Genomic DNA, 288,358 nt, shown 5'->3' with positions numbered 1-288,358 from the left:
AGTTCTGAAATCCTGCTGAGCAAATGCTGGCGGTTCCTGGATTAGGACTCAGTCCCACGCCTGCCCAGAAATAGCGCATGGCTCTTGGATCTATCTTCTGAGTCATCTTTCTTTTTCATGACAGGTTACACATGATACTTAATATGAGTAGTTTTTTCAGCCTCCTCTGCATCTAAAAGTTAGGGGGACCAACGGCATATCTTTATTGAGAACTGTCTGTGTCAATCTAAGATGGTGGCATTTCTGATGATATAATTCTCTTTAAAGCATGTGGGTCTCACCTGAATCTAATTGGGGTTTACTCTATTAGACAAAAACTCTACCCATAATTCTCTTCCTTGAAAGGAGGTAAGCCCTCTCCACCTTGCATTTCTACTGAAGAATAGTCCTTTCAAGCTTCTTAGAAGCCCTATTGTATGGTTGAGAGAGTCTGTGTAGCATACCTGTAAAATTTTAGAGGACCCTTTGTTTCTGACTGAATGATACTCCGAGGCACCCCCTTTGATATTCCTGAGGTCTTAGCAAAGGATTTTACAGTCATGTACTTGTTTTGACCCTGGGACTGTGCTTTTCTGAGAATGTCCTGTATTTGATCTTTGCTCAGAAGCTGTTTCTTAATTGCAGCATCAATTGCCATCTGGAGAGGCCGGGAATCTTCAAAAACAGCAAATCTTGGCTCTTTCCCCCTCAGTGTGTGTCTCTTCTCTCATGTTTTACTATAAGCAGCAAGAAGAAAGCCGGTAGTATCTTCAACTCTGTCTGAAAAATTTCTAGCTACGTCACCCAGTTCATCAAATACATTTCCTAACTTCTACATCACTGCAGGCAATAGTGTTGCTAAACTCTGCCACTGTATCAATGGATCCCTTTGCCCCCAGCACCCAATAAGATTTTCTTCATTTTCCTTTAAGTCCTCTCTAGCAGCCTCATATTTAAATTCTACTAACACTGTGCTCAGGACAAGTTAGGATTTCATTACCGCTCTCTGTAAATCCTCCCACTAGCGCCCACTGCCTGATTCTAAAGACACTCTCATATCTTAGGTTATCAAAATCTGTATTAGTTTTCTGTTGTTGTATGGCCTCAAAACATAGTATCTGAAAATAACACATATTTATTCTATTACAAAATGTCTAAGAGTCAGGAAGCAGAGCGGCTCAGCTCACTGTGTCTGGCTCAAGATCTCTCCTAAGGCTTCAGCCAAGCCTTCAGCAGGGGTTGCAGTCATCCGAACACTCGAGCAAGGCCGAAGCATGACACACCTGTTGACAAGAGACTTCAGTTCCTCACTACATGGGCTTCTCATGTCACGCCAGGTGGCTTTCTACAGAGAGATAGTCTTCTGAGAGAGGGAGAGAGTGACTAAGACAGAAGCTGTGATGTCTTGTATAACCTCATCTCAAACTTCTGCCATACGAGGTCGGACAATTAAGTTCACGATCTCATCCTAGAAAAAGTGCTACAGACCTCACTGCTGACTATCACTACGGTCACCTTTGAAGCACTCCCCTTGTGAAGCTATGCACTGACACCAGCGCCCAGTCCACCCTTCAAAGCAATTTTGGAACTCTTTTTCTGGAATGGCCATCAGAGCTGTCGTTATATTACCCTCGATGTCCTGAACGTCATCAAAATATCTTCCTTCAATATTTCCTTTATCTTCAGGTAAAGAAAGACGTCATTGGGGGCCAGATCAGGTGAGTAGGGAGGCTGTTCCAATACGGTTATTTGTTTACTGGCTAAAAACTCCCTCATAGACAGTGCCGTGTGAGCTGGTGCATTGTTGTGATGCAAGAGCCATGAATTGTTGGTGAAAAGTTCAGATCGCCTAACTTTTTCATGCAGCCTTTTCAGCACTTCCAAATAGTAAACTTAGTTAACTGTCCAGTTGGTACAAATTCGTAATGAATAATCCCTCTGATATCCAAAAAGGTTAGCAACATCATTGCAACAAGTTCACGAACTTAATTGTGAGATCTCCTATTCTAGTGCTTACACAGACCACCCCTGGTACCACATGGGAGGGGACCACAGAAGGATACTACAGGAGCTGGAGCTCCTGGGGAGGCAGCTGACAAGCCTGCTGAGTGCTGCCACTTGCTTTTACAGGCACTCCACTGCAGTAGACCCTCAGCTGTTTCTCTAGCCTGCCTCAAAGCCACTATTAATATCAAAGGCTGTGGCACTTCTTCCTGTGAATACTGTATATGTGATCTTACTGTAACAATTCAGCTTTTAAATAGAGCCATAAAGTGTCTTCTCTACCTTCGTGGAGGCAGGCAATGCTTGTTCAGGAATTTATAGAGGAGGGGAGCTTAGATCAACACCTAAGTTTTGCCCATAGGAGAAACACACTCCAAGCCTCCTGTCTGAACTGTGCTTCTGAATTTAATTTGGTGTTGGCTTACTGTTTGGAGAAACCAGAGTGACAGTGGCACCACGCTGTTCACATTCCATTTTTGAATGTAAAAGTGCTGGTTGAGAGTGTTGATGGGAGCATATGCCATATGACTCCTACCAAGACTGCTACCTTCAAGGCATGTGACCTGAAGACGACCAAGCCCCCACTAAGAAACATGGGTTTCTTTCTGGGGCTTAGCCATCAGCTAAGATGCAGCCCAAATAGACCAAGACAAATGGTTATTTTCTCACTGTCCTGGCTTCAACTGCCACCTCCCTTTCCAGTATTGCAGAACCCTCAGACAAGGAGCCTGGGCTTCTCTCTGGACTCAGGGAAGGCAGGAGGTCACAGCCTTTTGCTGGGAGCCAGGCCTCCCTTAAAATCACCTGTGGAGCTACAGATTCCTTAGCTGTAGATAGGGAAGTGCACTGGGGGAATGAGAGGACTAGTGCAGCCTTTGAAATATGTTTTTTCATTTTTTCTGATTTCTTCAACCATAGAAGTATTAAGTGTCTATAGTAGAATTTAAATATTACACATGCACAAACATACATGCATACGTGATCAAGGTGCTGATGAAATGTACGTAGGTGATCACAGTGTCTGGTGAGAGCCCTTTTCCTGGCTCATTGATGAAGCTGTCATCTGAACGTTTGTGTCACCCCAAAGTTCACATGTTGGAATCTTAACGCCCAATGTGATGGTGTTAGGAGGGGAGGTGTTTGGGAGAAGATTAAGTCATGAGGAAGGAGCCCCATGACTTCATCATTTATAGGAGCAATGGGCATAGCACTCATAAAAGGACCCCATAGAGCTCCCTGGCTTCCTCCGCCATAGGAGGATGTCAGAAGTCTGCAAGCTGGCAGAGGGCACCCACCTGACCATGCCCTCACCCTGATTTCAGACTTCTGGGCTCCAGAACTGTGAGAAATAAAGTGCTGTTGTTTATAAGCCACCCAGTCTGTGTTTTTTGTTTTTGTTTTTGTTTTTTATAGCAGCCCAAATAAACCAAGACAAATGGCCATTTTCTCGCTGCGTCCTCACATGATGGGAAGGGCAAGGGAGTCCTCTGGGGTCTCTTTTATAAGGGCACTAATCCCTTTCATGAAGGCTGAACCTTCATGACCTGATCACCTCCCAACGGCCTCAGCTCCAAACACCATCATATTAGGAATTAGGTTTCAGCACACGAATTTGGGGAAACAAATGTTCAGTCCATAGCAGTGTACAAGGAGGATTTTTATTTCCCAGTGTGTTCCAAGAGTTTGTTTTGGCTGTTTTTGCTATTGGTCTGAAATGTATTCATTCAGCAATAAATGAATACATTTATTGGCCACCCAATAAATCAATGCTGGTTTTCTCTTCTCTTTAATTCTGGGTCTAAACAAACAGGAAGCACCTCCAGTTTACCCACTTCCATTGTTTGTTTAGAAGTTACCCACTTCCTCCTATGACATTTTTTTAAAACTGTTTTTAAAAAATTATAACCACTGAGGGCAATGTAAACTTCTAGAGAGATACTTGAAAGTGTTTGGAACAAAAATTACATCCCTTGTATGCTTTAGTAAGGAAGTCTTACTCTGGGTAAGGTCTCCTAGCAACACATTCCTTTGATTCTTGTTTGTCTGAGAAAGTCTTTATTTCGCCTTTTCTTTTAAAGGCAATTTCACAGGGTACAGAATTCTAGGTTGGTGTTTTTTTTTCTCTCAACACTTTAAATATTTCACTTCACTCTTTTTGCCTGCCTGAGTGCTTGGTTTACGAGAAGTTGAACATAGTTCTTATGATCATTTCTCTAGAGGTAAGGTGTTTTTTCCTTCTGGATTTTTTCAAGATTTATTCCTTTACCTTTGATTTTCTAACGTTTGAATATGATATGCCTAGGTGTTGTTTTTTGGCATCCATTCTAGTTGGTATTTTCTGAGCTTTGGTAGTTTTTTGTTTTTTGGGTTTTTTTATACTAGTTTGTGGAAATTCTCAGTCATTGTTCCAGATATTTCTTCTGTTCCTTTCTCTCTTTCTTGTCCTTGTGGTAGTCCCATTACATGTATGCTATGCCTTTTGTAGTTGTAAATGTATATTCTGTTCTGGATGTTCTGTTTTGTTTTGTTTTTTAGTCTTTCTCTTTGCTTTTCAGTTTTGGAAGTTGCTATTGTCATATCCTTAAGCTTAGAGGTTCTTTCCTCAGCCACATCCACTCTACTAAGGAACCTATCAAAGCATTAACTTCTGCTTTGGTTACAATGTTTTCAACCTCTAGCTTTTCTTTTTGATTCTTTCTTGGAGTTTCCCCTGTCTTCTTATGTGACCCATCTGTTATTGTACACACTTTTGTCTACATTTTTCCATTAAAACCCCTGGTATATTCATCATCATTTTTAAAAATTCCTGATCTGATAATTCCAACATTTCTGCCCTATCTGAGTCTGGTTCTGATGCTTGTTCAGTCCCTTCAAACTGTGTCTTTTTGCCTTTAAGTATGCCTTGTAGTTTTTTTGAAATGCAGACGTGATGTACAGGTGTAAGGACCTGCTGTAAACAGTCCTTCAGTACGGTGGCAGTGAGGTGTGGGAGGAGGGGAAGCATGCTGCAGTCCTGTGGTGAGGCCCCAGTCTTGTGGTGAGCCTGTGCCCCTCAGCTGGGAACTGTACAAGTGCTTTCAGTCCGCTGCCTCCTTTTAGGGAACATGGGATGGCTGGAGGGTCCTGAAGTTGGGTATTTCCCTTCCCCCGGGTAGCTTAGGCTCTGGTTAACTAATGTTTCCTGAGGGCAGGCCTTGTTAGGGACAACAGAGTGCTCTGATGTACTTCAGAATGGTTCCTTTCCCTCTCCCCTTGCTGGAAGCAGGGCAGGGTTTTTCTCTGATCTTCTCTGTGCGAACCTGGTAGAGCTCCAGGAGGTAAATCTCACAAAAGTGTGGGGCTCCCCCTATGGCTGGGCCCCCTGGACTTTTATCTCTCAGGCTTATCCACATGGGGCATCTAGCAATTCATTAGTGACAGTTCAGGTTTTCCTCCCCTAGCACTGGTCCCACAGAGGTTTCAGCTCAGGTAATTTGTGATTCTCTGTATCTATCTGTCTGTCTCTTCCATTTTGGGGACAGCAGTTTGCCCCGTGACTTTACTGTTATGATAAACCTAAGAAGAGTTGTTGAGTTTTCAGTTTGCTCAGCTTTTTTATGCTTGTTAGGATAGAGTGACGACTTCTAAGCTCCTTACATGCCGGGCTGGAAATCGAAAGTGACCTTTTTCTAGCAACATCTTCTGGTTAAATGTGCATCCACAATTCCTACGTTACTAGCAAAGATGTAAGAGGGCCTCTCTGTCGTTGTTTCCATGTGGGAAGCTGTGGTTTCCAAGCACGGAAGGTGGGGGGTGTGGTGGGAGGGTGGGTGTGCCCTGGAGGAAGTGCCAGACTCTCCCCTGGGGCGTGGGAAAGAACATCAGAACATCAGGTTTCATTTGTTTTTATCTGAGTTTTTCATTTTTGTTTTGGTAAGATTTACAGTGTGCATTAGACATTGATGGAGAATTAATGTATATACTTTCTAAATAAAAAACATGTAATGGGGCTACATGCTCAGACATTCATTCCCAATGATAAAAAAAAAAATTGTGTTCAAATTAAAATAGAGACCACTATTCTAGAGACTGAGGAAATAGCATCTCTACTGGCTAAAATACTACATTTGGTGCCTTCTAAAATACTGTGAGGTATTCCCCTCTCTTGCCAGAGATTTAACCAAATATACATTTTTTCATTTGTTTGTTTCAATGAGGCTTTTAGATTTTTGGAATAACATTGCACTTTGTACTGATCTCTTAGTATTTAATGCTCATTCCTTAAATTAAAAAAAAAAAAAGTATACGTTTTTCTCTTCACTGTGAAAGTTTCCACACTGGTAAATGCAAACCATTTAGTCTTGCCAGGAGGGAGGGCCAAGATTGCTGGTCTCCACATCTTTTTCTTTTACTGGTGGCAGTGGAGGGAAGGGACAATGGCCAATGCTTATACTCTCTGGGACCCTGAGAGAATCACAAAGTTGTCCTCAGGAAGCCAACAGGTGGTGCTGTGGTCCTATACTCCCGGGTGGGGCCAGCGTGCAGTTTGTTCCTAAAGGAAGACAAAAAGTTGCTTCTTCTACCTGCACATTTCAAATATGAAGGCTCTGGCATCATTGTGTAATTAATAGTGGCAATTTTCAGTGGCAGGCCTCAAAAGCTGGCGAAGATTGAGAAAACACTTCCATTTTCCTCCCAAACACAATTTGAAACTAACTTTTGCTGGCTAAAATTCAGGGTCTGAAGTTAGCAAAATTACCAAGGCTACAGGACACAGCCTGCCATGGTGGGTGGTCCTGGCCCTGGGCAGTTTCCTGAAACAGCACCTGTTGTGAGCTATAGCAGGCACTAACCTTGCAAATAGAGTGATAAAGATAGCTCTGCCAGCTTCAGGCTTGTTGTAAAATCAAATGAGATCTACTACAGATGAGAAAGAATTTAGAAACCATTGGAGCCTGTACACGTGGACGGGCCCACTGGCTATCCAGATGGCCACTTGGGTCCAACTCCATTAGCAGGCCCTCGTCCCAGCCCATCCAGTCTCCCCAGGCGCCCAGAGACATGCCCTCCCTGTGGAACCACCAATAGAATCCCTCCTCCCTTTATTCATGCTCCAAAATGTGCCTTTGCCTGGCCTATTTGTCTCTGGTAAACGCCACATTTGGAAGTATTTCTGGCAAGGTTTAGGGGAGGCCAGGTGGAGATATTTAAGGGTAGAGAGTCACTTGAGTCCCCTTTAAACTACTGGTTTCTGAACTCTGCCTGTGCATTAGACTCTCCTGGGAAGCTTTAAAAACTCCTGACGCCTCAGGGGCGCCCCCGTCCGGGGCCACATTATGACTCTCATCAGCCCCTTTCTCCATAAAAATATATTGAAAATTATATTTTATGACTGCGTTGGTATAAAGCCAAATATGTCAATATTACATACTAAAACCTTTCCTTTGACCTAAGTTCATTTTGTTTTTCTGACTTTAAAAAATAAAATTAAACACGTTGTGGGCCCCTAGCAGTATGGAGGGCCCTGTGCCAACTGTGCCTGGTGGGTGAGTCAGCCCTGCCGAGAAGGGCTAAGTCAGACTTTCTCAGGTGGAAGCAGGCTGCAGTGATATCTTAAGGTCCCCAGGCCACTTCAGTGTAAAGTCAAGCTCAACACCCACTTCCAACCATTCAGGAAGAAATGTCTACTTGGCTGGACCATTGAAAAATAAACCAGAGAGGTCAACTTCCTCCAGTCCTAATGTCCCATGGCCACCCAAGGGTCAGTGTGAAGACATGCAGCTCAGCCTGCCTCTAGCGCCTGAGATTCCCGCAGGACAAAGCAGCTGAACTCCTTCATCACCACGCCTCTGGGATTCTGACGTCTACGTGCCTGATAAGACACTCCTGACTCTCAGAGACAAAGAACCCAAAAGATCTGCACACCCATCTTATTTCTAGACGCACAGACATCCCTGGTGCTGAAGTGCTTGGTCCAAGGTCATGGAGATGGCTCAAGCAGGAGGTGCCTGAGTCCTGTCTCCACATGTCGCTATGCACTGCAACACCTCGAAGGCCCCAAGGAGCAGAGCCTTGGGAGGGTGTAATTTGCTAGGTCCTTCCCTTTGCCCATAAGCAGGCCCAAATATGGCCCAACGGAGGATGACATTACCCAATGGTCACCTGAGGGTGGGGCCACCAGACACCACACCAGAAGCCTCCTTGTTTTGGGGACAGGTCCACCTTGTTGACACAGGGCTCAGAGGGAGAAGGAAGCCAAGGTAGTGATACCCACAAAAGAGCTTGGGTATTTATTCAGCTTTCTGTGGCTTAAGCTGCTTTCACACTAATGACATCCCCGCAGCCACTTGCATTCCCTCCTTCCCGCCCTCTCTCCCGTCCTTCCACCAACAAACACTTGTTGAACTCTCTCCTATATGTGCGGGGAACTGCAAAGTGTGTCTAACAAAGAAGAATGGACCCGACATGACATCAAAGATTCACAGCCCAGTGGGGGAGTAACATGCACACAGGAAAAATGACAGAACACAATCGGCAGGTCAGATACGTGGGGGCGCAGGAGCGGAGGGCACATCGCAGCGCCTGGAGCCTTACTGAAACAGGTGTCTCATAAGAGGTACCACTTCAGCTGAGTTGTAAAGAGGGTTCTTTGGTTGTCATGGAGACGAGGTTGGTAGGTGAGAGTGCAAAAAGCATGGAATTGAATGGGGACTTCAAGTGGTCTCCAGTGCTATTTACTTAAGTGTTTCCCATTAGGAATCTGGTCATTAATTAACTGCAACCACTTGAGTCATTGTTTTGGTGTCCTTTCTGCAAATGCAGCCAAAAGCTGGAGCTGAGCACTTAGCCACAGGAATTCTTTTTCCCTTCTGTGTATACCCCCTGAAAGTGAATTACCATTATTGTCCAAAATAACCTGTGTTTTCCTAAGTTCCTCATAGAAATCACATTGAAAAGTGGGATTGGTGCATGGCTAAGACAGAAGGAAATACTGTCTGAGAAAGTGAAGAAAAACATGTGTGGGGAAATAAATCTTCAAAGGTGACACACAATATGTTTTCTTTAGGGTGATCCTTCTCAACCACTGCAATCAGCGGGCTCAGACCCATTTTTGTTTGCTGGTTATCATGGTGTCTCACCAAAGCTACGTCTAAAGAAGTGTAGCATAGATCAGGGTTTTTGACACAGGTTTCTATTTTGCATTACTATTTTTAACCATGCAGAGAAGAAGGTTGAAGAGAAGTATACCACATGTTAACAGAGTTTGCACTTGAGTGATGGAATTTTTATGGTTTCTTTTTCTTCTCTCTCTTCATATTTTGTCAACTTTTTATTTTGAATTCATTACAGATTCACAGCAAGTTGGAAAAACAGTACAGTGATACGCTGTGTATCCTTCCCCCAGCTTCCCTCAATGGCTACATCTTCCATAATGAGGTTACAGCAATCAAAACCAGAAAGCTGACATCAGTTCAATATTAGAATTGACTATAGAACCTTATTCAAATTTCACCAGTTTTATGTGTGTGTTTCTAAGCAAATTTATCACATATATAGATTTGTGTTCCCGTATTTTTAAAAGCTTTTAAAATAAGAATGTATTTGTTTATAAAGAAGAAAGATTTACTTTTAAATTCTTTTCTGGGAATCTCTCCCCCCAAAAAAAGAAAAAAAAACCTACATGTATTCATGGCGAGGCACAAAAATATTTATTGTTCAATTACTTATAACAAATTTTAAATCATTCAAGTGTCCAACTAGAAGTAATTGAATTGAAGTAAGTGGAGTACATTCACTTGAGGACCTATTGTGCAACTATATGACCTGTTTATGGAAGGGATGTGATAATACAGAAAGATGGTTCTGACGGGATAAAGGAATAAGCAAGCTGCAAATCTGTACAACTGTGAGATGACTATGGAAACAGATCCATGCACGGGCCGGGGGTGGGGGGAAGTGGGGGGAAAGTGGAGGTGTGTGTGGGGGTGGGGAGCAGGGGTGTGTGTGGGGGTGGGGGTGAGGGTTCGGGGGGGGAGGTGCGGGGTGGGGAGGTGGGGGTAAAGGGTGTGTGTGGGGGTGAGAGTGTGGGGGGTGACGGTGGGGGGGTGGGGATCAGCGGGTGGACAGGAGGCAAACATGCCCAAACTGTTCTCTTTACGGTTTTTATATTTTACAAATATTCCTTATTGAGAAGGACTTCTCAAATTCTAATATGCATCACCTGGTAATCTTATTAAAATACAGATTCTAGCTCAGTAGGTGATAGGAGCCCAAGTACGGTAGTAAGGAGGGGCCCAAGATTTTATATTTCTGACAAGGTCCCAGGTAATACAGGGGCTGCTATTCTGTAAGCCACACTGTTTAAACAATGGATTATCAGAAAATGGACCTGTAGAAATAATAAAGTGTTTCTTAGGTTTAAAACTGGCCTCAAATGCCAAAGCACACCAAAATAAATAAATAAATAAATAAATAAATAAATAAATAAGCAAACAAACAAAAAATAAAAACAGTCCAAGGAAACCTTCTCTTCACAGACTCCACTGGGATTCTCTCAGTAACACACCATGGAGACTTGGCCTTAGGAAGCCCTGGGTGGTGGGATTATTTACTGATCACACTTTGCCACCCATTGTTAGGTGTACCTTCCTTCAAGCTGGAGTCTTGTTGACGCATTGCGCTTTTTCAGAGGCTTCATTTCGTCCCCTTATCAACATGATGTCTAAAAACAGGTGTCTACCTAGACCACACAAAGGTGGAAAAGTGGGGCTCGCGGGCACTCCTCATACACACAACACTTGTACTCGACAACCAGGTGCTTGTTTAGGAAAAGTAACGTGAGGAATGTAGACTCGTTTTATCGCTTGGCTGCCTGACCGGCGACGCACTGTGTTTCTTTTAATCTTTCAGCAGGGGCTGTTTCTATTCTTGAGTTGCCAAGTTAGATTACAGGACAAAACTTTCTATTTTTAAAACAAGCCTTTCTGTGAGGCAATGAATCAATATCTAATACCAATTATTTATTTTGTCATTTTCTTGACCTTTACAACATACATATTTCTTATTAAAACTCACGCATATTCTGTGTAGAATATGTGAACTTTTTAAAATGTAAAAATAAAAAAACAAACTCCTCCCTAAGGCTACTACCCATAATGTTTTTTGTGGTTTCCCTTTGTTTTGCTTCTGCTTAGATAACACACACAAATCTCTTTTTTATGAAGTAATCGTACTGTGTTAGCAGTTTTGTAACATCTGCCTGATCTTACTTGTTCTCAGAGCAGCCTTGGGAGGAGGCAGGGCAGGTATCACTAATTCTGTGTCCTTGGAACTGGCTCGCCAATGATGACATCTCCAAATGGTTCTCATCAATGGTAGACACGCCTCTTTCTAGGGCTTGGCCCTGTACCTCTACAGGGACACTCCATAGCAAAGGCCAGTCACAGCCTAAAATGCTCTACAAACATATCTGAATGAAATAGACTAAATGGGGGACGAGGGACAAATTATTCCCAAATAGTGGCTGGATGAAATGGAATTTATGGAGAAGTCCCATCTTTAAACAGGGGACCACAGTAAACTAAATTTCATTTCCATCCAGCCTAGAAAGTGACATGAATCAGAAGTGCATTAAAACCAAAGCTCTAATAAACAAATTGTGGTAGGTGTACACGGTGTAACACCATAGTCTTGTGAGAACAAATGCTCTACAAGCACTGGCAACAATAAGAATGAATGAATTCATAAGTGTAATGTGGAGTGAAAGAGGCTAGAATACAGACTGTCTGACTGCATTTACATAAAGGGCAAAAACGGGTCAGTCGAGTCCGTGGTGTTAGAGGTTGGGAGAGGGGTTGTCATTGGCGGGTGGTGATTGGAAGGGGATTGAGGCAAGATTCTGGAAACACTGGTACCATTTTAAATTGGTCTGAATAAACGCTGGTGTGTGTGGGAAACTCTCTGACATGTACACTTACCGTGGTGCCCATTTTTGTATATTCTGTCACCAAAATGTTTTCTAAAGCCTGTTGTTAGTCTGAGAATTGACAGAATGGGGGGTTGCCTCTGCAGATCCCACTCACCCTGGCTGTGCTAAGCCCTCTGACCTCATGGAAACCGAGCTCCCAGTTACTCCCTGGGAGACTCAACAAGGACTCATGATCCCAAAGGAGCTCCTTTCTTGGATCGCCAGGATAACGGACCAGCTGTTTCATCTCTTAAAACACTGGTCATCATACTGCTTGGTCCTTGCTGCCATTTGGGGTCGAGAGCTGTACCTTCTGTCACCTTCGTCCTGGGAGGCAGAGGACACTGCTTGTCTCTGTCTGATCTCAAAAGGAGCAGCACAGGGTCCTCCACCGAGAGCCCACCTGCACATGGGGACAGGCGTAACTGGACAGGGCACAGCCAGGCAGCAGGCCTCCCACTGCCCCATCTGGCAAGCCCATGTGAGCTTGGATTAATGTTGCTCTGAACAGAAGGACAACTGGTGCTGGCTTTCAAGTGTCACCCAGGCCCTCAAATGCCCCACTGCCCTCCAGTAACATTTGCTCCTTGGAGAGAATAACATGCTGCTAAGAAACGGATTTGTTCTTCTCTATTTTGAGGACTGCCCCAGGACTTTAAAATCAGTTGAAATAATCGGAAATTACATCTCTGGGGGAGAGGTCATTAAAGAGCTTCTCTGAGGACCTTGTCTTACCTCTTCAGTTGTTTTTAAACAATGAGGAAGACTAACACAGGTGCAGTGTTTCTGTGAAAAGTCTCACTGGTGACAGTGGGTGCAGCAGAACCAGACAGACCTGGGATTGAATCCTGGCTCTGCCGTTAAACAGCTGGGTGACCAGAGGCAAGTCACTGACCTGTGAGCCTCAGTTTCCACAGCTCTAAAATGGGGAATGGAAACCCTACTTTTGGGTGATTCGAGGAGATAATATATGAAAAAGGGGCCAGCATAGCATTTGGCTCATAGTGAGTAATTCATAAATTATCTTCAGAAGTAATAGTCCCCTGGGCTTTCATTCACTTGGTAAATGCACGTGAACCAAGCACCCTGCTAGGCACTGGGGGCGAAGGATATAACAATGAAGAATGAAATGGGTCCTGTCCTGTCTACTGGTGTTTGCTTCCTAGTGGGAGAGAGGGTGGGGTACAGGCAGAAAATAAGCAGCAAATACATAAACAACACACTTCTAGAATGTGGTGAGTAGCTGTGAAGGAAATAAATAAGGTGATGAGATAGAGAATACGGAGGTGCTTGGTCTATTTTAAGTAGGGGTAGGTCAGAGAAGCCTCTCTGAGCAGCTGATGTGACTGAGAGCCTAAAGACAAGGATAAACATGAAGAACAGGGAGTTGGGGTGGGAGTGGGACAAACGGGGGTACAAGGGTAACATCCAGAAACAGAAAAGAGCTTAGCATTTGGGGAGACAGGAAGGAGGTCATTGTGGCTGGAGAGTAGGAAAAGGGGACCGGCAGAAGCGGTAGGCAGGAACCAAGTAATGGGGAGAAGGGGTTGTGGGAGGCTATCGTAAGGAGTTTGATTTTTATGCTGAGCAGAGGGAAGCTTTCAGCTGGGCATGAAGGTTTGACTTCCATTTTAGCAAGATCGCACTGGATAGATACTATGTGGATGGACAATAGATTGAAGGGCAAATGGGAAGAAAATAATGAGGTCACTGCAATAGCCCAGGTGAAAAGGAGGTCCTAAGAAGGATGGTGGTAAAGGAGAGGAAGAGCCAGGGACAGACAAAAGAGAGGTTTTGATGGTTGAACTAAGAAAAGCAGAAAGGAAAGATGGTGCTTACATTATGGGGACAACAGAAGGATGGGAGAGTCATTGGCTGAAATATGACAGATGAGCATCTTTGGGATGATGGTGGAGGGAACAAATGCAGACAGTAAGCAGGAAGTTGGAAATCGAAGCCTGGAGCTCAGGGGAGAAGGTCTGGATGGGAGCTATAAATTTGGAAATGATTAACACAGATAGCGTACAATGCATAGGATCTTGGATTGAGCTCTTTCAGTGAGAGCTGATAGAGGAAAATGATAGGGCTGGTTTCAGTCTGGAGGCTCTCTAACATTTAGAGTTAAGCCCAGGAAAAACCAGCCAAGGAAACTACAAAAAGGTGATGGATACAGGAGAAAAACCAGGATGTGTGCTGTCTCTGGAGCCCAAGGGTGGATGGGAGAGTTTACGGTAGAGGAAGTGGTCAGTGCACAGAATGAAGTCACGGAGAGTCGGAAAAGAAGCAGCAGTGTCCTAATGTCGTAGCACAGAGTATGGTGGTGAACTTGACTTGCATATTTCAGTGGATGGTGGGCATGGAAACCAACTGGGGCCGATAATGAAGTGGGGGTGAGGCAGAATGCCAAAGTTATTCTACTGACTTGAAGTTCTTTGAATTCTCAAGTTAAGAGAGTAAAGCTATAATCTGGTCTGTTTGGAACTGGGTTTGCAATTGCTGAAGTATCCTGGCATTTTCAGTGTTGCTCAGTGAAGATGGCCTCTTCCCTGAGGACTGAGTGGGTTCCTAACCCCTCCACGAGTCCGGAGGCCCTCCCTGCTCTTGCCCTCCTCTCCCACCCCTCTGCACTCTCTACTCATACTGCAGCTCAAGGACACAGTTACCCGCCCTGGGGCTCTAGCAGGGCATGCTCTAAACTGCTGACGCCTTGCAGTGAAGTGTTCATATTCAGAAAGTGCCCCCTTTCTGGGAAGAGGTAGAAGCAGAGGCACTGATTCACACAAAATTGTAAATACAGGATGTGGGACGTGTGCTGAATGCTAGCCTTCCTCTGTTTTTTAGCCAAAGGAAAAATTTTCTGGAAGCCATCACCTTTTTGGATGGATCTGAAAGAAGGGAGGATGCAGCTTAAGTTGTCTGGAGCAAATTTTTCCAGGTGATATGAAAGAAGTGTTTCTTGGGGCTGGGAGTGGAAACCGAGAAGAAAGGGCAGGGTTGCAATGTTTGACAGGAAATGTTTGCACACCGAGGTGGAGAGTGAAGTCAATGAACTCTAAGGTGTCTTCCAACTCTAACATCCATGTTTGTAGACTCTACATTTCTAAATAGAGGAAAATATGACCAAAAGTTCCCAAGGACAATTAATTGCTCGATCACTCTTGCAATTAGTCTTTACTGAGGACCTTCAACGTACAGGACAAATTAAAGATGATTAAAGGAAGCTTAAAATGTTTAAAAATATAGTTGAGAAATCTAAAACATAATAAATGGTTTTAGAAGATGAGTTTAAACTAAATAGGAGATGAGAGGCAGAGAAGCTGTATCTATAGGATCGCTTTGACTACATATAATGAAGAACCCTGAGTAAGTGTGACCTGAGTACTTAAGGCCACTCTCACACATAAAATAAGTCAGGGCAGAGGGGGCAGCCTGTCCAGGGCTGCTGGGTGGCTCTATGAATTTGTCAAGGTTCTGCTCTGTCATACCCAGGCCTGTCCCCATCCTCCTGGTCTAGAATGGAGTTTAACCTTGAGCCACTTCAGCTGAGGTCTAGAAGAGAGAATGCCACATTAGCTTCATGGTAAAGCAGTTTCCTGGAAGTCCCACAGGCACTTTTGATGGCATCTTATTAACTAGAACATCCATATGTGGTCCCATGTAGCTGCAAGGGAGGCTGGGAACATCTTTTGGTTGGATGATGTTGATTTCGTTATTTTGAGAGAAAAAAGAATGGCTATTTTTGTCTGCCACAGAGGCTAATATATAAAAATCAAAATCTATAAAACAGGTAAGAGATGATGATTCACTTTACAAATGATATTTTGTTCTACTTCCATAGCAAAGGCCACACTCCTCTGTGATAGTGCCTCAACATACCTCTTCAAGCTTCCTTCCCTCATCACATCCTGAACAGCCCTATACCTCTGCTGAACTAGTGATCCCTTAGTGCTGAGTCTCTGCTTACTTTGTCCCAGCTTGAATTTCAATCAACACACAAAGGGCTGTGTGAAAACACTGTGTCATACTGAGTGAGCAAAGAAACGGCCACCTCCAAGAGGGAAGCTTGTGTCCGTGCAAATGTATACACACACACACACACACACACACACACACACACAAACTGACTACCAGAAGGGACGGTCCACTGTGCACAGATTAGAGATGGGATAAAGAGCAAGTGAACTGGAAACACAGCAGGTGGACAAACACAACACATTAGCTGGTGCAATAGTGAGGACAGTTCCCCAGGGCTTGCCTCATCCTGGGGAGGAAGTGGCTCCCAGAGACAGCCTCATACACTGGCAGGTAACAGGTCTTTTAATTCCCCCCAAGAACATTTTCAACCTCACATCTTTATGTTTATCCAAAATTCTTCAGATATACATTTCTTTGATCATGGAAGTCTTGGCTGTTTGCAAACACTTAGAAGGAAAAACTGTCATTCTTAGTGCAGGGGCTCTTACTGGGTTCCAAATGTCCCTCACAGGGTTGCATTACATCAACCCTCCAAATTATATTGAAGAGTATAGGTGAGGTAAAGCGTGTGTGCCTGCGTTTGAAGGAGGAAGCCTAGACTTTACTTTCAACAGATTCTCAAAGAGGTTTATGCCTGCAAGATACTAAGAAGCATTGTTTTGTTTATCACTAAGAAGCATTTTGTTTATCAGTAAGAAGCATTGATTTGTTTATCAGTAAGAAACATTGATTTATTTATCAGTAAGAAGCATCGATTTGTTTATCAGTGTGGGCTAAACCCTCCAGCTTGATAGCATTTCTAGGGAATTGAAAGTCCATGGCTGGGAAAAGAGAACTGGAAAAAGAGGCCGGGCAGCGGCAGGTCTCAACGGGTTTGCTCAGTGTCCCCATGGTACACAGAGATCGGGGCCCAATTCCAGATATGGTGGAACGCAGCCGGGGCACAGCCGTGATACCAGCACCAGCACAGGGCAGTAATAAAAACACAGATGCACAGAATTCTGCGTGGATGAATGAGGGCGGTTCTGAAGGTTTCCATCCCACCCTTAGATGAGCTAAGCGCTGGCCTCTTAGCATAGAGTGTGGGGAGGAGGAGTAAAATAAGAATTTTGCAAAATATTTTAAACAATGGCCATTTTAAAACTCTCCTAATTCGTTTCCATTAAACTGGACCTACTATTTGTATGACACCTGGATTTAGTATATTGTTTTAGGTAACCAGTAATCATGTAAAAAGACTCAGAGTTAATTTCATGTTGAATAAAAGCTAATATTCCAACCTTCATTTAAGATTTTGGTTATAAGGACATTTTTCAATAAAAAAAGAAAATCTGGTGGGGAAGAAAGCCTGGAACTGCATGAAATTACATTAAATATCTCTGCAATTTTACTAACACAGTATCTACATAACAGGGACAGCGTCATTGAATACTGTGTGTTTTCACACTGCTCATGTGACCTGGGACCTTATAAAAAATATGTATGTTTAATTATACAATATAAAAAAGCATTCTCATGTCAATGGGCCTGTTCCCTTCAAATTTCCACAGTTCAGTAAAGGGTCCAAAGCTAAGTTGAATATATCATGGGAATTAGAAATAGAAAAGGTTTATTACTTATAGGACATGATTTTAGATCCATATTTCATTCAGATGGTTATTCACTAAATAAATACTTAGTGAACACTTATCTTAAGAAAAATTACCTAGTGAAAGGATTAAGAAATACAAATTGGTAGTTACAAAATAGTCAACGGGATGTAAAGCACAGGGAATATAGTCGATGATACGGTAATAACTGTGTATAGTGCCAGGGGGGTACTGGACTAGTCAGGGGGATCACTTCTTAAATTATATAAATGTCTAACTATATGCTGTACACCTGAAATTAATATAAAATAATATTGAATATCAACTGTAATTGAAAATTTTAGAAGGGGGAAAGGTGAAGGGCAAGAAGTGGTTCAAATGTCCAGGTACAAAACAAATAAGTCACGGGGATGTAACGTACAGCACGGGGAACACAGGCAATAATATTGTGATAGCGTGGTACGGTGTCAGGTGCTTACTGGACTTATCATGGTGATCGCTTCTTTAGGTATATAAATGTTGAACAACTATGCTGTACACCTGAAACTGATATAATATTGTATGCTAGCTATGCTTTTTTTTAAAAAAGAAAAATTATCTAAAACTTGGAAATAAGGAGTAGAGGACAGCATGTCCTTTCAGTGTCACGCTGTGGCATTAGCGAGCGTACCCAAGGAATTTTTGAATCTCTGGCAGGATAAACCTGTTCTGCTCACATGTTGCTCCTCACTGACTAGAGCCTGACACCGTGAAGTCACTTGTCCATCACCGTCCACTAGAGAAGCAATAGTTCCTTTGCTCTGGAGAATATGAATCAGTGTTCTATCTAAACTGACCACCTCATCCTGGCATTCTGTTTTTCAAAATTCCTATAAAAACCTAATTCTTTAAATTGTTTATTGAACTGGCATTATTATTACATGTCTTCCCTTAGTAATAATTTAATAGGCCTTTGACACATACTTATTCAAGATTGGGATGACATCATATTTTTGACTTTTTGAAAGTTATACTCTGTGCTATGAAAAGTATACAGAAAAAATCATGACAATTTCTGTCCTTTCTCAGTCCACAGGAAAAGCGTAGAGGAAATACAGTAGAGAAATCAAATGAGAATAATGAGTTACAGCCAGAAACTTAAGGAAATCTTTTAGAAAGCAAGGAGATGCTTTTGCAGAGACTGGGCAGTGAGCTACGACATCCCTGTCCTTGTGGGGGGGAAATTTCAATTCATCCCTCTTCTTTTTATCTCTTCATGTTTCTCTGCCTTCATTTTTAAAAATCTCAGGTCCTCTGTTTCTCTTTACTCACCCACATCCTTCCTCTTCGGCTCCCATTTATCTAGCCTCTCCCCCCAACCCCTTTTTTTTTTGTCACTTCCTTTAGAGGAGAAGTAGTTAGAGAAATTCGGCAGAGAGGCCTTTCCACAGACAGGGAGCTGGGCAAAGACTTCATGTCACTTTTCAGTGTAAATTGCCTCATGTGCTGTGGGTCGGAGCTCATTTTAAAAGAAAAAGCAATGCAGTATCAGAGGATGAGAGAAAAGGCCAGGGAGTCGGGCGATCTATATTTACTTAAAATGGTTTCATGGACTTGGCCATTCCCTTTAGTAGGCAATTTAAAACGATATCAATATTTATGTGGCATTTATACAGCTGGTACTCATCCAGACAACACCACCATCCTGAGGCAGCCAAGGATTATAAAGACACTCGTCTGAGCCTTTGGATGAGGAGAGCAAATTGCTCCCTGGAGCTGAAATCACTCATTCGGGACACAGGGGGGCCATTTGGAGCCCAGAAAAGGAGCCGTACTCAATGGTCCCTGACAGCCTCTCCAGGTTAATGCAGCTCCTCAGAGCGAATGGCTCCTTTTCATCCCACCAATCCATTCAGCCTCATTATCTCTCTAATCAAGACGGGCTCCCTGAGTGTGTCACAGAGACCAGAGATTATTCCCCTCAGCCTACACATGAACACTCAGAAGCTCAGGCTGTGGCAAGGGCAGAAACTAAGCCCCCGACTCTCAATCTAGACTGAACTCTCATTGTGGTGCTCAATCAACACTCAGTAACAGGAAGACAAGCAAAGTCTGTGCCCTCGATGACCCGTGGCACTCACCCTCCCATTTCCAGGCCTCAGTACTCAAAGGGATGTTTCAGAATGAGTTCTGCTCAGGAATTTAAGTGCTGTCTGGTCAGAAGCCCCCCAAGAATGTTCTTTTGATTTGCATCCCTAGCAGTGAACAGTAAGAGATTTATCAAACACAGAAGAGTGATCATCTCCTATGAAACATTCTTCACAAGCTTGGTCTATGCAGACCCTTCTCTGACCATAGGGATCCTTTCCAATCCTGGCCTCTCTTTCTCCTCTGGACTTTCCCAGGCAATGTCAGGGCACAAAAGAGCAGTATTCACACACGAACTGTCCTTGAAAAGCTTCTGGTCTGTCCATGGAGACTTCGGGCTTGTGTGACAAGAAGCACCTACAGACGGCGGTGTGCACAGAGCACTAGAGCACACATGTTACTTAAGAATCTCACCCCATGAGGAGGACATAGCGATCCTGATTTTCCTTCTTTAAAATTTGTAGCAGAAGCTGCCTCTGCCCTACCCGTCCCTGTCACCCTTATCATGTCCGTGCTCGGCCCCAGCACCTGCATTCCTTTGCCTGGGAAAGTGGAAGCGGGAGCAGTTCTCAACCAAGGAATGCTGGGGTCGCTCAGTAAATACTCTGGCATCCTCACCCCATGGTAGGATATTTTTGCAGAATTCCCAGAGGGATTCAGCTCCAGGTCCCCACCGCAGTCACCGGCTTCACCCTTCTTTCCTGGCAGCCTTCCCTTCTCTCTCCCCTTTCTCTTCCCCATCACATTCAAAATAAACTTGCACTCCAATTCTTGTCTCAGGATCTGCTTGTGGGATAGCACAAAGCTAAGATGTCCCAGTCCCTGGGGAAAATGCCTCCCCTAGGTCCAGGCAAAGCCACACTCCCTTCTGCAAACGGGCAAGAGGGAAAAGAGTCAGGAAAGATTTATGTGTTGATTATTTTGGTCCTGTCGCATCAGCAATGGCATTCATCAAACTCTGGGATTACATAAGGCCACCTAGTAGGGGAGGTGAATTGTGAGTTGAATTTTGACAAATAGTAATACAGTCATGCACCACATAACAGCGTTTCTGTCCATGGCAGACTGCAGATATGATGGTGGTCCCATACGATGACAATATTGCTGAAAAATTCCTCCCACCTAGTGATGTCGCCGCAGTCCTAATGTCGTAGTGCAACGCATTCCTCACGTGGCCGTGGTGATGCTGGTGTACACAACCCCACGGTGCCGCCAGCTGTATAGAAACACAACTACGTACACGACAAAATACTGAATAACAATAATAAAGGACCATGTTACTACTGTATGTATTTCCTATACTGTACTTTTTATTGCTATTTTTAGAGTGTATGCTTTCTACTCATTTAAAAAAAGTTTGCTGTAAAACAGCTACACCTGCATTAGCGTCATACATCTCGTGTTTACCTCGTCTCTTGATGGCATCATTTTCTCTTGTGCTTGATTTAACCTCGTGTTGTTTTATAAATCTAGTGCAGCCTAGTGTACTGCGTTTATAAAGTCTACAGTCAGGTGCAGTCATGTCCTAGGCCTTCACACTCACTCACCTCTCACTCACGACTCACCTGGAGCAACTTCTAGTCCTGAGATCTCCATTCATGGTAAATGTTCTATACAGGTGGACCATTTTTTTTATCTTGTATACCACATTTTTTACAGTACTTTTTCTATGGTTAGATCTATTTAGAGACACAAGTACTATTGTGCTACAACTGCCTACGGTATTCAGTACAGTATGCTGCACAGGACTGTAGCCCAGGAGCAATAGGCTATCCCGACAGCCTAGGTGTGTGTCAGTGCACTCTAGGATGTTTGCACAGTGACGCAATCGCCTAAGGACACATTTTTCAGAACGTATCCCAGGCATGAAACAGTGCATGACTGTCATGTTACTATCTAGTGGGACCTACTAAGGTGTCTGGCCAGGGCTCACACTGGTAGCAACAGCTGCCTGAATCCAAAGCGTCTACTTTTTCACTCAGCTACATTCCTCCCTGGAAAGAACAAGAAGGAGAATGAGGAAGAAGTGACCCCTCAGTAAGGCAGCAAGGGGCGAGTAGGGCAGGCGGGAGGGAGGGTGCGTGCTGAGGGGGGTGACAGACCTGTGAGCCTGTCACCTGCCACACCTGTGAGCCGGCAAGAACCTCAGCGTCTGCTCAAGCAGGAAAGCCCTGGGTTTTCTAGTCTGTTCCCTCCGAGGACGTGATATTTGGCGTGCACTTGTACAAAAGCAGCCGCTCCGTCTTCCTTTTCATCATTGAGAATGAAGACAAAATCTCAGAGTTCTGACTAGATTCTTAATTCGTGCGTCCTCTCCTTGGTCCCACCAGAGTTTCACTGGGGTGATGTTCAGAAAAGAAGATTTTTTCATGGTTTCTTAGCTTCTGAGTTTTTTCGTCTGTCTGTTGTTTGTCTCCCTTCCCCGGTCCCCCATCTATCTCCTCTTTCCCTCCTTCCCTTCCTTTCCTTCTCTCTTTCTGTCATTCTCTCTTCTTTTTTTTTTCCTTCCTATTTCTTTCTTCTGTTACTTTGCACAAACATTTCTTAGCTGCCCACTCTTTGTTGGGTGCTGTGCTCCAACAAATGGACAGGGCATCCAGTGAGTGTGTATTGGGCAGTTTTGGGGGGAGGCTGAGGAAGCCCCATTGGCCAAGGCCCTGCCCTGAGCCTGTCACATTGAGTTCTCGCTCAGGGGACAAGGTTCTGGGGGAGCCAGCTCCTGCGTAAGCCCAATGGATAAATCAGAATTCTACCTTAATCATTAATTTCCATGTGTGATGTACCTGTCAGGATAATGGGGGGAACCCAAGTCAAAAAGCAAAAGGCTACTTTGCACACAATTAACCAGGGCAAAGGAATTCAGATCTTCTTCAAATGATAGCAACTATCTTAAAGAATCCAGATATTCCTGAAGAGGTATTTCTTTTCAACAAGTAGGTCTCTACTAGATATTAATAGACAGTCGTGCACCGCTTCACGACAGGGGTATGTTCTTCATTCTAAGGCTTGTTTTGTTTAGAAAACCAGTAACAAATGTTAAGAATTGGGCTGTCCCCCAGGCAGGTTGTTGAGCTCCCTGGTACTTCCTCACAGGGTGGGTGGGCACCAAGAGCCCCGCCCCCATGAAAGTCACATGGTCCTCAAGGCGCCACCACCACTTCCACCTTGGTCTAATCACCACATTTAGTACACGGAGGCTAATTTCTGAAGCACGTGACCTCCATGATGGGGTGGCCTAACACAGTCAAGTTGTACTTCTCCCTCTAGTCACAGCCCAACCCAGGCTGCTGGCAATGAGGACTGGAGGGGGTGCTCTCTGTTTGTTGCAGTCACATGGAAACCCAGGCTCCTGTCACCTGTGGCTCTCCCTCTTCAAGGGCTACGGAGTCCTTCCCTGGGTCCCCTGCATGCGGTCAGCAGACAGGAAGTGAGGTGTGGGGACCACCTACACACGGTGCTCCTCATCCCATCCTCATCTTTTGACCCGTGTTAAAAAGAAAACCCCGGCCCGGAACGGCGTTGCTCACGCTAAACGCCCATGACACCAAACCTAGATCTAACACCTGATGTTATTGCAGTTTCAATCCTCTCCGAGAAATGTCATCTTAATCAACCAATCTGGAATTTTTTAGTCAAGCACCAGTAAGGTCACCTGTCACGTGGGCCCTTTCCATAGCTCACAGAAATGAGAGGCAATCTGCATGATAAAAACCATCGCCATTGCCTTCCCCCCAAAAGAAGATGTCCTGGCCTAAAAATAATCTCTTCTTTTCTTGTGTTAATAACTCCCTCATCCCATTCTTCTTCCTATAAAAACCTTCCATTTTTGTACAACCCCTCCGTGTGTCCCTCTAGTGGCTAGATGGGATGCTGCCTGATTCATCACACTTAAAAAAGACAATTAGACCTTCACATTTACTCAGTTGAATTTTGTTCTTTACACCAGGATCCAGGCATGTGGCCACAAACGAACTCTCGGGAGCAGGGGAATGACACGGGATGAGCAAGCACTGACACCCTGGGCTACCGCAAACCGTGAGCTCTAAGGGCCTTGAGCAGTTCATCCATTCCCATATTACCTGAGCTAGAGGGAAAGAGGAGAGACCCTTCCTTTTGTTGCGTAGATACAAGTCATCTTGGGCAACCAAGTACGATATCCAGAAATCATTGACGGCAGCTAGGACCAGAGCACCACTCTCAAGCCTCAGCTTTCTGCTCTGCACACACCAACTCCAGGATGATGCTGCCTGTCACACCAGGCTTTCTGACATGACTGTCACCCTCCACTAGTTAACTCACATATCGATCTGGCCAAAGACTTTCACTAAACAAACTCTACTTTCCCATGGAAGAAATGGCTGCACTTTCTTGCTTGGAAATGCATTTTCTCAAATTTCCTTTTTATGAAAGACTAGAAGCCCTACTGTTTCCCAAAAACCAGCTCAGCCAAAGGGGGAGGATGTCTTCCTCTCAGATGGACGGAGGCTCATTATCGCCACATTGCTTCAAAGGCCACCGAGGTTAGCGTCCCTCCCAGCCTGTGTTGATTCAGAAAGCAGTCCTCTCTGAAGTTACAAGACACCCCATTGCCTCAGAGTCTGTAGGGGCCCTAGGAGCCTCTAATCAGCTGAACATCAGCTGCCTGACCTACTTGCGATTTAGACCAGGGAAGGTTGTGTATATTCTTGTAGACATTGGTGCTGGATTATAGGATTAAGAGGCGCTGCGTGGGCCAAGGAGGGGGGCTTTCACTGTAACTGACACCAGGCCAGTGTTTCAGGCTTTTGTCTAAAAACAATACTGCCAAGGAATCCCGGCTGGGTCAAAGGGGCATTTTGACTTTGAAGACTTGAAATGAGACTAATTGTAGAGAAAAGACAAGGAAATCAAAACAGGAGGGAGAGACTTCAGGAGAGTAGGCCAGAGAGAGGAACAGTGAGGTGAAAGCAAGATCTGACATCAGAAGCCGAACCGACAGAGTCAAAGCTGGGGTTTCTCTGACGACAACGTGACTCCATGGGCTGGAAACCAGCTGTGTATCTGGCCTGAGATCATCTCTTGTTTGATAAAGCGGATAATGTCAGAATGATTGGGAACAACAGTATCGTGATTCCGAGCTATCCTGGTTCTCATCTTCCTCCTACAACAACGCCTGTGTTTCTAAGGACAGCCGATCACTTTCTGTGCTTCCTAAAATGTAAGCACTGAATACATTCCCCCTGCTTTGTTCAGCTTGCCTCTTGTTCAACCAGGGGCACTGGCATGCTGAGATATGTATAAGGCAGGCTTGTCCAGAGAAACGGAACCAATAGGATATAGCTACTGATGAATTATCTATCTGTTTATCTATCTCTAAATGCAGGTTCTCGGGCTCGACCCCAGACCTGCTGTACGAGACACTCTGGAGATGGCCCAGAAATGTGTGTGTTAATCATTCCTCAGGCGATTGCGATGCTCAGTACAGTTTGAGTCTCCCTGGCCTGGAGACTAAAAGGATGAACACTTTCTGTGAGGTTCCTGACACTTGGGGCATTATCTAATAGTAGTATCGTGTGTAGGTCTCTGCAATATATGACTGGCTTCTGTATACATTTGATCCTCATGATGGCTCTGTAAAATAGACAAGGTTGATTTTTGCAAAGGACACAGCGGTAGTTCGGTGAGATTATAACGACCTGGTTATTCCTACTGTGTGATGCATCCTAGTACAGCCGTCATCCACCTCCCTCACGTCCTTCTTTACTTCCTTCCTTCTCTCCATCCCCCCTTTTCTCTCTCCTGCCCTTCCTTCCAGTCACTCATTCTCTGTGGTAGACACAGTGGCATGAAGTTCCAATTACCCTTCAGAAATGAAGGCCTTATTCTCCCGCCTGCCGGAAAGTCTGCCCTTGGCTGTCAGCCCCCTTTGGGACCACCTGGCCTGAAGACAGCCCAAGGGCATACTTCCTTTCCAAAGGCAGCCCACATCCAGTGACTGCCTGAGGTAAGGGTATAACCGTCTGGCCCGGCCTGGCCTCTCGATGAAGGGCCCTCCTGCGCAGAATTCCTGGGGGTAATTGGGCTTCTGTCCCTTCCCTTTCACATGTGTTGGCCTTATTGCACTGTATAATAAGTGTCCCACACGCTAATCACCACATCAGAGTGGATCTCCCAGGGAACCCAAGCTGGGACGTTTGTCATGTGTTTGGGCATCCAGCTGACACTGCTATCTGTAATGAAATACATTTGTATTGTTACTGTCAGTGTGACAACCCTCCCCCACACTCACACTTGTGCACACACACACTAAAAATTTTCTAGAAATTTTGGCAATGCTCAGGGATACCAAGGCAACACCGACTGAGCAATATCTTTGAAAACTCACTCCAAGACAAAAGTGGATTATGCAAACTCTTTCTGAAGTAGACACTTGATACGTATAGCTTAAGATATATGGAGAAAGATAGACATAGATAGATAGAGCTATACATACAGATATATACAGAGGGTGCCAAAAAATGTATATACATTTAAGAAAGGAAAAAACTATTAAAATTCTAATACGCAATATATACCGATAACAAAAGATGAATACAAGTCACGTTTGACTTCTGCAATGACAAGAGGTGCTCAAAGTGGTTCCCATCAGTGTCCAGACACTTCTGATTACGGCAAACTACTGCTTGAGCAACGTTGACCAAAGTGTCCCCCTATATACATTTTTTTGGCACCCCTGGTAGAGATAGCTATAGATACTGAAACCTGTTTTCAGGCTGCCTCTTGCAAATCCTTTAGCAATCCAAAGCTTTGGGTTTTCTCCTGAAAATCATGTTCTGACCCTTTGATGTGTTCAGTTTCTGAAGTGCCAGGGGCTTGCATCATTTCAGCAGTTCACACAAAAGGCCCTGGGCATGACACAGAACAAATCTTTCCAGCTACCTGTCTTCAAGGTGTCGACCTGGAAACCGAGGCTCTCCCTCCACCCGCTGGATTTCCTTTCCATGGAGCAGAGATTGTCCTAGCAGAGCCAGAGAGGTTGCTGCCTGTGGCACAGAGAAGTCAGCTGTGTCGTCTTGTTCAATGGTAAACATTCATATCGTCTTTTTTTTCCCTGACAGGGAAGAAAACCCAGGCCTGCTTTAGGCATGACACCCTTGGCACCCAAAGTAACACACCTTTTATTCTTTTCTTTTCAAGAAAGTCATTCCTAAACAAGCTCTTGTGTCCGTGAAGCAAGTACTAATTGGCTTTAGTACTGACCTTTCTTTTCCCCAAAGTCATCATTTGCTGATAGACAGGTAGGCATGTTGGAGCCCAGGGGAAAACACTGAGCAGCAGGTTAACTGAGAAGCCCAAAGTGACGGCGCGAGAACAGAAGGAAATGAGTCTTGACGTTCTATATCTGCAAAGTGATTTCCCACTGCAGGAAGGGAGACCTGATGCCTGTGGGAGCCAGGACTGACACTGACCTTGGCAGTAAAACTTGGCTTCACAAATGTCGGCAAAGGAAGCGCCACATCACACCTAACTCATTTTGCCAAAGAGGAACAGCATCCTTATTCTTGGGCTGACCCCTCTCTTTACAGATGATGCCACCGAGGACCAGAGAGGTCAAGTATCCCACCCCACATCACACAGACTTTCTTTTTTGCTATTTCCCCTCCTCCACAATTATTTTCAGCCATTTATGCCTGTATTGCTTATTGTCAATGTTCTCATGAACTTAAAATTTCTGGTTTCAGAGATAACTATTTTTTTAAAAAAGGTTTAACATCAGGGTTTTCACCCACTACACAGGTAATTTTTAATTTCTTCAATGGGTTATTTTTAAATGTTTAAAATTCTTTTTAAAGCATATTCTTTATTTATTAGTTATTTACCTTTAAAATTTTAAATATATTTCTTATTTGTGGTTAAAGTCAATTGTGTTTATTTTATGTGTAACGTTCAGTTGTATTAAGTACGTCCCCACGATTGTGGAACCATCACCTCTCTGCATCTCCAGAACTTTGTCATCTCCCCAAACAAACTCTGTACCATTAGACGACCACCATCCCCACCTCTCCACATTTTGTTTATCCATTCATCCACTGATGGACACCTGTGGTTTTCACCTTTTGTCTTGTGAGAATGATGCTGCTATGAACATGGATTTGAAAATATATCTACAAGTTTACATATAATTTTTAAAATTTATTTTTAGAAAAAAGTTGAATTTTCCTTCGTATCTGAGCCAGGCTTTCACCATTTCATGGTGTGTTCCTATTATATTTAAGCTGCTGGGGTGCCTTTACAAACACAGCCTGCGGCTCTCCCTTTCATGTGATTAATCAATGTGCATAAAGATAAAGTGGACACCACCGGCTGGAAATTGGTGAAACTGTTCTGGAACATCCTGCTCCAGAATAAAAGTTACTTTCCCTTCCCTGCTGTATTTCCAGGGCCTAACAGTGCCTGATGGAGGATGTGCTCAATTCACACTTGTCAGATGGATAAATGAAGGAGCTATGTATTTTTCAACAAAAAAATATTGTATCGATCTATTCATTTTTTAACACATTTATTTTTTAACCAAACATTCCTTCAATGTGTATCCAGTGAGAGAGACTATTTTTCTGTCAACCAGTACTGGGTGGGGTCAAGAAGAAATGCTTCCAGAGCTGTGAGTTTGTGACTAAACAGATAAAGGCATTGCTTGAAAATAGAGAAACCTCCTTTTTTGCAATGACCTTTGGCTGTCTGAGGAAACATTCACTCCCAATAACTGAGAAAACTTGTTTCTACACACTAGAGTTGTTTAAAAATGTAAATTCTTATCTCTTAACTACAACTCAAGTTTGAAACCGTCCAAAAGATTGTAAAACACAGTGCATATCAGACGACCATGACCATGAAAATGCTGGGTAACAAACAACCACACACGCTGCAGCAGACAGCAGTAAGCAGTTACTTAGCTCATGAATCTCAAGGTTGGGTGGGGCCTGGCTGATCGAGGCTGGTTTGGCTGGGCCAGTCTGCTGCTAGCCCTGGGTACAGCTGGGCACGGCTTTTCTCTGAGGTTTGCGTTCAAATCTGCTGCATCTGTGTTAGGTCTGAGACCACATGAAGGCAACAGCAGCTTTGTAAAGAAGCTCTTCTCACATCCAGGCAGAGGTGCAAGCAAGAGAGCAAGTGGAAACAGCCTGGCCTCCCAAAGTCTGATTCAGAATGGGCACACTGTCACTTTTGTTTCAATTTATTGGCGAAAGCAAATCACACAGCCAATGTTAAGGGAGGGGACTATGTTCTACTTCTTAGGGGGAAAGCTGTAAAGTCGCATGAGAAAGACCTGGGTACAGAGAGGGCTGAAAAAAAATTGGGGCAAATAATGCAACTTTCGAAACCTAGCTGTGGTAAAGTAGCCGTGAGCAGTGCAGCCTCTCCAAAAGAGGGAGCTAGCGGGAGCTAGCGGTTCAGTGTCCAGAAGTCCTCAGAGATCACTCCAGAAGGACTCTGCTACAATGCAAGGAAGTACTACAATACCTGCTCCTTCAAGTGGGCTCCTCAGAGGCATGGATATGCCAGGCCTCGTGGCAGCATCTGACACAACGGGGCCCCTGGCTTCCCTACTCAGGTAGAAAAGGTCACTTTGCCTCAGATTCTTTCCATAGAATCTAATCCTCAGAACTTTCATTAAATAGGAAAAACAGTTTTCTGAGTTTTCTGACTATTGCTAAAGTAAACCTGGCTCTTTCCTACAAAAGGAAAGAAACAGGTTCTACCTGAAGCGTGTGACCCTTCCATGCAAGCATAATTAGCGTCAGATGCTATGTTGCTTCCATTGCTCACCTAGCAGCTGGAGGTGAGCACAGGTGATTGGCTCAAAAGCAAACAGCAAGGTCCGCTCCAGCTGCTGGGCCTGGAAACCAGGTATGGTGCCAGGTAGAGTAGCATTCCTTTAGACCAGGGGTGTCCAAACTTTTCTCAACGGTTTTCACCAAGGGCCATATGCGGTAAAACACACAAACAGCCGGGCCACTCACTTGAGGTGAAGTACGTATTGCCTCACCTGGTTTATTTAAGTAAACTAAATCTATTTTTGGAATTTGCTGCGGGCCAATTAACAATGGATTGCGGGCTGCAGTTGGCCCGCGGGCCGCAGTTTGGGCACCCCTGCTTTAGGTTCATCTAACTGTGGCAAGGCAGTTTTCATCAAAAGCTGACACAGGGGAACAAAATCTCAGGGAGGCTGGGCTCCTTTCAGGTACCCCAAGTTCCCAGGATCATTTCCAACCACACTGTGGTCTCCAAAATGCAGTCCTGCCATGGCAGGCTTCTGTCCAGTCCTGGTAATAACAGGAAGTGTCAGGGACACAGGAGAGAGGAGAAACCAGGGGAACTACTGCATGGCTGGTCCGTTTCTAAATGACTCAGACTTGGGTACTTTTCCCTTCATGAAAGCCCTCCCCAGAGTTCATTCTCTTTCATAAAGATCTAAGTGATCTTATTTACTGAAAAGACTTAGGAAAGCTGGGCTGTGGGAAGCAGAATCTATGTTAAAAAAAGATGATCAAGGTTATTGGTAACATGATGCAAATGGACATCAGAAAAAACAGGTAGGGGGACCTATCTGTGGATTGCTCTAGAAATGATTAGAGAGAAAATAAAACCTAGTAAATGTTTTTTCGTTATTTATCCAATACGGTGGAGACAATAGACTTTCATTCTACAAACATGCTGTCATCTAGGGCCAAAACCCTCTGCACATTAGAAGGGGACCAATGTATGGACAGTTCGACGTGGAGCCTCCGGTCCCTGCTCATCCCCTCTGACCGGGTACCTTGGCCCCACCCCTAATCAAGCTGAAAGGAGTCGGCCTCAAGCAGCCGCATGAAGTCCTGGAGGGACACGGGTCGCGCTTTCCCAGACTTCTTTAGGCTTCTCCGAAATTGCTGTTCCGGACGCAACTGTTTCCAAAGTTCCAACAACAGTGCATTGGGTTGTCGGTCTATTTTCTCCTGATCGACCCCTGCTGCCACGAGATCACGCCACATCTGTGCGCGTGTTACTCTCTGAGGCCCGCGACCTTGCCCCCTTACTTTTGATTTGGGCTTCCAGGTCTCAATTGCACAGACCTCCTCCGAAACTCTCCGGAATATACTGGAGCAGTTTACACGTATAAAAGCTCAGTTTCGTAAGCAGGGTACGGTGCCGGCCAAAACCTACGGAAGCATGGTGGAGCGCGTTGTGCGTGTGAGAGCCCAGCTTCGGGAGGCCCGTGAGGAGTGACACCGGGAACGGGAGGCGCGGTCTGCCTGGGAGACTCAAGCCTCCAGCTGGCACACCACCCTCTTGGCCATAGATGGCATTGCCTTCATTTTGGTGATCTGCTGCAGCCTTAGGCTCCGAGGGTTGTGGACATCTTACACCGAGGCCACCACCCACTCAGACACCTGGCACGGAGAGCAAGATTCCGACCAGGTAGGAATGGAGTCTGACTCTGGGCAGGAGGACGGGTGGCCCCCACACAGTGTGTGGTGTCCGGTGGCCACTGTTCTCAGGAGGTGGACCCCCAAGGAGGCGTGGGAGGACATGGACGGCTCTCCAGCCAGCATGGAGAGGGCCCTGCAGGCTCTGGCTGAGCAGTTGCCGGAGGAGGAGAAGGCTACAGCCGGCCGTGTGGGCTGGATGTTCCTCACGGCCTTGAATCTTAACACGGAAAATGCGCTTAATGAAATGGCCCAGGTGCTGGACCAGGTGTCCCGGTTGGAAGCGCTGGAAGCTCCGGTCCGCTTGTTGGAAGCGGGGCCCCACAGTGGAGACTCTGAGGCAGAGGCGGAGGAAGCCAGTGGAGACAGTGTAGCTCCCAACCCCGGCCAATCTTGAAGCAAAGGGTAAAACGTGAGCAACCTTTGGGCCCCGGGGGTGTTGCTGCCGGCAACCCAGCTGTGACTGAGTTCACAACCTACACCCCTTACACTCCCACTGAGTTGCAGGAGCTGGGGAGGCGGTACAGACAGCGCCCTGGAGAGCCAGTCTCGGCTTGGCTATTACGTTTATGGGATGAGGGGGCAGACAGCATTCTCTGCTCCCCGGGCGAGATGGAAAAGCTAGGCTTTGTGACAATACATCCGTCCCTGTGACAAAGGTTATAGAACTGCCATAGGTTGGCCCACGACCAGGGCAACCATTCTCTAATGGAGTGGCTCACTGCTGCGGTACGCACAGTATGGGGACAGAGCCAAGAGTGCAGTTTCCAGGCTCTCAGCCTCACATGGAAAGGTGCTGGCTCAGGTAGTAAATGGCCATCAACTGTGATTGGATGGCCATCAGCTGTAACCAGTGAGCCATTGGCCACTAATATAACTGCCATGGCTACGCTAGCGGAAAATGGGGGCTAGCAAGAAGGTGGTGGCTGAGTTAGCAAGCAGCGGAGTGAGGGTTGTGGATCGTGTGGCTCCTGCTTCCTGTGTCTCCAACCCAGCCGCCAGCGAGAATATAGTGGTATGACTCCCCTACCTATGGCTCCCTGGGTGTTCCTTTTTGGCCTCACCCTGTCCTGCGTTCTTATGTGGGGAGCAGGAGCTGAGACCCCAGCTGAGACCCTCTTGAACTACAGAGAATCAAATAATTTCCTTGCTTTGTTTATGCTTTCTCTTTCCCCTAGTTATTTGTACTGACAGCTGGGTGGTGTTCCAGGGCCTAACGTTGTGGCTTCCTACATGGAAACACCAAAACTGGTTGGTAAGACACCGTCCACTGTGGGGTCAAGCCATGTGGCAGGACCTCTGGGACCTAGGGCAGAGAAAGGAGGTGACCCTAATGCATGTCACAGGTTACTCCCCCTTAGTGTCCCCAGGTAATGATGAAGCAGATGCCCTAGCACGGGTCCGATGGTTAGAACGGGCTCCTGCCACTGATGTGGCCCATTGGCTGCATAGGAAATTGCAGCACGCCGGAAGCCGAACCATGTGGCAGGTGAGCAGAAGCTGGGGTCTGCCTTTGAAATGGCAGGAGATAGCAGATGCCTGCTATGACTGTGCCGTCTGTGCCCAGGACAACCCCCAAAGGCGGAGGCTCCCCTGGGAGACACAGCAGATTACGCGAGGGAGGGTGCCCCTCACTCGCTGGCAAGTGGATTACATTGGACCCCTGCCTAAGGCCCCCAATGCGATATATGCATTTACAGCAGTGGACACTGCTACGGGGTTGATGTTTGCTTGGCCATGTCCGGCTGCGGATCAGCGGCATACAGTGGTCGCTCTTACACGGCTATGCGCCCTCATTGAAAGGACAGGGGTACCCATTTTACAGGGCAAGAAGTGCAGCGCTGGGCTGCCAGGATGGACGTGCAATGGTTGTTTCATGCTCCGTATAACCCACAAGCAGCTGGCATGATTGAACGCTATAATGGCCTTTTGAAGCAAGGTCTCTGGGTGTCAAAACACCCTCCCACGATGCATGACTGGGCCTCGCGTCTATGGGACGTCCTGAGAGTCCTGAATAAGAGACCACAGAAGGGAGGGCCCGCACCAGTAGAAGCTCTGCTACATCGAACGGCCACTCCCATTCAATCACAAGTTACCACCAGTGAGACTCTGTTAAAGCCAGGCTACGGCAGAAATGGAAACATTCTGCTGCCAGCACCCACATGCTTGAAAGCAGGGGAACGGCAGCAATGGACTTGGCCCTGGAAGGTCAAAAGCCCCCACTGTCGATGGTTGGGCCTGATAGCCCCATGGGGGGCTGGTTTGACTCATGATTTGCAAGTGACACCAGGAGTGGTGGCTGAGTGGCCACCGCAAGTGACTGTAGTATACGGAGGTCCCGATACCGGGATGATTTTGTGGGGAGACTATGTGCTCTCACTATGGTCTATTATGGGGTCCCCTGTTCTGTTACATGTTGAAACTATGCAAGGGACCCCAAGCACTGCCATAAAGGTCTGGTACCACAAACCGGGAAAGGTGCCAGTGGCAGCGACCCTCCTGTCCCAGGACAAAAAGCTAGCGTGTATCCTTCCAGATGGAAGGGATTTGCCATTGTTGGTTCCTAAGACTACTGTTTCTTTTCATCTGTAGGTGTCAATAGGCTAATATGGCACAGGGACCCTCGCGGAAGACGCTTGTTGCGTAGATTATGAGGCGAGAACCTGTAGGGGTGGAGTGTGGGGATAGAGCCCCAGAGAGCAGTTTCCAGGCTCTCGGCCTCACATGGAAAGGTGCTGGCTCGGGTAGTAGATGGCTGTCAGCTGTGGCTGGTTGGCCGTCAGCTGTAACCATTGAGCCATTGGCCACTAATATAACTGCCGCAGCTGCGTTAGGGAGGAAATCTGAGGAGAGTTCAGGAGAGTCGGTTGGTTGGCAGCAAAGCGGACAGCAGGTCGCATGTCGTGTAAACCCAGCCTCCAGTGAGACCATAGTGGTATGACTTCCCTACCTATGGCTCCGTGGGTGTTCCCTTTTGGCCTCACCATGTCCTGCGTTCTTGTGTGGGGAGCGGGAGTAGAGACCCCGCAGGCCGCCCTGCATGACAATGACTTCTTAGTTATGTAAAATTTCTGATATTCAGAGTCCTGCTGACAGCATCCTCCTGATATCTTTTAATATAGGCCACTTTCTCCTGTGTTTCCAGCAGCTGGTAGGTAGAGCTGTAGCCTTGCTCAGATGCAGACAAGAATTCTTCGTGGGTGGTGCTGTGTATTTCAGTTCCAGTCCCTGAAGAAGATCCCCCACTCTGGTGATGGTCATTGATCAGCCGACTCCACCTAAGACGAAGCTACGCATCGATTCCTCACCTAAGTGCTTTAGCATCCAGCAGGGATCGTCGTCTAGACCCATTATTTCATGGAGGATAATGCCTCTTTTCTAAACTGACCTCGACCTACGGCCATAATCCCTGATTCCATTGAATTCTCCCAAGTTTATGGTTGTCTGTGGGTGGGGTTGGGGAGGAACAAAAGCAACAGAGGACAACTCAACAGCAGGAAGCCGTTATGATCAGTGATATTCCTTTCCAATTGTCAATCACTCTGTTGCACAGAGGACTTTCTCACAGTCCAGTGGCTTTTGTAAGCAGTGAGTCCCAGTGTCCCTGCTGCCACCGCCAATGCAAGAAGACACGTGAGTGAGTTCCTGACATCCTTTACCCACCGGGGGTAGCTGCCAAACTAGCCATCTCACAATGGTTGCATTGGACTCCGGCTTTATTAAAACATCACAGAAGCCAGTGCAATGGGAGAACAATGGAAAGGTGGCTGGTTTATTATTCATTGTTCTTGACCTGGAGTCAGATAGCCAGGTAATATATACACTCCTTAGGCTAGTCTGCTGGGTAATTTTACTTGATGACTTGACTTGATTCCCTGCTCCATGCCCCTAAGCTGGATATTCTCAGTAGAAAGGCAGTTCGGGACACATCACCTTGCCATAAAACCCAGAGTTTATTGCTGTCCTTGCTATACCACCTGGTCCCAAGTGAAAATTGTGAGCTTTATTATTTCTTGCTCTTTTCCTCTGTCCTCTCAGTATAGGATGTGTATTAATCAGGTTGGTGTAGGTGATAATCTGGTAAAAATTGAGCCCCCAAATCTCAATAGCTTCACACCAAAAATGTTTGCCTTTCCCTTGCAGTGCATGTCTGAAGTGGGCTAGTGGGAGCCTTGGCTCATGCACTCTTTCAGGGACTTCCACGGACAGAGGCTCCACCGTCTAAATCCTGCATCTGGAGGCTCCAAAGAAGAGAGTCCTAGAGATGCTTAAACTGGAAACAAATTCTTTGGCCAGAAGCAACTTAAGTCATTTGTGCTCTCAGCTCATTGGCTAAAACTGAAACTGGTGGGTCCACCCTGATAATAATCCTCCAGGAGGAATGGAGGAGAACCGGATACGGGGGATCCTAGAAATCTCCACCAGCGAACGTTAGAAATGTGTAGAATGAGGCCAGTGGTCATTCAGTACATTCTGTTATTTACTTGTTTGAAAAACTTTTGCTGAACTTTTACCACTTACCCGACACTTGTCCCAGGCACTGGAGACAGACCAGCAAAGAAAGAAGACAACTCCTCATCCTTGTGCTGTTTGCCTCCCAAGGGAGGAGAGAAACACTAAGTCACTAAACAAATGATGACTGTGCTATCCAATCGCAGGAAAAGGAAAGCAGGGGACACATCTACAAAGGTAAGGAGGTGGGGACTATTTCACATAAGCTTCTCTTAAGAGTGGATCCTTAAAAAGGGAGCAGTGTGGTGGCCCGTGTGGCAGGAGAATGACTCGGTATAGAGCCTGATGTGGGAACGGCGTGACTGGGTTCGAGAACAGCAGGTCAGATGTTACGCGGTCGAGTGAAGTGGAGGAGGGAGGCGTTGTAGGCATGAGGTCAAGGAAGTGGCCAGGGACGGGGTTGTAGGGGGCCTATTGAGCCCAGAAAGAATTTTAGATTTTATTTTAAATGTGACAAGAAGCCATGGAAGGATTTTGAGCAGGAAAGAGACCTTATTTAATTTATACTTCCAAAGGATCACTCCAACTTCCTGAGAGAAAATACACTGTACGAGGGTGGGGGAAAGATTAGGTAGGAGCCTCTTGTGTGGGTCCAAGAGAGAGGGGGTTATGGGGGCCGAGACTGTGGAGGAAATGGCTGGATTCAGGACATGTTTTGATGGTCGGGTTTGACAAGGCCACGTGTCTCACGGGGTCATTTGTAACTCGTGTTCAATCCTTCTGCATCAGCGTATGCAGACACTGGAGAGGCCGTGAGGTGCCAGGTGAGAGCAAGAGCCCTAGAGTCCGGCAGAACCATGTTTGCACTTCAGCTGCATCAGTTGCCAGCTCTCTTATCTTGGATAAGTTGCTAATACTCCAGAGCCTGCTAAATGGAGGTAATGATGCCCACCTCACGGACTTGTGGTGAGGGTTAGAAGTGGATCGTGAAAGTACTTCCATGTTGCTTATCATTTACTTCGGGATATTCCACTATGATAGTTCAATCTACTCCTGATGAATACTTAAATAACATTCTTGAAAGACCCTAATCAAGAGTCCACGCTCCAGCAGAGGCTATAACCCTAGAATGCTTCCTAAAGCATTCTACCTAAAGTGTGTACATTAGAGCTGGTTTGAAAAAGTTAGCTTGAGAGGAAGTTAAAAATGATATTTCCCTGGTGAAATTAGTGGTTGCTAGAAATAGCACAAGAACTTGGTGAGCCCAGCAGCCTGGCCCTCTTTGGCATGGTGCCTTAGACGCCTGTTGTTCTAGTTGCTGCCATCGAATGGAGGATTCTGTTGCCTGATCTGATTCAAAGGTGAGGTGGTCCTGCCCCTGAAATATCACCACATCTGCCTTCAGGCAACTTGTCATGCAAGGAACTTGTCAGAGGACCCAAAGGACAGGGAACCGGGATTTTCCTAAACATGCATGGACAGCTCATCTGACTCCTCTAGACCTGCTCGCTAACTAACACTTTTCAGAAGCCAGTCTGATGTGCGCTGTACTGTAATCTCCACCCAGGGAAAAGGATGGGGTGGGGCACGAGCACAGCTCCCACCTCCCTCTAATCACCAGAGGCTACCTGTGTCAACTGAAAACAGCAACAACAATGCAGACACACTCTGACCTGGTGAATGGTCAAATTGGTTCCGTCCGTTCTTCACAAGAGCTTAGCGCAGTGTCTAGCTTAGCCCAGAGGAGGCACTCAATAATAGTATTTATTTTGTAGATGAGAGACCTGAGGTTCAGAGAGTTAAATAACTTGCCAAATGTGCCAATCAGTGCATGACAGAACTGAGAAAAATACCCAGCTCAGCTTGATCCGGAAAGATCAGACTTATCTCACCCTGCCACCCTGCCTCAGCAAAGACATGGCTGCCTGGTGGAGGCCCTGGACTGCCAGATTAACCCACTAAGCTACTCTTCCACTGCAGGTAATCAGGAGCCATCAAGAGTTGGGTGAGAAGTCACAGCAGATGTGGTAACTTACGAAAACTCATCTGGCAGCACAGTGCAGGAGAGCTTTCGGTGAACAGAAGCCAGAGGCAAGGAGACCTGCTAAGATTCTACGTAAATAGGAAACTGGATTTAGAGTAAGGTGATAGCAATGGAGAAACCAAGTGACCATGGGGAGAGCTTACAAAGGAAGGAGTAACAGAACGTGGTGACGGGCAGGAATGAGGAGAAATGTAAGGTGATGCTGGGCTTCTGTCTGGTGGCAATATTGGAGAAAAGGACACTTTCTCCCAGGGCCTGAGATTTATACACCTGGGAATTTGCTTCTTTTCAGCTAAGCTCCTCATTAGTTGGATCACGCAAGCTTAAAGACTTCTAGGCAGGTCTTATCCATAAGGGTAACCCAAAAGGGAAAAAAGAGGATGAGATGAGGATGAGAAAACAGGAAGATTGCGGGGGCTATAAGCAGAAAGGTGTGTAAGTGTTGGGTAGAGGTGAGTGAGTGTGTATGAGTGTGTGAGTATCTATGTGAGTGTGTATGTGTGTGACTGTATATGTTGGGTGGGGTTTCTGAACAGAAAACGAACTACAAGCAGCAGGTGTGTGATTGCGTGCAGAAGTGAACATCACATGCCATCCCTTTCAGTACTTTGATAGCTGAACTTCCAAGAAAGGTGTCCTGTAGTTGGGCCTCTCTATTCCACCTTCCAGTATACAAGACAAACAAAATCCTGGCATCTGCCTGCTGTTATAAGGATTTACCTTGCGAGTAGCCACGTATCCATTGCCCCAGTCAATGAACGATTTGAGACTGGCGAGGACAGTGGGGTTAGGTTTCCCCTCCTTGACTTTCTGGTGTCCTCTTGGCCCTGCAGCCGGGTGGGGTGAAGCATCCAAGCTGATGTGGACTATTTCAGAAGACCATAAACTGGCTGTCAAATTATTAAGGGTCCTTAACACAGGCAAAAGTTTAGCTATAGGTATCAATTTGAAAATTTTGACAATTACGAGTTTTATCTTCAAGAGCTTAGCTTTATGTTGGTGGGGGAGGGAGAACTCTTTTTTTTTTTTTTTAACAAGGAACTCTTTGGTTGAGAAGAGCAGATGTGTTACTAAGAGTTATACTTAACCCATTTAACTGCCATTTCCTGAACACTTCTAAAGCTTTCTGCTTTTAGGTCAGAGAGATGCAGGATGTTGATCTCAGAAGGAAATCTGATTCAGGCTAGATTCAATCTAAGTGTATTCCAATAACCAGGAGAGCCAGGGGCAACATAAAATATCATTTTTGCATCACTAATGGCTTGAACAACTTTCGAACTGCCCTATTGTTTCTGAACAGCTTTTCCCATGTTTTACATTTCTAATCCAGCCTTATTTTAAATAAAATATTATTTCTTAGATATGTGTCCTTTCTCATAGTCTTAAAAAGATCTTGATTCTCTCAGATGGAGTTTAGTGAAGACTCTTTCCCACCCCCCCCAGCTGTTTTCATTTCTCCAAGGTCAGCAGAGAAAATCCCCCTATTGCAGAAAACACACCTTCGCTTTCAATGTGTAGGCCCCACAGTCGACAGTTTAGTCACAAGATCGAAAATCCACATCCTTTTTCTGCAGCAGCATTTTTGCCAGCTTGACAAAGCACAGGCCTGGCATCAAGACAGTGAGACTTTGGTCACAGATTCTCTGCTAATGGTCCCCGTGACAGGGGACATCTCCTTCACTCGGGATGTCTCTTCACTCCTATCTGAGTAAGGCCAGGCAATTGTCCGAAGTCTATTTCACCTGATAAACGTCCAAAATGCCCAATTAGCCCCCACTGAGATTCTTAGACCTTATGATACCAGCTTCCACCCAATGCCTCTGGCTTTCTCAGTGGAAGAGCTCAGCTTTCCACAAAGGGGCCCGAGGAGGAGAAAGGCAGGACCTGACACAGTTCAATGTGGGATGGTGATGACTTTGTACAATAAGCTGGACATTTTTCAAAAATACCCTGGGGTCCCTAAGTTTCCCTTAACTCATCATATGGATCAATCATTCCTGAGTTTATCTAGAGTTGCTAAACCGGAAGGGATCCGGGAGTGCATCTGTCCATTGCACTACAGATGAGGACCAGGTGGGTACGAGGACACTGCCCCTTGTACTTCATTTGTCTCTTGCTAGTGTTAGCATCGGGGCCAAAACCCAGGGTTACCACCCAGTCAGGGTCCTTCCACAGCGTGACGCTACAACCCCGTTATGTGTGTCTCTTCTACCTCACGCAGTGAAGAGGATCTGAATTGTTCTACCAGTTTCACAAAGTGCTGTTAACTGTCTATTCCCAAGCTGCCTCCTCACTCAAGTCTCGAGAGCTGCTCCCCGTACAATTCCCAGATTTGAGGGGCAGTTACGACTCCCAAGCACCTCCCATCCTGGAATGTTAGCTTCAGAGGCAGGGTCTGGAGTCTGGGTGCTCCCCACATTGTTTCCTGAGAACCTAGCACTTCCTGGCACACGACAGTCATTCAATAAATATTCTAGAATAATGAATGAACAAAGTGCTATCACTCTCACTGTGACTTCTCCTCAGGCATCTTCCCTAGTCTCCTTTGCATGTCTCCAAATCCAAGGAATAAGGAATGGCTTTGGTATTTTTGTTGTCACCAAGCAAATCTGTCCTTTCTGCTCTTGTCTGTGCCACCTCCATCTTCGTAAGGAGGATGGGGCACCGCTGGCAGCTTTAGGTTGTGGGTGTATCAGAGCCCTTCAAGCTGAGTCCAGTCAAAGCTAATGCCTCCGGCTTCCTAGTTTTGCTCTAAACAAAGCAGTGAGTGTATGGACCAGTCCCTTCTTGTTCTCCTGCAGCTTCTCAAACCTTGCCCACTTGACCCTGGCCCCAGAAGCTGGGCGTCTGGAGTTGTCGTGTACTGATAGCTCTGTGTATTTGCATCATCGGTCCTGCAAAACGCACAGCCTTGTTCCTGAATTTTTTTTTCCTAAGGGTTCATGATCTTGGCATTGCCTTTTGGTGACATCCCCGGGAACTTCAGAGATGGGAAGCATTTTAAAGCACACGCTTCCTTTGGTGACATCAGCAGAACCTTGATCTGTGAGACTATCAGCCGCCACCAGCAGACACAGCACCAGCCAAAGGGCAGCAGGAAGGAGGGTGGGTGGGACAGACGCTGGCCAGCGAGGCCATGTGGGCTTTTCTTTTACTTCTTTTCAAAAGGGAAAATCCAAGACCTGCTTTTTTGGTCGTGTGCTCTGCAAGAATGTAAACATGTGGGACAGAGGGGAAGTGACTCTTTGGGACGAAGCCTAACCCCTTTGATTTGGGGAAGTCACAGGGTATTTTTTCCTGCCTGCAGTTTAACCTATGGCTATTTCTCTTGGTCTGTGGCTTTCTCTTTAACCAGCAAGTCTCTCTCACCCAGTGACAAGAAAACTCTGATTCCTCGAGGTGAGATCACAGAACACTCCTGGTAAAACTCATTGCACACCCAAAGTGGGTGCAGGCCCTAACCTGATACGGCTAAAATGAAGCCAACGTTCCAATCCCCATGTTTTTAGAAGAAAGGAAGTCATAAAATGCTAGGTATTTTGTTTAACAACAGCAAAAAAAAACAGTCTCCCCACAGAAATAATTACCTTTCATATTGAAAGTATGAATGTTTGATGAGAAGATAAGACAAAATGGTCGAGGGCGGAGTGCCCTCTCCTGTCTCCTCCCCACCTGCCTCTCACATCCGCCCTCGGCCCGGGGCTCCCCTCAAAGGCCACCCATGGTAGTGACTCATGCCCACACAAGCTTGGAGCACCCCCTTTCCAGAGTTCCAGCCATGGTTTGGTTCATCTAAGATCACTCCCACTAAAATGAAATATTTTTCAGACATTAATTTTAGACTTTTCATTCAACGAAGCTTTTAATCCTGTTAGCAGCAGAGGTCTCTGGATGTCCTGTCTTCCCCTTTCCCTCTGCTCCTTTTGGAAGTCTTGCTAAAAAAACAACCAAAATAATTCAAAAGTAGTAAAATGACCCGAGTCTGGGCCGGCCCAGGGCAGAGTAGGACTCAGATATTGAGGGTGGTGTGGGAGAAATTGTGTGAGCTGAGAACATTCTCCATGCTTTAAAGGCCCTGGAGCCCTTTGGGTAGACCCTGCTCTTCCGCGGGGAACCCAGATCATGCAACAAGTCCACGTTAAGCCTGCCGGAGCGCAGAACTGTCAGCTCCTGGTTGGGCCTCTTTTGGCTGCTTGGCCACCTTGCCTCGCCAAGGGAAAGCCTGTAAGTCCGTCCTATTGTACTTTATTCTACAGGCACAGAGCAGAAGGGGCTTATTCGCGGTCTTGGGACCAGGTTCCCCCCCTTTCCAGGTACCCTCCCCAAATTCCCTCCTATCCCTTTATGGCCAGGAATATCTTCTTCCTGCTGTTAGCATGTTTCTCTCCGAACAACCCCTAGAAGGCTGGGGCATGAGTTCTCACTAATGTTTCAAAAGGAAACCAGAATATACAGTGAGCAGCAACTTGGTCTTGTAGGAAGGTGAGGGGGCATCTTGGAAAACATGGCAGAAAACTGTGCTCAGGAAATGGGGAGCAGGGCTGAGTGAGCCCCAAGCCCTGAAGCATAATGAGTTTCCACTGTCCACCTCAAGGCATGCTAGGCCTCAAGTCCAGGGAACCAGACATGTGTGGCCTTCTGCGGGCCAGTAGTCCACACAGCTGGGAAATAAGGCAGAAATCGAGAGACAGGAGGAAGGCCGGGAAGAAGGTGAACTTGGGGTTGGCTGCAAGCTCATTCCTGGATCTGCTCTGAGCAGAGCCCAAAGATGGACTCCCGCTGGGTTTCTGCATTCACCAGCTCCCACCTGAGAAGGTGACAGGGACAGTGGGGAGTTCCAGCTGCTTCGGTGGAGGGAGGGGTGGATCCCGGGAGAATCCTGCTTCCTTTCCCTAGGCCTGGGTAAGGACACTAATGGGAGTCGGGGCTTGGGACAGCGGGGCCACTGGCTAGTAACTGAGGCGTGAGCGAGACTGTGTCACATTCAAATACGCACTCCCAGCAGGACTGCAACCCCAGTCTGTCCAATTTTAAGGAGTATTTTATTCCTCTGTCACACTGAAAACAATTCCATCACGTTTGCTTCACAGACGGGAGCCAATCCGAGAAACTCAAAGGTTAAGGAGACAAAGGGAAGGGGAGCAGCTGAGGCAGATTACAGCTCCAAACAGAAGAGTGTGCTGAATTCATCCGTGCTAAGAAGCAGCGGGGAGCGGCGAAGGGTCACTGAGGACACAGAGATCCCAAGACACTTTCTGAAGAATAAAGAACAAAACCAACATACTCTTTTTGGTGAACTGCGTATTGATTGAATGAAGAGGCCTAGAGGATTCCGTGATGCGTAAGAGTTCTCACCCTCAAGATTGCCTGTTACAGAGGGGACAATAGTCGGGGTTCTCCAGAGAAACAGAACCAACAGAATAGATACTGATGTACACAATGAGACTGAGAACAGGAAGTGCTTCACACCATTACCGGGGCTGAAAAGTCCCACGATTTGCTGTTTGCTAGCTGGAGAACCAAGAAAACCGGTGGTGTCATTCATTCTGAGTCCAAAGGCCTGAAAAATCAGGGGACCAATGGCGTAAATCCTGGACAGAGTCTAAAGGGCTGAGAAGCAGGAGCACCGATGTCTGAGGGCCAGAGAAGATGGACATCCCAGCTCCAGCAGAGAGCAGATTTGTGCTTCCTCTGCCTTTTTGTTCCCTTCAGATGGACACTGCCCACCTGCATGGGGAGGGCCATCTTTACTCAGTTTATCAATTCAGATGCTGATGTCCTTCAGAAACACCCTCACAGACACACTTCACATAACATTGTACCAGCTATCTGGGCATCCCTCAGCAGGCAAGTGGACACAAGATCAACCATCACAGAAGAGAAATCAGAATTGAACCCAACATTTCCAGGCAGCAGGGTAAGCCTGAAGTCTGACTTCCTTTCTTGTGATGAGGCAGCAACTTGCCAATCTAGAGCTGGGCTGTCCCTTACGATGGCCACTGCCACACGTGGCTGCTGAGCGCTCGAAATGTGGCTAGTCTGAGCTGAGATGTGTTATAAATGTCAAACACTCACTGGATTTCAGAGACTTACTGGAAAAAAAAGGAAAATAACTCAACAGATTTTTTTTTTAATATTTAATCCACTTTGAAATATACATATTTTGGTATCTTGAGTTAAATAAAATATATTATTCAAGTTAATTCCAGTTACATGTGGCAATTAGGAAATTTAAAATTATTTTGGTGGCTTGCATTGTTTTCTACTGAACCAATAACACCGATCTAGAAGGAAACCTGAGATCCCGTTTCACACTTTTTCTTAATCCGGGACCCTAGGAAGAGGCCTGAGGAGCTTTCAGAATCATCTTTTGGGGGCTCCCCACTTTTAACCTCAGGCCCTCTTGGTTCTCAGAGTCAGAGGCCACCCAAACAGATGCTGCTGTTGTCAAAAATATGTCTCCCATAGTGATCCCTTTAAACAGGGCTTTGGAAAATGGACTCCTCAAATGGCCGTGACAGGCTCTTCATCAGCAAGCCCCCCTCCCCAAACTGAGACCCCGAAGCTCCCTTTGCAGTTGGCTGTTCTCAGTGTGGTCTGTGGTGTGACTCGCGGAGCCGTGTCAGTGAGCTCGGTGCATGGTAGACTTTCCTTGTTGCAGGAATTCTCAGAGCCTTTATATATTAATAGGTATTGTGACTCCCTGAGAGCCAAGCATTTGATGGGACTTTTCCTAAATTTGTTGAGGACCGATCCCTCAGGCCTTCTTTGAGCATTCACTGAGCATACATCAAGAACGGCTGTGTGGACTGTATGATTTCTACGCTTCTGCTAAAGGTCCTCTTTCTTCCCCCACCACACCCTCAGCTCCTCTCCCTGGACCTGACCAAAGTTACAAGGCACACCGCTGCTGGCTCCGAGGGAAAACTGCAGCTGCTTCTACTAGTTTCTAGAGTATCTTTTGTTCACTAGCATTTGGCAAAATGGCATTTGATTTACTAACAAGAGGAATTTGCTGATGTTCAACCAGGTGAGACCATTTTTCTCTGCCTGGTTTTGATAGTCTCTCCTCCAAACCTCAAAAGAACTTAATTGCCTTCTGATTTATATGATCGTAGGAGATCTCAAAAAAAAAAAAAAAATACACACACAGACACAGACACACACACACACACACACACACTGGGGTGCCAAAAAATGTACACACATGACTTGTATTCATTTTTTGTTATTGGTATATATTGAGTATTACAATTTTAATACAGTTTTTTCCTTTCTTAAAATGTGTGTACATATATATATACACACACACACAATTTGTGTACTGGGAGTAAGAGAGAGAGCTTTATATCAATGCCTAATTCATTTAACTCTGGGGGAAAATATAATCAATTTCCAACAGATAGCTTTAAGATTTGCAAAGTGTTGGATTAAGGACCTTACTCAATAATCATTTATATTCTTTCTTATCCGGGCTCCAACCCTCCCAGAGTGCGGGTTGGTGGAGGAGACAGCCTGGCTTTGGCCCGGTTACAGGAAGCTGCCAGCAGGCTGAGGTGTGGCTGGAAGGGGCCAGGGTGCTCATGTTCTTCGCTCCATCTTGCTAACATTGGCTGCTATTATATCCCATCGCAGTGCTCTCCCCTCCTCACCATCTCCAACTCTGAGATCCTGCCCACATACTCAATTCAGGCTATAACGAAGCTTACAGCTTCTGTCATCAGCTTCCCAGACTGGCCCACTTAAACAAACAAACAAACAAACAAATAAACATGTCACCTATAGGTTGGTCTTGCCATCCCACACATTTTCTTACTCTTAGTTTTCAGTCTTCTCGGTTTCATTGTCACTTAACAATCATGTATTAAACAGAATACAGGTCCACTGTGCCAGGTGTGGGGCTGAGTGTGGGCAAGGAAGCAGCTCCTACCAGCCCTGCACATAGGAACGAAATTAGTCGATTTGGTTTGTTTTCCTTTTGTTTAAAGATACCCTGGCTTCATTTGGTTGAATTCGTTACTCTTTGTTTTTCTTTTTTAATCTTCATGACAACTAAATTGAAGTTTGAGCCTGGTTCATACAGGACCATGTCTCCTGGCTGCCTTCGGAATCCCACTTTTTGCCTTTGTTGTCTCCCCCACTATCCTGACGCTGGCAGTGCCTCTGCCCTTCTGGGCACCTGCTTTCCATTCTCCAGACACTCTGGACTCCCCAGTGCCCAGTCCAAGGACAGGGCCACCGCAGGACGTGGAGCCTTCTCCACCCTGAGCAGGCCTGTCGCCATGCTAACACAGCAGAGACCCAGTTTCAGCTGACAATCTCATATTGCAGGTCAGGAAACAAAAGAACAATTCAGCTCTCATGAAAACTGGCCAGATTTCCATGCAATGATTTTCCTACTTGAAATCACTTTTTGTGTTTTCATCGCAGAAATGAATTCAAAGGAATATGAGTAATTGCTGGTCTACTCAGAATCATTGGTCTGCCACAAGAAAGTGCATTCCTGCATGAATCTATTAATTTTCATTTCCAGGGTTTTCAGATATAAAAAAATGTTTGATGTAATACACACTGCTCCTCTGTTATAATTACACAACGTCTTACTGCCTAAATTGGAGAAGCACTTCATCGATCAGTATGAATTTGGTCCTTAGGAGATGGCTTTTACATTTGTTTGACACACGGAAAAATGCCCACAAGCCTTTTGTAAGATTTTTTGGCTGCTACTCTCCCGAATTACAATAGCAGTAACTGCTCCTTCCTGGTGGCTCTGCTGTAATTCTCATGTCCAGTGATGGCTCAATGCATATGTGCTTGAAAGGGAGCACGTGGTGGGGAGTCTCCAATTATAAAAAAAATATATTCCATTCAAGGACCATTTCCTGAGTTTCTATGCAACACTGTTCTGGGCTCAATTTACTAAGTACCCTGTATACTCCAGGAGCTTGTCGCAGTGTTTAGATGGGGGTTCCTCCCATGTTACAAAGAAACAACCAACCCAAAATGGAGTCACTCGTGGCAAGCCCACCAAGACTTAATACTTAACCTAAATGCAGGAGTGGAAGTTTAAACCAATCAGTCCGGAATTCCCTGGTTGGCACTAGTGAGATCATTTGCCTGATAAGACCCCCTGCCTTCCCCTAAGAGAAGGGGACCTTGCGTGAAACAATCTGCTCTTTTAACTTTCTTGTCACACCCTGTTTCTGCCTATAAAAGCCTTCATTTTGTACAGCGCCTCAGAGTATTTTCCTATTTACTAAATGGGACGCTGCCCAATTCATAAATGTTCAATAAAGCCAATCAGATGCTTAAATCTATTTGATTGAATTAAATGTAACACCCATAATTCTAAATATGTCTTGTATCATCTACTTCTTCTACAAAGTGGGGAGGTTGGATTCCGCCGGGCCTGATAACTGCGCCTTTGCTGCTCACACACAGCCCAATCAGGAGGCCTTGATCAATTTCTAGCTATTGCTTCCCTCCTCGCCCATTCTTGGGGCTCCGGGGCTGCCATGCCACATCCACGCCAGTCCTTTCCCTAGATCCTAGGACGAAGCCAGACCTGAGGCAGGGAGTCGCCTTGGCTGCCAGTATTCCATCATCCCATGGCTAGGCCTCCCTACACTGCTGGAGTTCTGCCTTGGCTTCTGCCATGGCTTCTGCCTTACTTTTCTGAGAGAAAACTGTATTCAGCAGGGTTCAGCTGCAGAGAACAGAATCCACTTGAGCTACGTGAAGCAGAAAGGAATTTCTCACAGGCTACTACATGGCTTACAGACTGCTTGGTACAGCTGAAGAACAGACCACAAGAGGCACTCCCTGGGGCTACACTCAAAGCCATCTAGAGGAACCAGGCAAAATTCATAACAACCAGGGAGGGACCTCAAGAAGCAGCGAAGAACACCTGCTGGCCTCAAAACCACTCACCTCTGCTTATCTCACATGAAAGTCTCAGGGTCGGCCTTTCTGGTCATTTGACTGGTTCCAATTAAACATCCCCATTTGCATCAGGAAGTGGACCCTAAGTAATGTCTAGAGTCCTAGTTGCAGGGGACTCTAGGGTACTCACCTGCCCGCTTCTGCAGTACAGGAAGGCACAGCACAAAGCAGAGCATGGTGGAAGGGACGCTGGATGACCTGGCCCTCAGCTCTGTCAGTTTCCCAAGTAGTAACTTGACCCCCATCCATATCCACTTTTGTCTCCGTAGCCTGCTTAATCCTCCAGGAAGCGTGACACCTGTTTCTATTGGCTGGGAATGAGTCACCTGGTGACAAATATCTTCTGTGAAGTGCCTCTTCTCCCCACCACCCTCAACACAGTTACCCGTTTATAACGTGAATCTCTGCCCCCTCCATGGCCATAGTTTATTGTTCTAGGAATAAGCAACTCCCTACTCTGAGCCAATCAGAGGTCTCCTCTTGAATCTATGGGCTGGAAACCAAGAGCGTTAAGTAAAAGTGTCTCCTAGTGGCTGAAGTTGTGAAAAAAGTCTTGGGAACTCTCAGAGGCCACGGTTCCTGCCACGTGGACAGAGATAAGAGAGACTTCTCAGCAGCCTTTGACCCTGCTGATCATTTCCATCTCCCTGGAACTTTCTTCTTTCACCTGCAGGACCCCAAGTTAGCTGGGCTCCCCTTTCACCTTGGGTGCCCCCGCCCAGCCTGCCCTGTCGGTTCCTCCTCATCTCCCTGACATCTTAACGTCTGTGTTGTTAATTGGCCTCTTTGCTTTCATAGCCCTCCTTTTCCTTTTATCTGCTGCTCTCTGCATCACAAGAGACTTGGCTTCACAGGCTGAATTCCCTGGCTACTAATGGATATGGCCAATTGGAGACGCAGGACGGAGACTGAGGAGGGAGCCCTGGGTGTTCTCTCCAGGACCAGCTTCATCTCTTCTTGTCGTCACCTCCACAGTTCAGTTTTTGTCAGGGGAGCCCAACCCCCGGTTCTGTAACACCACCTTCTCTTTATTCCCAGACGACGTAGTTGTCTACGGGTACGTAGAAAATCTGACAGAATCTAAGAAAAGCTATTAGAGTTAATGAGTTAAGCAAGGTTGCAACATATAGAATCAAGATACAAAAATCATATACTAGCTACAAATAATCAGAAATTAAAGTCAGTATCATTTAATGTCACATTAAAAATATTAGATATTTAGGGATAAATCGGACAAAAGATGTGAGAGATCCGTGCTTTGAAAACTGCAAAACCTTGCTGAGAGAAATTAAAGAAGATTTAAATTAATGGAGCTATATACCTTATTTATAGGCTGGAAGGCTCAATTCTCCCCAAATTGACGTACAGATTCAAAACAATCCTAATCAAAATCCAAGCACAACTTTTTTTGTAGAATTTAATAAGCTGATTCTAAAATCAACAAGCTTTTAGGAAAGTAGTCTTTAGAGTAATTTTGTGACACCAAACACGCATGCTATTCTTCTTGATTTGATGTTTCAAGTTCGGAAAGCCTGCCAAGAATTGTCTACAACAGCAGTTCTATGAGTCTGACTCCTCTGAGAAATGCAGTTTCCCGAATCCCACCCAGCCAGACCTGTAAGTCAGAAATGCAGGGTTCTTCACGAGGCTTCTAGGGGATTGAGATGCAGCCAAATCACCACCGGGACCACCAGATCGACACAACCACGAGGTTTGGAGACAAATTCACTTATGGCGTCACTTTTAGTGTCTGGACTGACGTTAGGACCCTGAAATAAAATCGGCAGAAGGCTCCCTACTTTATACAATTGTGTTCTTTCTTCAGTTTTCTTTATTTTACTTTTTTAACCAACTTTTTCAGGAGGCATGTTAGAATATTTTTTTTTTTTTGGCATGTTAGAATTTAGATAATAAAGTCCACTACTCATTTACAGTAAGCAGGAAAGACTCACCAGGAGTAGAGGAATAAATGCATTTTTATATGTTAACATAGTGGATTTACTGTCCGGTAATAAAAATGAAACACACACACACACACACACACACACACACACACACACACGTTTTTATTAATACCGTGTTTCCCCGGAAATAAGACTGGGTCTTATATTAATTTTTGCTCCCAATGATGTATTAGGGCTTATGTTCAGGGGATGTCATCCTGAAAAATCATGCTAGGGTTTATTTTCTGGTAAGGTCTTATTTTCGGGAAACACAGTATAACGTGGAGGGAAAGACATCAGAGGCAAAATAATGCAGTATGATTTCACTTATGTGATGTTTAAAAACACCCTAAACCAAAGCATACTGTTCAAGGATGCATACGTTGGTGGTAAACTATAAAGACAGTCGAGAGGAGGATTACTTTAAACTCAGAACAGTGGAGGGAGGGCAGGAGGGTGTGTGAGTGGGGAAGAGAGTAACGGCAGCGCCTCCTGAAACACCAGCAGTGCTCTGTTTGTCGACCTGGATGGCAGCTACGAGGCTGTTTGCTTCACAAATATATTAAGGTGTGCATATAAGTTTGTATGCGTTTTGTATAGTTACATTATATTTCACCATTCAAAACTGTCTCAAACAGAAAGAAAAGTAAAATAAAGTTGAGCACCCACTTCAGCTTAGAAAATAAAATGTTACCAGTACAAGTGGAAGCCCTGTGGGGCTCTCCCTGATTATATCTTCTCCCTTTCAGCCAAGGTAATTGTTCTGAATTTGTTAAAACATTCTGAATCATTTTATCTGTTTTTATTACACATGAGTGTATGTATATAATCACTGTTTTGCATATTTTAACCTTTATATAATCTTGCATTATATATCCTATTGCAACTTTTCACTCAATTTGCAAATTCATGTGGGTTCTTATGACTATGATCATTCATTATTGCAGCTGTAGCATATTCTTTTCTCTGAAGACAGTATAACTCACTGAGCTAGTGTATTGTTGATGGACATTTGGTTGTTCATAGTTTTTGTTATTTATTATAAATAGTGCTGCTGTGAATATTCTTGTGTGTCTTATTTTGTGTATGTATAAACATATGTGTATATAGATACGTTATGTATATACCAGAAAATTCTATCTTTATGTGTGGTAAATAATATTTTTATGGAATTATATAAATTATGGAAACATGTGGGTGCATATATATATATATATGCATATCTCTATATATGTATACACATACATATATGTATGGCATTTCCTATGTTTCTTTCTTGTGTGTATTGCCTATACATTTTGGCAATACCTTCTTCCCTTTTTTTATATTATTTCTCTTTTCCTCTTTGAACTTCTTATTGTCAAGAATGTGTTTTAAATATTTTCTCCCAACTCATGGCATGTCTGGTTGCTGTATTGTGTCTTTTGAGAAATGGAAATTATTATTTTTAATGGGGTTGCATTAGTCAATTTCCTTCAGGGTTTATACTTATTTATTAATGTTTTCCCATCTCAAATTCATAAGAATATTGTTTTATGGCATCCTCTAAAAGCTCCGTTTCGCATCTATGTCTTTAATTCAGCTGGGATTACTTTTCCTGGAATATGAAATAGGGTCAGGAATCCACAGCCATGGGCTAAGTGGTCTATCTCTTCCTTGCTGATTTGCAATGCTGTCACTGTCCCTTTCTCTCTACACCACCACTTAGTACTTACTTCTGGGCCAAATATCTAAATAATATGGTTATACGGCTCTTTCTCAGTTTTTCAGTTTTAGACATTTTTTACCAACTTCCTACTACAACAGGTAAGGATCTAGCTTTTGGTCCTGCCCTTGCCTCTCCTCTCTTCTGTCTCCCAGGACTTTTGATAATTTTCTTCCCACCATTTTCTCCCCTTTTCTAAAAGGGGAGAAAATACTAAATGTATAGCCTCTTTTCTAGGAGTGGGCATTTCTAACAGTTGATTGTTAGTTCTTGTATATCCTACAATTTTTTTATCTCTTCTCTCCACTTTTAGAAGATTTTCTCAAAATTATTGCCCAACCCTTCTAATAATCTTATTTTTAATTTCAAAGAGCTCATTTTTGTTCTCTTGCTGTTCCTATTTTATCCTATTTTATCGCATTCTATTCTTGTTATGAATGCATTGTGTTTTGAGAACAGTATTGTGCACTAGTTAGAGGTACCGGATGGAAAGAGATTAGGGGACCCAGTTGGGGGAACCTGGAAATTCAGACAGGTACAACAGCCCAGAGCAGCACTGTCCCACAGAAATATAATGTGACCCAATCGTGTCATTTTAGATGCTCTAACAGGCACATTTTAAAATGTGAAAGGAAAAAGGTTGAATTTTTATAATGTATTTTATTTAACCCCCTATATTCAATATGTTATCACATGTTATCCATATAAATACTTATTAATGAGATATTTCACTTTTTTGGGTATGTCTTCTCAATTTGGTATTTTAAGCATATCTTCATTTGGACTCTCCACATTGCAAGTGCGTCCAGTGGCACCTGTGTCAGAGAACAGGTCCGCGGGGAGCTGGACTGAGCCTGCAGGTTCATTTGCAAGCTGCCCTGAGTCCCCAAAGAACTGTCTCTCCAGCCTGCCTCTGGGCTTTCTGGAACGCGCCCCCAGCACTCTGCCCCCGATGGTGCGGCTTGGACATCTCTCCACCCCAGATGCCTATCTCAGCAGGGCCCTGCTGGCACCTACCCGACCCGGTATTATTTCCCCTGCTGGATGTCATCTGCATTTGCTCCCAATCTCAACTCTTTGAAAGTACTAGTTCCCCAGGGCTCACTCCCTGTCCTTCTCGCCACAGGGCCTGGTTCTGTGACTGTCATCTCTGGGCTCTGCTGATGACCCCAGCTTTGCCATACCAGCCTTGATGCCCCTGACTGCTGCCCAGCCGACTGATGTCTTAATCTGGCTAGAAAAGCGGCAGCCTGAAAGTGTCGTGAAAGGCTAAAGCAGCTCATCCCTGATATGGTGAGTACTGGATCCCACAGGCAACCAGCTTATTTCCAAACACAAACTTTGAGTGGGGCATGTGCTGTCAGCTACATGGCCAGCTCTGGTCAGGACTGGCTCGAGAACTGGAGTAGGCTTGGGGTTGCGGTGTCTAGGGCCTGGGCTCTGGGCCTTTGCATTGGTAAAGAGAAGACAAGGCCAGGAGAAACTCAGTAGGGGCCAGCGGGAGGCAGAAGAGCCACCCTGTGCTCAGGGGGCAGGCATGGGATGAGGCCCAGGAGTGCAGGAAGCTCCGCCTCCCCTGGAGCCCTGAGGGATGGGCCGGCAGGTGTGCCTGGTGAGTCAGCCCTGGGCCCCTGCTGCGCTCCCGATGACTTACAGCTCACACAATAGCCCAATTGTGTCACTGCATTTAGCTGTGGCCTGGGTTCCAACCCAGGGACTCAGCCCAGGGACCTCTAGGGACAGAGAGAAATAGCTATGAGAGAGGTCTTTGTGCAAATGTGTCCTGTAGGAAGGAGCCCTGGGGTCACAGAGAGCATGGCTGTGGCCAAGGAAGGACAATGTTGGACAAGAGAAGATGGTCTCAGCAACTTGCTTGGATGGATGGCCTGTGGCTGTTGGAACATGACAAGAAGAAAGCTTATCAATTCGGTGTGGAATTGTCATGCATTTTAAGTAGGTTTTCAGACAAAGGGCCTGGAAAGTCTGAAGTCCAAGAGAGGTTAGCCAGGTCTCAAGATACTGCAATGATTTTTAACCAACTGAATACTTTGAATGCATTTACCTTTTTTCTATTGTCATCACAGGCAAAGACCTATTTGAGACTCTTTGTAACAAAAATTTAAGGGTCGGTTAGGGCAGCTGAGAATCTTGGCTGTTTTGGGGCCAACAGCTCAGTCTGCCCTGGAGGAAAGTTTAAATCCATTTTTGTGGCAGGTGAAACTTCTGAACAGTTATTACTGATACTATTTGGCTACAGGTGTGCTGTCACTATACCTCATTTAGACGTGAAGCATGGGAGGCACCAGCTATTCCTGTGGAACAGGAAATTAAAATCATGCTCGGGCAGAGATGTGGGTGCTAAGGCCAGTGGAGCCAACTCTTTCGTCTGCAGCACCGAACAGCGACGTCTCTTCACGGGCACCAGCTTGCAAGAAGGGCTTTCTAGGTCTTAGCACGTGTTGGCTAGAAGAAATAAGTAGGGGAAGGAATTTAAAACCCAACACCGTGTGAAAATACTAGAAGTATAGCCCCTGTTGTCCCAGTTTTCACCAGCCTGTAGGCTTCATGCTGTGACAGTCCCCAAAATAGCTCTGATTTCTCTAATTTCAACCCAGTCTCTCAGAGTCTCACTCAATTCTTCATGGCAACACCAGGTGAATCTCACCTGGCTCCCGAGCAGACTTCTCAGCTCTTGTGTGGACCCTTCCCATTCTTCCAGTGCAGCCATTCTTGTTGGTGTCCACTCCGCTGGCCTCACTGCATCTACAAGGACGCCTTTTCCTCAGCTCACGTGTCCTCCAGTGGGCTCAGATGGAAACCTACCATGGGAGGGTGGGGACCATTCTCAAACAGGCATGAGGCTCTCCTTTTCCTTGTGGCCTCTGTCCCCTCGCCCACAGGCTGTGCATTCTGTCATTCTCATTCCATCAGGAACCCTCATGTAAGTTCACTTCTACCTCATCTCCTGTCTTACACTCACAGAGAAGTCTCAGCCCAAATGGTAAGTGAAATGTGGGGCCTCCGCTACTAACGAGAAGCCAAACTCTGGAGGAAGCTCTACATAAGGTGTCACCATATCCCTGATATGGTGAGTAGGATGCAAAACCTGGGATCCCTTTATCTTGCAGTTTTGGCAGGTGTCCCAAAAGTTGAGAACAATATGGTAGGTGCCGCCTCCTAAGACAACAGGTACCATATCCTAAAGCTAAGTGCATGGAGTGTGTGGACCCAGTTCTGCTCGCACCATCAACACCTGGGGGATAGGTGTTGGTGGAAGCGGATGAGGGCGAGGCATATTTAGGGATGTTGCTCCCCACCTCACGGGGGAGCAGGTGCTCCCCCTTCACCTCAAGCAATGTGATTTGGAGGTCATAAGGACCGTGTGGAGAGCTGGGCTTTGTGTCCCTGGAGTTTGGAAAGAAGAGGGACTTTTAATTCCCACCTGCTAAGCCTAAAGGCTAGAGCTGAGAATACGCTGTCCTGTCACCAATCTGCCCTTGCCCGGAGGACAGCAAGCCCAGGAGAAGAGTTAGTGACCCCACAGGAAGGAGCCCACCTGGGATCATCTGAAGGAGGATCCCACTTAAGAGGACTGCCTGGGAGGAGAGGAAGCTCAGAGACTTCAGGAAGAGTCAGAGCCAGTGGAGAACAGACATGGCCCACATGTCTTGGCAGGGAGATTCTAAGAACTGACCAAGGTACCCTATGGCCAGCAGTTGTACGTCCAGCCATATCCTGGTCCTAACAGAATTCTTGCACATCCCACTCCTCTCTGCCCCTGTCCAGCCCACTGAAGTGGGAAGGGGGTGGGGGAGGTGAGTAAAGAACAGGAAGAAACCATCATACTGTCTCCTACTCTGCAGCCTTCCAGCGAGTGGTGCACCCAAACTAGGGTAGCTTTCAGTTGGACAGAATTTCAGAATCCCATTTGATGGGAATTTTCAATTATTGAAACAAGACTGGTTTTGTGATCAAAGGGCCAAAAATGTTATGAAAACTGCTCGAGATTTTCTGCACAAACAGGGAAGGAGGAAAGAGCAAGTTTGAAGGAGTAAGAGGAGAATAAATATTTTTTTCTGTTTACCCCTAATCGATCCAGTTACAGATAGCCCAGTTAGATACAACTACTGACAGGTAATATACACCGAGCAATTAAAAATAATATTTAGGCACAAGTCTACAGAGCTTCTGCTCTCAGAGGCCAATTCTATTTACTCGCTCACTGGCTCATGGCTGAACACATGCGTATGAAGTCAGACAATTAAGTTCGCGAACTCATCCTAGAAAACTCACCTCATTGCTGAATATCACTATGGTCACCTTAGAAGTACTCCCTTTGGGAAGCTATGTACCAATGCCAGCACCTAGTCCACCCTTCAAAGCCATTTTGGAACTCTTTTTCTGGAATGACCATCACAGCTGTCGTTGTATTACTCTTGATGTCCTGAATGTCATCAAAATGTCTTCCTTTCAACATTTCCTTTATCTTTGGATAAAGAAAGAAGTCACTGGGGGCCAGATCAGGTGAGTAGGGAGGGTGTTCCAATACAGTTATTTGTTTACTGGCTAAAAACTCCCTCACAGACAGTGCCGTGTGAGCTGGTGCATTGTCATGCTGCAAGAGCCATGTATTGTTGGCAAAAAGTTCAGGTCATTTAACTTTTTCACGCAGGCTTTTCAGCACTTCCAAATAGTCAACTTCGTTAACTGTTTGTCCAGTTGCTACAAATTCATAATGAATAATCCCTCTGATATCAAAAAGAGGTTAGCAGCATTGTTGCAACAAGTTCGAGAACTCAATTGCCCAACCTCGTATTGAGGGCTGTGGGTGCTCTTTAATACTTAGGACACCATGTTTTACTAAAACTCTTATCTCTGAGCATCAGGGGCACTGTCGATGCAGTAAACATGCAGCATCGGGGACCAAGTTCAAGGACAGCAGGCTTCCATTTCCCATCACACACTTGCTTCATGGCAAACGCCATGTTTGTTCCACAGTGGGGTCACCCACAGCATGACTTGAAGTGTCAATTCACTCTCCTCTTTCCTTTCCTACCTCTTTGTCTGCATGATTGAATTTATGTGGGTGGTAAAATGTGTGCATAATGCAACTCCACTTTTATTTCGTGTTTTTATTTATTCTTATTACATAGGCAATCCATCATTTACTGGGAGAAGCATTAGAAAATACAAATAAATTCATAGGAAGAGGTTCTCGTAGTCCCTCCCTCCCATTTCTCACCCTCAGCTAATGGGTACTTACATGTCTTCAATGAATCAATTGGCCTTTACCACAGTTTCTAGATCTATCAGTATGAGACACCACAAGGCTTCTGCTGAGATGGATGAGAATTCAGATGCTTATCCCACATCATCTCTCCTTCCCATCAGTACCTGACATCACTCGTTTTGTTTCTCTGGGGGTTAACTTTGTGACTTTCAGTAACTTCCACTTTTAACATTGTCAATCAACTATTGACAGACTCTTGTGCCCTCTTGCTCTCTCCCCTTTTCACCATCAACTTTGTTATCTGTAACTTTACTTGTACATTGTCAAAGTGGACAACAGTTCCATGACGTCAACAGGCACTACATTTTCCATGCTTGTTCATTTTCACGACTGCAGCATTCTCTCAAATCAGAGAGGATTACGGAATTTTGCTCACCTTCAAGTAATTGTTGAATTAGCTGTTTCTTCATCTGGTGGGTGGCTCTACCCATAAGGTCACTAACACCCTTGTGCTTCTTGAAGGCACAGTTTCTTCCCTCCTCCAAGCCCCCACCCCTAGGCCTTTTCAGGCTGTCCTTTTCAGCTGATGGCCTTGCCTCTGTCATTGGAATGACCTTAGAACCGGACAACACCATGAGAGATTCAACTGGATGCTAAGTATCTATTCAAGAGTTGCAGATGTAGCAGGAGCACAAACATGAAAAGCATCCCAGACAGAATGGGCCACTACACAGAGCAGGTGCACCTAGTCAAGTGGAACGACAGCAGACCTCCTTGAGGACGGAAACTGCGGCTGGGTCTGGGAGTGCCTGTTGGAATGAGACCACAGGCAGAGCTCATACCCGCCTGCTTCAGGCAAGAACCCAGTCAGTGTGTGAGCTGGGGCCTCTCTGATCATAAAAAGAATCCCCCAGCTGAGAACACAAACCCAGAAAGCTCTTAAGAACATCACATCAACACTGCTGGGTTGACAATGATTGCTTTTGTAGATATTTCTTAGTCCCAGGAAGATTTTGAGTTAAATATAGAAACATTTAAGAGAATTAAGCTATAGCATTAGTATTTTTAATATAAGAAAAATCTGTGCATAGTGGGTAGTTTATGTATTTATAATATTTACGAGAATTTGGCCTGTTAATTTAAAACGTATAATTGAATTTAGACTTTTGAATTTAGGTTGTAATCTTAGTAAATGCATTAATAACATCAGAACATTTAAAAAAGCTTAAGACTCCCCATAGTTATAAGTTTAATTTATCAGATTTCCAAGGATTACTTAGTGCTTGGAAAGTACTTGGAAAGGTTTGTTTATTAGGCAACTAAAGTACTTAAAAAAGGAAATTGAATAGACATATAAATGCAATTTAAAATACTTAAAGGAGGTTATTTAATTCCATTTTAAAATGAAACTAGATATTAATCAAAGTAATTAAAAGGAATTGCTAAATGCCCAATTTATAAATAGAATAAGAAGATTGGTGAGCAGAATTTAAAAACTTAAGGGAACCAGGGATTGGTAACTATTTTTCTAAAACTTAAGTAACTCCCTTTTAGAATCTTTTCTATGTTCAAAAGCCATTCTTGAAGACACAAAAATCTCCTACTGACAGCCTGGGGACAGAGAGCCATGAGACAGGCACCCATCACCATCTGGTTATCTATCTACAAGCGAACTGTATCCACTGTCCCTTCCTTTTTCCAGGTACCAACAGAGGCTTGTCCCTACCATCAATATCCAATCCCCCTCCTTCCATCTATTCCTCCTTCCTTTGGGTGTGGTTTTTCTCATACCATCAGCTTGGCACTAGCATGTGAACAAGCTAACACAGGGACCAGCATCTAAACACTGATTGAATGAAGAGCTACATATGTATGTATGAATGAACCAGGGTAAGGAAGGTGTGCAGAGACAGATACAGAACTCCATCTGGCGTCACACTGTCCCATTTGGGTTGGATTGCCTGTATCAATGCTAATGGATTAAATCCATTAAAGTTATAGGTAAAGGGACAGTGAGGACTGTTGGGACAAGATTACTCTCTATTGTTTACTTTGGCTGATTGTAAATGTTAATTATTTTCTAGAATCAACTTCCTGTTAAGACTAATCTCCAGTTTCATGACCACTTGCTTTCAGATTTCAGCTTTTCTACAAGAGGGGAAACTACACTGCATGCATCACACATAGGAGTCAAAGTAAATAAAAATTAATTTTCCGAGATCGTAAAATGTAAGTTGAGTGTACTTGTTAATGCCATGATGTGTGTGGGTTTGAGGATACATACACATGTCAGTTTAAGCTCCTACATGCAGTTATAGGTGTGAGATTGAGTTCTAATGGTGTGACATGTTCTCTAAGTTTTATAAAAATGTCACAATAGTCATGGCCATTAGGATGGCTACTATCAAAGAAACAGAAAATAACAAGTGTTGGCAAGGATGTGGAGAAATTGGAAGCCTTGTGTATCAATGGTAGGAATGTGAAATGGTGCAGCCCCTAAGGAAAACAGTATGGTGATTCCCCCGTAATTAAAAATAGAATTACCGTATGATTCAGCAATTCCACTCCTGGGTATATGCCCACAAGAATTGACAGTAGGATCTCCAAGAGCTTTTTATACATCCATGTTCAAATCAACATTTTACAATAGCCAAAAGGTGGAAGCAACTCATGTAACCATCAATGGGTGAATGGAAAAACAAAAAGTGGTATATACACCGGCAATGCCAAAAAACTGTATACACATTTTAAGAGATGCTATCTATGTATTACTTTTTGTAGTTGAATTGAATTACGTAGCAATGTGTAGTATGACGTTCGCTCAAAAGATGGCATTAATCAAATGAATACTAGTGTCATTCAGTGTATTAACAATTTTAATACAGTTTTTTTTTCCTTTCTTAAAATGTGTATAGTCTTTTGGCACTCTCTGTACATACAATGAAATATTATTCAGCCTTAAAAAGGAAGGAAATTCTACCACAATCAGAATACAGGACAGTTTCTATCATCCTCCAAATGTCCCCCATGCTACCCTTTAATCCAGTTCTTCCAGACCCTGAACCCTTGGCAACAACTGACCTGTTTTCCATCACCACCATATGGTCATTTTGAGAATGCCATATACATGGAATCATATAGTATATAACTGTTTGTTACTGTCTTCTTTCATTTTCACTTTCACTTTTTTTTATACAAGTGTTTGAATCAATAATTTGTTCCTTTTTGTTGCTCAGTATTATTTCATTGTATGGAACAACCACAGTCCGTTTGTCCATTCATCTATTGAAAAAATGTTTGGGTTGTTTCCAGTTGTTGACAGTTATAAATAGAGCTGCTATTTATGCATAGATTTTTGTGTGAAAATAAGTTTTTATCTACATAAACACCATAAAGTGGGATTGCTGCGTCATGTAATAAGTGTATATTTAACTTTACAAGAACTGCCACATTATTTTCCAGTTTGTCTCAACATTTTGCCTTCTCAGAAAAAAGGAAGGAAATTCTGACACATGCTACAATATGGATGAATCTTGAAGACATTATGCTAAGTGACGTTAGCCAGTCGCAAAAAGACAAATGTTGTAGGGTTCCATTTATATGAGGTCCCTAGAGTAGTCAAATTCATAGAGACAGAAAGCAGAAGGGTTGCCAGGGGCTGGGGGAGGGTGGAGAGAATGGAGAGGTGTTTTTTAATGGGCACAGTTTCAGTTTTGTGAGATGAAGAGTTCCGGATGTGCATGGTGCTGATGGTTGCCCAACGACGTGAATGCACTTAGTGCCACTGAACTGCACACTTAGAAATGATAAAGATGATACCTCTATTATGTGTACTTTGCCACAATTAAGAAAAAGGTCACTGGAGTGGCTGGTTAGCACAGTTGGTTAGAGCATGATGATAATAACACCAAGGTTGCCGGTTCAATCCCCGCATAGGCCACTGTGAGCTGCGCCCTCCTTAAAAAAAGAAAAAGAAAAAGGTCACAGACCACATGTGCTGTCCATTGTGAGGGATTTTCCAGAAGTTCTGTGGTAGATTATTTAGATAGATAAGAAATAACAGCTCTACTGTATGAGACCCTGGCTCATTTTCAGATGACATGTGGTCTTAATCAGGCTGGAGACACGAGAGCCAGATGGTCTGTCTTCTCCAAGGCTCGCGTGGGCAAACTCGGGGTAAATCAAAGTTGCACCGGGACCTAGAATATATATACTCTTCATAGCCAACGTTGGATTATGTCAAGGCTTCCTTTTTAGTGCTTTAAAATGGGATTAGTCTAACTCTAATTTAACTAGAGAAGGATGTTATCGTCTTATTTTATAGGTTCTCTTTTTTAATTCAAATCAACAAATATTTCTTAAGCACATACTAGGTACAGGGAGCACAGTATTAAGAACTTTGAGAAAAGTTTTCAGGGTGAGCCCTATGAAATTGCCAATGTTCAACCAATTTGACCTCAAAAAAAAAAAAAAAGGCAATTTCATATGATTCAACCTAAATTGTTGATAGTCTAATGGGAGAGAAAAGATATACACAGACACCAGAGAAGTTGGCCAGCAATGATAAAGTACAGCCCTGCTGCCAGATCGATGCCATAGGCCTTCCAGAGAAGGGGTGGCCTGATAAAGGAGGAGATGGCATGCAGCCAGGACAGTAAGGCTTGGTGGGCAGACGCACTTACTCCGGTTACAAAAATGGCTGTGGAAGGAAGTGAGCAAATGCAGGAAGCCTGTATGCATGACTGAGCCTGTTTGTGGAATGGTGAGGACAGTTTCGATTAGGAGACTTTGAAGAACCGAGGTTCGAAGGAGACTTGGAGCCCATTAGGAGTCTAGCGCTTAGATTTCATCGGCTCTCTCTGGCGGACAGGAGGGAGCCGATGGGCCTTCCATGTAAATCAAGTGATGAGAGGGAAGCAGAGGTTCGGGAAGGATAGATGGTGGAGGGAGGACAGAAATTATGTGCAGGCAGTGCAGTTCAAAGTTACTATTTAGTTACATTGCTTTATATGATTTGCTGTTTTCAAATATATAAGTGAGATTAGCTTGTTATTTTTCCTTTCTCATTCTATCCAAATCTTGTTTGGGCATTAAAGTTAAATGAGTCTCATAAAAATGTTACTATTTAGTAGAGCAGAGTGCAACAAGGGAACAGACTAAATTCCTAGTTGAGAATAGGAATGATGTATTGGGGATGGAGAAGGACCTTATGAAAGAAGACAGTGGTGTGGGCGGTGGAGTGCGGTGTGGGGGTTGGTAAATGAGAGAGGCAGGAACACCTGATGCAGGTGAGAAGGGTGGCGTGCAGACGGAAGTGGGGCTGCTTTGACTAAATGCCATAAAAGTCAGAAGATTTAAGATTTTGAAAGAAAAAAATGTGTTACAGAAACCACATCCAGTCAAGCAAGCATTCTTCTTCAAGGGCAATGTAAGGGCGTTTTTGGGTAGGAGAGGACTCAAAGCATACAGTCCATTTCTCTCAGGTTGATTCATTCAGTGCTATTAAATATTTACCGAGTACCTATTGTGTTAAAAGCACTGTTCTATTTGGCTTACACCAGTTAACAAATTACCCTACCTTTGCAGAACTTAATCCTTGCTGTGTGTGAGGTACGTGTGTGTACAGATAGTAAATAATAACCAAAGTAAATAAATAAATTGAGTATGTTAGAAATTGATAGGTACTATAGAAGAAAAAGCAGTGGAAGAGGGAGATCAGGGTGGTCAGGGCAGGCTTTACGGAGAAAGTTCTCAAGAGATTTTCATGATCTAGGTTATGAATTCAGTATTCTGTAACGCCCACTCTGCTGTCAATTGACTTCCTTACGTTTCTATATTTGGCAATCATATTTTTCATAGGAGTTTTTGATGAAAATATTGACTAAAGATAAAATTATTTTCTTGTACCACCAGGAAACCAAGCAAAGGTCACAGCCCATATATTTTTTTGCTAAATATTTTTCTACAACCAGTACAACCAACTGAACGTTGATTTTTATTCACTCAGCTTTGGTCCATGCAATTTAAAATGCATAAGCCTTTTTTTCTATGTAGTTTTCACTCAGATAATTCATATCAACTATAGAAAATTTAGCAAATAAGAAGTGTGAAGAAGAAAAAAAATGCCTCTAATTCTTCAAAATGATTTCTAGTTTTGTAACTGGTATCCTGGAAGGAAAAAAAAAAAAAAAAGCAACCCTTAAAGATCTACTATCAAGAGTCAAAGTTTCCCCCACAGTTTTGGTAGACTTTTCCCAAAGATCCGAAAGAACTTTTAGCAAAGACAGCACCTCTAAACCTGCAACACCTAATGATACTATGATGAATTAACTTGATTTGGATGCTATTCCAACATCTACGTTCTAGGTGGGCAAATATATCTTAGTTGGTTCTATTACTTCCAGGTCATGTTTTATTATTCTCTACTATTCATGGCTCTAGAAGTGAACTCCTTGCCTTCAGAGAAATGAATACTGCTAGCGTCTGAATTCCATCTGTGACTAGATGGAGTTCTAGGTTGAAATCATTTGAATACACTGTCTCTGTGGTTCTGCAAGCTGATGTGGTCTGCAGACTCAGATCCCTAGGCTTTATTTAGATCATAATTGAGCATATTAATCTATTTTTCCCTTTGCATTAAGATCATTTGAAAGCTGTATACAGTTCTAAGCATCTTACATTAGTATGCAAAGCAGTCCACCTTATCTAAATGTATAATATCTAACAACTTGTGGCATCATCCTTAAATACCTGTGTAGACAGCGCAGCTCTGCCCATGTTCTGAGGCCATTAAGGTGCCGAGGTTGGTTTCAGAACTTGGTGGAGGCCACACGGCTACACCCAGCGTGGACGCCGAAGTCAGCAGACTCGATGACCATGAAGGTAGGACCACTGTCTCCTCGGACTTAGGGTTTCCCCAACCATAACCTGTTCTTGCCATCACCCATCAGCTGGAGCTCAAGGACAAGGCTCTGGACCTCTGGTTCCCGACTTTGGCTGCAGAACCTGGTCCCCAAGCCCAGGAGCTGGCCAAATGCCCACCCCCAAGGGAGGAGGCCATATATTTTAAATAGCTGTCAAAATGAGTTTTTAACACCAGCTGTCAGGCTCATCCATCTTCAGTAATAACTCAGTGTCAAGTAACAGCGTCCTCCAAAGATGGAACATGAATCTTTCCTGTTAGCTTGTATGGCTAGTGGCTGTGATGTGAGAAATCCAAACGGAGGTGTAGGCAAATAAGGACTATTAAAAGTAAAAACAAAACAAAACAAAAAAACATCCTAGGCATTCAAAATCAGACATTTCTCTCCCTAGGATTCAAAGAAAGGACATGCTGAAAGTCCGTATCGTCAGTAACGTGCGCGTGCACAAGGCGGTGGGAGTTGTGATTTCCCCAAACGTTTCAAGTACGAGACTAGAACAGTACCCGCCAGTGCAGGCCCCGAAGGTCCACATCACAATCTCTGACAGCTAGTTAGTTTTAAGGGAGCATGTTAAAAATGCAGACGCCTGCCCCTGCCCCCTGCCAGTCAGAATGAGTGGTTGAGAAACTGCATGGAGGAGCGTCTGCTCACAGCTGCGACTACAACCCCCTGGTCTGCGTGAGCTGTATGTAGAACAGCAATGGCCAGCTTCCCTAGAGCAGTGGGGGTACCGCCTGTTGAGAAGACGGTTATCAGGAACTCAATGTTTGCACCCCCCCCAAATTCCTATGTGGAAATCTAACCCCCAATGTGACGGTATTAGGAAGTGGGGCCTTTGGAGGTAATTAGGTGGTGAGGGTGGAGCACTCACAAACGGAACTAGTGTCCTTATAAGAGGACAGAGACCCAGCTGGCTCTTCCCGCCATGGGAGGACACAGTAAGTTGGATGCTTGCAGCCTGGAAGAGGGCTCTCACCAGAACCAGACCGATGCTTGCACTCTCATCTTGGACTTCCAGCCTCCAGAACTGAGAAATAAACCTGTTGTTTATTAGCCACGCAGTTTACAGTATTTTGTTATAGCAGTCCGAGCTAAGACAGGTGGCAAAGGTTTTTCTGGACATCAGTTGCCTTACTCAACTTTTGCCCAGTGCTCACTGACCACTGTGTAGTCTGCTCAGGCTGAGAAATTTAAGGACTTCCTCACATGAAACATGCAGGGTGTTCAATGCCCCTTGCCAGGGACAAAACAAAGATGTTTCCCTCTCCAGAGAGGCTTATTTTTCGGGATATGAATTTGTCAGCTACCCGAGGTAAGGCTGTGAGGTGAGGGCTGAGTAACGCCCAGCATGGCTTTTGGGCCTGGGCTTCTAATGAAAGACGTTTAGAATGAGGTTGCGGGAGCAACACCTCTTCAAATACTTGAAGTCTGTAAAAAGCAGGGGTGGGTTGGCTCTTAGACTGCTGGGTGCAGAGCACAGCGAGGGTCTGATGGAGCCAGAGCGCTACACTGGGGCCCCCCAGGAAGCCCATGGAGAATGAGGCACCGGTGATGACTTCCAAGAGAGGAAAAAGGTCAAATACATTACGTGCCACACAGGAGGCCTGACTGGCAGGGACGACTGTCGTGTATCATGTCACACACAGTTCATCAGGTAGTCAGTCCTTACTCAACCCTGGCACTTAAGTCGACGGAGAGCAGCCCCATTTCCTTGTGAGCAAACACATTCAGAGAAGCCGGAACATTTGCCTACAGTCACAGGGCTAATGACAACCCGGAACCCCTCCCACGTTTGGCTGTGGGCAGGAGCTCTGAAGTCTGGATTAGGGGCTGCTTCATGGGAGAGCAGCTGGCACCTCGGCCAGGTGTTGGCACAGAAATGATCCCATTAACAACTAAGCTGCATAACGCTGGATTCCAGGGAGAAAACAGCCAAAACTCAACCTGTATTTATTGAAAAGCAGTATTTTAAAAGAAAGCTTTCTATCTTCAGTTCTGAACTCTGGTCTTAAGAAATTATTTTGGCATTCTGGCACTGGGCAGTAGAAACGGTAGAAAAGTAAATTATAAACCAGTTAACACATAGAAACCAGACAAAATTGTACTGGCACCAAAAACACTTTGTTTGGAAATGTTTCCGTGGTTATAAATAGTCTAATTATAATTTAAGATTTTAATTTGTGATGCACTTTGGGAGAAAAGATGGACGGTTCTAGCTCCTAGAAACATGATTTAGTGGCACTGGGCATACACCACGTGCGAAAGGTACTTCTACACTGTACTTCGGTGGGGCTGTTTATGAAAACTGAAGGCACAGTTAGTGAAAATAGATGTGCAGAACCACACAGCTAAAAAAGGACTGAACTTTAATATCCTTTGCTGTCTCTGCAGAGGCAAGGGAACAGCAAAACAAGATTTGTCCAGGAAATCTCTGGACATGCAGGAAGGTGATGGCAGCAGTGCCACCGGGACAGAGCACGGGCAGTCCGCACTCCAAACCACATGGGGACCCGTGCCTTGACACCCTCCCACCTCCATTCTACCAGCAGGCTCATCCTGGGACTCAATCCATCCTCCACTGGTCCAAAGGATGCCAGGACGCTTGTGGGTGCTGGATCCTTCATAAACAGGAATTCTGATCTGCCCCAGGTGGCCGGAGGACTCTCATTGTGGTTTGGGACGAGACTGGAAATAATTGTCAATCACAGCGATAAGCCTTAAAGAAGTTCCTGAAGCCAAACTATGTATCTGTCTTGTCCTTTGTTTCTTACTGAATTGCTATGCATAAATCAGTCCATCAGCTGTCTAGGCACCCACCATCTAGGGGGATTCTAGCTTAAGGTCCAAATGGAATACACAATAGTGAGACCTGAAAGAGTCACGAGGAATTGTCCCTGCCATGGAGCAGGTACAGAAGCAATGTGTTTTGTCCAAGGCAACTATCTGCCTCATTCACCTGGATGTCTGTTCTTATATAACTGGGTGCCCCCAATGTCAGGTACCGGGCACCAAACCTCCAACTTACCATCAAACTTCTAATTTATATGAAAGGCAACAAAAAGATGCAATCAACTCACAGCAAACAGGAATGATAGATTTGGTGCAAACTCTCAATAAAATAACTTTATTTCTCCTGGAAGCTTCCGTATGGGAGGGGCAGGGCCAGCTCCGGGTTTGCAGCCCTGCCCTACCATGGACCAGCCATGGGCCCTTGTGCATTTACTTTGTGCCTCATCTTCTCCATCTGTATAATGGGGAAGAGAGCACCCACCTCACGGGTTGTGATGGGAATAAATGAGGATACCGTATCTGGCCCAAAGGGAGCATTCAATCACGTTAGCTATAATAGCCCACGAAGGCACAACCCTGTGTCACGTGACTATAGTCCCAGTACCTGGCACATTGCAACTATTTGGTAAGTGCTTCCGACTGAGCCAATGATAGTGAGACATGAGTGAAGAATGCAAAGCTAGAGGTGAGAAGATCAACGGACAATAGTCTGGGAAAACAGTCTTTAACAAAGACTAAAAAGTTCAAACCAAGCTTGCGATTCTGCTTTCTCTTAGAGGTTCACTAGTTAAAATTTATTATTTCAATATACAAAAAAATGTGGTAGTAGAAAAATTAAACACACAAGTAATAAATGTGTTAAACTCCTCTCGAAAACTGTTTCCCTTTTGGCACTGCATGTTCAGTAACTGTGGCAAGCACTGCCTGCCCCCATTCCTGGAGTCAGAGTTTCCCAAAGATAAACACACACACAGTTTTGTCATAATACTTTTTTTTTATTACAATATCCAAAAAACTGAGTATGCAAGTTTAGGAGGTCTGAAGACCCCTTCTTCAACTGTAGGAATGTGCCATCTCAAGACTGTATATTTAAACTATAAAGAAGTTCAAATGTAAAGAAAAAAGAAAATGTAATTTCTTCATAAACATTCTGTGTCTCTTATTACCAATCACATATTCTTTTGTAAACCCTGAAAAACTTCCCTGTAAAGCAAATTTTATATATATATATGTGTGTGTGTGTATATATACACACACACACATATATATATGTATATGGTGCGTGTGTGTGTGTGTGTGTGTGTGTGTGTAAAGTGTTGGTAACTCCCCTTCTCCAAAGATCAGCTGTTTTCCTTAATCATCTGTATTAGTGTCAACAAATGGCTACAGATACATATTACTTTGAGAATTAAATACATAATTATGAAATTTAAACAAGCCAAAGGGCGAGAGGAAAAAGCACTAGGCGGATGGCACATTTGGGGGTAAATTACCAAAACATCTGTCTTTCTGAGTCACCGGTCCCTCTTGCAGACTGGCCTTCAAGGAAATTCTTTCTTTATTGCAAGCACAGCCCCAAAGGCACTGGACAGCTTCCCCACTATCTGCCCTGGTGGTTCCAGGATTGCCACCAGCACACGCACTGACTCCTTGGTGAGTCTGGGAGCCAGGTAAGGGCAGAGGACACAGACAAGGGCTGCTGGCACCGGGCCCCTCGCCTGTGCTGCCTGGTATGCGAGAGCCCAGAGCACTCCTGAGACGCCACCTCTGGAGTGCGCTGCAGGTCCCTTGTCAACGGCAGCTTTGGTGCATCCCGGCTGTGCCCGATGTCTTCTTACGGAGGGGTGCTGATAGCGTGAACAAGTGGAACAGACTAAGGCTGTTTCCAACTAAGAAGGAATAAAGTGAATAAACTTGCCCCTCTTCCACCTGTCGTCCTCTCAAACTGGCCAGGAGCCGGGTGGCCTTGAACGTGGAGTGAGGACCTGGGATGGCGAAGGGGAGGAAGATGGAAACAAACAACCTGGACAGAAAGATCAACCAGTAAAGGAAGCCAATAGGGGATGAGCCACTGGACAGAGTGGACCCTCTGCTGGACAGCCCGTGACCGACCACGTCTTCTTGGGGCCATCCGCTTGGCTCTGGGGAAGTGAGTGTGGCACCAAGGCCAGGAGGTGGCAGGGGCTACCGGGAGGGCATCACGGAAGCGCTCGGACGAGGTAGAGCTTCTCCCCATGCTCGCTGGTGAAGATGGGGGCCTTTTTGTAGTGTTCCACCAACTCGTCCATGGTGTGAAACCGCCGCTGCCCGATGCAGTACACATTGTCCACAAGCTGCACCTTGAAATGCTTGTTCTTCCCTGATGCTTTGAGAGACACGGAGAAGTCACTGGGCTGGGGAGGAAAGAGAACACGCGTTACACCTGGGCCACGGAGAGGAGACTTGGGGACTCTGCCAGCCACCAGCAGAACTGGCGGGCCTGAGAGCGGAAACACTTTACGCCGCGAGCCTCAACTGCATGCCTCCTTACGATCTGGGGAATTACCGCCTGAATCTTCCATGGATCCAAATTCAAACCACCACACAGCTCAAGCGGCTGGGGCTGTTTTAATATCTGGTTAAGGATATTAACAGGAATGGTGCCTGATGTGCAGAAGGAAGGACCCAGAGGCAGTCCGAGACTCTCCTGTTCTGGACTGAAGAAAAATTAAATTCTGCGTAGGACAGTTTCAATGTGGAATGGAGTTGAGAGATTTGAAAACTGGAGACTCCTTATGCAACGTATGACACCTGTGTTAACCTGGTTGCTGAAAAAACTTGAAGGTTTCATTCCCCAAGCTATTTTTGATAACCTGGGAATTTTTAAAGAGTGTATATAGGTGGTGGCTAGAAATTTCACTTTCCCTGACTGCCTCTATTAGACGTTCAGCCATCAAAAATTTTCGAATTCTAAGCTATTTAAAAAGAAATATTTTAAGAGCAGGGAAAATTCTGGTCACATTAGAAACATGGTTTATAATATCCCAGAGGGGGCTGTACGATGATGGTTCAAGCAAAGATTTTATTGAGAAAGGTTTACATTTGTGCTTATATCAGCGCAATACATAAGTACTTACATTTGAATATATTTTAGAAAGATATTATTTTTATTAAAATTCGTCTTTTATCTCATTTATTGAAAAAATATGCAGGGAAGACACTGAATGAGGAATGTTCTTTGGGGAAAAAAAGCACTGATTAATTCAATAAACAATTATTTACTGGACCCGAACTGCACGCCAGACAGGCCAAGCCCCGTCTATGCATACGGGTATGTATGCAGGCATAGGATGTGTGGCTCACAGCACGCGTGTACCACAGAAGTGACCATCCCACAGGGGCAACATAAATAAAAATGAAAAGGTCAATATACGTACAACTGCAAATCATGGTAAGTTCTTTGAAGAGAAAGGAGAGAATACTGAGGCAGGGTAGGCAGCGGGGGTCAGGAAAGGCCTCTGAAGAAAGTGGCGTTGAGCCGAGCTGAGGAGGTTGGGCAAGTGGGAGCGTGCTGGGAACTGCGGATGGACGTCCAGTGAAGAAAGGGAGGGGAGGTCCTGCCTTTTGTGAGGCACTATGTGGACAGCGGTGGCTGAGGGGAGATGGAGGGACGCTGGCCTCCCCCAATGGCTTCTAAATAAAACCCAACCGCCCACCGCAGCCCACCAGGGCTGTGTCACCTGGCCTCTGCCTGCAGATCCAATCAATGAGACCAACGTATGTTCCAGCCTCTGTCCCACTTTCATGCCTGTTCATGTTGTTCTTTGAGCCCCCGACCCCCACCCGCTTGGTCCACCATTGCTGTAAGGTTCAGCTCAAAGGTTTAGTACTCTCGAGAAGCCTCCCCGTTCCTGAACCATGTCTCTTCCCCTACGTGGCCTACGGTGGAGCACAAAATTGACAGCCTTCCAGGGGCAGAACCAGTGGATTCCAGTCACTGCTCTGCAATGAATAATTTACACCTATGTCCTGTCCCTTTTGTTGTGCATCACGCCTGGTAGGGCCACATCCAGGAGACCTACATTTAACTGAATCCGTTTGCACCTGCCCAGTGCCCAGGGGTGTGCTGCTGCTGACCACTCGTCAGCCCCGCCCCTGCTCTGCGTCCCTCCCCCAGGGACAGAATTAATAAACATCTGGGCCATCATTTCGTATACTGAGTTTACGAACATTCCATTAAAAGTGTGTAAATCCTGAAAACAAGCAATAACTCCATATAAACTAATGACAACTCAAGGAAGTGGGTGTCTCAGAAAATCAACTCTGGGAAGGGCTGCTGGGCTCAGCCACCAGTCACAGCTGTTAGCATGAAAGAACCAAAGAGACCACTGTATTTATAGCTTGTATTCATGTGTCCATCTGCCCAAAACAGACCCAATAAAAACAAACCTTTGAGGTATGCGGGTGGAATGAAACTTCAGGAAGAGACAGGAAAGCTGACCTCTGCTTAGGCTGGGGTTATAGATTATTTTCAGAATCATGGCCACTAGAGGGTTGGGGGGGACCCGGGGGAGGCCACAAATCTTGAAAATTATTTTCTCCATCTCTTAGAAATAAATCATCATGAACCCTGATGTCACAGACAATCGTCGATCAGCCTATCAACATAATACTCACAAAACGACATTCTAAGTCATCACTTGATTACACAGTTCTCCAGTCATGATGATTTTCACAAGATGGATGCAGGCTGGCTTCAGTGTTCTCAGGATTACCATCCCAGTTGGTTGCTGTGTGTGGTTCTGAAAACACACTGGAACAGGCACTGCCTGCAGGTACTCCACACACGAGCAAGGCGTGCACCATCAGCGTCATCCACTGACCAGTGGATGAGGTGAACCCCCGGCCAGTCCCACCACATTCACGGCCAACAGTATACCCGAGTTATGAACTGCTCAGCCTTCTCCTGAGGGCTTCCGGTGTTCCTTAAAGCAACTTTTCATTGCAAACTTCTATTCATTTTTATTAAGTATATCCATCCTGTGCCAGAAGTTTCTGCCTTCTCAGATCAAGACAGAGGGCAATGTGACTTTATAGCTCAGCGCCAGCCAGGACTGAGTGCGTTTTATAGTTCCTTTAATCAATTCGCAGCATGGTGGAGGCATACCAGGGGAGTGGGTCACAGTAAGTATACGACAGACCTAATTTTAATTAAGCCAAATGATCAACAGATGACTTTCTGGACAGGAAAATTTGCTTTTAATTTAAGCTCCTTAGTTTAACGTCATCGTGTGTCATGTGTATGTGCTACAGCAGTTAGAAGGGTGCAGCAGACCAGGTCATTTTTAACTTCACGGGCTCCTGAGCAGAAACCCTGACGTTAAAGACACAGAATGCGCTACGTTGATGCCAAGCAGGAGCGCTGAACATCTGAGGAATTCTCAATTTGACCCGAGTAGATTTCCCAGTCTGTACACTAAAATGCATGTACACTAAAATGCATGGTTACACGTTTCCACTAAATAGCTCTTCTGCATGAAGCCTCGGGATGACCCAGACCAGTGGTCCCCAAAGTGTGCTTCCAAGCCCAGCAGCACTGCCACCAGCAGCAGCTGCGACCGGTGAGAAGGAGAAAACTGTCAGGCTCCGCCCCAGACCCACTGAACCAGAAACTCTGGGGTGTGGCGTGGCCACCTGTATCTGCACCCCGAGCAATATGCGTTTTCATGAGCCCTCCAGGGGATCCTGATACAGCTGGAGAACAGAAATGGGCCAACCACCAGCAGTGTTTTTGAATGTTCAGAGCCACAAGAAGAAGCTACGAATGCAATTTACGCGCTAAGTGCCCCTGGAAAGAGGCAGTTTCGTGGCCAAGCTCACCCGCGGGCTGCGAAGCCTGCCTGATTCTCAGCCCCGCACCAGTCCTGATGGGGAGCAGTCTGATGAACCAGCCGGACCACTGCTGGAGAACGTGTTCCAAGGTCTCTTCCCTTCAAATCGCGCCAGTCCCCTGGGTCTGATGGCGATGGAGCTACTCCAGACCCTAACCAAGTCTGCCTCCAGAGAGAGAACACGCGGCAGGGGATGAACCTGGAGCGGGCAATCGTCGTCTTGTTCACATCTGCTGTGGTCCTTCCAGGAGTGGCTTTCTCCAACAGACGCAGGGGAGTGGGATGAAAAAGGACCATGTCACTCTCACCTCAACCAGTATCAGTGTACTGATATGGAGACTCAGAACTCTAAATGTCAGCTCATCAAAGAATCTTACCACGTTTCTGTTTGGAATGTCTACATGGAGAAAGAGGACCAAAATAAACACCAGCCCAGCCTTCCCTCTCCACACAGGTTTTGGTTTCGGGCAGTTATTGATCTGAGGACATAGGCCCCTCTGAGGCAGTTAACATGAGCTTTCTACGCTGGGGCACAGAGCTGATGCCTGTCGAGTGTCTCTCCTTGGGAGGACACGGTGCCACCGTGATTTGAAGTGGAAAGAGCAGTGCATGTGGGAACTCTGCACGGCTGGTGGGAGGACAAGCCATTGCCACCACTTTGTTAAAGAGCTTTTGCATTACTGAAAAGGTGGAAGACAGGCATTCTCAAGAACTCAGCAATGTCACCCCAGGAGCATGTTCTAGAGATGCACGTGCACATGTGTGCCAGGGCACACGTGTAAGAATGTCCAAACAGGATTATTCAGTGACCCGAGAATGTCCACCAACGGAGAATGCATAGATAGATGAGGTGTATACTGCACAAGCAATGAAATTGATGTATAAACATGGATTTAAAAATCTCGCAAACAATGCAGACCGAAAGAAGAAAGTAAGAATAGTTCTACCATCCACAGATTTCCAAAGTACATAACATGAAAATGTACTGTTTAGAAATACATACAGAGCTTTAAAACAGTAGAGAAAAGGATTACCACAAAATTACCACAAAAATAAACTGGGAGGTGCAATCAGGAAGCGGATACGGGTGTGGGGAGTAGCTTCTATCGTGCCAGCACTGTTCTATTCTTGACCTTGACCTGTAGCCTATTTCTTGACCTTCTGGACCTGGGTTAAACAAGTACTTTTAAAATGAAATTTTCTCTGTGTTATGTCACAATAAAAATGTTTTTTTGTTGCTGTTATTTATTTTTTTTAAGCAAGGCGCAGCTCACAGTGGTTCATATAGGCATCGAACCGGCAACTTCGGTGTTATTAGCACCACGCTCTAACCAACTGAGATAACTGGCCACCCCTATAATAAAAATGTTTTAAAGGCGCTGAACTTGAAGCTAGACCTGGCTCGGTGATCACTAGTCACGTGGCACTGCCATTCATCACTTCAGATATTGCTTCCACCCTCTTATCTACCTCTCCTCCTCCCGAGCCACTCTCTCGGGACACCAATTACAGGCATTTTAAACCTTTTACTTGGTGCTGTCAATTGTGTCAGTTCAGGCTACTATAACAGAATACCACGAACTGGGTGGTTTAAAAACAACAGCAATTTATTTCTCACAGTTCTGGAGGCTGAGAAGTCCAAGATCAAGCCGTCGGCAGATTTGGTGTCTGGCTCAGATAGCCAACTTCTTGCTGTGTCCTTACATGGCAGAAGGGGCACGAGAGCTCTCTTGGGTCTCTTTTATAAGGGCACTAATCCCCCTCATGAGGCTCCACCCACCTAACGCCATCACATTGGGGACTGGTCTTAGCACATGAATCTGGGTGGGTGGCACAAACATTCAGTCCATAGCAAAATCTCTTATGCTCTTTTCTTTATTTTCTAGCCTCTTACCTTTTTTGTGTATCCCAAAATCTCTTTTCTTCTGAGCTAGCTTCCCATTTACTAATTCTTTTTTCAGCTGTGTTTAATCTGCTGTAACTAATGAGGTCTTAATTTCAGTTATTGTATTTTTTTTAGTCCTATAATTCTCACTTGATTCATTTTATTACTATTTCCAATTCTCTGATTAAATTCATCTTGCTGACTTTCTTGAACCTATTAATCCAGATGCCTTATAAACTGCATTTAAAACTCAAAATCTGGACTTCTGTGGGTCTGTTCTGCTTGTCTTTTCCCCCCTTTGTTTTCCACCATTTAGTCTTGTGTCTTGGTAATTTTTCTTTGAATGCTGCGTATTGTGTATGAAAAAAATCAAAGGAAAGCTTTGAGGTTCTCAGTGGAGTCACTGTCTTCCAGAGAGGGTTTGCCTTTGCTTCTGTGCTCAGGGTGGGGCAGGGCACCTTAACCCAATGGGGACTAGACAGCCACCTGCTTACAGTATGCTTTATTTCCAGCTTGCCTTTGCGCCTAGTATACACACTTTTGGGGGTCCATAAAGGCCTTAATCTTTTCCTGGGGCCTTGCCTCTTTGGGGGCCCTGACCTCCAGTTTTTGCCTCCATCACTGTGGACTACTGAAATACTAGTTTGTTGCTTTTAGTTTGTATCAATGTTTTGTCCTGCCTTCCTAGCTGTTTTCAGAGAAGTGCTAGTTCACCATTAGAAGTGGAAATTGGTCATGTGACATTGGGCAAGTCATAACTTGTCCAGATTCCAGTTCTCTATTTGAGTTAAATGACTGAGGAGCAGGAGAGTTGGTGGCGTTACTGGCTCTGGAACCAGGCTGCCTGGGTCCTGGCTTCTTTACTCACTAGCTTTGATACCTTGGACAAACTTCCCAATAGCATTCTGTTTCAATCTGCACAACTGCAAAATAGAGACTAATTTCTGAAATTGGAAAGAGACTGGGACAGTGTAATAAACTACCGTAATGTCAGAAGTGCATCTTTGGGGAATATTACATAAACACTGTCACTGAGTGCCCCATCTTTAAGTTTCTTTTATGAAACTTTATGAAGACAGCAATAGCATCGCCTCAATTTTTAAAAAGATCTCTTTCCATTAAAAGCTCTAGAAAATACATACTTTCCAAACTAACTAGGAAAGGTTCACATCCTTTGGCAGACTCACATTTTACTTCACTCATGATCACCCTGTCACCATTAGTTGTTTATGTTTGTCTCTCCTACTGGGCTCTAAGCTTCTTGAGAGACAGGCGCATTTGTGTGTCATTGTTACATATCCAGGAGAAAAGCCAGGTCTGACAGACAACAAGCACTCAATGGATGGCTGGTGAACTCACGGGCAAAGGCATGACTGAGAGGCGGTCTATAGCCCTCTGTCTGCCACTGTATTTGGAGGCCTCCTCCTGATTTTCAGCAGAGGGAAAGGAACATTACCAATATGGTAGCTATTTGCTTGGGCTCTCTTTAAACAACAACAACACAAAATGGGAAAGCAGGGTCTCTTGAATTTTAATTTTCACTTCCCACTGTCGCTTTTCTCCTTCTAGTCCTGTTTTCTATATGGGGTACTGTACTATTTGTCTACTGCTGTGTAACACATGACCGCAAAACTCAGTGGCGTGAACAACAAACATGTACAATTACAGTTTCTGTGGCTCCGGAATTTGGGAGTGCCTTAAACCTTGAGCTGGAACCATCCAACTCCTCTCGGCTGTAGTCATGACATGGGCTCGGGCTGCCGTCACCTGAAGGCTCAGCTAGGGCGACAGGATCTGCTTCTAAGTTGGTTTGCTCAGGTGGCCCACTTGGGCCTCTGTTCCTAGTCTGTTGGGCCTCTCCGTGGGGCTGCTGGAGGGTCTTCACGACATGGCAGCTGGCCCCCCCAGATCAAGTGATCCAAGAGAGAGCAAAGCCACATGCCATTTGGATCCAGCCCTGGAAGTCAGCTCTCATGACTTCGACTCATCAGTAGTCGAAGTATAACCCCTGCTGATGGGGAGGAGACAAGGCTCCACCCTTTGAAGGGGGTGGTATCAAAGAACTTGTGGGTATTGATTTCAGCCATTGAAGGAACCACACTTGTTAAAACTTTCTTTAGTTGGACAAAAATCTAACTAGATTCAGTCCTGTACCGTCTTTTCAGTTTTAAAACATCTGCCTTCTATTCCCCCCCCCTTCCCCCCATATCCCCTTCAATTCTTATCTCTGTTCTTCCTCCTGCTGTCCAAATTTGTCTGTTTTTCCCTTCTCCAAACACTATACTTATTCGGTGTAATTTCTGTTTGCTGAATACTGTGCTAATTTTTCAAATCTTCTAACATCAGATCACTTCTTCCTGCTATCTCCTTCTCTCTGATTCTTCTTCTTAGGAATGACTTCTAGTCTCATAGTTTTTATTATATTATCGTTATTTTTGTTTAGGTTTTAGGTCCCCTATTTGAATACAACCCCTGAAAGTATAGGAACCTGATTTAACTCCACATCTGCACACTGGGACCAGATGCACTGACTTAACTCCAACTCTGACCATCTCTCCCACTGTGCATTCTTTGGGTAATTCTTACCTCTCACTCACCTCTTTGCAGTTTCTGCTCACAAGTGAGTATTTTTAGAAAAGAAAAACAAAGAATATCCTTTTGATACTATGTATTTTTATAAAACAGATGCCCTGGTCAAATGTTTCTCTTCTTTATGGAAAAAAAAAAAAGGATGCCAAGAACAGTATGTAATATCCTTCATTTCTTTCTCCGTTATCCCTGATAGGTCAAGTATTAATACAATTTTCTTCTAAGCACATAGCTGTGAAGAAATAACAGGGGAGGGAGGGAACTTGCTCCCAGGCACTCCTAATCCTTTAATAACCTTAAAATTTCTACTTATCTTTTACTTTAGATTTTACGGAAAGATGAGAATAGAAATTCCCTTTTTGTGTGGTTCACCAAGCCTCACAGGTGAACTCTGCACCCATTTTTGTTCACGCTGCTCTTCCAGCATCAATTTATATGTATATTTAACACTCTATCCCCAAAGAGAGGTCACCTTATTGGTTTTTCATCAAAAGCTGTGTCATTCTTTCCTTTTAGTTTGGTAAATGGATATTTTTCTGTCTTTGTTACTTCTTTAAGAAAGTCACTTTTTTTTTTTGTCCAGAGTAGTATTTCCTTCACCTATACAATTTGAGAAACCAACAGGTTAGAGGCAAATTGTATTCCACTAATCAACAGCGTCTCTGTTCTTATCTCAGAAAAGCCACCTTTGAGTTGTATCACTCTATTAGATCACCTTCTCTAGTTGTCAATATTGCCTTCTTTTAATCAAAATAGACTCCCTGCTTAGACTTATGCCACTCGGCTGTGAATTGATACTTTTCTCTTTGTTTTCGCTTCAGATTATCTTTTCACCAGCATTTCCTGTTTTCCTATAAATGTAACTCTGAAATATTTACTCCATAGGTCTAACGCCAATCCACAAGTGACATGATCAAATGCTATCTTTCTCATCAGCGTTTGAGGCAAACTTGTTTATGTAAAGGAAGAAAAATCAATCATCAACCGCAGAACAGCCCTCAAAGATCTACCTAATCTTTAAATCGCAGTGTTTACTGCCCATTTCCAAGTTAGTAGGTGAGTGTGTGTTTATCTCTCCCTGCCTCCCAAAATATATTTCCTAAAGTTCAATGTAAATGCCTCAGAGGAGAGACGTTTAGAATATTGTCCTTCTCCTTCTTTGTGTTTTCACCATGTCAGGCCTGGTGTACCTGACCAATAATGATATTCAATTTAGAATGTTACCATATGACATAGCACTGTTCAAATGCCACATTTCAGTGGTTCTCCAATTTGAGCATCAGAATCACTCCGAGGGCTTGTTCAAACCGAGGGCAGGGCTCTGCCCCAGAGACTCAGCGTCAGCAGTCCTGGGGTGGGGCCTGATAATCTGCCTTTCTAGTAGCAAGTTGTCTGGTGACACTGATGCTGCTGGTCCAGGAACCGCACTAAGAATTAAGGCCGCGGAGACTGAAGAAAAGTGTGCACGCGTGTTCTCCCATTTGTTAGCAGAACCACCTATGTTTGATTTGCTGTATTTCCAGTGGCTACGATATAGTAGGAACTTTCAAAAGGGTGAAATTGAATGTAGTAAGGAAGGAGGGCGTGAGCAGGCCAGGGTACTGGCCCATTCCACGACTGGGTACAGCCCACCAACCTCACTTACTAAAGAACTATGTTCTGTGTTTAAACTCTGCGGGGTTAACTCTGTTACTCTCTGCTGCTCTTGCCTTGCTATTGAGGCCACCGTTAAGGAACTACTTAGTAACAGTACCATAAAAACATCCCCCAACAAGCAAAAAACGAAGCTGAGATGGAAAGATTACGTGCTGATACAAATCAAAGCCACAATGAGATCTAACCCTTTGCACACATTAGGATGATTACTTTGAAAACTAAAAAAACAAAGCAGAAAACAACAAGTGCTGGTGAGGATGTGGAGAAATTGGGGCCTTTGTGCACTGCCATTGTGAATGTAAAATGGCACAGCCGCTGTGGAATACAGATGGCAGTTCCTCAAAAAATTAAACAATAATTACTATATGATCCAGCAACTCCACTTCTGGATACATGTCTGAAAGAACTGAAGGCAGGGCCTTAGACAGATATTTGTACACCCACGTTCATAGCAGCATTATTAAAAATAGCCCAATGTGGAAGCAACTCAAGTGCCATCAATGAAAGAGTGGATAAACAACATGTGGTCTATACATACAATGGATTATCGTTCAGCCTTAAAAAGGGGGCAAATTCTAACACAGGTTACAATATGGATGAAACTTGAGGACATTATGCTACATGAAATTAAGTCAGACACCAAAGGACAAATACTATCTGATCCCACCCATGTGAGGTACTTAGAGTGGTCAAATTCATAGAGACAGAAAGTAGAAAGTTGCCAGGGTCTGGGGAAAAAGGAAAACGGGAGTTAGTATTTAATGGATATTCATTGTCCCAATCAGGGCAAATGAAAAATTTCTAGAGATAAATGGTGGTGATAGTTGTAAAACAATGTGAAGGTACTTACTGCCACTGAACTTACACTTAAAAATGGTTAAAATGGCACATTTTATGTTATATATATTTTGCCACAATAAAATAACTTTTTAAAAAAGTTTGTGTTAGTCTAAAAAGATCTGTGAAATTCTGGTGGAAACATCAGAATCATGATATAGGAAATAAGGTATCAGGATGGGTGAGCACACCTGCTCTTCCTGCCATGGAAGCCAACTTCCGTAGGAGTCAGGGCAGCAGGGGATATGAGGGGGGCGGGCGGAGGGGTCAAAACTACAGTACAGCGCCTCCTAGTGAGTGCGCAGTGGTGGTACAAAAGAACTCATTTTCTTCAGATACCTGCGACACCTGGTTTTTCCTGGAAGGCACTGTGGCAGTTGGAAAAGGCTCAGATGGCTCCTGAACCAAAAATGTTTGCTCCTCTCTGGTCAGGGGTCAGGCAACAATGATCCCTGAACTTTACATTCTTCTATGAACCACTTTTCTTCTTGACCTTCCCAAAATGCTACAATGACACTGACTGGTTCTGGCCAGTACACCTGCTGGGCCTCCTATAATATTGGAATATTGGTAGCATGAGTAAGATACCTTAGAAACCTTATCTCTGTTGGACAAGTGCTTTCCTTGCATACATCCCGAGACCAACATGTAAACATGTCTTGCAGCAGACTTCCTTCTGTAAGTTGTAAAGGAACTGTTTTCTAAGGACACCTTGTAAGACCCCTGGCAGGGGTATAGGGCCCTCCATTTAGGAGAGAAGAGATGTGAGGTTGCCTCCCAAGTGCTTGACTACATACAAGGAATGTTTACCAAGTGTCAACCAGAGCTGCATTTAAACATTCCTCCATCTGTTCACTCCACTGTCTTGAAGGCTAGAGATGACAATGGTACTCTTCACCAGCTCAGAAAACAACAGAAAACACCAGTGTGTGTGTGCACGCGCGTGCGTCTGCCTGCTGGGGGCCTGCAGCTTCTTCCCCCTCACCGCGTGTGTGTGTGTGTGTGTGTGTGTGTGTGTGCGTGTGGTTAAAAACAAAACAATTACAAAAAACAGTTCAAAGAAAGCCTAACAATTTCTATGACATTCCCTCATTGCCAATTTAGTGCAGTGATCATCAGATTACTGGGAGCTAAGTCTAACTTTTATCTCTTCTATAAACCAAAGTGAGGTCTCAACCTAGAAAACAAACATAGTCACGGTTATTTCTATAGCCACAGCTAAAAGAAAATCAAGGAGTACAAAAACAAAAAAGCAGAAGGTTTACATGGGTGCGACATGTCTTAGCCATGTAAGCCTGTCTCCTACATTAACTGCTAAAAAATGTTTGACCCAGTTTTTAAACATTTCCATTACAGCTTTAAGTATTTTTTGGGAAAAACATTTCTAACGGGTACTATCAATTTTACATGAGAGCAATAAAGAACATTTAGATAAAAGGTAGCTGGAAACCTAAGGGATTTTTATGGAAATATTTATGAATACTGTTAATGGACAGATTATTGACTTTGATATACTGAGAGTGCCAAAAAAATGTATACAAGCAGAAACTTTGGTCAGTGTTGCTCAAACAATAGTTTGCTGTAAGCAGAAGTGTCTGGATGCTGATGGTATCCACTTTGAGCACCTCTTGTAATTGCAGAAGTCAAACGTGACTTGTATTTATCTTTTGCTATCAGTATATACAATTACAATTTGAATACAGTTTTCCTTTCTTAAAATGTGTACACTTTTTTTGGCACCCTCTGTATTTTCTTTTGAGTTTGAAACAGTTGTTCTTCAGTTGCCTGTGGTTATCGGACAAATATTTCTCTCCCCCATTATGTCTGCAGGCCTGAAGACAGGGAGTCTTGACCCCCACGAGGAGCAGTATAAGCTAGAGGCCACGGTGACCAACCCCACTAGTGCGTTAGCACAGCCCCGGGTGGAGAGTGGACCTGGGACTCCTAGCACTCCGCTTCGGTTGGCTGCTGGGAAAATTGAAAAAGCCACACCGAATCTATATGCACATTCTGGAGAGTTCATTCATCAGTTAATGTGAAGAATATTTCTTAGAGTTGCACCGAGGTGCCAGGGTTTCAAGGACCAACATGATGACACAACATGCACTCTCCCCACTGATCTGGTCTTTCACAGGGGTAGCCTGACCACGTTCAGAGGTGATTACACTTGAGCATTAATAAATGACCTCTGTGTGACCTAGAAGCACACGGGAATGAGCACGGGGCCCAGGCTGCGGGCCAGGGAAGGCTTCCCAGAAGCAAAGGTGGGTAGAATGAGACGGGAAGAATGTGTGTACGATAGATTGGTGGGGCTGAGGTGGAGCGGGGCAGGGGAGCTGTATTCTAGACTTTTCTAGACCTGCGTGAAGGTGTAGAGGAAGAAAGAGCCCAGTCTAAGACCCTGACAGCAGGTGTAAGGAGGGAGAGGGCGATGAACACTGGGACCTGGAGAGATGCAAGGAGCCATCAACAGAGAAACCACTGAGCTACTATCGGTGAGACAACGGGACGAGCCAGCCACCTGCAGCTTCACCAGCACAGGGCGATGGCCAAGCCGCTCTGCTATGCTCTACCTGCCTCATCGACATGTCATGACTTAGCTGAGTTTTAGGTAACACACTGCTCTCTGTTCTGCTTTCTACATTGATCTCCCTGCCCCCCCGAATGGATCTAGTACAACAGGTATCCTCAGCTTTTCAAAAGTTCACGTTACACAACTTCACTTTATGAAAGACCTCTACTGGTACCTGTTTTCAGTAACTGAAAGAAAACCAAAGAGAATTTTCACTTTTATGAAAAAGAGCGCAAACAGTGTGTAGCATCTATTCTGCAACGAGCATGATCAAGACAGCAGCGCCCTGAGCAACCAGAGTGGCCGCGCCGACTCACTTCCCAGAACCACACTCAGCGGCTCAGCATCCAGCCCCAGAGCGCTGAGCTGTGTCTGGGAGAATCCAGGCTTTATCTCCACGTGCATCCCTTAGCAAGCTGTGTCCTAGGAGGTCAGAAAAGCCTAACAGAGCTCGGAAGGGTGTTGCGCTTAGCGTAAAATTGGGACGGAAGTGTTTCGATTGTAGTAAATGAAGTCAAGACACTGTGCGTCCACTGCAATTGTCTGCGTCCGGCAATCGTACTGTTTACACACAGAGACAAAGAATCTCGAAAGCTGCCGCCGGTACTGTTGGTTCTGCTAGTATCAAAGTGGTCTGTCTCTTCTAGTCGGCATCCAGTCATGGGTAAAATGGAAAGTCTACTGCTTGTGTGGACTGGTGGGTGTACAAAGCGTGGTGTTCTGTTATCCTGTACTTAAGGAGAAATCGGCCACTCTTTTTAATAAGTGAAACTACACTGTCCATACGTTATTTCTGCTTTACGTAGGCAGTGTATTTATCATATCATTCCTGCTTGCACCATATGTTAGTGTTATTTCAGGTTTTACGTGTTATTTGCTAGGTTATTTTTTGGGTCTGGGAATGCTCAATAACTTTTCCGTCTAAATTTACAGTCATTGCTTCTTTGCTTTATGCCATTTCGGCTTACAAAAGACTTAGCTCTACGTTCGGATAGCAATAAAAACCTATATTTACTTTCTTTTATTTATAAGATAGCAGCAAATGAACTCTATCCAAAGCCCTTCATGATAAATGATGGCTTTGAGGCTGAAATTCCAAGATTCTCAAGTGCTTTCTGTAGTACTGAAAGGGCAGTTATTCTTTGCCTGTTAGTTACACTCGATTTTATTGACAGGCTGTGATATAACACAGGTGCTCCATGGCAAGCTTGCGCTTAACTGGGAAGAACCAGGGGCCACCCTTTCAATGAGACAAGGGCACCATTTAGAAGTCCTCCTTGGGACCCGAAAGAAATTACAAATGGCATCCTGAGCAGGTTTGTGTGTGACTCATTGTATTTTAAGAACTACCTATAAATAAGACTCTTCTCTTCTTTTCACAGGTCCCAGTAGATGGTGTAGACTTTTTGTTTGTTTGATTTTAAAGGCAAGTATTGAGAGGCTAGCCAGGCCGAAGAGGCTGGAGCCACTGAGGCAGTGACTCAGGAAACGACACCGCTGATGAGCCGTGAACTCACAGGCAACGGTCCACACTGAATGACCTTTTAGGTGTTAGATATGCTTCAAGTTAGAAATATTATCAAAATCTGGGCTTAAAACTTCATTAGGCACGGAACAACAAGCCTGACCATTACAAATAACTTAGTGTTGCAACTGGAAAGATACTCACCGTCATTTACACTTTTTCTTAGCATTAACCCATTTACGAGGAAACTTCTAGAAATCATGGTGCCCAACCATGGATTTAGGAAGCTGTGAGCACATCATGGCAGGAAGAGACTCACTCCATTTGCCCCCATCTTCTGAGCTGCCTCACTCTGCTAACAACTGAACTCTCCTATTCTCTATCAGAAACAGAGGAAGACAGCTAGTTGGTTACCAAGCTCTAAATAGCTAAAAAATAAACTAAAAGAAAACACTTTGTGAGTTGAACTCCACTCAACAAACGCTAACAGTTCTACATAAATGGAAACGACGATAATTATAATTTTCACCGTTAAGCAAGTTTGTAATTCTTGGAAATGTAATATTCCGCAGATATGGAGTTTAAATAACTGCTGTTAACACGTATAAAACCATTATGATTACACAATAGGGACCAGGGGTTTTCCAAGTGTGGTCCCTAGATCAGCAACATCAGCATCATCGGGGAATGTGCTAGAAAGGCAAGTTCTCGGGCCCAGACCTCCTGAATCAGGAACTTTGCAAGGGGGATCCAAGAATCTCTATTTTATTAAGCCCTCAAGGAAATTCTGATGCACTTTACGGTTTGACCATCACTGATCTAAAGAGAGAGAATGAAAAAATTGCCTGAAAACGGAGTTTAGGTTAAAAATTATGATTTCTATAAGAAATATAATTTGAAAATTATAGCAAGGACCTATGCTAATATTTTATTCTGTTCCTTCCAGATCACATAATTTTAATCAGTTAACAAAAAGTGCAAGGAATGAAACACACAACTATTAGTGTGGAAACTATATTCATTAAATATCTTTGGCAGGATAGAGTTTCTCTATGAGAAACAATGTGTTGTATAACAAACACTTTGTATCTAAATACAACTGTGGGACATACATATCCAGGGGAAAAGGTGATGTCTTTGGACTCTGAAGTCTTATAGAGGAAGATGGCTTCCTAAACTGCAGGCTGATGCTGCACAGCCTGCCATCTTTTACAGACCTCATCTCACTGTAACCTATCACTTTCTGAATAACCTTTTCAAAAATGGGGGACGTACCAACTGAAAAAATAAAATGCTAACAACTTACACAGCTCGCCAGAATTCTAGTTACTGGTTATTCTTAATTGTAAATACAGCCTTCTAACCGTACCCATGGAATGGGAGTGGACAGACATAACAAGATTATGCTGAGCATACAGAGGGCAGGTAGGAATTTTCTAGGTTTAATGAGCTACAGATTAGCAGGTGGAGATACGATAATTAAATATGGAGAATAAGAAATGATTTGTTTGTTTGTTTGTTTGTTTTTAGCTGTTAAGGATAAATGACAATTAGAGAGGAGATAGGAGAGCAAGGGAGGAAGAGAGAGAAGATGGAAGAAAGAACAGTTGGGACTGAGATTCCGGACACGAAGATCCATCCAAGGCACGATCTTTTGCTTGGTTCATTCATTCACGGATAGAAGATACCTCTGAAATACCCAGCACTTCACTGACAATGCATATCACAGGATGTGGCAATGTTTTTGTTTGTTTTTCCAAAATATGCACATCTCTCTCCTAAAAGCATAGACTTCCTAGAACTCAGAGTTGTCTATATTTTCATTCTTCAAAACAGAAATATATTAAATATTTTTAAATGCAAATACCGGCAAGAAAAAGTCTAGCTTATTTATATTGGAATCACTCAGGGTATCTTTAAAAATGACATACACCTTGAAGACGCACTCTAAAAAAGCTTATTTAGAAGTCAGGTGTCCTCTGGTAACCTCAATCAAAGGGAAGTCCCAGGGCCAAAGAAAAAGGAAATTAAATGAAGACGCAGGTGCGTCCCATGCAGGAATGCTGAACCCACCCAAAACCTCTCTGTCCCCTGCTCACTGCGATGTGCTGTTATTGGAGTATGAACCTCAGCCCTCACACTGGCCTGGTGGGGACTGCGAAAGCTAGGCTTTCATCTTAGAAATGCCAAAGTGAACAGGAAAACAGACAAAGGAGGAGAGGAGAGGCGATGGAGAGACGTTGGCAAGAGGCAGAGGCAGAGGAGTAAGTGATGGAGTTCTCCATTTGTCCATCTGGGGGGATGGAGTTCCCCCACAGCCGCAGATGACAAGTGAGAACAGACCTGGTTATGAGCAAGGCCTGGTTCTGCTGTCAGGAGAAAAGCAACAACATGCCTTAAAGCCTCTTGCAGCATCCCTTTGGCACAAGGCGGGCATCCTAACAGCAGAAAATGCCACATGTCACAGCAAGATCCATCAGGACAAGCAGCCCTGCACACCATCGGGCCACATGGTAGTCTTCAGACCAACGGTGCGGTGCCACTGTGGGGCAGAGCTGACGCAAGTCCCAGCGAACCCTTCCTGCCCCCACACCCCTAGAATCAAAGGCCTGGGTACACTATTAGGCTACTGTAGCTTGGCTTTCTCATTTAAGACAGAATGCAAAAACTCTGGAAAGGCTCCCATAAAAATGGTTAAAATAAAATGTAAACAATTTTTCAATTATTTGGAAAGTTAGCTTATTCTCAAATAATGTGAGGCAAACGACACTGGAGTGTATTCAAGTTCTGAGACGGAACATACATAATGCAAGCACCCCTCCTTATCCAGAAGGATTTGGTCTCCAAGCTCAGACAGTGAGGACTTCTGTACGTATCCATCCCAGGGAAGAGCAACAGGGCCTCCCCAAGGCCGGCAACCTGGGGGACGCTGTTCTCATCGGCCCTCTTTCTAAGGACCTTCTTCTCCTCAAGTCCTAGACATAAGGCACATGGGACTAACATTGCCACAATGTGGGGGTGCTTGGACCCTTTCCCTTCTAAGAAGTCTCTTCACTCAAAATTTCTAAATCAAGATTATACTTTTCATTCTGAATTATATTTATCCCTTAAGTGTTCTGGGCCAATCACTTTATATTGGAATTGGTTTTCCTCTAAATTTCAATTCAGAAGAGTTAAAAGTGATGCCATATTCAATTCTCTTAAAGCCTCAAACATGGTCTAAAGGAAGCTATGCACGGAGCTTTACGTCACGTGAGAACAATCTAATGTGATGTCTTGCCAGAAGTGATAAACTCTGGCACCTGGATAAGAAAATCTCGGAGTTCAGATTTCAGATGTAGTTAACGTTCGGGCCTGTGAGATCACCTAAGCACATCTAAGACAGCCGCGAACTCCACAAGCTGCCGACTCCACGAGCTGCCGACCCTGTAACGGGGTCTGGTTTCCACCACCTTTGGGCAACTCCTGCCTCAAAGAAGTACAGCTCACAGCTGCCTCTGGAGTCTCTGACAGGGAAAAACATTTCTGTGGCCTTCCTTCGTCACAGGTCAATCAACATGGGTCTTGAATAAGCACTCACTGTGGCACCAATGTTTTCAGAGGACAACAGTTACAGTACACAGTACATACATATTTAATAGTCATACAGTTTGCATTTAAAAAATTAAAGTTTGCTGGAACTGATACAATGTAAGCACAATGACCTCTACAGAACTCTTGCTTTTTGGATCATGGGAGTTGTATCACTATATGAAAGGCGTATTTGCAAAGAGGCCTACAAAATCGGTTGAGTATTTGTATAACGCATACATGCACAGGCTACCTTGTGTGATACTGGCCCAGTTCTTCCAGACAGGCTCAGGACATACCAGAAACACAGCCCAAACGTGTCTACTGCTGCAAACGGACAGCCCGCTGCAAGGTAAGTGGCCTCATCCTCCGATTCAGTTCACACACGCAAACTCATCTCTCTCAAGAACTGCCTTTTTCTTTTCAATTCTGTTCATAAGTGCTTTAAAAGCTTTTCAGAGATGAACTCACTGATGCTGCCTGCGGCACAGATGACCTTAGGATTATATATTATTATAGGGTTTAAAAAGAAAAACCAACCAACCACCAAAAGGCTGTGTCAGAAACCCGGTGCTCGTCTCACCGAGAATAGTTGACATGCCTGGGACCCACCATGTAAACAAGGTCAACCCGCGGGGCCTACAGAATGGGAAACCTGGAGAGAAAATGATGTTTAAGTCTGTAGAATAGAAAAGGGGGAATCTTAGTAAAGAAGCAAAACCACCTTCAGGAACTAAAAACATTTGACTTACCCTCTAACTGAAAGAATACCTCTCCTGGGGAGTAAGTGGCAACTGTGGACAGACAAGTCACTACACTCAAAGCCGTCTTAGGTATACCTTACACAGGTGATACAGACCAATCCTATTTATCTCTCTTTATGTAAGCCCCAAGTATTCTTTTGCTATTTCCAGTGTATTTACACAATTTGAAAAGAGATAGCACACAACAGACATATTGTGCAATACACACATATCTACACACGCACATTTCAGGAGACTCCTGGGTGTCGGGCAGATCTCGGGACTCCAAGGGCACTTACCGAGGACTCGCTGTCCCTAATGAGGAAGTCGCCCTCGCGGCCCCGCTCGTTGAGGGCGCACTCGGCCTGGTGGCGTGTCACGTTCCCGTAGTACCACTCTCTGCCCGCGAAGCGCCCGCTGCCTGCCGGCCCTGGGTAGCTGATCTGTGGGACCTGCGATGGGGGCAGGGCGGGCCCGTCGCTGAGGACCACCACGTAGTTTTTGGGGACAAGGCCGACCTGCCCCCGGGCGTTTTTGCATTTCCACCACTCCGGGTCGTTCTCGGGTTTCTCGATCACCTCCATGGTCTCTCCCTTCTCGAAGTTGAGCTCCTCCTCAGTGACAGAGCTGAAGGGGTACAGCGTCTGGACCACGTGCAGAATGCGGGCGCCCTGGCCGTTGCTCAGGGACGCGCCCTTGCGCAGGCTCAGGAAGCTGGGGGACTCGGCGGCCGCCTCGTCCACCTCCTCCAGGACATAGTTGGAGGGAAACCAGCCGATCTGCCCATTGTAGCTGCCGCGCCACCAGCCGTCGCTGCACTTTTCCATGACGGTGACACGTGACCCCTTCACCAGGGACAGCTCATCCTCCCTCTCCGCCACATAGGCGAACTTGACGAAGGCGGGGATGTTGAGGTCGTAGATGCGGTCGGCGCCGCCCCCGTTGGCGGGGTACTCAGCGTCCGTGCTGGGCGTCGGGGACGCATCCCGCGCGCTCGTCTTCCGCTTGGTCTTGCCGAGGCCTGTGGAGACACAGCAAGGGCTCAGTGGGCACCGGCACACAGGGCGGGACGCCACCGGGCATCGTTAGGGTGCTGACGCCACCTCCCTGCCCACAAATACACGGCAGACAAATCCACCGTGGTTACAAACTGTGTCACCATCAGAGAAGTAAAATGTGGCTGGCTGTCTCAAAGCTCAGTTACTAAAACTGATGTCTTTCATTTACTCTTGAAAAAAATGCCAGCGAAACAGCAGCACAAAAGACAAAATAGTGGAAGTTAAGCTTCCTTCTGAAACGATTAGAGAATTCCTGTGCCACTCAGAGAGAAAAATAAGGTAAAAAGGCACAAACAAAATGCCTTCAGTCGTTATTGGGCAGGAAGTGGACTAACGGACCTGCTCTAAGTCCGGCAGGTCTCCAAACCCAGACCTCCCGGCTCCCTGCCCTGCTCCCCCCACCTGAGGTCCCCCACCTCCTCCTCACTCCTGGGACACTCTTGCCCCCCCATGGCTGCCTGGCAGCAGAGTGGCTCCAGTGGGCAGAAACTGACACCCTTCTCCTTTCTTCTCTTCCTGCAGTTCCTTCAAAACAGCAGACTCATTTCCCACAACAGGTTGTGATCAGTGAATTAGAAAAAATTAGCTGATACATTAAGTCTAAGGCAGTGAAATTCAAGAGAAAGGTGTCTGGGATGACAGAGGAAGCTGACCTTACAGACATCTACATTACCTGACCCCTCTCAACAGTCCTGTGACAACATGGGCAGCCCCCCATTCCTGCAGATGGGGAAAACGGAGGCTGAGAGAGATCAGGGAACTTGCCCAACACACCTGGCCAGTGACATAGCATAGACCCCGTGCTCCCAATAAAAATAACAGTCAAGCACACAGTTCCGTTAGAGGCTGATAATGCAGCATGGTTTCTATGGCTTATGCATCATCATTTGTAACATGATTTCTATGTTACAAATGCATCCAGGACTCTGAATGCAAAGACTCTGTCCTCACCCCACCTGACTGGCCCTCCCAGACAGTGATGAACCTTTCTCTGATTCCTGGCAATGAAAATGGTCCCTGTGTCTCCAACTGGAAGTGGGGCTGAGGTTCAGGGAATGAAGATTTGGGATAAGAAATGTATCACGAGTAAATCTGAAGCCATGTGACCACCGCCATGTGAGTCTGAGCTCTCAAAGAGAGTGCCCTGAACAGAGAACAGGCTGTGTGTGTCATGTGCGTCTCACAGGACAGCAGTGCATCCAAGGCCGAGAGAAGACAACATGCCTGGGAGCCCACGCCCGAACTGCCCCGCGGTGTCCATGCTCCAAGCAACGTCTCTGATTTGAAGGCAAATCCATTACCTTTCAAGGAAAGAGGCAGTGTGGGAATCCCACTGCCCTCACTTTCTCCATGTATATATTTTTCCTACACATCATCTGCTTTGTTTCTTCTTCTCTCATTAAAGTCATACCACCTACTTCTTCCCGTTGTAAAAAAAATCTACTTGAACTCCAATGTGTGTTTTTAACAAGGATCAAGTGAATTTTTTTTCTCTTACAATTTTACTTATTTTCTCAAAAGGAGAGGCAAATCCTCACATCCATTTTGCAAAGTCTCAGGCCATCTTTATCTACGGTAAGTAAACACTAACTAACCAAAACTTGGCAGAGCAGAAGCCCTCACCGACTAGCTTGTACTAACTCCCTCTTTGTACCACATTTTGGAAGAACACACTTTCCAGCCCTTTCCTTGAGGCCTGCCCACCCTGGCCCAATCAGGAATTCCTGTGCAGCCTGGCTGCCCCCTTCACCTACACCCTCTCCTCTCTCAGGTCCCTGGAACCCAAACTGTGCAGGTCACCGGGCAGTTCCAGTCCCTGCCAAGTCAGATTCACCGGGGCCCAGGGGAGTACCAGTGTGTTTTAGCAAGATTTGGGACGACTTTCAGTTCTCGAGTTAAACACAAAATCCAGCTGCACAGAATTGTCTTGGTGTTTGAGCATTCAGGTTGGAGCTGTTGCTGCAGCACGCTGCAGATAAATCATATTATGAATTGAGGAGATCTAGAATGGGACCATTAGAAAACCTTTCCAATTGCTGCCATGCTGTATTGGGTGACAGTAAGTAACACTTTTTCACAAAGTGATGACTTTCTCTACAGCTTGTTCAATAATGTATAAACTGCAACAGCTTTGCACGAAGAAAGAACAAAGAAGGAATGGAAATCACTGTTAAAAAAAAAAAAAAAGTAAGACAGTGTCTCACATGGGATGCACTCAGGAGTGACCAGGATTCTAACTTCTACATTGAAGATGAGGCACTGAAAACATGTCCGTTTCCTCAAAGCTATCATCATAAAATTGTGGCTGTTAAGATCTAGAAGAAATCTTAGAGGTCAGCTTGCTCAGTTTCAGGCTGTTGCAGGAACTGAGTGGGCCTGGGGTTCCCTTCATGTGCTGTCCAGGAGACCCAGTGGGGCAGAGGAAACCACACCCACCACCCCCCAACACGCCCACCCCACCCCAGCAGTTCTAGTGCTCTCGCTGCTTTACCAGAGGTCCTGGGCTGGAGGCTTCTGGACAATGTGCTCCACAGATGAGGTGAGAGAAGTCTTGGAGAGGCTGGGCAGTCGCCCCAGGTCTCTAGGCTAGTCAACAGGATGCAGACTCCTGAGCACGGAGCTGCCTGGAATGCGCCAGGTTTGTGGCCAAGGGAGGATGTGAACACGCTCCTTAATGGAGCCACCACAATAGCTGTCACATTTAAGACCCGCCATAATTTGTGCAATGAGCTGTATTTGCATTTAGTAATAAAAAATAATGTGTATCACCAGGAATGGTATTTCTCACTCTATGAGCACACAGCAGAATTTTAAGTGGCAAATAACTGAGTTGGATTTTAAAATAAACTACAGGTATACCTTGCTTTATTGTGCTTCATATTGATTGCACTTCCCAGCTGTTGGTTTTTACAAACTAAAGGCAAGACTCTCCACCAGCAAGAAGATTACAACTTGCTTTATTGCAGCACTCTGGAACCAAACCTGCAACATTTCTGTGTTATGCCTGTAAACTTTTCAGCTTTTGTGACAATTTTTTGGCATCAAGTTATCGAATTTCTGATCCTAAATTGCATTTTCATTGACAATAATAAGCAGATTTAACTTTGCTGAATAAAATTACATACACTAATGATTGAGTTCTAATAAAAGTTTGAATGTCATACATTATTAATATTAGTGATTTTAAAGTCAAAAGTTGTTATGTACTCCTCTTAAGATAAAGAGATATTATAACAGATGGATTTTAAAATATTCTCTGTCATCTTCCAGCTGGAGTTCTGGAGATTTAAGATAAACGTCAAACAAATTTGATAGTTCTGAAATATATTCAAGCCAAATTCATTTAGACAATGTACCTAAGTTTTAGGAGCTCTATGGAAAAGCCATTTTATTTTTATTACTAATCACATCTGTAACATAAGCCAGCGTTAATTAGAAAGCTTCCCTGTACTGAAAATGTCATTTATACCAAGTTAAGAACAGAGGTTATTAATGGGGGCATTTCCCCCATTAGAGTTAGGGCCTATTATTAAAGTCAACTAAAAATTACAGAAGGCTTTCTTATTAAATGCTAAATAGATTGGACAAGGTATAAAGTGACTGAAAAAAGTTTTCACATATGAGGATATATTTAACGTTTGGCTTCTAATAGCTTTTCATATTAGTATATGTGCATTTAATTTGTATTTAGTTTTTTGTTTGTTTGTTTGTTTTTAGATATGCTGGTAAGATTAGCTTCCACTATTCAGAGAATATCTAGTGCCAACATTTATGATAAAAATATTTGAATATATGAAGGGAAAAAACTCAAGTTTAGTGAATTTAAGATTTTTTTCAAGGGTGACCATTTAAAATTAATGCAATGGTTCTCTGTTGTTTTAATCTGTTCAGCAGCCTTAATCCTTCTCTTATTCACCAAACACCTCCCTCCTCACGCCCTCTGGACCACGGTGGGGACCCACGACTCAGATCTGCGGGTCAGAGGAGTCCTCAGGACTAAACCCACAGTCCTGCGGGAATGCCATCTCGCTCTCAGAGCTGCCCACTTGCAGGGAGTCTATGTGAAGAATGAAAGCGAGAGCAGGAATGAGGCGGAGAGAAGAGAGACAGAACCGGATGACATGAGTTAGCCCCTTGATCCGCCCATACCTCCCAATGATGTGAGCTAAATCCCTCTTTAAATTTGTCCCCAACCCCACCCCCCCGCTCCTTTTCTTCCCCCTCTTTTTCTTCTTCGTTTTCTTTTCTTTTCTTTTCTTTTGGCTTTATCTACTTTTGAGTTGACTTTCTATCACTTCAATTAAGAGCGCTACAATAAATAAATAAATAAAACCAGCCTTCCCCAACTCTCATGCCGCCCCTCTTCCCCCACCTCCTTAAATTTGCCAAACTTCACTTAGGGAAACGGTGCACAATCGTCCCCGCTTATCTGCAGGGGATATGTTCCAAGATGCCCAGCATATGCCTGAAACCCTGGATAATACCGAACCCTATACAAACTATGTTTTTTCCTACACATACATACCTATGATAAAGTCTAATTTATAAATTAGGCACAGTAAGAGATTAGCAATAATAACGAATAATAAAATAGACCAATTTTAACAATATGCTCTAATAAAAGTTACGTGGGCCATTATGAAGTAAATAAGGGTTACCTGAATACAAGTACTGAGATACCAAGAGAGCGGATCTGATGTCCGAGACGCTACCAAGTGACCAACGGGCAGGCAGCATATGCAGCGTGGATGATCCATGTCCCAGTGGGACGAGTGGAACAGCACGAGATTTCATCACACTACTCAGAACAGGGCACAATTTAAAACTTCTGAAGTGTTTATTTCTAGAACTTTCCATTTAGCCTTTTCAGACCACAGTTGGCTCCAGGTAACTAAAACTGTGGAAGACAAAGCCGCGGTTAAAGGGGTGGGGTGGGGGGACTACTATATCTCGGTAAATTGAAAAGAACATAGAAATAGTTTGGGAGCATTCAGGTTTGGGTGTGGGATGGTGGAGGGACAGAGAGACATCATCACGTCATGACTAACTGTTGGGTGGGCGTACATGCTTCCTAATCCCAGAGAATGTTGAGTTTAAAATATTTACCTCAAGAGCCATAATGAGATATCTGTGACACTGGGTGGCCACAGACATTAGGCCTAACGGACCGATACAGTCTAACCTCGATTTCCTGGGAGCTATCAGATTGGACTCAGGATGAGCCCCAGTGAATTCACTGCAGCCAGTATCTTAGGCATGGTTGTCAGAGAAACCAGAAGGGCAGCTCAAGGAAGTGAGACAGGCTCTTCAGTTTAAACTGATTTCACACAAGGCCAGATCCAGGTCTGAAGGAATCAAGGATCAGTTCGCATCTATTCCTTTTGTCACCAGAGGCTCAAACATGTTACTAACTGCTGGACACGAATGAACTCAGGCGAGGAGAGGAAGTGTGTGCAGTAGGTGACACGGGCTGTGAGCAAGACGCGACAGCCGCCTTGGGGCCATGCTCTGGAGAGTGAGCCGCGGGGCTGGAGGGCAGGGTCACACTGCAGCAGAGACATGTACAGTCGAGGCTGGCAGAATTGTGTCGGGCAAAGCAAAAAGCCTGTCAACTCTTTTCCTAGTGTCCCGTTGGTAGAAAATACTCTTTACCTGGCATCATGGACTCACCATTAGCAACGGGATATGCTTTAATTTAAAGAAGAAATACTAAGTTCCTAATCACTTCTGAGACAAAGGACTAGACTTTCTGGTCTTCCATGTCTCTTTGGGCACCAACTTCACTCACAGAAATTCCCAGCCTTACTATTGTTGCTGTTAGCGGGCCACAATGGTTCCATCCACACTCGATAAGGTCCTGACATCAAGAGGGGAGAATATATCCTTTTCACAGCCAGGATGTGCTGGAAACAGTGTAGGCTGAGCATAAAGTTGGGCTTGGAACCGTTATTTTTCTAGTAGTTTAAGCCTAGCCTTTTTTTAAAAAAATGGAAACCAATGTCTTTTCATAAAAGCTTAGTCCATCTGCATCTCCCTAACCAGAGAGCAGGTAATATGGCCCACAGGCAAACACCGTGGGCTCTTGGGCAGGACTCTGGTGTCCACCAGTAACTCACTCACTGTGGGCCTTTCCCTCACAGTAAAACAAGGGTCGGTCCCAAAGGTCTGCTCAGCACTAAGCTCCATGAACGGCACTGGAAGAACGTGAGAGCACTCCTCCTGAGACACTCAGCCTTTCTCCCACACAGCCCCCTAGCACTCCACCACCTCCATTTCTGCACCCGCCTCACCGCGCTGTATTCATCTCCCTGAGAAGGACCACAGTTAGGCATTGTGTGGCCTCAGGGCCTGGCATTCAATAAATGTTTGCTCAGTTAATAAGCCCACTTCCTAGCTCATCACAACTACTTTGGGTGCACTCCTCCTTCCTTCCAGGCTGACCTCTCCCACGACATGCACCTATAATGCCAAGAGTGTTGACAGATTACTTAGGAGCAGATGGGTATCACAATTAGCACACCTCTCGAGTACACGCCATGCCAAGCCCTCCCTATGGCCTTTCCTTCCTTCCGCCTTTCAACAAAACTGTGAGACCCTACTATGTGCGGGGCACTCACACGCCCATAAGGCCAGTGGCGAGGGTGGGAAGACACTGCTCTAGCTGGGCTGTGTCTAGGGGTTCTGAGGTACACTAGTTCCTCACCCACCCTGCTCTCTGCTCACCCCCAAACTGGAATGAATGGAGGAAACTGACTTATTATTCCGAGGCATGTGCACCTTAGATGTTTACTTCTTTCTCTGTAACGAGGCACTCTGCCAGGTGTCATACAAAATTCCTAAGTACAGGGAGAGGGGTGGTCCAAGAAGGGAAGGAGGAAGGAGGAAGGAGACTCGCAGGATGGAAGGAGATGTCATCCCTGAGGCAAACTCATACGGACCAGATAGGGGTTGCCAGTTGAGGGAAAGACAAAGGGATTAGTCACCATCCCTTTGTCCAGATGGTCCCTTTTCCAGTGGGCTACTAGGAGCCAGCTGAGAGGAAAAGGTGTCAAGGGATGAGGGCCTACCATCACACACCTCCACGTGTCCAGGACTCTGAACTGGAATTTCCATCCTGATCACAAGAAAGACCATCATTTGTGAGCAGGCAGGCAAATAACACGACCGAATATCTAAGCATAAATAAAATGGCTTAAAAGTCTAGGATTTCCTATCAAATATGAAAGTCAAATGGTAACACAGATGCCAATGAAAAGAATTTTTTAACAATTTAAATTAAAAAATTTAATTAACAATACATATTCAGAATCTCTCAACACATATACCCGGATCCATCAGCACAAGAATTTTTGAATATGCAAAAGGGTGTATGAGATGTGGCAAGGATTAGAGATGACATTCTGTAATACTAGTTAACATGTCAATCCAAGAGTCCGGCATGCATGCATCTTTTTAAGACCATACTGAATTAAATGAAGTGTGATAAATAACGAAAAATGAGGAAAGGGCCAGCACATTCATGCAGGTGGCAAGTGTTTGGCAAAGACAACTAAAGCATACATACTCCAGCCAACTTTCTCAGACGACATTAGAAGCCCAGCTTTAGACCTTGGTAATTCCTGGACATCTCTATTCCTTAATTCCTTCACTGCAATATAAGGATATGGGTGGCACCTGTGGGGCTTTTATGAAGGTCCAGTAACCGAGGAACACGCTGAGCGCAGTGTCTGGTACACAGCAAGATCCCAAATGATAGCTGTCATTATGTTTATTGTTATTATTATAGCATCTAATTGTTTTCCTTTCTGGTAGAGGACAAAGGCAGAATCAATGGAGATAAGAACAGGTGGAGTTTTCTCAACAGAGATGTGCACATATCTGTTTTTCCCCCTAAAATGAACCTGGAGGGCAGGTCTCCCCTCACCCCTGCTCTCTGGGCCAGGAGCAGCTATGACACGATGGGTAGTCACAGAGAGGATACTCAATAATGCAAAACGGCCCTTCATGCTGGGAGTCAAAAAAGAGCCCCATTTTCCAAGTAAGGGCAGGCAGAAAGGCTCACAGGATCACACGCTGCTTCTACAAGGCAAACATCGCTTCCTAAGACACTAGGTCCCATGGAGGTTGTGGGTTCGTGCCCTGCCAGTACTACAGGGGAAGACCTGGTATGTAACTCTTGCCTCCGGTCCCTCGTCGCTCATCTATGGCTTTGTGGACAGCGCCCACCCTGGGCCTCAGAGGCTCACTCCTGGCTTTGCTGTGAAGAATCCTTGCAACCTCAGAGAAGTTATCTCCAGGGCCCTTTCCAGTATTCTAGAATTCTGCAGATAGCCCAAACTATCAAATGGACTTCACTTTTTAAACTTCATTGTCCATACTAGGCTATGAAAACAAACAAAATAGAAGAACCACAAGGGGACCAAGGGACCCTTTTTGATGCTCATAGCCAACTTTTGTCACTACACTGTTTTTCTTAGCACATGAGGTGAAACATTATAGATTTAGTCAACTTAAATTAGTTGCATAAGAACAGTTACAGTTTCACTACAAATTCATGCCATACTTCTAAACACCCACTTGTAAATTTTCTAAGTCAGACAATCAAAGGCAAAATCAAGCCAGCTTCCTCACACACGGCCGCCATAGGATGGCCTTCTTGGGGGTAAGGCAAGACAGGGGTCCCCAGCCTTACAAACTTACAAAGAGCTGCCCTCAGATGGCTTCCCCAACACTGACAACCTGGGGACAACCTAGGGAGTTCACAGAATGTGAGTTCAGTGGTGAGTTCTGAAGAGAAAGAACAGCAGCTCGGAGGGGCTGAGTGGGAGACCATGTTCTAGAGAAAAGAGGACTTGAGTGAACACAGGTGATGTACCAAAAACACCCAGCCCGCCCAAGACTGGCTAAGACCCCCACTTAGATTCTGGCCCAACACGGGTCAAGCAGGAGCCCTGCAGATGCCACCTGCCCTCCCGTCCAGAGAGCAGTGAGCGCCGGGAGGGAGAGGAGGCACCAAAAAGAGGTGCCAGTGCTGGCCTTACAGCAATCCAGGGGCTCAGCTGTAAGCATCGCGGCACACGCCTGCCCCCGAGGGGACAGACCCAAACTGTAATAGAGAAAAGGAACATCCTAGACATACCGAGAGGGTCTAAAAAAGAAAGCATGCCATATGGGGAAACACAGTCAGAAACATGGTAAGAAGATTTTACTTTAATTCCTAGGCATTTTGAATTCATGTTTCTCTATTCTGAAACAGAAGGCTCCCGCTTGAGTGACTCTTTCGTTAGGAAAGGGTGATTTCTACGCTCTTTAGAAACCTGGAGTTCGATTATTTTAATAAGAAGCAACCAAGATGCTAGCTGCTGGGAAATACCTTATCTGATGTCCATGGCCTTCCTCAGGACACGAGGGGGTACCACGCGGCCCAGTGGACAGAGCGACTTGGTTCCACGCGGCCACATATAACTGCACACCTGCCTCCCTCCTCATTTCCCACAGTCTCTCCTGGCTTTTCTCCCATTAGCGTTCCTTTTAACAATCTGTCTCTATTTTCTAATTATCTTCCCACTAATTTGTTGTTGAGTTGTTTTACATTTTTAGTTCTCAATACTTGGAAGCTTATGATATACAAAAGCAAATCCAAGTTTATTTTAGGTGGCTAGCATCACGATTACTGTCGAGATTTCCATATTATGTGGGCAATACATCGGGCAGGTCGTTTCTACTGTAAATAGTCTCACAAGACGGAATTCGGAAGAATTCAAATTATGATACATGATACGTAATTCACGTTCATACAAAGGCAGATTATATAACAGAGAACGAAAAGGTAAACCTGAAATGTTAAATGCAACTCAAGGACCCAGGGTCCCTGTCTTAACTCGGTGAAGAGACAATAATTTGTTGTTGAAGTTGTAAGTTTAAAATCATGCTAAGGTATCTTAATCTTCTTCTCGTGTGTTACATACAAAATTTTCATGGGGAATTGTTTAGTTTTGGATGTTTTTTGAAATGAAGAACCGGTCACTTATGGAGTGACTCAGTTTAGGAAGTTTGTTTAAGTGACATGTAGGGAGATTAACAGTAATTTTCTATTCCTGAGGAACATTCAACCCAGGGATACAAACTACTTCTTAGACAAATGCACCATAAAGAATCAGCATCTCCTCGGACATGGTTTATAGAACCCACAAAACACCATGAAGTCTATGCAAGCTCACTTGGCTGAGTCTCCTCTCCAGCATGTGTGGGATCAGACAGCTGTAGGAAGAGCCAGATATTTTCTGAACGAAGTGTCCCATGACAGCTAGTTCTGATAACAGCAAGAAGTCACATATGCAACGTGATTTCAATTATGTATGTGTGCAAATACTGAGCAAACACACCAATGATTAGAGACACAGTGAGTGTTTCTGGGTGATGAGATCACAGGTGATTTATGTTTTTTATGCTCTCTCTCTCTCTCTCTCTTTCTTAAAATAAGTATGCCTGTCTGAAACGAATAGTTGTATGAACCCCAGGCATTTCAGAGATAACGATTCTGAGGAATGGCTGTGTGCAGAAATCTGTGCCACACAAAGAAACCCTAAATGGCAGGGACGGCTAAAATATTGTGTTTGCAGCAGCCACAGGACATGGTTGCTGCTGACAAAAATGCTGCCAAAACAAAAATCAATTTACAAAAAAGGAGACATGTTCCTGGGACATTCAGCTTCTGAGTCATTTTAATTAATGGCACCTGCTCACCTCAACATGAAGGAACCAGGCAAAGTTATTAATAAGTGACTCCCTCGGGGCCAGGGAACAAACAATGCTCACTGCAGGGACCGGTCCCCTAGCGTTCGAGGGACGACAGCAAGGATGGCAGAAAACGGAAACAGCTGGGCCAGGAGGAGTCAGGGCCTGACTGAATTCCCTGATCTAAATGCTCCCCCATCTGAATCCCCCAGTCCTGAAGCTGAACAACAGTAAAAGAAGCTGAGGGCAGGCAAACCTGGTTTGCATTTCAATCCCATCACTTCCTGTGTGTGTTCTTGGGCACATCGCGTAACTTCCCAAGTCTCGATTTTTTCACGTGAAAAATGAGGATATTGCGATGTCCCTCTTAGGGCTATTGTGAAGATTAAACACAAATGCACGCAGGCACCTGGCACAGTATCTGGCACAAATCAGGCACTTAGCGGGAAATCATTATCACTGTCCACTCTGGAAAAATGTATATAAACTCAATTTGGGCATCTCGGCCTGACTTTTTCCGCTGCATTAGCTTTTGTTTGGCTTTGACGTGTGGGGTGACACGCTTTTCTTCAGGGAATGTCGGCTGGGGACCCTGTGGACCCCTGAGTACTGGCTGTCACAGGGCCTCCTGTGGACCTTCCTGCCAGGGGCGAGCTGTGGTGACAGCTCTCAAAAGTGGACTGAAGGCCGGGACCAGTCCTCAAGACACACACAGACTGAAAGCGTGGCTGAGCTAGATAACAAGCTGCTCAGAAACGTCTCTACGGTGGGCCCTGGAGAAAGAGATTCGTACAGAAGTCCAAAAACTAACATTCACTTAAAAACAGGAAGTACAGTATGACAAAAATCTGAATTCTGTGTCGCCTGAAGTTGAGATGCATGCCTGAAGCACCCCACTGAACATTCTCACTGAGCTGTGCTTGAACACAAACAGGTCTTGTCCTCACGGCCGTTTCTCCTTCTGCTTCCCTCATGCCTTCCATCTGAATGACTCTGCTGGTCATTCATTCCTGCTCGAGACCTTTGAGTCCTTTGTGACTAAGACTTCTAACTGTCCCGTACCCAGTCAGCACAGATCCTGGGGTTTTCCTTCAAAATTCCTCTCCTCCTCTCTGTCACCCTCCATTCCTAGTGCTGAGCTCAGGACATATGATGTCACCCCTGGGTCACTATGAGGTCTCGTCCCCAGCCTCCTGCTGACAGACTGGCCCTCTCTAGTCCCTTCCTGACGACCAGGAGCAGGACACCCACCGTACACCCCGATGGTCACCTCTTCAGTACATTACGTTGGGTATCTTTGGGGGTTCCCTGCTCAAATGCCATCAGGCCTAGTGTTCAGGGCTTTCACAGTGTACTGCACCCCAATCACTCAGCCTCCTCTCCAGTCGGCTGGCTCACTGAACACACTCGTGGCTTCCAGCCTGTGTCTTCACTTATTCTCCCTCCCTCAGTGGAGCCCGCCTCCTCTCACAAGTCTCAACACAGCCCAGAACATTCTTTACATGAATGACTTCATTCCATTCTCAACAATTTCATGAGACAAGTAATCACTTATCCCATTTTATAGATGATGCAGTTGAGGCTGAGAGTTCAATAGCCTGCCCAAAGCCACTCACCTAGGATGTGGCAAAGCCTGGATTGCAGTGTGGGTGGGCTGAGGGTCCAGAGTCCCCTTCCTACCCACTATGCTGTGCTGCTTCCTGGAGGACAGGGCAGAGGCCTGAATTGTACAATCCAACTCATTTCCGAGGGTGCAGGCAGGGACAGTGCCACCACATTTGTGCCGTGTCATTTTCCCAGTTATATCACAAGCTTCAGAAAGTCAGGGACTAAACCTTATCCTCTCCTTCTATCCTGCCAGATGAAATAATGTCTGGCCAGGCTCCCACTTCTGCTCCGAACATACCCTATTACACCACGCTGATCCCCACATAAGGTTTGCATCCCTATTTCAAAGTCTTTAGTTATTGCTTTCAAAGGTCACTCAGCAGGGAATGGCATGGCTCAGAGGGGATTTCCAAGAGACAGAGTGAGGAAGGGACAACTCAAACTCAGACCTGGCTCCCACAGTCACAGGCTGTAGCATTCATCCCCCACATTTCATTCATAATGAACCACGTGCCCCAGTTCAGACCTGCTGAGGACATTTGCAGTCACAGCAAAGATCCGCAAGCCTGCAGCGTCTAAATGGAAAATCCCCCCAGAGCCTGCATAACCGCGGAGGCTGTGAGCCCAGGAGATCATTTCTGACCACCGCTCTCTCTGTCTCCATTAAACAAAAAAGCATATATTGAACTGGCTCGCAACAGTCTGGGCTGCTCCAGCAAGAAACAGGGATTTCCCCACGTGCACGCTAGTGATAAGGAGAGAACCTGCTGGATAATTATAGAAAGTTCTGAGTTCAGTACTGGGGGGAAATCATTCGGATGACGAATGAGTTGGACACATTTATACCCGCTGTTATTCTCATGTTTTAGGTCCAATCTCAGCAGGTACTCAGTGATACTGTCTGATCTCTGAAGAAGGCTTATGCCAAGTTTAAGGCACTGGAACACTGTAAACATTCAGACAGAGCCTGGAAGCCCAGCTTACATCTCTTTTGCTACGAGCCAACTTTCCAGCCTGGGGTGGCCTCCAAACCACTCTTATGTCTGTCTGCTTGTTTCAATGTACAGAAACGTTTCAAGAACAGCACAAGAATGTTATTCTCCCTGATCCATTTGAGAGTAAGCTACCAAACTGATATCCTCTCACCTCAGTGTTTTACGTGCATTTCCACAAACAAGGACGTGCTCCGCTACAATACAACCATGATACAACCACCAAGATCAGGGAATTAACAGTGACACAATATCACCGTCAAACTCAGACCCCACTCAAGTTTTGCTAATAAGTTTTTCATCTATAAAATAAACAACTTGGTCTCACTAAAATGTTCTCTAATGTTCTAAGTTCCTGACTCTGTGACAGTCTTACCAAATGCCCACCCACTAAATCCTGACCCTTACTTGGTATAGGAAAAAAACTCAAGTTTGAGTTGAGGTGCCATACCTATGACTGGTAGTGTGTCCCTGGGGAAGTCACTTAGCCACTCCCAAACCAATCCTGATATGGATAAGCTTCTAAGCCTCTTGTGAATTTCAGCCATAAGAACCACCCCCACCTCGACCAAAAGCATTGGCTCAAACCAGTGCAAGGGCTATTTTACAGCTAGTCAGCATTGAGGAGTCCCTTTCTGTAGCCCCTTGCTGCTGCTCACAAGTCAGACTTGGAAGCACAGAGCTGGGGATCCAGTGCCAGTGGGCAGGTTTCTAACTGGCCTTAGGTATGCTCACATTGCGACAAATGCTCAAGTAGCAAGGGGGCTACTTGAGGTCATTTCTGGCTCCGGACGCCTAGGGAAGTGGTTAGTAATGGACACGTGCGCCTCAGAACAGAGTCTCCTGGGGAGCTTACTAATAGGTTATAAAAGGAACTGTATCGTTCTGTGTAACCCTAGTCAGCACCTGGACTTAGCCGCTGAGAAGACTTAGCCTTGGGGGCTTTCGCGGGTTCCGGCGGCTGTGATGATGCGGTAAGAGACCGTCCTTCAGTAACCGGAAGGGAAATCTTTGAAAAACATACCTTCCTGGGAGCAGTTTCCGCATCTCGAAAGATTTAGCACAGTGCTTCAAAACAAGTAACCTGCATGATTTTATGTCAGGCTGCACTGTGCAGGCCAGAACGCGCCTCACCGCCGAGTTGGACAGCTGTGCAGGCTGAGCTCCTCAGAGTACCAACTGGGCTCTGCCAGCAGAAGCAGTTCTTAACAATTGCTCCTTGTTATCTGTGGAAAAGTTCTCTTTGACTATTCATGACCATAAGTTGAATATGAGAGGAGAGCCAGTATATAAATGTTTTGCCCATGTGCAAATAAGAGCTCATATTGTTGTATTCAATTAGGACTTATTAAAGGAGAGGAAAGAATGTTCATCTTTTGCTAACAGAGAGAGCTTTTTGTCAAGGTACTGCTTTCTAGAAGTCACTCTAACCAAGTGCAACATGTGATTAAATTGCCTACCAACCTCAGCACAGCAAATGAGTACAAAAAAGCAGGACGGAACACTATGGAGTTATAGTTATCTGCAATTAGAGATGTGCACACATGTTTATAGCACTGTGACTTTGCCGGGGACTCCAGCGCTATTTTACCCCAAACCAGGCATCTACCAGGGAAATCTTACATTGGAATTAGGAATTGGGTGGATTTCCATAGCAGTACAAATTACAAATGTGGATGATACCAAGAGTAGCTATGAGGTCAGCGTACGCAGTGTAGTTTTCAATCCCGATATGTGGTAGAGATCATTTCTACTGGCTGCATAAACGATCTACAACCATATTGTAATTCTGACAGTGCGCTGGCGTCAATAACGTAAACAGGAAGCCAGGAACACTTTAGTTCCAATTTTTTTAGTGATAGAGACCCCTGGGGGACAGGAGGGGTTACAGAACCAGACCGTTTTCTCACCTTCCTTCTTGATAAGGAAGTCTGCTGTGGAGACATAAGTGTCTCCATCACCCCAGTGTGGGGACTGTCATGGGTGCCCCCTTCTCTTTGATACTGCTTAACAGGACAATGGAAAACTCATGCGGAAGTAACAAGGTCTCTCTTTGTCCAACAAAAGCAGGGTTTTGGGGGAGCAGCATAGACACATCAAAACAAAAAGACCTACCACAAAGGGGGGCATTTCTCTCCAGTGATGGAAATACTGACCCCCCCAAGAGCCTTTAGACTATGAATATCAACTGCTGCTAATAGATATGGATGTTCAAAACACAATTTTACTTGTATTTTTACAATATAAAATGCTCAGTACAATCGTTTCCAAGGCAATGTGTGCCTGAATGGAGACAAGCCTGGAGGAGAACTGTCACTTGACAAAAGAGCACACTTCACTCAGCGCAGCTCTTGAAGGCAAATGACAGCCAAGGGGAGAAAGTAAAGAAAAGCAAACTTTGATTCTATTTAAGGAAGAGCTTTCTAACAATCTGTGCTCTCCAAAAATGGAACTGGCTGACTTGGAAGCAGACGTGTTCCAGCAGAGCCGGGCGGCCATCTGTCAGGGGCGGGGCCGCGGGCTCAGCACCCAGCGTGAGCACAGGCTGCTACAGTGAGTGTCCTCAGCCTCTGAGGACCTGCAGTACCGAGTATGCTGACCCGATCCCAGCTCTGATCACAGCTTGTGAAAAAACCAAACGCTAGGCGAAAGATGTGGTTAATAGTTGCAAACTGAGGCTGTGCCTTCTCTCCTTCTAAAAACTGAAGGAAAAAAAGGACAAACTATTGAAGGAAATTTCTAGATAATTCAGAGGACTTGCTTTGCCTTATTTTACTGCCCAGCAATTCATTCAATCTCTGGCTATTTCATTCTTTACCAGGATTTTGAGGCTGTATTTTAAAAACTGGATAAGAAAGAAGACAAAACAAGTCAACAATGTTTAGCATTTCCAAGAAAGGGGACTTTGGTGGGTGAGAGGCTGAAATTGGACAAAATAAAAAAAGTTAGGCTCAGGGCACTCTTAAAAGTATTGATCTACTGAGGCTACCCCATTTCTTTTACCACAGTTATTTAAGAGTTATAAACACAGGACAATAATATTTCTTTCAAGTAACTTGCTTGGAAAAAAAGATAAAGTGGTGTCAGTTTAGTAAAAGAATCAGACTGCTTATGAAAAATGGAATTTCTACATCAGGCTCAGAATCTTTGATAGCTGGTGAGCTGGTGCGATTCACATGCAGGCCTGTGTCTCGTTTCTCTTGCCAAATCATGGGCACAATCTAAGCCCTAAGCCAAAAACACTACCCAACAAAAGAAAGTTTTAAATGGTTTTGAAGAGAGAGTTAGTAGACTTTTCAAGATTGCATAAAATGAAAGACATATATTTTGTAACACCCACCACATTAGGTGTATAATTTTCTTTTCCGTTTTCCACCTGTTACCCTCTCCTCTAAATGAAAAAAATAATCCCTGTTAGAGATAAAAAGAAAAAACTCAAGTAAATGTAACATGGGTGATAATATTGACCTATTTCAGTAGCAAACTCTTAAGTGATAACCAGCAGAACCAACCCACGTAAGGAGGCAACAATAACTTTTTAAAACGGTAGCTCAGTTCAGCCATTCTTTAGAAGTGCCTTCACAGTTTTCTCACGTGATCTGAAGCAGTAACCACTACAAGTAAGTCTGATATGCATACAAAATACAAAGGCAAAACTGGCCACCATTAACTTCCCGTGATTCAAGGTGGCCTTTCCCATGTCCAGATACTGGAGAAGAGAAAGAGGCATCTAGAAAGAAAGCTGGACGATGAGCCAGCTGAGCTGAGCTCCCCACAGTCCCCTTTTGAGTGACCCTGGATGGCCTGGATGACATCACACTGGTGCTCGCCCAGTTGCCAACTTAGCTAACACTGTCCAGGCCTGTCGTATGAAATTCACCCGGGGTTCAAAGGTTTTCTCGCTATCCCCTTCTCTGTGCATACAAACCCAGTGGACGGGATTTGTAAGAGAGAAACAATTTGATGGAATGATCTAGGCAGAGCTGTTGACATTTTTAGAGGTGGTAATTCCATTTCAGGATCGTCTAGAATGTTGATGCCAGGAGACAGAAACACGTACAAGGGTCCAAAAATACAGACGCGCCCGCTTATATAAAGCACCAAATGCCAAATCCTCCAGGAAATGACAAACATCGTATTTATCCATCTTGATCTATTAATTTTCAGACATTAAGGAAAAATACCACTAGGAAGAAGTCAACATTTAAAGCAGACTTTTTTTTTTTTTTTTTAAACACCAACTAAAGAGATGAACACTCTCTCCTCAAAAAGCACCAGGTTTCCTCCCTCTCCATAACGGAAAAGAGTTCAGCTAGAACCTGGGTCCTCAAGCCGCGAACACTCACCTAGTGTGTCCTTCAGGTTCTTCACCAGGGAGCCCTTCTTCAGGCTGTTCTTCCTTTCCACATAGTTGGATGGCACGTAGCCCGTCCTGTTGGCCGCGTTTCTCACCCGCCACCACGTCTTGGAGTCGTCCAGCAGCCACAGGCGCTCATTTTTCTTGATGTCAAGCTCCTGGTCCTGTTGGGCCGTGTAGTCCCACTTTGCTATAACAATGACTTCTTCTGTCATCTTTCATGGAGTCCTCCTGCCAGCAAAACATTTGGAGACGCTCATTAGAGAACCAACCAAACACTGCATCGTTTGCATCAACTTGAAAAATTATGCAACTGACAGCTTTTATTACGACTTGGCAACCGGTTTTCTCCTGGGTCTTGAAACACTCAACCTTAACATGACCTTCTTTCAGTAAGCTTTAGCATTTTGTTTAGAAACAGTAACCTTATGAAATAAATCTTAATTTTGTGTACTGGGAATTCTGCATGCTCTGCCAAAAACAAACTTCCAAAAAATTCTAAACAACGCTATCATAATTGTGTTCATTTGATGAAGCAACGTCAGTTCCTTATAGCTGATATGTGTACACCCATTTTCTTAGGATATGCTGAATTTTATGAACATATTTAATGAACACAACACCTCCAAACTCTTCCTATAAATTAAAATGAAAATAAATGCAATGTGGTACCCTGGATTGGATCCTGAAACAGAAAGAGAAAATGAGTGGAAACACTGGTGAAATCTAAATAAAGTCTAGTTAATGGTAACGCACTGAGGCTAACCTCTTAGTTCTGACAAATGTGACGTGGCTACGTAAGATGTTAATACTGGGAGAACCTGAGTGAAGGACACACGGGAATGGTTCGTCCTATCTTTGTGACTTCTATAAATGTAAAATTATTCTTGAAATCTGCACAGCAGCTTCATTCATAATTGCCAAAATTTGGAAGCAATCAAGAGGGCCTTCAGTACATGAATGGATAAATAAACTGCGATACATCCAGATAACGGAATTTTACTCAGCGATACAAAGAGATGAGCTATGAAGCCATGAAAAGACATGGAGGAACCTTAAATGCATATCACTACGTGAAAGAAGCCAGTCTGAAAAGGCCACAAATGGTCTGATTCCCACAAAGGAACTTTCTTTGATCAGACTTTCGTCAGGCTCTTATGAATCCTCTTCCAAACCAGGCATTGATTTTTTGTACTTCCATATCTGTCTTTACATTACTCAATTTTTAACAAGAATCCTGTTAAGTTGGTTGAGCCAGAATCGTCCCCTCAGCCAGGTGATGCGTGATCACATTGGCCTGCCTTCGGGAAGAATCCTCTTAGGTCAGGTTAGCCAGAACACATCCCTTTACCTCTGACACCTCCTCTTAGCAATTTTCCATTCACCGACCCCCACCCTTTTCCTTGGCTATAAATACCTACTCTTCCTTCAGTTGAGCCCAATCTTCTCCCCTACTGCCAAACTCCCGTGTAGCAGTCCCCCTGAATAGTCTGCCTACCCGTTCTTTAACAAGTGACATGACGAATGTTTTCTTGAACAATTCCAACTATGCGACATTCTAGAAAAGGCAAAACTATGGAGTCAGTGAAAAGATCTGTGGTTTCCAGGGGCGAGGGGGGCAAAGAGGGAGGGAGGACTGAGCAGGCAGAGCACAGAGGGCCCTTAGGGCAGTGACATGCTCTGTATGACGCTTTCATCCTGGATACATGCCATTTTACATTTGTCAAGACCCATAAAATGCGGGAACACCAAGTGAACCATAATATACAATTATTCCAAAATAAAAAGTTTATTAATATCAACAAATATAGCATAGTATATACGTAGAAAAGTCAATTCTGGAAGTAATAAATAGCAAAGGTATATCCGAATGACTAAAATAAATATAATTATCAACTATTTCAGCAGCTCCATAATTCTTAGGTAAATATGGGCCAGTCTTTTTTCAGCAGAAACATTTAATATTCAATCCTTCCACTGGCTAGAAGTTTCCTCCAAACTAGGAAGAAAGGAATAATAGAAAGACTACTGACTAAAATCCCTCTCTTCTCTGACAAAAGGGGTCTCACTATTTTATAGGGATGACTTCAGGATTACAGAGGTGACCTATGTACATTGACTCCATGGCGGCGTAAATATAATTTTTAAATAACATGAAATTTTCTACTGGATGCTACAGAAACGTATAAATAATGCATGTTCTTCTTTTTCATGGATTAACTTCATAATTCAGAGATAACAAACCTTTTGGGAAGGAGGATCTGTTTAACAAACCTTAGGTATAATGTATATAACAACGAATGGGATAGAATTTACACAAAGCTCATTTTCTAACGGTAGACAATTTTGTTATCTACTTTCAGAAAATCTCAAGTCCATGCCATGTATCTCTATCCTGACCGACCTTCCTGTCAGGTTAGATTCTGAAAGTCATAAAGGACTTTGTTATTATTTTAATAATGAGAGCAGTGATGGGAACGGAACTCAGAGAACATCCTATTTGAATCCCAGGTTTGTTTCTTAATTACACAATTTTCAAAAGAGTTTTTAACAAGAACAGCCCATCACTTAAGATCAATCAAAGCAATTTATTAATTTGCTGCATGACTTAACCACAGGCACAGCAGTTAGGTAAGGAGGCGGCTGGGCATGGTAAGTATCTATGCACACTGAACATCACGTGGGAGCTTAAAAAATACCAGCGCCTGGGCTCTCCCGCAGATGAATGATGGCAGAATCTCCAGGACTGAAGCCTCAGCATCAGTGTTTTACAGCTCCTGATGCTGACAGGCCTTAGAAGGGAAAAACCTTCTAACTAGAAGAGGGAACTGAGTCATCAAATGCCTCCTCAGGCTGCGTTCCCAAGTCAGTAGACTGTGGACTGTAGTGAAAACGCAAATGTCCAGTTTAGGAAAGCAAACGTTGAAGGTATGTTGGGTACTTGACACACATCAACTTGTTGAATCAACAGAACATCCATCTCTCTGCGTGGTACTATCCTTTAGGACACTGAGGATCACGGAGATTAAATGACTTGTTAAATGAGAGTCAGGATTTGAGACCAGGTGTATCATCTCCCAAATCTGTGCTCATGTGCTCACTTCTAGGGGTGGATGGTTGGGTGAGGGTCTAATGTGTGGTCTGTATTTTGATAGATTTATTTCAGCCCAGGAAATCTATTATTCTAGTACAGGTGAAAATAAAAAAAAATTCCTATGCCCCTTGGAAAGGACTTGTCCCTTGGCCATGGCGATGGGTTTTTACCCTATTCTAATTGCTTTATGACAGCTTCCCATCTACATAAAAGCTTCAGGGGGCCAGCCAATCAACCACCACCTCACTCCAGTCCAGTCTGTCAATCAACACGTGCTTCACCCCAGGACTTCAGAGGGCGACGCAGTCAACAACCATCTCACCCCAATAAAGTCCACCAACCAGCAATCGTCTCACTCCAGGGCTTGTGAATGTCAGCCAATTAACAGCAGCCCCATTAGAGTAACCACACATCCACAGTTAAAAGTCAACCAATTCCTGAACACTTCCGCTTCTGAAACTCAACTACTACCTGATCCCACATTTCCCCCAACCTTCATCGGCCGTTTGTGCAGGAGGCTGCCTTGGCAGCACCATCCACACCGTCAGCTTGTTTCAGGAGCAGAGCTGTGGCCATGGACAGCGGCCCTCATGGCTTCTGCTATAAAACGCCAGGGCCACGGCCCTCCGGGACAAGTAGGTGGGCAGGAAGAGTATTCACACAGAAAGGGAGCAAACCCAGGAGTGATGGAAGGAGGTGACACTGAACAACCAGCAGGTAAATGCAGGGAGCTGAGAGAAAGGATAGGTAACTGGGACTTGGGGAAGGGGACAAGGAAAAGGAAACTGATTTCAGTCTTGAAAGATGGGTAGGACTTGGAGAGGAGACAGCTGGGGAAGGGCACACCAGGCCAAAAAGGTATAAGCAAGAATCAGGGGCAGGAACACATTACTAAGCAGAAGAATGAAGAATAAATGACTCCAGAGAGTAATTAAAAAAAAAAAGTAAACAGGATATGCATTTCTGGACGTTTTCTTTTTTAAAGCCATTTCAGTGTGAAGTAAAGTACACCCCTCCCACACATACATACATACACCATCACCCCGTATTCCTGCCCACGTCTGATCTTTCTTCTCTTCGCCAACAGGGGTTGGAAAAGCTGGCTGGAGGCCCATTCTGGAAGGAACTGCCTATTGGGCAACAGTTCAGATTCCACCCCTGAGACTTAGGGAAACTGTTTCTTAAGAGCCCACAGGAGCACGTGCTATTTTCAGTTAACAGTAATTTTGCTATGGCGTGTAGTATGGATTGGAATAGGAAGGGAGTGGCGAGGAACCAAGATTATTCTACAATAAAATTAGACACACAAACTGACTTAAATTTCTAATATGGAAAGTCTTAACAGAAAGAAGTCTTAAAAAGTACATTCTGACTAACGAAGAAATTTTACGTTGGAGATGGTATTTTGATTTAGTGTAAGACAGAATCATAGAGGTCAGGGCCGAAGAAGAATGCATGTTTGTCACTGGAACTTAGGCAGTTCAAGAAAACGAATTTTTGCCTTTTTAAACTATGGCTAAGTTATCACCTAGGCCTAGCCAAAAGAAAGAAGAGCCACAAATTTGATATTACATAGCCAGATCCTATCTTATATGTCATGTAACCACTCTAGAACAGAGCTTAGCAAGAATTGCATGTTATCCTGAATAAAAGAATCTATAAGAGAACCTAACAAGCTAAGCTGCTTTTTCATGTCTTAGGTGGGAGAAGAGTAAAAGAAAGAAAAGAAAAAAAAAAAAAAAAAAGCTAAACAAACTGGAAAAGCCATAAAAATTTTCTTGGCTCAACAGTTTTCACGAACTCCTAAAATAACATCAATCCTATTCTAAGACCCTATTTTCTTTCTAAAAATGATCCTGCTCGCTGCATCTTGCTGGGTTATAGTTGGGTTATATACTCCTTATAATAGCCAGTGTTCCTACAACATCCAAAAATGGTCCCAGTATTTCCAGTGAGGTCTCAGGGACCGGGCTGCACCACTTGGTCATAATGGCAAATAGAAGATATGAGCCAAGAATTTAGCATTCTAACCTCAGCTGAGCATCTGTAAGTCCACTTTGGACTTCAACACGTTCTGTAAAATGGGGATAACAGTCCTTGCCTGGCCTCACAAGATGCTTAGGAGAAGACTACAAATGGAGTGTTTAAGAGGGTGGGGTTCAGTGTCACCCAGGCATGGGCTGGAGCCCTACTGTGCCACCTGAGCCCAGCTGCCTTGTCTGTAACATGGGGTGGTGACAGCACCTCACTTAGGAGCTTGTAAAGAAAGCCCTGAGCACACAGCCCAGCAGAGAAGGGACGCAAGCAAGGAAACCACAATCATAATTAAAGCCGTCTGTACACCACAGCACACTTTATAAATGGAAGGTGGGATTGTGTCCCAGCGACCCCTTCCTTCATTCAGACAGGATTTACTAAGCACTTATGATGCTGCAGCAGACAGGCTTCCAAGGCACCAGGGTTTCTTGGTGAGCAAGACAGACCAGGCGTCTGTTCTCCTGTGATTCAAGCCTTTGGCACAAGGAGCACGTTCTCGGAGACCCTCAGTTTGTGGCAAGTTGCAATGGGGCATAGGAAGCGAATGCAGTGAGTAATGCTATGGCCAGTCCTAAACAGGAATACTCCTACGTTTTTCTCCCTTGGTGTACATTTGCACATATTTTAAAACAGTACATTTGCATCAAGAAGACCTACTCAAAAAAGCGGTATCAGAAGCAACTAAAATACCTTATAAATCCTTTATTAAAGTTTCAAGTTGTGTTGTAGATAAAAGACTTGCCAGATGCCAACTAATTTGACAGGAGTTGGCAGGAACCTGTGGTCTCCTGTGGGGGAAGAGAAAGGCCAGTCGGTGGCTTTTCACAAGCAGTGTCACTAATTACAGCTAATACACTTCAACTTGAAATAGGACACAATATGGAATCTAGGGGCAGTTCCAACGCTCAGGAAGTTAATTAAGCTGTGACAAGAGTCAAGGTCTTACCACTTCCCCAAGGCACGAAAGTACTACATGTGAAAGCGCAAATCAACAACAGTGCTGGGCTCAACACCCCGTTTTTCCCCAGAGAGGGAGCGGAGCCGGACAAGCTGCCGTTTGAGTGACTGACGGGGGCGAGGCTACCGCATGAGCAACTCACCTTATACCCGCACGACCCTGTTTGATACATGTTAGCTCATCACATATTTATGGCCAACCTCTGAAACAGAAATTACCTACAGCTATATTTAATGAATGATGACACTGGGGCAAAGAGATATTAAATAATTCGTCCACATCCACACAGCTAGAAAGGGCCTGTGCTGGGATCCAAACCCACTAGAACGGTCTTCTCACAAAGCCTGGGCTTTATCTATTACCCTGTCCTATCTGGTAGCTTTCCTTGGTAGCTGAATTTTGAAGCATAGCTAAAAAAAAAAAGAAAAGAAAAAAAAAATCCCAAGGGAAGGTAGATACTGATAAACAAGACTGAATGTCAATTTCATTTTGATAAACTGGCAAATGCCACTACTAAGGCAGAAACAGCGGCAGCTCCCAATCGCCAGGTGTGATCTGGGAAGGGCCTTGTTGGGTTTTCAATATTTCATTAGAAGGCGGGTAAGGAAGGCTAGATGAGTTGAATTTCCCAATGCAAAAACACAGGGTAGCCAAGCTGAGATCCTCTGGCTGCCCCCTCCCCATGGTGCGGGTTGATCGCTGTCATGGGGACAGGATTGCCACCTTCCCGCAGCTGCTCCTGCTACGGAAGTGGGGCTGAATGGACGGTACAAGGTCAAGTCACTGAGACCCTGGTGACCTTTGCTCCATGGGTTATTCTGGAGGGGGTTTTTCTAGGATTTGTTTTCTAATTTTATGGGATAATAGTCCAAGCCTGTGGCCTGTAAAGCCTCTTCCTCTTTGACTTCTGTGTAGGTTCCCTGTATGGCCATCGATGTGACGCATTTCTACGAATGTTCCTCTCCAGGCGGAGAAGGCCAGGGTTTAGAGTCCAGTGTCAGCATCTACGAGGTGGGTGACCTTGGGGGAAGCTGACCACTCTGACCTCCATTTCTGTGCTTGTAAATGGGGTCGGGGCTTCTGTGAGGATCAAATGTGATAATGCACAGAAAGTACCTCACACCTGGTCCATGCGGGACGAATGCCAGACAGTCTCGCTCTTCCTACATCCATGTAATGCCGAGTCACAGGACTCACTGGACTTGAATGAAGCTTTTACAGGGATTCAAAAATAGATTTGCAGCAGATTACGATAGTGCAATTTAAAAGGAGAGAAAACTTAAAATAGCAAGGCAAGATGTCAAATGCTCGCCAGAGAGTTGAGATGCCACAGTACTGAATCCTATTTAGGGAGGTCTCCCCAGTGGTTCTTGGGGACCTCCCATCTTCCATCCTAGTGAACACTAATGATACCGGCTTTTCAGTCTGGAGGGATGTTCATGTGTCCACAACACTTACTGGAATCCATTTGAAAGACAAGGAGGCGCAGGCAAGTTATTTTGAAAACATAAACTTCAAGTATTTGTTGATGTTTATTCCAGACAAACAGCAAGTGAAAACAGACACTTAAATACCCGGATGGGGGTCACTGGCTTTTTCTCCTCCTTTGCTGCCCACCCATCCCTGGCCCTCCAGGTGTCTCTGCCAGCCCTTGGGCCCGGCGAGCACGCCCAACACCGCAGGGCTCCTGTTCCCAAGTGTCTATTTCTCAGGCTGCTGGCTCCACTGCCCACGGGCATTGCCACGTGCCCACTGGACACAGCCCAGGAGCCCAGAGCAGCATTTACCACTTTTTAAAGAGTGATTACAGGAAGTATTAGTAGACATTCACGTACACACACCACACGATCTCTTTTTATCAATTATGGTAAAATACACTTAATTATGGCTAAAATGATAATTTTTATGTTAAGTGTACATTTATATTGTTGTGCAACCATCACTACCACTTGTGTCCAGAAATTTTTCATCTTCTAAAACTGAAACGCTGTCCCCATTACACACTAGCTCACCATCCCCTTTCCCCTGGCTACCATCATTGTACTTTCTGTCTCTAGGAACTCGACTATTCTAGGGACCTTATATAAGTGGAATTATCCGGTGTTTTTCCTTTTGTGACTGGCTTATTTCATTTAGCGTAATGTATTCGAAGTTGATCCATGTTGTAGCAGGTGTCAGGTTTCCTTCCATTTTAAGCCTGAAAAATATTCCGGTTTTTTTTGTGTGTGTGTGTGTGTGTGTGTGTGTGTGTGTGTGTACCACACTGTGTTTGCCCGTTCGGCCATGGATGACTTTCGTGTTGCTTCCCCTTTGGCTATTGTGAATACTGTTACATGAACATAGGTGCACAAATATCTCTTTAAGACTCTGCTTTCAATTCTTTGGGCTATGTACCCAAAAGTGGAATTGCTGGATCATACAGTAGTTCTATTTTTAATTTTTTGAGTAACCACCACACTGTTTCCATAACCGCGGCACCATTTTACATGCCCACAAGCAATGCACAAGGGTTCCAATTTCTCCACATTCTCCCCAATGCTTGTTATTTGGGGTTTCTGTATTTTGTTTTTTTTTTTTGGGTAGCAGAGCAGCCACCCTACTGGGTGTAAGGTACACATTATTTCTTAAGTGAATCTTCTTTTTACTGGATTCTGAACAGGATTTGTTAATGGATGGCAATTCTCAAGAAAAAAAGAGAATTTTATACTTGATAATAAATCTAGCTTGTTCACCTATACCCCCCTCATCTTTTTTTTTTTTTTTAAATGAATATCTACTATTTTTCCATCCTTACTGCCAGGACCCACCCCCCTACTCACCCACCCCTACTAAACCACATTAAGAAAAGTACCTTAAAATGTGAGTTTATCAACTTGTTTTCAGAAGTTAATCACCAAGCAAGTCATTTACTAAGAGATACTAAGTAAAATGCCCGGACACAACCAGTATTCCAAAGACCAGTCTACAGGTCAACAAAACTCACCAGTGCCTATGACATTTTGCAGAAGAAGTAGAACTGGAGATTCTGGTACTTCAGCTGGAATCTGGGAAATGCTATCTTTTACACAAAATTTACCACTCAAGCCATGAGAGTATCCATGTTGCTAACCTTTGCTAACCTTTCTCAGCTTCCTCAGAGACGTCGTAGAGAGGCATCACACAGGGAAGAAGATTGTGAATGGCAAGTGACGCCTGAGTCCATCACTCTGGAGAATCACTGTCATTTAATAAGCCAATTTTATCACACTGTATTGATGCTAAAATAAATGAAATTCCAAATAACTACACGAGTTGGAATCTACACTCTCTTCCACCAACCTGGAACACATCACAGTAATAATGGAGCAATGGGAACCCTATCAGCAATTAAAAAACACCCCCAAAAGTCAAATTCATAGAAAAAGAGTAGAAAAGTGGTTGCCAAGGGTGGTGAGGGTGGGGGAAATAGGAAAAATAGGAAGAGGTTGGTAAAAGGGTATAAGCTTTCAGCTGTAAGGTCTGAGGATCTAGGGTAAAACCTGGAGACTATACAGTTGATAACACTGTATCGTATAATAGAAATCTCCTAAGAGAGTAGAACTTAAATGTTCTCGCCAAAAAAAAAAAAAAAAGGTAAATCTGTGAAGTGATGGATGTGTTAATTAACTAGATGGGAAGAATCTTTTCATAATATATGAATATACCAAATCACGACGATGTACCCTTTATCTTACAATTTTATTCATCAATTCTACCTCAATAAAGCTGAACTTAAAAAAAGAATAGGAAGGAAGAAATATACCCCTATATGAAAATGAACACTGATCTCTTTGGCGAAACCTGACCATCGTGTGAAGTATCATGCACACCCACTGCTCCCAGAGCAAACAGCCATCAGTCACCATTTTCAGGGGGTTATTAGGCATTACTATTTTTTTCCACAACCAGAAAGTACTTCTAACTTTTATGACTTAAGTGTCTATTTCATAAACATATCGAAATATACATGTCATGAGTGTCCTCAATTCTTCCTAATGAATTCAGTTACACCAATCAATACCTAACCATTTTCCTTACCGCTTTATTATTCATGGTTCTCTGTCTCATTCTGAAACATACAGGGGTGAAATGAGAAGCACAGTGATTTAAAGAACACATTCCATATTATCTGGGTCTTACAATTTTCAAATATGATTAAGCTACCAATCATTTTAGTTTTTCCGCTCTACATGGCTTATGCTCCCATTCCTAAGCATTGTTTTACATTTTCCTATTTAATGGGAATGGAAATTACAGACAGCCCCTCTGCACCTCGCCCTGAGAACAGGAGCCTCACCCGTCATGCTCTGCAGGGAGCCTGGCCCAGGGCAGGCAGGGAGGGACCAAATACAGTAAGAGGGGACCTGGGCTACTCTGGGTTTAACCACTACACAGATAACCTCTACAAATGCTTTTGGAAAGATAAATGCTAGTATTTATTCCAAATGCACAATTCTTTTAAGGAAATCTTCCCTATCATTCAAGAAAATAGAATGAGGAAACAAAGATTAATAGCATGTGTAGCAATTTTTTAAAATAAATTTGCGTTTTAGAACTGTTTTAGTTTCCCTTATTATTAACATCTTACATTTGCATGGTACATTTGTTACAATTAATAAACCAATATCGACATGTTATTAAATAGAGTCCATAGCTTACTCAGATGTCCTCAGTTTTTACCTAATGCCCTCTTCTTATCCTGGCATCTTATCCAGGAGACCATATTGCATTTTGTTCTCACGTCTCCTTAGGGTCCGCTTGGCTGTGACAGTTTCAGGCTTTGCTGATTTTGATAACTTTTACAGTTTCGAGGAATACTTGTCAGGTATTTTGTAGAACATCCCTCAGTTGGGATTTGTGTGATGTTTTTCTCCTCATTAAACTGAGGTTATGGGTTTGGGGGAGGAAGACCACAGAGGTAAAGTGCCATTGTCACGGCATCATATCAAAGGTTGATACACTGTTGATATTGACCTTGATTGTCTGGCTGAGGTAGTGGCATACAGGTTTGCCCACTGTAAAGTCATTCTTTTTCTCCTTTTCCGCTCTGTGTTTTTTGGAAGGACGTCTCCAGGAAAGGCCACACCTAGGGGTGGGTTGCTATGCTACATCTCCTTGAGGGAGACTGTCTACAAAAATTATTTGGAATTCTGCACAGGAGATTTGTCTCTCCTCCCCCATTTAAAAAAAATTTATCCAATCATTTATGTATATTAGTATGAACTTACAGATATTTATTTCATACTTTGGGTTACAATCCAATACTCCTTATCTAATTTGTTGCTCAAATTGTTCTAACTTTGGCTATTGGGAGCTCTCTCAGTTGGCACCTCTGTCCCTTTGACATACCACCATCATTTTTTGTGTGTGCGCACATGTGCGTGTCGTGTGAGTGTGCGTGTGTTGTGCATGCATACGTGTGTGTGTCGTGTGTGTATGTGTATGTATGGGTGTGTGTTGTGTGTATGTGTGCATATATGTGTGTTGTGTGTGTTTGTGTGCATGCGTGAGTGTGAGTGTGTGAATGTGTGAGTGTATGTGTGTGAGTGTGTGAGTGTATGTGTTTTGAGCACATCCTTACTTTCTGGCACCACAAGTTCCTGCAGGCTCATCTTGTATCTATCGCTTCCGTACTAGTCTGAGAATCAATGTGGCTGATTTTCCAGTAACCGGTAGTCTACGGTAATCTACATCCCACTCTGCGCATTTTACACCTAGGAGTTCTCCTGTGCTGACTCCAGTGCAGCTCCTGGGTCCCAGTGCTGTTGAAGAAAGCAAAGAGGCTATTCTGTGAGATGATGGTATTAGATCTCGACTAGTCCACCCTCCTGCTAAGCAATGCGTGTAAGTAACACCTGCCACTGGTTACCTGACTTACCTCGCCAGTGCCTGCCCTGCTGACTATCCTACCCCCTCCATAACCACAGTCACCTTCTCCCACCACTGCTTTTCCTGCAGCCTATTTCTCAAGGCTCAGTCAGTCCCATCCCCGCCTCCTCAATAACCTACACCAAACCTCCTTGGTCCCACCTACTACCTTCCCTGAATGCACTTCACGTGACTCCAAGTATAATTATTTTTGCCCTTGACTTAGGCAAGCGAAAACTTAGTAACCCATGCCACTTGCAGAGATCTCAGTTGCTGTAAATCAGAGTCTGACATGGCTACCAAAAGTATCAAGGGGGCAGTTACACCTAGCTCACACCTGCCCCCACAGAATGCGCAAAGGAAACACAACCCACTGACCAGCCTGTCTCACTCTGACCACAGGCTCAGGCCAGCCCTTGGTGCTGCCTGGCTGCCCATTCCATGTCCCGAGTGAACTCCCCCTCTTTCCCTCTGCGAAGGGTCTATTTCAGCTCTTCTCCACCTGCTAGTATCTCCCCTCCTTTCCTGCACTGTCAGCTGATGAATGACCGTGCTTCTACTCTACTAAGAAAACCAGAAGCGATCAGAAGGAAACATCTACCCGCGCCTGCGAACACTCCATTGTCCCCTTTATTCCTGGGGAGAGCATCTGGGTGCCCCTTGGAGGCCTGCCCTCTGTGCACTGAATGCCACCCCTCTTGCTCCTACAGTTATTCCCCCACTCTACTGTGTCACGAATAGTGTCTCTTTTCTGCATCACTTTACCTGCATGCTGACAGCTGAACCTGTCCATCAGCCTTTTCCTCCACACGCCGCTGGCTCCTACTTGTACTTCTGACCTCAAGATGCAGGAGTAGCCAGGATGTCTGGGGGCCTCTCTTCCACCTCCTCGCTCCCTGGATGAGTCTGTCCATCCCCCTGGCTCTGAGTACCATCTGTATGCAGGCTGCTCCCAAACGTAGTTCTGCACCCTGCTCCCTCCCCAAACACCAGACTTCTACGCCCAACTGCCCATTGAACATCCCCACTTGCATGTCTAATATGCATTTCAGACTTAACATGTCCAAACAGAAGTCTTCCTTCTCCCCACCAGACACAAAAGAGAGCAAATCAAATAAGTAACAACACCCCCGTCTCCCACAGTGTCCTTTTCTGAGCAAATGACACAGAAAACAACCATTCACCCAGCTGCTCGTCAGGACAGCAATCCTGGACTCTTCTCTCTCACTCCCCATCCAATTCATCAGCAAACCGAGGCTCGCCTTCAAAACCCATCTGGAGTCCAAGCAGTGTCGCGCCCCCCCACTGCCCCACTCCAAGCCAGCAGCACCTCCTGCCTGGACTACTTCCTCCTGCTGGTCTCCAGTAACTCCAGTCTGGGTCCCTAACAGCAGCCGTGTGATCTTGTAAAATGGACGGTGATTTGTGTCCCTCCTCTGCTGAAACCTCCCTGCAGCATGACACTAGAATAAAATTCAAAGCTCGCTATTCCTCAGAACAACCAGGCAAGCTCCTGACTTGGGGCCTCTGCACCCACGCCCACTGCATGCAATGCTCTTCCCCAGGTATTTGCACAGCTCCTGTTCCCTCACTTGATTCAGGCCGCTGTTCAAATGCCACCTCTCTGGCTCCTCTCTCCCTCTCATGTCCCATTCCTGACTGAATGCAACTCTCTGCCCGGCCCCACCTGCCCTACCGGATCTATCGTAGCTGCTGTATCCCCTTCACCCCCCGCTCTTGTCTTTTTTCCATGGCACTGACCAGTACTACTTCACACACATATTCATCAATTGTCTATTTTCTCTCACCAAATGCAATTCCTTGAGGACAAGGATTTTAACTCCTTGCAAACAGAGCATTTCGAAGGGCCTGAGCCTATGATGTCCCCAGCAAAGCATATGAAGAACTGAATGGATGAATGGCCTGGCGAAACCCTATCAGTAGCTGTTGATGGCCACTCCACAAGAATCCACTTGTGGGTCTAAGACGTCCTATACTGAAGTCCTGATTTGCAGTTGGATTCAAATTTAAGATGCTTCTTCATCTAAAACAGTCTCATCTTTTGATATGGTCATTGTAATTCTGCATAATAAGGGCTCTTTACTTATGATGGAAGCCATAGAAGAATTCCAATTAAAAATTAAATTTTATACTATTCATCTGCTGTGAGTAAAGGGGTGAAAGCACATAGAATATACATAAATATTCATGACATGCAGATTAATAATGAAAAGTGAATCTTCCAACTCTTTCTAGCAACTGACTAGCACAGTAAAGATAATGAAAGATAAAAGTTTAGCAAAACTCATTAAACTACTGAGAAGGCTCAGTCTAAGACAAGATTATATACCTGGCAAAAATAACTTAAGTACTGTCAGTAAAATTCCAGCATTTAAAAACTTTTATCTTTTCTACCTCCAAATTGAAAAATAAAAGAAGAGGTTGTTGAATACTGAAACAACACAAAATGGATATGGTCCTTTCAGCAAAGCAGTAAGAATAGAAGATCCCCTTTTACATGAAAGTATTAAAGTTTATAAAGAGTGGTATCCATTGTCAGCACAGGAAAAGACTGTTCTAGTTAAAAGAAAGTCTGGATTCTCATGCAGGAGTTATCAATTTTCATACATCAAAATATAATGAAATATACTGGCCAAGGAACTGCTGTAAGCAGTACGTGTAATGACAAAAGACTGGTATCTAGAATATATAAAAACTCCTACAGTTCAAGAAGAAAGAGATCATTTGAAAAGCAAGCAAAAGACACCATCGTTGCATAGCAGGGCAGCACTAACGGTGAACAAACATAAATAAAAGAGCTCAATCGCTTTCCTAACTGAGATCACAGTAAGATACCATTTTACACTAGATGGATCAAATGAAAAAGGCTGATGATATAAGTGTCAGGAAGGCTGTGAGGCAAAGGGAATCCCCACATTCTGCTGGAGAAGCAAAATGGGACGGCTGCTTTGCAATAGCGCTGCAAAGGTGAACACTGACACCCGGTACAAGGCGGCGACTCGTCCTACTTGTCAGCAGGAGAGAAACTGGCACCTGTGAGTCGGGGGACCTGCACAGCAGTGCTCAGAGCAGTGCTGCTTATGACAGTTAAAGAGGAGAAACAAATTACCCAATCAGCAGGAGAAAGGCCAAATGCGTGTACAGTCACACAATTCTGCACCCTGCAGCCTGAAAAGTGAAGAAAGCTTCCCCAAAGGACAGAGATGACTCTCGGAAACTGTGTTAAGCAGGAAAAAGGGAGAGGACTACATCCCACATGGCTCCATTTTCATAAAGCCCTAAAACAAGCCAACGAAACCATGTTGGTTAGACTTATACGTGTATGTGGTGAAGCTAATCAAAAAAAGAGAATAAATGACTGAGTAAATAAATAAATGGGGGAGAAGAGACAAATCTCCCCAGAAGAGTTCTAAATAAATTATGTAGAGACTCCCGCCTCAGGGAGGTGGAGTGTAATTCCCCCCAGCCCCCTTAAGTGTGGGCTGCGTCTGGAGACTGCCTTCCACAGAGGACAGTGTGGGACCGAGGGAGAGTAAGTAGCGCGCAGACAGCTGACAAGCACTGCCTCAGCCAGGTGATCAGGGTCACATCACACTGACAAGTCGGTACACAGCACGCACCCTTGCTGCGATGTGTTGAAATGGTACTTCACGTCTGTGGGCTTTCTCCCCCAAACCCATAATCCCAGGGGCAATGAGAAAACACCAGATGAGTCCTAACCGAAGAACACCTGACACATCCTCCTCAACACTGTCAAGGTCATCAAAAACAGGGAAAGTCTGAGGAACTGTCACAGCCTAAGGATTACGTGTAAGTAAAGTGGTATCCTGGAGGGGACCCTCTCTACCTGGTAATTTGCTCTGACGTCCACCACCGTATCTGGTATTAATGTAGCCATTCTGGCTTTCTTCTGATTATGATTAACGTTATATTGATGGCGTACCTTTTCTATCCTTTTATTGTTAACATACACATATACATGAGGTGTGATCAAAACATACAGTGAATGTTTAAATTAAAAAAATTATTACAGTAAAAGACACATTGTCATTAATCCCTTCAAAATACTCCCCCTTGCTTCGATGACTCTTATCCCATTGTTCTTGCCACTTTCTGAAGCAGTTCTGGAAGTCCTCTTTCATGAGTGTCTTTAGTTGCGCTGTCGTGGCTGCCTCGATGTCCTGAATTGATTCCAAATGTTTACCTTTCATGGTCATTTTGACTTTGGGGAAGAGCCAGAAGTCGCACGGTGCCAGATCCGGTGAATCAAGTGGATGAGGACACACCATAATGATTTTATTTGACAGAAATCGCCATTCCAGAAGTGACAAAATACGTTGAATGCTGCTGCCGAGTGCCATCCAACAGAAAGGCAGGGATCTTCAATATGGGAAGCGGAGCACTGAACCTTGGTAACACTGTGTGACAAGTTTCAACTTGTTCGGTGCAATCAGTAGGGTGTGAGCTACGATTAAGAGAAGGTGTGTTTTAAAGTGTGCCCAAATCATCCTCCATCATGACTATGCTCCATGTCACACATCACTTCTGTTAATTTGACAAATAAAAACAGTACTATGTGTCCTCACCCACCTTATTCACCAGATCTGGCACCGTGCGATTTCTGGCTCTTCCCTAAAGTCAAAATGATTCAGGACATCGAGGCAGCCATGACAGCACAACTAAAGACACTCACGGAAGAGGACTTCCAGAACTGCCTCAGAAAGTGGCAAGCACATGGGATAGGTATGTTAGAAGCGAGGGGGAGTATTTTGAGGGGGATTAATGGCAAGGTGTCTTTTACTGTAATAAATTTTTTTTTTTTGTTTAAACATTCACCGTATTGCTTGATCACACTTCGTACATATACTTGAAATGCGTCTGAAGTGTGCCAGGATTTGACGGAGGACACAGAGAAGCCCCTCAGAGGAAAGGATACCCACTCAGCAGGTGTTTAGAAATGGAGGGGTGCTGTTGGGACAAGTCAGGAAAGGCCCGAACCCAGGACGGCTAGAAATGTACAAAGAAGTTCAGAACCCTTTGTCAGGTAATCCATTTTGTATCTGCTTCTAATTAGGGAATAAGAAATTTCTAGTGTATTAGTTATATTTTTGCATTAAAAAAACCTGAGTGATCAGGTATTCTATACACCAGCCTCCTTAAATTTCAATTCTGGAGAGAGTCAAAATGACAAGCCTCCACGCAAACGTCATACCCTGCAAGCAAAATACTAAAGGGGAGAGAACTGGGCTTCACGGGGTCAGCCTTCAAAGGACACGGAACATCCCAGCACCCAGCTCTAGAGGACGTAATGCAATCACCTGGCTCATCAGAAGATCCCTCAGGGTCCTGCAGTGCCGGGAGCTCCGATCCTGATCATTAGGATGCTAAGACTCTAGGGACTTCTGTCCTGAGAGCTGGAGGGTCTGGTTCTGGAATAGAACCCATTGCAAATGTCTTCAGGGTATGATGTAATTGACAGAGCAGGGCTGACTGTAAAGTTAAAACTATTCCACATCCCTTCTGCGCTCTGCAGGTGACCTAGATACTGGCCCCCCTGGGCCAAAGTAAGGACTCTGTTAAAAAAAAAAAATCCCTAAAAGAAGAGAAATTACTTCTCTTCCACACAAAATAATATGGACTCTGCTATGTGATTTCCCCCACTGATCCCCGGAGCTGGAATGTCCAAGGTAGAGAACATGAGGTGTGGAGAGAAAGAAACTACCAGTGGTCCTGTTTCTGGCATGTTCTAGGCACCCCAGCACCCCGAGCTGCTTCCTGTTTTTTCATGACATTTTGTCAGATTTCTGTGCCTAAGACCAGTCTCCCTTTAGGGTTAACTCGCTGTAAGGATCAAAAATAAGAATCGCCAATAAACACTGCAATTAGTTACGGAATGGAATTTTTATACGTCTCACTATTTCTTTAAAGTGTGACTGTATGAAAATTCTCAAATGGGGGGAGGGTGCTCAGATAAACGGTCCCTTTAAGGAAGGCGGATGCAAACACACAGATGTCCAGGCCCCTCAGTCCATTCTAGGTGGCTCTAGCTAGAGTGGGGTCTGAACCACTAGGACTCAAGGAAAATGCGCATTTCAAAGCGACCCTTCCCCCTCGTCTTACCTTACCCATGATGTCAACCCCAAACCGGCCCCTTATTGCTACTGCTTCAGCTGGGAGGGAATATGAAGTCCAAGGTCCACACTGTTAGCAGACTCCAAACTGGATAACCAGCATGACCTAAGAAGCTTTGAAATAAAGCACAAATGTCTGACTCCCAAAATATAATCCTTGGGGCTGGGACCTGGGCCTGGTGATTGTGTTTTTAAAGTCCCTGCACAATTCTGAGGGAGAACCAAGTTTAGGACCGGTTCTGATGAAACATTCACACCAGTGTCTGTCACCTGCTGTCGTCACTGGATGCCCAGGCCCGCCTGCCCACACGGCTGGTGGCTCCGGTGTGCAGCCAGCAGGTACTGCCTCACAGCGCTGCCCGAGGCCTGCGTGCTTGCTTCTTGGAAGCCAGGAGTGAGGTAGAGGCCATGGTGTGTCCCTCTACACTCAGTCCCCAAGCGCCTAATCACGTTTCCAGCTCCCTCTATGCCTGGCCCAACTCAGCCAACAAAAGGCAGCAGCATGGGCCGCTTATAGCCTGGGGAAATCCCTGGTCCCCTTTCCTGGATTGGACTCAGATGGAAGATGAGCTCCCACATTTGCTGCACCTAGGGATGAGGACGTGCGGGGCTGGGGGGGGACTCCTACACCTGAACACGTCCCCACAGAATTCCGTGGGGTGTAGCAGCCAGGGCTGTAGTATATGCTGTCCGTGCAGTCCTGTCCCTAGAATTCCAAGATCACAAAACCAGCAGTCATCTAGTACTTCCACGTCACCGTCACAGAAACTAAGGCCACGAGGCTAACACACAGCCATGGGAAGCATAACAGACGTCAGTCCCTCCATTGTGTATGTGCATGTACACACACACACTCACACACACACACACACACACAACCTCATACACATACTCACACATACACACACTCTCACACACACACACACACACACACACATACTCTCACACACTCACACACACACGCACACACACACACACACACACACACACACACACACAACACTTTCTCCAGAGACCTCTGTTCCAGGCAGAAGCTAAAAAGGTTGGGATCTAACCACCAGGAAAATATGACCGATGTTTTACACAACTGTCTTTAAAAATGAGCTTTCGGGTGGTAAGATGTGTTCATTTGAAGATGGCCTGTAATTAGCTTCTCCCACAGAACAGGCCTCCACACCCAGGGAAGGAGGGCCTGTCTCAGGCTCCGAGGAGCAAAGGCTTTCCTTCCCTAGCTGTTCCGATCTTGGCACAGAACGTCCCTCTTCATCTTTGTACAATAAAACCCCTGGGTAAAATCATAGGCTGCACGTCCCCAAACCCTACAAACAAAACAAGTCCAATGGGAGAACAGGGTCTCAGATCTGTTGTGTTTCCCACCCATTCCCCAGGAGTGCTGTGGGGGGAGCAGCAAGCAGAAAGCAGCATTCATTCTGTGGAAACATCCCATCTGCAGACAAAGCATTCTGCTTCCCCCAGGGGCGGGGCTGGCCTGGAGTCCACTACGGCCCTGGGGGACTCCTGAGGGCAGCCTGCCCACACTGGCGCCTGAGTAGGCCTCCACACAGGAGGCCGGACAGCCAAGGGCGCCCGTCAGGGAACCACCACAGTGGATTAAACAATTAGGATCCCTCTTGCAGTCAAGCCCCAATCTAACCAATTCATTTGTCAATGTTATTGACGGTCAAGTTCAACAATTTGAGAGGTTGAGAAGGCCAATGTCATTTCACAACAAGATGCAGGGGTGGGGGTGCCCAGTCACAGACCTGGCAGGTGGATGTGCTTACCCACCTCATCAAGCACAGAGGGATCCAGTTTCCAGTCAAAAGTTTCTTTTGCCAGTATCTTGCTCAGCAGCAAGGTATCAAAAACCATTCCCTTTAAACTGTGATCTTTTATGGTCAGATTTATTCATAACATTTTCATAACCATTTTAACATCTTGAAGTCAGTACTGTTTCCAAAGAAAACATTTACAATGTTATCATAAAAGGCAACAGGAAAATAGATTCTGATCAGCAGAAATCTAAAACTCCAAATGCTTTTTATGCTCTCCATACTGACATGAGAAGGTGGAAGCAAGAGGTCCCAGGGACCACCACCAACCCTCCCTCCATGTTCCAGGACCCCCAGATACGTCTGCTGCAGAAGATAGCACTGCAGTTTTCCATACACACCCTTCAGATTAACACACATTGGTGGTAGGTTGGTAAAGCATTTTCACAGTGCCATAGCTATTTATTTTTCTCAACTTTACTGAGATATACTCAATATATACAAAGTTGCACACGTATTTAATGTATATAATTTGGTGCTTTGGACCTACGTGCACACCTTGATACCATCACCACAAACAAGCTGATAAACATACCCACCACCTCCCACACACTGACCTGTTCAAGGTCTCGTTCGCTGAGAGTCTACACCCCCCTACCCGGCAACACGTGCACACCCGCGGCAGGAGTCTGCTTTTTGTTTTTCTGGAGGAAGGAGGTCGAGAACAAACACTTCACCTTTCCTAAGTTTGGAACGTCAACTGCAACGCTCACCTCGAAAGCTATGTGTGGCCTGTTTCTGAGTACTGTTCTGTCACATCTGTATCATGACATGCTGGTGCAGCGACTCATAAAGTAAGACACAGAGAGCACTGCTGGTCAGTGTGTCTGCACGCCAGTCACGGCTTCCCGCCCTCTGCCCTGCCCGATGTGACAAGCAAAGTAACCTCTCCTGGCTCATTTCCTTCTTTTCTAAAAGAAGAGGGGATAGTCACATTCACCAAGTTTAAAAGAGAATTTATAAAACTCGGTCGGAAAATGCCTTTGTAAACTTTAAGGTACAATTCAGAGAATAGTGGAGAAATGCCTGGGTTGTTATGAATTCAGCTTCTACAATCTGTCACAGGGCAAAAAAAAAAGGTGTGTGCGAATCCAGTGTAAAACATGGTGACTATAGCTAAGAATACTATATTACATAATTGAAATTTGCTAAGAGTGTGGGACTACAACGCACTCACAAATAAAAGGATAAATGTGAGTTAATGGATGTGTTCACTAATCAGATGGCGGGAATATTCTCCGAGTGCATATGTATGTCAAATCTCCACGATGTACACTTTCAATACCTTACAATTATATTTGTCAAGTGCACCTCAATAAAGCTTCAAAACGGGAGAGACAGTGATGAGGATCCCTGCTAACATTTATCCCTGGACATTCGCATCATCAACTAACACAGGTCTCATGTACTCAGCATGAGTCTCGTCGCCCAAGGTACCCTCTCTCCTCCCCCCAAAAAACACCAATACCCTTCTACCCACTAGGCTTCTCTCCTGAAAGTCTCCAAAAAATTTTTCAAAAGATAAAAAAATCTTCAGATTAGCATACAAAATTGTTCATGTTTTCCATCCCCAGTAAATGCTAGCCAGCCTCCAACACTGAATCACAGCCCATTTTCAATGAAACGTGGGAAGAATTAGGGGCAGATTTAACATTTGTTAACGATTTCAGTGTAAAAGGAAGAGGTGTGCCCCCTGCTCTTCCCATGGACTCCACTCCCCCAAGTGGGCTGGGTCAGGGCCAGGGAGTTCTGAAGACTTGGCCCCTTAGCCTCAAGGTGGGGAAGGCTACCGGGGAAGACCAGAACATGGGACAGGAAATGTGCCACCTGGAAACGGGTTCAGGGTCCCCACTCAGGCCCCTCTTGAGAAGCGGCTTGGATACCCCAACTCTCCTCAAACTGCTTCCCTCAGCCCAGCCTCAGGTATAGGTCTAGCTGAGACAGCGCAATCTTGGGCCCCCAATAACCAGGAAATGCATGGGAGGCGGACATCCCAACTACCACTTCACCACCTTCATTCTTTCCAAGACACGCCAAGTGATAACGCTGACCAAGCTAACACCTTTCCTGCTGGCACTGACCAAACACATGTGCCTGGTCCCCGAGCCATTATTGCTTAAATGACCTGGACTCTAGGACCCATTACCAAGCTAATCCCCCCAGCGGGTCCTGTGCCAAGGGGACTCATTATGCCTCTGCCCACACAATCCCTCATTCTTTAAAACTCACTCCAAACATAACATCCTCTGGCTTTTCCAGACTCCTCTCCGAGGTCACCTGCCTCAGGCAAGTGTCACCATAGGAACATCAACTACTGTAGTTACCACAGACCCAGAGCTGTCAGGGTCCTGGCCCACCCCTCAAAGCAAGGAGAAATGGTGTCTGGAATTGCATTTTACCTTCTTTTGGAGCTGCTAAAACAGTCACTGCAAAAAAAAAAAAAAAAAAAGCCTATATTTATTACATGAATGGATACATCTAATGATTTTCCCACTGAACATTTTTCTAAACCACAAAAGTCACTTTTAATGAGTATCAAATCAGGGTTTCGGTGTGGATCCACGAACTTACAAAATAATACTTCTTTAAAATTATACAGGTATCAATATTGTTGTCAGTATATTTTCATAATAATCAGGTATGGCTCTCCTCCTACTCACACCCAGGCGTCCCCTCTGGTTTGCATGACAGTAACAGACTCTGGCCAGGTGTCTGTGCAGAATATGCTGCCTTGAGTGACTGTGTTACTTCTGCTGCCTCCTTTCTGGAAGAGGACCCTGACAGTAACTTCATGTCACTGACAATCAAGAACTTTCTGAAGTAGTGTTCGATTCTGTTACTGAGGAACTACTAGTGAAGCCTGATGATCAGATTTGAGGATCTGCACTAATTTCTAGCTTATATTGCCATGATATATACGGCTGCATTTATAAACGACTAAGTCTTAAAAGGTTCCACTGCAATGACTATCGAAATTGAGTTGCCACAGAAAAATAATAATAATAATAATAATAATAATAATAGAGTCGCCATGGGTAAGTTTTGCTTTCTGTTTTTGTTTTTTTAATGCAATGGAAATCACCTAGGATTTGGATGTGAAACACCCCGATGGTGTCTGTCTTGCATAAAATCTGGAAGAGAAACCGGGGAATGCCCTATGAATGCAGGAGGGGATGTAAAGCTAGTAAGACCAACAAGGTCCTGGGCGGGCAAGGTACACACAGGGAGAAAGGCGGGCTTGCACTCTGGCTGCACGATACGAGCTCTGAGCGCTCCATTCCAAACCAGGTGCTGACCTGGAAATCATAATGAGCAACACCTAAATGAACAGGACAATGTGTCATTTTCCCCAAAAGAAATCATAAAGGATAATAAGGCAAAGACACTGAGACACTCAATGCTACTCTACTGAAATACTACATATTAATTCTACGCTTTCTGGTTAACACACATCAAAGGCGGACCTAAATTAAGATGCCACCCTCCCCCCGACGACGTCCATGCTCTCCACCACCCAAAAACTGTGGTCAAGGAGTTAAAAAAAAAAAAAAATTACATAATTTTTAGCAGTAGTTTGAGACCAAATGAAAGAAAATTCTAATTTATACTAAACTAATAAATTTATAGAAATCATACCAAGAGATTTAATAGTGTCAAGTTATAGATTCAAGAATGGTTTAAAACGATCTGTGAATAACAGAAGCAAAATAAGGTTCTGAAGGAAAGCTAACGACTTGGGTGTTACTCCTATACTGTGAGCCGTACTATGGAGGTGAAATCGCACCTTCTCATAAAGCATTCCTTACTTACTGCCAGCCGAGAGGAAATACCAGATTAACCGGACTTCCATACACCGTACAACACTTCTCATATTCTACATCGAATGTCCCAAATGATTTGTTAGGGCTAAGAAATCTTTCTTTTATACAGATATGTGTTTTGGTCCAGCATCTATTATTATAGGGCCCCTGGATCTCAGTGTCCACATGCTATATCACAGACACGAATTTATTTTCACACACACACAGATTTCTCATACAAACAGGTAAAATTTTTCTTAGAATCCTTTATCTGTTTGCATCTTTTGCTGCGGACTTTTCTGCACCGAAATTGGAATGAAAGCTTCGCTAGACTGAATGCACCCTGAAGGCAGTTCCTACTTACATGGGGCTCCCCACGCAGCACACAGAAGACCTTACCGTACTGGCTCGAGAACTATCTATTGGGCCAAAGAGCTGAGGCGCGAGGATATTTGACAGGTTGGAGGTGCCGGTGCTCTGCTTCCTACAGCAGCTACTCAATGCCATCATACGCTACAGCAGAAAAATGAACCTAATTTTTGAATCAAGGCCCTTGAAAACTGAAGTTTTATGTGGCTCATCATATCAGGGACATTTATGGCCATTTTACTAATGTGAAACCTGCTGTGCAAATCGAGCACTTGAGACAAAAGCAGCAACTTCTCCCACCTGGTTTAAGCAGAAAACTGCAGACTTACCTTTGGCGCTCAGTTACAAGAGATGACGGGCAAAACACAGAACTCAAAACGTGAATTTGTCAGCTGATTACACCTCTGAAGTTACGAAGCTGCAGGAATTCTCCAAATATTCAAAGCCAGCTCAAATCTCAGCAAAGAACTATGATCTGGGAAATCATTTGTAGAAAAGAAACATGAAATCTGAAAAGAGACAGAAAGAATCATAAGGACTGCTTGCTTATTTGATTTTATTAACAAATAACTGAGTACTTGCCTGAAACTAGTATTTCTAATAAACCACAGAAAAAAAGTTGCTCTGTATCTACTGATCTCTACCCAACTGAAAACGCTCCCACCTCGCCACCTTCTATTCCCCAATCAGCTCTAAGGCCAAGGTCAGGAAGGTCAACCCCATACCCTGTGAAGGAAAGGGATGGGGAGGGTGGGGACAGCCGGCATAAACAAGGGACAAGCTCTTTCAGCCCTCCCACCCTGCCACCCTGGACACACACCCTTCAGAGCCTGCCAAAATCAAAAGGGAGGCTGCCGAGTGGGAAGGAAGCAAGTCTGGGAGTCTAATTAGGGAGACACATTGCAGAGTATGGATATCACTTAGAGACTCGTTCCTGTCTTGGGTCTCTTGCACTGGCCATTTATAGGGAGACCACCTACTGGACTCATAGTCTTGTGCTAAAAAACGTCCCTGCAGGAAATCTGAGAATAACATCCCAAAACTATAAGGAAGTTAAGACAAAAGAAGCCTGATACAGGTGACCTGCAACTCTCTCCCTCCTGGTTGTGGAGTCTGTTCACTGCACTTGGGTAATGATTCTCAGCCCTTGCCTAACATTTTCGAGGGGACCCTGAAGCTCTGTGGACCTCCAAGTGAGTTCACTGACATTTTTAATTACATTTCAAACCCAGAGGGATCTGTCTTGACAGTTCACTCAGAAAAGATCTATTAATTCATCCCTAGCATGATTATGACCGAAAATATTAAATACCCCATAGAAAAATCGAATTCTATTTTCATCAAATAGAAAAGATAATTCAAGTAGGACTATCATAAAAATGTTATAAGCAAGTTCATAAATTGATTAAAAACTTCATTCCTCTTTATACATTCTCTAGCATTATTTTAAAGGCTGCATGATTTTCAAACAATATGATTTAACACGAGGAAAAGATGATAACCAAATACAGCAGGAATACTAGATTTGGGCAAGATGTTAAATGTATACCAGGATGACGAGGTCCTTCTTTCTGCTGAGTGTTTACAATAAAATGACAAGTTCTCTCAAAATTTTTGGTATCTGGACTGACATCTATTTTTTTTTTTTTTAAGATTTTATTGGGGAAGGGGAACAAGACTTTATTGGGGAACAATGTGTACTTCCGGGACTTTTCCAAGTCAAGTTGTTGTCCTTTCAATCTTAGTTGTGGAGGGCGCAGCTTAGCTCCAGTTGCCATTGTTAGTTGCAGGGGGCGCAGCCCACCATCCCTTGTGGGAGTTGAACCCGCAACCTTGTGGTTGAGAGGACGTGCTCCAACCAAATGAGCCATCTGGCCACCCGGGAGCTCAGTGGCAGCTCACTGACTGACTTCATTCTGGTTGCGGAGGGTGCAGCTCGCTGGCCCATGTGGGAATCGAACCAGCAGCCGCGTTGTCCAGAGCTCGCGCTCTAACCAACTGAGCCACCCGTCCGCCCCTGGACTGACATCTTGACTAAGGATTACTTTTTCTCACTGTTGGCCACCCAATAAACACAGCCATGTCCACAGACGCTACCTCCGTGTAAGTATATTTCGACATAAGTTGTATTTTTAAATTTTTAACTAAAAAGTGAATTTGCCTGACGTCAGATCTCTCTAGAACAGTGCTAGAGGGTGTTGGTGTGCTGTGGTCCCAGAGCAGGGCTCCCTTGCATGCACTTTCTCCCCACAAACGCCACCACTGAAGGTGACTTCAGTCTTGAGACTCAGGCTAAGATGGGCTGCCGCTGCCATCTGACTGGAGTACCTGCTACACTGGGGGCCGGCTGCAGCCTCTGAAACCAGGCAGGGGCTGCGGTATGCCGTGGCAAAGAAGCAACCCATGAAGGCGCACACCACGTGAATTTCCAAAGGTTCTGCTTCCCTGAGATGCTAACGGAGCAGGAAAGAAGTCCTGAAGAACAACACCGGACTGGCCAGTACGGCACACAACCTACAGACCTGCAGGTTACGTCAGGTGTGCATCATATCCGAATCTTACATGCCAAACACACCAAGAGAACCACCCAAGCCCCTCATCTGTAGGCTGACCTAAAGGCAATTATCTTTCTGCTTTTATTTAAAAAGAGGGTAAAAAAAAAAAAAAAAACCAATGTGATTACATCATAGGCTTCTGAGCTCACAAAAGCCCCCCACCAATGTGACACCTCTCTTCAGGCACCACAGTGGCCTGAGTGGGTGTCCAGTTCAGAATGAATACAGCAGTCAGTACCTAACCACAGCAGCAAGGGGCCTGGGCTGCCTTGGTGACCTCTGGCAGAACTCACGACATTTCATTCCTACCGATGACTTGATGGAAACCTTTATTCAATAGGAAATGCTGATTTCAGATGCTGAACAAAGCTACACAAGAGTCTCCTTGAATGGTTTGGCTAACGTTCAACCCTGGTTTCCTCCCCCATGTGGACTGATAGACACAGCTTGGAGAAGCTTATCGATCTGACACTCGGAGGTTCCCAGGGACATGATGTCAACTACCTTTTGTCATCTGTGCACAGTGGCTCCTAGTCAGGGCTCAGAGAAAACTGAAGGCCACAACTATTTCCCAAATTCAAAAAATCCCACTGAAATTAGGATTTTTACTGTCCTGAATAAAAAACCTTACTATATAGTAAACCTGTCCTGAATAAAAAAAATACCAAGTTTTTCTGCACGGGGCTAGAACTATGTTCCGAATGATAACATTGGTTGTCAGTTGATTATATCAGTTGATAAGTTGATTGATAAAAATGTGGAGGGAGTACTAATTTCTAAGTCTCTGTACAGCCTCAAAGAGACAGCATGTGGCTGAGAAGAACATCTGAGGAGGACAGTAACTGGTCAGACATTAAGTTCTGAAACATTGAAGGTTTCTGTCTTCAAGTGTTCCAGAACTAAGAACACAACTGTGAGTAGTAGGTCAGCCATATATCAGGTTGGTGCAAAAGTAATTGCACTTTTTGCAATTGTTTTTAACCTTTTAAACTGCAATTACTTTTGCACCAACCTAATATAATAAGACCAGTAAAAGTGGCCAGAGGCCGTGGGTCAGGAGACTGGAGGTGATGGCCGGGCTCAGCCACCAAACGCCCTGTAAGATTCTGCACCTGTTTTCCTCATCCATGACCAGGTCCCCTCAGCTCCAATTCTGTAGCTTTGAGGTACATGGGCATGGACTTGAAAACTATCAAAAACTGATGATGTGGTACCAAACATCTATTAAGGCTTATCTAAAATACCATGCCAAGAAAGTCATAACACAAGTCTTAGTGGGAACTTAACTTTTACAGTCTGTGGCCTAAAATCCGAAACACATAGGAATTTGATTAGTAACACCCTTCCAATGGTTTGTAAAGAGTTTTATGGATATATATTTGATGCTAGCCTTTTAAATATAACAGTATTCCACTCTACAAAAGGTCTGATAAGGTGTTACTCTTAAGATCTTTCCACTAGTCTAAACCGTAGTTTTCAGAATCAGTATAAACACCTTCCTACACATCTCAACCACATAGGTAGACAAGAGAACGTTTTTAAAAGTTCACTAGCCTTTTTTAAAGCATCCACAGGTGTCAGTTATTGTCTAGGTAATTACACCACCAATAAAAAGCACACTGACAAAAATTAACCTTAAATACTAAGTAAACTGCACCTATGTAATAAAACCTGTGCAAACACCCCATTTCTGAAAAAGGAAAAACGGAAAGGAAAGAAGGAAGACAGACACACAGATACTGAATTCTTATCTGAGATCATTTAGGCATACTAGGTGATCCAAAGTCGTCTTCTAATGGAATATGTGTAAGCATTATTTGCACTATTTTGCTGAAGTTCGTGCCCCTTACCTTTTGCGGATGAAGGACTGAAAGAATGAGGGGAACTTCAAGAAAAGCCAAGGTCAACAGTGAGATGCGGTGAGAAAATCCTGTTTTTCTGTCTCTCACCTACCGTGTTTCCCTGAAAATAAGTCCTAACCACAAAATAAGCCCTAGTGTGGTTTTTCAGGACAACATCCCCTGAACATAAGCCCTAATGCGTCTTTTGGAGGAAAAATTAATATAAGACCTGGTCTTATTTTACAATGAGACCCGGCCTAAAATAATATAATACAATACCGGGTCATATATTAATTTTTGCTCCAAAAGACACATTAGAGCTGACCGTCCGGCTAGTCCGGCTAGGTCTTATTTTCGGGGAAACTCGGTACCTCTCTCGGTCTCCCTCTCACATTTCATTTTTTAAATGGAATCTTGAAAAGCTGGGGAAGGCCAGGCACAAGTTGTTTACAGTGGTTACAACCAATACACTTCTGGGGCGGAGTATTATTTTACTTTTAAATTCATTCTTTTCTGTTAACATTCTTGCAACTATGTTTTACTTTAGTAGTTAAGACCGAAAGCTAGTAGACAAAACTCCATCCTTTTTGTGTATTTCTTGGCGGCACAGTGTTCTGAGCAGGAATCATGGACCTGGACACAGGCGGGTGCTCCCTCGCTCCCTCCCTCCTTCCCCCTCCTTGCCGCCCCCACCCACCCCCACCACTGAGCAGTCACTACAGCAGCCCCTCCTCTCCATTCCATGTTCTGTCTGCTTCTCAGATCCCCAGACCTCTCTCTGGAAAGCCCTCCCTCTTCTTCACCAGCTCATCTTTGGGAACTCCCTTCAAACTCTCTACTCCTGGCCCACCCCACCCCCAGCGCTCAGTGGGTGGGTGAAATCCTACCCCCATCAAGAGGCCCTGGGAAAAATTCCCGGATGCGTCCAGGGTCCCTTAACACTTTTCCTTCTGGATTCCTTCAGCAATGCACAGCACTATTACATCACACAGTTGTGTGTATTCCCTCTGTCATTGGCTGCATTGTGTCCTCCAATGTTGAAGTCCCAACCCACAGTAGTTCAGAACGTAACAGAAGTTAGAGATGCAATCTCTAAAGAGGTGATTAAGTTAAAATGAGGCTGTTGCTAATCCAATATGTTTAATAAGAAGAGGAAGAGATACCAGGGACGCACAAGCACAGAGTGACAACCGTGTGAAGAGGGAACAAGAGGGTAGGCATCTGCAAGCCAAGGAGAGAGGCCTCAAGAGAAACCAAACTTGCCAACACCCTGATACTGGACTTGCAGCCTCCAGAACGAGGAGAAAATACATTTCTGTTGTTTAAGGACCCAGTCTGTGGTGTTTGGTTATGGCAGCCGAGCAAACTCACACACCATCTCCTTCCTTCACCAGACTGCCAACCCATGAATTCTCACCACAAACAACACATACAATAGGGACATGAGAAACCAGCCTAAATGAAGGCAAGAAAGAATGAATGGAAGGAACCAGAAACAAACCCCAGACAACCCACAGAGTGCATCTCCCACCTTTGGACTCCTGGGCACAAAGAAGCAGGTACTCCAGTTTCTGCACACCTATTCTTTCTTTAAAACCCAGTGTAAACATTGTCACTGCTGGGAACATACTCTGGATTCTCCTACACAGAAAGTCTGGCCTCCCTCCTCTGTGCAAAGCCCAACTGCAGCTTTCATCAAACTGTAACATCATCGTATTTTGCATTTTAGTAGAGATGTTTAACCATATGCAGAACTAGAGAGGACCTATCTCTCCAGATGCCTTAACAACTCCAATAATTAGGGACCTACAGCCACCCCACCCCCACTAGATCACTTTAAAGCAAATTCCACAGAAAAATTATTTTATCTGTAAACACGTTAGCATGTATGACCAACAGATAAGCACCACTTCATCATTATACCTAAAATAATTATTTATTCCTTAACACAATTTTCCCAATTGTCTCATAAATGTATTTTTATAGCTGATCTATTTAAGTCAGGATCCAAATAATGTCCACAAATTATAATTTCTTGTATGTCTCTCAAGTCACTTTAAGCCTATTTTATTTTAATGACCATTTGTTGGAGAAACCGGGTCATCTGTCTTGCAGAACCCCCAGCATTCTGCACGTTAGTTTACATGTTCCCCATCCCTGGCATTTCCGGAAAATGGGGCAGTTAGCACTAGGAATTCCTTAAATGGGAGGAGACTCTCTCTAGGGCAGGGACCCAGCAACCCAACGAATCAATAATGTAGTAAATGCCAAAACAATTGAGTTCAGTCCTCTCCTCCTCCCTTTCCACTGCTCCCAGTTTTAAGCAGGATCCTTCCTGTGGTCCAGGGTATGGTGCTTCCCCTCCAAAAATAAGAATAAGCCTCACTCTACTTTTCAAACTGGGAAAAAGTATATGAGTCAAGGCTAAAAGTTGTAAAAGAATCTAAGCATTGAATGATGTCATGTTCTTCTATTTGTTTTTTTTTTAAAAAAATTAAAAAATTAAACATAACCATCTCATAGGACAGGTGAGAGCTGAATGGGGGCTCCCGGGGGCGCGGGTTCACAAAAGGACAAGCTCATACATCCCAGGAAGGTAGCATTTCATGCCCCAAACCACCCTATTGAGAAAAACAATGACGTTTGACACGAAAGTCAGTTATATACAGGTATTTGTACTAAACAATTTTTCCCTATATTTTTCTATAAAAATTGTAGTTTTTTCCTACAAAGAACACTCCTATCATATTAAATAAACTAAGGATTTGTCCATAACAGAATCAATCAAATCAGAAACCTTTTTACCCCTGTCCTTCAACTACAACGCCTCTGTTATATTACAGCCACACATTAGTTTTAGAGAGGACACGAAATCTGCTAAGCCTCCTCCTTCTTGAAACTGCAAGAAAGGCCAAGGTCAAGAGCGGGATGGGGGGAGCAAATCCTGTTTGCCGTTGTCTCGCAATGTGCGGCACAGGATGGAACCTCCCAGAGAGAGTTGTTCCAGTTGGTGGGTCGGGCCGGGGACTAAAGCGCTGTGAGTGGGCTACACAGATGGGTGCCAGGTTTGAGCATTCCAGGAGCTTGAAGGGTCACTTGGACCCCACCTCTGCTCTAGATCACCTCACTGGCCTTTATGAAACCAGAGCAGGACTCTCCACTTGAGAGTAGGAGATACAATTTTTTAGATGAAGGTCATGGGTGGAAAAGACTGGCTGGGACGAGGTCCTGACCTTCAGCATCTGAGAAGCCCTGGAGAGTAGCGAACAACCAAGATCTGAGAAAAGGGTTGAGAAAGACTTTGTGGAAAGGTGGTTTTTTGTGTTAATTTTGCAAATTACTGGTAACTGAGCAGCGCCATACAGAATGCACTGGCTTCTCAGAAACCGAGAGAGAGAGAAAAAAAAATCTCCCTGCATTTTGTCTTATTTCGCTTCTGATGGGTGCTGAATCAACCTGATTTGTCTCCTACATTTTAGAGAAGGGAGGACGCTCATCCACACGTCAGAGTGTCCCACACACGTGTTCCATCAAAGTCCATGAAATATAAGGGAGTTGCGTGAATTCAATTTTCCCATTTTAAATGTCTAACAGTCATAAAAAAATTAACTTATAAAGATAAAATCCATGATTATTCCAACAGAATAGAAATTTTCATATCACTGAGTTCTTAAAGGATATTTAGCTGCTTTCGAGTGTTCCTAAAATGTTCAAAGTGTATTCACCCGCATTTTCCCCAAATACCAGATCCTTTCACAATGTTGAGCCTTTATATTTACTATTTCTTCCCCCATAGTGGGAACAGCTTTACCCCTGCAGCTCCCAATGCCAAATCCAACCTGTTGTTCAGGAATGAACTCAAATGTTCCCTCTCCTGGGAATTGTACAGGAATGCCCTCCACTCCTGTAGAAATCCCTCTTTTATCATCATAAACTCTCCATTTACTTGGCTACCTAGACAGGTAGCGCCTCCAGGAAGGGAGCTTCACATGCTGCTGTCCCTATGGCTTGGCACATGGCAGGCTCTCAATAAAATGACTCCTATCTGACATTTATCATCCCATAAACTTTCACTTTTGTAATTGTAGCTGTAGGATCTGTTGCAATTGTGCAAAACCCTACAGCATCCAGTGCCATAGGACCCAGAATGCTCTTCTTCCAAATTTTAATCCAAGAGACCCCCCGAGAATCCCTTCCACAACTGCGCCCGAGCCAGCCCACGAATATCAACATGGACTTAAATACAGATAATAATGAACTATGCCAAAACTAAGTGATGGTTCTGCTGACAAACCGTATTTCTTCATTTTACTGCTATAAATTTATTTTTCTTCAGTGGTTCATTTATTGAATAAATTAGCCATGAGCCAATGGGAGGGACTGAATCAAAGAATACTTCCAAATTCTAAAGCTCAAAAACATATATATGACTTCCTATGGCAGCAGCCCAATTAATGCCATCCATAAAGCCATTCAAATACTGTGTCTGGGCTGAAATCCAATTAAGTCATTTCTGTCTGAATATCCCCAAAGAGCCTCCTGCTGAGCTCAAAGTGGAAATAATCATAAATGCCAGATTAGCTGTGTAAGCACTTCCAAAGCCGAAACTAGACAAGAGCATGAAAAAAGACATGTCCAGCCTTTTAACCAGGCACAAAAAAAGAAAAAAGAAACAGAGAAAACATTTCAGTGACCATCTGGCAGAAAGTCAAACCCATTTCCTTGTCCAGCTAGGTCTTCTCAGATAATCCTCAGCCGGTGGAAGTGTCAAAGAAAAGGTCTGATCCATTCATTTACACACATTACTTTGGCTCCACAATGCAATTTTGTATGCAGAGTTAAGTCAGGGAGAGATTTCAAGCTTTCTCTGAATTTACCATTTTACTCAACCAACCCCTTAGAGAGTACACTTAAAATTTGTAAACCCTGAAATTCACGACTTATATAATTTGTCCCCTAAAAATGGGCAAGCAAAGACAAAACCTCACGGAGAGGCTGAGAACAGGACAGATTCAGCTAATGAGTTGAATTTCTCCTTCATTTTGCAACCCATTAGTCAGATCTACAACTCAGCAAAATACAGAGTATCTTCAGGGTATGTCCAATAGCTGGAAACATGAGTGTTCTAACCATGCATTCCAGAAATGGAAAGGGTCGTGGCTTGCCTATTCATTCTAAACAGATCCCACCTGAGACCCAATGAATTAGAATATCTGCAGTTTGTGAAAGGTTCTAGATGGTTCTAATGCCTGCCCCAGCTGAGAACTACTACTGAAAAGAAAAGGAAAGAAAATATGAAGAAAGGCCCATTCAAGAGACCCTTATTCTCTACATTCAAATACAAGGGTTGTATTTGAAGACTGTACAGACAAGGAATCTGGCCATAACTCCGCATGTGACATAAAGGACACAGGACTTTGTTTTGTCCTTTACTGGATGCAAGTCCCACCTCTTCACTCATCTTCTTTGCTGTATGATGTTGAGGCTGCTACTTAACCTCAGAGCCTAAGTTTCCTTGGAGACAGTGTCAGTCACCTTGTTGGCAAAATAAAACGAAAGTCACACTTATTCAATGGAAATGTGTGACAAACTGCTATGTGCAAACACTGTGCCTAAAAAAGGCACAGCACAGATAGTGTCCTTCTCAAGGAACCCAATCTAGTGAAGGGGTCAAGGTCAAATATGAGGTGACACAGCAGTGCTGCTTTATTTTATTGGCTACAAGAAAACTCACCTATAAAAAAAAAAGTCACCTAAACTTTTCTAGGTAACTCCTAAAACAGATGTGTGCTCTCCAAAATAGCTAATATCTGCCTTTGAGACAGCAACCTGTATTACCATAATAGTTTTAGACAAAAAATAATTTCTTATGGAACGGAAGAAAGTAAGTCTAATCTCGCTTTCCCGAGACTAAACTTCCAACGGTTGGAGAAACCTCACTTTCCCCAGGGAAAAGTTTTGTCACTTGAAAACTGACAAGGTTTCCTCAACCTCACCATACCAATACTCTTCTAGACAGACTTCAAGGTAAGTCACCCAACAAGTACACTTGAAATCCCTACCAGCACTGTGTTGGGCACTGGACGTACAGTAGACAAGATAGTTTGTGCTTTGCCCCCAGAAAGCAGACAAAACAGAGAACTGGATGGTAAGAGCCAAACATGGGATCATCATCCATCCGCTCTGTATGTAACACCTGGAATCATACCGAGATGTCCACTGCAGAAAACGGAAATGCTGATACTAATCACATATTAATGATGCCTAAACCTGCCTTACCTTTCAGGCGGCACCACATCTGCACAGTAAGACCCTGCCTCTCATACTGTATCTGGGCAGGTGATTTCTGAGTGGAAGTGGAGGACACGGGCACCTCACTGATCCCTCTGTCCCACTTCGTCATGACAGTTTCAGGCCACCGTTCCGCTTCTCAAGAGCTCTACGTTCTGATTCAGTCCTGGATGAGTCCTAGCATTCCACCCACTCACCATCTACGAATCTGATACGCAGGTGCCAGGTTTTCATCCAAGTTGCTGTACAAATCATGGCCAAGGGCAGTAGGAATCTGATACCTTCTTCAGGGAGGATCAAAGGTACAGAGCTGTGGGCGTGGCCACCCAACCAGCCCCACCCTCGCAGTAGTTCAAGTTAGCAGACCACTCTGTGGGCGTGGCCATTCAAGCAGCGCCCCTCCCACATAGCAGTTCATCCTGCTGGCCCAGCACTCTGGGTGTGGCCAGTCAACCAGACCCACCCACACAGCAGTGCTGTGAGCAGGGACACGAGCCTGCTACCTGATTTAGTGCACAGCCCTGGCTTTGGAATGACATGCCAGCTCCACCCTTATTGGCTCTGTCTTTCAGCAAGACGGCTTACCATCTCTAAAGTTTTCTCACCTATAAAATAGAGAATAAAGAAAAAATGATTACTTTGCATATGTGCTGTTTACACAAAATAGCATAAAAAGCACCCAGCAAAGTTTCAAGTACGTAATTGGTGCTCAAAGAAAACACAACTTCGTCCCGTCAACTAGCCTCTCATTGTATAAAGGGAGTGAGCTGAGGGCCACCCTGCCCCTAAACACCCAACCTGCCAGGGAAGACCAAGAACAACCCAGCCCTCACCACAGAGTAGGTAAGAAGCCCACTGAGAGATGAGAAGACAGGGGGGTAGAGGCCAGAAATGTCCCTTCTTTCCACCTGGCTCTGGCATTCCACTATCTTCCCTTTGTGCCTTGGGCCACGCACGCCCTCCTGAGAACCAGCACAGCACAAAGCTCTCTGCATACCCTGCCCAGCTTTTCTGTCAATGTAGTAACTGTTTTTTGGGTAAACAGACTGAAAGCAAAAGACAAAGTGTCCCCCAACTAGGTGTGGTGTGTACTAGATGTCCTGGGGGCGAAGGGAAGCAAGTGAAGAGAGCGGGCCAAGGGACAGGGTTAGGGGCAGGGGGGTCCCACACAACACGGTGACAGCAGACCACCACAGACGCAACCCCAACGACACAGTGGCCCAGAGGCTTCTAACGAATGACCAGGGTCAGAGGAAGGGCCCAAGGAGACAAGGGACATTAACACCATGGACTTAAGGGTCACATTCGTAAGCGGTCCAGCCGTATCCAGACACCCGGCTGAAATCAAGCCACACTGCATCCAGAAGACATGCCAACAGGCTCGACGCCCCCGGCTTGCATCTCCATTTAGTAATCTGTTTAATAGTTTCTTTCCTGATGCAGCTTTTTACTCCATTTAGAAAATTAAAACATTTGTCCATCTCCAATCTCCTGGCACTTCCCTCCTTCAAGGCCACTCAAAGGATATCAACAGGGATTCTGCCACCCACCTGGAAATGCTCACAATTCATCTGAACCTTCAGCTTGGAATGTAAAGTAGCAAGGTGCTCTCCTACTCATTTTTCTCCCATTTCAGCTTTAATTCCTTCCTGTTGACATTTGTTCTATATGCTCTATTGCGAAGATTATTCTTTTTGACCAAAAACAGAAACAAAACGAAAAAACTCAACCCAGATATATATGAAAGTCAATTCTGCTCCTGCAACTGGTCACACCTGACACCAAGCACCAACCCCTGTGCTCTTGGTCCATCTTTCTCACAAACAGACCACAACAAAAAAAGCACAGTTTTTTTCTTAGACCTCAGAATGTTGAGGCCGACCTCACCTCACCTGGGCTTCGGCCTTTAGGTGCTACTGACACACGTATAAGCCTCTCTCTTATTTAATCCTAAATTATAGCCTATTTTCCTTCACCTTCAGCACATAAGTTCAGGAACTATGTGCCTCAAAGTTTCATGCACTAAAGAAAGGAAACACACCCATGAAATAGCAATCATTTAGTCAGCATTCACAGAGTGCCACAGACTAGGTAAGCACTTTTCATGTGTTGTCACATTCAGTCCTAACACCACGATGACGCTTCATTATGCCCATTCACAGCAGAGAAGTTGGGGAACGCCCATAGGTGGGTTTGATAACCATAGGGGCAGTAAGAATTTGGATCCCTCCGGCATGCTGCCCCTCGTGCGGGAGGCCAGGAGACAGATTGCACAGTGCAGCCGGCTGAACAACTGCACTGACCCTGCCTTCCAAGGAGCTTAGGCGCAAGCTGGCAATGGTGTCTGTCAAACACCAGTGAAAAGAGAGGCTTAACCCCGCAATGTGAACACAGACACAGTTTCCAAATGATACAGATTTCCTAAATAGCAGAGGCTAAACTGACTACAGAAAATTATTCCGGAAATTCTAAGATACTTTCCAAAATGTGTTGGCATCCCCACACACACCCCTTTAAAAAAACTGTCATTAACTATTTTCAATCAAATTTCCCATCAGGCATCCTTGACCTGCCTCCTGCATCCAAGAACACAGCTGGCAAGATGGCAGAGGGGTAGTCCAGGTAAGGACCATCAAAACGACTTCTTACAACGAATATATTTTACCCACGTTTGTACTTGGAATGACCGAACCATCAGGCTTCCACCCCATGCCTGAACACTCTGTGACCTTTCGGCTTCTACTATCTCATTTACTCACATGGAAGCACAGTAGTATTTTAATAGACTCTGATATAATACTATTTTGTTTTGTTTATTTACTTTAAAATAATAGGAAGTTTTCAAAGAACTCATCTGTTCAAGTATGGTATGGCGTATAATGGGGCGGACTAATGAAACCTTAGGAAATAGGAACATGGACCCAAATGAATCTGGGGATTTAGTATACAATGACGGGTGCTAGTTCAACTCACTGGGAAAAAGATAAGACTTCTTAATAAATGGAGATGGAATACATTGGTAACCATCTGGAAGAAAGTTACAGCTACGCTTCACATCCTACAACAGGATAAATCCCAAATGCATCTAAGATTTACGGTGAAAAAATTAAAGTATAGAAGGACATATGAAAGAAACCCTTTATAACCTTAAAAAAGAACTTTTTAAATCTATGACTAAAAATCCAGAAATCACAAAAGATGGATGAATTCCGTTACAGATATATAAAACCTTTTTTACATGGCTAAGCTACTCCAGGCCAATTTGAAATACAAGTTAAAAGTTAGGAAAGAATACTTGCAATTCATAACACAAAGGTCTACTCTTCCTGATACAGTGAGAGCTCTTTAAAATTGATCAGAAGAAGAGACCAGCAAATCAAGAAAACAATGGGCAAAGGAAAATGGGAAAGAAAATATCTGGCTTTCCAATATATGAAAAGTTGCTGGGGCGGGCAGGTTGGGTCAGTTGGTTAGAGTGCAGTATTCATGACACCAAGGTCGCCGATTCGATTCCCACATGGGTCAGTGAGCTGCGCTCTCCACAACTAGATTGAGGACGACTTGACTTGGAGCTGATGGGTCCTGGAGGGACACACTGTTCCCCAATTAAAAAAAAAAAAAAAAAGTTGCTGGACTTCACTCACAAGAAAATAAACAAACTGAAATCACACTAAGCTATCACCTCTCACCGATCAGATGGTAAGAGATCAGAAAGTGTGGTATCAATATTAACTTCCTTGTTTGATCATTGCAATGTGGTTATTAAGAGGTTATTGTTTGCAGGAGCTAGCCGAAGAGTGTAGAGGAATCCTGCATGCTATTTTTGCAACTTTTTGTAAGCCAAAATTTATTTCAAAAGTAAACATTAAAAAAAATTAACATTTCACTGATATGTGGTATATAAACCAAAAACAACAAAAGAACAAGACAAACAAATGAGAAACAAAAACTCATAGACACAGACAATAGTTTAGTGGTTACCAGAGGGTAAGGGGGTTGGGGGGTGGGAGATGAGGGTAAGGGGGATCAAATACATGGTGATGGAAGGAGAACTGACTCTGGGTGGTGAACACACAATGGGATTTATAGATGATGTGATACAGAATTGTACACCTGAAATCTATGTAATTTTACTAACAATTGTCACCCCACTAAATTAAAAAAAAAAAATTAACAAAAAAATTTTAAGTGTGATAAAACGCTGATGGGGGTCGTGGGGAAGCAGGTCCTCTCGTACACTGGCCATGAAAGCGCAAAATTGCTCAGCTCTATGGAGAGCAATTTGGTAGGACATCAAAATGGAAACAGCCTAAATGTCCATCAATAGGTAAACAACTGAATAACTTACATCTCTATACCAAAGTACCATTCACTTGTTAAGAAAGGAGAAATGTCTCTAAGTTCTAAATAGCAATGATTTCAAAATATATGGTTAATTCAGAAACATAAGGTCAGAATACTTCAGATTGAAAGTAATCTGATCTATGAAGACATCTAACTACCCCTTTGCTGCCTACTTACGATGCCTCCAAGTATATACATACCCACAGTTTACCCTCACTGAGATTCATCCCCACATAAACTTAATTATCAGTTCACAACAGGCATCTCCATCTCAATAATCCATAAAAACATGTTTTTAATCCAAGCTACCCAGACCTTTGGGGAACCTCACTATTCATATCTGACAATATAAAGACAAAAGCATTTCACCATATAATTCACATACCATAAAAATATATAACTCAGTGGTTTTACTTATTTTTTAAAATAAGTAATGGAGAGACTTCTTCATATCATAGGAAAAAGGGAGAAAAGAAGAAGGAAACAAAATTATTCGAGTGACCTAGTACTTAGATATTTCCAGAACATTCTGGACGTGCACACAAGAAACCGTCTGCTTTGCCCCTGGTGATGCCACTTGGGTGTCTGTAACACGAGAAAGGCATTCCTGGATGTTTGATTTCAGCTGCTTTTTTAGAAAAGGTATGTTACTCTTGCAAATAAAATTTTTTTTCAACAAAATAATAATAGTACATAGAAGAAAAATCTTACAAAAAGCTAACCTTAACCCAGAATATTAAACCCTACAGATACTTGAATTCAAGACCACATCTTCTGTAAGTAGAAGATCATTTCATACTGACTCTGAAGTACATGGATCACAACTGTAAATTAATGTAAATGTAGTTATAATTTTGTTCTCCGAGGAAATCAACTGAATCAGACTAATCCAGCTAGTCCTCCTAACAGACCTTACTGAGGATGATTAAACTGCCTAAAAAATCTATAGTTTGCACCAGTAGCTTCAGAAACTTATGAAACCACAAATTTACAAGTCCACACCAAATGTCTGAAAGAGCTTTTCAGTGCCAAATTTACGCACTGGTTTTCTTTTCTAGCAGCATCCTGTTTCTACAAGAAGGCAGAAGCTGACGGGATTCTAAATGTAACGCTCTTTGTTTTCACTGACCATGGGTACCAAAGCCTTGGCCTCAGCTCCCTAAGCCTAACTATGGTAGGCCGGCAGAGTCCCATCTTGGTCAGGAGTGTCTGCAAATCCTGTGACTTCTCACTTCCCTGTGAGTGCATGCCTCTCCCACGGGCCTGACAGGAACCCCAACAAGACGAGGACCCACGCTGCTCCCCATCAATCCTGAAGTCCCTGAGACGCTGTCCTGAGTGTGGTTTCCCTCACAAGTGCACAGGAGTATTTAAGAACTTTCTCCCACTTGCCACGTCAGACTGACAGGTTGCACTAGGGCAGGTGGCTGTCCCTCCTTAGAAAGACACGGAAGCAATTGCTGCCCTTGCTCTGCACGTCGAACGGCACTGCTGGTTGTCCTTTCGGGCCACAGAACTGGGACTTCAACACCTACCGCCCAGAAGTAGTACAAACTGATTTTTATTTCTGAGCAGAATAAAAAAATGACTGAGCCTTCTGAACACTGTCATTAGGGCCTCCCCCAAAAACTAGTATAAAAGCTGAAGTAGGCATGAGTATTTTCAAAGGTTCTGAATTCGACAAGGGAAAAAGGCATGTAAATCAATGTCAACTTTTTTGTTGGGGGCACAAGGGAAGATGCTGAAAGAAAAGGGCTGGTGGTACAAGATGTGAGTCAGAGGCCTAAAAAGGATAATAAATGTTTATGGGTTAGGTCCTAAGGCTAAAGTGAAAAAGGGATTCTGATGACTACACCTCCTTCTGAAAGCCTAGCCTTGTAACCATCCTAACATACGAGCACTCCCACTAGGGGCATTGAACCAACAACCAAGAAGTGCTGAAGCTCACAGTAAAATGTTTAATAACATTTACACTATCAAAGCAACTCCTAAGAGGTCTGACAAACCTGTGAACCATCATCATTATTGTCTATAACTATTCTAATTATATAGAGTTCCTTTCCATGGAATCAAATTTGTATTGTGAAGTGCTGACCAGTTGGTTTTTTGTTGTTATTGTTGTCGTTTTTTAATTCATTTAATTTACCTGATGGAAGTGTGAGGAAATACAAGAGAAAAAAAGAACAGGGATGTTAGGAACTTATGGACCAACACTAAACTACTGGGTCCCGTTCATTACCAAAGGCGAAAGGAAAACGAAGAGCTGACGTCCCCCAGCTCCCATCACAGGACCCAACGCTGTCCATCTTGAACGTGACTTCCATGCCCCGTGCTCATACTCCGCCATCGCTCTTCCGGTCCTCAAGTACACGATGCCCAGATCCTATCAGGTGGGCCCCGCGTGAAAAAAAGAGCATGTCCCCCATTCATCCATATCACATTAAAACCACAATGAAATTTAATTATCCACTCCTCTTTTTAGTTGAAATTGAGTATTTCATAAGATGTTAAAGAGAGGCAAAGGAAAGCACAGAAATCAGAAAAACTGACACCACGCCCAGAGTTATCTTGGATGTCATCAATGACAAAATAACTTCGTAAGAGCAGCAAAGCCGCCGATCTTCCCACCGGTCACCTACATTCGTGTGTGTCTTTGAATGAAAATCTGTCATTAATGGACAGGATGTCAAGACCAGCCGTGGAGCCATGGTACCCACAGTGCTGCCAACACATCAAGATTTCAGCTTCAGTTACTAAACCACTGAGTCGGTGTTTCATGTGCATATGCACCTAAGAAGAAACCCTGTTTTCCCGAGACCTAGAATAAAGTAAAATTTGCTTCCCTCAAAATACTTGGTTACACATATAATTTATAGCAGAATAAACGAGAAAGCTTTCAAGTACAGAATTATTTTTCTCTTTATACAAACACATCATTGGTGTTCTCGTGTCTTCTCATTTTACATGATTTATGTTTTCTTAAAGTCCTAGATGCAAATACTGAAAAAGAAGAGAGGGAGAGGAAAGGAGAGGAAGGGAGAGTAGAGGGGTGGGGGAAGGAGGAAGGAAAGGAAGGAGAGGGAGATGGTGCAAGATCTCAAATGCCTGCTTGAAACTAAGCAGGGTTTCTCACCAATGGCATATACAGTACTGACATTTGGGGACAGATAATTCTTTGTTGTGGGGCTGTCCCAGTCATTGTAGAGTGGTTAACAGCCACCCCCACCCTCCCTTGAGTTGTGGTGATCAAAAATATCTCCAGACATTGCCAAATGTCCCCTGAGGGAATGAGTTGTCCCTGGGGGTTGAGAACCAAGGGACTAGAATACATGCAAATGAAATAGACTAAGTTTTTTGCTTTTTTCTTTAACAGCAAAAGTAAGACAAGAATATTAATGTATATTCTAACCATTTTGGAATATGACTAAAATATTTATACAGCAGTTGCTATAAGTACCCCTTCTATAATAACTACATAAATAGGCACATTTTGTTTAACTCAATGTCGTGATTAACTAAGTTACAATATGCCATATAATTAGAAGACAACCTTTAAGCTCTGGTTTAGGAAAATGTGTAAAGTATGCTATTGTTTATTTAAAAAAATTAGAAATATTAAAAATAAGCATATAACTGTATGGATATATACATTTGCTTGCATTAAAAAGCAGTAAGTGAAAGGAGGAAGAAGAAAAATAATCCTTTTAAAACAGTGACTGAAAGCAGCAGGGAGAGAAGAGGATAAAAATACAAAATGAGACTTCTCTAAGTATATTTCTTTTGGCTCTGGAATCATGTAAATGGGTTACATAATTATAAACCAACATTAATTTTTTTAAAATCCTAAAATGTCAAAAGCAGAATGAAAACACATTAACCAAATTATGTATTGAGTTGGCAGCAAGTACCGAGAGGAATCATTCTGAAAAACTTTGAAACACAACAATTTGACTGTATTTACCTCGTGGGATCAACCCATCGGAAGATGAAAACATCTTCCGATGTTTTCAGCAATCAAATTGTTGGTCATAATATTGGTACAGTGATATGTGTTGTATATAAATAAAATAGAATAATCACACCAATAAGTAATTATATTAACGTTCCTAGGGACAAAAATTTTCAGCATAAAAGAAATACAAATATAAAATCAAAGAAGTAAAATATCTTGTAATTCTAATTTTGAATTAGAAATAGTATAAATTTACAACAGATTCTGTTAAACAAACAAACAAACAAACTACCTTTGTCCACTGAAAAGGCCCAGACACAGTGACGAACCTGGGAACAATGAGCATCCCTAACTCCCAAACCGTGGCCCCCAAATTCCCTCCCCTACCGAAGGGGCAAGGGTCTCTGGAGCATTGCGGACTTGAGGCCTGGTGGGCACTGACTGAAGGAGCCTGAAGCACCATAGCCCCTGGCCATGCGTGACGATGGCACAGGTCACAGGCTGCTGCAGGAGGACACGGCGGCCAGCTGAGGTGCTGGCATTGGCTGCAGCCCGGCTGACGAGTAACAACCAGGATGTCAGCTGCCATGGATGCCACTCCTTCAGAAACACCTTCAATCCTGAGTTCATAATTTCTCTAAAAACAAATCAACAAAGAGCCTCACGGGTGGCTTATGGAGGAGGATCTGGGGAACCAGATGATTTATTCTGAGAACTGCCAAGTAAAGGGCAAGACTTTCCTGTAGAAAGGTACCTCAGGGTAACATAACAGCTGAGCGGTCTCCTCATCTGGCTAATAAATGTGGAAGGAATAAGAGGAGCTGGACGTGACCATTTTCCAACCCTGATGAGTTATGGATCCAGCAATGACCTCCTGTGTCCTCCTCCTGACAGGAGCACACGCAGCACCTATGAAGCAGTCCTGCCTGAAAATCAACCTGGAATCGGCTCTCAATCTGACCAGAACATACAGGAAACATGGGGGTAGAAGAGTGCCTTGCACTGGCTCTTGTTAGCAAGCTCCTGCTGTGAGAAACCCAAAGGACCAAAGACGTGGTCCTCCAACAAATCAATCCGCCATTTAAACAAACAAATAATGAAAAAATGAAATAAATAATAAAATATGTACTAAATAATAACAGGGTAGAGAAATAAATAGATCATCCAACTGCAATGCGTAGACCTTATTTGGATCTTGGTTTCACAACCAAAGTTACATAAGATTTTTGAGACAGATGGGAAAATTTAAACACTGGTTGCATATTTGATAATATTAATTATTGTTACTGAGCTATTTAATATTTATAGATGAAATGATTTGATAATGGGGATTTGCTTCAAAAATAAGCTGCTGCAGAATGTGGGAGTTTAGATGAAACAAGACTGGCCATTAATTGATAACTACTGAAGCCAGCAATGGGTACTCGAGGATTTATTCTACAACTCTCTCTACCTTAAAAACACTACACTGGCTATGATTATCCTGTTAACTATGGAATCAGGTCTTGCAATGTGACAGTCAAGAGCATCCAAAAAATGTGAAAGCTTGAAGGGCTTTTAGAAACCACCAGGGCCCTCCTACACTGGGCTAACTAGGGCACAGAGCTAGTTAGTGGTGACGCCATGGCGGGTTTCCAAACTCTCCAGTGTCTCCAATTATCAAGGCACCACCGGGTAGTTAGAGGACTAGGGAAGGTCTCGGAAGAACTCTACAGAGCCTCTCACATAGCTGTCAGATTGCTTTTTACAAGCAACTGCTAAGACATTAAGCCTCTTCCTCTTGCTTCTGCATATAGTTCCAAAGAAAATTTTAAAGTTTTTTGGTAGTTTGAACTCCCCCCACAACAAGAATAATCAGTTCATTCAATAAAATCTTGAGAATTTATTCAGATGTTAATGATACAACAGATATTAAAACATTCAGTGCCCCATGAAAACAAAACTACCAACAGCAGCTGTGTCATTTTTACACTGATCAAACCGCATACACCCCTCTGGGCTCACTGGTGCACTGATGTGTTGTCTAAACTACAAACTTATAAAAAGTAAAACATGTATAAAGCACTCACTTATAAAAGTCACTGTGATCTGTTCTATTACAAAGTGAGTCAATCAGAAATGCTCCTTATTCTATAGAAGTTTACCACCTAGAACAAATTAACACAGAGGACTATATAAACACACAGTAAACTACGCTGATATACAGACAAAGACCGAGGTCATTCCAAGGACAGTAATCAGAGACAAAACTGCTGGAAACACTGGCTGGTGAGAACTGTGAGAGGGACAAAGCAAATTCGCTAAATTATTACGCTAAAGCACCCACGTCCCATACACCCTCCTGCTCCTGCCAGCCCCAAAGAAAGGCCGTCCTGAAATTCACAGAGCTACATTCATACCTGCTGACTATTCTTCTGGGGTGAGGAGAAAGAGAGAAAGGCACAGGAGGCTAAATGGGAGAAGAGATAAAAAAAATGACCAATTTCTCAGCGGTGTGGCTATAATTTATACCACATCCCCAGGCTTCTCCAGATGAAATCAACATTCTCTTACAGATCACTAGAATTTAAATCCTGAAGGGAAGAATCAAGAGACCTTCTGCACTAATCCCTTCATATAACAAATGAGAAAATGAAGGTGCAGAATAGTGGGGCCCCAGGCCACAAGGTTTCAGGGTGGCTCACACAGGTAGGGAGCTCTTTCAGTATGTTAGCCAAGGGTACTTTCTGGAGTTTCCTGAGCACCCAAGGTGTTGCCAAACTCTTGTCAATTTCTAATGAGAACAGAGCTATTCTAGTGGTTTATAACTGTTGATGTGAAAAAGGAGGATGGTTAGGGTCTGGCTGATTCCTCATGAACCCCGATGCGTGGAAGCTGGACCCAACTCAGAGGTCAAAGCAACAGGACCGAACCCTCCACCCACGTTTTGCCTGTGCACACCACCTGGTGACAAAAGGCCTACCTGAAGAGTAGCCTTAAAGAAAGAGGCTGAGCCCACTGGAAATAAGCTCCACCCTAGTTACACCTCTCCCTCAGGTGTGCTGACAACAGAGGCCAAAGGCCGGGCTCCAGCAGCCCACCCTGGTGCTGAGCACCTGCACCTGAGGACAGGTAGGAGGCGGTGGGATACCCATCCCGTGATGAGAGGCCAGGCAGTACCACCCGGTCCACTTCTCAAGGGGCTAGGAAATGGGGGCTCCAGCCATGGCTCCTCTCAGGTGGGTAGAACAGCAAGAAGGGTCCAGAGGAGGTGGCCGGACTCCCGGGCTGCCTGCCCAGGGATCCACTTTCCAGCATGCCACCTCACAGTGCCCAGGCCGATAACCTTACCCGTCGAAAGTGCCTGGCCCCCTGCCAGCCTACGATTACCACTTTGAGTGAGCAGTGCAAGAGCTACTAAAAATAGGTGGTAAGCGATTACACGAGCCCCGGGAAGTGAAGAAATGAGAGAGCCTAGAATTGTAATCGGATCAACAAACTGTAATGGCAAGAGCACTATTTCTCAATGGTTCACTTTTATATCTAAATGCACAGGTCTTACAGGTCTGTGTATGGGCTCTGATGAAGAAGAAATGGTTTGCCATATTTTTAGCTCACAAATCAACTTTTAGTTCCATCCAATCTACAAACAGGAAGCATTTCACAGAGCAGAGCACTGAAAATTCAGATTTCTGAAGAGAAGCCAGCAGAGCGCTTTGCGCTCCCCGTGTGACTCTATGTACTACTACCTGTTGGGCTCTGAGGCACACGCTCCTCCTCCAAGCAGTGAATGACGGCCTTCTGTGGACGTGCAGTTAGTGCCGCTCACAGCCCGCCTGTCCTTCATATCTGGTGGTGAGGACAGGGCTCCACGTGTGCCCAGACCAGCACCTCCACCAGCAGCAGCATCTGGGAACTTTCTTAGAAATGCAAATTCTTGGGGCCGGTTCCAGACTCCTGAGGCAGAAAGTGGGGCTCAGGGAGAACGGGTAGCAATCTGGGTCTTAAAAAGCCCTCTGGTTAACTTGGAGCAAGCTCAAGTTTGAGAAACACAACCAACAGGGCTAGATCCTCACAAGGGATCATGACAGACAACAAGTGCTTTACATGTGTTTCTCAGAGGCCTTTTAGTGCCCAGATTAGGCTGTTACCTGGCAAGAGAATCATTTTCATCAGCAAGATTCAGGTAAATATTTCTTCAATTCCAAAGAATTCTTTTATTTGGATCAAAAGAAATGGGGTTTTTTTTCTCAGCAAGAAAAGGTATTAAACACCTGGTTTCATGGTGTTTAAACCTTGGCCTGTCATCACCCCTATGGGAGCCTAGAGTCCTGTCAATCAGCTGAGCAAGGTGGGCGGGACACACTCAAGGCAGCAGCCTGAGCCAGGGAGACTGGTGGAGAAGTTACATCCCATAGAGCAGTCCCCATATATTTTAAACAGGAATTTGTCTATGTCCGTTTAGAATTCTGAAAAGATGAATGCAACCAGAATCCATTTTTGAGAATTCAAACAAGTAAACAGAAGATCCACTGCCCTGACTATAGTCTTCTGCTGTCAGAAAGTTAATACAGACTGCTTGTGTCTTAAAGCACAGAGTATTGGATTACAATGGGTTGTAACTGATGTAAGCTCTTCAAGAATGAAGAAAGAGAAACTAGAAAAAAAGTATGCATTCTACAGATAAAGAAGAGCATTGAAAGAAACCAAACAAATAGGAAAGCCTAGGAGAAGGCACCTTGGGGAGAGTAAGTTCTGTGTTGGCCACAGACATCTTACCTAACCTACACAACACCAGGACTATAGTACAACCATAGGCACATGTACAGAGGGTGCCAAAAACACGTACACATAGTTTAAGCAAGGAAAACACCGTATTAAAATTATGCTGATGGGAACCACTTTGAGCCCCTCTTATAATTGCAAAAGTCAAACGTGACTTGAATTCATCTTTTGTTATCGGTATATATTGAGTGTTACAATTTTAATCGTTTTTTTTCCTTTCTTAAAATGTGTATACTTTTTTTGGCACCGTCTGTACATGCGTATTATACAAACATATTACTTATGTTACTTGTCAAGAGATTAAGACAAGCAATAGTAGTTTCAGAACTTAATGAAAAAAATTAATTTGGATCGAGTGTGACTACAAGTATAAACCAGAGAAGAAACCTCAGCCTCCATAAAAGACTGAAGTCATTAATCCAAATAATGGCAAACAGAAGAACCGCCATCTCCTTTTCACCTACTTTTTAGCAATGGCTTACTCCACCGAGGAATTACATTATGGGTGTAGGAGTTTCAAGGGCAGAAAAGTCCTTTAAATCAGTAACAGCAATAGTGCCTGTTTTCTAACTTCTATACCTCCAGTTCACATAATTGATTAGAGAGACTCATTTTATTCAGAACTGGTCTCCTTCCTCCCAACCTCCCACTTCCCCAAAATTAAGAGTGAAAAGAACATCAACACTAAGAGCATTTTACATGCCCAATGTCCTCATTTTTGCATCCAAGCACAAGCAGATCCAATCTAGGAAGCACTTCATCCCAAAAGGACTGCCCCCGGTGGGGAGTAAATGGGCACAGGAGTCCCAGGTCCCCTTGGTCCTGCAAAAGGTCGCTGACTTGGAGTCAGGGGTGTGCATGTGGGTCTCACCACAGAGGAGCTGGGCTCAGAAGGAAGCCCCGCCCCTCTTACAGCTGGGGCGCACGTCCAAAGTAAAGCCTAACAGCGAAGGCCTCAACCTCCCCATCCAGCCCACTCGCTGCGGTCGAGGAAGAAGGGGGAGGGGAGGGCTTGTTTCCTGCAGGAAGGACCCTGGCTGGCTGGCTGGCTGCCCTCTCGGAAGGGGTGGCGATCACCATGAGGTGTGCCCCCCCTGCAGTGAAGGGCCAAGTGAGGCTCACTGCATTAGTTTGCTCAAGTTGCCGTAAGAAAATATCACAGACTGAGTGGCTTCAAACGACAGAAATTTAGGTTTTCACAGTTCTGGAGGCTGAAGCCCCAGATGATGGCGCTGGCGATTTGATTTCTGGGGGTTTTGTTCCTGGCTCCTTGCTGTGTCCTCACATGGCAGAGAGCGAGCTCTCGGGTGCTCTTCCCACAAGGAGGCTGATCCTGTGGGATGAGGGTCCCACCCTTCTGTCCTTACTTAATCTTCTTTACTTCCTTAGAGGCCCCATCCTGCAATACAGTCGCACTAGGGGCAGGGCTTCCACATATGGATATGGTGGGCGGAGAGGCACAATTCAATCCATAACACACTTCAGTCCAGGAGAGGGCAGGGAGGAAAGGGGGAGGTGCAAACCAAAAGGGGCAGAAGCCAGGACTGGAACGCGCCAAACAATAAAAAGACAGCAGTTGAGATGGCATCCAGGTATGCCAGGACAGGCTGCAGCCCCCCCCAAGGCAGACAGCACTCCCTGAGCCTCAGAGCCTCACTGTGAGCTGGGGCAGCAAGGTCCTTCACAAAAGGATTTAGTGAACGTTCACAGCCCTGAGCTGAGGGAACCCCTCGCATCTCGTGCATGGAGAGGCACAGACACGGGACCTGAGTGCAGGTCAAGGCCAAGCCCAAGGCTGGAGGGAGGCAGAGTCTCAAACCCAGAGACGTTCCCAGATGCGCCTGAGCCAGCACCCCAACCCTGTACCCAACCTGCCTCCTCGCTGTTTGGGGGCTAGATGACAGGAGTGCTTGGAGCTGGGCCTGGCACACAGCAAGGACTCGGTTAGGGATATGTAGCGTTATCACACCGACTCAGAATATGGACCACTCTGTTGGTATCAGAACCATGGGTATACATATCTCTTTCTTCCCCTGTCGGGTGCTCAGACTGTTTGCAATTTACCATTCTGCCCACCACACTAATCGTGGTGCCCTGGAAGGAAGAAATGTTCAATAAAGGGCTGGACGAATGGATTAATTAACTGATAGAGAAATGTACAGTGGCAAGGACATGAGAATAAAGCAAATGAGGCAGAAGGTAAATGACAAAATTGAAAGATAGGAAAAGAGTGAACACATCACATATATATGAAAAGATGCCAAAAAAAAAAAAAAAAGACAAAAGATAGTAACTGCAGGGAAAAGGCTGGTCTGGCTGAAGTAATTTGTGTATCCCTGGAGTGTCTTTCCGGACCAGAAGTATTCTGCCACCATGAGCTATAAGCATTTATTCTTTTCAGCATAGCAGATAAAATCAAATAAATAAATATATCACTTACTAGCAATTAAGCATCCTATACCCAACCTCCACTAACCTCAGCAGTGACATTTTGCATGTGACCAAGTTCTCCCAGGCCTTTGTATACAAAGCACAATGGCAAACACCGCTGCACAGGGTCAGGGAGACTCCAGACTCACGGGAGAGCAGACCTCAGTGCCGGGCGCAGGGCTGCACCCCGGACTCAGGGGGGAGCAGACCTCAGTGCTGGGCGCAGGGCTGCACCCCGGACTCAGGGGGGAGCAGACCTCAGTGCTGGGCGCAGGGCTGCACCCCGGACTCAGGGGGGAGCAGACCTCAGTGCTGGGCGCAGGGCTGCACCCCGGACTCACGGGGGAGCAGACCTCAGTGCTGGGCGCAGGGCTGCCTCAGATGACCTGGCTCACCTGAAATGACACTGGGGCTGGTCAGATAAGATCAGATCTGCAATTTGATCTATTTCTGCCTATGTTCGAGACAGAAAACCTGTCTGTGGGTCCATTCAGGTTATAAGAAGAACTAAACCAGGCAGCTTTAAAGGACAGCCTTCTACAGGCTGGCTTCTGATTGAGTCACTTTTGACTCTGTTTTATCTTTTGAATAAAAGGGATTTCCCTCCTATGTCCCCAGACGTGACAACATCAGGACTATTTTCTCCTACGATCACAAACGTCTCAGAAGGAGCCTTCGATCTCCAACCAGTCTCCTTGGTGGAGAGGTGGGGACCATCCTCTGCTTCCTTCACCACTTGCACATAAACACCACGGCCACCTCAGGCTCCCAGTGACAGTACACAGAACCAAATGCCTGCTCCAGAAAACATGCTGAACTGTGAGGCGGCCCAACTGCATTCACAATTTCCTAACGTCACCCATGTGTCCTATGCAGTCAGTGTTTTAGGATAAAATTCTTACGTAAGTCATCAGAATAGTGAAACGGGAAATGTCAGAAGCACTAGTGATGTGGAGTCACTCACCTGCCGACTGCTCAGAGCAGAGAGACAGGCCTTCCCTCCAGGGCCCAAACTTTTCTGGCCCTTTGTTCGCAATTTTGATGTTGACTATAGTTTCCACTGGATTAAGTGACAATCTTTTATGGAAAGCATTTATAACAGCCTGACCCAAAGACACACTCAATTTAGACGTTATTATTAGTATTAGAATGGTAAGAGTATATTTATGCTCGCCTATTGCTGTATAAACCCGATACCTCCTTCCGCTGCATACCCCTCAATCCTTCCGCATTAGGGGCGTTGGGAAGGCAAAAATGAAGCGTCATTGCTTCGTGCAGTCCAAGCAGTTTCTGGTATGCAGTAGAAACGCAAATGTTTCTTGAATTTAATATGCCCCTTCACTTCTATAAAACCAGGACCAACACTTACTGGCCTGAAAGGGCTGTTTCAAACAGCTTGCGAGGTAAGCAAATTAATCCCTCCTTGCCCCTTAAACTCAGGCCCCATCAGCAGGTGGAACTACCTCTTACTGCGTCTGCTACTGGGCTGGGGACAGCAATGGCAAATCTCTATCAAAAATAACACAGTCAACACTTTCCTGAGGAAAACTGGATTACATCACTGCCAACACCACACAATGAGTTTCCGTGGCCTGACGCAGACAGGACCTGCTGCTGAGCTGAAGGGCGTCAAGATAATCACAAGGTGACCCTGAAATGCAATGATGCTCCATCATCTGCAAGGCAAGAGGGATTTCATTTTGTCCTGCAAATTTCTGAGGGTTACCAGGCAGGAATATAAACGGAAAAGAGAAACGACTCCGATTTTCTGGAAAGAAAAATCCCAGTCACCTCTACCTAAAGCCACATGAACAGCTCGGGGAACAGGCCACCTTGCTGTTTCACTTTACAAAGGAGCTGGGGTGTTCATTTTTAATCTTTTAATACAGAAAAATGTAATCTGAACATACGTAGTCACGTGGGACCATTACTTGGGATATTTATTGGATTTCTTCGTGCCAATGTATTTTACAATCCTCAAAGGGGCAAGGTGGAAAAAATACCCCATTACCCTCCACTAGCGGTTGCCTCCTGAGTAATTCCACCAACTCTGGAACATTCACACGCACCACACGGGTGTGCAAAGGTTACAACCAGCAAGGAAGGCCAGCTTGGACTGCTGACTCTGCACCACACTATTTTTATCCTAAATAAAAACATGCGCGAGGATTCCCAGAACACTGGTCCCATTTAATCACTCACTTGGCCTTTTAACTTAAATTGTACCACAAGCAACTCCAATCGCCTGTAGAACAGTTAACACCTACCCTGTTTCCCCAAAAATAAGACCTCGCCGGACAATCAGCTCTAATGCGTCTTTTGGAGCAAAAATTAATATAAGACCCGGTCTTATTTTACTATAAGACCAGGTATAATGTAATATAAATATTAATATAATATAACATCATACCGGGTCTTATATAAGACTGGGTCTTATGTTAATTTTTACTCCAAAAGATGCATTAGAGCTGACTGTCCAGATATGTCTTATTTTCAGGGAAACAGGGCAGGTAACATCTAATCAAGTACAGATCAACACAGAGATTGCTAACCATGTCTCCACCAGTCTCATCGTCTAGGCTAGAATATAAGTCTGTTTAAAACTTTGTTCTTTTCCCTCAAGCCCACTGATCCAATCCCTTATTATAAAATATCAGTTCTTTCAAAATATTTTTGGGTGATTCACCCTTTTCCCTCCAGTCCTGGGGTCAACCCCACTGACAAAACATGGAGAGCAGTGGAGCCCACAGACCAGCAGCCAATGTCTGTGTGCTCAGGGCATGTCAGGCACTGTTCCAAGTGCTTTGCCCAGAAACTACTGCATTTCTTCCTGTCATGGGCCCATTTTCCTGATGCAGAAAGCAAGGTTTGAGTGGTGGGAAGTGGTAGAGCGTGAGGAGAGCCCAGGTGGGCGACGTTGGGCTGGCGCCTCACTCTGAAGCCACCTGAGCTGTCAGAGCTATCAGTGCCTCTGAGACCACGCATCAGCCAAGTCAAGGCTTGGGGTACCCCGTGGATGCACCCCCAAATGCTCCATTGCCCCTGCCCACTCTCCTGCTTCCCCACTGAGTCCTACCCAGATGTCCAGCCCGGCTCAGGCCACCATTCACAACACTCCTGCTCTGATCCGGTCCGCCCTCCCTCTACATCTTCTGAAGGGTTTCCCTCTCCCCAGCCAGGGTGACACGGTGCCCAGTGGTCCCGACGCTGGCAGCTGAGTGTCCACAGTCACATACAGGACAGAGAAGAGAGAAGGAGCATCTACACACCCGTGCCGCCAGGCCACGAGAACGACATGGAGAGAACGCGCCAGGCAGATGTGCTCAGAAGAAACCTCAGACGTGGGAGTGGGGGCTGCATACCCACCCTGTGTGGGAGACCTGCCCTGGGCCGGTGACAGTGCTGCCAGGCCTACCTGCAACAGCTTCCATGGCTTCCATTCTGTCCCCACAGACAGTCCAGGTGGCTTTGCTCAGCCCACCGTCCTGCCCTTTCTGCACCTCTCCCCCAGCAGCCCTGAGTCAGGCGGTGGCACCAGCGATGGGGATGGTCCCGCCTGAGACCAGAGCTAGGGAAGACCAGGAGCCATGCAGCAAACGCAGTGACGCTTTCACTGTTCTTCTGTCACAATGCTCAGAGAGGCCATCACACATTTGTGAGAACAGGGTGGCTTTGAAGAACATTGGATGAGAATGAGGTCAGACCAGCCAGCATTGCTCCAAGTGTCACTGCCATGAGAACTGAAGGAGAGGATACACACAAAGTACGGGAAGGTCAGCATCACTGTCACCACCGTCACCACTGTGCCTGTAGAGTCCAGATGACAGAAGCCATAAACTCCAGTGTATTTTATGGGCTCGGCCTCAAGGAACTGAAGGCGCCCAGAGGAGCCCCAGTTCTGCCCTGAGGCCTACAGTGAACATGTCCAGAGGCCCCACTGGCCGATCCCAGGCAAATCCCCCAAACGACATCCGCTCGCGGGAGGCAGGGCAGCCATGTGGCCAGAAGGGAGCATCAGACCAGCCCCAAGAGCAGAGGAAGAGCCTGCGCTATGAGTCACCAACTATGTCAGGAGCATCTGGACACAGCACGTGAAGGGGACCTGCTAGAGGAAGCGAGATGCAACAGGCAATGGGATGTAGGAGCAAATCCAGGCACACCCAGAGTGGGGGCGGCATGACTGACCTGCAAAGCAGCAGCCAGCCACCTGGTGAGTACGGGCCAGTAAGCCCTCCTGCACTGGGCGTGGATTATCACTGCCATTTTAAACAACGCACACCTCACTGATTAAAAAAACGCAACAACAAACAACACACTAAGAGGTCCCTTTAGCTTATAAACGGCCTTTTGGTGCATCGCAATAGGCAAGGAAGCTCTGATGTGAACAAAAGGCTGTTTTTCCCAACAGCAGAGTCTTACATTCTCAGCCTACTCAATGAGCAGAAGTACTAGATCGCATCTAAAAGTGCTTTTTCAAAAACCATAACTAGCACGTCTTCGGCTCTTTTCACGCATGCTGGAAACTCGTGATGGGCAAGGATGCATATTTCTGTTAAGGACCACACGTAGGTGATATGGTGATGTGCACAGGCTGTGAGTAACGGAGTTCTCTGCAAACCTCTGGACCATGACAAGGGGCAGCTTCAGGGGACACGCCATCAGAGGCTATGAGTAAAGGAGGAGATGGCAGCTTTCACACTGTGCATTTTACTTCAGGAAACTACAACAAGCCAAGACTGTTGTTTGCTAACTGTGGTATTTTTATTTACAGGACAGGGACTTATTGAAGGCGACTTTGCGATCCATTCATGGCCTGCTGAATGCTTTCTCTCCTAACAGATGTGAAGCTGGTCTTGCACACAGGTGCCATATCCACCTGAAGTGCCTCAGCACTGCCGGTCTCCTCTGAGTTTCACTGCCACACAGCAGCTGCACCAGCCTTTCTGGGGATAAGTCAGCACCTAACAGGTGAGCCAAGGCAAAGCCAAGCCGGCCACCGAGGAAGTTCTGATTAATGTTCCTTTTACAGTCGGCGAGCGCCTGATCCAATGACTGGTGTCCTTACAAAAGACGGCCCTGTGAAGCCACTGACACACTGGGGGGCGGGGGGAGTAAGAGGATGTCACCATGTGATGACCAAAGCAGAGGCTGCAGCTCCGCAGCTGCAAGCCAAGCAAACCAAAGACTGAGGCGACCAGAAGCTAGGAAGAGGCGAGGAAAGGGTCCCCTGCAGGTCTGAGGGGGAATGCAGCGCTGCCTACACCCTGATCTCAGACTTCCGGCATCCACAACTGTGAGACAATACGTTTCTGTTGCTTTAAGTCACCTAGTTTGTGGTACTTGTTACAACAGCCCTAGGAAACTAATACAGTTAGTTTCTGGGAGCATAGGGACTAACTACCTTGGAAGCCAGGCAGTGGCCATCCATCCTTCTGGAAGGCGCCAGCCCACACTGTTGATAGGGTGGGTGGGCAGATAGATAGATAGAAAGAAATGAGCAAGGGAAGGAGAGACCAGCCCCTTGCTGCAGGTCCTACCTGGGTCCAGACCCCCTGCAGCTGCCCTCACTTAGGGCACCAGTGCCTTACCGGCCCAGCAGGATTCCAGGCTCACACATACCCCTAAATCAAGGGGATGTATTGTTAGAAGCTCGAGAGAGAGAAAGCATCCTGCTTATCAGAATGCCTGCTTCTCAGGGCCATTATAGTGAGCTCAGACAACCTTGGGACCACGAAGGGAGTAGGAGGCACAACAGCTAGGAGAATGAGAGGTATGGAAAGAGAAGCAGGGAGACGATTCTACCCATAGAGATAAAAACCCTCACACAATGTAAGGAGAGGCTGCTTCCCTCTCTTGTGTCAGCCTGTTCTGTGTCTTGGAGTGTACTTGCTTTGACTAATCAACTTCTTGCTGTTCTATGCTGCACAGACTCTGTCTCTTGACTGAATTTTTTCCTTCAAGAAGATGAAGAGCTGAGGTACAATGTCATTCCCGGTAACTATCAACACCCCCAACCCAGTAGCTTTTCAGAGGCATCGAGGACCCAAACTTGGGATTAAAAACTGAGGGTTGCTAGATGGGAGACGGGGTGGGGATAAGGGGGAAGGTGAGGGGATTAGAAAGCACAGTCGGTAACCACAAGATTGCCACGGGGATACGGAAGTCAGCTTGGGGAACATAATCAATAATGTTGTAAAGATTTTGTAGGGTGTCTGATGGACACTTGTCTTATTACGGAGACCACCTCAGGGATGGTGTAGATGCCTGTTCACTGCACTGTACACCTGAAGCTGAACAAGAGTGAATGTCAACTGTAATTTGATATATATATATAGATATAGTTTAATATATGTAGATACAGTCACAGGATGTGGAGTACAGCGTAAGGAATAGAGTCAGCGGAACTGGAACAGCTCTGTACGATGTCAGAGGGGTAGTACATTGGGGGAGGGGGTTATCACTTTGTGAGGGGTGTAAACATCTAACAATTACATTGTTTTGTACACCTGAAACTAATAATTAAAAAGCAAAACACAGTTATTCCTATCTGAGATGGAAAGAACACGGGGTGTGATTTAACAGCTCAGAAGGAAAATCTTAGTGACATAGGACCACATGCCAACTGACGAGGGGATTACTAATAGATGATGTGTGTGCCCTCACAATGTGATATACAGTTGATGTATTACAGAACTGTACACTTGAAACCTACGTAATTTTACTATTCATTGTCACACAATAAATTTTAATTTAAAAAAGTTATATTCATAAAAAAAAAAGAACCAAATGATTTTTTCTTCAACTTTCACAATCTGGCACTTTTAAAATGGTTGCAAAGTCATAAACAAAGCACGAGGAAGTCTCTTAGAGCATGATCAAAGAAACTAAAACACTTGTGATCAGACAAGTGCTTTTCTAGCTCTGGGGAAAGAAATATACTGCACTAATCACTAGACTCAGTGACCACAAAACAGTGTTCTTTGGTATGTATAATGCTCTGAGGAAATACAAAAGAAACTACTGAACCATTTACATAAAATTAAAAAGCTTTAACGAGGAAAAATCCACAGACAATCACCTCCAACGGATAGGTATTAAAACCCAAATATCAACAGGGACAAAATCGTCCTAACATCAGCACCACCAGCAACTGCTAACACACAATTTTATACATGTAGCAGACATAAAGCACAGAACAAATGGGGCGCTTGACAAATTACCAGGCACACTTCAGAAATGATGAGGGGTCCAGGCAAACTCAATGCATCCTCACAGGTCCTAAATTGTCCTCTGGGAATATTGCAGCAAAGAGCAGCATGACGCGCGTGATGCTGGGTTCTGCCTTTTGCCACCCCAGCTGTCTTCATGTTTAGATTACTACAATCACTTTAAAGAAAACCCCAGTGGGGAGAGACTTAGTGCGAGGCGGTTGTCCCAGGAAGACGTGTATGTTGACTATCTGCCTTCTAGCCTCAGCCTTGGTGGGTAGAAGAGTACCTGGTACGTGACTAGCTCATTAATTTGTGAGAAGATGTTCCTCCAAAGCACAAACCTAGGCTCATAGTTCAGAAAGAATCGATCAGTCCCCAGCAGATAATCCCTGAAGCGCCAAGGGCATTTCTGAGCACATTCTACATGGACCACAAGTCTGTGGGACATGTCCTCTATCTTCCCAGGTTGGGGACAATTCAAAACGAACGCTCACACAAGGACATTCAGGAAAGCCTCTTTTCTAGTGACAATCTATGAGCCTCCCCAAGGGAGGAGGGGGATGGGGACCAATGCAGCTCAGGCCAGGTTCCGATGGCTCCTGATGCTTCTAAACAGCACTCAGAGCATTTCTCATTGCCATTACTTTTCATGTCTAAATTACTACACATCACTTTAAAGAAAACCCAGCTTAAAGGCATGCATGCTGCTGCCTTTTTGGTGCAAATTCAGGAGCAGCAGAGACACAGGCTCCCTCTGCTCTCCCACTGCCTAGCAGAAAGCACCACAGAACAAGAACTTTAAAATGACATTTCAGAGCTCTTCTGTATCTCTTACTCGCTTGCAAGCTCCAAGCAGGCCCCTTCCCCATGGATCTTGTTCGGCTCTGACATCCCAGGTACCCAAACAGGGTCCAGCACCTGGGAGCAACTTACTGCCTATCTGTTGAATGGAGCAGTTACAGACCAAATCAGCGGCACGCGGGGTCTGCTGACACCTGAAATGAAGGCACAGCTCCCACCCTCACTCCACCTGGGACCCACAACCATCAAGGGTTACTGCCCCTTTGCCCACCAAAAACAGCTGCTCAGGTAGGACCGACAGATAATGCAGTAGGACAGATCATTTGCAGTCAGTTCTGGAAGGCATATGCTCTGCCGCCAGTGTGCTGAACAGAAGCATAATCCCTCTCCACAGTCAGCCAGCCTCCTGCTCCCAGTCACTTCAACGGGATCGCTGCACTCTAAGAAGTCACCAGGCTTTCATCATCTGACATCCTATAAGATGAGCTCAACTGGCCATGAAAATGAAACTGTCCTAACAAAGGAAAGAGAAAGAAAGGTACTAAACCCAGACCCTGTTAGTAGAATTCAGGAGTGGGATGATGGGAACATAGGACATTTTATGCAGCCAGCATTCCTCAAGTAAGATTTTGCGTAGGATTTAAACTAACTTTAATAATTAAGAAGCGAGTGCTCAGTATGCAGAACCATTCTTCCCGAGTCTTCAAAGGGCCTTCCACCCAGCCCTCACCTGGGGGGGGAGGCATGGAAGGAGTCTGCAGGGGGTGTTGGGAAGGGGCAAAGGGAGAAGACAGATGACCCCCCCCATCTGTGGGAGGCATCAGGGGGACGGGCTCGGGGAACCGACCAGGAGAGTCCACCATTCGGCCCCAGGCCATCCACCCCATCTGCAGATGGCCAAACCACAAAGGTCATCCTCCTGCTCAGACCATCCAGAACAGGTCACGAGAGGGGCAAAGAGACCGCCTAGTGACGGGCTCCCACTCTGACAGAAACCCTAACACAGCTTCTCTCAGCCAGAGGCTAACCGCACAACCAACGCTCTCTATGCTGGCTGTTTCTTTCTATAAACCAGTCGTGGTCACAGGCTCGCACGTGGCCATCCCTCCCTCCCCTCCCCCACACCTTTGCCCCAGCAAGGTGAGGAAGGGGACAGAATTCTACACTGGGAAAGCAGGTCTTGTCTTGGAGTCTCTCCTTCAACTTGACGGGCCCTGAAGGCCTGAGATCTTCAAGTCACTTGGACACTCTTATGTTGATACCAAAAAAACTGGCAGCTGTTATGTGTTTAATCGCAATTAAAAGCATTTATAGGAAGAAATAAACAGGGAATGGTACATATTTACATATACCAATTCATTCAGCACTCAGTGAACGTGACTACGCTGGCTATCAGAGTCCTTATCCTCACAGGCTCAGATTCCCTGGAGAAACAGACACATATACAAAGAATTATACTACGGAGAGGTGAGGGCTACCACTAGCCACAGATCACACTGACTGCTGGTTATCAGCACAAGCAACAGGCTCTTTTAAGGAATTGCTCTTTATAAACCTAACAACTCTTCTAGGGGATACTACGATTGCCCCCATTTTTCAGATGAGAAAAGTGAGACACAAAGAGCTTCACCAGCCCAAAATCATACAGCACCCAGTGGAAGGCCATGATTCATGCCACGGGACCAGATCTTCATCATGGTGGACTGCCTTCCAGGATTAAGTGCATGAGTATTAAGAGGTGGACAGACATGAACAGGAGAAGGCCGAGGAGGGAGCCACTAGTTCTAGCCTCAAAGGAGAGATGCCATTTCTGCCCTGCAACATGGCCAGGAGGTGAGGAGGTGGGGGAGGTAGGCCAGGCATGAGGAACAGCACAGGCAAAGGCACGGAGGTGTGAACGTGCATGGCCTCGTTGGGAACAACCAGTGTGACAGTGCCCATGAAAGGTACCAGTGCCAGGCGGTCGAAGGTGAAGCCAAAGTCAGATTGTTAAGGCTTTTTAACAACAGGAAGGAGCCTAGACTCCACCCTCCATAAAATGAGGTTTATAAGGAAAAAAGTGCAGCAATTAGACCTGTATTTTAGAAACCCAAATCTTACAGCCATAAAGAGGTGGATGGGAGGGAGAAAAATCTGGAAACGGGAAGACAAGAGGACTACGGCCAGGTGAGAGACAAAGGTCTGATATGGGCCATCAGAGGAGAGGGATCAGTTATTCAAGGCTGGGGTGCCCATCTGCCACACTCTGGCCTATGACTGTTGTCTCAGTGTAATTCTAACAGCACCCCTTTTCAGACTCAAAGGTGTCCTGGGCTAGATAACAAAAATCTGGTCACCTGACTCCATACTCATTAGAACATGATATAGAAGCAGGATTTGAGGGTGAACATTAGAATTTTAATCCAGATACCAAATAAAAATAAGGGTGGCTGGAAGTGTGTCCTTTAGATAAATTTACATATATGAAAACCATATTATGGAAATGTGGTAGATATTAGAATACTTACAACTATCAGGTCCCAACTTAATCTAGGTACTGAGAAGCAACGGTTTTAACACTGACAATATCTTTAACTTTTTTCAAATTTTCTGCAATAAATATTTATTATTCTTGGTTAATCTAACAATCAGATTATTTGCTATTAAAAAAAAAAACTATGCCTTATTTCTAGTGCATCCAAACTATGCTTATTTAAAATCATGCCATATCATAATGAAAAGGCAAAACCAAATAAATGGGAGGAGGAGGGGTCTGGGCAAAGAGTAGAACTGAATTTAATAATGGAGGAACAGCAGACACATGAAGTCCAGAGGACTCAGACAGTTGTGACATACGTGGGTGCATGGGTGTGTGTATGGTGTTATGCAAGACAGCAGCCAAGGGAGTCTGATCACACACAGTTCGTGTAGGCGGTGGTACCCCCGGGCTGGTTTTCTCACCCTAGTTCCTCTTTTGTACAGCTAAGAAAATCAATCCCATCTTTCAGAACCTATGAACTCCACAACACAAATGTTCTGCCGGGGATGGACGTGTGTGCATGTGAGTGCGTGTTTTACACCATGGACTATCCAAGAGGTCCAGTTCAGAAGCGGCGTGATCAGTGGAATAAAATTAGAGTTCTTTCTTCCCTTCCTCTACCTGTGCCACACTCGGTGGGGGGAGGACAAGTGGTCTCTTCCCTCTGCCCACCATGAGCTCGGTCAGGGGGCACATAGCATGAGTGGGTCCTCCGCCATGTCTGCACTTACGGAGCCCCATTCTGTCCCAGGAATCCCAGCAGCTGTGATACTACAACCTCACTTAGTAGGAGGTAAATGGGGACACTGCCACTTTGATAAAGGGCTACAGAATGATTAAAAGGCAATCGACTCAAAGCGTCCCCTTTAATTAAATTAATGCAAAAAGGTTTTTGAAAGAGATAAAACCGATGGTTGCCGAGGGGAGTGCAAGGATTCATGGAAAAGGGGACAGGGAAAATAGTTAGCAACAGTGTGGTAACTTGGCACGGTCACATGCACTCACTAGACAGTGTGGTGAGCCTATGACATGGTAAGGTATATAGAGGCTCTTGTTTTTTAAGGAGGGCACAGCTTACAGTGGCCCATGCGGGGATCGAACCAGCAACCTTGGTGCTACCAGCACCACGCTCTAACCAACTGAGCTAACCGGCTACCCCCATCGTGAGGTATATAAATGTCAAATCATTTCTATTGTAACCCGAGACTAACATAATATTGTATATCAACTACACTGAAACACGTTTTTTTTTTTTAATGAATAAAAGCCTCAAGTGTTGGTCTATTTTATTCTTTCAGGAGTGATTCTAATAAACACCTTTTACTAACCATTCCTAATAAAATTATTCTCCATAATTTCTCAAATTTTTATATTTTAACAGAACCAAATTTCTGAGTTTAAGAGAACAAATCCCTAGGGCATATTCATAAAGCTTTTTAAAAAATAACCATTATCCCAATTTACAGACACAACCAGCACAGTTACAAGGACATGACATCCTATAGTGCAAGGAGGAAGGCACAGGGACTCCAGCAGACAGTGCACTGCCCGCTGGAGCGGCCACCTGCGCTGGGGTGGTCACCAGCACTGGCGTTGCTCTGTGGAGGCTTGCCCTGGAACACCCCTCCCCCCCCCCCGCGGGAGGCAGCCGACAACCAACAGCTTCCCCTCTGCCCTCAGTGGCCCTTCTCCAGGTGCATTCTACAGGACGTCACCCTCCTCCCCACGAGGACGGGGCAGATTGGCTCAGAGTGCTCATGTGACCAAGCCAGACCAAAGAAGGCCCTCCAGGAGACGTGGAGCAGAGAATAGTGCCTCTGCTGGATGCATACCCTCCCTGCCCTTGGTGGAGGCCACGACCCACCACATGTGCTGGGACAGCCAGCTGACCAAGTACAGAGAGAAGCAGAGCTGAGGCGCAGAGCGGCTTTCCAGGTCCCCCCACACCCCTAAGCCCTGGACCCAGGCCCACAGGCCTGCCCACATCCCTTCCATAAGACACCTTTCCCTGTGACAGCTTCCTTTCTTGCTTCAGGGAGCCCAAGAGGGTTTCTGTTACCTGCCGTCCTGGCAGCTCCTCCACACACAACTGGAGAAAGGAGAAAAGGCACAGACGCAAACAAGGAAGCTGGGAGGATACATCAAGTCCAGGTCTAAAACAAGAAAGCTTCCTGTTACTGCAAGCAGAGAAGCAGAGGCTGAGTGGATCAGCGAAACCATGTCACTGTTGCTGGACTCTTGTGAGCCATCACCCCAGTGCCCATCTTCTCTTCAACATTGAGCTGGGAAGTACAGCTTAGCATTTTCAAACTGCACATGGTTGTTTCCTTCTTGAAGAGTAGTGAGCAGTCTGTACCAGGGCTTCCAAGAGCAGGTCTGTCTCTCCACCAACAACGCTACCTACCAGAGGGAACCACGTCCCTTCCCTGAGCCTTCACAGAGCAGCACATGGATGTGAAATGTACATGTGGGTGCCCACTCACTATCACCCACAGTCCAGCTGCAACGGAATGGTTTCTATTTGTTTCCATTCGCCAAAGCCGCTCATGTTAAACTTTTTGTCTTGGGTTTTCCATACCTAGCAGGGGAGTACAGCCTGCATGATGAGCATATTACCGAGGGTCCACTTCTGTTGATCCACGCAGAGAAGATGAACAGCCGCTACCACTATTTGCCGACCACATTCCAGATGGCACTGTGTCATTTTATTCCACCCACACTCCCGAGAGTCCCTGTGCCAGATGTGGCCTGCAGGTGTCAGAACCACTGTCATTCAGCCACACTCTCTTCTGTGCCGCCAGGGTTGGAAACCAGATAGCTACAATTCCCAGGCCATTGCCAACTGGTTCTGAGTTAGGTTCTACCAAAGAGAGGCCCTGGTGTGACATTAAAAGGCAGGAGGAAGGGCAAAGCCTTGCCCACCCCCGCTCTGGCTCAGGGCCAGGCAGATGCTGCTGCTGCAAGTGGCTGCTGGCTCTGGCCCCCACCACAGCGAGCTGAGCAGCACCGGACCGCCACTCAGGCTTCCTGCTTGGGGCTCTGGGGAACTCGCACGTCCTTGGTTTGCTTTTCCAGACCTCGGACAGCAGCAGCTTTCCTCGTTCCGGATCTTTGGATAACAGGTCTCCCCCTCGGGCTCCTCCAGCCCTGCACACACTTGTGTAACCATTCCCTGTACTAGATCCTGCCTGTCTGAAATGCCTAAGGGTTCCTGTTTTCCTAACAGAGAAGCCCCGAGGCGGGGGCAGGAACAACCCAACAGGCTGGAGTAAAACAGAGGTCATCAGAAAAATGAGGTCGGCAGTGGTGACTCCCAGTTGAGTCAAAACAAAAGAAACCAGAGGGCTGTTTGGCCCCCTCACCACCTGTCACCTGTGGTCTGACTGCTACAGGTCCCTGGAGCCTGGGCAGAGCTGACATCACCCTGCTGGGACCACTGAGCTAGAACCAGCTGGGCCAGCGAAGGCAGGAACACAACCAGCCAGCCCACGTCAGCCACTCAGCGACCAAACCTAGAAGAAAACTCACAAATTCCTTTTTCTGATCATGTTCAAAATTTCATCAAGGTCCTCGCTGGGCCAGGGGACACTCAGGTCACTCGCAGTGCAGCAGCCCTCCATGGGCGGGGAGGCAGCACACAGGAAGCAGCCCTCCACCACAGCTGGGTGACCCTAAACCAGCCGGACAGATGGCCTTCCTGTCATAAGCTCGGTGACAGATGGCCATGAACCCCTCCCCCAATTTCTTTGGCTCTTCAGATGATATTGAAATTTCAAGGTATTTGAAATACTTATGGAAATAAGGGACAAAGGTAGGTAACTGAGTTTGTTACAGAAAACCCAGGTTGTACCACTGCCATAGCTGCAACACGAGTGGGGGGTCTCCCACCCTCACCCAGGACACAAAAGGGAAGTAGGAGCAGCTGGTGACGTTAGACGGCACAGCCCACCTCTGGGGTTCCCTGTGGGGGCCCGAAGGCCACACCCACTGCCCCTCCGAGGTAAGGGGCATCCTCAGGGCCAGGCCAAAGCTGCCCAATCAAAGCACGGCCGGAATATTCGCTTCAGATGAGTCCCTAAGTGGAAGTCATTAACTCCCTGGGCAACTGACGGTCAACAATTACGCCTGATACTGTTTTATTTTATGTATTTTTGTGTAACCACAAAACCTAAAGGAACTCTGAAAACCTGCAATTCCGAGACTCTCGTTGACAGATGAGCAGACTGTGAGTGTGACCAATGTACAAGGAAAAACATTCCCATTAAAAGAGTCCCAATGAATCAGTGTAGTTTCTGAAACGCACACACTGGGGGGGTGTGTGTTTAGTGATACAAACCGGACACTGAGGTCAAAAGGAACAAAAACACCAGTTTTCAAAAGGGTATAATTAGCTGATTATTTTTCACTTGAAAGGGACCGTGAGGCAGACAGCTCCTCTGCCTGTAGCAGAAGCTATTTAAGGTAAGCCATAAACTCATACACAATGTTTAAAACCCAAGAGAGATGAGAAACAAATCATGAAGGTGCCATAATGACAACTGAGAAAAACAAACAAGTTGGAAGAAAAATAATTAAGTTCAAATAAACCCATTTGAAGTTAAAAAAAACCTACATTCTGGTTAAAAATAACATCAAAATTGGTACTTACCTGGAATTTGCTTTCCAATAACCGAGTGGAATACACAGGGGAGGGGACATAAGGAGAGGCAGAGATGAACAAATCCAGCCTTAGCTCCCGACTATGGGAGCCAGTGGTATGCAAGCCACACAGTTCAGGATCCTACCCGCTGTACTTCAAAATTCTCCATTATAAAAAATTAAAAATCCATAGAAAAACAAGCAAATTCCCATCAATACATACCCACGTATCACAAACAGTGCAAATTCCTTAGCACAGGAGTGACATGTAAATACCACCCCCCAATGAATGTCTTTTTTTTTTTTTAACAAAATTAAGTTAAGCCACAATCAGATCACAAGGTATTCAGACAATGTGGCATGACTTAATTTCTAAATGGATCAATCTGGTAATGAGTTTAGAAAGCACTTTTAAAAATTATACATCATGTAAAACTTCTGAAGTCCTATTTCATTAGATAAACATATAACTCAAAAGAAATATGCTTCCAAGATAATGTATCATGCATCACTCAATCAGTGTCCCACAGACGGCTCATACAAGTTGCTAAATAAATGTGGGCTAAAACAGGACATGCCTGTAGACACAGATTTTTATGCTTCCCAGGCAGGCCCCAGACAACTTGAGACCTGCCCCCCACCCTCCCCCACAGTGGAGGACGGGCCCTGCAGTCAGGTCTGTGACAACCTCTGGCCACAGCTGACCAGACCAGCCCTGGACACCTGTCCTAACAGACAATGGAATCAGGCTCTGGGACTAGGACACCCCATTCCAGGGACTCACACACCAAGACACAAAGGGGGCCGCTACACCCTTCACAGGGGGGTCCCCCAATGCTGACCAATAAGTCAATTTTATTTTTGCTGAAACAGAAAATACTGAGTGTCATCTAGACCCCATCACACAGGGCAGAATGAGAGGTCCTGAGCTACTCAGGTACCTAAAGCATCCTTCACTAAGACATCTCCCGAATTAGATTTCTAGATGTCCATTTCATTTGCTGTCTCTGGTATTTTTTCTTATGATCCAAACAGATGCTCTTTCCCCTCCCCTCCCCCAAACAAACTAAATCAGTTAAATAAATGATTACTGAAGTACCCAAGAGCAAAAGCAAAAGTCCCCAGTACTGTCCGTTCTCCAAGAGGCCACTGGGCCCGTCGTTTCCACTGCAGGATCGCCAGGGCCTCAAAAAGCACTTGGCACAGAGTAGGTGCTCAAATACCTGCTGAATGGGTGACTGAAGCTTCAGCTCTACCCATACACTCAGAAGCTACAGCACTTAAGTAATGAGCTAGGATGTGCTGAAGGGACACTGCTATGGCCTACATGTTTGTGTCCCCCAAAAAAATTCAGGCTGAGATTCTAACCCCCAAGGCGATGGCATTAGTAGGTGAGGCGTTCGATGTGATTAGGTCATGAGGGAGGGGCCCTCATGGATGAAATCAGGGCTCTTACAACAGCCACCGGGCATGGCTCCCTAGCCCCGCTTCTGCGCTGTGGGGACACAGTGTGAAGTCCCCAGTCTGCCTCCTGGAAGGCGGCCCTTCCCTGATCCTGCTGGCACCCTGATCTCGTACTTCCAACCTCTAGAACCGTGAAGAACCAATTTCTGTTGTTTACAAGCCCCCCGTCTATAGTACCTGGGTGCTATTACAGGACTCGGGGAGAGAGAGATTTAAGCTTTATGAAGGGGCACTGATTCCACACGCCAGGGAGTCTTTCTCCTGAACTTGAAGTTAGCAGCTCAGCAGGTTCCACACACTATAGATGGTCACTGCAGAGCACGGGAAACGGCATCCTTGGGAAGAAGTGGCATGAGCAAGGCAGGATGGACACCGTCACGTCCACTGAACTAGAGCAGGCGGCTGGAAACTCAGCGCTGGAGGACAGGAAAAAACTGCGTGTCGGTGCAGGAAGTGACAGGAGGAACGCTGGCTCAATAAAACAGTCCTCGGTTGTCCTGGGAGGTTGGGGGCGGGGACTCAGCGGCTGTGAAGGCAGGCTGGACAGGAGAAGGAGACTAAGGTGCGGGGAGAAGCCAGGCAGGGGCCCGGCTGGGAAAGTGGGATGGGGGAAAGACACCAATTCCAGAAAGAGTTCAGGAAACAAAACTCAAGTACCGTATTTTCCTGAAAGAAGACCTAGCCGGACAATCAGCTCTAATGAGTCTTTTGGAGCAAAAATTAATATAAGACCCAGTCTTGTTTTACTATAATATAAGACCAGGTATATAATATAATACTCGGCCTTATATTAATTTTTGCTCCAAAAGACGCATTAGAGCTGATGGTCCGGCTAGGCCTTATTTTCAGGTAAATAGGGTAGGAAGTTCGAATGCCCCAGAGCTCCTTAACTAACTTAGTGGCAACAGAGTTTTGCTGTTTTTCCTTCAGTATCCTCTACGGTGATGACCAGTGGTGACAGTGGACTCCAGGCCTGGCTCAGTGCAGCTGTGTGACCCTAATGCTGGGGGGGGGTGGGGAAGGGGGCCCAGGCCCAGATCCATCCCTGGGAAAACCTGAAATGGGAGCAGCTATCTAAAGGACAGGACAGAAGGTAGGGACGAGCTCAAGTGAGAACCAGGACGATGGCCGCATCCACTGGGAAGAAAGAAAGGTACGGTTCCTTTTCCTAACCTCATGAAAATACAGGCAGACGGGGTAGGACGTTTAGATCTATTCACTGAAGTTGGCTGGAAGGTTCCCTCCAGGGACTAAGCAAGCAAGCTGAGTGTTTGAGCTGGGCCCTGAGAAAGTTAAAAATCAACAGTCTAAATCCGTGGTTCTCAAACTCTGGGCCAGAAAGGTCAAGAGTTTCCAAGAGACTCAGAGAGGCTGTTAGGAAGAGACCATAAGAAGCTGCTAAAGCAGCACTCACCATTTCCTTCTCACCACCCTCCCTCCACCCCAGACATCGGCCTGAGGTAAGCAGGACTCCTACCTTTTCAGTTGCTGGCACCCTGGCAGACAGGGGACAGCTCCCATGCTGTCACTCCCAACAGCTGAAGAGCTCCTATAAGTCTACAGCACGGAAGAGGGTGGTAGAAAGGGAATGGGAAACGAGGCCCGCCCTAGGAGGGAGAAAGTCAGCCTGAGAAAGTTTCTGGGAACAGCTGTAGGGAAAAATAGAGATTTGAGTGATGGGCAGGCCTGATAAAAAGGAAAAGAGGCTTTGATACCAGAAGGGTCTTTACTTCAGACAGAAAAACGCAAGTTAGAAATAGTGGCCAGCAGTGCTAAACCAAGGTATGTGATTTTTCTAGTAAGGTTTATGAAGTCAAAGCAAGTCTCAATAGCTTCTGTTGCTGACTAAATGTTTGTGTCTCCCCAAAATTCTTATGTTGAAACATAATCCTCAGGGTGATAGCGTCTGGAGGTGGGGCCTTTGGGAGGTGTTTTAGGGCTAGGTGAGGTCATGGGTGTGCAGCCCCCACGATGTGCTAAAGCCCGTAAAAGAGGAAGAGACCGGAGCCGCTCCTCTCTCTGCCTCTGAGAGCACCACCAGAAGGCGGCTGTCTCCAACCCAGAAACGGGGCCCTCACCAGGAACTGAATCCATCAGCAGGCACCTTGATCTTGGACTTCCCAGCCTCCAGAACTGTGAGAAATAAGTGTCTGTTGTTTAAGCCACTCAGTCTATGGTACGTTGTTAGAGCAACTAGAGCTAAGACAGTCTCTATTCAAGAAAAGATTAGCTTTAAAAAAATTATCTCGTGAACACACAATGTGATATGTACATATGATGTATTACAGAATTGTACGCCTGAAATCTATGTACCTTTACTAACAACTGTCACCCCAATAAAGTTTAATTAAAAAAATTATCCTTTAATCACGAGAAAAGAAACATTAGCTTCCACCTAAGGCATATGATGAGAATTGGAAACTACTCTTGAAATATTTGTTCAAAATGTAATTTAGTTTCATGTTTCTTACTATAAAGTCAGAATGAAAAATATGAAAGAGAATACAAAGAGTGACATTAGGGATTGACAACACTGAAAAATGAAACTATAAGCAATCTAAAAAACCAATGCAGTATAACTCACTTCCACAAAACAACTTTCTTAATTATTCAAAATATTAAAAGGCTAATTTTTTGAAAAATATTTTTTTGCCCCATTAAAATCAACATGTCTGAATGTAAAATAATAAAAAATAACTTAGACTACTAAATATCGACATCCACATGCTAGGCAATATAGCCTGCTATGACTTAACACATGAATTAACCTCTGAATCACTGACCTCCTCATTTTACAGATCAATGGCCTGTTTCTGGAGCATATCTACACCCTTTAGAAATGATAGATAGTCTGTAGCCTTATATTCTTAAGGAAATTATTTTAAATGGGATTGTGATCACACACACACACCTTACAGTAAATATCAGCATTTCTTAGTTGTAGAAAACCACTGTGTTTTATCACTGATGTACATACACCTCAGAAAAATAAAAGCCAGAGATGAGCACCACCCTTTAAAAAGATGTGTAAGGATAGAGCGACTAAAGTCTAGTTTTTTTTTTTTTTTAAAGATTTTATTGGGGAAGGGGTACAGGACTTTATTGGGGAACAGTGTGTACTTTCAGGCCTTTTTTCCAAGTCAAGTTGTTGTCCTTTCAGTCTTAGTTGTGGAGGGCGCAGCTCAGCTCCAGGTCCAGTTGCCATTGCTAGTTGCAGGGGGCACAGCCCACCATCCCTTGCGGGAGTCGAACCAGCAACCTTGTGGTTGAGAGAACGCTCTCCAACCAACTGAGCCATCCGGGAGCTCAGCAGCAGCTCAGCTCAAGGTGCCCTGTTCAATTTTAGTTGCAGGGGGCGCTGCCCACCATCCCTTGTGGGAGTCGAGGAATCGAATTGGCAACCTTGTGGTTGAGAGGATGCGCTCCAACCAACTGAGCCATCCGGGAGGCAGCTCAGCTCAAGGTGCCGTGTTCAATCTTAGTTGCAGGGGGCGGAGCCCACCATCCCTTGCGGGACTCGAGGAATTGAACTGGCAACCTTGTGGTTGAGAGCCCACTGGCCCATGTGGGAATCGAACCGGCAGCCTTCGGAGTCAGGAGCATGGAGCTCTAACCGCCTGAGCCACCGGGCCAGCCCCTAAAGTCTACTTTTAACTGAAGTCACACTAAGAGAAACTTTAATCATGCCCTTCAAGTTTAAAAGAACTTGGGGTGAGCCATGTCCAAACTATTACATTTTTTTAAATTCTGCTTAATTCCCTTCCCAACCATGCTCTACACACACAGTTCCTGGCCACTTTCAGCATCCCCTCTTCTCCTTGCAATATGCCTTTTTTCTATGTATTATTAGTGCTTTACATTATGTAACTAAACAAATGCAAACATATGCATATACTGTTGTGTGCCAGGCACTGTTCTCAATGATTTTAATCATTTTAATCTTCATAACAATCCGTTTTCCAGTGAAGGCAACTGAGACACCGAGAGTGAGAGGTGAGGTAACCGGCCCAACTCACAGCCCTAGCCTAGCGGTGGGCCAAGATCTGAACCCAGCTGCTCTGGTTCCAGAATCCTGGATTTAAAATTACAAGAGAAAGCTAAAACGTATACATTAAGAATACAGAAACATAGGGAAGGGGGAGACCAAAGACTTCGTGAGAATAAAAAATCCTCCTTTTTCTCAGGTTTTCCTCCCAACTCAGTTTTACTGGCAATCACTGGCGTGCATGTTCCAGGCCACGGAGTCGCCTGGACAGCCTGACTCCCCAGGGCTGGAGCTGCGCCCACCTCCAGGGCCTTCTCGGCCAGATGGGACCTTCCGCATGAAGCCACACGAAGGGCTGATGTGGTGGCTTCATCCACACATCCCATTTCTTAGAAAACCTGCAGCCACAGATGCCTATCTTCTACAGCTGAGTTCTTTTTCTGTAAGGTATTGTAAGTAGAGTCACAATCTTTGTGCTACATTTAAACACTTTGTGTCTCTAAGCTTCCCTAGAAATGTAGCTATATTTTTCCTGCATTTGCTTCCAGAGAACCAAGAACTGGGGGAGTTACCAGCACAGTGAGATTCATGATTAGTCAACAGAGGGGAGAGAAGAATGTAAAATAAGAATGCATCAGCTGTTTTACAGAAGAGGAGTGTTCTTAACAGGCTACAGCCAGCTGTGGAAGAAGAGGGAGGGGAAGCAGTCTAGGGCTGTCCTGGTGTGCTATAATAAAAAAATATATTTGGTCTTGGTCCCCAGTTCCTGGCTCAGAGCTCCTAAAACCCTTGGAATTTCCTGAATGATAGGAGTGTCTTTTATCCATAACCAGCCGCTGAGGACTACACCGAAGTTTATGCTAATGAAGTGACTCAGGGTTTGCCCTAGGATAGCCTCAGGATGGGGACTAGCCACCGGAAAGACCAACTCTGGGATTGGGGGGTGGGAAAGGTCAGCCTCACCCCTCAACTACAGGGAGAGGAGGGGAGCGGGAGATTGGGTCATAAAAACTCTGAAACAAGATTCAGGGAGCTTCAGGGCTAGTGAACATACTGGTACGCTGGGAGGATGGCGTGCCCAGAGAGGGTCCCCCAGTTTGGCACCCCTCATTCCAATACCTTGCCCTATGCATCTCTTCTGTCTGGCTATTCCTGACACGTATCCTTTGTAATAAACCACTGACAGTAAAGTGTTTGCCTAATTCTGTGAGTCATTCCAGCAAATTATCAAACCTGATGAGGGGGTCATGGGAACCCCCAATTTATAGCCAGTTAGTCAGAAGTACAGTTGGGTCAGGACTCGTGACTGGCGCCTAGTGAAAGACATTCTTGTGGACTGAGCCCTTCACCTACGGGGCCTGCACTAATTCTGAGCAGTGGTGTCAGAACTGAATTGCATTGCAGGACACCCAATTGGTGATGGAGAATCAGAGATGGAGCTAGTCCAGCTATGTCCGGCTATAAGGGCCAAACACCACAGGATTCCAGAGACTTACACAAAAAAAGGAAAAAAATGTAAAAATCAAGTATTTTTTTTTATACTGATTGTAAGTAATTTTTTATACTTATTGTAAGTTGAGATGATATTGAGCTAAACAAAATACATTACTAAGATTAGCTTCATCTATTTCTTCCTACTTTTTAAATGGGATTACTAGGACATTTCAAGTTACATCTTTGGCTCTCACACTTGCGGCTGGTATTATAGTTCTACTGGATGGCGCTTTTTAAATGCTTTTGTTTCTGAACATTTAGGGACTGAAACGCACTTTTCATCTCACACGTTCACATGTAGAAAGCAAGCACCGACCTGAGGACGAGGTGAAGGACATGAATAACGCAGGGAGAAGGAGTCACTATCTGTTATGTGCAGTTTGTGCGCCCCCAGTAGCTGACACAATTGAACCCTAACAACCCTTCAATGCCGAGTATCCTCCTCCTCCTACTCCTGTCACAGAAAGACACCCAGCCTTGTGCCCATGAAGTGACAGAGCAACGACTCCAGAGAAGCGGCTTCCAACTACCCCCATTCTTTCCTGCACACCAGGGTTGGCCAACTCTTTCTGGAAAGTGGCCAGATAAAAATGTTTTAGGCTTTTTGAGCCTGTTGCAAAGGCTGAGGCCTGCCATTGTTACGAGGACAAACACAGACTATATGGAAATGAATGAGCCTGGCGTGGTTCTAATTAAACACAGTCACAACAATAGGTTGGGAGCAGGTTTGGCCTGCAGGCCACAGTTAGCCAACCTCTGCTCTACACTGCTAAAAACAAGACGACAGGCCGAAAATGGAGTCATTTATGCTAAGCCCCAAGTCACCAAACCGAGACTAGACTTAATGACAGTTTCGGCCGCTCCCAGCAAAGGAATCTAAACCAGTCAATCAGGAATCACTTGACCAGCACTGGTGAGGCATCTGCCTGGTCAGACCCCTGCCATCCCCCAAAAGAAAATGACCTTGTAATCATCAACCCACATTTTTGCCTCATATAACTTCCTTGTTCCTGCTCCTTTCTGCCTATAAATCTTTCATTTTGCACAGGCTCCTTGAAGCTCCTTTCTAACTACTATATGGGATGCTGCCTAATTCACGAATTGCTGAATAAAACCAATGAGCGCTTTAAAATTTATTCAGTTGAATTTTGTTTAACATCCCCACGAAGAGAAATAAATATTCCTAAATAAATTATTCTACTTATCATCAGTGCACCAAAACATCACATTAATAAAGGATACCTTTCACAAAAACACTAATTAGATTATTGTTGAAACAAGGTTTACAGGGAAAGTCAAATTCTGCAAGTGAACTTACTGTTGGGTGTCTAAGCTTCTATTGGGTATCACAAATAGGCCACTGAGATTTGGTCACTAGAGGTATTAAGTTAACAGCCAGTTACATTTGGTGCAACATGTAAGATGAGTATGACAAAAACAAAATTAAAAATATGTACCAAGAGAACAGACAGTGGAGAACAAACATGGGAAGAAACACAGAAAGGTGTCTAGGCTTCCAGGTCCAAGGAGCCCTTCTCCTCCAGGGGGAAGGCACGGACACCATCATCCTGTCACTGATGTGTGTGTGGACCTGACCCGACTAACCTGACACCTGTGGTGTCACACATCTGGGCAAGTGTCCCCTGGGGTGGCAGGAGTTATACTGGACGTGTCAGGATTCTCTTTGTGACCAGCCTCATCCCTTCTCTGGACTCCCAATTTTGACCAACACCCTACAGGCAGCAGGAAAATGGAGTAAGAAGGCTCTGATCAGTAATTAAACTAATCTGAAAACTATTAAAAATATTAACTCCAATTTAAATAATATTACTCATTACAGATGGAAATAGATTGAGGTAAAAAAAAAAAAAAAGGTGGAGGGATGGCTGAGCAAAGGAAAAGTCTGGGGATTTAACAGGAGCGGGCCAGGCTGTTCACCTGGAGACACCCTGCTCCCAGGTTGGTCTTGCATGAACCATCCTGCAGGGAGCCAAGTGGATAAACACCAAGAGGAAGACAGAACATGTAAATGAGGTAACAGAGGGAGAAAGAAATACATTAAGTTCGTCCCACCCTCTGGTGGCTCCCAGTGCCATCCACAAGGCTGACAGTTCCCTATCGGGAAAGGGTGCCCACATTCCCTGTCTCATGGCACTCTCCCTGCACTTACCATGTTCACCTTTCCCCACTTAACCCCCTTTACTGATCCCCCACCCCCCGCTTCATTCTTTCATTTACTTTATTTAAAAATCTTTTTCAAGGACATACTACAAAGTGATTTCTACTATATCTTGAGCCAAAAAGGAGAAATGTCATAAAAACCTAAAAAAGAAGTAGGTTTGTAATTTCAGGAAGTCCTGCTCAGCAGCAAGCAAAGTCTGACCAAGGAACAGTAAGAAGAGGTTAAACTTGCACACCGGTTTATCACCTACCACTGGGCAGCCAGTCATCACAAACTTTGCAGCTTAAAACGACTTACATTTATCATCTCAGTTTCTGAGTCTAGAGTTTGGGCACGGCTTCCCTGGGCTCCTAATTGGTTGCTCAACAATAAAGACCTAATACACATAACTAGATAGACTTAACTCGTAGGCACACACTGTTCAGAACAGTACCTTTGGGAGGTCATCTGCCTGCTTCAGGAATGACAAATTTACTAAAAATATCTACAACTCTTTCTGAAAATGCCTTTAGAGATCAGATTACCAATTTAAAGAGTTGTCCCATTACCTCTGTCTCACTTGACCAGTGACCAAAAACAGAATAATCCAACTCTACTATCATCCACCCTACGCCCCAAACATGGCTTCAAACACCAATCTATTATTAAGAAAAACTACACTCACCCTCATTGGAGAAGACATGCTATCGATAGATATTCCATATGCTATCACAGAGGCCATTCAAAGAACAGGCCACCAGCTAGAAAGTAAACTCTAGCCTTGGGACCGTGAGGGAATCCTAATATCAATGAGCACTGGCAGTCGCTGAAATTCAGGACTGTTTTAAAGGACACGGTAGTCACAGTACGAACAAATATTAGTCAATTTGTTTTGAAAATAGCAGTGACAACGGATCCAGGATGGTGGAGTAAATAAAAGCTATGCTGACCTGCTCCAGTGACCACATTAAAATTATGGAAATCAACCATCAGACATCAACCTGAAGTCTGGTTGAGTAGAAGTCCTATCACTAAGGAATTAAAGAAGAAGCCACGTTGAGATTGGAAGGAGGCGGAGATGTCGAATGGGCTGGCCCCATACCTGCATGTGGCAACTGAGAACTGGGAGGGATATCTTGGCTATGGAGGTGCCCCTCCCCCAGAGAAGCAAGGGATCCCAGCCCCACACAGGCTCCCCAGAAGTTGAGGAGCCCCACAACATCTGGCTGTCAAAAACAGTGAGGATTCTGACCATCCAGGTGGGATGGAAGGCTGCAGGAATGCCAAACATCCCTTAAAGGGCCTGTGCACAGACTCATCTTCTCGCAGTACTCACCTTGGGTTCCAGCAGTGACTTGGAGGTGGATCGGGGGCATCAAAGATGTACGGGGAGAGACTGAGTTGTGTGCCCCCCCATTTTCCCTGTGTGGGGTACTGCTCCCATGCAGCTGATGGTTGGCGCCATATTTCCTGTGTTGAGCCATCCCCCCACGCCCATGGTCAAATGTGAATCTGTACTGGCCTGGTGAGCGCCACTGTTGCCACTCTGTTGACTCCCTGGGACCTACCACCACCCAACTTGTCCAATGCCAGGGGCACTTCCTCGGCAAGCAACCAGCCCTGCTTGCATTGCACTCTTTCTTAGACAACCTTCAGGGGTTTGTGGGCTCCAGGTGGGCAGCAACTGGCCCTGGCGTGCTCTGAGACTTCTACTGAGTAACTCCATACTCAGCACTGGCACCATACCAGAATCTACATTAAGCTGGTGACCACCACTTGTCTCATCCTGGTGACACCCTGAGAACCCACCTCATCTAACCCACGTACTGCATGGGCATTATCAGTGGCTGAAACTTAAGGGAGCTGGCAGGTGGCAGCAGGCCTCAGGGTGCCCTGGGCTTTTTGTGGAGCTACCCCAGTACTCATGGAAGCCATCCTAGGATCACAGGGTAGCCTCCCCCACACGCCTCCAGGTCCAGCACAGGCAGCAACCAACTGCAGATCACTTTGTAGCTCCTACCAGCTAGCCCCCAGCTGGTCACAGGCAGGGGCCCACTGGGGGCTGTGCTGGAGTCCCTCCCAAGAGGCCCCACAACCAACACCCCTGGAGGTCAGCCTCAGACCACAGCAGAGCACCACTCAATTAGCCTCAAAAGGAGCACACCCCAAAGGGGATCTCAACAGAATCCAGAACCCACGGAGGCAAATCTTGTTCCACGGGGTTAGCCCCCAGCACAGTAGCCCATAAGCTGTGTAGATGGCCAAACCCCACAGCCAGTTAGTCTGAGGGTCAATCCCACCCACTGATGTCCCAATAGCAATCAAGGCTCAAAAATAACAGGAGGGCACACACAACCTACATATGTGACACCCTTGGAGCACCTGGTACAGGTGACCAGGGAGACTGTGCAACTGGGCCCCACAGGGCACCTACTACATAAGGCCACTGGCCAAGACTGAGAGACATAGCAGATCTACCTAATACATAGAAACAAACACAGAGAGGCAGCCAAAATGAGAAAACAAAAAATTACATCTCGAATGAAAGAACTGAGGAAAACTACAGAAAAAGAACTAATCTAAACGAAGGCAAGCAACCTACCAGATACAGAATTTAAAACAATGGTTATTACGATGCTCAATGAACTTAGGGAAAGAATAGATGAACTCAGTGAGAACTTCAATGAAGCGATAGTAAGCATAAAAAAGGCCATAAAAACCATAAAAAGAACCAGTCAGAAATGAAGAATATAATAACTAAAATGAAGAAGGCACTAGAAGAAATCACCAGCGGACTAGATGAAGCATGGGATTGAATCAGAGACTTGGAGGACAAGGTAGCAGAAAAAACCCAATTGGAACAGCAAAAAGAAAAAAGAACCTAAAAAAAAATGAGGAGAGTTTAAAGAGACCTCTGAAACATCAATAGTAACAACATTCACATCATAGGGGTACCAGAAGGAAAAGAGAGATAAAAAAGGATTGAGAAACTACTTGAAGAAATAATGACTGAGAACTTTCCTAATTTGGTGATAGAAATAGACCTACAAGTCCAGAAGCACAGAGAGTCCCAAACAAGATGAACTCAACAGGCCCACAACAAGGCACATCATAATTAAAATGGCAAAAGGTAAAAACAAAGAGAGATCCTGAATGCAGCAAGTGAAAGGCAACTTAGTTACTTACAAGGGCACTCCCATAAGATTGTCAGCTGATTTCTCAACAGAAACTTTGCAGCAAGAAAGGATTGGCACAAACTATTAAAAGCGATGAAAAGCAGGGACCTAAAACCAAGATTAGTCTATTCAGCAAGGCTATCATTTAAAATTGGAAGAGAGATAAAGAAAGAGCTTTCTAGATAAGAAAAAGCTGAAGTTCACCACCACCAAACCAGTATTACAAAAAATATTAAAGGGACTTCTTGAAGGAGAAGAAGGAGAAAAAGAAGAAGGAGAAAAAAAAGAACATAAAAGTGAATAATAAAATGGCCATAACTATGTATCTATTAATAATCACTTTAAATGTAAATTGTTAAACGCGGTAATCAAAAGATACAGGGTACCTGAATGGACAAGAAAAGAAAACCCATACATATGCCGTCTACAAGAGACCCATTTCAGATCAAAAGACACACAAAGACTGAAAGTAAACATATGGAAAAAAGAGATTTCATGAAAATGTAAACAAAGTTGGGATAGCAATACTTATGCCAGACAAAACGGACTTTAAAACAAAGGCTATCATAAGCAACAAAGAATTACATAATGATGACAGGATCAACCCAACAATAGGATATAACCCTTGTAAACATTTATGCACCCAACATAAGAGCACATAAATATATAAAGCAAATATTGACCAACATAATAGGAAAGATTGACAGTAATACAATCATAATAGGGGACTTTAACACCCCATTGACACCAACAGACAGATCTACTAAACAGAAAATCAACAAGGAAACAGAGGCCTTAAATGGCATTGATATTTTTAGAGAATTTCATCCCAAAGCAGCAGCATATACATTCTTTTCAAGTGCACATGGAACATTTTACAAGATAGACCACATATAAGGTCATAAAACAAGTCTCAAAAAATTTAAGAAGATTCAACTTATACCAAGCGTCTTCTCTGACAACAATGATATGAAACTAGAAATCAATTATAAGAAAAAAACTGAAAAACACACAAACACATGAAGTTAAATAACATGCTAATGATCGGGTCAACAGAGAAATCAAAAGATACTTTGGGGCAAAAGGAAATAAAAATACAACGACCCAAAATCTATGGGACACAGCGAAAACAGTCCTAAGAGGGAAATTCATAGCAATACAGGCCTACCTCAAGAAACAAGAAAAATCTCAAATAAACAATCTAACTTTACACTTAAAAGAACTAGAAAAACAACAGCAAACAAAGCCCAAAGTGAGTAGTAGGATGGAAATAATAACGATTAGAATGGAAATATGAACTACAATCTAAAAAAACAATACAAAAGATCAATGAAACCAAAAGCTGGCTCTTGAAAAGATAAACATTTAACCAGACTCCTCAAGAAAAAGAGAGGATCCAAATAAATAAAATCAGAAATGAAAGAAAAGTGACAATGGACACCACGGAAATGGAAAGGATTAGGAGAAAATATTACAAACAATCATATGCCAACAAATTGGACAATCTGGAAGAAATAGATAAATTCATAGAAACACACAATCTTCTAAGACTGAATCAAGAAGAAATAAAATCTAAACCGACCAATTACTACTACAAACAAAATTGAATCAGTAATCAAAAAATTCCAAACAAACAAAAGTCATGGACCAGATGGCTTCACAGGTGAATTTTACCAAACATTCAAAGAAGAACTAACACCTATCCTTCTCAAACTATTCCATAAACTTCAAGAGGAGGGAAAGTTCCCAAGCTTATTTAATAAGGTTACCATTACCCTGATTCCAAAACCAGACAAAGACATTACAAAAAAAGAAAATTATAAACCCATGTTCCTGATGAACATAGATGTAAAAATCTTCAACAAAATATTAGCAAACTGAATTCAGCAATACATTAAAAAGATTATACACCATGATCAAGTGTGATTTATTTCTGGGATACAAGATTAGTTCAGTATCTGCAAATCAACTAACGTGATATACCACATAAACAAAATGAAAAATAAAAATCATATGATCATATCAATAGATGCAGAAAAAGCATTTGACAAAATCCAGCATCCATTTATGATAAAAACTCTCAGCAAAGTGGGAATAGAGGTAACACATCTCAACATAATAAAGGCCATATATGACAAACCAACAGCTAATATCATACTCAATGGAAAAAGGCTAAAACCTTTCCCCTTATGAGCAGGAAACAAGACAAAAATGCCCACTTTCACCACTTTTATTCAACATAGTATTGGAAGTCCTAGCCACAGCAATCAGACAAGAAAAAGAAAACATATCCAAATTGGAAAGAAGTACAACTGTCTTTATTTGCAGATGACATGATACTAAAAATTCTACCAAAAAAATTGGTAGAATAGAGAGAACCCTAAAAATTCTACCAAAAAACTATCAGAACTGATAAATGAGTTCAGTAAAGTAGAATACATAATTAATATTCAGAAATTGGTTTCATTTTTATACACCAATAAGGAACTATCAGAAAAGTAAATTAAGAAAACAATCCTATTTACAATTGCATCAAAAAAAATTTAAATACCTAGGAATAAATTTAACCAAGGAGGTAAAAGATCTGTACTAGGAAAATTCTAAGACACTAAAGAAAGAAATTGAAGAAGATAGAAATAAATGGAAGTACATACCATGTTCATGGATAGAAAGACTTAACATCATTAAAATGTCCATCCTACCCAAAGCAATCTATACATTCAATGCAATCACTATCAAAATACCAATGACATTTTTCACAGAACTACAACAAATAATCCTATAATTTATATAGGATTAAAATACCCCAAGCAGCCACAGCAATCTTGAGAAAAAGAACAAAGTTGGAGGTATCACACTACCTGATATCAAACTAGAGTACAAGGCCACAGTAATCAAAGCAGCATGGTACTGACATAAAAACAAATACATAGATCAGTGGAACAGAATAGCAAGTCCAGAAAAAAAATCACACACCTATATGACAAAAGAGGTAAGAACATATGGTGGGGTAAAGACAGTCAATTCAATAAATAGTGTTGGGAAAACATGTCAAAAAATGAAAACTAGTCTACCTTCTTACACCATATATAAGAACAAACTCAAAATGGATCAAAGACATTAAATATAAGACTCGAAACCATAAAACTCCTAGATGAAAATATAGGCAGCAAACTCTCTGACAAAGCTCTTCTTACAAAAGAAAAAATAAGCAAATTGGACTATATTAAGCTAAAAAGTTTTTGCACAGCAAGGAAAACCATCAGCAAATGAAAAGACATCCTACTGAATAGAAGATATTCACCAGTGATACATCTGATAAGGGATTCATATCCAAAATTCATAAAGAACTCATACAACTTAACTCATACACCAAAAAAACAAACAATCAACTTAAAAAATGAACAGAGGACCTCAATAGACATTTCTCCAAAGAAGAAATACAGATGGCCAATAGACATATGAAAAAATGCTCAACATCACTAATCATCAGAGAAATGCAAATTAAAACCACAATGAGATATCCCCTCACACCTGTCAGAACGGCTATCACCAATAAATCAACAAACAACAGGTGTTGGCGAGGATGTGGAGAAAAGGGAATCCCAGTACACTGTTGGTGGGATTGAAAATTGGTGCAGCCACTATGGAAAATGGTTTGGAGTTTCCTCAAAAAATTGAAAATAGAACTACCTTATGACCCAGCAATTCCACTCCTGGGTATTCATCCAAAGAAATCCAAAATACTAATTCAAAAAGATACATGCACCCATATGTTCATTTCAACATTATTTACAATAGCCAAGATATGGAAGCAAGCTAAGTGTCCATCAATAGATGACTAAAGAAGATGTGATACACATACACACACACACACACACAAAATGGAATATTACTCAGACAAAAAAAAAAAAAAGAACGAAATCTTACCATTTGTGACACATGGATGGACCTAGAGGGCATTAGACTAAGTGAAATAAGTCAGACACACTAAAGACAATACCATATGATTTCACTTATATGTGGAATCTAAAGAATAAAATAAACAAGCAATACAAAAACAGATTCACAGATACATACAACAAACTGATGGTTGCCAGGTGGCAGGTTGGCTGGGGAGCTGGGTGAAAAAGGTGAAGGGATTCAGGAGTACAAATTGGTAGTTACAAAATAGTCACAGGGATGTAAAGTACAGCATAGGGATTATAGTCAGTAATACGGCAACGACTATGCATAGTGTCTGTGAGTACTAGACTACTCGGGATCAGTGTGTAAGTTATATAAACGTCTAACCATATGCTGTACACCTGGAAATAATATAAAACAATATTGAATGTCAATTGTGACTAAAATTTTTTTTTTAATTTAGAAAGTAGTTATACGCAAATCAAAAAATAAAATAGCTGTGACACTGTTTTATAATCACTGTGACATAATGTCCTCTAGAACACATGAACTCAAAATGCCTTTACAGACGGCGACTTAGACTCTGACGTCTAGGAGCAGTGCAGTTTGGGTGGAGTCGATATTTACGCACTAGGAAAAACTAGCACAATGATGTAGACAGGCGTTATGGCAATACACATCAAGAACCACAAACATGTCCATACCATTAAACTCTGCAACCTGTCTCGGAGGATCTTATGCTAAGGAAAGGATTCTGCAGAAGGAAAGAGATGTGCTCAAAAACGGACACAGGCACTAACAGAGCAAAGACTTAAATAGCCAGGCCAGTAGCCTGCCTCTACACCTGACGGAACTTTCAATTCTATGGCATACCATGCAACAGGAAAACATTATAAAGGTTACTAACAAAGTGGAAAAAACATTAATATTATAGAGAACATAAAACTGTACAAATGGTTATGAGTGCTCATAAGGACTAATTACAAACATGAAAAGTTTCTCTTTTAGGATGATAAGATTACAAGAGCCATCTTCCTTTTTTAATATTATCTTTAAAAGTTAGTATATTGTCTTCATCATTAAAAGAAACTCCACCAAAATAAACAAATAAATAAGGCAGGGCCAGATGAGTAGGACCATTCTGCTTCCTACTGGCTTTTCTCCCTGGGAGGGACAGGCCACCGAGTCTGGAGGCTTCTCTGGCTGCCCCGGGGAGCAGAGCAGACCGCAGGCTCCTGTGAGTACGCAATTCTTGGGTGCTCAGACAGCCATGCAGAAGGAGGCATGCCAGCTCAAGTTCAGCGCGAACTAATTAGGGCTGTGGGTGTCTGCCCGTGCACTCCCATTAACCTGCACACTGAAGATGCAAAGCCAGCCAACTGCAAGGGTCACTGCACACATGTGCAATATAACACACCCACATGGAAACTCTCCAGAGAGAGGCTGCCACCACTGACACTCGGATGAATGACTCAGCTTCTCTAAGTCGCTCACCTCTTCTGTTAACTGGGGATAAGGGCAGCCTACAGGGTTACAGGAAGATCAAATCAAACAACACGTATGAAACGTCAAGTGCTGGGTAAGTACCAGTGATTATTATTACTGTCAGGTCCATACTTCAGGAATGGGCCTCCACACAGTCCGCCATCTGAGGGGAACCTCCTGCAGCCGGTATTCATGGTTCTATGTACAAGGAAATACATTGCAAGTGAGGCATGTGTCAATTCTCTTAACAAATTATTTTTCATTTTCTAACTTATTTCTATTAAATGTGGGGTCAAAAAACTCTAGGAACTATCTTGCTGTAACTCCCTGAGAACCAGAGTCAAAACTCTTTTATGTAAGAGATTTTTAAAAGCCACTGCCATTTTCCTCATACTGGAAGTTAATATAAACCCCTAAATACAAATTCACAACACATCCAATCACTATACTGTGAAATAATCACAAATCCCAGAACACTATTACATGAGTTTTGGGGTGTTTTTTTTTTTTTAGCTAATTAGCTGAATATATAGTTTCCCACTATGACAATTTAAATAATTAAATTTACGAAAACAATGATTGGGCTTTTTATCCAATTTAAATAAAATTCTTTTTAGATTTTTCTTTTATAGAACAAATTTTGTTTTATCCTCTTGGGGGGCGTTTTGTCATCACTGCACGACTGGAAGAGTCGCTTTAGGCAGCAAAACGAAATGGCTTCTCCGCAAAGGACTGCAGACTGTCTCTGGTCTGAGGCTGAGGTCCCGACAGCTGTCATCAAACAGGACAGCACTCAATCCCCAAGCAGGCCCTGCCCTCTCGTGCCACCCCACCCATGTCAGACCAGTGAGACCTCGGGTCTCCTTCTCAGGATGTTTTTATATGGTTTTCATTTCATGCAATTACATTAGAAGTTATTGTTATTTAAAAGACAAACCTGAGACATAGTGATATATGTACTTCTTTACGAGCTCACTAAACAAGAAGGTGTAGCCGCAGTCTACTAATGACCACAGTTTCAAAATAATGATGAGAAGTAGCTCGAATTTCAACGTATCTGCTCCCACCATGACGTGACGTGAAAACACTGCTCATCTCCCCGATGACTGTGCCTGTCACGGGGGCGCCGCCCCATTCACAGTGGAAGGAAACACTGACCCGACCCTCAGTTAAAAGCTAGTGACATGAAAATGCAAGTTTTGTCACCCCAAGTGCATGGACACCCCCCCCAAAGTTCATCCACTCACAGCAGGGTCCATGGTTAAGGATTCTGACTTCAGGGAATCCCCCAGAAAGCCAGTTTAGGTCATGAACCCAGGCAATGGACTTGACCGATTCCTAGGTTCCCGACAGGGCAGGGGCTGCAGCCGGGGCTTTTCAAGGCAGATGGCTCTTTTGTGCTGTAACAGGACGGCCTGCTGAGGTGCGGCCCTGGCCCCTGCCCCGCCACCGCTCTGATGCGCTGCCTACATGTTGTAACATTCTGTGTTTCCTTGAATAAGGCCTCCTCTAACTTGAGAATTGGAAGAAAGCTAAAGGGCTCACCTCATTCAACCCCAAGCTCCTATGGCAAGTATGCTTCCAGCAGACCTGCTAGGAAGAAAATCCAAGACCAGCCGATCCAAAAACACTGTCCTAAAATGTTTTCCAGCAAAATGGGAGCACCTCATTTTCATTTCAAGTGCTTCTTCTACACGAAGCCACCATAACTCACATAACAAATTAGCCAAAACAAAAATTTAGAAAAAAGACAAGATTTGTAAAAAAAATTATCAGAAATCCCAAGGTCAAAACAGAAATCATAGGGCCAGCCCGGTGGCTCAGGCAGTTAGAGCTCCATGCTCCTAACTCCGAAGGCTGCCGGTTTGATTCCCACATGGGCCAGTGGGCTCTCAACCACAAGGTTGCCAGTTCAATTCCTCAAGTCCCCCAAGGGATGGTGGGCTCCACCCCCTGCAACTAAGATTGAAAGTGGCACCTTGAGCTGAGCTGCCACTGAGCTCCCGGATGGCTCAGTTGGTTGGAGAGCATCCTCTCAACCACAAGGTTGCCAGTTTGACTCCCGCAGGGGATGGTGGGCTGTGCCCCCTGCAACTAGCAACAGCAACTGGACCTGGAGCTGAGCTGTGCCCTCCACAACTAAGACTGAAAGGACAACAACTTGACTTGGAAAAAAGTCCTGGAAGTACACACTGTTCCCCAGTGAAGTCCTGTTCCCCTTCCCCAATAAAATCTTTAAAAAAAAACAGAAATCATAAATTACACTTGAACGCGGAGGCATGGATTTAAAGGAAACAACGTTCATAAAAGCTACTACAGATGTTTGTGTTCAGTCGATTTTCATAAACAAGATGTACCAACACAAAACTGTAATCTGTGTAGCTTTGGGGAGATTAGAAAAGTAAGTAGTCCTCCCCACAAGGCGCCTTCCACCACGTACCCTCAAATGATACCATTACGGGGAGGAGGTGGAAGAAAATGAAATAGGCCTTACCTCTGACCCTTTCTGTACCCAAGAGAGAGGTCAACCACTCTTCTTACTAAAGAGAAAGATTCTCTGGAACCTTCCAGCAACATTGGAGAAAAAGGGGCCCTCCCGACCTCCTCCCCAAGCCAACTTCTGGGCCAACCCCACTTGGCCCAGACCTCCATTTACACGCATACCTGGAGCAGCGTCACAGCACGTGGGCAGGTTGTAAGTGCCACCAGAGCATGCTCAGGACAGCAGGCTCACCCTGAATCAACAGAGGGACGCTCGTTAGCTCCCTGGGCTGAGCCCACAGCAGGAGCTTATCACAGTTCAGCACTTCCTCCAGCTGGAGAAAGCCCTCAGGCCACTGCCCTCCCACTTCCACTGGGGAGTCGCCTAAGATCTAAAGGGCCATTTCCAAGCATGAGGCACCAGGCATTCGTGGAAACCATGAGGCTTTCTGGTGGTTTTTATGTGCCCAAACCTGGACAAAGTCCACAGACACTTGCTCTCTCTCACACTCACTCGTGTGACAAAACCATGTTCAGACAAGCCCGGCATTTGAAGAATCGCTATTTTGGCCGAAGCTGATTCTTAATGGCAGGGTTCCCAGCTGTAACTTCACTATTTCCCCCTCTAGGGGAAGAGGTTACCCAGAAAGCAAAGAATGACCCTAGGCTTACACAAAGTGAGCCACTTGGAGGACATATCCAGGAGGGGTTAAAAGCCTGGAGAGTGGCCAGGACAGAGAGGCTTTCTGCAGCAAGGGATTACCTGCTACTTGCAGGGAAGAGGCGCGAACAGCAAGGAGGTGGGTGGCAGTCAGATTCTGGACACATCTACACCATCAGGAGGAAAGTCAGAGGGTTCAGATGGAATACAGAACAGCGGGTCTCAACCTAGAAATGCATCAGAACCACCTGGGCACTGTGTAACAGGAAGAATTGCAAAGCCACCCTTCCCAGGAGACTGGGTCAGCAGGTCCAAAGCAGACCTCAGACATTGGCATTCCAAATGAGTAGCCCAGGACCACATTCTAGAAACACTACACTCTGCTGGAGAGGCTCCTGGCTTCCCTCCCCTGGAACAGTACTAAGAACAGAGCTGCAGTGCCTTCTCTGACCACTGAAAATCGCCCTCCTGTATGGAGAACACATAAACCTCCCATGTAGAATTCCAAATACAGCAGTCCCCTCTTATCTGCGGTGTTTGCCTTCCACGGTTTCAGTTACCCGCAACCAGCAGAGGTGCAAAAATGTTAAATGGCAAAATCCCAGAAGTAAGCGATTCATAGGTTTTAAATTGTGCGCCGTCCTGAGTAGCATGATGAAATCTCGAGCTGTCCTGCTTCATCTGGCCTGAACGTGAATCAGCCCTTTGTCCAGCATCTCCACACTGTATGTGCTCCCCACCCGTTAGTCCCTTAGTACCTGTCAGGGTTATTAGATCCACTGTCACGTATCACAGGACTGCGTTCTAGTAACCCTCATTTTACTTAATAATGGCCCCGAAGCACAAGAACAGTGCTGCTGGCCATCTGGAAATGCCGAAGGGAAGACGTCAAGTGCTTCCTGGAAGTGAAAAGGTGAGTATAGCACAATGAGATATTTTGAGAGAGACATCACATTCACATCACTTTTATTACAGTATATTGTTATAATTGTTCTATTTTCTTAGTAGTAATTGTTGTTATCTTTTACTGTACAGTGGAGAAGCCTCAAAACACTGCCTCAGCCAGGTCAAGGTCGTCAAAAGTGATAATTCACGTTGACAGCACGTACTCTTGATACCATGCAAGGAAATGGCTCTTCACCTCTGTGGTCTTCTCCCCAAAACCCATAACCCCAGTCTAACCATGAGAAAAACTTCAGGAAATTCCCAACTGAGGGACATTCTACACGACACCTGAATGACCTTCACAGAGGAGCGCCAGTCAAGGTCATCGACACAAGGAAAGTCTGAGAAACGGCCTGAGCCAAAAGGAGCCTACAAGGACATAACGACTAAACGTGATATGGTATCCTGGATGGGATCCCAAGGCAGAAAATAGACATAAGGCAAAAATTAAGAAAATTCAGATAAAGTGTGGATTTAGTTAACAATTCTATACCAACACTGGTTCATGAGTTGTGACCAATGTACTATTATAAGATATTAATAATAGCGGAAACTGGATGCTGGGTGTATAGGAACTCTTGGCACTAACTCTGGGATTTTCCTATAAATCTAAAGCTATTCTAAAATTAAGTTTATTTAAAATATAAATGTACTACATATACAAATACACACGAGTATATGCAAAGCAAAACATGGATGACTTTCAACATTTACAAACTGTACTTGGACAAGTTAGTAAAAACTACTCAACAGAATGCGATAAAAATATTGATTGATTCACTTATTAACACAATAAAATAAGGTTATCACATGGTTGAAACAGTACTGTTTTTGTTGTTCTTCAAACAGAGAACACCTTATTTGTACTTGAAAAATTTACCACGTGCGTTTATAAACAATAAAGAAATCTTGCTCCTTTGAATAAGACCCAACTTAAGCTTATTTAACCCACATTAAATTCTCTCCTATTGAGGTTCCTGAGAGCCAAGAATCAATGAATTCCAATCAATCTTCAAACTTGCATCACAAAACTCGTATCTGAAATTAAATTTTCATTATTCTCAAATTAAATTCATGTGAACACTAAGCATTAATTACAGTGTATCACACATTAATTACAGTATATCACAAAAACTATTTCACACTAATCCATGTCATTAAAAGTTAAAGGAAAATTGTAAACTGGTTCAGGATAAACTATTGGGCAAATCTCTAATGATGAGTCTAATTGTTTTGATGGTAGCATTAGGTTATTTCCACATGCTAAATCGCTACCACAGAAACACCGAAACTGGGCCACCTTTGGAAAATAGTTTTGTACCAACTTGTTGTCAGATGGCACAATAATTTAGGTCCTACATTAAGCGGAAGTCAACAAGGTGAAACACTGCATTTAAAAAAGAACATCTATAATGAAGTAAGAAATAGTTTAAGTTTCAAAGGAAACAAACTAAAGGAAACACTTCAAACTAGACTATCAATGAGATAAAAAATAAATCTGCAAAATGTCTGCACAAAATTGATTTACAGTATTCATTACTAAGCCAGGCAAAGTAGTAATTTGACTAAATAAACCTTCTCTAGATGGAAATGTAATGACAAAACACTTTTATGCCATTATCAATTTTCTGAAAAGGGGAAAAAGGAAGGTTCAGTGTGCTACCTAACATCAGAATTCCATTAATAGCACCAACAAGTAGTTTTACTGATTTTAACGATCTAAAGGTCTCCAGCAAGTAAATAACATGTGAGTAGAGTTTACATAATTATCTGAAAATTGTGGACCAGATGACCCCAAAGCCAAATGCTCATCCTAAGCCAACTGACAGTATGACCCTCATCCAGCCCCTGGAAGAACAGTGACAATCCTGGAAGAGAGAACAGGGTGCTGGCCTCAGCTGTGGTGGTGACAGCGGTTGACATCAACTGGCAAATGGCAAGGTCTCTGCTCAGCTGGCATTCGACTGTCTTCGGACTGCCTGGACACTGAAGAGTTTCTAAAGGTCATGAATAAAATATTATCCTTCCCTGGACTACCTGAAATGAATTCTACCTTTGTGTGTCTCACAGGACCCCACACAGAGGTAGTGACGCTTGTTAGTCGAGATTAGAGATGACTGTGAACCTGTAAAATATGGCTCCACATTGGTTTATAAGCTCCCCCAGGGCAGGACCTTGTCTGGTCCACCTTCCTAGTTTCATAGCACGTGGCACGGTGCTTTTTCAGAGCTGGCACTCGAAAGTATTAATTGTGTGACAATTTAGTTATAGCAACACTGGGACAGCAGTCCTATGTAAAAGTCAAATCAGGAGGAATAATGCAGCTTTTTCTACACCCCCACACACACGCTCTTTCAGTCCTCTAACTAGTTTCACAGAACAAGTCACAGCAACATAAATGTACCATGTTCAGTCAGTTCATTCTGCTCTGCTTTAAAGAAACTTCGCTAATAAAGAACTGCACAGTTCAAGTTTTTAAACAGGGAATGGCAGAGCAATAAGAGGTCTTTAAAAACTTTAGAGCTATGTCTTTGTTTCACAGAACACAAAACCAAGGTCAAGAGAGGTTACAAATTAGCTGTGCAACCTGAGTCAAAAATTGGTAGCAAGTGAAAACGAGAACCTGTATCTCTACTCCTCATGTGGCGCAAGATGTTTGAAGTTCAAATTTAGACGAGTTATTAATGAAGTTCAGAATAAACCTGTTTTAATCCATCTCCTATTATAAGCAAAAGAAATTACTGCATAAAGGCAAACGTTTTATTTTGAGGGAGGAGATTAAAATAACATACACCCAAGGCCCTACTGAAGAGTCCCGGGTCAGCAGCTCTAGGTCTGGGCATCTCACACACGTCGCAGCCCAGATGTGCTGCTGAGAGCAGGGGCCTGAGGCCACGTCGGCCACGCACCAACAAGACCCCAGTGTGCCCCTCACTGTGTCCCGTTACCCACAGGGTCCTCGTCTACACAGTAGTTGAGCAACGCTTGCCTCCCCCCACCAGTGCTGTAGGAATCAAATGGCACAATGTAGGCACAGTGACATGTACACATTGTTTGACAGCACATAACTTCAGAATTGTCAAGTCTGTCCAAAGAGCTACTATTAATTTTTTCAGAGGTCTTTCTCAATCCACATGAGGATGGGAGGAGTAAGGAAAAGAGTGATTGATCACACTTTTAACTATTTCCCCCAACAGAAGTTCAGAGATGTACAAAGTGCTGATTTTGTGTTTATCCTAGTAACAGGACAGGAAGAGAGGAGATAGATAAGAAGCGACCAAGTAAAAAGAAGAGCAACGCAACAGGAAGTGATTTACACAAAAGAGATCCAGATAACACCAAGGAAACTTCTCATTGACAGCCCTCTTAATTGCTAGGCTTCTCCGACTTTTAGCAAGAAAGAGCCTGCTTATAAAGAAAAAAGAAGTGCGGACACCATATTCGTGCCAGCTGACAGGCAGCTCTGCCGCTAACCTAGACGCTGGGAGTCAGGAACTAACAGCCAAATTATAATTTTCCCTTCCTTTTCCCTGGATAAGGTCTAATTTGTGGTATTTTGGTTCTCTCTCCTCTGAACAGTTTATTTTTCAGAATTATACAAAGAAGGAAATAACAACATTTGAAAGCTAACAGATGTGATCAGCTCAAAGATAATCAGGCTGAAGCTAGACCCTAATGAACTTTAGCAATAACAAAAATATTGTTTTCTATAGACAATCACCAATTGTAAGGATTCTGAACTAAGTAAACAGATGTCTTTGATTAGACCAAACTCTGAAAATCAATGACTTATTAAAAGCAATTGATGGGGACCCCCCCATTATTTCCTTGTAAGTGAATATTCTAACAGAAATGAGTTTTTATCACAGTTCAGCTAGCTATCAAAATGTTTCCTACCAATCCACTTTCATATTTATATCACCCAAATATGAAGGAGAAAAGAGAAAAGCAATGTATGCCATACTTTACCACTAACAATATTACAGGTAAATCATGGTTAAGTCAGTTACATTCAAGTGTCTCCCTCACACATTTAACTGCAGAGATACATGGTGTTTAGTGCTCTTAAATAGGTATTATTTTCCATGCTTTCAAAAATGGAAGAAAAAAATGACCCCCAGAAGGGCAACTGTGTGAAAGAACATGTGCCACTAAGTTCAATGTTTAAGCAGAGTAGAGTAGCATGCACTTACATCGAGGTTGTGGAAATACTGACATTCTGGGCCAGGTGATCCTGTTGTGGGGCTGTCCTGTGCATTGTGGGATGCTTAGCAGCATCCTGTACCCACCAGGTACCAGGAGCACTCCCCAGTCAGGACAGTTAGAAAATGTCTCCACGCATTGCCAAACGTCCATATGGGCAAAACTGCCCCCAATTGAGAACCACTGATCTATACACAGTAGTGCAGAGTCAAGTCTCAATTACAGATTTTTAAAATGTTAACATTTAAAAAGGCATTTCTGTATTTGCAAAAGTGAAGTAATTTTATTTCTCAGTCAAATCTAACAGCTAATATGATCCAAAAATGAATGGGCGTTTGCAAGTATTCATGTAACGTATGTTGAAAACATATTTTCTTCCTTCAATATGTAACCCTCACCGACATGAGACACTGAGGAAAAGAGAACCCATTTTTCTTCTTTAGAAGGTGGACTCAGCTTCCCGGGACCAGGAAAAGCTGATACCTTAGGTGCACGGCACATTCAAGTTTAAGCAGCAACATTATTAAACACTTGAGCATAAATCCATGATGGATCAACTGAACTACACTTCACCTGGGCACTCTGCAAAATGAAAACACCGACCACAGAGCGCCTGTCATGTCCTCTCCCCCTTTTGTGGAGGATAATGGCAGAGTGACTTTACAGTCGCCGTTGGGTCCTATCTACTGAACCATATAAAACAGACCTACTAAGGTCGCTATGCGAAGGAAACTCAGCAAGACAGATGGAGGAGAACTTCTAAATACAAGCTAGGTAGGTCCAAAGAGGGTCTTAACTGAAACATGTAAAGGGAAACCATGTGAGCACAGGTAATGAAGACAGTTGGAAAACAGACGACTTTAAGACAAACGGTCAGGCTGGGGAAATACATTAACTGAGTCACATACAAATGTGAAACAAGAAAGAACCCTCCCCGCCCCCCAAAAAAAAAAATCTGTTTTTATATCTGGCTTGCCAGATGCTGCTCCTAAATACATTTATTTTTAAAAGTTTGATGAAAATTCACTATTCACCTGTATCAAATTTCCTGAAACTGTCTTTAAAATAACTCCTTGACTCCCCTGTTATTTCTTGCTCTCTTAAAAATATTCCAGCAGCTCACAGATTTTATGTCAGTGTCCCCAAGCTGGCTTCCATTACTCAGAGCAATAAGAAAGAGAGCTCTTTATCACCAATCCAGGCCTCCCCCACCCCCACCCCACCCAACACACAGATTTGAAAACAGGGATACAAGCTTTTAAAAGTGATTGTCCTTAAAATGAACGCAGGAGGTGAGAGGGAAAGAGAAAGAGACAGCTTCTCAGTATGTGGCCAGCCGCATAAGTGACATAATTCAAATATTTGTTGACTTGCAGACATCCTAAACACTCAGCCAAAATTCTTAAGATACTAAACCAAGGCACATCCTTTCAGGAAAATCGATGTGGACACTGACGGGCTTCGTCCTACGAGATGCCCACTGGTGCCTTTGTAGGCAATTCATTATGAGCTTGCCTTGACGGTTCTCAGTCGCTGGCTGCCCCACCATTGCTGGGAGAATCATTACGCTGCTTAAGGAACTAAGTCTTTGCTATTACTCCTCCTGGAACATGCTACATATCGAGTTGGCCACGTGAGAAGCAGCCCAACTGCAAGTCTAAGCCTGTGAATTGAAACAAGCTGCCCAAGTGGTAGCCCATCTGAAAACCACTGACTGTGTCCCAGAAACACACAGCAGCTTCCCCCAACAGAGGCACAGACTCTTGGTGTGTCTCAGTTCCACGTGTTGTCGCGAAGGATGCCCAACGCTGTGATTGCAACAAGGGTCTTCCAAACACAAAAGAGCAGGTTCAGGATGGTGTGGCACCACAAAACTCACTGGGCACAGCTGCCACTGCCAAAGGTCCCATCGGAACCTTGTAATGGAAGTCGCCCAACACCCAGATTGAAACTTAACTCTCTCATAAGGAGACTTTCCAAGTCATTTGGGGATGCTTCAAGACCTGCACAGATGTCGTAAGAGCACAAAGGAAAAGGATTTGGTGTGTTGGGCTCCTGGGTTTTCTGCAAGCACCTACCTACCCACCTTCACTTTACTAACAGTGACTCATTATGGAAAAACAGCAGCAGATGCAAATGGCCTCCCAAAGGGTCTCTAACAATACAAGGGCTTGGGAGGGAAGGGGGAGTGGAAGAGTGAGAAAAATACTCCTGCTTCCTAGGTCCTCAGCGCGGTAGAGACAGGGTGGGCACTTGCTGCAAGGCTCTTTATGAAGAGTCACAATCACACAGACCTACTATGCGCTGATACCTGCACTGTTACCTACATGGCAGGCTTGCAGGCTATCCTCAGAGTAAATGCTGTTACTACAAAACAGAAAACCTCTTCACTCCCCCAGTCATCCTGCAAATCCCTCAGCAGCGATTCTCAGTGGATGGTGCCCATCCCAACTCGGATTACCGAGAACTCAACAGAAAAGCAAATTCTCAGGCCTCACTCCAAACCTCTGCACCACGCACTCTGTGGTGTGCCCAGCCTCCGGAGATTTACGGAGCCCTCTAGGGCTGCTGATGTCCACCTCCAGAGCTGGACAGTTTGCCCCTTTGAGGACCACTGGCCTGCGTAGACAGTAAGGAGGGGCTGGAGGAGAGGAGAGCAAGGCCAACGGTCCTCAGCGATGTTCCCCTGTGACCCTCAACCCCCACCCCTCCTGGACCACTCGAGCGAGCAGCGCTCAATTACTCATCACGTCCTTCCAAAGTTCTGGGCTTCCTCCTCAACTCGTGGTAAGAGGTTCCCAGAATGAAAGCTAGCCACGCTCCTGGTCAATGATTTTTCCATCAACGCTTCTCAAGTCTGGCATCACAGTGAAAGTTTACAGTTCTGTTTATGTGTTTTCAGATACATCTTAATGATGAGATGCTGACCTAGCTTAGCGATAAGAGGAGAGGACTCAGGAGTCAGATGGTCTAAGTCTGAATTCTAGATATGCCATGTAACCTTACTAGCTATGTAACCGTAAGCAGGTAAGCTGCTGTGTCTCTTCTGCAGCCTTATCTATAAAGATAAAAACAGAAACAGTAAACACACTCAATTTTCAAGAGGAGTCAATGAGTTATTACTTTGTGTCAATGCTTAGAACAGTAATTACAACGGGTGATGTGTGTGTGTTAAGGGAGAAGCTAATGGTCACTAAGCAAATACGATTTTAGCTTTTGTGCTTATAAATTAAGTACTTAACATATATCAGAAAAATGTTGAATACCAATACCCAAAAAAGTTGTTTAATTGAAAGCAATTTAACCGCTAGAATTCAAAACACATTTTTAAATATTTGTAAAATGTACAAGGTATTTTCATTACTCTGAACTTGTTTGAGTGCACAAAATATTACATTATTCTTTACAACTACATAGATTATATCTTTCCTACTAAAGAATAATAATAATTACCATTGTTGTTATTCTAAGTAGTTTCCACTATGTCCTTTTAGCTATCTCAACTTTGGAAAATACAAAATAAATGAAGCTTAAATCGTGAAAAAATGTATAGACCTGCAATCTCCAGGACAGCAGCCACGAGCGTCATGTGGCTACAGAACCGTCCAAATGTAAAGAGAGGGAATGCGGAACACTGTAAAAGCAGACTGCACAGCAGACATCAGACTTCACACAGATAAAACAATGGGAATCACCTCATTAATAATGCTTTACATTGATTACATGTAGAAATAAAAATGGTTTAGATCTACTGGGTAAAATAAAATATATTCCGAAAATTCATTTTACTTGTTTCCTTTCACATTTTTAGTGTGGCTACTAGCACATTTAAAATGACATCCGTGGCTCGCATTTGTGGCTTCCGTTCTATTTCAATGGGATAGCACTGTTCTTGACAAACAAGCACCTGAAAGGGTATCTGCAAGGAGACACTCTACATTAAAACAGACACACAGCATTTTCTGCACTCAGCCTCTCTCCTCCCGTACGGTCACCCACAGTTCCCAGGCGTAAAGCTGCCGCTGTGTGGTGATGCCATTATCATAAGGGGTGACACCAAATCGGCCCCAATGTACACACATCTTTCAAAATAAACTGATGATAAACTTTGGTATTGTGTTATCCCAGTTCGCGAAGTGTCATTCAGTGTGTACGCACGGGTGACGGAGTAGCTCAGAGTATGGGGGGGGGGGTGCATATTCTTAAAGGCCAAGGACTTGGGACATTGGTCTGTAGGCAATGGACAGCCACCGACGGTGACTATCGCCAGACTTGGATATTAGGGCGTAGTGAGCAGGGCAGATTGGCAAGAGTGGTTCGAAAGGTATTCTGACAGTCCAAGTGAAAGCAGAAATTAAAAGTATAGCAGGGCTCAGATGTAAGAGATCTTTTGGAGGTAGAATCAATACGATTTAAGATTTGGGAAGTGAGGGAGAATTCCAGGATGACCAAGTGTGTCGATGTTGGGATATTAACTGAGCAGACAGGCAAGTCGGGAGTCGGTGCGCACGGCTGTGACATGCAGACTGTGAGGTGCAAGTGATCAGTACAAAGCTGCGTAGTTCGTATGAATGACTGAGTGGCTGAAGGAATGAATCATGAATGAACATCCAGACTGAGAGCTGGAGAGCTGCCCGTCACAGAGACGTTCCCCTGCCTTATGCAATCATCTTGAACAACTCAAACTGGCCTAGGTCGGATGCAAACATGCAGCGCTCTCCATGGGCTTTACCAAGCACTGTCATGCACACCCCCTGAAGGGACACTCATCCCCGTGGCGGGGACTGCGGTCACTGCAGCAGCGGGCCCAGAGCAGGCGGCCCCCCTGGGCTGCCCCTGGCCTCACCCTCTCACTTTCGTCTCGCCATCCAGGGCCAGGGCACGCTTTTGTTTCCATACAAAATCCAACACTTTCCACATATCTGATATTTTGTCATGATCTGATCCAAAATAAATGCCTGCAGTTGAACTGCATATGTTGAGGGGCAGCACCCAGAAATGGAACCAGGTCAACGTTGGTTTTCCTCCTTCATCGTTCTACGTAAAACCCGACTGGCTCCTAGGAGCCCAGCACCAAGGCTTCATGCTTATTTCTATTCTCTGCCTGTGAGCTGCCGTTCCCTCTCCACTTCTGACTGCTCTGTAAACATCCCTGGCACGTGTCCGCAAATACGCAGATTCCAGATCTGGGTGAAGGAAGCATCAGGAAGGACTTCCTAAAATAATCAGCCTTGCTTTTGAACACAGAATTACACATGTATGAACTGAACTGTGCCCCCAATATTCATATGTTGAAGCCCTAATCCCCAATGCGACTATTTGTAGACAGGGCCTTTAGGAGGTAATTAAGGTTAAATGAGGTCACAGGGGTAGGGCCCTCATCCAACAGGACTAGTGTCCTTCTGAGAAGAGGAAGCAACGCCAGAGCAGAAAGGGCCTATGAGGACACAGTGAGAAGGTAACCGTCTCTAAGCCAGGAAGACACTCACCAAGAACCAAACTCGGCCAGCACCCTAATCTTGGACTTCCCAGCCTCCAGAACTGGGAGATATCGATTTGTTTCATACCCAGCCTGTGGAGACCCGATTAGGCAGCCAGAGCACACTAGTAATACACACACTAAGTAGGAGTCAGCACTCTACAACTTGCGGGCTCCTAACAATGATGCAAGGACAAAAGTTACTGGAACAGCTCTGCCATGAAGAGTCAACTGCCATGTAGAATCGGCTGCCTCCTACACATGCTCACATCTGCAACACGGCAAAGGCACTGCACAAGGTCTGTGCCCCCCTCCCCCAGTGAGGTTTACGGCACTCCATTCCACCAGCACGTGCTCAGAAACCAGGAGCCTCAGAAACACAACACATCTAGCACCACCTTGGTGTTCCTTATCTGCAGCCTGCTTAGCAGGGTGCCAAACGCAAGGACTTTCGCTCAAGTTCCAACGTTTGTCATCCCTGCCATTGTCTCTGAGTTCATCTCCTCACACAGAAAGGCTGGAGCCCATTTTGCCATGTTATTTCAAACATTAAATATAATAGCATACACAAAAAGTAATTTGTAACTATAAGTTACCTTAATAGCAATAGTAACTTTAATGTGTATCTGATTATGGCATTTTAATTCTTCATTAACCATTGACCAGAAAAACCATCCCACTCTAAAGAGCTGGCTCAAAAGAGGAAGTTGCAATATTTAAATACTGAGTGCACTTGAAGCTTCTCCTCTTAGAAATATTAAAAATACAAATGGTAGAAAGAAGTAAGGTGGCACTAAATAACTAACGTACAAGGCCAGGATAACAAATGCTTTGCCCAGAGTTAGTTTTCAGTTCAGGGTCACATGGACAGACACACAATTTACTGAAAAGCGAAATATTCAGCAAACCCACCAGGTGGTTATGCAGTTGAGTTGTTTTGCTTTGCTTTTTGGTTTGTTTGTTTCTTTCTTTCTTTTTAAGTAACTCAACACGCTCAGAACTTCATATTCATGCATTCAATCAGTATTTGTTGGGTATCCACGTGTACAAGGTATGAACACAAAGAAACCACAGGATAGACTGTGATAAATGCCTGTGGGTAGGTGTGTGTTGGGGGTAGGGCTACAACTTGCTAACCTTCATAAGCATACATACTTGGGGATCCGTTCAAAGAGAAATGCAGAAAAAAACATCTAATTTTTTTAAATTGTGTTACCATAGTGGCCTAAAGAAATAGAAAAACTATTTTTACTTTAACTGCATACTTGTGATAACCCATTAAAAGGATGTGTTGACCTCCTTCTAAGTCGCCTTAGTTCGAGCATTTAACAACACACGACATGGTATCATTTTTAGCTGAGGCCCTTTGAAAACATGCCATGAAGGGTTTCCATCACTCATTTTAGTAAAGGAAACAATTTGGAAACCCCATCTGCAGTCCCTCCAGATGGGAAAACTAATTTCCCAAGCCTCTGGGGTGAGTTGTGGGGAGTTTCCAGTTAATTTATGAAAAAAAAAAAAAAAAAAAATTGTTAGCTTACTAGTTTTCCCAAACATTGTCCACTGCCCTCCCGTGCAGTTCCAGCAAGCAAGCAATCTTCAGCTTTTCAGTCAGTCAGCCTTATTTTTAAAGTCAGAGAATTGTGTCCACAAGCCCTCTCTCCCCAAGCGTATGCTGCAAGCCAGTTGGGGCAGTTAGAAGCGTGTGTGTCCCAGAAAGCGACACAGCCTCATCTTGCCAGGGCAAATTAAGCAATGCAAATGATCAAGTAAAGGATTCAGGCCATTTGGGCAATCGGGGAGTCTTTAGGGTACTTTAAAAGGTTATCCAGTTTGTGTACATACAAGGAAGTCTTCTGGTATATTTAATGTGGATGACAGGGCATTTCTCAAATACTGTGTACATAAGACCTGCTGCTTGCAGCAAAACCTCCATAACCCCCCCAACGCAAATGACAGAGGTTGGAAATGTGGCAGGCTCCAAGAGATCAGAGATAAAGAGGCTTTAAGCATGTTGCACGTAATAAAGCAGAACTCAAAGCCTGAAAACTGGGCACAGCTACTTGAAATGCACCTTTAACCAGCTCCGCCCATTTAAAAAGGGCCAGTTTCTCCACAAGTGGGCACAGGGGGTGATAGAGTAGTCAATTCTTCTGATGGCAATTTGCCACACTCAATTTTCTCTTTGTTCCATGATCAGTCCCGGTAAGTGTTTATGCCCAACCTGAGAAGCTCAGAGTCCAGGTGAAGCCTCCAGGAGAGGAAGCTGAGTCTAGCTCCTCCAGAAGCTTACCACAGTTTGAAGCTCTTAATTTCAGCCTCAAGAGATGCAGCCAGAAGACCACTAAGATCCGACTGCTTTCTTCAAACAAGACTACATCTAACCGACCTCGAGGAGAGAAATATTAAGGTAGGATTTTCCCTTGTGGTCACTGCTTCACTATCATGGTTAACACCCATTCTCGGGAAATCCCTGTTCCAAACACTAAAACAGCATCCCCGGCGGCCCCATCTCTGGGCTAAGTCATTTCTACTCTGTATCTCCACTGACTGCCATTCTCTTTATGTTACCACATGTGCTTGAATCCTGTTACTAATTTACCGGTTCACCTAGGAGCACTAGGTAAGTGAGTTAAGGGAGTGTTCAGAAGCAAAGTTTACATCTGCTCTGATAAGTTAAAGCAGCCCAGGTCAATTTCAATTTTCAGTTATTTTAAGACTTGAGAAGCACTGTTGCTAATGACATCAGACATCAAATGCCATGCAATGAAACACACCCTGAATTACTCTCATTCCGACCAAAATCCCTTCTGAGAAGAGGGGAGAAGCCAAGGCTGCGCCTGGACCAGGAAAGGCCTCCCCTACCTGTGCGCCCCGGTAAGCCACGCCCACGGGCCTCTCTGGCTTCAGTTTCCTTTTGGGTCAACGGAAGGAGTGGGCCTACGCGAAGGTTTAGGCTCCTGGGTCCCAGCCCTGGGGCCTGCTCACCCCATCGTGCAGACAGACACAAACTTGGCAGATTCAGCCTTAAACCTGTTGGCAAAATAAACAAAGCTAAATAAAGGGGGAAACTGCCAACCTGAACTGTCTGAAGCCACAAGGGCCGACTCCACACACGTTCGCGCTTTGTCCCTGAAACTGTTACAATGCTAGTTAACAGTGGGTTCTAGTTAAAGTTAGGTGCCTGATGTTCATTAGCCAATGACCCCTGGCATCTCGTGCAACCTTTCAAGGCGATCGTTATTGTCTACAAATTAAGCGTTTTGCAAGCTAAACCCCTCCACACAACGACATGCTACCAACGCTCACACAGGAGTTTACCGTCAATGCCTTAAAAGTCACACACGAAATTCTCCCAGAACCACTTGGTGGTTAAATCGCCCTGAATAAACCGAGAGGGCAGAGCGTGGTGAGAAACTTTGTTTCAGGTGGCTGTAAGAGTCCTGTAAATCTGGGGCAGGACGCACAGGCTGAGACCCGGCACAAAGCGCCCTTCGCCCAGGCGAGGACCTCCTTTATGCGATGTGACAGCAGCTTTGTGCGGGATCATAAATAGTTCCAATAAACACAGTAAGTTCTCCCCGCCGCGCTCCGCCTCCCGCGTCCCGGCGCAGAGGCCAGGCAATCAGCGGCTATTCTTCCCCGGGACTCCCGCCCCGGCCACCCCGGCCACCACACAGTCCCACGCCGGCCCCCGGTTCCGGGCCCGTCGCCGGCCCGCAGGCCGGGCGCTCCTCGCGCGCCAGAGGGTCTCCAGTCCCGGGAACCCACCGCCCAGGCCCCTGCCCCCGCCCGCGCCCTTGGCGCCCCCACCCCAGTGCCGGCGTCCGGAGGATGGGAGCCGGCAGGGGGAAGGTGCGGAGTCCGGCGCTGCCGGCAGTGCGGGACCACCGGGCCAGGCCGCGGCGGGGCCGAGGGCACCGGTGGGGCGCGGAGGGGACCGGTCCCCCGGCCCCTTCCCGGGCGCGCCCTGACCCGCGAGCCCGCTGCGCTCCAACTCTGCGGAGCCGCCCAAGTTTGCGGCCCCCGCCCCGAGGCCGCCGGCCGCGCTTACCTTGCCGCCAGCCGCCCGCCGAGGCCGGAGGGCAGCGGCGCGGGTCCCGGGGCGGCGGCCGCGCCCGCCCAGGCGCCGCTCTTTGTCTGCGCCGCTCCCTCCTCCCGCCGCTCGGCGGACGCTGCCGGCCCGGCCGGACCCCGCCGGCCCGGGCCCCGCGAGCCTCCCGCCGCCAAGCCTCCCCGCCGCCCGCCGCTCGCTGGGCCGCGCGGCTCCGGCCTGACGATCCCCGCGGCGGCGGCGGCGGCGGCGGCGGCGGCGGTGGCGACGACCCCTCCCCCGGCGCGCGGCGCCCGCCCCTCCGCGCTCCTCCCCTCCTCCCGCCGCTCCTCCCAGCCGCGCGGTGACACCGCCCAAGGGCCGGCCTCGCCCGCGCACAGGCGGGAGCCAGACCCACCTGGGGACGCGCGGGCAGCTTGTGGGCCCGCGCGCGGCCGGACTGAGAACGGCACCGGGACAGGACCGCGCTCGGGGACGCATAGCGCGCGGGGCGCGTGGCCGGCTGGCTACCAGGAGACCTTTGGACGCACCGCGGGGTGGGGGCCGAGGAAAGGAAAGGGTCCCTTCTCCTAAAACGGCTCGCTCGGGGGTGGGGGCAGAAGTGGGGTGAGGGAACAAGAGAGGAAATAAAGGCAGCAACTTCCAGCCTCCGATGACCAGTGGGTGGTCTTTCCATCCTCTTTTTGTTTGTTTGATTTTCTTATCACGATGCCCCCCTCCCGGAAGCATTCCCACGCCTCTCTACGCAAAGCAGTCCTGTTGTCCATCAGAAAAGTGACTTCCATAAAAATGTCACTTCCTCTCTGTAATTGCTTGTGGGCATTTTTATTTATTTGCCTTGTATCTATTTACTTTCCCAACCAGACACTTTTTTACTCCATCATTTGTGTCGGAAGCACTTCTGAAGAGGAGAGGAAACTCAATCTCTGCTGCCTCCCTTCCAGTGTCTGGCTCAAGCATACCCATGGGTCAGATTCCTGTAAGGAGCTGAGGGAATGTGGGCTCCAAAAGGTAGTGGGACTGGTCGGGTCACCTGGCCACACGTAGTGGATTACCTATACACAAACGTGGGAGATTCAACCCAAGAGGAAGGGAACAGACACAAGGTTCCCTTTCACAGGCACATGCATCCAGATGTCTGTTCCCCCAATCTCCTTCCCATATGGCTTCCCAAAAGGAAACACTACTATTCAAATAACTCTGATTTCCTGGCAGAGTAGCCAGGATCCATACTAATGAGATTCTTTCTTAGGCTCCTGGCTTCTCATTATTATTAAGGCAATACCAATTTACCCAAGGTGGCATCACAGTATCATTTGAATCCCTCATCCCCTGCCTTGTGCCCAAAAGGAAGTACCAGAAGAGGGTAAGTAGAGCCAGTATGACTTTGAAGTCACCGTTTAGTGTTTGACTATCTGCTTCTTCAACTGTGGAACCTTGCACAAGTGTTTCTTAACCTATCTAAAATCTACTAAATGGGGAGATAACACTGGCCTTGCTCCCATGTAAGTCCCTGGCACACTCCCTGGCAGCAGGGCGCATTCCACTGGCCACTAGAGAGAAGGAGGTGCATTGTGAGCAGGGATGGGCCCAAGATCAGGGAACAGGGACAACCTCCTTCTCCGTTTGACCTTGGGAAAGAAGCTGCCTCAGTTCATCCTTTTGGGAAAACCTTTCTCATGCTGATAAGGAAAACAGAAGGATATCAGTGGTCTGACCCAATTTTAAATTAGTTTACTCAAAATAAGTATAACAACATTGACCCAGTTTTTAACTTGTCTCCTTTGTAAACTTTCATTGAATCATGGGTCTTGAACTCCTCTTCCTTTTCTGATTCTTTGTGAAGTCACCAAAGACATTCTCTATCTAAACCCCTATGCCCCTTTCTCAATCTTTATCCTATGAAGTTTTCTGAAGCACAGGGCATTTGTGCTATTTCCTAAAACTTGGTTATCTTTCCATTTATCTACCTTTCTGACCCACCCAGCTCTGTCCAGTTACAAGACATGTTTTCCTCCCAACCTCTAACAGTAATACCCCAAAGCAGACTTTGGCCCTTTGTTTTTATTCTGATGTACGCCTTCTTTTTAAAAGAGAGTTGATCATTTTTTGTATGCTTCCAGTCTGGATGTCTCCGGCTCCCAGGTCTGTTGCCAGCTTATCTACAGCCCGTCTGCGTGGCTCATCATCTCTTCAAGCTCATCACACTCAGAATGAAACACATCTCCTTCCCAAACTAGCTCCTCCTTCCACGGTCTCCGGCTTGGCCAAGAATCCACCAGGCTTCTCAGCTCCCAGGTGAAACCTCATTTCCATTCTCTTCTTCCGTCCCTCTCTCCAAGCACTCCCCAAGGTCAGTGAGGAGAGGGCTCTAGCTGACCTTGGGATCTCTCTCAATCTCAATTCTTATGGTTCCGAGTCCTGGTGATTCTTAAACATCTCTTTGCATCTTTCTTCCCATCTCCAATGTCACCTCCTAATTTTTACATGATTACTAACAATACTTACAATCTGTTTTGAATACATATATCAGCTCTAACTCACACACAATAAATAGTATTATCCTCACTTTACACATGAAAAAAACTGAAACGGTAAGTGAAGGAGCTGGAATTAGAACTGCACGTACTCCAGAACTCCTGTTCTTTCCACTACACCCACTACCTTCCACCTGGTCTCCTATCAGTCACTTCCTCCCTTCCCCCACATTTATACTGGATGTCAATGTCATCCTAAAAATTGCTTCTATCTTGCCCCTCCACTGTTCAAGAACTTCCCATGGCTCCCTATTGCCCACCTAGTTTCTCAAAAGTTTCCTGACAGCACAGGGCTTGAGCTTGTGCTCCGAGGAAGGCCGAGGAATTGAGCGCCAGGAGGCCTGTGTTCTTTACCTGGGGCTGCTTTAACAAATTACCTCCAACTGGGTGGCTTAAAAAAGAGAAATGTATTCCCTAGGAGTTCTAGAGACCAGAGTCTGAAATCACACTCTCTCTGCAGGCTCCAGGGGAGGATCCTTCCTTGCCTTTTTCAGCTTCTGGTGGCGCCAGGTGTTCCTTGGCTCATGGCAACATCCCTCCAATCTCTGCCTCTGTCTTCATCTGTCCTGGTCCCCTGTGTGTCCTCTCACCCCTTCTGTCTTCCTATAAGGACACTTATCATTGGATGTAGGGCCCACTCAAACCCAGGATGATCTCATCTCCAGACTCTTCCTTGTAACGTCGACAAAGACCCTTTTTCCAAATAAGGTTGAATTCACATGTTCCAGGTGAGCACATCTTTTGGGGCCACCATTCAACCCACTACAAGACCAGCATGGGTAGACATTTCTTTGAAGATGATGTTTGATCTGAAAATGTGTATGTTTATGCATCCTCTTCCCTTACTATGCCCATGTTTGTTTTACTAGTAAAATGTCTCCAATAATGAAGTATTGAAAGTACAAAAAATATAAACCTTTCCCCCCAAGTCACATCCGCGTTAAATCCTGAGATTTATCTCCCAGGGCTTCTCAAACTTAGTCCTTCTATAACCATCTCTTGGTTTACCCTGCCCCAATATAAGTTACTTGCTTGGGTCACTGTGCAACCCCTACTGTATGTGCCCCACTTGGTCACACTGATTTCCTCCTCCAACTGTGCAGACACAGCAAGGGATTCCCTGTGCCCCTCTCTTCCTTCAGTTCCATTCAAGCCGCCCTCACCTCTCCTTGGACTCACGGGAAGCCCAAGGTGAGGCTGAAGGCACTGTGTCAGCCATTCTTGAGAGGCCCGCAGCCTACATGTATGCGAATCTGGATCACTTAACCTCTCTGGGCCTGGGATAGCGAAGTACAGAGTTGTGAGGATTAAATGAGACAATGTAAACATGTCTCGACTGCGTGTTTAACACATGGTAAACACTCCCATCAGCTGTTTCCTGGCCTTCGATCTTAACCCTCAATTCAATTGAACATATTGAGTATATTTCTATTTGTAAAGCATAAGAATCAATTCAGGAGAAACAAAGATAACCTGAGTTGTAATCTCAGAGGAAGGATAAGACTAGTATATAAATGAGTACAATATAAAGCTAAATATGAAAAGTACCAAACAGAACATGTTCGGAGAAGCAGAAGTAGCTTTAGGTTTTAAGTGGTGGCGTTAGAAATGGACTTTGAAAGTTGCTGACACGGTGGGAAGCTGCTGTGATTTGGCTGGGCCATACCAGCCCCCTTCCTGGTTTGGGGAGACCTTTTGTTTGACCTTGGCAGGAGGCAGGCAGAATGGGTCCTCCATCTCTCTACTCTCAGAAGTCCTATGAAAGTGAACGGCCTGGGACTGGCCAGTAGAACCCTCCCAGTCAGGACTTTGAAACTGGAGAGGGTGGCAAAAAGGAGGGAGGATGAGGTTTGGTTTGCTCTTGCTGGAAGGGCCCTAGCGCTTTCCCACAGAGGTCATTAACATGCTTGGTTCTCCCCACTTCTCCCACCTTTTCCAGCCCCCATGCAGGCTACTTTATATTCTTCCAGTAAATAAATACCTCTTCTGCTTAAGGTAGCCAGAAGCCCTTCCTCTTCTCGCAACCGAAACCCCTGAATGATACAAACTATAGACTTTTAAAGGGGGGGACAGACAGGGAGGAAAGTCCCAGTTGAAGGAGTTTAGAAACCTGAGGACAGAGAGCGGGGTGTGGAGGACTCCATGGAAACAGGGAATGCCCTGTCTGACTAAGTGGAGCAGAGGATGCTGGGAGAGGACCCTGAGGACATACTATGTACGCCATTTGGGCTTGAGGACAGGAGAACTCATTGGGTGCAGGCACCAAAGGACACCTGGAGGGAGCAAGAGCTGTTAGGAGTTTGCATTACTTAGGTGATAACCCAAAGTGGGGTAGAAAATAGTTGAGGAGAAATTGAGAAGAAAGGCTCAAAAGGAACTGACAGCTAATTGGATGTGGAGAGCAAAGGAGAATGGACGTCTAATATAACTGAAGGGTTTGGATGTGGGTAGCTGCAAGATGGGTGCCAATGTCAGAAGCTGGGTTTACTGGACTGTGAGGGATAAATAGTTCTGTTTTTGTACCTTCAATTAAATCCAATAACTATTTATTGCCAACTTACTACATGGAGATTGTGCTACAGGAGGTCCAGAAAGGAGCAAGTCACAGTTCCTGCCCTCAGGTGGCTTTCTGCTAGAAGAGTAGCTATTAGTGCTGTAAATATTCTATTGGAGTAATGAGCTCTATTACAGCTTGACTGTGTTGTCCATCTTAGCATCCATATAAACACCCTGAGAGAAAGGACCAAGTCTGATTTTTCTGCGCAGCTCCAGCACGTTTTCCTGCACACACAGGGCAGAGCAGACACTTAATAAATTTTTAATGATGGCCGGAAATTCCACACCTTTATGAGTTTGCCAAAAGGAACAGAGGACTGCAAGCATTAGTGAAGACACCTAAAAGGAAGGCTTTATGAACTCATGGTAAGAATTTCAAACCAAACAGTGGTGGACTTGCAGGATTCAGTGTTGCATTTTATCAGTATTAGCGTAAGGAAAAGGGACAGAAGCATGAGTCTTAGGAGCGCATGATAATTTCTTCCCCAAGCTCCTAAGTACCTGCTCATTACCTCTTCAGACTCAGAAGGGGACAGGCTAGAAACCCATGACCTCCGTCTCTCAGTGACCGACAGGATTGAGTTTTTTTTTAAAAACAATCATAAATACAAAGAGTGAAGTTCATACATACCCCAAACACTATAAAGTTGAGTGCCATTTAGGGTAAAAACGAAAATTAGAGGACGGTAAGTGTGCTCACATGCGATCCTATCTTTAGCAGGCATTTTGTCCAGGAACGCTTACTGTAGTGGTACGTAGACATAGACACTTTAAAACCCGAAACATTGTTTTTGATTATTATCAGCAGGGCAGAATTAATTTAGGTAGGAGAAAATTTTAGGTAGCTCCATAACTTTAGAAAAACTAAGAGGATTTCACTGAAATTTCCATTTCGAAATCTGCCTTTAGGGGAACATCACATGCGACACATTTCTGTTAGATAGAATAAACTCTCAATTAATCTGGTTGCCTTGGAAAGGAGCTGTTCTGCTAAACTAAAATTTCATTTTGGTTAACAACTAACCAGGAAGCCTGTTAGCTGGAACATAAGTTGAAGTTTAAAATATGTATATATATATATATATATATATATATATATATATATATATATATAGCAAGCTGATATCTCACCTTAAAAAAATGGGTGAATAATGCCCCAGAGTCATGATTTTGAACACACATCTTCATTTCACAGAGCTAAGTATAGAGAAGATTGGGTTGAATCTGCATTAAGTCAGAGCCATGTACTAAAGTTATTTTTTTAAGTTAATAAAATCCATGTGTTTTCCTGCATTTGCTCCTTTTTTTCCCAAAAGCAGACTACTACCTAAGTTGGGAGATTTCCAGTTAGTGAGAGTTCTTCAGTGTTTTGCAGGCGTGTTTTAAAAGGGAAGATTTCTAAAATAGAAAGCAATTGTCAACAAGCGTGTTGGTAAATAGAATGCTCCTTTTATTAAGAACACTCATCACTAAAGCACAAAGAAGTTACTGAGAAGGTAGGTTGTAGAAACACTGTGATTTAATGTGATACGTTTTTCACGTCCCATTTGTGGCGCCCTGCTCGGAACAGCTCTATCGTCTGTGAATTTGATGGAAATGCTTAAACTGGAAATTGCCTGTGTTTGAGGAGTGACCCTGTGCAGTTTACTACCCAGTGTGTGGAGTGCCCGCCCTTCCAAACAGCATCTTCTGGTCAGTGTAGTAAGCTCCTCTCTGTCTCCACACCTCTGCTGGGGCGCTGAGATCAAATTGCCTTGAATTGTAGTAACTTATGTCCACATAATATGTAAAGATGACAAACTGACTGAGAGCAAGAATGATGTCTTTGTGGATTCCCCAGAGTATCTCATACAAAGTTGGCAGTTAATAATGGTTTTTTTGAAGGAATGGGATAGGAAAAAAAACCAAAAAACTATTTAGAAGTAGGTTTTTGTTTTTATGTGAATACAGATACGTTTGGCTATGTATGTTGTTAAGTGACTATTATCAATGCTATAGCTATCACTCATCCTGTTCTCAAAAGCATTGTCTCATCCTCACAATCCAGCAAGGGAGGCATGATGATCTCTATTTCATAGAGAAGAAAACCAAGGCTTAAAAAGCTGCAAAAACTTGTCTAAGGTCACAATCTAACAGGTGGTTGTGATCTCACATATGAATGTTGCTTCACAAGGTGCCTGAGAAATATAACCAAGACGAATACATTGAACTTATTTTAATTTCCAATGAAATCACTTTCATATTGGTTTCTTAACAGAGTTCCTCACAGTCCCCCATTTCACTCTAATTTTATTAAACACTTCCGATGTCTGCCCTGGACTAGGGTCGTGGGGCATAGGGTGATGTAAGTCGTGACACACCTTTACCCACGTGGAGTCAGGCTGGAGGGAAGCTCACAGCTCACCAAGGCAGGCCTCAGAGCCAAACCTATTAGTTTCCTATTGCTGCCGGAGCAAAATACTGCTGTGTTTCCCTGAAAATAAGACCTAGCCGGACCATCAGCTCTAATGTGTCTTTTGGAGCAAAAATTAATATAAGACCCGGTATTACATTATATTATGTTATATTATATTATATTGACCCAGTCTTATAGTAAAATAAGACAGAGTCTTATATTAATTTTTGCTCCAAAAGATGCATTATAGTTGATCGTTCGGCTAGGTCTTATTTTCAGGGAAACATGTTATAAAGGGGCTTCAACTCCCAGTTCTGTGAGTCAGAAATCCAATTTCTTACAGGTCTCATGGGGCTAAAATCAAGGCGTCAGCAGGGCTGTGTTACATTTGTAGGCTCCAGGGACACTCTGATTCCCTGGTTTTCCTGCTTCCAGAGGCCATTCACATCCCTCGGCTCGTGGGCCCTTCCTCCGTCTTCCAAGTCAGCAATCATGCACCCTTCTGACGCTTCTTGCATTTTTGAGTCTCTGTCCCTTTGGCCAGGAAAGGTTACCCGCTCTTTAAGGACTCACGTGATTGCATTGGGCCCACCCGGATCATCCAGAATCCTCTCCCCATCTTACAGTCCATGCCTTCAATCCCCTCTTCTAGGCAAAGTGATATGTTCACAGGGTCTGGGGCTTGAGGTGGGGCATCTGAGAGACCATTATTCTGGCACATTATTTTGGAACAAACTTTAGATCTTGTAGATGTTCAGAGAGGAGTGAGTCCTGTGAGGGATTCACGGAGCATGCTCTCAAATCCTTACCTTAGGGTATGAACCAAATTAAGACAGGCATGTATCAATCCAAAGTTGTTCTAAAATACATACACACACACACACGTGCGCGCACACACACACGTGCGCACACACACACACACACACCTGATTTGACAAAGCAGGGACTCTTGACATCAGAGAAAGCCACTAAGCATCCCAAGTCTGACTCCTTGCAGGCTGGGATTGCGTAACCCAAGAATAAAACTTGGATGGTGGGGAATGTTCTCCCTGAAAGAATGCACCTATGGATTCAAAAACTTTGCTTTTGCTGCACCCAGTTCCTTCCTATCAAGCTTTTGACCACGGTTCTACACAAAGGCAAGTTGGGTGTGCAAGTAATCGTGACTGACGGGGAGGCATTCACGGGAGAGACTCCCCGGGGAGCTTCATCTCAGGGAGGCCTCAGATGGTGTGTTTCTGGGCATGTGTCTCCAGCAGTTTCCCGGCAGACCTTTCAGGGTTCTCCTGTCGGGAGCACCTTTTAGACTGAGGCTCAGTTTCACCCTAGAGCCCATTGTGGTGGGTCCCTGAACCAGAGCACTCTCTCAGACTCGGACCACATCTTGCACGCCTTCCACGTGCAGAAACTCTTTTTCAAATGTATGCAGACGCTGTGGTGATGGATAAAATACAAATTCATTCTGCAGTGTTACCAAATTCATTGTAGCTTTTAGTCATGGGGTTTTCTAATCAAAGATATTTAAACTACTACTACTAATGCATGAAAATATTTGAAAACATTATATTTATGTAAAAAGGGATACTCCTACTCAAAATTTTGGAGTCGTTGTTCTAACCTGTAACAGAGACATTTCTACCTCAGCTGACCTCCGTGGACAGGGCCTAAGAAGAGAATCTATCATCTGTAATACATCTTGTTCGCAGCCTCTTTGTCCCTTGAATAGTTTTCTTAACCAGAATTGCCCAGGCCCACAGTTCTGTTATTCTGGCTATCTTTGTCCTCTATTTCCTCTTCTCTGTCTTGCTAGCTTCTCTTGCCACTATTTTACATTCTGTTCAGGTAGGCTTTCCCTCCTCACCCTGATTGGTACTTTCTGTGTTCTTTCATGTCTTCCTTTAATCACCATTTCATTGAAAGTCCTTCTTAACCCCATCCACAAGTATTGCTATTGGGTTTGAAGACCTTTGCACAAATGCAGAGATGGAGAATTAGAGTAGAGAAGATTCACTCAAAAACGTATATATCCATTCTTAAAGGTCGGCTACCCCATAACGTAGCAGACGCAGCTGCTGCCAGCCATATGCCCTTGGAATGCACCATTTCCCTGCCCAGTGGCCTAACTTCCAACTGTCAACACCTGCAACACTGCCTTCGGCCTGTCTCTGGCCCGTAGTGCCTGTTTTATTAAGTGCTGTGCAGGGCAGGAGTGCTCCAAGAGTCCCCCCAACCAGTGACTGATGGGGAATGTTATCCCTCTGGTGGGATAACTGAGGAGTGTGTTCTATGCTGGCTCCCAGAGTTCTTTGGTGAGAGTAAGCTCGAGGTGTTCACAGTAGCAACTTGTTTCATAACAAATCTTATATTGTCTTTCTTCCTTCTCTTGCCTTACTCCCCTACTCCCCTAACGATGTTTCCTGGGATCTCTTCCCAAATAAGCTTCTTGTACTTCAACACTGTCTCAGAGATTCTTTACAGGGAAACCTAAAGTAAAATGCCCTGGCAAGTCTTTGCTCTTATATATTTAAAATCATCTATCTTAGATGAAATAAAATGATATTTTAGCTGTCATCTAGTACTGCTTGGATTTATAATTCCATTACCTGGAGTTGACACTTAAATACTTGTGACTTGGACAAGCCACTTACCTTCTTCATGCCTCAGTTTCCTTACTGTAGAATAGGCATGTGGACTGGAGCAGTGATTTTCAAAGTGTGGGATTCCTCTGAAGTACTTTAAAGGTTCTGCAGACAAAAGTGAAATCTATAAAGGAAAAGGTACTCATAGAATCATTTGAATTAAATTATAAAATTTCAGGGGAAGGGGAAGAATACACCGTTGGGTGTTAGCAGACAATTCTCCATAGGTCTCTCATATTTCTGCTCACCTTGCAAATAGAAACACTGACAACCTTTATTCTAGACTGTCTTTTCACAGATGTTGCACAGCAAAGAGTCTTGAAGAATAGATGTAGTGTCTCCCAGCAGGCCAGTGGCAGGTTTGTTTGTTGTCCAGTAAAATAAAGATAATATTTCCCTCCAGTGCAGTGGTGAGGCAGATTTGTTGGCTTGTGGCCCATTATAAGAAACTCGAGTTCTCTGAGCTTTGGGTTTCCTAGAAGTGATGCAAACCCACTAGGTGCACAATCTCTACTGAGCCACTCCACGTTATCCCTCTGAGACTTGGGAAGCAAGGGAACCAAAGCAGAATGAAGCTCATGCTACTGGCTATCTAGGAGTTTGAAAGCCTTTCGTCTCTGACCCAGCAATCTCGTGTCTTCTGCCAGCATTCACGAAACTATGGCAAGCTAACATTTTAACTCACAAGTCAGGTAAAATCTAAGACCCTTCACAGTACTTAACATTTGCAAAATGTTACTGAATTTCTGGGCTATTGGTGTTACCAATGAAATGTAGGCTGATAGAAAGTTTGCACCACACAGTGATTACCATTGTCCAACAGCAGAGTCTAAAACAGAATCTAAGAGCACAGATCCAAGGTTTTTAAATAATTTGCTTGAAGACTGAGATTAGAAAAATCTATACATTTCAAACAGGAAGTGTATGGATGTTGACGATTTTTCCATTTTGATTGTTTTGTGTATGTTTTTGCAGGCAAATAAAAGGGATATTCCTCACTTTATAAAATATCACAGACATATTAGGAGAAGAAAATTTTAACTGCATAGAATGCACTTAACACACCACAAAATAATCTTACAAAAAATGTGGCAATATCTGTAAAAAGAGTGATAGCAGTGGTAGAAAACACATTCGCATAAAAATTATTGCCAATACGTGTGCAAGTAGTGTATTTACATAACAAGCCCTGGCTGTTACGGAAAAGGCAACTGTGTTTTAAGTGTTGGATAATGTTATAAAAACGAGAACTTTATTAAAGGATTTTGTTTTCATTGCATACTTTTCAGTTGTTGACAATGATAAATGTGGTGAATTCCAGAACTTACTTTTCGTGTTGAAGTTCACTGGTTATACTGAGATGAGGCATCAGCAAAAACACTTCGAATGAGACAGAAAATTACTGTTGTGTCATAGAAACATCTTTAGCTAAAACTCAAACATAGCATGACTGTGCTGGTTTGCCCATCTTGTTGATTTTTTTAAAGAACTAAATTTAGCAATGTAAAGCCCCTATGTTAAAGTACCTAAAATTACAGTTAAAATGTCAGCAATGAAACTGAAGGCTAAAGTTTGGACTCAAAAGACAAAATAAATTAAACTGTTTAGAAACTTAAAATTACTATCTGACAAAGAACTGTGTATTGCTGCGTCATTAATATGGTTTCATATTGTTCAAGGTTACGCTTGCAAGTATTTTCTGCCCAGTGATAATTAAAACTGGCTGAGTGATTTCATCGACTGTCTCCAAATTTAAGCACTATCAATTAAGACATAATAGCACTTCTATGATACTGTTAAATAAAAATCGCCATGCCATTTCTCTGCCAGGTTTCTAAATGAGCTTAATTGATGTGATTCCTAGGTTACTAGATAGTTGTTTTTAAAACTTTTACCATTTGGAACTGTTTGTCTTTGAATTATGATTGTTTTAATGCTGTACAACTCTACTGAGGTGGGGGAGGGGCGTAAGAATGCAGCCGACATCCGTTAAGTCCCAATTCCTATATTTTGTATTCACATTATTATTCTCAATGATCTATTATATGAGTAAATGTGATGAATTTGTGTAAAATTTATGCTAACAAAATACCATATTTTCTGTTTTACATATTTGAGTTCTATTTAAGATTTTATTTTTGTAAGAAGTTTTTGGGGTAAAAAATATTTTGAAAATCTCTAGATTGTTTGATTTCTAAAGTTCTTTCATTTTTAAAGACTCTGTTCCTCTAAATTGAACTTAAAACAAACCTCAATTTTAAAAAAATTATTGAACCAAGACTGATATAGTATCCAGAAGACACACCACACACACACACACACACACACACACACACACTCCCGTTGCTGCCTTATTGTTTCAGCATCACCTTCTCTAATGCCATCCAATTGCATTCTTCTGTCATTATCTGAATCAAATGTGCCAATTTTTCTGCTTATTCAGTTTGTAAGTCCTCCTTTCTCTTCCTTCAAGCTAGTTGCTTTCAGTCTAGTTCACTGTTTATCTATACTTTTGCTGAAGGATGAATGGAATAATTTATGAATAACTAAAAATGGAAAGCAGGCAATTTTGGTAACTAATAAAAAGCTTCTAGTGGAATAAACATGTAGAATTATTGACTGGGACAATATTTTAGTTTTTCATGTTGCCATATGAAAATGTCTGTAGAATAAAGTATTCTGGAGAAACCTTGTATTGTACAATTGAAATACTTTCATCGTGATGTTATGCTTCAGGTTATGTATTAGTTATCTCTTGCTGTGTAACAAATTATCTCAAAATTTACCTTTAGAGTAATGTATGTTTATGACCTCACAGTTTCTGTCAGAACGCCTGGTGCAGTCTAGCTAGGCACTTGAGTCAAAGACGCTTATGAGTTTACAGTCCTGTTGTCGTCGGAGCTGTGGTGTCACCTGAAGGCTCTGCTGGGGACAAAGGTCTTCTACACTGACCCGTGTGGTTGTTGGTGGGATTCCGTTCCACACAGGCTGTTGGACTGAGGGCCCATGTTGCTCGCTGGCTATTGGCTGGAGGCCTCCCTCAGTTCCTTTCCCTAGCAGCCTCTCCATAGGTCAGCTCACAACATGGCAGCTAACTTATCTACATGAGCAAGAGGATGACCAACAGAAAGTCCAAGACAGAAGCCACAGCCTTTTTGTCAACTAATCTCGAAAGTGACATCCTATCACTTTTTTCAAATTCTCTTTATTAGGAGCCAGTGACTAGGCCCAACCCACACTCAAGGAGAGGCCATTATATGAGGGCATTGGCACCAGGAGGAAAAGTCATGGGAGGTCTCTCAGGGACTGCCCACTACAGGGTGCTATGCAGAAACTGTGTGCTTCTCTCCAGGTCCTCTCGCTCCCTGTAAATCCAGCTCCTACCTAGCGGAGAGCAGCCTGAATGAGCCCAAATCACGTAGAAGTAGGTCTATGTGGCTGACATCACTCTGTTCCTGAAATGAAAAGGAAACAACAGCTTCTCTGTCCTTATCTTACCAGCATTTTGTAACCATCCAAGTCAGAACATGGGGATGGTGGTGGCAGTGAGAGAGGGCACAGCCACTCCTGCCATCACAGACACCAATCATCTTAGAGTGTGCCCCACCAGAACTGGACATGGCAAGCCAAACTGCTCCATGGACACCGCAGGGAATACCCCAAGAGGCCCAGAGTGCCTCTCCTCCTTTGTAATCAAATCTTACCCTACCTGTCAGATTGTTACCTTGCCTCATCACATATAAAATGACTTTTTAAGGTTAAAAGACTCCTTTGCCCAAATTGGGGTTGACATACAGCAGGTACACTGCAGCTGGGCCTTGGCTGCCCTGACAAGCTGCCGTGGCAATTTCTGGGGCTTGCTAATTGATGTGTGCCCAGGTTTCTGTACCATGCTTGTTTCAGCTGCTACTGAAAAGAACAGCTGACAGTGCCGGCATCTCAGCATGGCCCAAGTCCTTACCTCGCACATGAACAGCAGCAGCACGGAGAGCCACCTGGGCAAAGCTAGATTGTCTGTCAGCTGCCCCGCTAATAAAAATAGCATCTGCATGATGGGGTTAAATAAAGCATTGGCTGTGTGTGTGGAAAATGCAAGTTTACATGGAAAAACCTCTATGATGAATTAACTCATATCCTGAAATGCAGAGCAGACAAGAGGAGATGATAATCTCAATTTGGGGACAATGTGGAAGGTCACATCTTGAGAAACACCCAAGGAGGGTGACATAGAACAATGGGCAAAAAAAGCTCTTGTTTTCATCAATTAGCATTGTAACTCAGGACATACATGGTTCCAGACTCATTCCAAGTGCTGATGGTTTTATTTATTTATTTTTTTGCTAAAAGTTAGTTAGGATTGTAGTCTCTCCTAGCCATTATGAGACCCAAGTGCTGGAGCCTTCCATGTTCTGCAGGAATGCCAGTGATTGCCCTGGCGGTAGCAGTTTGATTTCCTTAGATTTCAGCTGCCCCACCTCTCCTCAGTGCAGACTGCAGGGGAGGAAAGAGTTATGCCAAGAGCTATTTTAAGGTATGGACTTTGACTAAAGAGACATTCATATTTTTAGCCCAAATTTATAAACTTATATTACCTTTAACCTAAAACTGAAGTTGTGAGTAAGTTGGTAGGTCCTTCTCTTCCATCTTAAGCATTCTTTTTAAGTCTTTAGAAACCACCTTGACCTAGAATGCTATGAAGCCTGAAATATGGTAATTAGCTGTTTATAATGTAAACAACTGGCGGTGTATCCTCAGCAAAGCTTCAATATGAAGCATCAGAGATATTAGAATTCTTCTCCAAGCGGCTCTTCAAACATGCATAATTTTTAACTTTAAACTTTGTCAGTATATAGCCAGCACTCCTATTCCTGGGTCATAAACTTGGGGGATTTATCTTCCACCTTGAGTGAAGGCTGCTGACACAAGCTCAAGGATAAAGCTTAGAAGTAAAACCAGAGAGAGCATGAAGGGCAGACCCCTGATAATAAAGACAGTCAGGACATCCAGAAGGCAGACAGAGCTTGGACAGGCTACGGCATCTGGGTTGCTTCCTTTGTGCCTAAGATGATTCCCAAATGTCTCCATTTTCTATCTTCTGATTACAAAATATTAGTAATAAATAAATAATAAAAACAGAGGATTTTTTCCATTGAATACAATTATAGTGGTACCTCGGTTTTCTAACGTAATCTGTTCTGGAAGACTGTTCGAGTTCTGAAACGTTCGAAAACAGGCACAGTTTCCTCATAGAAAGTAATGCAAAATGGATTAATCCATTCCAGACCTTTAAAATCAACCCCTAAAACTGCAAATTTAGCATGAATTTTACTATCTGATGATACCATAGATCCATAAAATTTATGGCGTTCATAAACTGAAATGTTCGTCAACAGAGATGTTCGAAAACCGAGGTCCCACTACATATTCCTTTATAAGTAAATGTGATGAAACAAATTTTAAATTTTCAGGATTGACAAAATAATAAATTAATGGTTTTTAACTGACACCTTCAACTTGCAGAACTTCTAGGGTACAGTCTATTATGTGTTTACATCTGCTCTTTCCCACCAAATGTCTTCCACTCGATATTTCTGAAGATGATATGTCTTTTCGTGGAAGCATATCTCTGGCTTTTTGATGGAGAACAATGAAGAAGTAGTTTACAGTTAATGGACACTTGCTCTGCAAGCTACTGAGGTCAAATTTGTCTGTCCTATGATATAAAAGGAGGCACAGTTAATCACGTGACCACAACTGTTTATCACGAGTTAATATTGTGAAGCACTAACTGGGCACCCCGTATCTATTCCCCCTACTTCCTTGTGCCCCCCCATTCTGTGCTATAGGGCACTCCACACTCATGGCCTCTGGGAAGGATAAGAGGGCAGAGCACAGAGCAAAGTGTCAAAATCTGAGGCCACCTGGCTATACCCAGTAGATTGGGAAGGTTTTATGGTGGCTTTTGGTTCCCAGCAAAGAAAAGGAGGGGAGGAAGAGTGTGAGATGGAGAATCCTATGCCATGCTTCTCCTGAGTTTGGCCCAGCAAGAAGAGAAAAACCCAGAGAGGTTGGAGGATTCAGAAGTTAAAGAAGTCGTGAGCCCCCTTTCTTGGGTAGAGCCCCAGGAGGCGTGGAGACCCTCCATCTGGGCCAATCAAATGGAGCCTTAGATGGCTTCTAGACTCTCCCTAGAGCATAAAGTTGTGCTCTACCTAGGGCACTTTGGATGGGTGCAAATAGATGGCGATCCATCGATGCCCTGTGAAGCTCGAGGTGGGACTACACAGCAATGTGCCTTGACTGAGGAAAATGGACCTCGCTGGAATGCCAACCACAATAAGTGTCACCATGCAGAGAAGTCCCTGGTCCCTTCCCCTGGCCTGACCCCATGCCCCGACACTACGTATGCAGACCAACCTCAGGGAAAATGTGTGTGTATCTGAGGAGACACTGAAGTCACTAAGGTTAAATTTCTGTCACCTAGGGGACTGTACCATCCAACAAGATTTTAAGTTCAGTTATAGACTAATTAAGACTCCTTAGGGTTTCTGGATGCACGTTTTTACCTGCTATTCCTATAGACTTCTATATGAAGCTATATTTACAAGTCCCCCAACTTCCTAAAATAATGCAAAACTAATTCCAAAAGGACGTTTTCATCGTTGCTCAGAGAATGGTTATTACGTAGTGTTAAATAGTACTTTATTTTTTTCACAGCTTTGTTGAGGTGTAATTCACACTTTATAAGTTTCACCTGTTTAAACTGTATAATGTGATAAGTTTTGACACATATATACCCAAGAAACCATCTCCACTGTCAAGAAAAATCCTTGAGGTATAGTGACTGGAAATGGTGGCTGAGTAATGTCCCTAGTGACTACTATCTTATATGGACTACTACCTTATATGGAGAATGAATCTTTACAGATGTGCTTAAATTAAGGATCTTGAGATGGGAAGATTATCCTGGATTATTAGAGTGAGCCTAAAATGCAATTACATGTATCTTTATAAGAGGGAGACAGAGGGCAATTTGACCATTGATGGAAGAGAAGTCTACCTGATGGAAGCAGAGTCAGAGAGAGGATGCTGTGTGTTGAAATGGGAGGAAAGGCCAAGGAGCAAAGGAATGCAGAGGATGAAGCTCTAGATGCTGGAAAAGGCTCTAGCTGGATGGTAGATTCTGTTCTAGAGCCACCAGAGGGAACTCGGCCCGGTGACAGCCTCATAAAACTACTTGCAGACTTCTGACCTCCAGAACTGTAAGAAAATATATTTCCGTTGTTTGAATTCATGGTACTCATTGCAGCATTCATAGGAAACTAATATAGGCATAATTTGACTCATCTGGAATAACAATTTTATAGCAATTAGGTTGAAACTGAAGATAGAATGGACCATAAACGTAGGCTTAGATCACTGAGATGTCCAGCCAGGCTGTCCCTCTCAGCTCCAACATGCTCTGGTGATCGGAATAACCAGCACCTCTGTTTCCTGGAATGTCCATCTTTCAAGGAATCTACAATATAAGTCTGTTTTAAAAAATTAGATGTCACAAACCGTACACAGAAATTTTTGGAAGTAATCTTGTATCATCGTATGGCCACAACCAAGCCATTATTATCTTTTTGGCATATTTTTCCCCCCGGAATTTTTTCGAATGTGTAGTTTACTTTCATATTTGGTTGTAATTTTTTTGTCCATAAAATTTTTTTCACAGTTTGTTTTACTCAAAATATTTTCTCCATGTTCCATTTTTAAAATTATTGCTTGCAATCTACAGTGAACTGCTAAGGGAATGTGCCAGAATCCAGCCATTGGATTTTTCATATAAATTTTTTTGTAGTTATCCTCCTGTATATGTGTTTTCCATATTTGGGTATATTTCCTTAAACTAGAATTTTGTAAATGGGATTATTGGAACAAAGAAAATGAATATATTTTTTTACTCCTTTTATACATTTCCAAATTTCTTTTAAAAATACAATATAGTTACAATGAATGTTCAGCTTTCACTACACTTTGATCAGAATTGGGTAATATCTATTTTTAAATTCAATTTAAAAAGTGAAACATGTGGCCCTTTGTTGTTTTCGTCTACCTAACTTCAACTATAAATGAGAATGACTGTTTTTTTTTGGTTTTTTTTTACCATATTTTGATCATGAATTTCCCTTTCCATGCATTACCTGCCTGTGTTCTTTTGCATTTGGCTATCAAGATTTCACTGCTCCTATTTACTCATATGACTTCTTTCTCTCATAAATATATTGAGCACTTTTCTATCAAATTTTTCACAATCTATAGTTTTCTTTCTTGCGTTTGTCAAAACGCGCTACATGTTTATGTCATCAAATCTTTCTTTTATGTCTTACTGTGTTACTTCTGTGTTTAGGAAAACATTCCTCCTTCAGGGTTTTGGTAAATATTATAGTCGTTATATTTAAGGTTCTCCTATGTTTAGCTTTTCAAATTTTCTGCTGTTTCAAATAAAATCTAAAGTAAATGAAAACAGAGAGATTCTTGGGCTCTAAGCCCACCTCGTTCCTTTGCTCCCCTCCTCCTGTTGGGCCTCCACGGGCTGCACTTCTCTGTGCTTCGTCCGCTTCTTAGAAACTGGAACAATTTTGTGGCAGGCAAAGAGAAGGGCTCATGGGTGTGCCATCCCTTCCTTTGGCCTTCCTGTGATTTCTTAAATGAAGAGCTGCTCACCTTGGCCTGGTTTTGGCAGAAACCACCAGAACATGCTGGTGCAGTCATCCTTAGACAATGTTGGACACCTTTCTAATGTGGGAAGGGAGAGGTGAGGAAAATTGCAACAGCTGGGATGTGTCAAGCCTGGAAATCACCTTCTGACTCTGCATTGTGAACACATCTGCTGTCTGCCTGGGGCATCACCCTCCTCTGGCCACAGCTCTCCAGCCTGGGGGTGCTCCGTTCACGTGAGGGAAGAACACTGTCAGAAAGTCTTTCCGAGGCCGCTCAGATGCCCAGAACTTTTGCTGTAGCTCTCTTTCCTGCCTTTCTCTCATTCCCACTGCCTGGAAGTTTAGGATCCCTGAATGTGGAGACCTCTACCAGTCAAGAAAATTCTCACAAACTAGTCTTCTTTGAAGAGCTTAAGAAACTAGATGGCCATTTCCTGAGAGAGTTTAATTATTATCCTGCCCTACCTCAGCAAGATGAATTGGATGACATCTCAAAGTCTTTTCTAAAGGAGTGATTTTGGGATATTTAAGCCATTTTTCTAGATTACCAACAAGGATGTGAAGAAAGTTACGTTTTTCAAAATTGTACTTAGTTCATCTCGGGAAATAGATTCGTACTCTTAAAGGTCTGATGATGCTTACTCTCAGCCCGCTGGCCACATCAGCCCATATACCACGATTCTCTGAATTCCCAGCAACAGTGTGCAATGATGACAAGAGTTGGCAAGCAAGAACTTTCCTACAAGCCATAGAAACCGGGACCAAAGGAGATGGGCGTGAGCCTTAGAAGCTCAGGAGAAACATAACTTCATTTTCTATTAATTTTTTCTCCCTTACCACCTTTGCTATAGAAATTTCAGATCTTTTCAATCCTTCACCATTCACTTAGTACCATTTCAGTATAGAGGAAAATTAGATCTCTATTCTTTCATATTATGCAAATTCATTTTGCCTGTTTATGTCATGTTTTTGTTTTGATCCCAACATATTAGGTTTTCATCAAGACTTGAGTAGAGAATCTAATCTAATACCTAACCTAAAGGTGGCCTTCCATGTATTTTATCTATGTTTTTCTTTCCTTGGCAAGACAAGTTTGGAGCCTCAACGTGTCTTTTGAGCTTGTAATATCATCCATTGAAATTAAAACAATGCTTTACTTTTGTTAATGCATCTGTAAAAAGAGGTAAATGTTCTCTACTTGAACACCTAAATAATTTAGGTGACTTAATAGTAATATACACAATTTGATAAATTAACAGCATATCCCTTTGATTGATAAAATAAACAAATAATTACAACAGTGTAAGAGGATAGTATCCAAGGAAACAATACTTTTAATGGAGTAAATGTTATCTCAAGAGAGGGTCATTTCTAAACAATGGGATAAGTTGTGTCTCATTCAATAAATAGTGTCAAGATAAGTGCTTACATTTTGGTGGGAAATCTGCTTAGACGTTGTAGCAAAGACTGGTAATTTCCCTCTGGATGCATTCTCCCCGTCCTCTTAATAATAAACCCTTTCAATTTCAGCCGAGCCTCACGACTGATGCCCACCTGCGTTCCCCAGCTCCTTGGCAGGTAGGTAAATTGTATGAGTTCCCGGACACTTTCTTTACAAAGGAAACTGCAGTTCTTCATTCTCCCTCCCTTTCCATAGACCAGAATTCAGACTTGCTGGTGACAAACCAGCAGTGGCCATGAGAAGAGAGAACAACAGCCTAGAGGATGACCGTGCAATTAGTGGGAAGCAGCCTGGGTCCCTGGGCGCCTGGATGACCTTGTCGACCGGAGGTTCCTACCATGACCTTCCCTCGGCCCTTGGCAACTATATTAGCCATCATATAAGAAAGTAATGACCAAATTGAATGAGTAATTGAAAATTAAATATGGAGGCCAAAGACAAAAAGATACAAGAAGTTCATTGGAGAGGAAATATGACTGACTCTTGAACATATTATATTCTAGTAATAGCTCTCAGTAAATAGTCATATCAGTATGAATAACTCTTGAACATAAGAAGGAATGCTCAGTGTAATCCTAATACGAAAAAACAAATTTAAATAGCATTTTTAATGTGAGGATTGCCAAATAATTAATACAAATTGATGAAATGAAAACTGTAAGCTTCAAGTGAGTGAGGAAAGGATGTACATAAAAACATACAGAAAAGGAAATGCATATTGAAAACAAGCCAACATTTCCATATGTGAATTGGCAACGTGACTAATATAGTGGTTAAATGTGTGTATTCTGAGAATGTTGAGATGATGAAATTAGGTACAACCCTTTTGGAGAACCATAAAATGGTATTTTGCTAGCCTTTATCAATCTGTTCTAATGAAATGATTCAAAATACAGCAAAGGCTGTGTACATAAAGATATTCATAGCAATATCATTAATAATAGTGAAAAATTAAAATCAAGCTACTCAACAAAAGGGAGATGGTTACTGTATAATCACTCAGAAGTGGAACAGCGCAATCATTTAAAATGATATTATGAAAACTGCAACAAATGACAAGAAGATTGATATGTTTTTTCAGTGTAAAAAGCAAGATTCAAACTGGATGTACATTAATGTTGCTGTTACACTTCCTATGCGGCCCTGTATCTCAGCCCAGATATGTCTTTTCAGCATAATCATGAATATCAGGTGGTCTTCTCTACCTGCATACCTCAGATCCTTCTCCAATAAGTCTTCCACACTTCTGAACTATTAATAATTCATTCACTGTTGATTCAACAAATATTTATTGAGTGCTAATCACTAGCCAGGAATACTTCCAGAAGCATGGGATACTCCACTGAACAAAACAAAGAACCCTGATCTCACAGGGCTGATGTTCTCGTAGGGAAGACAAACAATAAATAGAAGTCAATGAACTATACAGTATGTTCTAAGGTAGTTAGTGCTGGGCCAAAGGAAACATGGAGCACTGCAAGGAGGCTGTCTGTGGGATGGGGGCAGCCTCACACTTTGCACCTTTGATTACGCTGCTCAGGCTGCCCCTACTGCTGAGTCCCACCTCCCCGTCTTCTTATGTTTGTTGATTGGATTACTAAAGACCTGAGAAGGCAGATAATTGGAAATGATAGGAGTTGTGTTATGGTCGTGGGCTTCTGATAATTTCCCTTGCATTTTGAACAAATTCTGTAGTTGAGTTATACTGTTTGAACAACTTTTAAGTTTTGGAAGTCCGTTATTTCTGTTTTCTTCAAAATTAACCTCAGAACAGTTGCTTATGAAAATAGCACACGAATGTTGGCTTTTTGGTTTACACGCAACTGCTGGTGATGCTTTATCCTAAAAGTACTGCTTGGCTTGTCTTGCAACCTTTACTGAAATGCTTGTGATTTGATGTTCTTATTGCCTTTGAATCACGCCAGTTCACAAATTAGTGCAAAGCAGTAGCAGTACATATGTACATATTCTGCAAAATGAAAACTCTAGGTGATGCTTAACAGGTCCCTGACGTATTCGTTTCAGGGCACATGGTGAAAAGGGAAGTTCTGAGCCCCAGCTTCTTTGCATATCAGGTGGCTGGGTGGGATCTGCTGTCAGGGCAAAGGTGAGTATGAGAACATTTCAAAGGACATGTGACAGAACTTCAAGATGTCTAACAGGAGAGGCCGTGGCCTAGTGTGGGAGAACAGGCATCCTAGTGTGGGAGAGGCAGGAATCAAATTCTTGCCTCTGTAAACCCAAACAAACTTCTTCATATTTGACATCTCTGTGTCTTTATTGACCAGTAGAGATAATAAAACCTATGCCTTTGAGTGTCGCATGTAAGGACTTGGTACATTTGGAATGACCTGTGCCTGCAGTGCTCTGCTGTCACTGAATATTACTTTCCCTTCTGCTTTTTTGCTGGGATGTTATAACATTTGAGATGTGATTGGTCTAACAAATTCACGTGCAGAGGTGACTTGTCAAGATTTTGTTGATATCAAAGATGTCTTAACACTGAGCCTGGTTCTCACATAATCCAGCTGAATATTTATACAATAATAACTGACAGCTGTAAAGCACCAGCCAGGGGCCTAGGCACTTGATGTGTACTTACAAGGCAGAAACTGTGACTGTCATCCCCCTCTTACAGTGACGAGCACCACTGAGAGGGGAGGCAAATGCCCCTGAGGTCACAGTCAGTAAGGGGGAGAGGCAGGTTTTGTACCCAGGCTGTCTAGGCCTTTACCCACTGCACACACGACCTTCCTGCCAGTGGCTATCTACTCAGCGCAGGGTGCAAACGGCTCTATCAAAGGGCTCCCAGGTCCTAACTACACGAGTAGCTCCTGCTGAGTCACTCCTGTTGACTAGGCTCCCGCAAAGGTCTATTTCACTGTGACTCCGGCTCGGCTATTTTCACCCTTCCTGAGTGATTATTATGTTCACCATGACAATGGCAAACACACGACATGGAATGAAACAAAGCATTCCTGGAAGCTAGATTTGCATCCGAACTGTCATTGTCTCCCAGCTTCTCTCACCTCTCCTAGGAATCCCCCAGCCCGACTCAAGTGACTCCAGGAAACAAATTCCTTCAAATATCATCGTCTACACTCTCCGCCAACCACCTTACCATCTCAGTCATGCCACTTGGGCTCAACCAACATCGGCAAATCAATACCTTGAATCCCTCACCAGAGGAAGGTCAGGGTGCCAGTCACTTACTTCAGGCTGGAAGGTGTTGCAGTTCAGTGCATTCCTGTGAGGACAGCCAGCAGATCATCAAGGCTTTGAAATGTCAAGGCCCCATATTCATCTATTTTGCCATTGTTGACATCTGACCAACTGAAAATTGTCTTTGAATCTTGTTCAAACATTTGAACTCCTCCATCTTATTGTTTCTGGCCCTCAAGAGAGTGTCAACAAATAGCACAAACCCAATGGCTACATTGTTAATTCCTGTGTGTCATCTCCTTTGCTGGTACTCTACTCTAAACTCCGTGCACAGACAGAACGAAGATCTTTGTGCAAAAATTCCAGTGTGAGCACAGGAGATGGCGGGGAGTGTTTGCTGATGAAATTGACACTCCTCTAAGATGGAAGGTAGTGTCCACTCAGTAAATGCCACATGCCTGAGTAATACAATGCAGGAAGTGACAGCAGGGGGTGCGGAAGGGGGAGGAGGGTAGTTGGCTAAATTACAATTTAGGTCACAGTTAACCTTGTTACACTTGTGAACTCACAATGTAATCTTAAATGGGCTAAAACTCTGGAATAAAATCCTGTCTGGCTTGTATTTGAATTCCAATACCCATTTCCAATCCGTGCCATTTCCACGTACTCGGTGTTCTGTTACCTGGATGAAATGAAATAACCAATAATCCACTACTCCCCTCAGAGGGAATCTTCTGTCCAGGGGCTCTCACACTTGAGTGGACAATGGAATCCCCCAGGGGGCTTATTAAAGCACAGATTGCTTGGTCCTTCCCCCACCCCCAAGTATCTGAATCAAAACTTGAGTGTAGGCCTGAGAATTTATATTTATAACACTGCCCAGGTGATCCTGATTCTCCTGGTTCACAGACCACACTTTGAGAGTCAATGCTCTATGTAACATGGACTACCAATTTTTTCTAATTTCTATACAGACAGTAGAGCTGGATTAAGGGTGAGAAAGGAATTGGCTTTGAATAAAGACAAATTTGGGCTGTCCCAGCTCTGCCAATTATTAGCTGTGTGGCCTTGGAGAAATTACTTAACCTCCAGGAACTTCAATTTCTTCACCTGCCAGATAGGGAGAATGAGAGCTACCTGGCCAAGTTGTCAGAGTTATTACAAGAATACAAAAGCTATATAGATTCCACAAATATCAGCTAATGGGATCTCTGCTATGCCAGACTTTGGTCTCTGCATAAGCCTTGATTATATATAATAAAGTCTTCAACATTAATCTATATACCAATGAACAGGAATCTGTTTTCTGGGACATGTTGTCTTCTTATTTATATTAATATTCCCTTTTTGCTTCAATTCCTATTTGACCAGACCACAACATGTGAGGTTAACAGTTCTATATTGACTTTGCTCTTTAAAAGAGAATATCAACCCAAACCACAGTGGCAAATAGCCTAGAATTGACAGTACAGACACATTGAGAATTTCATATCAAATATGTCACCTGTTAAAAGTTTGGTCTGAAAGTTCTCAGTATCTCACTGGTGGCAAATGTGACCATGTCTCTACGACTTGTTTACAGTTGATTCTGGTATTTTCTAGTGTTGCACAAAGCTATGTGGGAGCCTTGTGAGCAGACCTGTGATTAAGCCTCTCCCAGGTAATTCTATGATAATTTCCAAGAGAAAACTAGGACCAGGCCAGTGATGAGTCAACTGCAATGACAGAACAGAGGTTCAGAAACATGCCTGCGTCCCTTCCCATGGTCCTGTGAGCTCAGTCATTTCCATGTCCCATTTGGCTAAACACAATGCACTCAAATAAGTTTTCTAAATGTTATTCAAATTCTTACCTATCTTGACTGAGAATTTGGGTGACATGTTCTTGGCAGCATCATTCACAATGGCCAAAAGTAACTCAAGTGTCCATCGACAGATGACTGATAAACAATATGTGGTACATGCCTACAATAGATTATTATTCACCTTTAAAAAGGAAGGAAACTCTGATACCTGCCACAACCTGGATGAGCGTTGAGGACATTATAGTAAATGAAATAAGCCAGTCAGTCACAAAAAGAGAAATGCTTATATGAGGTACTTAGAGTAGTACAGTTCAGAGACAAAAAGTCAAGCGGTGGTTACCAGGGGCTGGCGGGAGGGGCGTGGAGAGTTAGTGTTGAATGGTACAGGGTTTCCGTTTCAGGAGATGAGATAGTTCTGAAGATGTATGGTGGTCACGGCTGCACTACTATGTGAAATGTACTTAATAACACTGAGCTGTACGCTTAAAATAGTTATATGCTTATTTTATATTATGTATATTCTACCACAATAAAAAAAAAGTAACCAAAAAAGAAACCAGATAAGTTCACCTCAGAGTGGGGGTTGTTATTAGATAAATTCTGAGAAGGAATGAAGGCTGGATCTACTGGCTTCTAAGTTACTCTCTAATGTGAGGGCTAATCCATCAGGGAGTCTGGAGGCTGCCTAGACCCCCACGCCCTTGAAATCCATACCCAAGCCAGTAGCAGGAGGAAATAACTTAAGCGAGGGAAGGATATTGTTCACATGAAACCAACAGGCTTATAATAAAGGTATGTCAAACAAGAGCCCCAGAACTTTCTCCAGGGTCACTGAAGGTAGCTGTTGAGAGGCAGTGGGAATTAAATCACTTACTTCCCCATGCAGCTCAGGCGACGACACTGTTCTTATATCCACCAGCTGATTCTATGCCATGATTGAATCTATGCGGAGTCCCTGGACATCCCATAAAATGAATTTTACTGACAAATTCATTTTGCAAAAGTGATAGAAGAAGGGCCTGCTCCCAACTTTCTTCCCGTGTGCTTTGTTAGGCAGAACGCACTCTTGGGCACAGACAGTGGAAACGCAGAATCCCTCCCCTATTTCTCAGCCACGCTTTCCCTTTGGTATAGCCCTGTCTGCACGGACTTTCCTTCTCTCATACTTGCCTTTTCTAACTTGTTTTTAATTACAATTTATTGGGGTGACAATTGTTAGTGAAATTACATAGGTTTCAAGTGTACAATTCTGTAATACATCATCTATAAATCCCATTGTGTGTTCACCACCCAGAGTCAGCTCTCCTTCCATCACCATATATTTGACCCCCTCTCCTCTTCTATCATTCCCTCTCCCCCTTTACCCTCTGGTAATCACCAAACTATTTTCTGTGTCTATGAGTTTTTATTTTTTTATTTGTTTGTCTTGTTCCTCTGTTGCTTTCACTGAAAGCAACAAACTGAAAGCTCTTTCTAACTTATACAAATCTAGGCACAAATGAAGCCACAGCTAGTTCAAGGACGACATTAAGCACTTAAAGAACTGCAGGGTGTGACAATGCATAGGAAGGAGAACATCTGTGAGTATATATGTGTGGGGACAGAGCCAGGAATGCAGTTTCCAGGCTCTCAGCCTCACATGGCAAGGTGTTGGCTCGGGTAGTAAATGGCCATCAACTGTGATCGGATGGCCATCAGCTGTGGCTAGTTGGCTGTCAGCTGTAGCCAGTGAGCCATTGGCCACTAATATCACTGCTGTGGCTACGCTAGCAGAAAATGGGGGCTAGCAAGCAAGACTGGTGTAGGAAGACCCCTTGTTGGGGTGCTGGCGGATGTTTGCTTCCTGTGTCTCCAACCCAGCCGCCAGCGAGACTTCAGTGGTATGACTCCCCTATTTATGGCTCCGTGGGTGTTCCTTTTTGGCCTCACCATATCCTGTGTTCTTATGTGGGGAGCAGGACCAGAGACCCCGCATGACACCCCGCATGACAGTATGTGTCAGGTGATGTCCACAGATATATCTAGTTTAATCCTCACAATATTTCTGTATTGCTGTTACTCTTATTTTCCAACTGAGTAAATTAAGGCCCAGAAAAGTTTTAAAAAATAATCTAAATAAGATCCCACAGCTAGAAGTGGAAGAAGTAGAATTTGAAACCAGATCCTTTGCATTTCCATTAATGAAAACAACAACAACAACAAAAATAAAAACCAAAAAACACCGATCTTGTTTCCCTTTATCATCTCTGACCAACTCTGAATATCTGAGCTACTGAAAAAGGTACATTGGTCAGCATAACAGATACTTCAGTATTTGTAAATGTAACGAGGCAAGTAAGAAAGGTGGAAAAAAAATTATTATATGAATAGTGTTTCTATATAATTTGCTGAACCAATTTGTGATTGTTGCACATTGAAATTGTTTCCCATTTTCCTTCTAATTCTCAACAACACTGTTTCAAGGCACGCACATCTCTGAGTATATATGTATATAATTTATTTATTTCATCAGGATAAATTTCTAGAAGAGGAATTCCTTAGTCAGAAGGAATGCAAAGGTTAAGAAGATTGATACTATTGACCTTTAACAAGTAGACAGCCAGATATTTCTCCAGCAAAATGGGTTTATTCAGAAATAAAACATTTCAGTTCGAGACATTTTACTGACAAATTCATTTTGCAAAAATGATAGAGGTCTAATGGTGAATCCCTGGTAAGTGCAGAGAAGCGAAAGAGAGGAGTGCTTTTTTATAGACGTGGGAGGGGCCATTGTAAACAAAGTGTTCATTGCAAGAAACTGAACGGCTTGAAGTGTAGTGACTTTTCACTGAGTGAGTTATGGCAGCCTCCCATTGGCTAACCGGTTATTGGGCAAGGAGGAGTCTTTTCTTCCTCCTGCTGAGGTAGTAAAATAGCATCACTTCCTGTTAGAAATGCAAGGTATGTCTCTTCCTGTTGGGGTGAGTAGGGTGCGTTGAGTGACACTTATGTGAGAGCTGTCTCTGCTAGCCTGTCAACTCTATTTTAAAAGAGGTTTCTGTTTATTAATTTTTGCAATAACATATTGTTCAAATATGCTCCAAAAGTTTGTGCAATTTTTATCCCCATCAACAGGGCATGGGAAATCTATTACCACATGCCCGATGTTACTATTATCTCTAAAGATCTTGCCAATTTTATAATGAACGCATGGTATATACTTACTGTATTTCATATTGTATATTTTATTTCTGGTGAATGTTAACATATATTCACATGTTTAGCCATTGTCTAAATTTCTTATTTAATTAATTGAGTACTTATATTCTTTGACTGTTTTTTTTTATAATATGGTGTTCTTGATTAAGCTTTAAGAGCTCTCATACATTAAGAATATTTATCCTTTCACCACATTAGAGTTGGCCTTTTAATTTTCTTTCTGGTTTTTTTTCCACATACACAAGTACATCAACTATTTCCATACTAGGAGGTTGTATGCACCCCCATCTTTGTGTAATTGTGTTAGTATATCTGTGGGGTAAATTCCGACAACTGGAATTACTAGGTCAACAAGCAGGTGCATTTAAAATGTTGATAGCTATTACTAATTACCTCACTCACTTAATGCTAACAACAGTTCTCTGAGATAGCAATTACCGTCACCATTCAAAGATCAGGAAGCAGAGGCTCTGATGACCACTCGCTCGATGGTGCACAGCTAGTAATGGGAAGAGCTCAGAATGGGAGCCATGTTTCTGATGCTTAACCACTATGTATATTGGCTCTGGTATATTCTACAAGGCCAAAAAAACCCAAAATCCTTTATTTTCAATTTCTCAAACTTTTCCTCTACCAGAAATTAGGATCGTAGGGACCAAATTAAACAGTTTATTTTAAACATCAAAAGAGAACATGACCTAAGTTAGGAAAGAGAAATCTAAATTTGCTGCCAAGCGACAGTCTCAGCACTGAAGCCTGTTCCAGAATCTAATGTATCATGTTGCTCAGAATAGGTATCGAGTTCTATTTTTAGGGGATGGCCCCTCCATGTCAAATCACAGAAAACACATTCCTATGTCCTCAATATATTTTTTTAATGTCTCTTAGTATTTCCAAACTGGTGGGAAATCTTATAAGAAAAAAATTGCAGGCATTGGAAAAATAGATTTTCTATTATATTCTGCACAGTAAAAAAGTTTAGATGAAAACAGCTGCACCTAAAAAATGACTTCAGCTTGTGGGTTATATGAGAATATATGCAATATTATTTATTACTCTTTTTCAACCGAGAAACAATGTGGCATTCCAAAATGGTATAATGTAATGAAATTTTCTGTCACAGTAAATAACATTAGCTATATCATTGAGGTAATTGAGTATTTCAGAAAAAGCTCCCAGAAGGACTGATAGAGGCTATCAAGGAAGTTGACGATGTCAAAGACAATGTCTTCTAGTTCCTTGACTATACATGATCAAAGCTTCTTGTGCCAATGCAAAAGCTCACCTCTTAAAGAGTAGAAGTGCTTCTTTGGGTGCAAAGTAACTTAATAAGATATGATAAGAGAAGGAACAAAGTGACATGGCCACAATTAAGGATCATTGATCTGGTGTTGAGAGTCCACTCTGGACATTCACAGGAAATATGATCAACGTGCAACTCATAGGGAGGAAACAATGATAGTCTGGAATGTCACATTTCATAGATTCTTTTTTTTTACTTTTTAATTTTATTGGGTAGCAATGTGTTTATTCCAGGACCCATCAGCTCCAAGTCAAGTCATTGTCCTTCAATCTAGTTGTGGAGAGTGCAGCTCACTGGCCCATGTGGGAATTGAACTGGCAACCTTGTTGTTAAGAGCATGTGCTCTAACCAACTGAGCTAACCGGCTGCCCCGACATTTCATAGATTCTAGGGCACACATCTTCCCTTATATTAACATGGCTGATGCTGGGAAATGTGGTACAATGAATGGCATCTTACAATCGGCGGCTTGCCAGAGTTTGTTTACCACGGATGTTTTTTTCCTTAATGGTACAGAAAATAATGGTGCATCTTTCAACTGCCGGTGTACTAGATTCAGTGAAATAGAAATACTTATGGACAAATGAGCAAGGCACGGAGGACCTTATGGAGGAGTGGGTGGGCATCACTCACACCCAGTTATTGGTTCATTGTAGTTACGGTATCAGAGGCCAGCAGAGGAGACTTCAAAGCCAGCTGAAAGCGATAGGGAGTGTTTGGGGAGGAGGAGGAAAGTGAAAAAGGCTGATAGAGTTGCTTATTCATTGGTAGAATGAGTAAGACTATAGCTTGAACCCAGTGTGGGACATTGTCACATTACGTCATCTCCCAGAAGCAAAGAAGCAGTGCATTCCGTGTACTAGCATTACAGCCTGAAGTCCAAGTAAACTGGGGTTTTTAGAGAAAATATCGGATTGTTTTGAATACAGTGTTTGTGTCTATTGATTGTGATTTGTAACAATTAATTAACACTCTGATATAACATCTGAACAAAACACTTGTGTTCTGCAGCATGATTATAAAATTGATTTTCTACAAAACATTGTAAAGTGATGTGGAGTTACAGAGCTAAGAAGGTGGAAGGAGAGGAGGTTTAGAATTTGAACTGGAATCAATTACAGCCTTTTTAATTTGGAAAAGTGATAACAGGACACCAAGCTGTGACACCAGAGACACTAGCCTCAATATGGCCGGAGTCTTGTTCTCTCACCAAGTGGAAGGTCACATGAGATGACTTGAGGTCCTGTCCAAACATCCATGGTGGTTGTGCGACAAGGCCACCTGGCCTACAAACTGTCATCTAAGGCTCAAGAGAAGGAATTTCACAAGGGAAGAGTAAACACCAGGAGGGTTCAATGGACTGCGATGTCAGCCCTGGCTGGGATGCAGGTGGACAAAGGCTTCATGGAAAAGCCCACGAGGGTGGGCTTTGAAGGTGGGAATCCCTTAGGTGGTGGTGGGAAGGGACGCCTGGGGGCGTAGTCCGTAGTGAAGGGAAAGCACGTGCTAAGGCAAAGTGGCAGGAAGTACAGTTGTTAGGACAGTGGCTCAGTCCAGCTACATATTCGAATCACCTGGAAAATTAAAGAAGCAATGCTGGGCCCAGAGCTGCCACCGCACAGCCGGCCAGAGGCCGACCATCTGCAGCCACTCTGACTGGTGTGTGGCCCCAGGCTCCTCCCTACACAAGTCAGTGGAATGAGACTCTCTGAGGATGGGGCCCAGACAGTGATGTTTAATTTTTTTTTTCCAGGTAATTCTGATGTGCAGTCAGAGTTGAAGACCTTTGAGGTTTGGTACAGCAGGTAGAAGGGTTTCACTGAAGTTCAGGGTACCAATAAGGAAGGTCAGACAGAATGGAGAAATAGGTCAGGGTCGCGTCCAGAGGGCATTTGTGGCAGTTACAGTCCTGTAGTCCTGGCAGGAAAAAGAATCCAACCAAGTCAGCCGGGTCAAGGGGCTGTGGCAGTGGTGAAGGATTCAACAAGAGATATGAAGGCATCCAGTGAGTGTCAACAGAGGGAAGCCAATTGCCCCTAAGTCTGGGGAAGGAAGGAACCCAGCTGGACCCTAGAGGAGGGACCAGTCAGCAAGGGGCTGGTGTCTGGAGTGGCCCTAAGCAGGGAGGGCGTGGAGAGGGAAAACATGCTCTCTCTCTTCCCTTCTTTCAAACTCTTGCTGCTTCTTTCCATTGTCCAGACCCTACCAGAAGCCAAGATGCCAGCCTCCCAGAGCACAGAGCCCAACATGGGATGGCGGGAGTGGGGAGGGAGATGGCAAATGGAATATAGTCAGCACAGCGTTTAAGTCATTTTAGAAGTTTGGCCTGAATTAGGTAGGCAAAGTGAGGCACTGGAGGCTTCTGACGAGGAAAGTCAGGATTAGAACCATGCCTTTAAAATGTGTAAGCTGCCACGATATTGCAAACCAATGTGGGTGGGGAAACATTGATTTGTAGGTTAAGGCCAAAAGGAAGCCGGCCGGGCTCGGCCGGCACTGCGGGGTCGGAGGCTGTCCTGGGCGCTGCCAGGAGCAGTGGTGCTCTGCCAGCTGCTGCCCGACCTCGGCTGGCCATACAGTGCCTGCTTGCTGCAATTCCATCTTGAAGAACAAAGGCCTGTCTGTTCAGAAACCAAACTTATGAGATTGATTCAGCCTGTGTCAACGTTCAAGGACTATGAAAACGTTGGGGAACACACAAGCGCATGTCGATTCTGAATTCCTGCGTGGGACTCAGGAAGGGAGAGTTCCTTAGGGCTGAACATGGAGGAGGGAGGGCAGAGATTTCCCACTGCAGCCCCCTGGGAAAATAGAGTGACAAGAGGAGAATCCTGGCCCAGGGACTGTGCACTTCTGCAAGAGAAGAGGACCTCTTACTGAGGAGGTCAGAACTGCATGCTGTCCACTGAGGTCCAATCAAGACGTCTGTTGCCTGCTGGGGGTGAGCTGTGAAGTTGAGACTGTCTGTAAATAGAGACCTACCATGTGGCAGAGGGCCAGGCCCCTCCCCCCTTGCTATTCCTGGAGCAAGAAGGACAAAGGAGAATATTAAAGGGTGATTGTTTCAGTTCAACATGGGCAAAAACTCTAGGCGCCCAACAAAGGAACGGGCTGCCTGGTGAGGTGGGGAGCTCCCCATCCTTACAGGTACCCAAGCAGGTGTCTGGTGGGTACATTTATAAGTGATATTTTGGAAGACATTCTTCAAAGGGACCAGAACAAACCTGGATTAGGTGACCCGCTTATGGGCAGAATTGTGTCAATCCAAAATTTGTATGTTGGAGTCTTAATTCTCAGTACCTCAGAATGTGGCTGTATTTAAAGAGGAAGTTTTTAAAGAAGTTACATTAAAATGAGATCTTTAGCATGGGCCCTAATCCAATATGACCAGTGTCCTTCTAAGAAGAGGAAATTTGGACACAGATATGCACACACAGAGAGAAAAGGCCACACAAGGACATAGCGAGAAAGTGGCCATCTGCAAGCCAAGGAGAGAGGCCTCACGAGATACCAACCCTGACAGCACCTTGATGTCGAACTTCCAGTCTCCAGGACTGTGAGGAAATACATCTCTGTTGTTGAAGCCATCCAGTCCGTGATGTTTGGTTATGGCAGTCCTATCGAACTAAGACACCCTTAATCTCTCTAAAATTCTACTGTTTGGTTTGAAAGTTAACATATATATATACATATTCACTGGAGTCCAGAATAACACTGAGGATAACAAGTCTTGACGTTTAATAAAACAGTGGGAGTCTCCAGCTGTAGTTGCACATTACTTAGCTTAGATAATTGAAATAGGAACGTATCACAGAGGACAGCTCACATGCAGTCATTCATTAATGAGTACTGCGGCGGGCTTTCTGTGTGCCAGGACTATCAAATCTATGCTCTGAGCCACTAGCTGGTCTGGTTGCAGAATGCAGAGCTACTGCAAAGAGGCAACCGCGGCTTACCCCGCAGCTGGGCAGGTAGAAGCCTCCAGGTAGGTGGGCACTGGGTATCTGGGTGTTAGAATGCAGGTGCAAATGGCTCTTGTGGGGAAGAGAGAATTGATTCTCTCTGCACTCTTGTAACTAAGAGCAAAGGTGGAAGTTTCTGAGAAGCATACTTTAGTGCAATATTAGGAGACCTATCAAACCTGAGATGAGATAGGTTTCCATGAGGATAAAGAAGTCTATAAATACTGGCTTTAGAATCGCTGTGGGAATGTTCTAGCAGGGCTTAAATATCCTAAGTGAGATAATCTAGAACAGTGTAAGGAGCTTTCCAACCTTGACCTTCCATGTGTTTTAGGACAACTGGTTTCACAATGATAGGATAGAAAGCCTGAAGTGGGAAAGCCTGTTATGGAGCCATTGAGATAATTCAGTTCTGAGAACCTGTGTCATGAGCCCGTGTCGGGGGAGCAGGAAGACAAGAGTGCCAGAAAAGTTCTACTTGATCCTCCTGTCCCATCCACTGTCCCCCTGTTCTCCCCCGTGAAGCTGATCTGTTTGCACTGTATCAGAGTTTTCCTCACTGCTCTGCTCTGGTTTCCACTGTGGAGCCCAGCAGGAGCTCGGAGGAAGGGAGGGGAGAGGACAGGGATCCCAGTGTTTGTTCTCTGGGTCGTCCTTCCCGCCAACAGGAAGTCACTGGCCCTCTCTGAGTGGCCTGCTCCCTAAGATGCTCCGCCCCTGCAGGTTCTGCTAAACACCGATTACCCTTCCCCCTCCAGGCCTACGGATGATGGCAGTTCCACAGCTCTTGTCCTGAATTCCAGCACTTCCCCACGTGGTTTCCTGCACTTGCCACACTTTTGTCGGTAAACCCTCTTCAAATTCTCTTGATTTGCGTGTGCCATCTATTTTCTTTCTTCTTTTCCCTGACCCTCACAAATTGCCTAGTTGGATTTAGTCAGTGATAAATTCTCTGTAAATCAGTGTATTATTTCCAAATGCACTTTAAGGGTGGTGGGAGCGCTTTGTGTGTGGCCAACCTGAGCTGCTCCACTTACCTCCTGGGTTCCCCCCAAACATTCCATGTGTAGAAAGGGTTTCACAACTCAGACTCAGTTTGAAAACCTCTGGGGAAAAGAAAGTGATGCCCCAATTTTAAGCATAGATCAAGAATCGAAGTTCTCATCCAATCCCTGCCACAGACCTCAAGCCACCCAGGATCTAGTCTGTTCCGTGGGCTGTGACCCTGCAGTACAACATCAAATGAAATCTTGACATTTCCCCCTTTAACTTGATAAATGTACACTACTGGCAAGGTGGTGTGGCTTAGTGTCTAAAAAATCCACTTGGCAGTCTAAATTATTCAGGTGATGTGTCTATATTAATCACATCAGTTGGATAGTTGCCAAGCCTCCACTTCTTTTTGTATAATTTAGGGCCAAGATGGGATGTCAACGTGGGGTGGGGACGTCAGGGAATGTCAGCTCTACCTACATCTTCATGAAGATGCTGTAAGAGAAAGCTACTTAGGCCTGTCTACCAAGGCTATAAGAGTCGGGCAGCAAATAGTTGTTTTTACGACGGCTCTAAAATGGGAGCATGAAAGACCACCTGCGTGTCCTCAAGAAAAGATCGTTTAGTGAGAATGCACTCTAGATATCTATGAGGGACTGAGGTATGGGGACCCACGATGCCTTCCTCCCAAGGTGGTGCTCTGTCAAGCACAATGTTCAACAGCACCTGTCTTGAGGGCACCTGCAACTCAGCAAAGAAGCCAGACCGGAGTGAAAATTAACTGGAAAGGCAGATGTCAAGAGTGTGGGTGAAACAAAAATACATGGAGAACAATCATTTGAAGACAATGTCAAGAGTCTTAGCGTATTTGGTTCAACATGCAGCTTCTGATTTCAAGACAAAATAGATGTGTGTGCTTTACAAGGTATAAGACTTGTGAGAGGTAGAGGTCAGGGGAGGGAGGTGCCATGGTGAGGCAGCAGACTCGGTGTCTTCACTTGAGTTCCTGTGGCAGTTTCTGGGATGGGGAGCCCAGAGAGCCTTCAGTTGCTGAAGGTCTGCTCATCCCATGCTTCCATATCTGCTCACGGCTTTTTTTTTCCCCAACAGAATGGTGATTTGGAAAGAGTATTGATGTGGGCCTCAGAAGAGCTGGGTGAAAGTCCATGGAGGGCCACTAACTAATGGACTGATGTTCTGGCAGAAACTACAAGGGAAGACAGTGACCTTGGTGAACAGTCTTTGATCTGCAGAGACCTTTGTGTGCAAGCAAATTTGAGCATGGAGGCAGGGTGAGGCCTCTTCCCCATTGCTGGACCAGTTTGGGTGGATTCCAGGCTGGCCCAAAGAGAGGAAGGGTGGGTGGGTTCAGGGTGGGTTCAGGGATGAGGGGCCTTGGGATGGGAGGACCAGCTCTGCTTCACTGGGCTTTAGTCCCTGCACTGGAGAGGAGGACTTGGGCTAAACGATTTTGTCATTTCTACCATTCCTAATGCTTTATAATTTTATATCTACTCATCCACAAAACACCAATTCTTCTCTCTGAACTAATTGCCCAAGAAAAAATTAATAGGGTTCTTAACATACAAAGTAATATTTTTGTTCATTAAAAAAAATAGAAAATTGAGACATAGATGACTGGTTTTCTTATACAACTACTCTCAATTTAAAAACTCTTTTTTCTAACCAAACTTAATGTGTAGCTTTGAGTTGCTTTTTATACGGAAAGCAGTTTTTTGTAGGGTTGTACTGTAGCCCAGATAAGCTCGAAGGACTACCTTCTACACATTAGCATTTCCATGGACGATGGAAAAGTCCCGATTCTGTGCTGGGCTGATCAGATCTAAAAATTTGAAGGTCAAAATTCAGTCAAAATCCTCAAGTTTAGACATCCTCTTTGAAAGTTAAAAAAAAAAAAGTGTAAAAACAGACCAGGTAGAATTGTCAAAAAAATAGAGACCATTTCACTTCCTTTATCACAGGAATCTTTTCAAGGTTAGTCTGACCAAGTGTCCATCTAGGAACTCATACGCTGACCCACAAACTTACACTTTTTGTTTTCCAGGATGAAAAGCCAAAGGGTTAAAAGGACAATTTACCATGGTAACAGAGTACAAACTCTTGATATTAGAATTTCAGTATCTAAATTAGAGGCCAAGTCAGGAAATTCAGAAACTTTCCTAAAACAGCTATTAAAATACTGAACAGAGTCTTAAGTAGTGAAAAGTTCATAGTTTAGTGAATTTAAAGTAAGAATAAGAATTGCTCCCAAATCTGAAGCATCTGGTTAAAAAAAATTCCTTGAAATTTAGCTATTCCCTGACCCTGTTTGTCTTCCTGGTCACGTGAAGACTCGTGTCTCCCAGGGAAGGGGCATTTGGTCAGCCAGGTAGCAATGTAAACGACATCAGAAACTTGCAAACCGACAGCCGGGTGCTTGCTGTGTGGTGTGATGTTATCGTTGACTGGGCTCCCCAAGTCCAACGGGGTGAATTCGTTTCCTTATCCCAAGTGTACAGCCAAGCCAAGGCTATGTCAAGTCATGAGAAGATGCCATGATTAAGCTGTCTTTGAAAGGATGGTGTATCATAATCACATAAAATAATTGCAAGTAACTCTTTTTCACGTGGAGCAGGGCTGACAGCATTTTCAGGGAGACGACTTGTATAAAAGCAAGTTGTGACTGAGACACACTGTGCCTACAAAACGCACGCTCTCAGGATTGGGAAGGACACGTAAAATGCACTCCAGCAGGTCTCACGTTTACTCAGAAGCTGACCTGATCACTAAAGCCGATGCTAGTTGGACCTTCTTGTTGCTCACACTGAGGCAGTGTTTTGTTTTGTTTTGCTCAGAAATAAAGAAGGAGCCGAGGGCAATCCTAAAACTTCAAGCCTCCAGGGATGAGTCTGGTATCACGCACACTGGTTTCGGTGGGGGAGAAGCTCCGTGTCTTCTCTAAGGTGGGCTCCTCCTGAGAGCCAGCGGGTCCTGCCATAGGCCACATCTTGGTCCTTGGACGGCAGGTCCTTGCTGCTCTCTCCCCAAAGAAAAGGTGATCCCTATGGGCTCTGGTCTAAGCAGACAGCAGTGTAAGCTGGACACTAAACACAATCCTGGGTGCTAATGTCCCACCACTAAAGCAGAGCCATGAACAGCATGCAGTTGCTCCCTGACCAAAACCTGACATTTCTTCACACATGGAGGCCAGGGGCTTTCACTCCATGCTCTGACCACTACCTTCTGCCTTTCCAGCCTTCTACCTTTAGTCGCTCAAAAATTCCAGAAACCCTCTAACACGCCTTCACTGTCCCTCACCCCATGATGTCCTCACCTCTTATTTCAGGGCTTTTGCACTTACTGGCCCGTCTGCCTGCATCATTCTTCCTTTGACTACTCATATGGCTCACCTTACTCAAGCCGCTGCTCAAATGTCCCCTGGAGGCCTACCTTAACCCCCTTGCTATTACAGCCCACCTCTGTCTCCCGTTCCTAATCTCCTCATTGACCCACTTTTCAAAATGTACTCCTACCACTGACTCCTTCTAACATAAGCCCTTATGTTTACTACCGTTGTCTGTCCTCCTTCCCAGCCAAAAGGAAAGCTCCGTGAATGACAGAGATTTTCTGTCTGCACTGACACATTCCAGACATGGAGGACAGTCCCAGACACTGACCCAGTGCTTGCTGAAGTGAGTGCATAATGGAATCCTGTAGAGATGCAGCAAGTCAGCAGCTCTTCTAGAATGGAAGGACATTGGGTTCTACACAGAAATCCGATCTGGGAAGCCAACGCTAATGTACTCACATCTCAGAGAACACACTTTGACTTCTCTATTTCAGGATGCCAAGTGTATCATTTCAAATCTTTTTTGCTACAAGCAAAATTGAATCCAGGGTGTCACTCGAGGGTTAGTTATGTTGCCCTCTTTTCATTGAAGCCATAAATGTCTTAGCATGTAAATCTCCATCAGGTATTATACAGCATGTAGACAATTTCCATCAAGGAAGTTGCTTACTTGACACTTGTCCTTCATGCTAGATAGTTTTGGGACACATGAGACGCATTACGTAAGCAATTGATTTCCCATGTACCTAGTCCTCCTGAAGAGGCCAGCTTATCCTGGTAGGTCTTGTCTCATTAAGGAAATCCATGCTCACTTGTCCCATGAGCACAGGCATGGGGACCGCTCGCAATAGCAGCATGGCTAATGAACCTCGCCATGGGTTCAACAGGAAGGGCTCCCCGGCCTCCAGCTCCTAGGACACATAGAAGCAATTAGGTCTGTGCCCACAGTTTACAGTCACAGAAGTCCTCTGTGATTTGGCATCACGTAGACAGTCATGCTTTGTTAGGCCTATGGGAGAGAAATACGGATTTCAGTTTGTTCTGAAGTCACATGGCAAAAGGCAAATGCAGAAAACACGAAGGATTATAGAAGAACGTACTACATTCTCATGTTCTGCACAGCGTGCTGTTGATTTTGTCATGTCATTTAAAAATTCTTAAAAATGGGAATGATGACTGGCTGTTTCTTATTTTTTGCATCAGGGACAATAGATGTGAAAGTCAATCACTTTCAATGCTCTAAAAGTAGTGTTGAATGAGCAGTGCTTAATATCTGCTAAGCAAGGAGAATGATATTAAACTTGATTTCCTCACCGATGACGAATATAAAAAGTGAATATATTAGGTAGAGAGAGAAGCACGTAGTATATACTTACAAAGATGCGTGCAGAATTCATTCATTCATCCACTCACTGGTGATTAAGTTTTGGGCACTGGGCGTGCAGCGGGGGACACACTGTGCAGAGTAAAATGGGTCCTGTCCTTGTCCTCTTGGAGCAAACAGGGGAGGAGGGAACTACATTAAACACACTGACATGTAAACAAACACACTGTTGCCACTGTGATACAGAACGTAAAGGTATTTCAAGGGGATGTGAGCTGCTTGGTGTCAGAGTTAGAAATTGGGACTTAGTGGTGAAAGCTGAATAGGAAGCAGAATACCTGAATTCCCCTACACACATGCATACACACACATACATACACACATATATACATGCACACATATAGACCCATATGCACAAACATACACACATATACACATGCACACACAAATGAACACACATACATACATACAATACGCACACATAGCATACACAAATACACACCGTGCACACATGAGCACCACAAGCACATGTATGCACACATGCACGCACACAACACACACATGTAATACACACATGCGTGCTGACATGCATATACACACATGCACAGATGCACACACGTATACTCCAGGGCCAGAGTCCAGGTCACACTGGCTTCTGTGGGCCTTGTGAAGGGGTTAGTTTTGTTCCTTGCACAATGGGAAGTCTTGAAGTTTGAGGCAGAGTGTGTCATGATCAGAGATGTGTCATCAGATGGACTGGATATAAGAATGAGGCAGAGGAAGAGGTCAAGGAGAATCCCCAAACTTCCATCATGATTAACTACTTGGGTGGCTTCTATATTGTCACAAATCAAATTGTTTTGGGGGTGTGGACGTCAAATGATTTAAAATAAACTGCAAAGAATGACATTAGTCCAGTCGTACCAGGATAGGAATAGTCAAGCTATACTTTAGTGGAACCCAGCAGATACATCTGTCAGGAAACAAAAGTTTACTTTTTCTAGTTTTCACAGAGTTTCACAGAGCTCTCCCTATTTACCTTTTAAAACTGCACATATCCCATCTAGTAAAGGCCTCAGTGAAGGCTAATTAAAAGTGACGACAGTAATTCAAAGCCTACCGTGCCTACTGTGAACAGGATGTTTGCAAATCCAAACCATTTTTCACAGATTCAACGGGAGTTATTCAGTAAGGCAATTAAAACATATTTTATCAAAACATAACGCAGTTAATGCAATTATAATACATTGTTGTACCTTTGAGCTTTTTTTCATTAAAAAAACCCTCAGTATAGTACTTGATTTTAAAATGAAATAGAATAAAGAACTTATTCCCTACCTGAAAGATATTTCCCTGCCCCACTTTTTCCAAGAAAAAGTTTGAAGACATTTATAGACTTTTGGTACAATTATTTTAGGAATTTCTAACATACGTTATGTAAAAAATATAAAAATGCATCCACATACTGTTAAATGTAATTTTTTGGCTCTAAAAATTACAATAATTTTTATCATTCTACTTTCGAAATGATTTATCTTCACGTGACTTCGCAATCACGGTATCTGCTAGGGGAATTTTGCAAAGTGAAAAACCTACAAATGTATTAAAATTTTCATTCATATTGAATTTAATAATTAATGAAGTTGAGACAATGATACGTTTGGTAGACATTTAATGAATCATTTATAAATGTTAATTTGGCTGTTTTCTTTTTGATTTTTGTTTTGTTTTGTTTTGCTTTTGAAAGCTTAGCTTAGAGTCTGAGAGCTGTGGAGTTAGACAGCTTGGACTCAAATCCCCAGTCCTGCTCTCACTGCGATCATGACCTTGGGCACATTACATACCCTCTCTGTACCTCCAAGTCATAATTTATAAAATGGAGATATTAATATCCTTTAATTCCTCATCTATGATTTTGAAATTGAAAGCTTTTGAAAACAGTTTTCAGGCAAAATCTGGCCTGACTCACCCTGAGGCTATTTATTCTTTGTGTGTCCCAGTGAGTGTAAACACCACATTTCAGTCCCAATACATCATGTTTGATTGAGGTGCTGCCCCAGACTCTGCTAGGGGTTTGGGATAATACATGATATATGCACTCTATTTCTGTTCCAAATTCAGAAAAATTCTGAATTCTGAAATGTATCTTGTCCCCAAAAGATTTCAAGAAGGGATCACGGACCCATAACCTCACGGGGTTGGTAAAAGGATGAGCGAAATGAGCACATGGAGAGTGCTCAGTGCTGAGCCTGGCTTATAGTTGGGCTCATGGATACTCTGCATGATTTGCTCTACTGTCACGCTTCCCAGGTCTCAGCTTTGTGCAGGTTCCTAAAAGCCCAGAGCCAGCCCTCCTCCCCACCAGTCCCGCTCCCCGCTCCCTATTAATTATTCTGCGTTTGGTTATTCATGTAGCTGACACACACCTGAATCCTAGGCTTTGACCAAGAGTTCTTTATTCACGCACTTGACACTTAGCTGCTGAGGACTTGCTGCAGTCGCCAAGGACTTTCTCACTTCCACGACCTGCCTCCCCTCCCCTCTCCCCCCAGGAGGGTTTGTCCCTATTTCCGTTCCACTGTTGGTGTACTTCTTGTTCCAACCACCACAGACACTATCTCCTGTCACCTGCTTTGTAAGGTGTGAAATTGGTGCTGTGCTCCCTTCGTTTTTTTCTGTACTTTACCCCCTCCACCACAAACGTAGGCTCTTTTAAGGCTGAATGGGAGTTTTTCATGACGAGTTGATGTTTTACCTCTCAATAAAGCAATATGCATTTAATTTTAATTGTACCTATGGCAGAACGAGGCCAAGCCACCAGCGTGTGTGTGAGAGCGGGGAGAACCAGGAACCATGAAGAAGGGCCTTAGGCACCGTGCCCTGCCAGGAAGGCAATCCCAGCGGCAGTGACAAGTTCAGAAGGTGGGTTTTACCTTGAGTGAAGCTACTAATGAGAAATAACCATGTGGTTTTTGAAGCGAAAGTGACCACCCTTGTCTTGTAGATGGGAAAACTGAAATTCAAAGTAATAAATTGATTTGACCCAAATGTATTTGGCAAGAGCTGACCTGGGGCTGGACGCCATGTCTCCTAAGGGCCAGTCGTACTAACCTCCAGTTCCATTCTTCCCTCCCCACTAACAAGAACAATGCTTGTGTAGCTGGTAAGCATATCATACACGTGGTGATGCATTTTGTGAAGCAGTTGACCTTCAAAATATAACCACAATGGATGACGTTTTTATGACCTCCCCAGCTCCACCCTGGGCAGCCACCCTCATTGTCTTGCAGGGTATTGTTCCATTTGCACCCTTAGTGGTCTCCTTGCCTATCCTTGACACCTAAGATAGATTCTCAATGCAAGTTGTCCCTTTAAATCACGCAGCAGGACATGTCCCTCCCTGCTCTGCTCAAAGTCCTGCAACGACTTCTCTCCACACAGAGTACAAAGTCATTTCCGCGCCTTGCAATGCTCTACTTACCTGGCCTCCAAGTTCCACTGGACCTCGTGACCCGAGACTCTCAGACCTCACTCACACCCATGTCCTTACACCGACACGTACCAGGGCACGTGCAGCAGACAACACCTTGGCCTGCCCCATTGACTGAGGCCTTGTCCTAGGGCCTTGGACAGCCAGCTTCAACACCAGTATCTCAAGTACTTTCTCTGAACTCCAGTGCACCAGACGTGGGAAGAGCTAGAGAACTGACACCTCCCTACCCAGCAACCTTCACCCACTGACCTGAATTAGTAGATAAACGCCCCACCTTCCTCACTCCCACGTGAGGCACACGTTCCAGAATGTCTCTCAGAGGTTCCCAGATGGATTGAGCAGCAGTGGCCTTCAATGGCAACTTAGTGACAACAGACTGTCTTAGTCAGCTGGGGCTGCTGTGATAAAATCACCATAGACTGAGTGGTGTAAACAACAGACATTTATTTCTCATGGTTCTAGAGGCTGGGAATCTCAGACCAAGGTGCAGGCCCATTGGAGCCATCCAGATAAGCGTCCTCTTCCTGGCAAATGGATGCCTTCTTGCTGTATCTCCGCATGGCAGAGAGAGAGATCATCTCCTGGTGTTTCTCCTTATAAGGGCACGAATCCCATCATGGCAGCCCCACCCACGTGACCTAATCACTTCCCCAAGGCCCCTTCTCCAAACACCATCCCTCACACTGGGGATTCGGGTTTCCACAGAGGAATTCAGCGGGGGACACAGAGGACACAAACCTTGAGTCCATTGCCCGCACCCTGTACTGTTTTACCTTCTCTTCCCTGTCTCGTTTCCCTGGTCATCTCCTGGGACTGCCTTACAAATAAACTGCTTGCCCTAACCTCCTTCTCTCAAGGGTCTGCTCTGGGGAAATCCCAACAAGAGAGGAGAGCAAGGATGACTTCCAGGATTGCATTTGCTGAGATCAGGGATCCTAGGAAAATGTTCACATGTAGAAGGCCATGTTTTAGTTAGACACTTCTCTCTTCAGTAGTGATAAAACAAGATTTCATGAAAACGAATACCCTAAGGTCCATTGCCTATGAATGAATCAACTTTACAGGATAGTTCATGGAGAACTTTTTCAAAGTAAACTGCTTAAGAGTTGTTCGAATGATCTGTTCAAGGAGAGGGCTGTGCAGCAGAGGTCATCGCGGATCCAAGGTGTGAGGTTTCCAGCTGTGAGGCAGAGCTGGCCTGCAGCGAGCTGCTGAGGGCCCCCCCACACCATCCACAGCAACCCTGCGCCCCACTAACGGCTCTCAGGCGACACATGGGCTCAGGAAATGCTTCTGGTGTTGCACATTCAGAAGCCTGAATCAGTTTTCCTGAGTTTTGAAGCAAGAGACCACAGAATCCCGTTTTCAGGGCTCCCAGGACCTGCCCTGCTCTGAGCGATCACACACTGTGGAGATGACATCTACAGAATACGTCCCCTGTCCTCGCTCGAATTTCCTTCATTTGAAATCAAAGATGAGTTCTATCAAGACACAGGCGTATTTCCACTGGCTGGAAAATCGGCATGCTGTGTTTTGCTTTCACCAAACAAAAGAAGCAACTGTGCTGACACGTGGATGCATATATGTCCTTCAGTGACTGGACAAAGGGTGGGAGACACTCCTGAGGAGAACATGGAAGTCCAATCCCTAAAAGACAGAGTTCTTGATGAGAAGAAAAGAAAGGGGGAAAGTCGGCTTCTGTGCACACAGACAAAGCATTTATTCACTCCATTGGGGGCTCGAATGAGCAGCTGGCAAGGCCAGGGGTTTCAGGGCCAGAGCCCAGTGCCTTACGCTGGATGGCTGGGATCAGCTTACACCAATATTACTCTGTCACTTAGAGACTGGAGGTAAAATTAAAGGATGGCAGATCATCAGAGAATTGGAACGTCCCCAAAATGCTCCCCAGGAGTTCCCTCTGGCAACACTCAGAGTTGATTTTCTCCTTCTAACCCCTGAAAGGAAAAATGGGCAGAATATAAGCAGTTCGCTGGGGTTCTAACTTTATCGATGCTGGTGATAAGGAACATGGCTTATTTATTCTCTTCTGCCTGGCATTTAGAAAGTGATTATTTGAATATTCAAGAGTGAACATGGAAATGTGTTTTCTAAAATGGCTCAGAGGAGTGGGGGGAAAATTCTACGACTGAACACACTAATACCATTTATTCCTGTTCTAGCATAAATGATTTTAAAACATCTGTCTTCTTACGTGGCAAGAAAAAGAATCCTTTGGCTCTCAATGCTTCTGTGGTTAGAGTAGTGCCTACTCTACTCTGGGTAACCTACAAGAGAAGCCCACCCTCCCAAAGGGTGGCTTGTGTGGAAGGCAGGGGTGTGGTCAACAGCCAGGGACATCCTGTCCTAGGGACATGGCAATGGTGGCCTGGAGAATTCAAGACAAGACCTGGTTGGAAGACGTGTTGCTCCACATTTACTTTGTGAAATACTGAGTGGCAAATTCCACCTGACCAGAAAGTGAGTGATCACTCACAATATCCTGCAAATCCCATTTGGCCATCACCTATGAAGTGCAGTAAAACCTGTGAGAGGTCGTGGGAGCCAGCGTCACGGGCAGATGGCAGGCAGATGATGCAGTGTCCTGGGTCACCATGGAACCAGAGTTAAACGAACAGGGCGAGGGAGCTGCAGGGGCAAGAAGGTGTATGGCGTTCATACAAACAGACCTTGGAAGACCGTGGCGTTGTAGAAGGTATGAAATCAGGCAGAAGTGGTACATGTGACAGTAAAGAACATGAAGAGATGGACTCTACATTCACACAAGCAGAATTTGTCCAGGGCCCTTCCTCATACCCTGGTTACACGGATTGTCCAAACTGAAAGTGTCAAAAGACAGACGTCATTGTCTTCTCTCCCACACAAAGCTTCTTTCCCCTGCGGTTACTTAGAAACGTTACTGGCCTCTAGTCACCGTCACTAGAAACCTGGGATATATGTTCCAATTCTTGTCCCCCCTGACTCACCCCCAACCCCCCCCCAGAAGTCCTGCAGGCTCCCCAAGCCCCTCTCTTGTCATTCCCATCCTCACATCCACTGCTGTGACTCAGGAGCTCGTTATGTCATGCCCTTGAAATGATTTCCTGCTGCCTCCCCATATTTATTTTTCATCCCAGTCACAATGAATTCTTTGCTGCTGTGAAAAACGTGTCTTCTGCCTTCAGCCTTTGTGCCCACTGCTACATCTGTCCAGAATCCACCGGGCCCCCACCGTCCTCTCTGCTCATCGTTTAAGACTAAACTATCTCCGGGGCCTCAAATTGTGTTTATTCCAAATTATAGTAACTATCTATTTACCCTCGTGCCTCCAAAGGAATGTGTCTTGGAGACAGTGTTTTATGTTGAAAATATAGTTTTGGAGAGAGATTGACTTGGACTCTATTTTGGCTTTTTGTTGTTGTTGTTAAAAGGATAAAATATTATTATGTCAATAAAGGTAGATGATGCCTGATTTCAGGTGAGTAAAGTTTCGAGTACAGCGCTTCACCCACATTAGAGGCACAATAAATAGATAGTAATTGTTATTCTTATCTTTCCATTCTCAGTACCTAACCCAGTGCCTGACACAAATTACTCACTGGGTAAAAGTGAAGTGGACAGTGGGTGACTGCTGGGTCCGACTCTGACAGTGGGCCACCCCATCGGGACTTCTCCTCCCGTGTCTGTTCAGAGCAGCCCCATGGAAACACTCCCTTCGTGAATATTGGCGCAGTGGGGTGTCAGGAGCAGGGAATTCTGATGACACAGAGGCCACAGAGTGGGGCGCCAGGAGAGCCATGGCGTTCCCCTAGAAATGGATGGACTGTGCTGGCACACGCCTTTTGTCCTGCCTTCCTCTTGTTCTCCTTGCTCTGTGGATGTGAGCTGCCATCTTGTCACCATGAAAACCGAATGGTGGAGCAAGGGGCAGTCTTGAACAAAAATCCTGGACTTCTGACATTTGGATTCTTTGTTTTGTGAAACACTTGTTTAAGCTGCCGTTTATGGGTTTGTTTAACTCAGTTGCCCTCAAGGAGGGGAGTGTAATTTTGCCCCACAGCAGTCATTTGCCCAGCGTCTGAGACTCACTGTGGCTCAAGCTAAATTCACCATGTCTGTCTCCCACTCACCCCCACCTGCTGCCTATCCCCTGTATTGGTCCGTGGGCAGTGGTCATTGGCTATGGTCATGCCATTGTTTCATACGCTCCCTTTCCTGTCTTCAGTTCCCTCCAAATCCTTCTCTAGCCCACGATGGGCTTTTTCATTTTGAGTTCCCACGGCACTTCAAATCATATTGTCCACACCAAAATATGTAATACTTCATACTATTTTTTTCATATATGGACAGCTTGGTTTTATGTATACATTCCAAAGACTGTCTAAAACATCTATGCCCCAGAAGTGAAGGTTTTGCTCTGAGCTAGGCATGCAGTGGAGACTTTGTAATATTCTCTGGCTGATTCTGTCCTGTCTTGTCAGTTAAAAAGTTGCAATGACAGTCTTACTTGGGGCTTCCTCTCTAGCAATGATCAGCAAAATGATCAGAATTAAAACCAAAGCCAGGCAGTGTTAGCACCACATCTTCTGTTTCCTGAAACCCTTGCCTCTTTTCACCAGGGTCACTCCGAAACCTTCCTCAAGAGCAAATGTGGCTTCTCCAGTCTCCTTATTGCCTGGCATGTGGCAGATACTCAAATTGTGCAAAACAATGGTGCTCCACGGGGATGCGTTCCTTGCACCCCTTGTAGTCTACAGCGAAAACTACAGTTCTGTGTGTCCACCGTCATGGGCAGCTGAGACAGAAGCCGCAATAATTCAGAGCAATGCCAGGGAAATGATTTCAATATGGATGAAAGGAGAAAATTAACTGGAAGATCAAAAGCTGTCATTTACAAGACAAACCCCTGTGAGTGTCAGCACGAGGAAAGGCAGCAAGTGAAAGGCAGATGCAAGGTGAGCACACTGGTCACCTGAAACTAATATAAAATAATACTGAATGTCCCTTAAAAAATGTAATTAAGAAAAGAAAAAGAGGTGAACACATTCACTTTTTTGGGTGATATTTAGAAAGGCTTTCTTGCATGACATGTCTGCTCACAGCCACACACTTCTAGGACCACTGCCCCGTGTGACACGTGGAGCTCGTGCAGCATAGCTAGAGGAGTTGGTGTGACCAAGGGGACACCAGTGATGGTACACCGAGGTGGTAATGTCTTCAGTTAGCTCAAATATATAGACAAGTCACAAGTTTTAGGGCTCCAATCCATTAAATCACTTTTCTTTTTAAAATGAAAAGGAGCTAACACATTTGGGATGGCTGTTATAATCATGTTGGTCGTTTGTTTGAACATAGTGATCCCTGAACTGGATTTTGATTTTCTGTCAGAAGTTTTCTCAAACTGTGGTTGGGGAACATTTGCCTTATAATTCTTAGGGTGTTGGGAGTGCCGATTGCTGGGCCCACCCACCTGTCTATGGAGGCCCAGGAATATGCATTCATAAGCAAATCCCTCGGGGACTCTGACAACACCTTCAAGTTGGAGAAACACTCCTCTATGTGCATACTTCCTGGCTTTTGAGTTCATTTATAGACTCAGAAGAGTACATCAAGACGCTCTGATGACTGGAGCGGTGGTAGGGGTGGGAAAGCTGGCCAATGAGGAAAACCGAAAGAGAAATCGAATTCCCCACAGCATTTCCTTTCAAACAGCACATCTTTTCTATTAAACAAACCTTCTGGACGTGCACCATTTCCTCTGTCCACCAGCAGATGCCTAGCTCCTGTGGTTGTTCTGGGATGTTCTAGCCATGGTGATGGGGGCCTGTGCAGGACACTGGCCTGAAGCCTGCGTCCTGGCGCCCGTCTCTCTCAGCACTGAGATGCATGCTCAGCCGAGCCAAGAGGCAGGGAGCACTGGGAGCACAGCACACACACGTCCCGCTGCATATTCTTTCTGGCCACCTGTGGTCCTCAGCTGCCAGGACGTGTCAGAGGGCAACTCTGCATGTACTTCTGAATGCATTGTTAAGTTTTCTGTAAGTTGTAATATTAATGTGCTTATTGTAAAAAAGTCAAGCGATACAGAATGATATTAACCATATGATGTCACTGTTCTTTCTTCTCTGCTGTCCATAGGAAGGTGAGCTTAGCACGATGTGCATACCTTTCTGGTCATTTTCTATGTATATGGAAATCTATGTACATGCAGCCAGCACACACATATGTTAACATGATGGGAGAGTTTTTGATGATATAAGAGCATGCTCCCCCAACCACTCCCCCACAGGGCGTTTGAACGGACACTGTCACCGTAGCTTTTAATCTAAGCAGCCCTCTTGGTCACCATACAGGTTCCTTTCCCAAATGTCCCCTCAGCTCCAAGCCCAGCCTTTGCTCTGTGATGCTGGGGTGGGCCTCAGCAAACTACATTCTCCAGATTCCATTTCCAGCAGCTTCCCGGTGGTTTCTGCCAATGGAGCTCTAGCGGGAGCTGGCTGGTGGAAAAAGGGACTTCCGTTCTATTTGGGACATCAGCCTTGCCCAGAAGCAAGGAGAGAGGACAGTGACTCCAGCTTCGGGCTTCTTCCAGCACTGCCAGCTCCAGCCTTGCTGCGTCCCTTCAGAGCTGCCGAGACAGCTGTGCCATGTTCCCTCTCTCTAAGGCCACGTCCCTTCCCTCAGAGTTCTGAGTACTAGTCACCTAGACTTCCAGCCCACAGCCTGGATCCCAGCTGCTGCCACCACCACCACCTCTTACCACACATTCCCTCTGTCTGAGGGCTGGGAGCTGCTTCCCGAGGTTATTGCTCTCTGGTTGCCTCCACATCTCCTTTCTGCTTTTTCAGCCTTCCAACACCCACATAACCAATTCTCTGTATTACATTCCCCGGGTTTGAAATATCTAGTGTTGTTTCTGTTTTCCTGAGTGGTTCTGACTGATGTTGATAAGCAGATTTGGTCAAGTCAAAACAAATAAGATTGCTTGGTTTTGCAAGAGCCAGGCTTTGTTCTGAGAAATAAGCCTTTGGTATAGGGTAAAGGTTGTGAAAGACTGAACACAGAAATGGACAATGGGCAGACCACATATAAAATTAGAATTTTGACCCACAACCTGCAGCCAACAGCCCAGGAAATCAGAGTACGTCTCTAGTAACCATCCAGAAAGCCTAACAATAACCCCTATAATAACTAGCCCCAAATGGCCAGGACTGGATCAATAACAGCTGCCCTAATTTTTGCTCCTGCTTCCAGCTTAGGACCAGCCAGAGAAAGCCAAACACGCACGCTTAACCAATCACAGAGGACTCCCCACTTTTGGTCCCCCCTCCAGCTTCCCCAGGCCAGAAGCCTCCCATCAGGGCACACCTGAGCCTTCCCTTTTTCTCCCATAAAAGCTTTCTTTCTCCTCTGCCTGCCTTTGACTCTCTGCCAAAACCAAGTGATGGAGCTGACTCCTTTGTTATAGCCAGCTTGGAATAAATAGTGCTTGTTGGTCTTCGTTTCTTTCCACAGCTGAAATCATGATGTTTATGGCCAAAGCCATGGAACAGAGAAGAATGTGGATGGGATAATAGCCATGTTTTGCTCTGAAAAGAAAATGAGAATTGCAGGTCATGGGAAGACTCGGATTGGTGTGACACGCTTGGTCGTAAGCAGCAGGGGTGCCTGAGAGAAACCTCCACACCTTGCTTCTCCAGAGGCAAAACTCACTGAGGTAGGGGACTGACTTCCCAGGGTGAAACCTGGGAGGCTGAAAGTTTCAGAGGAATGTCCCATATCCACTATGACACCTGCTCATTTCCCATCTGAACAGACGTTTCCAAGGGAAGCCTCCCAGACTCTTGCCTCTGTGGGAACAATGGAAGAGCTGAGGGGTATTGTCCTGAGGACCTGAGGGGACCCGAGTCGGGAGTGCTGTACAGGTCAGTACAGGTCAGTGACAAGGCCAGGAGTGACAGCTACAGCAGCAAAGATGGCCAGGGCAGAACACGTACTGTTATCCTCCTCTGATGCCCAGACCACACACAGTGCCCCCAGGAACTTCCTATACCCCAGGAAGAAGAAAGGAGAAAACGAGGGAGAGGGAGAACAATGACTTGACTTCAATTTAAACTTTGAATTCCTCACATTTGAAATAGGCAGGTTTGTCGCCTGCCATTAAAAGAAATGAGTGTTTCTGAGCTAAACTGGGCCCAGTTGTTGAGATATACAGACGGACATAGTTCCGGCCATCATATATTGAATAACAGCATAAGATGTACGAGGTCTGACAATTAAGTTCATGAACTTGTTTCAACGATGTTACTAACCTTCTTTCTTGATATCAGAGGGGTTATTTATTATGAATTTGTACCAACTGGACAAACAGTTAACCAAGCTTACTATTCGGAAGTGCTGAAAAGGCTGCATGAGAAAGTTAGGCGACCTGAACTTTTCACCAACAATTAATGGCTCCTGCATCATGACAATGCACCAGCTCACACTGCACTCTCTGTGAGGGAGTTTTTAGCCAGTAAACTACAAATAACTGTATTGGAACACCCTCCCTACTCACCTGATCTGGCCTCCAGTGACTTCTTTCTTTACCCGAAGATAAAGGAAATATTAAAAGGAAGACATTTTGATGATATTCAGAACATCAAGTGTAATATGATGACAGCTCTGATGGCCATTCCAGCAAAAAAGCTCCAAAATTGCTTTGAAGGATGGAGTAAGTACTGATGTCGGTGCATAGCTTCCCAAGAGGAGTACTTCAAAGGTGACCATTCAGCAATGAGGTATGTAGCACTTTTTCTAGGATGAGTTCACAAACTTAATTATCTGACCTTGTATATCATATCTGGTATATATATATATATATATTTTTTTACATGAATAGAACTATACTTAATATTATATGTCAGTACACTATAAGTATACTAATATTAACCATAATCATCTGTGAGAAAACATGTTCACTTAAAATATCTTAAACATCCTTTTTATTTTAGTAAGCTTAGTATGAAATGATTATAATTTATAATTTATTTAACCAGCTCCCAATGAATGAACATTTAAGATGTGTCTAACTCTGCTGGTACAAACAATTCTGCAAAGAACATGGCGGTAGGCCAAATTCAAGATGGCGTCCAAGATTCCCACCCCAGGTGACCACACCACGTATAATCCCCCTGATTAGGTCACTAATCAATTGCCTTTTACTTAATCAAAAAGGAGATTATCCTGCTTGAGCTTGTCCAATCATGTGAGCCCTTTTAAAAGAAGATAAATTGTCAGAAAGATACTCTTCTGTTGGCCTCAAAGAAGATGAAAGCTGCCCTCAGTTCTATACCACAGAGGAACGACCAGAATCGGTATCAAAGGGGACCATGAACCCCAGATGAGAACTGCAGCCTGGCTAACACTTGGATTGAAACCTTGTGAAACCCTGAGCGGGGGACCCAGTTACAGCATACCCAGACTTGTGACACACAGAAATCATGAGGTAACAATGGGCATTGTATTAATTCACTAAATTTGTGATAACTTGTCATGTGGTAACGGAAAACTAATACAAACATCCTTGTGTATTTTTATCTGTATATCTTTAACTGCACGCTCAGGTAGTTTTATAAGGAACCCAAATTAATTTTCAAGTAATAAGATGTACACCTAAATTTGGGGAATATAATTGTTTTTGATATGTGTACATGAACTAGTTTTCCGTAAATTGCATGATATTTTGTTTTTTGAGAATTCTTTCCGTGTATTTGTATGATGGTATGCTCTAAAAGTCAGCAATCTGGTAAATGGCGGAGCAACTCATATTGGACCGACCCTCCTGCAGATAACAATTATAAACTCTGAACAAAATGTTAAAGAAAATAATTATTTGAAGGCACTAGAGAGCAACCAACAACAAGGAGAAACTAGAGGGGATTTGAGTTTTGAAAGAAGGAAACCACACTTGGAGACTATAAAGATTCTTTCCAAGGGCATTCCCAGTCCATGAGCTGGGAGTAGCGGGAAGTCACAGACTTGGCTACATAGTAGCTTGATTTATCACGGTTTCCAGAATAGCTAGAATTGAAGGAAGAACTCTGGAAAGGAAAGAGCCACAAGTAGGTAAGCCCTAAATTCTGCACATAAACCCCCACCAAGTTTATATTCATGCTTGTAAGTGTCTCCTAAAAGTCCAGTAGAAAACAAGAGCTAGAAGGCTGAGAGAAGTGACTGGAGATTTTAGTTGCTGCTTCCCTTAGAAGAGACAATTTGGGGTTTGAGTCCTGACAACTTGGAGAGGTCTGGTAAACATCTTCAGCTTTCCACTGAAACTCCAGGAAAGTCATGCCTTAGGAGTAAGCTCTGTGTTCCAGCACTGAAGGATTCACCCTAGTACAAGGGGAAAAACCATTCTAGGTCTATCCCAACAAAACATGAAACTAAGTCTCAACAAATTCAAGGTGATCAGCCACTAATTTCATTGCTTGTTACAACAAAAGCAACATTCTTCAGAGCAAAAGCAAAGAATGCAGAATTTCCACAAGGTATCCTCTATAATGTTCATTATAAAAAATTTTTAAAAACTACTCAGCATACAAAGAAACAGAAAAATATGACCATAGTCAAGAACAAAAGTAGTCAATAGAAAGAGAACCTGAGATGGCTCAGACATTGAAATTAACAGTAAAGGACTTTAAAGCTGTTACTATAATGATGTTCAAAGAACTCAAAGGAGGAAATGGTCTTAATGAGTGAATAGATAGAGAAACTCAGCAGAAAAATGCAAATTAAAAAAGGCAAAATGAAAATTCTAGAACTGAAAAATATATCTAAAATGAAAAACTCAATGGATGCTATTAGCAGCAGATTACAAGCAAATAAATAATAATTATCTAATCTATACAACAGACAGATGAAAGATTGAACAAGTGAACAGAATCTTCGTAACCTGTAGAACATAATCAAGCATAAAACATACATGTAACTGGAGCCTCAAAAGGCAAGGAGAAAGAAAATGGGGCAGGAAATATACTTGATGAAATAATGGCTAAAAACATCTCATATTTAATAAAAAACTTCAACTTTCATTAAGTTCCAAGAATCTCACTGAAACCTAAGCAGGATAAACACACAAAAAACACATGTAGAAATATCATAGTCAAACTTCCAAAAAATAAATGTAAAGAGAAAATATTAGAAGCAGCCAGCTGAAATATTACATGTAGATGACTTTTCATCTGAAACAGTAAAGAGCACAAAACAATGAAACATCTTTTAAATGCCTGAAGAAAAAAAAAATCTGTGAATTTAGCATTCTATATCTAGAAAAAAAAGAAGAAATTATGTATATTTTTGTATATATATACATATATATACATACATATAATAAATGAAATAAAAAACATTTCCAGATAAATGAAAGCTGAGAGAATTTGTTGCCAGGAGACTTATACTACAATGCCAAAAGTAGTCCTTCAGGCTCATGGGAAATGATACCAGATGGAACTCAGATCTATAGTAAAAAATGAAGAACACTGGAAGTGGTAAATGTGTGAGTAAATATTTTTTAAAAGACGATCTTTTCTACCTCTTAATTTCTTTTAAAAAACTGACTGTTTAAAACAAAAATTATGACATGGCATTTCAAAGTTTTTATTTTATGTAGATGTGGAATATATAACAACAATAGTACAAAGGAAAGTGCAAGTGGAATTACATTGTCAAAAATTTCTCACAGCTTATGATCAGTGGTACAATATTAGCTCTGTATAGATTGTGATTAGGCTAACAATGTATATGGTGTTCTCTAGAACAACTACTAAAAAGGATAACAGAAGATGATATAACCAGAAAGCCAACAGAGGATTTAAAACCAAAGTTAAAAAATATTCAATTAACCCAAAAGAAGATAGAAAAGGTATAAAAACCAGATAGAACAGTAGAAAATAAATAGCAAAATGGTAAACTTAAATCCTGCCATAAAAGTAATTATACTTTATATGATTGAACTAAACACTTTAATTCAAAAGCAAAGATTGTCAAAATGATTTTTAAAAGCAACATACAGCTATATGCTATCTGGTAGAAATGTAATCCAATTAAAAGGCAGAGATTGTCTGACCACTAAGAAAATAAAATGCAAGTGACAGACTAGGAGAAAATGTTTACCATACATATATTTGACAAAGGAGATCTAAAATATATACAGAACTCCTTCAAATTAATAATAAAAAAAGACTGACAACTGAAAAAAATGAGCCAAAGATTTGAACAGATAACTCACAATGAAAGATCTGAATGGACAATAAGCTATTGAAAAGGTGCTTAGCACCAAGGAAATGTGAATTAAAACCACCATTTTATCCCCATTTTTTACGGCTGAAACTGAAAAGCCTGACCACACTAGTGGTGAGGATACAGAGCTACTAGAACCCTCATGCTTTGCTGGTGCCAGTTTAAAATGGTACAATCACTTTGGAAAAGTTTTTGGCAAAAGTAAAAGTTTCTATTAAGTAAAACATACACCTATACAATGACTCTGTCATTTTACTCCGTGGTATTTGCCTAAAAGAAATTAAAACACATTTCCACAAAAAGACTTGTAGAAAAATGTTTACAGAAATTTACTCGCAATAGCTAAAGACTGGTAACAATTCAAATATTCGTCGACAGATGAATGGATAAACAAATTGTGGCGTATTCACACTCAGCAACAGCAAGAATGAATCTCAAGATAATTATGTTGAGAAAAAGAAGCTAGACGCAAAGTGTATGTACTACATTTATGTGCAGTTCAGGTACAGGCAAAACTAATCAATGAATTGGCAAACCAATCTGCTCTCTGTCATCAGAGATTAGGATTTATCGGAAGGTGATACAGTAAGTCACAAAATTTCCATCAAACATACGATTTCACTGAATTACAGAATGACACAGTTAGTGTGGACACTGGGAAGCACAACCCCCAGAGGTAGGGAAGAATGAAAGACATGGAACCGTCTTTTAGGAAACCGTCTCTCCTGCCTCGCTTCTTCGTTCTCTCTCTTTCAGAACCTTCTGGATGCTTTAAACCCTCCACTGACCCCAACCCACAGCTACCATAGACCCCAAACTACTTCATGCTTCAAAATTCTCTTGGGTCTGCTGTTTCCAGTCAGAGTTTCCCACAGAAATGTGGTTTCTGCACATTTATGATGTTTGTGGAACCCAAATATCATTGGAATTATGTGACTGATGGGTTAATCCTATTTTTCAATGTTATTAAATATTAAATATTAAAATGTACCTTCTAAAACTATCTTTCATTCCACTCCCGGTGAGGACCGCACTCTTGGGGAGCCGACCACACTCAGCTTGGGGTATGGAGGAAAGAGGTCTGATGGACTGAAACCATATTTATGTGTGAATGGCTACAACCCTGGCTATCTGACCCTGGATGGCTTAACTGTCTGCATGTGAGGTCTCTGAAATACGCTCCCCTCCTTCTTCCTCTCCAGCAACTCCCAGTTACCCTCCTCTGTTTTCTAGATGTAGGACAATTCTGAATCGTTAGAAGGGAATATTTTCCTGAAGTCTTCACTTCAGGAGATCAGCTTATAGCATCCAGCGACATTCCTGCTCATTTTGCTCTACTTTGGACTGCAGTCTACTCTCTGGGCTTAGAGACCCATCCTAACCTCAGGATTCCTTGCCCTTCCCCATTGTGCTCCACTGGCCTTCCCAGAGCTTTCACATCATGGGCACCGAGTCACACTTGCCAGGACAGCCTCCGGACTTTCCCCCACCAGCCATGGCATCCTGCATGCTGCAGACCCCCCCTGCCGCTGACGACCCCAGTTCCCTCACAGACTTCTCATATTATCAGCTTCTAGACTGTAGAACAACCATAAATTTCTCTAAGCCATTTCTATTTCCCTCACTTTGAATTCCAAAGATTCCCCCAAAATTCAAGACACACGAGTATACATCTACACACACACACATACACACACACACACACACACACACACACACACCCCTTTCTCAAAAATGTCTTTGGCAGCCTAAGGATTCTGCTGGTGGAAGTGGGTTAGGAGGAGCAGTAGGGATCTTATAAAGGAACTGAATTTTTGGTAAGTAGGAGGTTTAAAATCAGACACAGCCCCTCTTGACATGCAGATCTAGATTGTCTGGTAACATGGGACATTTCTGGGCAAAGCTGCCTGGCCAGGCGCTCTGGCTGTAGTGGCTGGCATACCCAGGGTGCTCACTATCCTCTCAGTAGTTTTACATTGTGCCATCGTTGGTGCTGCTGCGGTGGCCTTGAGAGCCCACGCGACAGAGGCCATGGCTGGGAGCACCGAGCCTGAGACAGACACCGCAGTGTGTGATGAAATGCTGGTCTTTGAGATAAACATCACTCTGGGCTCTGGAGGACCATTAATTTAGCACGCCATCACATACCAATTTTTCACCATTAACCAGCGTTCAACTTTTGGGGGAATGAAGATGAACTTCAAACTTTCACCATTGCAACCACTTATTTAGTGACTTTGGAAATAAACACTGGCTTTACGCAGAACTGCTCAGGAGCCATGTCGTGGTGATTCCTACCTGGCTGTTCATCAGGCTTTCCGCTTGGGCACCTGGCGCTGCCGCTCCTGTCTCTCCTAGCTGCCAGGGATCTGTAAGATCCCCCGTCCCTAGCCCCACTGGACAGAACCTAACTCTCGCACCCAACCAGTCAACACACACACACACAAGAAAAACTTCTGGTGAATTGGTTAGTGAAAAAAACGACATTCACAATATAGGTATCTCATGATTATAACTCTAAAATTATATGTATGCAATGAAAAAGACTGGGAAAATATACAAAAATAAAATCTGGGACGACTGATTCTTCGTGTTTTAAAATCTATTACATACAGAATAGATGTTTTAAAGTTTCATTTTTAAAAATTGGGGTAAAATACACATAATATAATATGCACCATCCTACTAACCCTTTTGAAGTCTATGGTTCCGTAGTGTCAAGTACATTCACATTGTTGTGCAACCAATATTTAGAACTCTTTTCATCTTGTGAAACTGAAAGGCTACACCCAATCAACAATAACTCCCCATTTCCCTTTCCCTAGCTCCTGGCAGCCAGCCTATGACTTTGAAAACTCAAGTAACCTCATATAAGTGTAATCATACAGTATTTGCCTTTTTGTGACTGGCTTTTTTCACGTAGCATAATGTCCTAAGTTTCATCCATGTTGTAGCAGGTGTCCAAATTTCCTTACTTTTTAAGGCTGAATAACATTCCGTTGTGTGTATACACCACATTTTGTTTATCCATTCATCTGTCTATGGACACTTGGGTTATTTCCACCTTTTAACTATTGTGAATAATGCTGTTTGAACATGGGTGTACAGATACCTCTTCGAGACACCGCTTTTAATTTTTGTGGGCATACGAGTATACCCAAAAGTAAAATTACTGGATCATATGGTAGTTTTAGTTTTAATTTTTTTGAGGAGTCATCATACTGTTCTCCACAGAAGCTGCACCATTTTACATTCCCACCAGCAGAGCACAAGGGGTCCGACTTCTCCACAGCTTCACCAACGCTTGTTGTTTTCTGTTCTTTCCTTCTTTTTTTCTTTCCTTCTTTTTTTCTTTCCTTCTTTTTTTCTTTCCTTCTTTCCTTCCTTCCTTCCTTCCTTCCTTCCTTCCTTCCTTCCTTCCTTCCTTCCTTCCTTCCTTCCTTCCTTCTCTTTCTTTCTTTCTTTCCTTCTTTCTCTAGCTTTCTCTCTCTCTCTCTCTCTCTCTCTCTCTCTCTCTCTCTCTCTCTCTCTCTCTCTCTCTCTCTCTCTCTCTTTCTTTTCTTCTTTCAATAGTAGCCACCCCAGAGGGTGTGAGGTAAAAGCTCATTTGGTTGGATTTGCTTTGCCCTAATAGTTTATGATGCTGAACATCTTTTCATGTGCTTATTGGTCTTTTGTGTATGTTCTTTGGAGAGATGTCTAGTCAAACCATTTGCTTGTTTTTTAAATAAGGTTGTTTGGGGTTTTTTTGTTGAGTCATGGGAGTTCTTTATATAGTCTGGATATTAACCCCTTATCAGCTGTGGGCTTTTCATATATGTGATAATGTTGAAGTAGTTCCCTTCTTTCCTACTTTGCTGAGTGTTTGTTATCATGAAAGTATGTTGAATTTGAATCTTGAATTTTGAAAAGCATTTGAATTTTGTCAAATGCTTTTTCTGCATTAATTGAAATGATCAGTGGGTTTTTTCCTTCAATTTCTCAGTAGAGTGTATTACACTGATTAATTTTTATATGTTAAACTATATTTGCATTCCAGGAATATATCTCACTTGGCCACGATATGTAATTCTTGTAGTCTTACATTTTTTAAGAAGAAAAATTATTTGATGAAAACAGTAATTAATGAGAAATACAGATTCTTGAAACAATAAGAAAAAAATCGATTTCCCTTTTAACTGAAAGGCTGCAATGATTCTTACAATGAAAACACATGTTCTAGCCCCCAAATATGGGATGTGATGCCCCTGCTCCTAACACCTGGGGTGCATGGCCAATTCTTTTACTTTCTTTTACATGTTATGCCTTCTCAAATTAACTCCTGGCCTTCCAACTTGCACCTTCAGCGAGGAGAGTTAACATCTAACAAGTTTAACATAGATATAAATGAATGGCTTAGAATTTCTTGTTCAATCAGAGACTGGTCTGCAAGTAGGTCTACACAGTTTGCTGCATAATTTCAGATTTTGCCTATTTTAAAGTAGAATCAAATTTTATCACTGGGAGTACCCTGAGGTCCTTGAGATTTTACAGATTAAAATCCCAAGATTCCCAAAGAGTTAAGTTCTTGCCCAAAGTCACACAGATAATTAAATGCTGGAAAAGGGTCTAGAAACCAGGTCTGTTGACTCCCACTGACTGCTGTTTCCAGCTGGTCACTTTCTATGTACAGTGTCAGTGCAGGCTCACCTTCTGTAAAGCTGGGTAAGGTCTCAAGATCTGCAGAGGTTTGATTTTCTAGTCAAACCAGCTCCATCGACGCTACTTCTTTGCCTCTGTGTTTGTTGGAGCTGGTGGTAGAAAAACACACAGTGCCTACACGCCCTTGCCACAGCCTATGCCACAGCAATGACACACACAAGCAGAGCCCTGCTGATCGCTGTGCTCCATCATCTCATTAGAGAGAGCTTCCAGCTCCATATCCAGGGACAGAGAGGCTGGGGACGACACCGTCTGATGCCATCCTTCACAGGACCATTTTCAACCTTTTTGTAAAAAAATGCACAGTTCTCCCAAACAAGTAATTCCAGAGAACGTGGACTTGGAGCTTCTCTTCTCTCACAACTCAACAAAATACACTACTCAGCATTCACCTCTGTTTGCATGATATTATGGAAAAAGGTGGAATTAGAATACTGCCTTAGTCTGTTAGGCTGCTAAAACAAAACAGGATAACCTAGGTAGCATACAAACAACAGAAATTTATTTCTCCTAGTGCTGGAGGCTGAAAGTCCAAGACCAAGGTGCCAGCAGATTCAGTATCTAGTGAGAGATTGCTTCCTGCTTCACAGACGGCTATCTTCTTGCTGTGTTCTCACGTGGTGGAAGGGGAGAGGGAGCTCTCTGGAGTTAACTTTATATGGGCACTAATCCCATTCGTCAGGGCTCCACCTTCATGACCTACTCACCTCCCAAGGGCCCCACCTCAAAATACTGTCACATTGGAGATTAGGATTTGAACATATGCATTTTAGGAGGGCACAAACATTCAGTTCCTTGAAAATACAATTGACACGCAATTCATTGAGTCACTCAATTTTTTTTGTCTCTAAAAGTGTTAGTCATTTTTCCCATTGCAATAATTTCTTGTAATTATATGATTTTAAGCTTCCTAGGAGTCATAATTACAATGTTAAGGTATTTTTCTTTTAGTGAGAAGGAAAAAGGACCAAACTATCCATATAATTATGATATTTTACTAGCATGAAATTCATGTAAAGTAGATTTGAGAAGTTGCTTTTTAAAATACATTATTATGGATATCAGAGATTTATTTTATTAAAATGCATTCTATATTTATTCCTTTATTGAATTAAAACATGACATTCTTTTTAAAAGAGCCTTCAAGAAAAAGGTGGCAGGAAATTTATGAAGATAATTTATATAGGTTATTTTTATGGTTTATATATATTTCCAAATATTTAATTACATGCTTATACAAAAAAAAAACCCAAATTTAATTGATTTTAAAGCATATGTTAAATTTTCATACAATAAATTAAACATGCTATAGAAAACATTATTTATCAAATATTTAGTTAAAATGCAATACAACTAAGTTTTCTAAGTCAGAGAAGATAGAAGTCAGACTAAGATGAGACTTTTCTCCCCACAAAGGACCATGCTAAAGAGCAATAGAAATTTATAAGTCAAAATTCCCATAGCCATAATAAAAGCAAAGGGACTCTTTCCTTTGATGATATAACCACAAAGACCTTCTCTAAATATTAAGATTTGCACAAAAGGAAACATCTTAAAAATTCAGTTTGTAGCCTCTGGTCATCGTGTCACATGACCATCTTGTAAACAAGTCAGATTTGTATAAAGAAAGCTGGGTTTTACCTGAGTCTTCCTCATGGCCAGTCCTGTCCTTCCCCAACCAACAGATGAGTTTCAGCAGCCAGAGTTTTCTGACATTAGTCATCAATAATAGATTTGGCATTTACAGACCTTCCATTTGGAAATCAAGAAGAATCTCTACAAATAGACATTATAAAGAAAAAAGTAAATGACTACAAATGAAATAGCCTTTCGCCCATCATTGACTTTCTATCATTGCAGGATATCACTGCAATTTATCTGTGGAGTCTTGTTTTTGATAACATTATATTTTTGGATGATGAGAGTACCACCTAAAACTTCACTTTGAAAAATAAAAAATAAGGTTGAGACATTTTACTATTACTTTGGCAGGAGGGTTGCACACTCAGGACATCGTTGTCCTTTTTTTTTTTTTAAGCCAACTCATTTTCCTCCTCTGCAGATTATCTCAGGGAGGTCATCTTGTCAGGATCTGGTTTCATTTATCCACAGAAACCACATCTGCTTCCATGCGATTGGCTACCACAGAGCATATTGAATTTGACACCTTATCTTTCTAGGCCTTAGGCCATTGCAACTTTCTGGCAGACAAAAGTCTCAGGTTCCGGCAGAGAGTCTGCTCTCAATTTCAGAAATCCATTTCCCAGGAGGCTGCGACCCCAATCTTATGTCCCTTACTGACTTACCCATTACCCAACCACCTGAACCACACATACACTGTATAAACAGTGACAACATATAAACACACTACACACACACATACTATATATAAATGATAGAACACACACATACACACACATTGTATAAACTATATAACACACAGTATACATACGCATACACATACTATATAAACTATATCACATACACACTATATAAACTACAAGGTGTGATCAAACAATACAGTGAATGTTTAAATTTAAAAACATTTATTACAGCAAAAGACACATTGCCATTAGTCCCCCTCAAAATACTCCCCCTCACTTCGAACACACTTATCCCATCATTCTTGCCACTTTCTGAAGCAGTTCTGGAAGTCCTCTTTCATGAGTGTCTTTAGTTGCGCTGTTGTGGCTGCCTCGATGTCCTGAATCGATTCAAAATGTTTACCTTTCATGGTCATTTTGACTTTGGGGAAGAGCCAGAAATCGCATGGTGCCAGATCCGGTGAATAAGGTGGATGAGGACACACCGTAATGTTTTTATTTGACAGAAATTGCCATATACCAGAAGTGATGTGTGACACAGAGATAAAATACAGTGAATACTGCTGCTGAGTGCCATCCAATAGAAAGGCAAGGATCTTCAATATGGGAAGCGGAGCATTGAACCTTAGTAACAGTGCGAGACAAGTTTCAACTTGTTCGGTGCAGTCAGTCGGGTGTGAGCTATAGCTGAGAGAAGGTGTGTTTTAAAATGTGCCCAAATCATCCTCCATCATGACCATGCTCCGTGTCACACATCGCCTCTGGTACACGGCAATTTGTCAAATAAAAACATTATGGAGTGTCCTCACCCACCTTATTCACTGGATCTGGCACCATGTGATTTCTGGCTCTTACCCAAAGTCCAAATGATTCAGGACATTAAGGCAGCAACGACAGTGCAACTAAAGACACTCATGAAGGAGGACTTCCAGAACTACTTCAGAAAGTGGCAAGAACAATGGAATAAGTGTGTTCGAAGTGAGGGGGAGCATTTTGAGGGAGATTAATAGCAATGTGTCTTTTACTGTAACAAATTTTTAAAATTTATACATTCACCATATTATTTGATCACACCTCGTATATAATGCACAGTATACATGCGTACACACACTATGTAAACCATGTAACACACACAGTATACAGACATACACCCAGTACATAAACTATATGACACACACATACCCATACTCACACTATGTAAACTATATGACACACAATATACACGGGTGCACACAGTATATACCAACTACATAACACACACACCTACACACACAATGTAAAACTAAGACCCATTTGGTAAACCGTGCTCCTTAAGTGCCATAATCACAACACACAGCAGCAATCCTCAAGCCACTCGGGGAATGTAATTTAGAATCTTTCCAGCCTTTTAAATTAAAATAGTATTTAAAGGGAACTCAGAAAATATATGAGTCATGAGCTGTGGTGCCTTATTTAATGAGCCGCGCGACTCTCTACGGTGTCTAGTCCTAGGATGTGCATCTCCAAAGAATCGGAACCTAGAGAAAAAAAGTAAAGGAATCTCTGGTGTGGCAGGAGGCAGGAGATGCGAGGGGTCCATCCAGAGCGACAGAAGGTGGCAGCCAGTTAGCAGCTGTCAAATGGCAAAACTTGGATGACAAAGGAACAGGGATATGGATAGAAGGAGGCTTTAAAGAATTTGTGTTTTTGCCATGGAGAGATTCAAACTGAGAGAGGGCTGGGGGAGGGGGCCCCCACAGTTGAGATGTTGGGGAAGGGACTGGGGGTGAGAGGACCTGCAGCACCAGCCCCAATCAAGTAGCTCAAGGGGGTGAGCAGACACTTTCAGTCACTTTCAAGGGAGAGTTCAGTCTCCCTGAGGGAAGCAGAAAATGCTTTTACATTCATCAGGACCCAACCTCTCCGGCGAACTGGGGTCCCCAAACAGTCCACCCCATCCAGACAACCCTGTCTCTGCTTCTTAGCTGATACGTCAAATCAAAGAGGCATCTCCATTGATTCTTCTGGGACTCTCATCTCAGGGCACTGCCCACACCCTTGGCTGGCCAGCTCGCTCCCATTGCTTTGTTTCTCACAGGAAGAAAAGCGCTTCCATCAATAAATAACACTTGTCAGGTATTTTTGTGCTGACACTTTATTGGAGCTTTTTATCCCCTAAGTAGAATAAACTCCCCTTTCCTTGTGTTTGTGGGGGAAAGGAAAACCAGGAGCAAATACCCTGGCCAGGCAGCCAAGCCTTTTCCACTGGTCGCTTTCATTTGTCTGCGGTGAACGTGGACTCTGCTCTAGTATCTGATAGCAGTTGGTGAGACTGCACTTCTCAGGGAGAAGGAGCTTGAAATGTCCACCTGTAGCCAGATAGCTGGGCAGCAGGAAGCTGAGACAAGGGGTGCAGGGCAGGCACCAGCTACCCCAGAGAGGCTGCCCAGGTGAGTTACAGGGCTTAGAGTTAAAACTTACCTGGTAGAAGGAGAGGCAGATTCAGACGATAATTTGAAAGAGCTTAGACTGAGAGTTGAGTTAGAGCCTTGTGTTCGAAACATGTCTCTGTCCCCTACCGTGGGGCTCATGTAAGTCAGAGAGCCTTGTGGGGCCCTATGTCTCCTCTGAGAACTGAGAAGCTCAGACCAGACAGGCCTCCAAGTCCCTTCCATCCTGGGCCTGTGAGAGCCAACCGGAGGCGTCCGAAGCTCCCTCTACACTCCTGGTCATGTCCTCTGGCCACGGGGCCCAGCTACACGCCTGCTTTCGACTGAAACCAAAAGAGTGAACAGGATGGTACACTTTATTCACCATATTATAATAACTGAAAAAACTGGGAAAGAACTTTCCAGGACAACTCGAGAGAAAATCCAAATGCCAAAACGTACCAGGAACACATCTCTCAAAAATAATCAGGAGTAGGCTAAACTACCTCAGAAGCTGTTTACCCTAAACCACAGGGAGAAGCAGACAGACAGTGCAGAAAATACAGGTTAGGTCTGGTGGGAATAGAAATCCTAGCTCTCTGCTCAAACTGAATCATTGTCACGGCTAAAGGAAACACATTTGTTTACAGAGAGGTGCCTGCTGATCTCATTCCCACTGTGCTCCAGTCTCTGACTCACTGTTTGTTTACCGATGGCAAGTAGCAGACACTTTGAGGTTTCTATAATAAACCCCAGCTACATCCCATGGAGACAGCTCTGTCAGCCACTTGTCACACACGCACAGCAGCAGCAAATACTTCCAGAATCTTCTACCATCTCAACCCTGGCCCAGAGAAAAGTTTTTTGGGGAAAAAAAGGCTACTTTTTCTAGCCTGTGGAGCCAGTACTTTCTGTGAGACTTTGAACAAGCTTCTAAACCTCTCGGAGCCACAGTTTCCATATTCGTAAAATAGGACTAGTAATGGTACCCACCTTACAGAGTCACTGTTGTGAATAAATGAGATAATCTATGCAGAGTGCTCTATATGAGGACATAGGAAAGTCTTTATTACATGCTAACTATTATATAATTTTAAAAACTAGACTTTGTGTTTTACAGTGGTTTTAGGTTCAGAGCACATTGGGGAGATGGTACAGGTTTCCCATAGACCGCTGACCCCACAAGCACAGCATCCCCTGCTATCAAACTCTGCCACCAGAGTGCACATTTGTTACTACCAACAGCCTGTATCAACACATGGTCACCGGGCTATCATCCAAAAGACCCTGATGTTTCTCAGTACCTGAACTCTGCTACCAGCTGTCCTTGCTCTCAGGAACCGGAAAGGATTCCTGACTGTAAGGACCGGGGTGCCGAGCGCAAAACCAAGATGGTGATGGGGCACCGTGTGCAAAACCAGCCACGAGCAAAGGGGCCGAAGCAAGGGAAGAGTAATTACGCATGCCTGACAGAATTTAATCCTGCCACGCCATAGCCTATAATCATGGAAGGCTCCGCCCAGTCGGGGAAGGTGCCCAGAGAGCAGGAGCTCACCCTTCTCCATTCCTTGATCAAAGAATAAAGTTTCTGCTCTGCTTGACTGAACTCAGTCTCCATCTGTTGGCACGAATGGCGCTGTGCAGGGCCTGGGTTTGGGTCCTGACATGGAAGGGTTGGTAACAACATCATTATCACCCATCATTCACATTAAGTTTCACTCTTGGTATATTCTATGGGTTTTGATAAATGTATCATAACATGTGTCTACATTACCATCATACAGAGTAGTTTCACTGCCCTGAAAATCCTCGGTGCTCCACTTATTCATCCCTCCCTCCCTCCTACCTCTGATGACTCCTGATCTTTCACTGTCTCTGTAGTTCAGCCTTTTCCAGAATGTCACCTAGCTGGAATCATACAGTGTTGTAGCCTTTGAGATTGGCTCCTTTCACTTAGTAATATGCATTTAAGTTTCCTCCATGTCTTTTCATGGCTTGATAGCTCATTTCTTTTTATAGCACTGAATAATATTCCATTGCCTGGATGGACCACACTTTATTCAGCTATTATACTATTTTTATAGCTATTATATTATCATATTGTTTGTGCTAGTTCTTAGAAAGTATAGCTCTGGTGGACTTATAAACCAGTTGGTGAATAAGACATACACATACATGAAACAACTACAGAATAAGATGGTAACTATCCATCTGCTTTGACATAACTGCTCATATAACCAGCTGGATAGAGACAGTGGGACAATGTAAACCAAAGAGCTAATGGTGTGCTCTGGAGAGCAAATGTAGGAGGAAGGGAGAGGTGGTCCTGGCTGCTATCACCAAGAAAAGCGTCTTCCCAGGTAAGACTGGGATGATTAGGGAGATGGAAAGTGTCCTGGCAGAGGAGACGAGGTGTGAAACCAGGGCAGGGAGCTGCCTGAGAAATGCACCGAGAATAGGGCATGTAAGAGAGCAGCTTAGGAGACTAGAGAGACGGAAGGCAGAGGAGGGCCCCGCTCAGCAGACATAATTTGGGTGGTTCATCCAAACATTCAGTAATAGGCTACAGTGAGTCGGGGGGAGTTACATGGAGTGCTACATGAAGGGACTGGAAGTTCAGCAAGGACGCCATATCTGGCCTTGCAGGGGGGCTGGGGTGGGGGAGGTGGCAGGCCCTCCAGGCCTGAGGAAGAGGTGAGAGGCCACTTCAGGTGGGAGGTGGAAAATGTCTATTCCAGAATTCGAAAAATGGGAATGGGACAGGATTTGGATGAACATTTTAGGGGGGAAATGATTAATAGGATTTAGTTTTAGACTCTTTGAGGTAGAATTGGTTATGACAAACTAGTCTGAAGTATTTATGAACATAGGAATTGGTGCTTTAGAAGGAACGTGAACAGAGGGGAAAAGTGGGGAGGGGTCCCCATCACGGAGAGACACAGGTAGATAAACTCGTAGACAGATGATCGATAGTTGATAGACACACACACACACACACACACACACACACATCCCAGACGTGTCCATAAGCGTAAGGCAGGCTGACAGTGAATACGTAACGGGGAGAGGGCATTGCGGTGCTTCTTTGCAGGCTGACAGTGAAGCGTGAGGAACTCCAGGCAGGCTCAAGGCCACACTGAATGGCACTGTAGCACACCTGGTCCCACCTGCTGTCACTTCCTACAGTGGGGGGCACTTGGCCTTCCTGCCTCCTGAAGGGTCAGCCCAGCAGCAGTACGAGACTCCTTCGTGGTCCTTCTTTGCTGCTCGTTAACAAAGCCTCTCTGTAATTGTAATTTGCTGCATAAAGCACCGAGTGCAGGCAGATGCTTAAATGAAGGAGATGATTTATTTCCATTTTCATGTGCTGCCCACTTCTCCCCACACCCCTACCCTGGTTTTACTACAGCTGTGGTTCAGAGTTGGCTCCCCTGACAGGTCCGCCTTTGGTATGTGTGGAAAGGGTTTGTACGTAAGTGAACAGGCATGGAAAGTTTTGCCTATGGGTCCCGACAATATATACTCAAGTTCATCACAGGTCTCTTGCAAGGGGCTTCTTGTCGCTAAAGGCAAAGAGGGAAGGAGAGAAATCTGCAGCTTATGCATTTCTCTCTTCTCTGCTGGCTACTGCCGACCATGGTGACCTGCTTCAGGTGGTCTACCTTGAAGGTCAGAGTCTGGCTTAGTAGTAAAAGCAGAGGTTCTGGAGTCAGAACCTCTGTCACTGCGGAAGTAGACAAGTCACCCGGACTCTCTGCGTCTCCATTTCCTTGTGATGAAGTTGGGATAGTAAAGATGGGCCTCTTTTGAGGGACTAATGAGCTAATACTATGTGCATGATACCATATGGAAGGTGAGCAATTCCTCTCAGATGAGGGTCCGTCCAGGGTGGGCTAGGGTAGCAAAGGCTTGGGAAGAGCGCCCTCGCTCTCCTGACCTTTCTTTACCTGCAGTTCTGGTTTCCCCTCTGGGTCCCTGGGTCCCATCAGTGGCCTGTTGGAAGTACTACCAGATGCTTCCCACCCCACCTTTACCCTCCGCCCCCATAAGATGGTCCTTCACTGGGATCCCTTCACCAGTTTAAGCTCCCAGGATGAAACACTCAGCCCTGCGGGAGACTGGTTTCCACTTGAACTTGAAGAAAATCTCACTTTAGTCCTTTTTCATCCCCAAAGATCCCTTATTATCATCTACACATGTCCTTCTTTGTAAAGTTTAAAGGTAAGGAGTTGCGAACTCCAACTTTAGAGCCCTTTGGGTCTCAATCCATTGGAGACCGTGGCTTGTGCTTTTATTAGCACCACAGGTGGTGTGCACTTCTCTATCGGAAAGAAAAGGCAAACTCGAAACCATCATAGGATTGTGTCTCAAAAACCTCCACCTTATTGTTTAAAGACTAGTTAAGTCTCAGCCGTTGGTGGCCTCTGAGCACGCATTTAGCCAAGTCTTCAGGGATTCCTGGAACATGCCGGCTCTATAGGGGCCACACACGCCACGAGGACCCTGGAACCTTTGTCCTTTGCCTTTATGCTTCCGGTACATTGGCTTTGGCATGTGGTCCCTGTGGCCCCTGTCATCTGCAGGAACTTCCCAGGTTTCACCTTTTCCTGGGTTTGGCTACACCAGGCTGGAGCACCCACCACACTTGGGAACCATTTGAAGAACTCTGTCCAGTTAAGGCTTGAGGCAATACTTGCCCTTCAGTGAGCTGCTGCTGGACAAATTATGAAGGAAGTTTCTCTTCTTACTGTTCCTTCTGTGTCCTTTGCCTTCCCCTGGGAGACTCCCCCCGACCACACACACACACACACACACACACACACACACACACACACACCCTCTCCCTGAATCGCTCACTGCACTCCCCACTCAAGCTGGGACTCTCAGGGTGTGATTCTTAGAACCTCAGGGGACTAAGGGGTCACCCAATTCAAACTCCTGATTTTTGAATGAGAAAAGTATGTCCCAGTGACTTTACGGGGAGCCGAGGGCTCACAGTGGCCAACCTGACCTGGGGCCAGAGCCTCGGCCTCCTCCCCGTGAGACATGGTCATTGCCAACCCGTGGCTCTGTCCCCAGGGCCTCCCACCTATGCCTTGCTGGGTTCCTAGAGAATTGGACCTTCCTTGTTTTTGTGACCCTACCTGGCAAGTGATCTTCCCCTTATCTGGAGCCTCACCAAACACAGAGACCCCGACCTGCGTTCCTTGACACTCACTCCTCAAGCACAGAATTCTTGAGCCGTACATGAACTCAGTCGTGGGCACGGAAGTTGTTAAAATTTCCCAGCATCTAACTCTTAGCTGAGATGGCAAATAAGAGCCACAAATGGTGTCAAGCTCTGAACACGTGCTGGGCTCGGGGCTCTACTCACAATTCTTCATTTGATATTCACAACTGTCCTACGAGACAGGGGGATTATCCCTCCTATTTCACAGATGAGGACTCTTGGAAAGAGGAAGGACGTTGGCCCAGGTCACACCACCAGGAAGCAGAAGAGCAGATTCCAAGCAGACACAGGTACCTGCTCATAAAGTGGGGTACCTGGATCAGGGGCAGCAACATCACCTGGGAGGGAACTTGTTAGAAACGCAGGTTCTCAGCCCCACCTCAGACCTGCTGCGTCATAAACCTGAGGATGAGGGGCTGGCACACTGTGTTTTCACAGGCCCCCCTGTGATTCGGATGGACTCACGCTGAAGCTCCAGAACCACTGCACTGGCCCCTGGGATGCCGGATATCCCGGGATTATTGCAATTGATCGGTTTAACAAATGTATACTATGTGCAAAGCACTTTACCCTTTCCATTCCACAACTATAAATCTGGAGGACTGAGAGACTTTCAGACAGGCAAAGGGAAGGTGGAGAGGCCCAGTGTGGGGCAGACCCTGGAAGCCCGCACTCCAGGTAATTTTTCTAATCATCAGGTATCAGTTCCTGTCTGACTGGCCCTCGGCCAGGCCTGAAGATACATAGCTAAGGACCTCAAATAAATGAAAAGCCACACTTTCTCCCAATAGATCAATAATATTCTTCTCTCTAACACAGATCTTCTGAGCAGACTGGAAACAGGTCACTGGCAGCTGTTATTTTTAGTAAAGCCATAGCATCTTTCTGCCCACCCTAGACATTCCCATTTTTATCCATCATCTGGGCACTAGGGATCAATGAGCTCGTATATGCGGAGAGACGTTCGAGTTCACTGTGACCCTGCATAGGCTGACTGAAGATACACAGCCGACTGTGGCGTTTGTCACACCATTGATCTCTTTATGTACCTGTTGCTGAAATAACAGTGGAGGTGGATGGGTCCCCATGAGGGACAAATCCTAAGACCCTCACAAAGAGAGGAAAAGAGCAGGCCTCGTTCCTGTCACATAACAAATCAGATGTGCTAAGAGCTTGAAGAGAGGCAGCCTTGTTTTGTGCAAAGGAGTCTTAAAATAGATCCTTTGGCAAATGAGGAACTTCCTGGTGTTTCTTTTTCTCTCTTCACCGCCTTGGTCCTACCCCTCACACATGGTTAGAGAAGTACCTTCTCCCAGACCACAGTGACAAACACAGCGAGAGAAATGTTTTAGAAAAACTATTTGGGGGGAACTTATGTCTGAACTATGTGAAGGCCTTTATTTATTTCTTTATTTTGCAGTACATTCTTCACATAGTAGGTGCACAACGAAAGACGCATGTGGACTGCTGCAGGGCCTCCCGTGTCTTGACTGGAAAGGACGTCAGCTTGCTACTGTTTGCATTCTATCTTTATTGTGTAACAACATTTCCATTCATTTGTGTATCCCATTATTTATTCATTCATTATTTATCCCTATGTACCAAGCATGTGCTAGAAAATAGGAACACAAATTGGACTAAGAATCCTCCAGCCCCACTAGCCTTCAGGAACTAATAATCCAGAGAGGGAGCCTGACTAGTAACCCTGGCTCCTTGCGGCAAGGAGAATAACGGGCTACCTGCGGATGCCTCACAGCTTCCAGAGCACACTGGAGTCCCCTAGTTGATACCAATGGTATCTTCTGAGGGAGACAGTCAAGACCGTGGTGCTGATTTCAAAGACATGGGAAAACTGAAGGCTCTCTGATTAAAAGACCATTTCTTCAAATAAGATTTCTCCAGCAGTTTTCAGATTGTGATGACCGAGTTTGCTCTCTGAGCAAACGTTCTACCCCCACTCCCACCTAAGAGTCTCTCGCTAAGATGCGGGTCCCTGAAGATGCTGCTAAGCCCGGGGCTCACAAGCGTGCCCCGTGGTTGGGCGACTGTGCTCACCATCCAAACAGGCTTCCTGCCTCCAAACTAGAGCCTGTCGGGGCTCGGAAGCGATTTCATGGCTTCCACCAAAGCAGGTGATGGAACTAAAGGGGAAGTAAATGTTCCCGGTGAGCCTGAGTGGGGGAGGGAGCAGAGGCCCCTCACTCCCGTTGCCTGGGGGCCAGGTGGCTGTGAGAGTGGGAGGCCTGGAGACCTTGCTGGGGAGACGTCCTTCGGCAGAGACCCTTGTGTCCTCAGGCTGCACTTGCACGTAAGGCCAAGGTCAGTTTGGATAACCATATATTGCAAACAGGTTCAGAAGGCCAAGAAAGGGCCGAACCGTTGGCTGGCCCGTCCTCCTGAGAGGCCCACAGGCATGAGTACAACGTGTGGCTTTTCTTCTGCTCGGGGTGACTGTGTCACCTGGGCAGGCCTGTTTTTCTTCCTTTGATTCCCGCATTTCATCATTTCATAGAAGAGTTCCTTAGATGAGCACAGCACGTCCGAGTTTAGAAAGCAGTATCACACGTTATCTCCGCGGCCCTTCACAGATCTGTTTGTAGGTGATTTTTATTCACATTTTTGTCAAGAGGGAACCGAGGCCAGACAGTCCGAGTCAACACAGCTGGAAAGTGGCTGCGTCAGCTTTGAATGCGGGTCTATTCCTAATGACACCAAACTGAGACCAGACAGAAATCACGGGAGCACACGCTGATTAGCCCAAGAGGAGAAAGGGCTGCCGTGGGTCAGCACGGTGTGTTCGAAACTGGGAAAAGCTGAATAAAAGGAACCACCTCTAGGGAAGGCAGCTGACTCTTCGAGTCACCCAGCTTGGTACTTTGTTTTTCTCTAAACATGTGGTGTGGGTGACTGCACTCACCATCCAAACAGGCTTCCTGCCTCCAAACTAGAGCCTGTCGGGGCTCGGAAGCGATTTCATGGCTTCCACTAAAGCAGGTGATGGGACTTTTTATGCCTTCTTTGTTGACCTTATTTTGTTTGAATTAAACATCTGCAGTGTGCCAGGCACTGTTTGGCACTCGGGTCTCCTGCCACCAAGTCCGGTGAATTTTTCATTTGGGCATTTTTCATCCTGTCTCCACCCACTTGCCTTGCTCTTTATCTCCTGTCCAATTTCTCCTGCTGTGACTCGCTCCAAGTAATAATGGACACAGAGTGTACAGAGCTTTTTGTGTGTGCGCAAGTGGGAGCTGTCCCTCAGTACCCTGGGTCAGGTTGACAAGGACGGCTCATCATCATGAGAAAATGCAATTCAACAAACACGTGGACAAGGAAAGCTCCTGTGCTTTGCCTCAGGGGTGACCCACAGTCTCAGATCTGGTCCAGGAGCAGCCTGGTGGCAGAGCCGTTTCACTGGGGGTAGAGGAACATCACATCAGAGCGCTCTGATCAGCAAAAACTGGCAATTTCCCTTTTCTCGGGTTGAGGAATGTCAGTCTCCAAAGTCATTAATTTCCTGTCAAAGCAGTCAGGCGTGTGGACAGGGGACTACAATAGAGCTCTCTCTTTCTCTCTCTGGAATTGGGACCCTTTTGAAACGGCAATTTTGATTGTCACTGAATAAACCAGCACTGTGTCATTTGGGGAGAAATACAAGCAAGTGCATTGAAACAGACAGAAAAGTGCCCTCTTCAAGAAGCTGCCAGAGTATTAAAGGTGCGGCTTCCACAGCCACCTTTCAGCATCCTGAGAAGACCCAAACGGAGGAATCAACAAGACCCCCTTCTTTCAAAAACTTGCCCTCAGAAGTGAAAACACCAATTTTGCCTAGGATAAAACCTGTCCAGGCAGCGGACAGGGGACGTCCCTCATCTGCACACGTAGAGTTGCTGGTTGTTCATTTGCTTTCCAGACTTTCTCCGTTCTCCGTTCTCGTTCTAAATATTCAGAGAAAGAGAAAAACGCTGGCAAAAGAGGAATATAGTGGTTTCTGATCACTCATTCTCTTTGTCTTGACTTTCAGGTTGTCATTTATTCTCTGCTTTGCCTTGGCAATAAGAAACACCTCTTTTTCTAGCTAAACCAGGTGGAAGCACTGCCTCCCTTGGGCTGTGCTCTGCATCCTGATATATAGGCTCCACATTTTCGCTAGGAATAGTCAAAGTTGTGAATTCGAGTTTCTGGAGAGTTATAAAAAAGTCCTGCAAAAATCCCCTTTCACAGGGTCTCAAACCCCCATCTCTCGCAAGTAATAATTTGGGGTGAAGTGAATGCATTTTCCGTGTGTTGGTAATTACATAGATTGCTCTGATTGGCTCCCCTGGGCTACATGGACATTGTGGCAACTGGGCCCCGGGGTGTCATGCTGTGCTGTCCAAACCATCCTGGTGAGAGTGTAGGGGGCTTCTCAGAGCAACCCCCAGGAAGGGGCCAATGTGGGAAATCTGACCTGTGCCTGCACAGCTGTCTGTACTGCGAATTAACTACGTACGAATGAGCACATCTAGCTAATGACCCCAGGACTGTTTAACGAGAGGCAAAATGGTACCTGTGGTGGTGCTGACAGTGGGTTACCTCCCTCTACTTTCTCTGCTGCCAACCCCTCTCCCTCACTTACTCTTTGCACCCTACTTGACAGTCAAGTCCTTTCCCTTTCCTGCGCCAGCCCAGCCTCTCTTTCTCGGAGTTTTAGAGATTTGACATCTGACCAACTATTTGACTCTTTGCAATGGGATTATTTTCACTTGTATGTAATTTCTCTTCTTTCCAATCAAATGATAAACTCTTCAATGTCGGTGGTTGCGACCATTTTTCTTTCATTCATATTTTATGGCTGAGCCACCATGCTTCACATATATTAGGGACTTCAGTAGAATTTGTTCATCCTCCCACTCAACATTTGAGGTGGAGATACAGACGGTGTCCATTTCCATCAATCTGCATGGTCATGTAAGGCGACTGCCTGAGCAACCAGGGAAGGGGGCTATAGTCTCCCCTCTACTGTTGTGATTACTTGTGTGTGTTTTGTCGTAACTGTCTCAGGCTTTGCTTTTCCTATTTGTAAAGGGAGGAGATTGTTTCAGATGACCTGTAAAGGTCTCTTCCAACACTAAAATTCTGCCAGTAAACACTTGTATTACCTTGTGGGGAGTGGGGGGAAGGAAGAAGAAGAAGAAATAAAAGATGCTCTTATGAAATTTGAGCACCCCAAAGTTGCAGTTCTGAAGCCCCACCATCATCGCCCTCCTGCCGCCAATGGGGGGCTCAGCCCTCCCCGTCACTAAGGCCAGAAGGCCTGGTTACTGGAGTTGAAATCTTCCTCGTTTAAAATTCCATCCTTTGGTTTTAAATTCTGCTTTTTGAAGCCACACATTCAATGGAATCTGCCTCTCATACAACTAACTCTTCAGATGCTGGAATACCAAGGTCCCATGCCACCCCATTTCCCTCTTAGCCTTTTCCAGTCCTAGCATCTGCTCATCATTTGACATGCTTTCCAGGCCACCCAGCACCCCAGGTCCTATGCCCGGGCAGGCCTCGTTGGCTAGAGCTGGCTCCAGTGCCCCAGATGGGCTGTGCTCCAGCAAGTGCACAGAACAATGGGACTATTATCACCCTTGCAACGGACACTTTGCTTTTATTAATACAACTTAAAATTGCACTAGCGTTATCTGGCAGCCATGACCCATTTTTAGCTCCAAATAAACATATGATTATCTAAAACTCCATGCCCTCTTCAGAAAAAAGGCCAAGCTGCGTCTTCCCAGTTCTCTTAACAGGCATTTTTTTTTCTAATTTAATTTTTTATCAAATCAAATATAGTAAGTTTTTAATACCTATGAATATTATGTTGCTTGAATCATATTTTAACTTAATAAAAATAACAATTTTTAGTACTTCTGTTTCTAAAAGCGATGTGTCTTCTATGTGGAAAAGTGGAAGTTATGATGTTTGGGACTCTGAATTAAAGATGAATCTATATTCTATTCACCCACGTCTCATTCTCTGGTGTGTAGATTATTCCAAATATATCAGACTGTAGTGTTTGGAATAAACAGGACAATTTGAACAAAGGAACTATGAGTAATTAAGCGATGTTGATTGAAATGAGCACCCAGCTGCTTTCCGGGTTGCTTAATTGGAAACAAAATTAATTATGAAATTCGAAGATGAATTTTTGCAGTTATTGAATTTGCAGACATTTTTCAAATCCATCTGCACTTTTTGGTAAATTTGTTCGGGGGGTTTGTTGGGATTTAAGCCGAAACAAGTCATCCTAGCACTTCATTATTAACCCTGGGCTGGATTGCATTTTGAGAAGCGTGTGGAGGCCTTCTTACCCCAGTTTGCTAGTGAGGTCATTTGCACCACAGATGTGGTGGTGTCACTTACAAAGAAAAGGCTCAAGGCCCAGGGGGTCCAACCAGGAGAATCTGATGGAATTTAAGACAGCAATGCCAATGAAACATGAGGCAGCATCAAACCATCCAATCATCCAATAATTGGCTTTGAATGTGTTGTTCTCTAAACCCAGTCACATGTGTTTTCCTTTATTGAAAGTGAAATTAGTCTGGATGAAGGCCTCGTGAGGTCACCCAGGTTAGAGCCACCCAGTGTTCTTCCCAGCACAAAAAATGAGCCGTTTTTTCTGACACCTGTTACTTTTACATACAAGGGCTGTATTTGGGATTAGGGATCATCAGGCAGCTGTTCCTGGACTGCGTGTGTGTGCGTTGGTGTGTGACATTTTGCTTCTCGTTAGCACGTTTTTAAGAATAAAATATATTTTTCTGATAAATGGGATATATATGTAGTCATTGCAGAAAATTAGCAAAGTAAATAAAAATATAAAAGAAGAAAAATATCTCAACGTTCTGGTGTGTCTCTTTATGAATTTTTTTCCAATTGATAAATATGAATATGTAGGGTAATGTTTAAGCAAACAGGGCATCATTTCATAGCTATGATTTTGTAAACTTTTTTTTCTCTCAAGATTATAAAGTGAGCAATTCCACATATCGTTTACTGCTGTTCAAGTACCCAATCTTTAATGGCTATGTCATGTATATATATATATTTCTCCTAATTTAGTACTTTTGTGTGGCTTTAAACATTTTGCAGTAATGATGCCGTGATGAATGTCTGCGCATACATCTTTGACCATATCACTGATTATTTACTTAGGATAAATTAGTAGCGGGATCATTATGTTTAAAGTAATTAACAGCTTTTAGGGCTCTTGATACACATGAACCAATTGCTTTTAAGAAAACTTTTTCCAGTGCAGACTCACTTCAAGGATGAATGAGAGTGGCCCTCGTGCATCATCATTTGTATCACTGAGTCTTATTTTTCATCTGCCAATTTTATATGTAACAGTGAATTCTAGTTTTGATTTGCATATCTTTGAAAACTAGTTATGATGAACTTTCTATGTATTATGTATATAGGCTTCTTTTATGAACTGGCTCTTGTTATTGGCATATGTTATGAATTTTATTAACATTTGCCTCCTTTTAAAAAATCTTAACAGTCGCTCTTTTACAAAATGACTTGGGATTGTGTCTGTTTATAATGCATTGTACTTGTAAATATAAGTTAGCTGTAGGTTATGAAGGGTTCAGGCTAGTGGTTCTTTCCAAAGCGTTCAACACTTTTCATTCAGGCAACCATCCTCTTTCCTTTTGTACTCATAATTTCATTGGTTTAGATGATGATCAAGTAAATTATGCAATGTTCAGAACAAGTTTGGGAACAAATACAACTGCTTCTGGGGCACGTGTGATTCACCGAGCAGGACCAGACATACCTGGGTGTACTAGAGGGGCTTTTAAGCTCTAAACACCATGCAGTGTACCTGAGTCCCCTCAGTGTGTTTTACAGGAAAATGAAGAGTGAGGGCTGATCCAGCCAGCCAGCCTTTTGAGTGGAGATGGGCTAAGAGGGTCTCCTGTGTTTCAGATGTGAATAGCAATTTGACCACTGGTTTCTCTGCTTTTCATCTTTTAACTCTCTGGTTCACCCCTATGTGTTAGGAAGGTGATTAATTCACCCTGCCTTTTATTTTCCTATCAGTTGTTTGATGTCATCTTCCAGCAAGACTTCTTGCAATTTTTGACAGCCATTATTAGTAAAGTCTAATAATGACATGCGGCAAACTTATGAAGCTCTGTTGCATGAATAAGTAAGCAAATGAATAAATGGATGAGCTGCCAGATATGTTAACCATAAAAATCACAACAATCACTACCCAAAGACTGATGTTCAGGCTATAACAAGGGCAAAAACATTATTCTCCTAGAAGGCGTGTTTCTCAGAGACCCCAGGACAGTCTATGGAAACAGGACGGGGAATTTCCTTCAGAAAAGGCTATGAAACAACAGCTCTGCCCCAAGGCATTTGGTGGTTGAAAGAGGAACATGGTGGTCCATATTTTGGGAGGTAAAGTTAGTAGGTTCATGTACTTTTGAAATGGAGATGACTTTGTAAACCAGGGACATATTTTTTTTAAAGGCAAAACAAATACTTTCCAAGCACAAAATGTCACCAGTTATTTATCAAACGCACCCAGCGCACCAACAATCAGGTGGAAAAGGCTCCTCCCTGCGTAAGTGTGGGTTCTAGGGATGCAGGCATACATGACACTCGACCTCCAAAATGGTTTACTCCATGAAAATCAACTTTTAGCACATATTAGGGAAGGTGTCACATACACACTGAAGAAAAATGTTTAAGGGAATTTGCTGTAAATGGTTATGTCACAAAGTCTAAGTATGAAAACAGTAAGTTTCCAAGCATAAAAATCACAACAGCAGGTGATATTTGCTTATTGAAGCACACTTCATTGACCTCTGAAAATCTGGCTTCCCCTACGCGTACCTCTTCTCTCTAGGTTCCTACTGATGCCCAAAGCCCAAAGGATCTCACTTGGACATGGAGGAAGGCATCAGGGATCAACTTCTGAGGCTCACAGAGCTAGCAGGCTCATTGGCTCGCTTCAGTTCATATGGTAGGAAAAGTTTGAATAATGAGGAGATGCCTCAGCTGGCAAAGAGCATAAGCTCTGTGCTCGTGGCTGCATTTCTCCAACTTTAATGTGCACACCAATCACCTGGGGATCTTATGCAAAGGTAGATGCTGAATCGGTAGCTCTGCGGTGCTGCCGGACATCAGCACTTCTGAAAGCTCCCAGGCAGTGCTCATGTGCTGGCCGGTGGACCATTCTTTGAGCAGCAAGACTCCAGGGATGGATCTCTGCTCCTCTTCATGGAGCAGTAGTGCAGACTATGTATTCAGTGAGGTTGACCAACATATCTCTTGCTGAGATGGCTAAAATACCTGCAGAGGCGACAGTCTTCTGAGAAAGGGAATGCTTGGGTGTTAAAGCAAGACTAGCTGCTCTAACAGGCAAACCCTGACTCTTGGCGGCTTAATGCAATGAAGTTGATTTCCTTGTCATGTAAAGTTCAGTCAACAGTGCTGTGGGGGCTTGGACCCATGCAATCATTCAAGGATTCAGGCTGATGGAGACCCTGCCATCGTCAACACGAACTTTCAAATAGCCCTGGGTCTTCACAGTTAGTTAGATAGACAGAGAGAGTTAGATAGAGAGAAAGTTAGATAGAGAGAAAGAGTCCAGGAGAGACACAACAGTTGACCTAGAACTGACACACCTCACTTCTGCTCATTCCATTGGCGTTAACTAGTTCCAAGCCTCCCCTAAATGTGAACAATGTGGGAAGTGTATTCTTTGAAGCCATGTCCCAGGAGCGCCTCCACAGGGGGAGGGAAGTGGAGGCTGTCGCAGCATCCTGTGCGAACACCATTCATTTATTGCGTCTTCCACTGTAATACAGATGTTGCTTTTCACTATCTGAATATTTTCACCTCTAACACCACTTGATCCTGGGAGAAGCTGGCCGCTCCAAATAGAATAAGTTAGTCCTAAAATGCCAGCAGTTAGGTGGTGAATACTTGATAGAGCAGATTTTAACCTAACGTGGCACAGTGGGGCATAACCAGGTAAGCAGTCATAAATACCCCGCAGAGAAGTGAATAAATTATACCTGTTTATGGGACCCCAACCTTACATTGTGAGAGAAAAGGGCAAGGAGGAAGTTCATTCTTTCCCAGAGCCCCAGATCCATGGGGATATGATTCTACCAATCTTTTTCTTCATTTTGTTCTTTCACATTAAAAAAAAACCCCAACTTTGAGAATACTCTGTTTACTTTAAAATTCTATGACTGGTGCCTTCCTTCTGGGTGTGGTTTCGTGTAGGTTTAGCAGTGGGAATCTTCTGGCAAGCAATTTCTTGGCGAGGACTCACCCATCTCTAGATTGTCACCACGAAGCACAAGTCAAAGGCTTTCCTGGCAACAAAAGTAATATAAGAACTAGAGAATCAGGTAAATTCATCTTATCCACTTAGCCCTGATTTTTGAAAATCATGAATCTTACTGATTGGATGGACTATTCTACCAAAGGAACATTAGGACATGAGCATGAATTACTTCTGGGTCCCCTTTGGGGTCCCAGGGTGGTATAGGGGATGAAATCAGGGTGCACAGAGGTGTGGAGCAAAGGGTCATGTCTGCTCTGCTACAGGTTCATCTTTCTATCTAATAAAGAGAGTGGGTGTGTCCCTGAGCTGAGGACAGAAAGCAATGGGTGGGTATGACAGCAAATTCACTCAATTTTCACGGGAGTTGGAGAGGCAGGACCCGGCCAGGGGTTCAGCTGGTGGGCGGACACAGCCCTCTGAGGCCCAGACATGAGCCTTCTCCTGGCACACAAATTCGGAAGGACCCCAAGTTATACTTCAGAAGACAGTTTAGTTAAAATGATCATATGAGTAATAAATTGTCTCCTTTTGAATATCGCGTCTCGTAATTTTGCTTCAAAGTACAGTTTCTATAAAAACCAATAGGAGTGTAAAACTAGCAGTCTTCCTCAGATGAAGGTGTGCCACCTAACAATGAAGAAGGATTTGTTAAAGATTCGTTTTCTGAGTGGCATGAATCAAGGTCAGAATATTCAAAATTTTTATAAGGAGTCAAAATAATACTCTCTAAGTTTGTGTTCCTTAGGAGCAGGCACTTAGACAAGAAATCAAAGGGGTTTTTTGGAGAGCACTCCCAGGAAAACGCTTTGCTGAGGAGTGGGGGAGGGGAGGAAAGAGCGCCAGACAAAGCTGCAACGTCCTTGGAAGACCCATGGAGAGCAGCGTCCACTCAGTCTCACAGGGAGCTCTGGACAGTGAGGGTCACGCCTCAGAGTTGTCCTGATCAGGGGATCAGAAAGCTCCACTGTTAGTCCTCTCACACGGTCAGTCATTGGCTAAGAGTGGGCGCCTCAGGACGGCCCTCCAAGCAGGGGCTATACAAGGCGCCTAGGGAGTCGGATTGAGGGCATAAAGAAGAAACACTCACAGTGTCTCCTATAGATGACATTTGAAGGTAAGGTAAGATCATGACTCAGCGCCCTCAACGACAGTCTGAGGGCTAGCTTACGACGGAGTACTCACGCATTCAT

The 288,358-nt window shown here is 44.3% G+C and overlaps 1 protein-coding gene across 3 annotated transcripts; it reads right to left on the bottom strand.

The window, feature by feature from the left end:
• Positions 1 to 67,385: 67,385 nt before the first annotated feature.
• NCK2 (NCK adaptor protein 2) lies at positions 67,386 to 207,125 on the bottom strand. Of its 3 annotated transcripts, none has more exons than XM_033102359.1 (5): positions 207,003 to 207,125; positions 130,493 to 130,672; positions 106,025 to 106,266; positions 87,583 to 88,304; positions 67,386 to 68,489 (listed from the first exon to the last, which is right to left on the bottom strand). In XM_033102359.1, exons 3-5 carry the CDS (start codon positions 106,248 to 106,250, stop codon positions 68,295 to 68,297), a joined length of 1,143 nt encoding a protein of 380 aa, XP_032958250.1. In that variant the 5' UTR covers positions 106,251 to 106,266; positions 130,493 to 130,672; positions 207,003 to 207,125; the 3' UTR covers positions 67,386 to 68,294. The 3 variants fall into 3 exon arrangements, with proteins under 3 accessions (XP_032958250.1, XP_032958251.1, XP_032958252.1); XM_033102360.1 differs by lacking the exon at positions 207,003 to 207,125 and adding an exon at positions 205,814 to 205,922; XM_033102361.1 differs by lacking the exons at positions 130,493 to 130,672; positions 207,003 to 207,125 and adding exons at positions 123,350 to 123,460; positions 124,152 to 124,276.
• Positions 207,126 to 288,358: the final 81,233 nt, after the last annotated feature.

The sequence above is a fragment of the Rhinolophus ferrumequinum genome, unplaced genomic scaffold (assembly GCF_004115265.2).
Source record: "Rhinolophus ferrumequinum isolate MPI-CBG mRhiFer1 unplaced genomic scaffold, mRhiFer1_v1.p scaffold_87_arrow_ctg1_1, whole genome shotgun sequence".
Lineage (NCBI taxonomy): Eukaryota > Metazoa > Chordata > Mammalia > Chiroptera > Rhinolophidae > Rhinolophus > Rhinolophus ferrumequinum.
Note: the sequence above shows the minus strand (reverse complement) of the source record. Positions and strands in the feature narration are given on the sequence as shown.

What these genes read in the sequence shown, in the direction of transcription:
- NCK2 (XM_033102359.1), bottom strand. Translation starts at nt 106,250, where the DNA reads ATGACAGAAGAAGTCATTGTTATAGCAAAGTGGGACTACACGGCCCAA. An exon ending in GAACCTGAAGGACACACTAG is followed by an intron (nt 88,305 to 106,024) that starts GTGAGTGTTCGC and finishes GTGTCTCCACAG; the next exon opens with GCCTCGGCAAGACCAAGCGG. An exon ending in TTAGGGACAGCGAGTCCTCG is followed by an intron (nt 68,490 to 87,582) that starts GTAAGTGCCCTT and finishes TTTCCTCCCCAG; the next exon opens with CCCAGTGACTTCTCCGTGTC.